The 288,358-nt window shown below is 40.4% G+C and overlaps 1 protein-coding gene across 17 annotated transcripts; it reads left to right on the top strand.

Moving 5' to 3' along the window:
- Positions 1-110,765: 110,765 nt before the first annotated feature.
- Positions 110,766-280,655, top strand: EYA1 (EYA transcriptional coactivator and phosphatase 1). 17 transcript variants are annotated; one of them, XM_074577255.1, is made up of 20 exons: positions 110,769-110,922; positions 123,718-123,827; positions 194,311-194,360; positions 195,831-195,958; positions 197,814-197,876; positions 208,961-209,041; positions 210,957-211,026; positions 211,409-211,551; positions 215,755-215,892; positions 222,123-222,205; positions 222,628-222,814; positions 234,515-234,657; positions 235,824-235,907; positions 241,896-241,985; positions 266,913-266,971; positions 267,169-267,329; positions 267,531-267,645; positions 267,932-268,053; positions 270,048-270,148; positions 278,474-280,655. In XM_074577255.1, exons 2-20 carry the CDS (start codon positions 123,795-123,797, stop codon positions 278,552-278,554), a joined length of 1,932 nt encoding a protein of 643 aa, XP_074433356.1. In that variant the 5' UTR covers positions 110,769-110,922; positions 123,718-123,794; the 3' UTR covers positions 278,555-280,655. The 17 variants fall into 17 exon arrangements, with proteins under 17 accessions (XP_074433361.1, XP_074433360.1, XP_074433358.1 ...); XM_074577256.1 differs by having other exon boundaries at positions 211,406-211,551; positions 215,770-215,892; XM_074577254.1 differs by having other exon boundaries at positions 211,406-211,551.
- Positions 280,656-288,358: the final 7,703 nt, after the last annotated feature.

Genomic DNA, 288,358 nt, shown 5'->3' with positions numbered 1-288,358 from the left:
CTTCCTTCCTTCCTTCCTTCCCTCCTTCCTCCCTTTTCTTCTTTCTTTCTTGTTTTTTCATTTTCTTTTTTCTTTTATTTATCTTTTTTTGATATTCTGTAAGTGCGAATATCCTTGATGTAATGCTTAGCTATTCTGTGGAGGAAACCTAGTGTATTTTTGTTCTGGATGTTTATATGTTGAAGCTCTTAAATCACATTTCGTATTTTCTGGTTTTGCTATAGTTGCTCTAGAAGTCAAAAAAAACCATCTTCAAATGGAATTCTCCTCTGTTGTTTTCTGATCAGTGCTCTTTGAAACAGAAATAAATATGTATTTCTATACTGCTCTTACAAGAGCATATGTATAAGTGATACTAATTAATGAGGGGACTGCATAGCCCTTAGTGCTCTACCAAATCTGTGCCTTTCATTCCCTCTGTGCTGTTACAAACAAAAACTTCTCAATATCTATGGCCACACTGAAAAACACTTAACATGAGTATTGTTGAAGCATGGGAGGAAATAAAACTGTCCCTGGATTTTTACAAATGAAGAATGATATGCTTTAAAATAATCAAAATGGACTGACTCCAAATATCCAGATGTAAGGTAAAGAGAAAAAAAAAAAAAGACTACAGCAAATCCTTTTTCCATCTAGGCTTTATCTGTACCATGTAGACAGATCTCTTAGTGGAAGGCTGAGTTTTATAAAATGAAGTTGGAGATAGACTGCCTCACTTTTCAGGAAAAATTCCTTTCTGCCATTCTTTTCTAAGGGACATTATGCTATGTAGTAAACTGCCCTGAGCCTTGTGCATTGAGCTCAGTTAACTCATCGAATTCCTAGTCTGTAGAACAGAGCTGTAAAGAGACTTAAAATAAAGACTTGAAACTGTGCAAGAATAAACAGCATGATGTTAATCAAATTGTTAGCACAGTGTTAATGCCTGTCTTCACAAGGTGTCTGTGGTCCAGTGAGTAGAGCATAGGGGTAAACAGGATAGCGATGGAGTTATTTTGTTCCCGGTGAATTAGAATCAACTCATTCTCATCTTCAATAAAACCCAACAGTTCAAAATTATCATAAATACAGAGAATAAGGTACGGAAGCCATTTTTTTAAGATACAACACAAAGAAAGGGAAGAGACAAAGCTCCTCTGTTTTAATGATTTGTGTTGCAAAATGAAACTATGAGAACAAAAATCCATACTGGTAATCAAAATTAAAGATATGCCTGAAAGGCAAAATTCGTCTGAAGAATAGCATTTGAATTGCTGTAAAAATTGATGATGGTAGGATCTCCAGGATTTGTTCCCATCTAGCACTAATCCAAACCATTGCAAAGAATTGAAAAGCCTACTTTAAGATGGTAGACATACAGTGACTTATTTAAACTTCTTGCTTTCACTTAAATTACATACCAACATGTAAGCAATGAGACTTTTCTCTGTTTTCCCCTCTAACCACAGCCTATGTGTAAAACCAGGTAGCAGAAATTTTAGCCCACATCTCTATTAAATTGGGTAATGACTATTCACCATGCAGTTTTTGGCAAGTGGAGACAGGGCAACTGTTCAAGAAAAACAAGAAATTTCCTGCTGTATATGAACTGCTCATAAACACTTGAGCCCTGGCACTTTTTACTCAAACCCTGCAGGTCTCAGATGCCTAGTATTAATAGACACTGCTAATTACAAACAGTGTGGTTAAAGTGAATGCTTAGCCATACAGAACATTAATTGAGACTGTTGTTGGGGAAAATGAAGAGCTGTGTGTGTGTGGGAACTGTTTTCCCACTGAGGAGGCCCAAGTCACTGCAGTTTTTGCCGGTTTGTTCATATTTTCCCAAAGCAGGTCTGGATTTAGACTGCATGCTCTGCCTTAGAAGACCAAGGAGGTAACTGTGATTCCACAGTTCCTTTTTGGCTCCCCTGATTCAAGGTGGGAGGTAGTCCGCTAATGACCTATTACCATCAAGTTTCCACAGCCACACTGGGCAGGCCTTAAGGGGTGTGAAGTCAAGGTTCGGTTCACTGCCTATGCTGTAGCTCTGCTACTCTACCTACCTGTGTCTCATGTACGAATACCTTCTGCCCTGTGCCTCAGTCAGGTATGCTGGGCATCACAGCAAAAAAACCCAACAACAAAACCCAAACCAAATAGGACCTCCCGTTCTTGCTTGAGGCTTTCAGAGGATTTGCGCTAGTTGATTCTTTTATACATCTCATATTTCTGCTCTTCGTTCAGTAGCACAAAGCTTATCTTCGGAATAGTGGATTTATTAGCTTGTTCTGGCTGCTTCTTACCTAAGAAGCTGCCATTTTAACTTCTGAAAATACTTGAAGACTTGATTCAGTCAATCTTGAAGAAACGAAGAGATTTGAAGAATGACTTCAGTCAATCTACCAGTTTTTAGAATGAAATTAAGGACAATGGGAGCACCTTGGGTCAATAGCCAGGACTAATGAAAATGAGTTAACTGTGGAAGAGATATAAGACATAGTGGTCATAATACATCATATACTTACACAGAGGAAAGGCTGTTAGATGTGAGCCCTAAGAATTCACCTTTTCTAACGTAAAACTAGTCAAGAGCTAGAGAAATTATCACTAGTGACAGAAAACTCTTAGTATACCCTGTTTGTTTGGTATCTCCAACTGAGTGGGAAGAATTTTACCTTTATGACAAAATTCAGAGAATAGAGAAACTAAATCTAGGAAACGAACATCTCATCTGACCCAAGAAGGAAAAAAGTTAATTTTGCTTCATTTCTCAGGAAGAATTGAAAAGGTTAATGGCCCAAACAGGCAGCTTTACTGTTTTTTTTTTTCTCACAGATTTTCTGTTGTGCAGCGAGTAAATCCAAAGTGTTGCAGAAGAAAGGGGCAAATCCCTCAATTAATTTATAGGGTGTCCCGCTACTTTGCAGAGCACATAAGGGGTTAGGATTCAGCAGGTTTCTAACAGGAGTCATGTCTGACTTATGGGCTTGTATGGAGGGAGTGGAGCAAGGCTGAAAGAAGGACAGCTGAGGCAGTTTAGATCTTCCAGTCTCCCTCTAAAGCAGAAACACAGAGGTCTCTGTGGGGTATATTTTAGCCTCTGTATTTAAGGTAGGTAGGTTTTGCAGATAAACTGTACAGTCTGCCAGGAGGGAACTGTGTGTTGCCTGGTGAGCCTGCAGAGATATAATGCCTGAAATTAAATTATTTTCTAAAAAAGTCATGAATGTATTAATTAATAACAGGGTCAGCTTTACATAATAACACTATAGCCTCGTTTGATTAGTTCTGGTGTGAGAACGGACATTTTATACCTCCCCTCCTCCTGTACAGAGCACAGCCGCCTCTCATGTATTTTTAAGTCTGAAGCACTGCCTTCAGATGCAGATCTCCCTCTGTACAAGAGAGGGCAGCCGAATCCTGATAATAGTGCCTCCGGAGCTCTGGACATCTGGAAAATCTGTTACCTTATTTGTTACGCTTGACTGTAAAAATTACTGGATAAATTGAAAATTAATCTTTGTTCTTCATTTTATGGGGGACAGGAGACTACTCTGAGACTTCTTATGTTTGAAGGAAAGTTACAAAATAAAATCCTTTGTTTTATTCATGGGAAATTTCTGCTAATGCGATACAAATATGTGGGTTTCTTCAGTGATAAATTACTTTACAACTTGTAGTGTGAAAGCCGATCTGAATTAGAGCCCTATGTCTGGACTGATCTCATCAATTTTGGTTCCTCAGCAGGGATTTGGCTTTTGATCACACACTTCTTAGTAGATCCAAATATCTAGACACTATGGCCACTTGTGTTTAAATCCTTGCTGCTTGGGTTTATTTCATGCATCACTTTTTGGTCTTAAAAGCTAAGAGGTGCAGCGCAGGGTCAGACTGAAGGTCTGCATTGTCTGGTAATCTGTCTCTGAGAGTGGTTAATGGCAAATGCTTAGGAAAGGAATATAACAAATAGAGTGAACACAGAGGGATCGTTGTCTGACATACCTTCCCACCTTCCAGCAGTCACTGGTCTAAAGCAGCAACTTCTCGAGCCAGAGTTTGTATCTTGACAGCCACTCTTTCTTTCCTCTGAGGACATTCCTTGTGCTCAGTATACCTTAGGCCAGGAAGACATTTTACATTTTTTCCTTGTTTGATTTTAAGGACTGATTTGCTTCCTTAAAAGCTTTGTGAATGGACTATCTCCAAATGTCTTTTCATTTTGATTGTCTTTCTTTTGTGTTTTTTGTCACGTTCTTCAGACGTCTTTTTGGTTATGCCAGCTCAGTCTCAGAATCATGTCCTGCTCTCTGTCATAAACCCAGGTGCCTACTGAGACTGAGATCTTGTCCAGGTTTCAGTTCCATCAAGTAGGCTTCCTAGACTTGTGTATAAAAGAGATATCTATCTTTTTGTCTGTCAGTTTCTTTTACAATGCACCGATATGCCCCCTCAACACTATCCATTTCATTTTTACTTCAATATATTTCATAATATTTATTTATCTCAAGCTATCTGTTTCAGGAGTGTCCCTTTTCACGGAATCACGGAATCTTCAGAGTTGGAAGGGACCTCTAGAGATCATCTAGTCCAACTCCCCTGCTAGAGCAGGATTGCCTAAAGCACATCCCTCAGGGCTGCATCCAGGCGGGTCTTGAAAATCTCCAGAGAAGGGGACTCCACAACCTCCCTGGGCAGCCTGTTCCAGTGCTCTGGCACCCTCACTGTAAAGAAGTTTTTCCGTGTATTTGAATGGAACTTCCTATGTTCTAGCTTGTGCCCATTGCCCCTTGTCCTGTCGCTGGGAACCATTGAAAAGAGCCTGGCTCCGTCCTCCTTCAACCCACCCTTCAGATACTTGTAAACATTAATCAGGTCCCCCCTCAACCTTCTCTTCTCCAGGCTAAAGAGTCCCAGCTCTTTCAGCCTTTCCTCATAAGGGAGGTGCTCCAGTCCCATAATCATCTTGGTTGCCCTACGCTGGACTCGCTCCAGTAGTTCCCTGTCCCTCTTGAACTGGGGAGCCCAAAACTGGACACAGTACTCCAGTTGTGGCCTCACCAGTGCAGAGTAGAGGGGGAGAATGACCTCCCTCGACCTACTGGCCACAGTCTTCCCTATGCAGCCCAGGATGCCATTGGCCTTCTTGGCGACAAGGGCACACTGCTGGCTCATGGATAATTTGCTGTCTACCAGGACCCCCAGGTCCTTCTCCTCAGAGCTGCTTCCCAGCATGTCCGCCCCTAACATATAGTGGTGTTTGGCATTCTTCCTTCCCAGGTGCAGGACCCTACACTTGCTTTTGTTGAACCTCATTAGGTTCTTCTCTGCCCAGCTCTCCAGCCTGTCCAGGTCACGCTGGATGGCAGCACGGCCCTCTGGAGTGTCGGCCACCCCTCCCAGCTTGGTATCATCAGCAAACTTGCTGAGGATACACTCTGTCCCCTCATCTAGGTCATTAATGAATATATTGAACAAAATTGGTCCAAGTATTGACCCCTGAGGGACACCACTCGTTACAGGCCTCCAACTGGACTCTGTGCCGCTGATCACAACCCTCTGAGTTCTGTCACTCAGCCAGCTCTCGATCCACTTTATCCATTTTATGTTGATGTCCTCTCCAAAATAACTCCTAAAATAAAATGTCCAATGAAAACTGGACTTGGGTGATCTGGTTTGCTGATATGGGAGGCTGAGCTCTCAGAGACTGCACTAATCCCCCCCCAAAAATACCACATCTCATTATTATCTTTAGAGAGCAAGACGAAGGAGCTGTTTCATTGCAGAGGCTAAGTTAAAAGCAATTAGTTATGAAAAAAGGAAGAAAAAATGTTTGAAGAAAATCTTCCTCATCTAACTTTCATCAGTCAAAATGTCCCCACAACTTTCCTTGCTCTGTGATTCTTGTCATTACTGCATGTTCGGCCTCCCTACACTCTTGCTACTTGTGCCTTGTGGTTTTCATGGGTTAAGGCCACTCTTACCTTTAACATTCCCTTTAAATGAGAACTTTCTGCCTTGTCTAGACTACTCTGGGCACAAAAACAAAAGGGAAACTCAAGAATGCGGGCAAGCTGTACACTAGTTTGCCTATGGCTGTTTTCTGTTCAGCTTCTGCGCCTAACCCTAAAACTCCTGCTATCCAACACTGCCTAAATGCCTATATTCTTCACTGTAGAGCTGCCTTGCTAAAGAGACAAGGTTCTGGCATCCCTTGCTAGCACATCAGTCACATTAATTTCTTTGCCAATTAGTATAAAAAGGAAGCATGTACCTTCTGGATTTTCCTACCCTGAAGCAACTCTTATATGTGATAAGGTGTTGGCAACGTGGGTATTTCTCAGTACACTCATTACAGCATTATGGTGATTTATGGATGATTTATGGATCAGCTAAACCACAGTCTTGGTGTGAATGCCCTGGTTAGCTGTGGAGGTGATGTGTTCATGGAAAGCAATGATTTGACTCTAGGACTAAGTTTCAAACCCACAGAGTTCAAATGGGTTCAGAATTTACTCAAACACATTCTCACATTCCTCCATTTTACAGACAAGGGTAATGATCCTAAAAGCAACTGCCCTGCAGCGTCACTGGAGTGAAAAATTGAATGGTTGTTTTCCAAGTAATCTGACTCTGTACAGCTGGATCAATAGTCAATATTGCTGGTGCTTGGCTGCCTTGCTTCTACCAAATTTTTACCATTGCATGTTACAATAAAGCCCAATGTGGAAGACCCTCCAGTATCAGGAGGGGAAGAGAGGACAAAAAACCATACCTGCTTTCAATACTCTGTGCTTTTTAATATACAATATGTATTGAAAATTCAAGCACTCGGGTAGGTTTATAAATTGGATGGAGATATGTAAGTCCCTGTAAAATTGAGAGTTGATCCCTGTTATTTGCAAAGGTACTGGTACGGCATACGTATTTTGGTCAGCAGAATTATCCCAGAACTGTCCAGGCTCATGTAGTTGCCTGTTTGTAAAATGGCATATGAGTGAGTACTGCCCAGTCTTTAAAGCTAATTTCATCCTCATGCTAACCTAATTTTTCTAGTTGTACTTTGCACCTTCCCCACCAAATGGTTTGGGTTGATTTTTAATGTGCTTGTACCAACCCCACAAAAAATTTCTAGTAAGCTTGAATCAAAATAATTGAGACCTTGGAGCACTGGGAAAAAAAGTTTCAAAAGTTTGTGCGAACAATTTTTTAAAATTATGAAATGGAGTTTTTTCCTCTTCCTTTTACCCCTCCAGAAATTCTGCTTCTGAGTAAGACTGATGTGACCAGGAGTTATCCTTTACAGCTGCCTCTGACAGAATGATGATGAAGGCACAGTGGGTGATGGTGTCTTATGCATGAAGCAGTGCTCTGCTTTACAGTTGCTGGAGTGAGGGGAGGAGATCAGACAGCCAGGGGTTTATGAAGGTCAGTCATAGAATCATAGAATCATTTAGGTTGGAAAAGACCCTTGGGATCATCGAGTCCAACCATCATCTCCACTCTACAAAGTTCTCCCTTACACCATATCCCTTAACACCACATCTAAACGAGTCTTAAACACATCCAGGGATGGGGACTCCACCACCTCCCTGGGCAGCCTATTCCAGTGTCTAACCAGACCTAAGACTGCTCAATGCTACAGTGGCTGAGCAAAATGGCTGTATGGCAGCACTGCCCCAGTCAGACTGCGTGTTGGAAGGGCATCCAGGGACATGGATATGCCAGGAAAGTGTTTTTTTTTAGTGGCAGAGGGCTCCTGACCAGCAATATGTAGCTGATTTGTGACCGCAGATGCCACTTGGGTGGTGCAGACAAGCTCTGACTGCTCTCAAGAATTTGTCCAAGTAGCTCTTTAGAAATTCCACCTGGCGAGACTTAAACCGTACCTTTTCAGGACATTGTCACTGACTTCCTCAAACATCTGTAAATAGCTGGTCTGTATATGTTCATGCACCGTGGAGGATAGAGTTTAGATTTTTTTTACTAAGGTTATCCTTTTGACACAGGGCCAGATTGTCAGGGAGTCGATCTGTGCTGGGGAGAGCTGTTTGGTTGACTTAGTGGGTGGCATTCTCATAGGCGAATAACAATTTCTTTGTTTTGTTTTATTGTACCTTTATTCTTAAGGAAAGGACCCACTGTGTTTATATATGAGCACATTGTTCTGTTTTGAAAGCTATGCGTTTTCATCCTGAAGACTACTTCTCTCCCCAACCTTTACTAACACCCTCCCAAAAAATCAAATAAAGAAAAGACAACCCAGAAATATAAGGACAGGTTGACAATGGCTTCATTCATTTTGGAAAATCCTTACCTAATAGCTAAAATGAAAAGGATCAGTAAAAAAATCATTCCTATTCATCTATTTTCGGTCATGGATTCTTTTGGCTGCTGCTGTGTGAGAAACAGTGAGAACCTGTAATAAGTCATCTCATTTGCAAGAAGATACAATTTTGACATTTCACATGTCTGAATGACTTTTTCTGCTGTTGCGACTTCACTTTTAAATTTAGACGCCACTGCACTGAAACTGTGAATGTAGGACAAAAGTAAAATACTCTTTAATAATGGCAATAAGAAAATCTGCTGTGTATAAATCAGGGAAAATATACCAAATCATTGGCTGATATTCAGGAAAAAAAGTATATTTATCATTAAATATGATTGTTGAAAGCTAGAGTAATGGAAGTTGTGTTTTCTCAGAATCAAGTAATAATTAACTGGATTTTAATTGATCTATTTCTACCAAAAATAGGATAAAACAAAAAATAAGCACAAAATTCAACAATTATGTCTTGAAAATTTTTTGTCAGACAAAATGGCCGATTTGGTAAAGTGTAGTGTTAACTGGTAAGAAAATGTGGGGGTATTCTGAATGTGGATAAAATGAGAAGAGGGTGTATTGCTTAATCTTCTGATAATTTAATGAACAGTTTTCAGTCAGGAACATTTGTCATGTGAGGTTTTTGAGTAACTCTGCTTGGATTCTCAAGCAATTTACAAGCTCCACAAACCTAATTGGCCTTTCTTTTCTTTTTTTTTTCTTTTTTCATTTCTGAAAGAAAGGCAAAACAACATGAAGTACTTTTATTACACTTGGATTGAGAAATCAAGTGTATTAAAAGCAGAAAACTCTAAAATATTGAACACTCGTAAGTAGTTTTTCCCTTTTGCCACTTTTTTGGTGGCATATTACTTAGATAAAATTTGTCTTCTTTCTGTTTGCTTTCTATATTCTCTCCAAACATTCTGGTTTTCCTTCTCTCTTTCTTGTCACTATTACTAATTAGTATTCTGATAAACCCTTGTATATTAATTAGCATTCAGCATTAGAAGAGGTACATATGAGGTATAAAAATACATTTTACATAAGTTCCTTATTTAAGTCTACATATAACACTCGTGGTTTTTTAATGTGAGCTTGTTTTCTATATGCACAACACTTTTATTAAGATAGTTACTTTTGTTTTTTCTGTAAAATAAAATGCTTTTGTAAGGACATGGCATATTAAAATTTGGACAAATAATTCACCTATTCAGTCACTTTGGAAACTGTCTAGCACAAGTCTGCATGCTCTTTCTGGCTAGTGTTGTTTCCTTCAGTTTTTCAGTCTGTCACCAGTGAATTCGGGCTCTGTGGGATGGAACGCATTTCTTGTTGCTCAGAAGAAATACGACAGTCTATTTCTTCATTCTTTTATTTTTTTTGCTGCCAAAGTAGTCATGGAAAATAGAAGGGTCAGCTACTAGGAACCTGATATTTTACAGCTCTCTCTTGACTTTACTGTGCCAAACTTTTAAGAAACAACTTCACTTTTTTCTTTTTAATCAATATCTATAAAATCTCAGTTTCAAGTTGATGCTTATCTTGTGCACTCATTGCATTTTCCTTTGATATATCTATACGACTTGCCTATCAGAAAGATTTTAAACCTTGTACTATGCTTAAGTTATAAAGCTTCAATTCCACAAATGCACAGAAGCCTATGCTTAACATGAAGCTATTGAACTCCAAACGTGTGCTTAAGCATGAGTGAAGAAAGGCTAAAGCAGCTGCTTCAAATGAGCACATACCTCAGAATTTTTCAAAATTAGATGCTATCAAAGTACCTTTTAATGTCTGTTGAAAAATGCAGCTGGAGATCTCAAAATGTTGATGGGAATGATGAGATCAGAATGAACAATCCTGTGATCCTAAACATCCTGCACCTAAGGCAAAAGCTTGTCCTTACCATGTCTTCACTGCGGGTTCCTGATATGATACTCCTGTGTTTCTGACTTAATATGGCTAGGGAAGGAAATACAATGCTTTTAAAGTTACAATGACTTTCCCACCATTCTCCTATATCCAGGAAAATGCCAGTTCATCTTTTAAAAGAATGTCCTGAGTATTTTGTAGCTTGGAGCAGAGGTTGGCTGTGTTGGTAGACATGTCTGGGTAGACTAAGCAGGTGCTAAACCTTGTGATCTCCTTTGAGAGAATAGTGATTGTATGCAATCTCTCAAAAGATGGTGTACTTGGGGGGTGGAGAATATCTTTAGCTAAAGAGCCGACCACTTGGTGTCTTCTCCTCCAGGGATAAGCCACCTTTTAGATGGTAGGGTCCTGATCTGCACAAGCCCTGCAAAGCAAATACTTTGGGTTTTTCCCTATAATGCTGGCATTAAATTTTTACAAAGGTTGTAGCTCTATTTTCAAACACTTGGCTGGGGGTCCAGCTGCACAAAGCAGTTCAGGGTAAGTTGTGCCTCTGCACCACAATTGGGTTTCCTTTTTAAGACATTGGCAAAGATTTCCCAGAAGCTGTTGATCCCAGCAGCTCATGAGAGTCCTGCTTATCCCCTGTTCTCCTCAGTCATTTGCAGTACAGACACTGTTTTATAGCCAAGTCCTCTAAAGTTTTTTTCTTCTTTAAGTAGCAGAATGCATCCACTTTTTCCCAGTGTGCTTATATCCATGTGGTATTTGTCAGAAGGTCCACCTAAGGAAGAGGCTGAGGGTCTTCTCTCCTGTGTTGGTTTTCTTTGGAATGACCTACAAAGCTCTTCCATTGCTTTTACACACCTCTGGCTCTTCATCTCACTAGAGAAAAACTAACACACAGAAGTGTCTCTGTCCCCTTGTGCCTACCTTGCCATTACAGTTTTGAGCCAATTTGCTGATCTTTTTCTCCTCTTTTTCCCTGTCTGATTCTTCTCTATGAGAACTATAGCTTCATACCAGCAATTAGTACCAAACAAAGCTGCAATTATATGAACTCAGGTAAATGAGGCTCATCAGCACACTACAGTGTGTGATTTACTTATTAAATGGATGCTGAAGCAAGTGATGCCTCTAAATATCTCCTTCTGTTGTACTCCTTCAACTCCAAACAACTGCTCCAGGTCACGTAACTACAACCAATCCCCAAACCCCACTTAATTTCTGGGTTTGTACAAGACCAGGACACTGTCACATATTTGCAGGTGTCTTGTCTAACAGGTATTAATTAAATAGCAAAACACACTGCAGAGACAAAATTTTACCTTTGACCTCTTACCTCTAATGCCATTTGACATAAATTACTGCCTGTCATGTTGTGCCATGATACATCAAAGTAATCTCACACTTTTACTAGAGAACTACCATTACAGCAGAGCTATGATGCACGCAATAAATCTACATTTTTCCTGTCTTGTAAATCACTAGAGCAGTAACATATTTCAGGTGAATAGTACTGTGGTGACAGCAGTGGCAACCAGGAAGTAAGACCTCCTATTGCCTTTGCATGCATCTTCAAAGAAGTCTAGGAATATTATTCCTGTAAGAAAAGAATAGAGATCATGTTTTTCTGCATTATAGGCTATTTAGAAAGAGAACTTTATGATCTTAGAGAGGTTATTTATAATCTATGGAAAGAAGATGCCACAGAAGTAAAACCTTTCTCACACACAGTGTAAGACAGTATTGCAGTAGTGCCACTCATCTTTTTTCAAAATAAAACTGGAGAACCATTTCATAGTCATTCATTTTAAAACTGACAGGAAACCCTGAAAAACATCTAGTTTGGTACCAGTATAGTAAATCACAGAACCTATGTATCTATCAGGCACATCTTTGATCCACACCTAATAACTTGTGGCTGAATTGAAGCATATTTGCATACTGAAAAACTCAGAACTGTGTTGACACTTCCATAAAAGAAGAATATCGTAAGTCAGACAAACGCAATTTAGCAAAGAGCAAAACATTAAATCAAGATCAACATTCAAATGAGTTGGAATGGTTTTCTTCAACGCTGCCATGAAAATGACAGCCTCTGGTGAATGACTTAAAATGTCTTCTTCAGAGTGTAGTACAATTAATCTGAACAACTTCTGTTTCAAAGACATTGGCTAAAGACTATTTCAACTTCTAGGTCACCAAATACCCTTACAGAACTATGTCTAAGTCACTTCCACGGTCACCCACAGGACGAGGTGCATAGAGACATTGTGAAAGATAGGTACACATGGCTGCATGAAAGCACTCTTGAAGTTCAAACTTCAAGTTGGCCACATACAAGCAACCTCTGACCTGGGAACCAAACAGCTGCCTCGGCATTAGAAATGTTCTGGGCCCATGCCGATATGCCCTACAGAGGTGCTGAGTTTAGTAACTCGGGCACAGCACTGTGCTAATCCACTCCTATTCCTTAGAGCCGATAGCTATTTGACTAATATAATGTATAAGTAAGGTGCCTGGCTGCGTCAGCATATGTCTTTGTGGTCTTTGCCTGTGTCCAGGCAAAATGTATCTGGATTTTTAGAGAGACAGCAAAAAGCATGTCCTGGATGCTGAGGCAGTTCTGAAGTTCCCTTTCCAAAGCACAAATGTCTTAGAACTTCTCAGCAAAGCTACTGTACAATTTATGTTTTAGCGGGAGCGTAACATTGCACTTTTGTCTAAATGATTTGGAAATGATTGAATCATTTTAATGAAACTTTCCAAAATAAGCCAGCCTGAGTAGGATACCTTGTCTGGGAAAATTCATCCCAAACAGTTAAAGCTTGGCAAAGTTTTATAAACAACTTAATACAGTGTCTTATAATGGTAGGCATTGGGCAGCTCAGCTATAGTTGCCACTACCACGTCTGCCCAGATTCCCTAAACTGTCAGAAGGTATTTGTGTTTCAGAACATTATTTCTACAGTCTATTTGAATTGGCAGATGTTTGTTTTTTAGCTGCCAGTATTACATTTTGCTTGAGATAAGTGAGGTGCTGAAATTACAGCTCAGAATGTGCCCAGCTTGTAGCAATTTCAATTTACATCAGAACTGTGACAAAGCAAGTGGGTTCGTGTTTTTTAAAGATAGTTTCTCCTTAAGGATAAGGACTTCTGTGCGGGCCAAAACGAGGTCTGCAGCTCCCACTGACGACATGAAGGTTGGTTTGGGAGAGTGTTTGCAGAGCGCTGGCTCCGATGCACGCTGAGTGAAGCCTCAGGCAGGTGCACAGAATTGGAGCACTCACCCATTGGAAGCATTTGGCCCAAGTATTCAGGCTCTTTGTGGGTGGACTGACTGGGGAGCGTGAAAGCCACATCAAATTGAGAAGCGTAGGGCTGTTATTCTGTGCTTGTGGCTGAAGTATTGCTCACATTCTCTCTGAGCCCATCACACAAATCCTGTTGATCATATGGAGGCTCTTGCTCTTTCTATTCCCTCCTTGCAGCCTCCTCATCTCTACAAGGGTGCCAAAGGGAGCTTTCCCACTCAATGAGTTATGTGCAGGTCCAGGAGACACTTTGGGTGGGGACTGCGTAGGTCTGAATGAGCACAGAGGACCTTCTGTTCCTCCCCAAAGAACCAAGGATGAATTGACTTGGTTAGATGAATTGCTAACACACAGGCTTAAAGGTAAATCTGTCAGTTCCTGGCTAGGAGATAGAAAGAAAACACCTTTCTTCTCATAATTCTCAAAGATGGAGAACATACATTTCAATTTGTTAAATCAAAAATTATATATTTAGATGCATAAATATAATATAGTTACATAATTTGAATGTACGTGCACAAAAATATTTATTTTTTTTGAAGGATTTCAAGACTTCAAAAATTTGTTGAACTCTGACTCAAAGCACTATGTTGTCAAGAAAGAAGATTCAGGTTGTTGCTTCCAGTTATGAGAAACACAGAATGGAAAATAGAAACATTCTATTTCCATGTTGATTTTTCATTTTGTTTTATAAAATAGAACTGAACAGAAAATTTAAAAATCAATGGAAAAAGTTTCACAAAATGTTCCATCTCATATAAACCTTTTATTTTTTCTTTCCCACAGAATTCCAGAATCCTGAAAAATTACCAGAAAACTGTCAAAATAATGATCAATGACACATTTCAATTTTGCTAGACATAGTCTGACAGAAATACTTGGTTCTGAGTTTCTACACATGCAACTAATTTTAAACATATTTAATTAATCCTACCAGTTGAGTGTTTATATAATAGACAAGAAAGCATGATGTGAGGAGTGTTTCTTGTATGTCTGTGAATCTCCGTGGTAGATACTCTTTTCAACACAGCTGAGTACAGAAATAAAGCGGTCATCTGCACCACATATGGCTTTGCTGTGATACACACTGAGCTGTGCATGTCCTCTTCCGACACAGATACACCTGTGGCTGTGTGGCTGAAATGTGTTAGCAGAAAATATCAAGCAGCTGCAATATCTCCTTAGCTTATTAATCACCTGGGATCATTATAAAGCTCATGAGTGTTCCCCATACAAGAGTTCCCTGTAAATCTTGATCAGCTGACTTATTCCATGCCCTAGCAACTTGCTTGGTAGATACGCTCTTCAGAAGGTGATAACTGTGTAGATTAACTAGCTGATATTTCCAAATAGTTCTAAATATTGCTCTGGAGGCTTGGCTAATAATAGTTCCTTCTTATATTTGTGCTCTATTTTCAGGCGAAATGAAATTTCATTCCTTTCACTAGACGTCAAATATTGTTCATAACACAAATAATATCTCATGATCTAGGTTATGATGCAGATCTTGGTATGTTTGAAGTAATGCTTACTTATTTTGACATCTCCTTTAAAAATAGTGTTGCTGCATAGATTTTTCCACCTTTACATTTTTTTTTTCCTTTTGCTAGGCATCGTGATGCTGTGTTCCTGTTTCAAATGCTTATAAAGCTATGGTAGATAACATTGTCTTGATTTAAAATTAGGTAAAACTTTCTGTTGACAGAGTTTTCTTCTGTTTGCCCAATCTTTAATTGTTTCACCTGAAATACCGGAGACAAAGTCTGAGCAAAGATGACTTGGCATGGGGAAAATAAATTGTATTCTCTGAATTAAAATATTCTATTAGTTGTACTGTCACAGCTGTAGTGGTCTAAAGCAGTGTGTGGGTAAGGAGTGCCTGGTAGATAAAAGCAAGGTCCTTTATATCTACATTGCTATGAATGCTTCATTTGGAATTTGGACACTGTTGCTGAAAATTCTCAGTATTGTTTCTATACTGAGTATGTATTTATATGCCACTTGACTGAATGCATTGTACATTGTAAAAGAACTAAATTTGTTCTTTCCAAGGAAGAAATAACAGGAAGTTTCCTGGAAAAATAAGGAAGAAAGATTCTCCCTTCTCTTAATTTAGCTTGGTGATCCCCATGTCCTAATCTTCTTTTGTGAGGTCCTAATGTAGTATTGAGGATGCTGCTTGAAAGACTAGCAACAAACATGAAACTGGGTTGGATTTGTTTTTTAAAGATCCCACCAGGCTACTTGGAGGACTGCTGCTGTTAACTTGGGCATCAACTTGTACTGCCTTTAACACCTCTTTCATTTTTTTCCCTCACAAATGTTTCCTTTGGCAGCATTACTTACAAAAGAAAGTGTCAAAAAAATCAGAACAAAGAATACTAACACAGCTACTCGCCTTCCAGGCCCTCACCCTTCAGTAGGACTGCTCTTATCTCTTTTTCCTTCACGGTCCTCCCATTCAGCCTCCCTTCGTACAGCTCACAGAGCAGGACTCCTTCCCCCTGTCACAGATCTGAGGGTCCGCAGGACCTATCCCCACTGTGCCTCTTGCTCCCATGCCGTGGGGAAGCCTGGTCCTTCTCCGCCGTGGCAGGGGCTGGGGGCTTTCCTGCTGCAGGGCCTTGCTGCTGCACGAGGTCCCGCTGCACATGGGGTTGCAAGACGAGCCCAAAATCTAGCCCTGGCATTCAGAAACCTTGTTAAACTTGGCACAGAGACCCTTGACCATCTCTTTCTATTTTGAAAACTAGTGGAAACAGCAATATCTGAGGAGGGTGCAACAGGTGTTCCTGAAGCTCAGAAGTATTTCCATTTAATTAGACAGCCAGGGACCGTGGGGCTCATAAAGTTTCTGTGTTTGCGCCTTTGCTCTTACACTTGCTCAGAAATGCTGCAGCTGCAGAAAGCTTTAAGAAAATCTTTTCACCTTATAAAAACCGCAAATATCAAACCCTGGCAGGGTATCTAAAAGGTGAGGTTCTGGTGTAAGAGTTAGTTTAACTGACGTATTTAAAAGCGAAAGTAATAAACAACATGGAACCTCGTTTTTGTATATCCTGTCAGGTTTTCAGGTATATTGAAATGAGAGCTGGGTGAATACTGCAAAAGGACATTTAAACATTCGCTCAAAAGCTTCAGTTAACTGTGGTAAGATTTTATGAGCTTTGCTAAAACATACAAATGAAAAAGTTAGTTGACAGGGAAATAGCAACATTTAAATAAATATTCTGAGGGTTTCTGCAGAGCACACCTGAAGGCATATTCACTTATGTTTACACCGGTTGCCAGCTCTAATATTTATACTTGCTGCAGGAAAGGCAGGCCACCCTGTGAACTACTGATCTATATGTTGTACCCGTCAGGGCTATATTCTGATCTGATGTGATCAAAGAATCTCCAGTTAAAACCGTGACACAAGCAAGAGTCATTTGTGGAAAGCCAAATGCCAGCTCTCCGTAAAGCTGTCACTGAGCAGAGCACTCTGAACTCCTGCATAGATAGCTGATGTCTCTAAGTTACAGATACACAAATGTATGGATTCAGGTACTTATATAAATGAATAATAGACAGCTAGCCTGGTAAAAAAGGTATTATTTTTGGATCTCCTCATATGTACCTAAGTAGTCACAAGTAATGAGATTTTATGTAACTATTGATTATCAGGATTTTTTGGTCAGAATTGCATTGGGCATTCATTTTTCCCTAAAGATGTCTAAAAACAACACTTCGATATTTTCTTCTCTGTCACATAAGTTTGTACTTAGAAATTTTTTTCCTACTCGCCTGGTTAGCTTTAGATTATCTAACTCCCCTCAGCCAATTAGAAAGTGGTGAAGTGCTTCCTAGAAGCTCATCCTATTTTTCAGCAGCTCACTGCATGCTTTTCAGCACAAGTTGGAAGGAACTTAAGTCACTAAAAAGTCATCACAGAAAAGACACTAAAAATATTGGATCTGTGTGATGGTTCTGAGTGAGGCATGTGAATGCTAGTTTATAATTTTTAATTGAGACCACAGCTCAAACTCCAATATATTTACTTTCAAAATATACTTCAAGAAGTATTTCAGGGAAGAACCTAAAGATATGATGTTTCCTTGTAAATAGTGGTTTGATTACACTAGTAAGATAAGTGCTTAGGGAAGTATTAGGAACATTTCTTTAAATAAATATGACTGTACTGTCATCCCTTCAGAAATATACTGTGTTTTTAATAGGATTATTTTTCAAAACAAGTTCCTTATGTTTTGCTTTTTTAATTCAGTACAGAGGTACACAATACTGGTCTAGTCATTGAAGGAAGCTTCTATGCCTTTTCATGGATGTTGACTTTAGATGAAAGAATTCTGTCTTTCTGAGGGTTGTACAAGTTATATTTAAGTACAACTATAACATATTTAAATCTGTTCCTGAATAACACTAAATGGATTTCTCTGTGTGTCTATCCATGCACATTTAAAATATGTCTACATGAATATATTCTGCAAAGAGTAGGAATGAAATTTGGGTATAAAACTGAACCTGTGTTCAGTAAAAGTAAAGCTGTGTCGTCATCTTAGAAAAGGTTTAAGGAGTTTTATAGCTATTGATTTAAAAATGTGTTATTGTTTGAACAGAATGGCAAGAACTTGAGTGGAAGTTTAAACTATGCGATGTTCATTCAGATGCATTCAAAATGATACCATGGTCAATTTTACAGGCTTTTTGCTGCATTTTTGCCAGTAAGGACAATATGTTTAGCCTAGTCAGATTTTTTTTTTTTTTTACTACAGATTCCTGGCAGATTTCACTTTCAAGGTTTCATCAGCTACAACAATGCTAAACACAGTGGGATCATACATTTATAAATAATACACATGCACATGAATCTGGATTTTACAGGCTTGTTTTTCTTACTATTTTTCTTGTACTAATAACAGATCTGGAAGATCTATTTTAGGTTAAAGAAACAGCAAATCTAAAATATCAACAGGGGGATACTATGTGTGTGTGCACATTTGCATGTGTCTGTGTCTTGAAAAGAGCTTCTTGAGTGCCAAAAGCTTGCTAAGAAAAGATATCTGTTTTTCCCACAGTCGTCTTTCTCCTCTTCAATATGCCATGTCAACTTGCTCTCACAGGATGATAACTCACTGCAGATAATACACAAAGCACAGTTTTGGGTTTTTTTTTTCTAAACGCAGGTCCTCACTTTGGTTACCTAGGCCAGATCTGTATGCTTATCCAATGAAAATAACATCTCCTAGGAGCATTAAGTGTATTTCTTCTTCAGATTAGCTGGATCAGCCGTAGCAGGAGTAGAATGAGTAATCTGGTATCTAGGGTTTTTATTCTCCTTTTTCTGCTCTTTCCAATTGGTGGGGAAAAAATGGATGGCACTGGTTTCATCAGCAGCTCTCCCTCACTTGGCTTCATTTTTATTTTATCTGGCATGAAGCAATGAAGGCTATGTGAGTTATTACTGTCTCATGTCTCAGTACACAATTAATTTTTTTTTCCCATCCCAAACTGCCAGGTCCCGGCTTTCATCCAATCTTTACAAAAAGACTACTGTGTGAGGGCGGTGTTTTTCATTCTTTTTCTGATCACGAAGGCACTACTGTAGAATTTTCTTATTTTAAGATCTCCCCTTTTGAGGGAAAGAAAAAAATCTGTAGTTAGTGAGTACTAAAGTTGCATCGTCCTGGAGGTAGGGATGACTTTTTAGAAGGGTCAGTGTATTACATAGTTATTTCCTAGCAGAGTGTTACCATGTAGGTGTTAACTTCCCATCCTACATATTCTTCCCTGGTTGGTTTATAAACAGGTAAGTTCATGCAAGTAATTATCTCTTGGAATCTTTAGATCAAATTTCAGGTTTTGATATCTAATTAACTCTTATTAACTGCTCTTGAAGTTGCTATTTTAAAAATCTGAGCTTCTAACATGCTGACCTTTAGCTTTATAAAACTATGTATATCTGATTTACCCACAAATTTCTTTTATCAACACAGGAAAATGTCTGGCTTTACTTTGAAAAGTCTCAACTGATACCTGTATTTTAAGTCCTTATAGGATGCCAGAACAGGGCTTTTATAATGGAAGCTTCACAGTATAAATTCTCTTCAAAAAGAAGAAAAAAAGTATATTTATACAGGCTTTACCATAAATCTAGTATTCAGGTCCTGAATGATGTAGATTAACCGCTTGGCCTGTGAACAAGTCTTCTATTTTGTATTCCTTTTATTTCCATGTGTTTGCTATTCCTATGGAAACCAACATTGTGGTATTCACTGCTTAGACTCACTTTCTAGCTGATATTTCTCAGAATGGTGGAAGGACACTGTGGCAACATAGTGGGAAAAAAAAAAGATGGAAACAGAAGAGCATGGTATACGTGAAATTGCTTTGAAGTGTAACAAAAAAAACCCTCCTAAGTTGCTAACATTCAGGTCAGTTATGATAAACAGTTAGCAGGACTTGGCCCTGTGCTTAAAGATGCAACATCAGGAATAGTTATCTAGTCCTACCTAATTCTGGAGCTAGGCTATACATGTCTATACCTTCACCAGTAAATTTTCATAGCTGCTTGGAGCATCTGGATGTGTTTAGGTTGCCACATCTTTGACCATGTTAAACAACTAGATTTCCATTAAGCTTCTACACACTAAGCACTTGCCTGCCTATCCACGGGTGAGATCTGAAGGCATTTTTAAGATACAGACTGTTTCAGTGGCGCAGTCTGAATATAAATGTAGAAAGAGAAAAAAACTGTAAATCATGTCCAGATGGAGTAGAAAAAGTTTGAGAGAGATACTGAGGCCTAAGAGTCACAGTTCATCCTCCATTCCTCTCTGGAGCCCCTCAAACAACTGCTGTGACCCCTTCTTCTTTGCCATCCTAGAGCATGTTGGAACTGTGCTGAAATTTCCCTTTCACTTATGAGAAGTTTTAAGCCTCTACACATTGCTTAATGAATGGAAAACCTGCTAAAGATACTGAATTGCACTGTGACACAAAAAAGACTGAAAGAACACAGAATTCCCCAACTTATGAAATTTTCCCAGGTCATGGAAGGTGAAGATGCAAAGATTTCAGGCAGACTGTAATGAGCAGGTTGCCTCAAGCGCTGACCTCATAATAAGCAGCAGATTAGACTAGGTGACCTCCTGAGGTCCCTTCCAACCTGAACTATTCTCTGATTCTGTGAGCCTTTAGGGCTCCAGCTCCAGAAGAAGAGTGAGGATGATGAAACCCAACTGGGAAAGGCAGCCTTCCTATAACCAGCAAAGGCCTATGTCTTCAAGAAAGCAACACATTTACAGTGCAACCTTTTTCCTTACTATCATCTGCTTAAGAAGCTTACTGTTATGAGTACTGGGTTTTGTGGCTGTTATTTCCTAAAAGACCGATCTGCCAAGCACAATTTAGGGTGCTTGGTTACAAGTTTCATTAGGTGGTGAAACAGCTGTACATCACTAACCCTTCTGTTTGGTTATATTGCTGCTCCAGATGAGGGAGTGGTGTAGCTTGTTAGAGCCTGTTTCTCTCTTGGGCATGTAATTCTTGTTTTCCAGAAAAATATTACACAAATATTAGTGCTGACTAATTCATTGCCACATTTCTGTTTTCCATTTCGATGAAATATATCTAATGATTACTAAAATAAATCAAGACAGGAAAGGTAAGTCACTACTTCAGATTAGGAACTGGACTATATATATATACACACACGCACACACATATATATATATATGAAACAAAGAATATTATTAAACAGTCAACTTCCAGTGCTGCTCAAATATAACAATAGGATGTCTCAGCAATACAGAATATATCTGTCTGTTGCCTGTTAAGTATAATTGTTAGCCTTGTTTTAAATAAATGCATGAGATAGATAGAAATATTTACCAATTTGTGTTAAACAGGTCATAATTGGGGAAGGCTGTGAGAAACTCCATGAAGAAGCAATCACGTTTAAAATTAACAGATGAGTGCAGTTATATAAACAGAATCATTATCAAAGATGACAGTGCTTTTTCTGCTTTTCTTGTTGAAAATAGGATGAATATATCACTCTGGATATAAATGGATCTTTGACATAGCAAAAAACGTCTACCAGATCCATTGTTTCACGACTGGCCTCCACATGCCTGCAGTTTGCAAGTGACCATATTTGATCATCACCTCAAGGTCAATATGAAAATCTTGTGTTGTTTTGATCTGCAGAGTTTTAAGGACTTCCTGACATGCCACAAATGTGACATAGATGTCATTCATGAAGATGATACTGTTACCTGCCTAGAGGTACAGCAGCTGCTCTAACAGCATAGTCTCTTTGTTTTTCAGCTGATGTTAAAAAAAGGTCAGGCTAGAGGCTGCAGAATGACATGTCAACTTGCGGCATGGGATAGTGCCCAAGGTGCTTCCTTTCATTCGATTTGGAGACCAACAACTTGTAAACTTGCTGATATTTTGTCCCTCACTACTAGCTCTTTGTTATGATTGGTGAGTAATGATTTTCCTGAGCAAAACAGCTGTGTTAATTTGAAAACAGAAGAGGAATAAACACAGAAAAAATGCTTAAATACATTCTAAACAAACAGACAAGTTGGCATCATCTGTGCTTTTTCTATCTTGCTGACAGATTTTGATGTGAAACGACCATTCAGAACAACAGGCAGCTTGAGAAGGACTTTTCAGAGTAAATATTCAGAGGTATTTAGGTACTCACCTAGCAAGCTAGTGAGAAGTATAATCCACCTTGGCAGTATTTCTAACGGAGTAGTAATATAATTAATGTACTTACTGTATCAGCTATTAAATTAGGAACAAATTTTTGTTTTCTTTCATCCTTTAGTGCTGGCAGTTGAATTTCCACAGTAAAATGTCAGATATCAAGGCTCAAGGCTTCTCAGCAGCAGAAGCAAAATTGATAGTTTTTTCCAATAGGTAATATAGGGCCTGTGGCAAAAGAAATGGTCAAGATAGGACACACAAGCAGGTGAAAAATCAGTTTTGTTGCTTACAGCAGCTGGAGACGTTGAAGAGCACTGGCGACTTCTGGTACCTGTCAGTTCCTAGCACAGTTCCTAGCACAGCTGCTGCCCAATTATGGCTGTTTGCTCTCAGCAGTAGCAGCGTCTGGGCTAGATTTTCAGAGTTTGGGCTGCTTGAAGTAAGCAACTTGTTATCCCCGGCAATGTGCTGTCACAGTTATGGGTGTGTTTTGAGCTGTCTTTCATGACCAGAGTGATCAAACATTATGTTTTCAGCACACGCATGCAAACTGGTATTTCAGGAATAAAGTAGTTGGTGCTACAGATTCCCTATTGATAAAATCTCCCATCTCAAAATGTGTGCCTTTTCTATATTCTTTTGTTCCCCTTTCACAGCAACATCAGCATGGTAGAAGTGAAAATCCCTATATGGGGAGAACATTTTTGGTACTGTGAAAACTTCATTATAGGAGGCAAATCTATAACAGCTCCCAATCATCTTGAAGCTGAACTTAAACAAATTTGGAAATAAGATGCAGTCTTTTAAGTGAGGGTAATTGACCACTGGAACAGATTTCCAAGGGGTGTTGTAAATTTGTGACTTGGCATCTTTAAATCAAGATTGTCTATCTTTCTAAAATAGGCACTCCGTTTTAACCACCAAGCTATTGAGTTCTGTCATGTTGTAGGAAAAATAATTACTTTCAATGTGGAATTGACTAGCAAAAAATTTCTGACTTTTGCTGGACGGTAGTTCAGACTAGTGATTTCTTCTGAGTGACAATGATTACAGCTGTCCTTTCTAGGACTATTACTAGTCTTCTATAGAAAATGCAGGTAGCTGACAGACTGGAAGGCACAAGTGTCCACAGAGGTCCACAGTCAGTCCTTTGCACCTTTGGGCAACCTTGCATGATGGCTTATGCAGTAAACATGGGGTGCTTGTCGAGATGCTGCAGAAGACACAGTCCTCCAGTGCACTGCAGGTGGCAAGAGAAATCTGCTTCATTTCCTTCTCTGCTCATCACACAAGTGACTTCCTATTCTAAAGTGAAATCTCCGAGCAGGCAAGACATTTTTCATAAAGACCATCTCCAGGGAGCAAAAATAAATTTATTTCCGCTGTTTATTTTGCTGTTACTATTAAGCTCTTCAGTGGTCTAAATACACTAGCCACACAAAGTTTTGGCTAATGCCTTTTTTCTGGGAAAAGATGGAGTGATAGTACGGTCAGTTGGCTAGAGAAACCAGAATTTTCTCTTTTGCAGCACTTAGAACTACTACTTATAGCTACTACTCCTCTGCACCATTCATAGCTGCTATCATCATGCAAACTGGACTTCTTACTTCAGCTGTTTGGGCTTTATTTTGTCATACTTTTTTAACAGTCATTTCAGGGCTAGGGACAGACAAAGTACCGAGCTTGATGATCAGACATTTGTGGAATATTTCTTACATCTTCACCTAACATGCACTAAACAGCAGTTCCTAGTTATTTGCTTTACTGGTCTGTACCGGAGACAAGGATCTCAGATAATTAATCTATATGGGAGGTGAGAGTGGCCATTTGAGAAGACAAATTGTAGGCCTAGCAACCTTTCAATCAAACAAAGCATCAGTCTTTTATGAAGTTGTGAATTCATCACAATTTATCTATCTACTGTTATTTGACTTTATCCATTAAGCCAAGTGATTGAAAACTTTTATTTCTAGTGCATAGATTCATAGGTTTAGATTAGGGTGGGAAAGAAACCTGCTGGCACTACAGATAATTACTCCAAAAAATAATTGTTGCATCAACTCAGCCTCTTTCAAAGACACCGTAAACTTTCGGTGCAATTTATGTCACTGAAACCATTTTTCATTCCTGCCAGAGATAATTGGCACTAACTGGAGACCTTCAAATTCAGCTCACTGGTTAAAAATTTTTATTACTAGCAACTGCTTTTTCTTAAAGGGGAAGAAGCCTCAAACTTTTATAATTCTAACTTCTCTAATGCCTAACTTTTCATCTGAGAATGAGCTGGAATGTATTTGGGTTTTTTCCTAAGAATACAGATTAGGTATTTCCAAGCATCTGATCTAAATTAATGAAATTAACTTTCTCTTTGAAAGAAAAAAAATTTACTTTATATTTTACAAGTAAACAAAAAAACCCATAAAACTGCGGTACAAATAGTCAGTCTGAGGATAGGAAAAGACTTATCCACGTGACTCCATTTAGTAGTAGAAAGAGGGGTAATTCTTAACTGTGCATTCCTGTGAGGCATTTGTTATTCTTGCAATTAAACACTTACAATAAGCACTGTATATGTCTCAACTGGATCTTAATTTAATCCTCACCATTTGATGACACGTCAGACCTCATCAATTTTACACCTTTTTTTCCCCCCGGAATGAGTTTTCATTTACCAATTTCAATCCAATTATTCTTGCTCTCCCATTTCATTAGGCCTTGTAAATGTGATCCCACAATACTGCTGTTAACGACTGCTAGCAAGACCTCATAAATATATTTTATAATTGATGGATGTTACATAACAAATGAATGCCTTAAAAATCATGCTGAAAGGCATTAGAGCACCAATCCTATTGGAGGAAGAAGTGAAAGTCACCCTCTCCACATCTGGAAATAAATTCAGTTCGACAGTGTTTTCGCTTGTTATTAAAACTTCTCTGTTTGCCTGTTGTGCTTGATATGTTATTAGAGATGACAGCTGGCATTTGACTGAAACTTACAGTCCATTACATATTCTGAACTCATGCAGAATTCGGAATTGTGCTGGTGCAGACTGAAAGTTAACCTAAAAATATAACAGAAAATATAAAATTTAGAAATTGTATGTAACATTTCAAATTTGTACACTGAAACCCTGTAGAGATCAAAATAGGTGATGATGAGCACATGTGCTAGTATTCAGAAAGTTCAGGTAGATTAGGAATACAGCTTCCTCAAGAATGATCACGATTTGGTTGCCCACTCAGTCGCTATAGATACGCCACTGGAAGATGACTTCTGACAGATTTGTGAGTATGTATTTTCACATCTGACCAAGTGGATTTGCATCAACCAGTCAACTTGGAAACAGGCTCTGGGAGAGGATTAATATAAATATATAAAATAGGATGAGAGAGATGAGTTTTCTATATAATGTTCAATATATTAACTGTATAGTTTTGGAAAATCCTCAGCCACATGTTTTCTATGTCTGCAGTTAAGTTGTAAATTTTGATCCTGACATGAGTGAGGCTGGGCATGCAATCGTAGAACCATAGAAGAATTTGAAGCGGAAGGTATCTTCTGAAGGCCATCTAGTCCATCCTCCCACTCAAAGCAGGGCTAACTTCAAAGTTAGACCAGGTTGCTCCGGGCCTTTTGAACGTACCCAAGAAGAGATTCCACAACCTGTTCTAGTGCTTTATCCCTCGCTTTGTAAGTACTTTTTTTCCTTATGTCTAGTGGGAGTTTTCCTTCCTGCCATTTGTGGCAATAACGTTTTCTCTACAGACCGTCTTTAGGTAGCTAAAAAGTTGCAACTACATCACACGAAAATTTTCCCTTCTCCAGACTGAAAAATGTTTCTTCCTTCAGCAGCTTTTTCTAATGCATGGTATTCACCAACCCCCTGACCACTTTGGTGGACCTATTCCGGACTCTCCACTTTGTAGGCCTCTTTTAGAAGGCCCAAAAACTGGGCACAACATCCCAATTGTTACCCACCACTGTCAGACAGAGGGACAACTTCACAAAACCTATGGGTTATTCTCTTTGTAATGTATGCAGTGTGCAGGCAGCCATCACTGCTGCAAGATTGCACTGCTGACTCACGTTCAAACTGAGACCCTTCACAATCACCTATCTATTTATGCAAGTTTGCTTTTGATTTAGTTGGCCCCAGCCTGTACTGGTGCATGGGGTTATTCCATGCCAGATAAAGGATTTGGCTTTTTCCTGTTTTGAACTTCTTGAGGTTCCTGTTTACGACTGTCCTAGTCATTGATTAACATTATCAGAAAGCATGATGAAGAAGAACAGAACATGAGAATAAACAGTGCCATATCAGTCCCTGAAGGATTGGCATTCACAACCAGACACCAGCTGGGCTTGTAACCACTGACCATTGCTCTTTTTGCCCAAGTGTCTTGGCAATTTTCATACAATCCATCTCTCCTCAGTTCAGCTACAAGGACACTGTTGGAAACAGTGTTGAAGGTCTTGCTGAAGTCTAGGTGACATTCACTGCTTTCTCCTCATCCGGAAAGCCAGACATTTTATCATAGAAAATAGACGAATTGGTGAGGTGTAATTTTCTTTGTTAAATTCTTGCTGTCAATTCCCTATCACCTTGTCTTTCATATGCCTAGAAATGGCTTCTAGAAGGATGTACTCTACAATTATCCCAGACACTGAGTTTATGATGAATATCATCCTCCTCACTGCTTTTAAATATGGGCATGGCATTTGGCTTTTTCCGGTAATCAGGACCCTACTGCAATTGCTACCAGCTTATCACATGCCTTTCAATGACTTAAGCCAGTTTCTTTGACATTCTTGAATACCTCCTGATACATCTGATGGAATTCTGTATGTCCGGCTTACTTAAGTAGTCCCTAACTTTATCTTCTTCTGCTTTGGGTGATACCTGTCTCCCTTAAACTCTTCTGTAATGCATAGAGACCAGGGAGGTCTGTGAGCGGTGAAGACTGAAGCAAGGAAGGTATTGGTACCTAAGCCTTTTCCATGTCCTTCAGCACAAGATCACCTGTTCCATTAAGAAGCAGAGTCACATTTTCTTTGATCTTGCTTCTGCTACCAATATATCTGTAGAAGCTCATCTTCTTCCTGCTTCACATCTATCACCAGTTTTAACCCCAGACAAGTTTTAGCTTTCCTAATTCCATCTCTGCTTGCCTTGGTGATGCTTCTGTATTTCTCCTCGGTTGCCTGTTCCTGCCTCCATCTTTTGTACGTTTCTTTTTAACAGTTGAACAAACTCAGGCTGCTCAGCTAGTCCTCCTCCTGCCGTGCATGCCCCTATTCTTGCCTACTCAGGTTAGGGTGGAAGATTCTTGTTTTTTGAGGATGATGTCCTTGAAGACTGGACAGCTCTCCATGGCTGCTTTTTTTTTTTTCCCCCCTACAAAAACCTGCCTACCAGTTCCCTGATCAACACCAAATCCAGTCTCCTGAAGTCCAGGGCTGTTTTCAGCTGATTGTCTTGCTCAGTTCCTTCTGGATCTACCATCTTGTCAGTGCTGCAGCTGTCACATCTCCAATCAGTTCTACCTTAATCATGAGTAGCAGGTTCACAAAAAGACCTTCCCTAGTCCAGCACCTGTGTTAAAAAATTGTCTCTGACTGTCTCCAGAAATCTCCTGGATTTCTTGCAGGTGCTGGGAGCCAGGGCCTGTGAACATGAGACTTGTCCACTTCCTTTTCTGGGCCCCTGCGTACAGCCTCACCACCTGTTCTCAAACATAAAGCAAAGCTCTATGTATTCAAGGCATTTCTTCGCATAGATGGTAAATGTCCCTTCTTGTCACCTTTGCCTGTCTTTCCTAAACAGCCCGTGGATCCCAGGAGACTGAGAGACAGCATTTTTCGTTATATTTTTTTATGCAAATTTTCTCTATTTTGTTACCAAAAAAATCTCAGTCTGAACCATCGACAAATGTTTCTCTAAAATAAATTCAGAACACATTCCTCATTTTTATCCCTACTTATCTGTCATGCACGTCGTTTGGACAGTAGGATGTAAGCACAAGGGCTCATGTCTTGCCTGTCAGGCATGTTGCGTTGCATGTAGTGCACCAAATTCACCTCTGATAAATCTTCATTGCAGTCAGCAACTGCTTCACTCACGACCCCTGTGACAGGCCTCACTTGTAGTCAATCCACAGAATTGCTCCAGGTATTCCATCTTTGCAGAAGGTTTGTCTGTGTATGTTTCCTTGATTTATTTTTAGCCTGCACAGAAAAATCTCCAATACATCATTTACCATGAAACTGGCTGTTACAAGAGATGAGATTATGAAGAATAATTACTAGCAGAAGCAAGTTGCTTAAAAATCATTAATCCAGCTCAATGAAAATGGTTATTAATCTTCCCTTGAGAAAAATGATCTATATTTCAGGTCCTCAAATTTTTTTTCCCTCCAGTTTTCCTTCTTTCCTTTCTGTATTCATTGGCAGCATCAAAGTTGATACTTGAAGATTTGTCCAGTGATGTTGCTTCAGGCTTTAGCTGTCAAACAAATTTAAGGGATTATGTGTAGATAACAGGAGCAATACTGTTTCCAAAGGTCTAATAAATCAGAGCAGCTGTCCTCTGCCAGGGACTCCGGTGTGATCCTGCACGCAGACTGCAAGACCCAACACACCTGCACACTAGGAGAGGGGTGGTTTTAAGTCCTTGGGCTGCTCTAATGATATCAAATAGACCATTTACTACTGGGTGAACATTCTGTGATTGTTCCCGATGAATAATTACTATTAAAACAAGCCAAGGTCTTTCATGGAAAAGAGTTTCCTGCCTGTCGTATAAATAGACACAGCCATAGCATATCTTTCTCAACCCCTGACATAAACTACTGCTAATGTTGCAACAAATATTTTTGTTCACTTCTGCCCAAGTAAACCTTATGGATTAGTCAAAAGCTCAATTAAATAATAAGATGTTTAACATTCTTTTCGGCACAATTTTTGTATTTTTCTGTCTTTCAACTCCAATTCACCCTAAACATAAATGAATGATCTTTAACTTTTTAAAGAACTATTCCCATAATTTTGGAGACATTGCAAAATATTAGCTTATTGAGAAGGAATTTTGTTGCTATACTTCAGTAGCTGAAATTTTGTTAGAACTGAAAAAAACACCATACTTTGTACTTTTCACTGTCCTACAGATTTGCAAAGCACTTGAATCTTTCCAGCCAGTATTTAATTCTGAAAATAAACATTTGTATGTACATGTGAAAGTGGGATTTAAGGTAATTATTTTTAAAACTTGGTTTCTATTAAACCACTCAGCTGCTTTAAGATATAATATTTGTTGAGTGCATGTCATATTATTAGAATCAAGGATAATGACGTATACTGAGAGGTCAAAGTAACCTGAGAAAAAACCTCCTACTATCCTGGATAATGCTAAAGAAAAAAATAATTATCCTTTTCTAAAAATAATATTGTGACAGATTCCAGCAGCTTCCAGAATGTTCATTGTAAAACGAGTTGTAAAATCATTGTAAAACAATAGAGACTTTCCTAATAATGTCTACTGTCCAATATCTGAATTAAATAAGGCTTTGACAGGATTTATACATGGATATGACACATGAATCTGTGCATCTGTGACCCTAACCATAGCTAATACATTTGCATATCTTCACAGGAATTTGGAGTATTGTGGGAATATTGTAGACAGGAAATTGGAGTATTATAATTTCTGTAAAAAGCGGCTTGGGAATATTTTCTTAAGAGATGTTGTGAAGAAGTGCATCTAAAGAGACATCTGTTATAGCATCCCACAAGGTCTGTGAATCTGTACCTTGGTAAACTGTATCAAGTTATCTCCTTTCGATAGACAATCAGCACACCTGAGAGCCAGCCTTTTCTGACAGGGCCATTTCATCTGATAGAGTATCAAATGGCTTGTTGATTATTCTGACTTCAAAGGCCAACGGTGCTGATATCTTCAAGGTGGTCTGTAATGCCTGAGTGATGAGGCCACCTGTCAATGTGACTGCAAAATTAAAGAGAATCTGTTGGGAAATGGAGAGTAAACTTCCTCTCTCTCAGATTAGCCTGATTAGTCGTGAACAATTTAACTTCTACGAATCAGTTCTGTAGCTATGGGAAAATTATTTATCAGTGGCTACTTTTTTTTGGTGGGGGCAAGAGGGGAGCCGTTTATGGTGAGTAGTTCTGTAAAATATACTCACCTACTTCAGAACCAAGTTTCCACTCACTGAGTTACAAAATAAATAGAATTCCCCTTCACTTCAATCAATACTTGAAATGATTGATTTGTTTTGAATGGTAAAAATACCTATTCCCCTGCCACCTTGTTCTCCTTGCTTCTTTTGATGGAAGTGCTCTGTTGAAGATAGTGCAATGACAGGAAATAAGTAAGACAAAAAGGTTTCCTTCATTGAATAATAATCTTATGACCAGCAAGAATTTCTTACCTAACAATGACCACGTTATTTTAATCTTTCTGACAGGAAGGGGAACAGGAAGAAGATAAAGGTGGAAGATAGGCTGACCTTCTCTCTCTTCTTGTTGAAATAGGGAAGAAGGAGCCATTGAGAACCTCCAAGGTATATATGAAAGCGGAGATTGTGTGTTGTAATATGGGGTGTTTTTAATTTGCATGTTATCATCAGTAAAGCTGGAGGCCACAAGTGGAAACTCAGTGAGTTAATGCAACTTGTGGCTGTTTAGGCTGTCCCACAGCCTGCTCACCGCTAGCCTCTCCCAAGAGGCCTGTGGCCATCCCTGTCACGACCAGGAGTGTACCCACTCACTCCATGGCTGAAATGGAGGCATCTCCATCACCTGACAGGTACATCTTCAGGTACTTGTTTGGAGTGCAGATGCATGTCAAGTCACCCCCTGAGGCTGCTTAAATATTGTTTTAATGACAGTCATGTGCTAGAAAAAGAGACTGTCACATTTGGCCTTCCAGTGTGCCTTCTGCAGTCTACGATTTTGGGGAGTTTAGGCAGATCTGCTGTTAAGCCTTAATAATCATGGTCATAGCAAGGGAAACGCTGTGCAGCCACTCAGTAAAATCTTTGCCCATGTAAACATTTAGCTCCGTATACAGGAGCTGATTTTAACAAGCCATCCATGAGAAATAGAGGCCTCACCTGCCAACGAGATGCTTTGCATCTCTCAATCATAATCCCATGCAGGGTGTAAATAATCATAAAGGAGGCAGAACAGAGAACAATAATGTTGTCACAAGAATAAATGCACAAATTGGTCTTTAATATATTTTGGCTGAAAAGGTATAGGGTTCTTTGAAAATGTTTCCTGCTTAGTTTCTGGCAGGTATTAGGTGGCATGATTGCCTCCAGCAGTGGCACAGCCCTGCCCTATCTATTCAGCTGGCCCTGGGGCCTGAGCATACACCCAAGTGTGCGGTGGGGGGGTGAGGGGGTCTCACTATGCAGTGATCTCCCTCCGGCACTGGCAGAGTCAGCCCGATGTGTCAGCCTTGCTGCTCATCTGCAGATCAAGTGTATGCTGGCAGCTGTCTGTCAGTGACCTTTTGAGCTGAGGTCCTTCTTTAAGATGACACCGGGGCCATGGTGTACATGTGGATCTTAATGACCCAAGAAGCTCCTTCCAGCCCTGTGTAACTGGGCTGTGAGCAACTGCTGTGAGATGTGCAAAACTAAAAACCTTCAGGTTCAGAAGTGGATTTTCTGTAAATTTTCATGACTGAGACAGAAGTTATCAACCCTGGTAAAGTCCCGTTAGTAACTTTTAATTTATACAGTGGGTGGATTTTTAATAAATCACCTTTACTGTGTTATGTACTCGGACCTGCACCTTTAAAATTTATTATCAAAAGAATGGACATTTAAATTGATACAATCTGGACCGTGTACTTACATTGCTTATCACACTGTAGCAGGGTGCTTTGGTTGAGCTGACAGCAAACTTTGTGTACTATCAATTTATTTACGCGCTCAGTTCTAGACTACACAAAGCAGTAGATGTGAAGAGCAGCAGGACAGCGTTACCAATGTGCACATCTGGCTTGAACAGAGAGATTTCTGCTTCTTCATTTAGTCCTAATAGGGAAATCAAGTCTAAACCGGGGCACCCACGGCCTGCTGTTAGAACAAGTGGTTCTCTTGAGCCAGAGCTCACAAGGCTTATTTTCTTCTAGATTTTGATTGACTTAGAAATCTGATAGACATGTTTATGACATCTCTGTCCTACGTGTATGTTCCTGTGACTGATAAGCTATGCTGCAAACTGTCCCTCACTTGGGTCACATAGTACAGGCCTTCCTCCTCTACCTGCATATAATATTTGCAGGAACTTAATTACCGTAAGACTGCTGTTCCTTTGCCAGTCTTGACTGCAATCAGGCAGCAGGTGCAGAAGCTATGCTGCAAAGGAGAGGGAAACAGAAATACAGATTTAAACACACATTCACACACAGACACAGTGATTGCATAAGACTGCCTCCAATGGGAAATCAGCCTAAAATTACTAGGACTTTTCTTTTTCAGCACTAAAAAACAAAAATAGAGAAGGATGAAAAAACAGCGATCAAAAAGAAGAGGCATACTCCTTTCTTTTGACTTTTGATATTCACTTTCTTATGAGCAGGGCACCAATGCTATTAACTGCCTTGTTACGGGACAGCGTGCCCTTTTCACCTTGAAAATTTAACCCCTTCTTCCAACAATTCTGCTACTTTCTGTCTCAGCCACAAAACAGTGAGATAATTTTGGTATCATTTGGTCACATGCGGATGGTGTGTTGCTGATAGTGGTTCTTCTGTAAAGTTCATTAATAAGTTCAATTAACTGTCTCTCCAGAGACAGAACTGTAAAAAAGGTTTTGATGTGGCGCCTAGCAGGCAAAACAAGAGTAACTTCTTGAGCTGTCATCTGTAAGAGGCAGGGCTTCTGCTGCACTGGCACACAAATAGATACGTGCAAGGCCACAAATGTGAAAATGTGCAGACAATAAGGTAGGGGATACTGATAATTCAGTAAGGGCACCAAGGCAGGTAATTTTCTGCTTCCACCAGCAGGCAGAGGAAGGCGTAGGCTTTCTGCTTAGTACTGTATAGCAGAATTCCCAGAGGAGGAGACCTTCCCACATGAATTAAAGGTACTGGAAATAACTCCCTACAGACCATCTCGAACTGCACACGGCTGGTCCTGCAGCACTTTGCATATCTTGTGTTGAATATGTGTATTACGTATTGAATATACCTGATATAATTTTAGGGTTTAGGTTTGTTCTTCTAGCATAGGATATAAAATTCTTTTGTCTTTTTCATTAGTTTTGGAATATTATTTTCATGTTTATTATCAATCTTTTTCCTTTGAGAAGACATCAGAAAAATGTGAAAGGCTTACAGATAGCATTTTGATTTCTCCTGGCTTGTGTTGCTCTCTTTTAGAGATGGTTACAGACATTTGGTGGCAAAATAGCACCTGGATTAACTGAATATAAGTAGAAAATAGTTTTAATCTATGTTGAATGACCCATAGCATGAAAGGATGCATTTCCTAGGCCATGAGAAAGTTAATTGCTACTGTATGAATGTTGGCCTTACTTCCTACAGCTCTGTTATCTTCAAAAATGTCATCTCATGCTGAAATCTGCCTTTAAATGCCACTTTTCCTGCATGGAGAAGAAAGACTGTCTTTCCTTGTCCCTTCTAGTTTTGTCCTTGTGGTTCCAGAAGCAGAAAGTTTCTGTGTTCTTCGTGTATGTCTATTTTTCTTTATGATTTTACTAAGCAACTTTAAAAAATAACATTATGGTTATTATATATGGTTATTATTATAGGGTGTTGATTTTGTTATTTGCATGAATAGTTTATTAAGCTCACTCTTCTTTATCTGCTGGTCTTTAATTATTTTTCATTCTTTAAATTTTGGAAGGACTGCATTGCTTTCTAGCTATTGTTATTTTTAATTCTGATGTCCTACTTCCTTTTAGTTTCCAAACAAAATAGTCACAGCATATTTAATCTTTCCTCATGTTAAGGTCTCTCCAGTTCCCATGACTTTAATTATTTTTGTTATTTTTTCTTTGGATATAATCTGCATATTAGGCTTAAACTCTAAAAAATCAGTCATTGGCTCACTAACCTCTACTCATTTTCCAGTCCTTCTGTAGATGGTTTCTCACACTTCATTAGATCGAATCTGGACGCAAAAACTTCAGAGGAAGATTCTCCTAGCAGAGCTTCTCTTTTTATCATATTGAGCTTTTTTACTGCAGTAGAGCAACATACTCCATCCTCACGTATGTGCTCTTCCAACCCACTCGGTTCCCTTCTTTATCTCTGCATTCCACTCTTTACTCAGCAATGTACAGACAGCACTCCTATTTTTAGCTCTTGAATACATCATTTAACATTTGCTCACATTGAAACTCATCAACTATTTCTTCAGCCATTCCCTTAATGTGCTTAAATATCACAGGGAACAATCTATACCACTTAAAGTATTAATGTTACTTAAGATTTTGCTTTCATCAGCAAAGTTTGGCAGTGTATCATTAGGATCAGCTGCTGACACCTCTTGCCTGACTTAATCCAGAAGTGATGGGCTCAGAAATATATTGACTCATAGTTAAAAAAAGATGTCTGATGTAAATTAAAGAAAGAACAATTAGCTCTATCATAAAAAACAAATGCATCTGAAATTTATAATAACCACAGAAGCAAGCTGGAGATATTTGCAGTTCCGTCTAGCTTTAAACTTGCATCCAGCAAAGTTTCCCAACAGGTTAGTAAGACACAAGCAGAAATAGCTCTGGTTTGTTGGTTGGCCCGGAGGATTAAAGCTGTATCCATCTGTATCTAAAGCAGGAGACTTAAAGAAGTAAATGTTCTATAGTGGAAATTTCAGTAAAGGATGGTGTGCACACAGAGTAACTTTTTTTTTTCCTATCCCAGAACTGTATCTTTACATGTTGCTGACTGGGGAGACTTGTTTGTTTAGTGTAATGCAGTTTCTTGCATAGAGTACACAAAAACACAGATCTCTCCAGATGGCATTACATATGCACATCTTTCTTTCAGTCTCTTAGAAATAGATGCAGAATATCACATAGGCAACGCAATGCTGAATGCATTGTGCTACTCCAGGGTACCTGCTCCCAGATGTGTTCCATCTCTTTGTGCTAGGTGCTTGGTTTTCAAGGAGACACAGACACCTGAGGACAGAAATGAAGATAATCATCCTTCTCAGCAGGCACCAAATTAGAGAAAGCATTGAGGAACATGGTAATCTCACCCTCTTCCAAGATAATTGTCCGTCTACTTGGGATTCTGATACAAAATTTTTTCCCAAAGGTGACACCTCACTTATTTTTAAAGTCGAACAGAATATAATATTTATTTTGAAAAATGCGCAGATGGAAGAAGAGAGAGGGACACAGTTCACAAATAATAGTCTAGCTACTGAAGCCATCATGCAAGTGGTCCAGATGCCCAGATTCACTCTCTTCAGAGCGAATCTTACCTCTTACCTCTTACAGAGTCTCTCTTACCTCCCTGAAGAGTTCCCTGGACCTGGAGGCTATTCTTGGGCTCACCTCTCCCGTTTCTTACGTCCACTGCATAGGAAATATTTTTCTGATAGCGCCAGAATAAACGTGTAATAGAAAGAATGTGTAATTACCTAAGAGGAGTGGAAATCGTCTGGATGCCGGGCCTTTTGAAAGGTCTGGTTTTTTCCATGATTTTACATAAAATGCAGAAATAATCCCCAAGTAGTTGTAGGAAAAGGTGGACCAAGAACCAGGGCTTCTCTCCTACTCACACGCTGAGTGCCCTAACCACTAAGCTGTGAGGTCATACAGATCTCTTTGCCTCTAAGAGGACAGATTTCTTTGCCTCTAGACAATTTTAATGGAAGAGGACCAACATTTATGCCCAATTTCCTACAGTACATGGAGAGACCTCATGTTTAGGGTTTTTTCTGTAAAAGTTTGGATTCTTCCATCATTGAAGATAACAGAAGTTGGATGACTGCTCCGGCCTTTAAGCATTTAAGCAAAAAAAAACCCAGGACAATTGCTTCCTTCTTAGCTAACCTCTGTTAAAAAAACCAGTAATCGCTACAATACTTCATGCAAAACTTTCATGTGTTAAATATGCTTAGAAAATTCTTACTGGCTTGACTTCTTGAAGGGAGTTAAGCAGGTAAGCTCCTTGTTTATAATATCTACTAAGTGTCAGTAAGTAATTGGAGTGGTGATAACTGAGGAGGTTTTGAGCATCCAAGTGAGAACACAGAGAACTTGAGGTGCCTGCAGAGCTGTAGGGTCAATAGTGAGGGGTCTTTATGGTAGTGCCACAGCAGAGCAGTGATTTTCAAGACTAGAGTTTTGATCTTATGTGACTGCATGTTGCTCAAATCCTTCTTTAGGTACCTACATGATTTTCTGAATCAGCTCTTAGTAAAACTTTTTTTTTTTTCTTCTTTGGCAAGATCATTTGCCAAATCATTTGCCACATAATTGTTCGCCTGTAGTTTGAGATAGGGTGGAACAGTCTTTTATTCCCTAAAACCCTTGTGATTTTTAATGGAGCAACGTTTTTCTTTCGCCCTCCCAGCCAGATTTATCTTCACCACAATTTACAAGATGACTCAACGTACTTCTTCTACATTAACAACTTTACATCAAGAAATACAAATCTATTTTCCAAAAACTAAGTCAAATTACCAAACTTTCCCATGCAATTCACACAGAGCTGGATTCAGTGCTGAGTATTGCAAATTGATTAGTAGACTCTTAATGGCTATTTAGTCCTGAACAAGGCACACATTGATTTAAAAAGCAGCTTGAATTTTGAAGGCTGCATGCATGAAAACAAATACAGTATGCCATGATGCAGAAATGCAGGGCAATTAATAATGTGACCTAAGAGAGTAAAATCTACCTTGAAATAGCCAAACACATAAGCGCTACTAAATCAAGGCCTTTATTTTCCTGCCTTTGTCTTTCCAATGTTTAGTTTCACAGTAAATGAAAGGGGCTATTTGAAGTGAGGGAGAGGAGAAGGCAGGTCTGTGACCTCTAGATAGACCGTGGAGATCAAAGGCAGTCTCCATATGTGTTAGATATTATCTTTTTGAGGCAAGTGGGCATGATGTTTTGTGATGCAGCAGTGTGGAAACACACAAATAACCTGGTTAGTGACCGCTGAGAGAAGAATGATTGACATTGTGCTGGAGAAGCAGTAGTAAAACCATGAAAAAGAGATTTACTTGTAGTTTACAGAAGAGTCCTTCAAAGCTCTGTCGTGGTCAAATACTGGTTTAATAGAAAATTTCTGAGCTTGCATAAATACTGTAACTTACATGTAAAAATAGGTTGCTACAACTGACAACATTTGAAAGTCAATGATGTCCTCTATAAATCTGTTAGTTTAAGGTATCTATGAAACTACTGTTTCAACACATATACCTTTTTGTCAGTTCATTTTTTCTTTTAAATATGTGCATGATTTAGCCTGTTTTGATTCCTTGAGCGCAGTTTACTCTTTGCGTTACAAAAGGAACATTTCTAGTAGGAAATTACAAAAACTACTAGGAAAAAAATATGATTTTGTGGTCAGAACAGTGGATCAACACAGCAAAGACCCTGCTTCATTGCTGTCAACACAGCAAAGCATTTTAGCAGGGGTGTCATACGTGGCACACGTGTCCCACTGCCTAGAGAGGTGAGTATGGTAAGGGCTTTACCTGGGTGAGGCTCTAGCTCAAGCAAATGAACAACACGTTCAACCTGTCTCTATTGAGTTTCCCTTTCTGTGTAGGCATACATGGTAGTATTATTCCCTCAGAAAGACCATGAAAATTCCTCTGTGTAAACTTCCAAGTCTGGATTGAAACGAGTCAAGTAAAAGCGAAAAGGATTACTGCTCAGGATATTCTGTTAGACTAAAAACATTGACAGTTGCCCAGGAAGCCATGCTGCAGAAAAACCCCTCTTTGTTTTTGTTCTGATTGCCAAGTGGTTGATAGCAGAATGTTGTCAAGTGGCTGAATATCATCAAAATCAGCTTAAGAAGCCTTAATGCCGCTCTGTCTGCATAATGTCAGTCACCAGTCTGCTCTTTTGAAGTTCCCCAGTTCAAGAGCAAACATAACCAAAGGTGAATATGGTTACAGCCCCAAAGTTGAACTTGACCTTTAAGTAACTCTTTTGCTTTCCCCACTTTCCTTTCCAATTTATCATCCACTTGGCAAAGCTGGAAAATGCATTTGTTCCTTTTGTTATTGCACCTTTTTTCTTTTAATATGCTTTTTGTTGGTGCCATTTTTAACTTGCATTTTTACCCTCATGTTATTTTTCTTAAAAATATATTTTTAACCCAGAACACTAGATATATTTAGTTGATTGTCCAGTTTATTATATTCTTGGGTATACTCAAGCTGCCGAAGCACCTGCAAATTCCTTTGTTGTAGTCAGAGAGAATTCTGAGGTCTTTTTTACAACGTATTACAATAGCTGAAAAGTATATTTCTTTTTAGTATTTCTGAAAATCAACATCGCAGTCCTCTTAATAACTTACAGTGAAATGGAAAATACAGAACACTGAAACCATGACTTATGTGGAATGCAACACACATTCTTTAGTAAACCCAAATATAACTGAGAACAGTTCATAATCTTTTTACGCTAAGGCGTGTCCAGTGCTTTGTTGCTCCTGTTGACCTGAGCTTTAACAGACTGCTGCATCCCTATTTTGCAGTGTTCAGCCAAAATTTATGTGTAAGAACATGGCTACAGAATATGCTTTGCTAAACGTCAGCTCTGCTTTTTGTACCTGTTATACACCTTGGCCGAGGTCAGGACCATCTGTAAGCCAAAGTCACATGCCTGTACAGACCTGCCTAACCCACAGAGAGGATGAGTGTTCCCTCCTTAAAGACTGCGTGGGTGGAAAATAATGGAGTGAGACACACGGAAACTCAGCCTGTAGTCAGACGCTCACTTGCAAAATAGCGGTAGCATTTTAAGAGGTAACCGCCTCTCATCAGTTCATTATAATCCTTCACCTGAGATGAATTACATGTCCCTGTGACAGCTCTTCATCTATGTCAGCACAGAGTGGAAAAGATTAGATTAATTCATTGCTGAAAGAGATTTGAGCTGACTGATGTTATTTGCACTGAAACAGAGCTGGGCTGTATTTTTTTCTTTGCTGGAAGACTGTTAATTAGCAAATAAAGAATGCAAAAGCCTTGATCTGACACACCTTTAATACTGAAATCTTGACTCCCCAAGTCTTGGTTCCATGGGAGGTGACGGTAGCTATTGTGAGAAATGACGGGGTGCAAATTATTTCTTGAGGGACCAGGGGTGTCCCCAGAGAGAGTTTCAAATATAGATACAAATGGACACTGGCAAGTCAGGCCTTGGTACCAGCCCAAAGTTTAAACAGCAGCAAAGGTATGACGACAGTTGCATCCTCTGTCTTGAAAATACTGGACAGACAGACTGGGAGGGAGAATGGCCACATACTGCAGCACCAAGCATTGTAACTAATGCATGGGAAATCATCATTCTGCCAGATGTTCGCTAGAGGTACAGATATTTCTAGCTTGCATTGTTCAGCAGCATTGTTGCCAGTTGATTAGAGATGCATCAGTGAATTCCCAAGGGAGGGAGCTCAACGAGGTCTTAGCAGCCACAAGGCGGATTGTCACAATATAGAAATCTTAGAACTGAAAAAATGGAGTAAACTATGTTCCCCTCAGTGAGAAAATAACTTTATATGTATATAATATACCTACTTCAGTATTAAGGTTAATTTTGTGTAATATCTTTCTAAAGTCTGGGTAGAACACAGAATTGCTTTAATTAGATGCCACAAAAGGACTATTTTACCTTCTGTGAAAATATTTACAGTTTATCCATTCAAACACTTCCCTAGCAGCAATAAATAGCTCGCAGAACAGCAATGTGTGAACGAACACATCAGCTTGTCTTTAGACTCATGAAGAAATAGACTCCTCAGAGTTAGTTATACAGGAAAGACTACAATAAATTAAAAACAGTACCTAGGTACTGCAAAGTTTCTTTTTTCAGCAGAAGCAACTGCAGATTTTCTACCCAGGAGCATGATGCTTCAAATTCTTTAGTAGAATGAGTCTTGCACTTAACAATAAAATTGACATACAACCTACTAGCAAGGCAGTCAATAACCAATTTGCGGAGAACATTCCCTTCGCATATGCAGAAATAATCCATCCTTTTTCCATCATGTTACAATTTTACAGAATGACAGCCGTGCTCCAAACCTTCATTAAAACACCTTCATTTAAAACCTTCAGGTATCCTGTTTGTTGCTGCATACTCAAGCATACTCAGGAAAAACTCGGTTCTGTTGATATAAATCCTGAATAACTGCACTGAAATCAGTGGGTTATTTTAGATTTATGATTAGGTAAGTGTGAATATCTTTAATATAAAGTCTCTAATAACTCTAGACAAGATGTCTTTGACAGTTGGCCTTATTAGCAAAAGATGGATGTTTGGATTGAGGCAAACAGAGAAACAGCTGCTGAACTTCCCACCTTAATAACGCATCCGGTTAAATGTTATCAAATGTTTTGGCAGAAATGGGGAACAGGGAAAATCCCAAGCAATGCAAGTAAGCAGTTTAAGAACAAGGCAGCAGTATGAATGAGTTTTATGTTCTACTATTTGACGTAAGTCTTTAATTAAAATCTGAATTAAAATATTTGGGTGAAGAAATGGAAGAAATATTGAGGATTTGTCTCAAATTTCCACATTGTCACTTGAAAGATGGCTTAATAAATCAGTGTGATCATCCCTCGGATGGTATTGTTCATGTTTTGGTCCTTCCTTCAGCACTTTTGTACTTGTAGTTATTTTTGGGAGCTCATGCAGGGTAATTCTGACCTGTCACAACCAGTCTCTAAGCCAAATTGCTATGTGGAGTTGTAGCCTTAGCCCTCTATTGCCACAGGGAAAATCTTCTGCAGGTTTGGTGGCCCTCTAACCGCTTTGGAGAGGAGGGAATATGAAGCTGGTTGCACTCCGCACAGGCGGTAGCCAGAACGTTTGCAATGATTATGCGAGCTGTGGCGCTCGGAGTCAGCTTTCTCCCTATTCCCATCCTACAATTCATAGCACCACTAGTATGGGTGATATTTTCTGTAGCCCGCTAGAGATTAAAATAGCCAAATATTTGTAATTCCTGCTATATGAACAAATCTATGTAAATAAAGTATTTAAAAGATGACAACACATTCCTGCAAATAATCCTTGTGGCTGTAATACACTTCCTTTCCTTCACCCCACTTCGCTTCCCTCCTATCTCTATTTTTCAATCCTCCAGTTACTCTGGAAAATCTATTTTTTTCCCTATGCTGGTGGGGTGCAGCAACATTTGGGGTTTGGGGTTTGGTTGTTTTGTTTTTTTTTAATAAATGTGTTTACTTTGAGAGGAATTTAGTCTTTCCAGAGAAATGGTTATTTATCACATGAGGCTTGATAGTCCTCCCTCTGCATCTAAGGTATCCCAGTAGTTTATCAACAAGGTAAACATGCCCAGGGCATCAGTATATGAAGGGTTAGAAATCTGCTCTAGCTACAATAAACTCTTACTTGTAAATAGCTTCTCCCTCTGAGTCTTCTTTCACAGATGCTCTCCTATGAAAACACTGCAGTTTGGCAAACCTGCATTCTTCAACAAGCCCTTAATTAACAGAGAGTTAGGCATGTCCTTTCCCAAAGCCTGGAATGCAGTGTTATTGGCCTGCTGCACAAAATCGCCACATAACTTAATGAGCCATTGGCACTTTAATTTTATAACACACTTCCCCAATTAAGCTCTCTAGACCCCAGACTTAAACAGCTGTCCACAGCTGTTGGAAAGTGATTTATCACTGTCAGCCTTCACAGCCAAAACATTCAAAGGTGCCAGTTCTCAATATCACTCAGCAGATAAACATTTGTCTGTTTTCATTCCTTTTAACACTCTTTCAATAAACCTAAAAGTCATGTGCATTGATATATATGGGTTTTCGTACCAATTCTACAATATGCAGATTCATGTTAATTTTGCATTCTTTTCAAGTGTGCCCAATAGACTGGTCTGGGAATACAGAAAGATATATACCTTATGGCAGTTCTTTGTTCCTCTGAAAAACATAAATGTTAGATATACTCCGAACTTTCTGTATGGTAGGTCATAATAAGGAATGCACTCTTAAACATGTGTTAGTAGTAAACATTTAGACTCCAAGCCTATGCAAATGAAGTTATGCTTTAGAGCCTACTCAGCTGACCTTTCCTTTTTAAGGGAATCTTCCAGCTGTGTGATACTGTCTTACAAAATGGGCTGTAGGTCCTGGTGAACAACAAACCTAATAAATGGACACAACAGGCAGGATTCACAGGCAAAATATTCAAAGGGGCAGGTTTTCTGCATAACTGATTAGACAAACATCCATTTCAACACTGTTTCAATGAACAGAAACATGAGCATTAACCTCACATTTTTTTTGTACCTATCTTACCTTTTCAACTTTAAACACAGTACAATATATTTTATATTCTTGCATACTATACTTTGGTATAATTGGTGATATTGATTTGGTATACTACACTCTACTTCAGGGTGAAGTAGGAGCAACTTTGGTTGGAGTAGGAGATAAGTAAAAGAGGCTATTTTATCTGGCTGCCTGAGATTAACACAAACAGAAAAAGGCCTGGTGTTGATTTTAGCAGGAAACGTTATTGGAAACAGTATTGATTTTTCCATAACTTGACTTACTTCTTTCAATACAAATACCAATACACTGGTGCTATAGTGGGGAGTCATAGAATCATAGGGTTGGAAGGGACCTCTGGAGATCATCTAGTCCAACTCCCTGCCAGAGCAGGGGAGTCACACTATCTTACTCTATTCTAGTTATGTGACTTTTCTTAAATGTATTCTCTTACGCCTTCAAATTCAGAAATAACAAAATGTATACATGTGTAGAAGCAGATGATCCTCACACTCGGCACTGCCAGTACAGTTGAAAGCATTAGTCAAAAATGCTTGGGCAGTGCATGGGATTAGAAGTGATGGCAGACTTTTTCCGGTTTTGAACGTTGCATGGAAATAAAATCCATAGAGTACAGACAACTGAGTGGATTTGAAGATCTGCAGAGAGAAATGAGGCTTCTTACTTGCATGTCCCTGTCATCTGTCAGTCACTCAGTGGCCTGTGTGGAATTAGTGAATGCTCTTGCCCCAGTTACTAGCTAACCATTTACCCGTGCCATGTTACAGAAGACGCTCATAAATGAAAGGTTTTACTCCAACTCATTTACAGTAGAAGAATTTCTAAAATAATACATGAAGAGAGAAATTACTTACACACTTACAGTCCTTATCGTAAGGGACATGGACAACAAATCAGTGTTTATAGTATAGGACAAGAAACAGTAGAGTTTTTCCAAAGGAAGACATTCAATTCAGTCAGAGTTGGTGAGGTCAAAAAAAGCCTTGATGCAGTGATGCTCACTAGCAAAATAGCACAAACAAAAGAAAATCTAGTTCAGCAATAACATTTTCTTTCTGAAAACAAACACATAGAACAACCCAAGTAGGAGCAAAACCTTCATGTCCCACGAGCCTGAACTGTCACAAAGATGTTGCTTGCTTTTGGGTGCGTGACAGCCTTGGAAGGTGGGAAGGGATTGTCTTATTCCCCATCCACTTTTCAACCAGGAAACCTGGAGAGAGGTCTTCATTTCTTTCTCTCTGATATTTGGTATCTCTCTATCATTAGGAGGATGCTTTGCATTCCGGATGATCCCAAATAAATTCATTGCTACAAGAGGTTTCAATCATTAATTTTGATCTTGTGAGTTCAAGAATGGATCATTTAATCCATCTATGATGACAAATAATTGGAGAGTTTATTTAAAGCAGTTCTCAGTGCTACTCTTTAAATTGAGGACTGAGCAACATGAGCTTCTCCCTTCATTTGCATTTGCTTATACCCCCTACTCTGCTAATTTATAGGTGCATGCCAGAGCTATGGGAATAATGGACTAATTAAAACCAAATGCAGAACTCCTGAGTGTAGCTTTCAACCAACACTGGTTGCTATAAGCACATCAGGCTTGTTTTCTACTCTCCAGAGTGCCTTCCTGGTTCAGAAACTAGGGCACATCAAGAAAAATGGCCAGTCAGGGTTTTAAAAGAAGCAATCTCAAAAGTCATTTTTGTATTCAATTATCTCAGGACATAATAAGTATCAAAAATCTGAATTGTTTAATAAGTAGATGGAACAAATGTACATAACAGGCGTCTGCCAACAGTTACTAAGTACAACTATGCAGATTCAACTTTCAGCTCATGAAGTCCCCAAGCAGTAAATTGCCATAAGAGAGGGAGCATTATCATGTGAAGTAATGCTCTATACCTGTGCCATTCCTAAGCATTCAGCTCTGGACATTTCCTCCAGGAAGCTAGAGGAGCCAGTAGCCCTAGCCACTAGTAAATTTAGCATATCTTTGGTGTGACCCAATACAGGCATTAAGTTCCCACAGACTATCCAAGAAAACACAGATACTTATTACTTGAAGTGCTCAGCACATATCTTTAAGGTTTTAAGTGGGTTTGTCTCCCCATATCGCAAGCACTGCTTCACCCAACGATATAATTGCCAGTACAGCTATACTTCAAAACTATAAAACTTCCTACATAAGTGTAAAACTCATCTGCAGGGAGAGGAAAATTCCTTCCAAGACTACAAAATAAGGTCCTGTACTGCTCTCTTTACCTGCAATGCAAGTTCCTTCAACCTTGCCACCATTAACATCAGACACAGTCCCATTCACACTGAAATAAATAAAACCATACCCAAAAAAACTCTCTGTGCCTACTTCTCTTCCTGGGAGAAAGCTGAAAATGCCAAGCAAACGTAACAAAAGTCAGTCAGGGCACACAGCACACTGCTGGGAACCACTTTACTTACTGATGGAATGACCTGAACAGAGTGAACTTTGTTACCATCGCGGTTGTGTTCCACGTGGAGAAAAAGCCCTGGTTTGGGCAAGGTTTGTTGTCCTGCCTCCAAGAAAGGTACTAACCGAGGCAGATCAGGGTGCAGCAACTGGAGTAAGGAAGCCTTATTCCTAAAGAGAAGGAGATTTGTTCTGGAAGAAGGTTTCAATAGACAGCACAGACAACAATTAATGGCATAGGGATCGTGATCTTGTGTGGTTGTGAATATCCTAGTGGTAGGAGCAGATGCAGTGCAGTGTTCTACTAAAATGAGTCTTGCTTTAAATATACACCGAGCTAACCCAAAAACTGTCAGAGTGAGGGTCAGACTCTATTGAATTTGGTGCCTTTTCAGTATGCCTCACTGCAAAGTTACCATGAAATGTATGGATCTTGGTAGACAAAACTAAAATAAATCTGCTGTGTTTTTTCAGTTTTAAAAACAGTCTTTCCAACAAAATTTTCCTCTGCTGTAAAATTAAAAGGAATCACAGCAATATTTTATCGTGCATACTTCCTTGCATGTAAAATTTAACATGATCCACTGAGAGTAGCAGACTAATATCAAAATTTAATTTTCAGTTCTACTCTGTGTTTTATGAGATGTTATCCTTTTTCTTCTTTAGTCAGCTGGCACCTCTGAATGACATTTTCCCACTGAACTATTTTTAGCTGAAGCAAAATCAATATTAGTTTGGAAGACTGGGGAAGGAAAAAAAGACTTCAGCATTTTCAGTTAGCAGATGTTGGAGAGATAGGAGGAAAGTTTCTTGCTAACAAAGTGTTTCTCAAGGATAAACAATGATTTAATAACAATTTGATCTGAAGCATATTCTGCTGAGGAATTTACAGTATCTTTACCACACCTATTTAAGTTACATGCGGCTGGGGTGAGGCACTGCGGCCAAGAAGTATTTGTGACTACCCCTGAACAGAAGGAAGCCCACTGTAGTCCTTCATTAGGTTTTCTACAGCTTTAGCCTGGTCCTGCATGGAGAGAAAGACTCAAAGCTCTCAGCAGTGCCTGAGTGGATGAGTGAGTAACGCAGGAGCACAGCTGCTAACCTTGTCTAGAGCCAGTGGTGATCACACAGGTCGATACTATCGGAGCACAGCCGTGTAGTATCTGAGCCCTTACATCCTCTTAAATCTGACATGTCACCTTCCTCTCAAGCGGCTACCACAGATTTCATTTCTGGCAATTATGTTTTTTCACTTGAGAAGACGGATGTGACAACAGAATCCAATTATTTCCGTTCACTTCCAGAGAGTATAGAAAATCCCTTATCCTTGCAGGCAAGCGCCAAAGAGCAAAGAAAACAGGGGCTTTTTTCAGAAAACTCTGTACCTTTTCAAGCCGGCACCTGACTAAAAAACTCCCTCTTCAAACTTCTCCTCAGTCAGTCACATACAGGGCTTGTTCCAGTTCTCTCTCCCAGCCTTACAGTTTCTCTTCTCTTTGTCACTCACAAAATGCCATCAAACTAATACACAGTTATGCTCCCTATAACCACCTTGGGTTTTCGACTCAAAATTCAGTGAAACATTGGTGGTTTGGGCCCCTGGCTGGACTTTCACGTGGCCTGTGCTTTTACTTGTTTTGTTTTTTTAATTCAGCTCCCTCATTAATTAAGGGATATTGACTGTTTCTTGAATGGCAGGTGTACTGTTCCCCTGCTTGAAGAGAACGAACTTCCTTCAGCCTCTGCTCTTTGCCCTCACACGATAGAAAAGCACCATCATGCCTACCTTTCTGATAGGAAGACAGACAGAGGCAACAGAGGACGCTAGTATCAGCACATCCCCTTGGAAAGTTCATTTTGCACCTGTAACCAGGTCTCCTGGGCATGCGCCCCAACCCTGGCACAGGCCTTGCACATACTTTTGCATGCTTAATTCGTCAATATAAAAATGTGTTTTAATCATGACATTGCAATTGTTTTCACATTTGTAAAGAAGTATGGAAGGGGGTGCTGCACTGGTCAGTCACTGCTAGGTAATACTGTATTCATCTAAATTAGAAATTCATTAGCCATCATTTCTGTCTACTGAATCTAGACTGGAACAGCTCAAAATTTCTTACAGCCTGATGCAAAGGGAAAAAAATGAAAAGACATTTTGAATTCACGTGAATTGCCCAAAACTTAGGAATGATATATCAAATCTATTACAGATTTAATAAAAGGCTTCTACGTTGGCCATCAAATTAATTAATATTTAACTATGCTTGATCAAATTAAATATTTTAAGCATTAAAATATTGCGGCATGGGAGACTTATCCTTTCTTGATTTGCAGAGCGGTGTGTATGTAAGCAACTTCATGCGCTGAGTACAACAAGGCTGTATTCCTCCGCGCAAATACTTGCTTGAACATTTGTGGTATTTGAGCTTTTCCTTGTAGATTTTGGCTCTTCATGAAAATCCATAAACTGGGATTCCAATAATGCAAACACTCACATATCTGAGTTAACACTGTGCATATGAATAATCTAATTGAACTCACATGGGCAAAATTATTCACATATGTTTGCAGGATCACGGCCAAAAGAATATTGATTACTATGGCATATATTTATTCATTTCACTTCATTTAAGATGAGCCTGAGCCACAAAGCGCTGGCCTAACGCTGCATCTTCTCAAAGCGTGAGGGCATTCTGAACAAGATCTTGGTCCCAGTCCATTTCTCGCACAATTAACATTTTATATATTTCATTTGATTGCCTATTCTTATTTCATTCATCAGAACAAAATGTATGACTCCAATCACTGAACAATACCTGGATTATTCATCTCATCTCCCTATGGTTAAAGAAAACATGAATGTACATACCCCAGTATAATAGGAAGCTCAATTTAGTAACTTACTACCTTAATGTAATGACCCTTTTCCTCTGAGAACTGGCTTTGACTCCAACCCAAACTAAGGCAGAGGAAACTCATTTTGACTGTAATGGCTACAAGTATAATGAGATTAGGCTGACAGAATCCTGTTCTCTCCTTGCAGCCCAAAGGTACTCAATTCAAAACCTCCTTCTTCGCTTGGAGAGGGAAGGTGCTAACATTGGACTCGCTGGTCACTTACTAGCCTACCCAAAACACGCTTCTATTTTACTCCATTAAACTGACTTCTGAAATGAAAAATGCCGTACAAAACGTGATGTCCAATACTAAATCTCTAGGTAAAGTTGTCTCCTCACCCAATAAACTCTGCTAAACCCTCTAAGAAATCACAAGACCATGGTGTTGTACGGGGTGTGAAATTAGGGCCACAATCTTTAATTTCCTGTCATTCATATATGTTTAATTAACTTATTAATTTGGTAGCTTCTACCTACTCCAGCTAATGTGAACTTAAGAGCAAGAGGAAGAGATTTTTCACTTTAAGGTTGGAGAGAATATCTACCTTTCAAAGGAACCACCAGAAGCAGCATGTAAAATTTTAAGCTTCTGCAAACTATTTTAGGGAACAGAGTTGCAGAGATGCTGGTATGTAGCACAGCAGCCAGGCATTGACACACAGGGTAAAACTCTTTTGCGCTGCCCCTGTGTAATCTTTTGTCCCACTCTAAAGGGTAATACGTTTTGAGACAAGAAGGGCCCATTTTGGTAGTTTAATTCTACTTCTTTCACCTAATTATTTTTGCACCAAACCCATCCTTCTAGTTTCAGTTGCAGCTTCGCTTTGTGAAAGACATCTTATCCCTCAATTAAAACTCCAGTATTGATGAACCAGCCATGCTTTGAGAGAGGTTGTTTCAATTCCTCCACTTTGCAAAATATGCGCTGTCTTACTCATTCAGCTGTTAGAAATCATTGTGCCTTTCCTGTGAGATTAAATAGCTACCTGTAGGAGAAATCTCTTTCGCATCAATATTTGTAAATTGTTGTCAAGTTCTGTCTGTGAAGACCCGTGAACCAGCGTAGCAATCAGTGCAACGCCACTTTTTCTTGGGACAAAGGCAGGCTGTCAAGCAGTATCACTGGAAGGGACTTTTTAACCTCAGGACCAGCTATTTTAACAGATTGCCATCACACCCCTTTTAGCATTTAACTAGCACTTTTTTCAATGGTTTTGCAGTATTTAAAGAACAATCATCAGAAAAGCAGATATTCTGCATGAAAACGGCTTTGTTATTTTGGTGGAAAGCAGAGCACCGCTATGATCTTAAAACACTAACTACATATTTTCAGAAGAAAAAAAATACAAAAAATCAAAGGAGTACAAGGTTCCATAATTTCTTTCAGGAAGAAACATGCGCAACGTTTGCCTAATCAGTCAGTCCCTCTGTGAAACAACCAGGAGCATTGTTCCACATAGAAATTCTCCAAGCACTAAATCCATCAGACTTAGAGCTTATTATTCACAGGTTCAGATTTAACATGTCATGAATCTCCTTATACTTCCTAACATTCTTGTTTCTGATCTCCTGTGATCAGTGCTGCTTATTAACGTGGCCTGTGGTGCACCACAGACACCATTACAAACCTGCTGTTAAATCAATCACTGGGTGGCACCCAAGAGCCAGCTAAGAGGTGTATTGAATTGCAGACACTCTCTAATACACATATTTTAACAATTTCCTCCGTCTTCAGTGAAATTATGCTAATATTTTAGTTGAGTTTCCTTAAGTCTGGAACTCAAATTAAGTCTGTCTGTTTCGTTTTTATGATAGTGCTTGAAATCACTTGCAGACAAGGGGTTGTTGGACCATGAGATTTATAGTGGCAATGCCACAAAGGTGAAACACATCCTGAGGAAGAGGAAAGCAATCTGTATAGCCAGTGTTTTCACTGCAGTAAAGTTTATAGCAGTATTAAGGGAATAGTTACAAATCAGTTTGATGGTGTTGATTTCATTGAGAATAAGTATATTTACACTTGCAAGCTTTCTCTTAATAATTTTCAGTATGTTTTACACAATGGGGTTAGTGAAGGTTGAATCTGAGCATATTTCGGGAGTGACAAAATCTGTTTTTCTTTTTCCCACCCATCCTTCTCCTTTACTTCACCAAAATGGTTTTATAACAGCTCCTAAGGGGCTGAGTCAAGGTTCAGCTATTTTACCGAGGCTCGCTGATGTTTCTGAAGATGCTGCAGAATCTTTCATGTTCAGATGCTTTTGGTTATGATGTAGACATATGTGAGAAGTAAAACACTCACAGTGTATGAGTACCAAAAGCCATCCACTTCCTCGACTGGCTCCATACCACCAATTAATTGCCTGGAAGGCTGGGGTTTGAGTATATGATTTCCAAATATAAAGCTTTATAAACCATGCAGGTTATAATAATTTTCCTTCCATGCTGGCAATTGAACTGTTCACACCTCATTGTGCGTCTGTAGTATGCGAACTTGTCACCTGCAGAATATCTCAGAATTCAACCAGTTTGGGGGAAAAAAAACAAGCCTTAAAGCCTAAATATGTAACAGATATGCAAGTGTACTTGGGGACAAGTATATTAGATAAGGACAATAAACCAGCTGTCTTCTTCAGATAATATTCCACTTCAGAGATCATATTTCTTGAAGGACACTTGTGTCTAAAAACCCTTTCCAGAGGGAACGGAGGGCTAGCAGCAGCAAAACCAGAACCAGCAAGGAAGAGAAGAAAAGATAGACTCTCGGAGGGTTTTTAATGGCTATTCCCAGCAATGGCAAGAGAAGGGTACATAATGGTGAATTAAGCACAGCAGCTGCATCCAGCTTGAAGGGGCAGCTGGAGAGTACCTATTATAGGGGCCAGGATGCTGGTCAGCAGGCAGAAAACAGGTCTATCAGATACCCATTTCAAAGGTGTATTACCTAAAAACGCAGCTGGAGGGGGGGCTTCTGTGCCCTGAACCGTGATGAACGTAAGCCCATTCTCTCGCTCAGTCTTCCCTCTTCAAATCTATCCAGAACTGTTCTGCAGCCAAGCATTGTACACTGTCAGCCCTTCAAAAAGTTTGCTAAATGTTGCTGTTGTGTTGTCCCAGCACATCGCGTTCAAAGTCTGCCCTCACCACCGCCCTGAACTGCACAGACATTATACCCAGCACTTCCCACTAACCTGCCTACCCCCACTGGCTTTCCCCCTTGGTTTTCCTTCTGCTTCCTTCACATACACCCAATTTTTGTGTCTTTCCTTTTCTAACTAAAACAGGCTTCCAATTAATGTTTGCCTTTAGGATGGCATACCCTCCACAGTGTGGAGCAAGGCAGGGTCACGGACCTCACTTCCTTCCTTAAACTAAGTAAGTGCAATTGTACCGGCCACACAAAAAGGACTGTCCTTGTTCCTCCCTGCCTTTGTTCATCCACCCAAAAGACACCTTAAAATCTGACCTTTAAAGCAGTAAGTGAAACAGTAGCTATACAGCTGAAATTATGACAAACTCATCTTTGACACTCATGAGAGCTCTGCTTTAAGATATAGCCATCATGTGCCTAACTTCTGTCCCCAAATAATGTATAATAAAAAGTTAACATGCCTGCTCATACATGCCCACCCGTTGGAGTATATGAAATAGAGCATCAATAGCCTGAGAAACGAGAATTCTCTAGAGATAAAAAGGTTAAGTCTTTTCATATAACAAATTAAGCTCCTATATAATTCTTAAGCTTTTTTATTTCAAGGGGTAGGAAAATGGTCTAGTTTTGTCAATTAAAATACTTTAAGTTAAATCCTTGCAGTGATTTTCTCTATAATGAAAAAAATATTTTACTTTTATGGAGAGCAATGAATAGCTATGATAGTTACTATTTTCTCTCATTTTAAAGAACAATAGGCCTATTCAAGAAATGTGTTTTTGTTCTTTTTATTAAGTACTTTAAATTTTCTAGTTTCCAGTTTCCTTAGTATAAAGTTTGCTCATTCCTTGAGTATGAAATTTATATAAATCACTTATTCCAATGCCACAATTTGGGGTATTTCTTTCCTCAGATAATCTTTTAATAGCAGAGCGATCATACTATAATGTCTTTATATTGAAGAGATTTCTTCCTGTCCCAGTTACAAAAATATGATTCATAATAGTGTGAAGTATAATGTCAGCTTCTGCAATTTCCATGCCTCTGTGCAACGCACACCCGAGGCTGGTTTTCTATTGGCAAAACTGGACTGAAACAAGAAAAACCTGTGATAGTTCATTTCCCGAAAACATGTTTATACTGCAAGGACGTTAAAGCCAAGGTGCATGCCTGTCTGAAAACAAGTAACCTTGCTCTTATCCCTGTAGAACTGTGTGTCACTGGATTTGGGTTTATTTCTGATTTATACCCTCATGAGTGAGACCAGAGCTGGTGCAAGTTAATGACTTCAGAAGCGAATTGGAATAGGGATAGCAGAGCCTGATTATACCCTATTGGTTCTCCATCACACGTGTGCTGAGTGACAAGGCGTGGTTGTGCTGGTGTGCAGGTCACCTTTTCCCTCCCGTTGAATGCATCCACATCTGCATATCGTTCCCAACTAAAAGTCCTTACTCGGTAGCCCACATAGCTATACAAAAAGTCCTCTTGCAGTTTTTCATATGGGTGTATTGCAAATAAGTCCTTTTTAGATTAGTGATATTTCAGTGTAAAACTATTATTTGAGCTTAATCCTATGAACTACACAGTCTTGGAGGCCAATTATCATTAGACATTCAGAAATATGAAGACTCGTCCTTCAAATGCTTAACATAGGTATGTGAATGCCACTTACCAATAATACTTGACTTGCTCATATGTGGACTTTCCAGGTATGAGTTAAATACAAATACATTTTTCTACATCGTGAACTTCAAATCCAACCCTAGTCTGGGTTCAAGAGTCTGTACTGCTGGATCCCAGTAGGACTGTATCCTTAATTCAAGTATTGTAATGTAGCAGTTTTCTGCAGCTGAGAACCTGGCCTGTTTCCCCCAAATACACACTTGCAATGTGACAATGAGTGGTGAATAACCTATAAACATAAAAGGATGTTCCTAATATTGTATTGTGTTAATTAAACTTTCATTAGCCATTGCCCAAATGTTACCGATAGTTTCTAAATTCTTCACTTGAAACGGCTGCTGTGATAGCTTAAAGAGATGGAAGTCAAATAGACAAAATGCAGTGATTATTTTCTTGAAAACTTACAAGAACATTAGAACCTGACTTTAATGCAGTAATAAAATTACTGAAAGCAGTAGTTTTTTGTTTGGGTTTTTTTTTTTTTTGGACTACAAGCTTTTAAGCACAGGACCTCATTTTCTTCCTTTGCTCACTGTTGAAGAGCCACGCGACCGAGGTGAGCTCTTTGTGAAGTCAGAGCACACTGTGCCTTGACAAACAGCAGAACAGGAGATCTCTCTGGAGAGGGCTCTTTCCTTTAACACAACAGCTGCTTCTGTCCAATGTGTTAGTTCAAATCCAGCCGGGGCTAGACATCGAGGAGGTTGCCTCTTACTGTGGTAACTGAGGTCCAATGGCATACTCAAATTCCTCTTCAAAAATTATTTGATCTTGAGTAAAATCACTTGTTATCTCTATATACCACATCCTATTTGACTTAACGACTTTCAGTCTACTCATTTTATTTCTCCACTACTCCCCCATCTTTCTTCTCCTTGTCTTCTTCCCTATCTTCTGCTAATATCCCATCACTTTTCTCCATCAATAACTAATTTCTTCAATGAAGAAATCAAACCTGACTCACCTCTAACATCTATTTCTGTTATTTCTCTTACAGATATCCTGCAGTGTGAGTAGATTTCCCAATGACCAAAACAAACTGCAACCACATCCATAGTTCCAGTCACCTTTTCACCACATTTAACTGAACTCAGACCTTCTCTTCTCTCCACCTCTGCTTTCATTCTGCACTAGATATAGCATTATCTTTGATCTTTTCCTCTTTTAAGTAGGTAGACATTTGTCTTACCTCATTTCTGTCTATTTGAAGAGTCTGGCAGGGGCATGAGAGTCTTTTCTCCCTTAGGGAACCTAATCCATAAACTCAGCAGCCATCTCCATGCTGAGAATTTGCATATCCTAGATCTTTATTCTAAACTGGAGATGTAGTCTCTCTGTCATCTGCTAACATATACATATCTAGTTCTGGGCCAGTTCTATGGACAGTTCCAAGGCCAAATATGGCCTGTTCCAAGGCTACCGCAATAGTTCAAATATCAGATTGCAAAATATCTTATTTCCTACTAAGCCAAAATAACAGACCAATACTACCCAGTTAGTGACAACTAAAGAAAACGTTGGCCCTCTTCTAACTGAGCAGCGTAGCTCAGAAACTCCTGCTCTGAAAGTCTACCTCTCACCTTAGAATTGCTCTTAGCTCAATGCTCCAGTCTAGGCTGTAAGGGTTTTAAACCTCTGCTCCCAGGCATCAGAATTAATTTTTGTTGATTTACATCACCTGCATGTACCTTAGCAAGCTAGTTTTTTTCTGGGACTTTAAAAGGAACCACATGCTTCATTTTATCTGCTGGTCAGGTTCAATAAAGTTAAGGGAAATAGTGCAATACCCTTTGATTGCTGTAAAGGCTACTGCTCCTTGACTTAGGTTGCAGTTTCTACTGGAGACTCTCTCTCAAGCTCATGTCTAATCTTACTGCATCATTTGTATGAGGGTTCTAATGGCCTTTCCGATTTAGTCAGACAGCCAAAAAATCATTCAAGCTCTCTCTTTGGTTGCTGCAATTTTCCTCTCTGTAGGCTTGACAAATAACCTTTAGTACCACCATAACTTTTGGGGATACCTTGTTGTGATAGTCTCCTTAGTTTATCCTTTTGAGTGTGTAATCTCCTCTATGAAGTCCTTCACTTGTATTTCACATATCAAATAAAAATTACTTACCTTCCCTTTCAAGGCCATCATACCCTACTTCCAGCCTACCTCTCCTTCACCACTAAATTGAGTCCCTGAGCAGTATGCAATTGCAATCTCATCTGTTGGGGGCATTTTGAAAAAAAATAATTCTGCGCTTTCTCACAGGAGCAGCAAAGTTTTCTCTCCTGTTTCCATAGGGATATCTCAGAGTCTTTCCTCAAAGCCCTCCTTTGCTGGGATGGCTCCGGGAGTGAGACGTGTGGCTGGAGCTCACTTAGTGTTGTCTCGCAGTTGGACTGTGAGCCCTTTGGGGCACAGGCTGTACTTCAGGGGCAGGAAGGAAGGTGAGGACTCTTCACATAGTGCAGTCATAGTTAGTCATTGTTCCTAATTGCTTTGATAACACAAATACGTATTCATTGTAACAGCTGCAGTAGCAGTAAAGAGTCACATCTGTCTAATTTATATAAGAGATTAAAGAAACAAGGATTTTTCAGTAAGGCTTTTCCAGTTGTGGAATTTATCATTAGTCATCACATCATGAGTTTTTGGCTGGTCTGATTGCACAACAAAACCATTTGATCTGCTGGATTTTAGAAATTCAGATGTGTTGATAGGATGGCTTTATATTTGGGTTGTTTGACAAGTTATGTAAAGTCAGTCTCCTTTGCATATTTTAGTCTTAAATGTTTGGAACATTCATAAATGTCTCAACCTCAACTAGATCAGACATATTCCACTTTAAAGGAAAATGGAAATAAAACTTTTTTTTTCATTAAGATGCAATGAATGCCATATATGATAACTCAAACATTTCAGGAAAACTCAGATGAAAATCTTACAAAGCTTAAAAAATGTACACTAAAGAATAAATGTGCTAAATATAAAGCCATACCAGTTTTGGATGCTGACATTCGATGTGTATTACTCATTTTCCATTGCTAGTATAGACATTTCCATAATTAGTTTTACATAAGAATATTAAAACGTTCTACATTGAAATACTAAATTATTGTATAATATAGAAATTTGAAGTTCACTTTGCATCTCTTCTTACAGTGTAGTCAGAATTTAATGTTCTTTTCCTATCACCAGAAGTTTTCATTTTACATGAAAACAAAAATCTAAGGTTTTTTTTCCCATTATTCTTGAAGTGTGATGTTTCTGATGGGCTCTTAATGTTCATATAACCTGCTGGAAAAAAAAAAAAAGTCAGTGAAGTAGTACAATGTTAGTGAGAACTTTCAGGGGGCTAGTAGTGCTCTCTTTCTCTTCTCTGACTGCTCGCTCTTCAACATTTTCCGTCTCATAAGAGCGCTCAGACCTATCCCGGTAAGATCTAACCACATGGTGGACACTGCAGATGAAGGTGGTGCTAAAGTCCCACATCTCTCTTGGAAGCCATCACCCCCCTCACCCATCCCTCCCACAGGACCCAGATATGCTCACTGCATGCAAGAACAACTGGAAGCAGTGATTCTCCACAATTTCATTTGTGGAAGAAATTAAGAAAAAAAATCCAAGCTGTGAGCTCTGATTTTTTTTTTTTTCTTTTAAAAAAAGGTGGAATAAAAGCCACAGGCTCGGTATACGTCTATAAGCTATCACCTCAAGTGCAAGCCAGAATACCTCCAAACCTACCACTCTTTCCAACTCCAAGGAAAGAGTGTTGCTCTGTAAAAAATAATTCTTTGCTCAGAGCTAATGTGTCACCTGCTTGGTACATCCTCTAGGGACTTGCCATGCAACAAGCACAGGAAAGCAACTGCAACTGGTGTTCGCACAGGCTAAGACTGATTTAGCCTCCTCACAGTTGCATCTGTTGTTGTGGACAAGAGTATCTGTCACGGTCCATTTGGGTCTCTCAAATTTACTGGACAACATATTCTGTCCATGCAAATACTGAATACATACATTGTGAACAAATAGTTTCTCATTGTTTAGGCAGAAGACTGCTGCTTGACAGTACTTTGAGTCAGTATGTTATATTTTACGTTGCATTTCTGCTCATTTTGGATCTAAGCAGCCGTTTGAATAGTAACAATTAAAGCAACAACATGATGAAAAATATTATCCACTTTAGATCTACTTAAACTTGTCACATACAGTAAACATAGTACAGAAAGAACAGCTAGGAAATGTAAATGGCTCTGCAGTAAATTTATATTAGTCCAAACAGCTATTTCAAATGAGGTCAGTAGGGTGCATTTTCCATTTAAGAGAGTCATCCAGACTTAACAGAAGGCATTATACAAATATTGGATCCTTCAAAGAAGAACAAAACATAGTTGGCAGGAAGTTTAAACAAATACTAGGTTGTTAATCCTTATAACTGTATGGCAGATATTTATTGTAAACTAGGGATCACTCTAGTTCACATTGTTTATACCTTATTTGATATTAGTGGGTTTAATATCCAAGTAGCACTGGAACACAGACTGAAGGGTATACATACTACTTACCTACATAAGCATCTGTGTTAATTTTTGGACCAGGAAACATGCCACCGCTTCAGTTCTGCTGTGAACAGTGGGTGGTCAAACAAAAGGCTTAGTGCTATTAATGCATTTAAAATTAAACTGTGGATAACAATCACTAATAAACATGCAAAGTCAAGATGCCCTCGCACTTGTGTAAATTTGGAATAGCTCCACTGGTTTAACTGCATGGGTCAAATTTGCACCACTAGAAAGGGAAGCTGAATGTGGTCCTGGTCTTATCGTAAGTAAAAGAAGAATCTGTTCTGTACCTTCTCCCTACCACAAAGCATTCTCAAATGATACCTTCTGCATTCTTACATGATGAAAACTTAAGCTGTCTACTCTTCTCTCATAGCTGGACCATATGCTGCCACTGCCCCCTCCTCTTTGGCTTCAAGGGGTTGCAGGCAGTGAGAATAACTTTATTAAGAAATACAAAGTGGAATAAAAAAATGGAAAAGCAGGCAGAGGTCATCACCTGTGATGTGGCAGGGTAGAAGAACAGGAGCCAAAGTTGATGTGCAGGAAGAAGAAATGCACTGGTTGGATGTGGGGACACGTGTTCCTCTCTGTCTAATCCCCATGCAGTGTGTGTGTAGGGGGGAGAAGTTAGGGTGAAGGGTGCTGCCAGGGCATAGGGCTGTGGGAGAGGCTGGAGAAGAGTGTGGCTACGTCCTGGGGCTGGATGCTGGGGTTTCCAGCGTCTGGAGACCTAAAGATTATCCCACAGTGCAGGAATTTAAAAGTAAGGAATTTTAGCACATACAGCTCAGTAGTTCATGGAAGCACTTCACAAGTTGTCCTCTGGGGCTCTGCAGATATTCCCTCTGTCGGGGCAGCTGTGAACCAATCGCTGCCTCTTCTCTATCTTCCTACAGCCTTTATATTTGAAGAGGTGTCTAACCATGTTTAATCCCATCTTGCATTAAGCAGAGCAGTGAAAAGTGATGTGAATTGTGTTTCCATGGGAATTCCCACAGTGAGGGAGCGGTCATTGCTGCATAGCTGTCTTTTCATGCTTTGTTAACAGAGATTTATATTCCAAAAATACCATCTCATACTCTGCCCCTGTCCTACAATGCCACCACTTTACTGGGAAACTTAAAGCCCCATCGGTCCTTTAACTCCCTTTTTACTCTGAATCCAAAGTAAATAGCATTGCATTGAGAAAGATTGTTTGAAAGATTAGGTTACTCAATTAGAGGGATTTATGCTACCTTACCAACTTCCTTATAAACATTTTCATTTGAATTTTCAAGGACAGGAGTCCATTCTCATAACAGGCATGGGCTAGGCTCCACACATACCATCTGACATTTCTTTATGTGGCCCGTCTTAATCAAAATTGAAAGCTTCTTTTGTCAAGTGTTAGCATCAGCATGGATGTAGGTCATCATGGAAAGCTCAGAAAACCTAGGTCTCGGTCAACACATTTAAACATCAGCCAGGGCTCCACTAATGTACTACATAAATGTGAAGAGTAGATGCTGCTACTATTCAGCCAGGTAATAGACAAGTATTGCTACTCAGAGGCTAGCATACAAATACTGTCTGGAGAACAGTGACACAAACATCACAAGGTCGCTTACCTTGTGGTGGAGATGGCCGTCATGCCCTGGAAACAACAGTATTCAGAGCTCAAGGTAGCTCTGACCTGCACAGTATTGTGCAGCCAGAGCTCCCTACACTGGTTAAGACTCCTGGTGTTAGAAGGTGTTCCGTTATAGGTCTCATAGATTTATAGATTTCAGGGTCAAAAGGAATCATTCTGGTGTTATCACCCAACTTCCTATGTAACGTGGGCTACTGGCCTCCTCTGAGCTAATTATCTACAGTAAGGGGCAGTAACAGAATCTCTGTTTGCACCGTTAGCTCTCAATAAATAATAAGATGCAATACCTACAGTAGATGATGAGTGAAAGTCTCATGGCTCACACAGAGGTACAGGAGCCAGCAGACCCGAGCTCTATCCCACTCCCCACTGCTGTCACCCTCCTACTTGCCCACCGCGTGCAGTCGGGACCTTTGTTTCTCTCTGCCACAAGTTCCTGCAGTGCTTCCCCCTACACAGGACTCTTGCACACTTGCAAATCCCATTTCGGACTTCAGAAAGAATATGCCAGGAAGGCACAGAGCACTCATTTTCGGATGGTGTGCCTTTCAGCATAAACCAATCCCATTCAACAGGCTTCCAGTTGGAGCTCTGAAACCTCAGAAAGAAACAATGTACTCTGATTTAAACAATGACACTTTCTAGTGACTTGCATTTTACCGCAATGTAGAGTAGCTAGTCACAGTAAAGGGTACTTTCCCGTTCAAATAAGGATTGTGCATTCAGATTTGCTATTAACTTTTTTTTTCCTGATTCCTTTACTTTAACCTAATACCACTAATCCACTGACCTTTATTTTTGACAATGTATATCATATCTAGCCAGCAGGCCGTTGGAAAGGACTGAATAATATTTTACAGATCCGCGCCAAAGTATTTGCGAAGGTGTCAGTGTGAGTTTTTAGTGTGAAATGTGCTGTCCTTTGCCCAGAAGTTTCCACCCTCATAGGAATTAACTACAGAAGAGGCTTTATGAAAAATACAGGTATTCTATTATTGTGTGACAAAGGGACTGAATAGATCCAGGCAAGGAAATATCTTGAATAACTACATTTTTCTGCAGTTTGCTAACATGACTGGCAAGAATCAGCAGGAGCCCCGTGTCTCCCAGGGTCCTGCATAATCCAGAGGTCTGAAACTGCATGGATTTGTTATGGTGCACCTGGGAAAGAAAGACAGAGAAAGAGAGAGAAACAGAAGAGACAGGCAAGGAGAAATGGAAAATAAAAGAAAATCCTTTTGCATTGCCAATGAGCCCAATAGTTAAACAAAGCTTGCCTTTGCATCCTCCCAAAAAAACCCAACACTTTTTGGGTTATCCATCAAGTAAATAACACTATTTGAGTTCCCCCTTGGCTGGCATTGATACAGTACTGCTACTCCAGTATTAACTATCCTGGAGCTGCTAATGAGAAACATTTTTGAGATTTTGGTGAGAAAGATTGGTAGCAGATTTCTTAGCCACAGAAAGAGTGTTGCAAAATGGCCATCTATTTGTGAGATGCATCCACTTCACTCAGCTTTAAAAGGGAAACCATTGGACATCATATCAACACATCATAGAAAAAAAGATACATGGCTCTCAAGGGAGCACTCACATGCTTAGAGGTAAGCATGTGTATAACGTTTGCATAGTCAGAAGCTTACAGAGGGAAAACAATTATTTTAGAGTTCAGATAGGTCATCCATTCAAGGTTAAGTTTACCTGTCACAGGGGAAAGTCAATTTTGCATGTTATTTTTGGGATAGGAGAGTTCTGCATGATAGTATGTCCATTTTTTCTTATTCACAAAAAATACTTTTTAAAAATTGCTGTTGGCTTTGCATTTTCTGTTCATGACCTGTTTTGGCAGTTCTTTCTTGCACCCCACCTCCCACTCAGAAACAGGACTTTCTGTATTTTTTGTACCAAAAGTCCACTTAGCCCAGCATAGAGTCTTTAATGGTGTCAATTGCAATAGGGAAGAGTATATAATACAAGTTACAGGAAGCAATCCATCCCTTAGTAAATGTTCATAGTTTACAGGAATTAACAGTTTAGGGGTTTCCTGATTCTGTGATTAAATATGAACAATTCTATCGATGGACCTATCCTCTAGGAACTTGTCTGGTCCCTTTGTGAGCTGGTTCAGGTCTTTGGCCTTCCCAGCATCCTATCCCAATGAGTTCCATAATTTAACTATATGCTAGGTCAAAAACATTCCTCCTTTGATTTTCTTTAAATGCAATGCCTAATAATAGCATTGAGTGCATTGTTATTATAGAAAACAATCATCCTCTGTTTACCTTCTCAAGACCACTGAAGCCTTACTGCTGTAGGCACTGGAACCACAACTCAGAGAGGGAAGAAAGGAAAAATCCTTTGACTCAAGCAGAAAGGATATATGGTCGTTACCTGTCTGATCTGCTGTTTTTGAAACCTAAGATGAAACAGCTTTTTGAAGACATTTTAAGATAACAGAATGGGTCTAAATCATAGAAACACAGAGTAATAGAATGGTTTGGGTTGGCAGGGACCTTAAATATCATCTAGTTCCAACCCCCCTGCCCTGGGCAGGGACACCTCCCACTAGACCAGGCTGCTCAAAGCCCCATCCAGCCTGGCCTTGAATACCTCCAGGGATGGGGCAGCCACACCTTCTCTGAGCAACCTGTTCCAGTGCCTCACCACCCTCACAGTAAAGAATTTCTTCCTCATATCTAATCTAAATCTACCCTCTTTCAGTTTAAATCTCTTACCACTCGTCCTGTCACTGGGATATGACATGTCTGTCCCAGTCACTCTGACATGCCATTGTATTTTTCCTGCAACAACTGCATTCCTGGGTTTGCATAGTTGAAATCCATTGATCTTTGGGGCACACTATAAACCTATTTCCTTCCTTGGTCATTTGTGGTATTCTGGGAAGCTGAGAGCAGTTTGAATGGTAGGAATGAGGAGTATTAGTGGATTGCCTGCTGTATTTTGTAATGTGGATCTTGGTAACTTGAGTCTGGATTTTTGTTATTTTTTGCTGTTTGTAGGGGGTGATATTTGAAAATATCTGAATTACTTGGAACCTCGCAGAGGCAACTTTTACCAGCTATAAGAGTCGGAATAAACAGAGCCTAGCCTGCTGCTTCCCTCCCTTCTTTGACACGTAGTCTGGAGTCAGCAGGCACCACACCAAGTGCCTGGCCGCACTGGCCACCCCACCGCCAGCAGAGCCAGCACGTTGCTTCAGGGCCTGTGCCAGCAGAACTGGCATCAGGCGCCGTTTACTATCTGTGCTCTGCCACGTCACTGAGGGGTTCCTGACAGAGTCCAAAAGCACAGTACTTTAGTAATACATCAGCATGGCGATGAATGTAAAGTCTTTCTTCGCTTGAACACTTAATCTATTATCTAAAAGCTCCATGTTAAAAAGAAATATTTGTCTTGAAGGAAAAACATTTTACCATTCCTCATCTGTTTTTACAAATCCACACTTACTCTGGCAAAGATATCCACTGTCATTTTAAATGAAAACTGACTGAATGTTACATCAGTTTAAAATTAACTCACACTGCAGTTAGAATTTATTGTAAGGCAGCTGGTTTTTATTCCTATTTTTTGAAGAGAACATATGGATTATGACAGAACCTATTAAATATCTCTGGAGTGTATCTGGGAAGCTGTGTCGCTTTACTCTGAGCTCCATCATTGAATTTCTGTCTGAACATCTTAGTCTCCTGTAGGCTCCCATCAAGTTACAAGAAGATAGAAACCAGAAAAGCCTTTCTTAAGCATGCTTGGAAATATAGCTGGGTGAACGGCAGAGTTTCCTTGCTAATTCTTTGCCTTACTCGCATAGGTGACATTTGAAATTAGTCCAGGCTGTTCTTTTTCTTGCCCTGGTTAATACAGATGAAACGTGCACACTTCAATGTGTGAACTGGGGATCATCAACTTTTCACCTCACCTCTGCCTTATCAGGTACAACGGATAACCTGCTACACAGCAGTATCCTTTGTAGAGATTAATGGCCTGGTTTACAAATGCTTTTATTAGATTACTTGCTATTCTTAAAGTTTATGACAAATATATTTCTGTCACTTTGTTCATTTTATTGTGTTATGGTAGCAGTGTTTTCATATTCAGCAAAGCGAGAGAGCATTAAGACAGAACACAGCTGTCAGCCTGCGCCTGCCGCCCTCCAGCAGTTTCAGTAAAAGAGGGTGAGTGAAAATAGCTTACTCAGTGGAAGCTGGATGGGCGATTTCTAGGCAGCCTGAGTGCAATTACCTGGCTGGGAATTTGGGGAGGAAACTGTGGTTAGTGCCCCTCCTCTCCTGAAAAGTGCACGGGATCTTTAGCAACCACAATGGTCAAGATTTCAGGGTTTAGTTTAATTACGGGGAGACGCTCTGTACCTTTAACACAGAGGGGAAAGGAGAAGCAGAGTTTGGTGTGTAGACTGTGTGTGTGTTTTAAATGCTATTTGATAGCCCTTAAAAGCTCTATGCTGGAGCAGCTCAGATGCTTTCTTGTTCAGAAAACTTATGAAGCAGAAATTCTGTTGAAAGAAACTTCACTGGAATACATTAAGAGCTTTCATTTGTTGGCAGCTGACATTATGAAAGTTACTGGTCTTTACAAAGAAGAAAATGTAATATTTCATTTTATTAAATTGCAGAATTAGTCTTACTTGTGCACTGTTCCAGACTTCTTAAGTGTTTCACTCTGTTTTGTTTTACAGTATACTTTGTGTTACTACCTGATAATTAAGACACTGATTCTGTAAGCACTGTGCCTGTGAGTTGCCGCTGCACCCCTTGCCTGGGCATTTTAAACACAATAGCTGTTGACACTAAAGGCAAATTTTGTTATTATGAACTGTATCGGTTTTAACTCGTAACAATTTATAGAATCCTTAGTGTATGAGAGAAAAAAAGCACAGTTTGATTGTTATGTTCCAAGTTATTTGCAAAACTGGCAGTAAAAATAATTTTCAGACTTAACAATATGTGCACTTTTATTCTGTGTTTTTCCGACAATAAATACACCATTTCTGAAAGAAAAAAAAAAAAGCAGTTTTCTAGCATTGACTTTTAGTATGCCGATAGTAGAACAACTCATCAATTCATCTTAAGAAAAGAGATGATTGGAGAAATACGAAGCAGTCAGAAGGAAATCAGACGACTTCAAAACATGAAGGTTCTCTGAAGGTGAAGCATTAGTGAAAGATTTCATCACCCTGACCTATCAACCACCACTTTTAGCACTGATAACATGTTTGTGACTTGAACTGGAGACATAAATCAGACTACTGCTGACAAATCCAATTAATTTTGTGATCACAGAGAAGCAGCATGCCCTTTCTGGCACAATTTGCACTTGCAAACAGGAAGGCAGAGAACCAGCATGTCTGGAAACTTATTTTTGCAAATGCAGCAACGTGCTTCTTAAGATAACAAAGTGGAAATAATTCTTACATTTGCATGAAGAACAGCTGCATAGAAGGATTTCCAAGGAAAAGATAAAATCATTGTAGGAATGATAGTCTAAGAAACCGGTGTGCTAAAAAGGCATAAGGGTCCAGTGTACTAACCTATAGTCAGTTGGTGGAACTTCTGCAGTGCGATGAAGTCTCTAAATTGCATTTTTTGCTTTTAAGATAATACAGTTCAGAGTACTGTTCATATTGTTTCAATATTTAATTGCAGTGAAAATACCTTTTTTTTTGTTATATCTGCATAGGAAGCAGAGATTTCAAAAGTCAGTTTTATCCTTAAAATCTCTCCTGCTCTTCGTCTTTCTGCTCACGTGTTGGTGATCTAGCAGTTTGAGTGAAGGCCTGACAGAAATGCATGAAATACAGAAGAATAAAGGGCGTGCTTGACTTTGCATTTTGCAGTATTGCAAATACATTCTCTGTTGTCCAGAGTAGAACATCTGCTCTCCCACCACCTTCTTCAACAGCAGATCACCTTCCTCTCAAATTAGTCCAGCCGTAGTGGAAAGGCAACACTCTTTGTATTCAAAAAAGTAACAGGTTTTTAGAGTTTTGTTTTTAATAAATCCAAAAGAGCTAAATAGTTTAGTAGAACACCATCAAGTAATCCAATCACCAAATGCATCTCTAATCCAAGATCACTCATGTTTTTTGCGGTCACAGCTCCCTTTGTTCCCTCTTCCATGAGCAAAGCATTCTCCACTGAGTGAGGGTGAAGGCAACTTCAGAAACACAGGGGAAAGAACATATCTCTGCTCTCTTGAGCTGCCTTTGGACCAGTGAGAAATAGGTAGTTTGAAAATCTCTTTTGCTTCATCCAAAGTCACGTATGACCAGTCATGGTCTTGCCCATTCTTTGCAACTTGGCTTCCATAAGTCTTTTTGTTTATAAGAATGTAAAGACAGAAATAGAACAAGATTGGATGGAGGGATCCATTAGGATATGGATGAAGGAGCATTTTCTTTTTGCAAGAAAAGTAAATTAATTCTCATTGAATTACTCTTCAAATTGCTTTAACTCAGCACATTGCACTACAGTTTTGGGGCAATTGGTATTGTTGTACAGACAGATGTTAATTTTTTTCTTGTTTGACAGCTGTGAATGAGATATGAATATGATTGTGCAAGGTACACAAAAGTCTATATGAGACTACCAGTTTCTGAAGTTGCTTTTAATCTTCTCCCTAATAAAGATACTGAATGAAATTCAGCTTTGGTGTGGCAACTGGAATTACACCAGTGCCAAAATGAGCAACTTGAGTTGTGGATCTTAATTCCATTCTAGCTGTTCTCTGGGTGGCTTTCCATACCGCAATGGATGAGCGAGCAACACAGTTAAGAAGGAATAACAAATCCTACTCCCTCCTCACTAATAGCATGAATTTCTGTTGTTCTTTGTGGGTCCCTACATATCTACTGAATTTGGTGGTCCCTTCCCCATTGCAGCTTTAGGGCTATAGTTGACTATTTTCCTAATTGAACGGTGTGTTTATCAGATGCAGTCCATCTCCCAGACTGTCTTCCCTACATGTAGATTATTGTGGCTCCCAGGAATTGCACTGAATAGTGGCTGTGGATGGCGAAAACAGACATTTTGCTTGCAGGCTAAGTTACACAAATTCTTCTCTTTTTTTAAGCACAGTGGATGTTTAAAAACTATATCAATAGGCCTCTTAGGAGTTTTTGTCTCAATCCAACGTTAAGCCTAGCTGTTGTACTTGCTAATTCTCAGGGCAAAATCTCATTTGTTCCACAAGACTCTTTTTCTTGTTTGACATGTGTTCTCCAGTGGGAATTCCATCACCCTTTGATTTAATTCTTCCAGATGTTTCATGCATCCTATTATGAGCCTCTTCAAAGAAAGAATAGTCACTGGTCTAGAAAGCAGTTGCATTTTCATTGTTCCAGGGAAGGTAATAATTTTATGCTAGGAAACAGGAGCAAAAAAGTGTATGGGTAGTTGAACATATATGTGTCTATATGTATATATATAAATCAGTAATAAAGAACTCCCTAAAATCTTGTCAGTTAAACCCAATGGAAATATACTACATTTAAGCAGTAAATACATACATAAAAAATACATTCTATCTGAAGGTAACAGTATCCTTGGGAATGGAAGATTTAGGGCTTTTAACTTCTCCCCTTTCCACATAATGATTTGCTTTGTGTTTATAAAGGGGTGTTGTTACAAAAAGGGGTAGTTTATTGCACCTGAAAGCCATAATGCCCTCATGAAAGACTGTAACAAAATAGACATTTGTAGAACAGATTTTATATTTCAGCATTTAAAGTGTTGTTACACTTCAAGTAAGAAAAGACAAACGCATGGCTGAATCTTTGTGCTCACTCAGAACTTAAAAGTTGCTCCTATAGCAATTATTTTGTGAATGTTTCCATATTGGCTATTTGTACCACTTACTGTCAGCAAATTCACTGCATGCATCATTCCTCTCCTAGCACAGTGCTTTTTCGTTATTGCCATATAACTATTGTTTAGGGATCATTACCTTTTTCTAATCCACTCATGGCCTCTAGGCTTGGGAGGAAGGGTTAATTAGCCACTTTCTCAAAGAATTTTTGACATCATGTTGTGACTTTCCTGTTCCTTCAAATAGAAATCACAGCTTAATTTCTCCTCTTAAATGTTTATAGAGAACATGCAGCTAATACCCCCTCATAATTCACTGGCCTACACAAGTTCAAATCATTGGGTTATTGATTAATTATTTTTCAAGAGTCTCTTCAGTTCAAGCTACTCTTCTTCTGGGGAATCCTGGAAAAACACAAATGTTCTCAGCAAACACCAAAATTTCCGCCCAAATTATATGTCATGACAAACAGTCTGAAAATAACCTTTTTCTTTTGTTTTGTCTTTAAAAAAAAGCCAATCAGGGTAGATATTTGATATCATAAGCTCTGTTACCAAGTCCTGTACTTTTCCAGTTTCAGCACTTCATCTCCAATAGTGTTGTCTCCAGCCTATAATAGGTGGATTTTGCTGCCCTGGAGTTTCACCAATAAATCAGGTGAAATTGTACTGATCGCATGAGATTACAAGTAGTTTGGTTCAGCATTCCTCATGAGCTGACTACTCTAAAAGCAGAAAATGCTTCCTTCACTTATACATGGCACTGTGAGAGGGACCTAACTTGTCATGACCATAGAAAGGATACTCTGGAACAGCTGTGCTCGGCCTCCATGCTGCTATCTACAAGCCATCTAGATCAGCCGAACAGTTGAGAGACCCAAGTATGAATATCCCGCACTGGAAACACCACCCTCAAATCCAAAAGATCGGTAGAAGCATACTGATTAGGCCCACACAAACTTTATCACCTTAGTGCCACAAATGTGTTGAAAATTGAACTTGCTAGTTTTTGCTCCCAGTTGTTTAAATCACATTTACCAATATTTCTGTGACCTTCATGCTATGGATATTGATCTTTCTGAAATGTATATACTACATGTGCCAGGCATATATTTGTCCCTGTAGAAATATAGCAGAAAGAAGAAACATTTGACTTTGCCTACTTTGGAAGAGCCTTCCAAAACCAGCATCTTCGGATAGACAGATCTAAAATAATGTGCCCAGGTTCTTGCAGCTACTAACCCTACAAGTATCAGCATTTTTTTTGCCTGTGAAGATCTTAGTCACTGAAAGTAAGACGTGAAGTTTCTGTGCCCTTACAAACTGTTTTGTAGCAGGAAAAAAAAAAAAAAGCAAACCTTTCAGAAAACCTGTGTCAAGGTTTGACAAGTTATTGACTTAGATACAGGAGGAGACAACTGAAACCTTCCATGTGTAACTGGCAGTTAGGTTGTTATGGATTATTAGGCTCACAAAAACAACTAGATCACAATCTGTAATTACTTACACGTGGCAATAGGGACCTCTTTGGTCTCCAGAACTAGAACATAATGCAATCCAATGGCTACAGGTGGGACTAAAATTACTTTTTAAGTGTGTAATTACTCCCTGAAGCAAAATAATTCCTTATGGTCTTTGTCACTTGAAGCCTTTCAGCTGAACATCTTTCTTCTTCAGTCACAAGTTACTGAGTTTGATAACATTCACTAATTTGGGTGCTGATCTAATCACTGCCAATAAGGGTGACACGAGGGAGAGCAAATCTTTAACAAAAAATAATGAAAACCTGTGATCTGGAGGGAACTGCCAATTAGGCTGGGGTAACACATTAGTCACTCCTCAAATTTATGGATGCAACCCATATTCCCATTGGCTTATCTGAAACCAAGTTTACCCCCTGAGTCTTTAAAATATGACTCATGTTCACTGTACATGTATGTTTGTATGGGGGGGGTTTACATCCTCATGTTGAGGGAGGGGTAAGATGCTGCAGTAGGGCAAGTAATGCCACTCTTTCGTTTTGATGTTTTTATCTGTGTTCTGAAATATGAATGTTGATATGTCATGATCCAAGTGTATTATTGGGGTACGATCTGTAATTAATTCTCCTCACTAAGCTTGCTTCACATTCACCCTTCACATCTTGCTGCTAACAATGCTTTTATTATTTATCTCATAGGAAATTAATGTGATACACCTTGAAGTGCCGTTTTAGTTTCATATTGAAAATTATATATTTTTCTTTTGGCAATATCAGCTCATTTCTTTTGTCCTGTTTTCCCTCTGTTTTGAAGAAGGAAGTACTTTTCCCTGAACCCCAATATCTCTGAATTATTTGAAATGCTATTAGTTACAGCTTAGTAATGTCCCCAAAACGTGTTGGAGTTCCCTTTGGTCAGAATATAAATTTTTTTTGAAGAGAGGTGGTAGGCTAAATGTCAAGTGGGTATAACACGGACTGGTAGGGTAAGAGGGGAGGGAGGAACACCTAGGAGGAGAATGTTCCTGGATGGATTGTATCTGTCGCAGGGATGGATGGTTTCTCTCTTGAGAGGGACAAGCAGATCAGTAGCAGTGGTCCCCAGTCATCACCTGCCCCACGTGTACTCAAGCTGGTGACTCCTGCTTGCTCCCTCTGCGTTAGCAGAGCTTTCGCTCTGGCTCAGAAAGAAGTGGGATGACCCAGTGTGAACTGGGTAGGGGGTAAAATGAGTGACACAAGGATTCAGCAGTAATTCTGCATTTCCTTGATTTTGTCAGTTTAAAGTTGACCTCTTAACATTAATGTAGATTTTGTCATTTATTTTTTATGCCTGGTGTACCTACCTTAATACAGGGACAACAGTTCACGCTGAGTCTTTTATACATAATTTATACCCAATACTAAAACCCTTTGTACTGCTTTAAGGGGTTATAAATTCACTGCAGCCTAGCGGGTACGTTAATGCAAAACTCCTGGCCTGCACATTTTACTTGATGTGAATTGCCTATGATTTTCCACCCTAGACATTTTGCCAGCAATATATAAAAAAAAGAGTTACAGAACGGATCCATGAGCAATAATAAAGGCTGCCTTCCTGGGAATATCCACATGTCTAATAATAATTATCCACCAAATTTTGGATCAAATATTCAACGTTCACATTATTTTATTATCCATGAAGCAGTGCTATATCCAAGATTTGTACAACATCCAAAGTTGTGGTTGTAGAGAAGTGTAACAACACTATATCCAATTTTATTGCACTCTGTCATATCAAGTTAGCAACATACTGAGAGTCTGTTATATTTTGTCTTGTTTGTTTACATTTTAGCTAAGATGAGATAAACCTGCTATTATGATACATAAAAGTCATCCTAAGAGTATTGCACTGTGTTTTCTGAAATTAATACTATAAAATACATCCACTTCACTGCCCTATTTATTATTGGCCTTCCTATCTTTGCACAATGGTATCAGTGGTTAAGATGCTTTCTAGATGTGACAAGCATAGTCCTTTCCCACAAGAACTTGCACTTTTTGGGTGCTATTCTACAGACTGCGTCCTTTATATGCTTTGGTTTTCAGCAGCTTGCAGGACTAAACATGAACTTATGATGTGACGTAAGAAAATAGAAAAAGATAAGAAGAAAAAATCCTGTGTAGAGCCAAGACAGAATAGTTGGCACACAGCAACATGCAAGTGTTGAAAATACCATCTCTGTCATAGAATGGATATTAAAAAGAAGAGGATAGGGCTGGACATTTATTTGGAACCCACTAGTATTGCACTACTTCATATGTGTGCAACCATGGTTCCTCCATCACCTAGATGGTGTTTTCTATTCATAAAGTCTCCATTCTTGGAGTCTCTATGATGGAACCCCATCACGGAGAGCTTTCCAGGTGGAGACACAGTCATGTTGCAGACCTGGTGTGGAAGCAGAGAGGCGAAGGGGCAGATCTTAAATCTAGGCTGGGATAGGAACAAGGAAAGATGTGGGAAACAAAGCTGGGTTGCATGTAGCCATTTTGGTTGCATTAAGACTCTCCTTTTGTAGCAGCAGCTGGAGGAGACCTCCTGCTGCTCTTGCTCCTGCTGTGGCTAAAGAGGTGAGGATCAGACTGCTGTTATCAAATCCCTGGGGCTACCACTTTCCCCTTCCTCCAAGAGCTGTTCGACAATGCATAGGTTCATGGCTCTCTCCGGGTCCCCAGGAATGGCCTGCTCCCCACCAAAAACCCAGGGGCATCCACTCTGTACCACAGAGCCAGCTTTCGTCTTCTGGAGAGGGGAAAATAATGAATCCAAGAAAGCTGCAAGGGAAATTCAGGAAGCCAAAGCATCATTATTGATGTTATAGTTTCTTATGAAAGGCTGCAAGGGATCTTTAAGGTTTAAAATAAGCTGTCCGAGTTTCAGTTTTACGTTCAAATAAAATAAAACAAAAATGAAATGAAAAAGGGATTTCCTTATGAACACAGCTTCTCCCGAAACCACACGGGAGCTTTGATCAAACACAGAGCCTTGAGAAAGTGTACTGTATTATGTACAACATTTCCAACAGCCCCCAAACTTCCCTTGGCAGCCTCTCATCCAGATGCTTACCAAACCAAATACACCTTTATTTCATTCACTCTCGCATGCTCTCAGTCCATCGTGTTAAGGGTACAAGCCCTTAAGAAATATATAAATCTACTCTGTAAGTGGTATGGAAATGTGTCCAATGTGCTAGGTACCGTGTCTCATAGTAATATGTACACAGAAAAGCCGTCATCCTGTGTAGGGTTAAAATAATACTGCCCTGTTTGCCAGGGAAATTGTTTGTTTGTTTTTCTGAAGGGGAGCACAATTGTTCGGGCTGTTGTAAACTGAGTCAAAATAGATTTCAGCAAAGAGTTACATTTCATTGAATTATTTGTGACGGCTTTGATTAATCGCAGATGTGCTAATCAGATTTTTTCAATTTCTTATTAACTACGGTACCTTTTTTTTTTTTTCCAGGACCTGATTTTTCTTCTTTGCTGGTGATAATGTAAACCTGACCCGAAGGCTGGCTTCAGTCCAGCCTTGGCAGCTTGAAGCCACTGCGCAAAGGAACAGGTAGCCTCTGGCTCTTTGTTTGTTTTAAAGTTTCTGTGATGATTGCGATCTGGCAGTAAGAAGAGAGATCCAGGTCTCGCTTTATACAATTGTTATAACAAAGGGAAATTTTGTAAAATCCCTTGAAGCCAGTGATGAAACAGGACAACGCACCTCTGTCATTACACCCCACCAAACACCAAAGAAGATCAGAATCTGTCCTGTGTGTTTAGGAAGAACTCCCCCTGAAAATTAATTAAGACCTAGGGTTTTAAAATGTCACCAAAATATATATATTTGAGAGATAAAAGGAAAAAATGACTTTGAGGTTACAGTCAACACTTAAGTTAATTTAAGTCAATTCTGTTTATTTTACTTACAGGCAGCGAGAGGTATCAGATTTCAACACATCACACACCTGCATCTTCAGGGTTTGTTTCCTTTCCATCCCACCACTCCATTCAGTAGACAATAGTAACAGTCAGTAAAAGCACAATATTTTCTAAGCTAAAATGAATGAAAATCCAGATCCCAGTTTCTAGAGTTCAAGTAAACATTAGAGACCGTGGGGGAAATTTGGGATATTGCAAGCAGCCCGTAGTTATGCCCTCAGGTTGCACAGAAACCGCATCAGTTAACACTGAGGCATGATCAGTAAGTGCTAATGTTCGCCATCGGGCTGCTGCTGCTGAAAGTCAAGTTGTCACCTTTAGGTTTGCGTACCCCTACTTTAACATGGAATTAATGGAAAATTCAAAATTTTTTTCAGGGCACAAAAAAGGTCAGCAAGTACTAACAGTCTTCTTTTTCCGCTTTCCTCAAATTGCATATATATGAGGCTTGACCTCCTGAAATCAGTAAAAGGACTTTGTTTTTATGAAGCTTCAAATCTGCCCGTTGAGTGCACAAAGGCTTTTAAACAGGAGGGCAGAGCGGAAAGATTCGCACATGAGGACATCTCCACAACCAGGAGTGTGTGTGTGTGTGCGTACATACATGCAGGGAGCTGGGGGGGGAACATGCAGAAATGTTCTTGGCTTTTGTTTTCATTTTGTTTCTTCTTCAAGGAGAGGAAGCTCTTCACTTCAGTCTGAATGTAGTTCCTCACTTCAGCTTTAAGAAAAGTTACATAAAGAATAATGAAGCTTGGGATAAAAACAGTAAGGTTTTCAATGCATCTTCTGACTATTTGTAAGTAATTGAGGTCTACTGGGAGGAGACTTCCCTCTATTTATCTTTCCTTTTTAACTTGAGGTTAAGAACATAATAAATCTCTCCAAGTAGTCCCCCTTCACCTCATAGACAACTTGAGCGGTACCACTGAGGTTCCGCGGCGTGCAACTAGCAACTACCACTCATTACAGCTGCTTAATAAAATTACCTGTACACTGTCTTTCTGCTTTTACTGTTTTCCCATAAATTAGTTGAAAAATAAAAAAAAACAGCTAAAAATAGAAAGAGACAGTGCTGTAAAAATGCTGACTATAAGACTGTAAGGAGCTCCCTGGGTACTGGAAAGAATTTCCAGAATGACACATAGGAAGCTTCCCCTGTTGGTTTTTCTTTTTTTTAATTTCTTTAAGCTGGGGATTTTATGAGTGTCTCCTTAGAAGGGAAGGGTTTGTTTTCTTGGCAGGAAGGGCAGGAGAGCAAGTCCTCTAACACCCATGAAGTTCAGGGATCAGTAGGGCAAAGCAGCTCGAAATCTCCCCTGGCCTCCACATGAAAAGCTGCCTGATTCCGGACTCCCCTGACTGTTGGTATCACGGCTTTCCTCAGAGACATGCTGCCACCAGCAGCTAAGGGCTTGGAATAGGAGTTGATATTCCCACCAGTTGTCTGAGAGATGCTGTTGGAGTCGCCCACTACTCCTGCTCTAAAATATTTCCTCCTCTCCCTACCTCTTTGCTTTGTGGAGCTGCTACAAGCGTCTTGGAAGACAGCACATGTTCAAGAGCAATCTTTCCCACATCTCCTCCTGCGATGGGCATTCAGAGCTTTCCTCTTCATCCAAGTATCATGTATTCATCAGTCCAAGACTAGAAGGCCCAAAGAGAGAATACGATTACGCAGAAGTGAACTTCAAAAGCAGAATTGTTAAACTACATTTTTTTCTATATGAACTTGCCATGACTTGTATGCAAGATATTTTCATTTCCCAAAATATAGAACAAAGGAGACAAGAGGAACCGTTGCAGTGGAAACATGCAGTTCATTTTATTACATTTCAGTTTAAAAACAGACCAGAAAGGAAATAGTTACTTCGGATACAGTAATTTCTCAATCTTCTCACCATAGCCAAAGAGTATTGCATTGCTCTGAAATTTGGCACGGAGTTTGGTTTGTTTGTTTCCAAACAGAGGATAGGGATGTTCAGATTTGAAGATTTTAGGTTCATTAGAAAGACGAAAAGAGCTGAGACTACCTGTGTCTGACTTTCTGTAAAACTGAAACTTTTGAGAGACTGATGTTCTTAGTCTAGTCTCTCTTTTCCTCTCTCTCCTTTTGATTCTGTTTGTCTAAATCTCTTTATTTTATTTTCTGCAATTTCATGCCTGGAATTTAGCATTTCTTTTCCAGACAATCTTTCCTCTATCCAATAGGAATTTCACACACACACACACTTTGTCATGATGAAACATCTTCTGCAAATTCAGACCTGGCTCTTTATTGCTAACACCAGCTGTTGTTACCAAGAAAACTGGGGAGTTTCCAGGTGAGACGTGGCAGATTTCAGCATTGAGTTTTAGATACTGGATCTAGTACAAGTTTCAGACCCTGATATTTTGTTGAAGATGCTCAAAGTGGAACATTGAAGAGGACCATTTATCTAACCAATAAATAATTACAATATTCAAATGCAGGATTTGATTTTAATCATCCCTACTTGAAAGCTCTGAGTTTTATATTGGTAATAACAAGAATCTGGTCCTTCTTTTATCCCTTTTCTTTTTACCAATGGCAGAAGAGAAAAATAAACATTCTGAACTTTTTCTCACCTATTCCACAGTTACGTAAATTTTCCATGTTGGAAGTTAGCTGATGGTCGTGTGGGAAGATGTACAAAAACAAAAAAAGAGTAACCTGGATGATGGAGGATGCTAAAAATATTCAGATGTGTACAGAAAGGCAATTGTTCCTCTAAAACTCCTTGATGACCACTTGATTATTAGTTTTTTATTTTTATTCCTAGATTACCTGAATGTTTTAGTACCATCAATGATGGATGATATTTTTCTGAATCTCTTTTACCTCTGCTATGCGGTGAAGTTCAGCCACTCTGTACAAAGGTTATACCCAGTTAAAACAGACTGTTAATTATTTATGAGACAGCAAGAAGACCAATGGGACTTTCACTTGTCCTTCTGGAGAAATAATGAGACCATTACAGTCTATTTAACACCATGAAAAACAATATCCACAGGTGACCTTTCAGAATCATTGCCAAGTTGGATTTATGGCCATCATGTACTCTCATCAGCTAAGAATATCAAAGAGGGGCTTAAAGTTAAATCGGCACTTCAAATGGCAGCAGCGTCCTGAGGTTTGATAATAATAAAATCTCTTCATTTTCCTTTATTTTGTTTAAGTGAGTGAATGTCTCTCACAGACCAGATCTGATAGATAGTGTTGGTTTTTTTAAGTTCTGGGAGCCTACTGAATACTTTGGGTATGTGTGCTGTGATATGACATAACGATAATGGCTGAGATATTGCCGTGTCTGTTAAAATGGTCAAAACATCTGTACTTGGAGAAAAACTTCGGCACTCCATTCTTTCAGCCGCACAGTCCCTGAAATCTACACTGGATATTGAAAGAAGGAAAGCTTTTTTAGTAGTGCTTAGGCCATTGGTATAAAAAAAAATTAATACCACCATCACCTCCCAGGGATGAGAAATAACTTAAAAATAAAAACACTTAAAACTTTGGTTTTAATTAGTAACTAATTCAAAGGAAAAAATATGGTTTTCCTGTCCTTTATAGTAGCAGGTTATACTGGGGTAGATACAATTTCAATCCCGATCCCTAGGTGGGTTTGAAAAGACAGGTACATCTATCAGAATGGTGACTATAGGAAGAAATAATAACTTAATCTAAATGCTGTCACTGAACAAAACAGCAGCATGTAGGACACATGCAGCTGTGAAACTACTGCAGATGGAATAACAAGGAAACAGAAGCTAACTGCCTATCTTGAAACAGATGTGAAGCAGAAGTGGCACGTTCCAAGCAGCTGACTTAAAAAAAAAAAAAAAAAGAGAAAAGAAAAGACAGAAAACTTGCACTGAACTAATTATAATTGATTGCTTATCTTTAAAAAATTATAATAACCAGTGATATGCAGTTTCAAGAGGTAGGCTCAATCCTTATCTAAATGACTGCACAACAGCATGGCTGCAGATTCTTCATGTGATAAAAGAGCATGAGCCACAAGTATCAGTGCCATGGGAACTGCTGGGGAAGCCAAACCTGGCATCCACGTACAGCTGAGTGCAGGCAGAAGGCACAAAAGTAACAAGACGTTTATTCACCTTCTGTCATGAGCATCATATTCCTCTGCTTTTCTTTGCCAAAGAGGTAACATATTCCACCTTCATAGAATCATAGAATGGTTAGAGTTGGAAGGGACCTTAAAGGTCATCTAGTTTCAATCGCCCTGCCATGGGCCCGGACACCTCCCACTAGACCTGGTTGCTCAAAGCCCCATCCAACTTGGCCTTGAACACTTCTGGGGATGGGGCATCTACAACTTTTCCAGTCAACCTGTTCCAGTGCCTCACCACCCTCACAGCAAAGAATTTCTTCCTCATATCTAATCTAAATCTCCCCTCTTTCAGTTTAAAAACATTATTCCCCCATCCTATCACTATACTCCCTCATAAAGAGTCCCTCCCTATCTCTCCTGCAGGCCCCCTTTAGGTACTGGAAGGCAGCTATAACGTCTCCCAGAGTCTTCTCTTCTCCAGGCTGAACAACCCCAACTCTCTCAGCCTGTCTTCATAGGAGAGGTGCTCCAGCCCTCTGATCATCTTCAAGGCCCTCCTCTGGACTCACTCCAACAGGTCCGTGTCCTTCTTATGTTGGGGGCCTCAGAGCTGGAAGCAGTACTCCAGGTGGCATCTCACCAGAGCAGAGTAGAGGGGCAGAATCACCTCCCTCAACCTGCTGGCCACGCTTCTTTTGATGCAGCCCAGGATGTCATTAGCTTGCTGGGCTGTGAGCTCACATTGCTGGCTCATGTTCAGCTTCTCATCAACTAACATCCCCAAGTCCTTCTCCTCAGGGCTGCACTCAATCTATTCTCTGCCCAGCCTATATTTGTACTTGGGATTGCCCCAACCCACACGTAGGACCTTGGATTTGGCCTTGTTGAACTTCATGAGGTTTGCACAGGCCCCCTCTCAAGCCTGTCCAGGTCCCTCTGGATGTCATCCCTTCCCTCCAGCATGTTGACCACACAACACAGCTTGGTGTCATTGGCAAACTTGCTGAGGGTGCACTCGATCTCACTGTCCATGTCGCTGACAAAGATGTTAAACAGCACTGGTGCCAGTACTGACCCCTGAGGAACACCACCACTCACTGGTCACCACTTGGACATTGAACTGTTCTGTCTTGTCTGTCCCTTCCTTCTCCACCAAAGCACTGACAGCAATTTTTTCCTTCCTTACAGCAAGGAAACAACAAGGGAGAATTTTTCTTCATTATCAGCCTCTGGTTGTAAGAATTGTTTCTCCTTTGATGTCAGAAGCCATTTCTTCACGTTGTCTCAGACTTGGGATATGAGCAACACTGACTCTTTTGTGGAGCTTGACCCAAGTACTCTCCTCCTCTGTGTTAAATAAGCCATCTGCCTATGCAGGTGTCACTGCTGCTGCTGGTCATTGTGTTCCCAACTTGTCACCCTAAACCCCTCCTGCATCACCACCTACCTCTGCCTCCGACCAGTCCCATTCAGCCCATTGAAAAGGGTTGTAAAATCTCAGTATGTGTCTTCTCAATAGTGCCAGAGCCCTGACCAGCTCCACAAATTCCTGTTTGTGCTGCCTGATGTTTTAATAGCAATGGATGCGTTATCTATAAATAATGATACAAAACTTTCAAAGCTTAAGTGACTCCAGGCTCAGCAGAAATTTTTGTGTCTCTCTTTCATATTGAGTAGTTTCAAGACCCTCACACCTGGAAAGGAGGTGTTTATTGAACGCCTAGTCAGAAGGCACTTTACAAGGAACGTTCTGAGGATAGAATTACCAGATTTTGCGTTAGGGCAACAGAACCTGTGTTCCTGTTTGCCCTTCACAGTTCAGAAGCTAGAACAACTGTATATCCTCCCATAACTCATTAGCAGTGAGGAAATTGTATGATTAAGCATGGTATAATCTTCTCCTTCCTCTACTTACTTTTAAAATCCTTGAACTCTGTATTCTGGATTTCTTTTCTTTTCTTTTCTTTTTTAAATCCCACAGTAAATGAACTGTAGACTATCCACAAATCAAATATTAAATGCTCTAATATCCAAGATCACCTAAATCCTGGGAACAATGTTGGCCACTTTCCAACTCAACAGCCCATAATCTCTATATTTTTTTCCAGTTCACTTTCAGAGCTCTATTAAATTCAGTGTAGTCTGGTGGTCTTCTACAATTCAGTATTTTAAGTAGTCTTCAGGCATTTTTGAAAAAACAACATGAAGTAAAAAGATGCCTATTCAGGTTTTTTGTCCCGAGCAGTGTATTTGTGGTCTGCTTTTGAAGCCCTCCCACATTCATCCTCTCCTTTCCACCCCCTTGAAGAATCTGATACACCATGTCAAAAGCAGAGCCAGTGTTTGAGGAATAGAATATCTGTCCCAATGGTTTCATCTGAGTTTTCACTTTGGGTCTGTAGAGTACCTGCTGACAGGGAGCAGATTCCTCATTTCCTGCTGTTCAGCATACAACTGGATCGTAAATGAAGCTCTTGACATTGCCTCTGTTACTAAAATCTGGCTGCATCCTCCCATCAAGCGATCTCTTCCTCAAGTCCTCATTTATCACTTTGATATTCCACTTTGAAAGAAACCAAACTTCCAGGGAGCAAAGGACCAGAAGGGAACCATTAGGAGAGGATGTTTGGGGAGCAAATTATCGGCACAGACCATCAAGTTTTGTCTATTCGTTTTTATAGGTTCAAGACAAACCTTGATCAAAGAGTGCTTCCTTCCTACCCCCAGCCCCCAAACTACGGCAGAAGCAATTTATAAGGAGAAACTGATTTTTTTGGAAGATTCTGCTTGTTTATTTATAGGGACCACCACAACATATAAGTACTTCAGAGGCCCTTCCAGTTTTCCGCCTTCTTATTCAAACCATTGTTCTCACCAAAATGAAATACTGTGTATTTTTGATCTGCCAGAGTTTGCTTCTAAAGAACGGGGAGCTGTCCTGCCCGAGCAGGAGCAGCCACCCTTTCTTCCTGACTAGCAGATACATGCTTTTGGTAATTGAAAGCAGCTGTTCTCCTTTCTGCCCCTTAAGCTTTTGAAGATCCTACTTAGAGAGATGCCAGTGCCTTCAGCAGGGATCCAGAACATGGAGGAACACCAACTGGAAATACTACCTTTGTAAAGGACAGGTACTGCACGACCCCATTCTTAAATCAGTGCAGAGAATGTGGGTGTGATGTCACAGGAAAATATAATTTCAACTACCTATAGTAGGCAGCTGGCATTTCTTTAAAAGAAGGTCTTCCACACGTGAGGTAACATTCTTGACTCTTGGATGGAGATGTCAAATTCTTTTGCCAGTGAGATAATGCATATGAAAAAGACTTCTATAGGCATCTATGGACACCTCATCTTTTGCCTGTCAGCATGGCTGCCCTCATAGAGATGTCCAGGGACTAGAAGTAGGGGAGTTCTCAATGATAGACCCTCTCCCATACAATCATGAAATTATTAATGCAGGTGAGCCACCAAATACAGCCATAAAAGGAAGGACTAAAATGAACTGTGAAACTTACTCTTTGTTATTTTTAATGTCACTGGTAAATACAATTTTATGTTTATACCTTCACATTTAGATGAGACTGTAACATGGGCCTTGGGCTTTCATAAGCGAATACGTATTTCAGCATTGCAAATTTTGGGAACACACTTTCAGAACAAAAGATAGATTTCCGATAAATACAAATAAATATACTGTGACAGCTAATGGAAAGCGCAAAATTAATATCAGAAATTAAGTCTCAGGAGAGTTAATAATAACAATAGCCAGACTTCAATCAATTAATCACTGTACTTGAATTATGCAGTCCTTCGGAGATATGCCAATGCAAGCGTGAGTGACAAGGGCAGTGGAAGTGCTGCAACTTTTTAAAATGGATCTTAAATTAAGCAGATGATAGTTTCATTCTCTCCGGCTGCAGACACAGGATCCAGTAGATAATGCTCAAGGCATAAACCCAGATCAAATCTCACTGCAGCAGCAGTATACAAAGGAGCAGAGAATAAGCAGGCAAAAGCATGCTGACCATGCATTGACGAGAAGGCACTTGAAAGCCCCTATTTACCCTTGTTTCAGCAGGGGTACGGTTCTCCGTGTATGGGTGATGCAAAAATAACTCTTAAGGATTGTGTCAAGCATCCATCCACAGCATTTTAAATAAAGCTGAGCTGATGTGCTGGAGATTAAGTGCACTGTAAGCATGTCTGCAGTGCTCTGTGGAGTGAGGCGCAGTGTTTCCTAAGGCAGGAAAAAAAAGTCATTACTCCCATGAAATGACATATCACCCAATTTAGTGAACCAGGATGAATTTTGTAACACTGAGGTAGGTCTGGCTGAGGCATGTCTGCATCGCATCGTATAGGCATTTGCTGCTGTAGACGTGCAACATGTGTCCGTAGTCCTAAAGGAAAATTCTTCCACAGGTAGTTACTGATAGTTTTACTGGGTCGAAATCAGCCAGGGTGCCTCACATCACTGCTGGCAGAATTTTACCCCCTGAATCTGGATGCAAACTCTTCTGTAATTAGAAATCCAGGAAGAATTAGGACTGCACAGCTCTAGGTGAGGATAGGTCACAGCTCCTGAATATTTATTTATGGGAAGAGAGGGAGAATCTGTGAATATAACAGCAGCGCTTGGCCTCCGCTGAAACAAAAGTTCTCAATGGCTGAGAAGGATGCCAAATTGCAGAAGCCAGAATTTCTTGAGGGGGAATAAACATTTTTCCACTGTCTTTTTTTTTTTCTTTATATTTTTTAACAACCTTTGAGAATCTTTTGGCTGCAGGAGCAAAACTGTCCACAGGAAAAAAATAAATTACCAATCCCTTCAGTTTACACTCTGGCATAAACTTTTTAGACCTTGACTGTCTTTATTACATTCTGAATTAAAGCATTTCTGCTGAATGTGGTGATTTATTTATATTTTTGTTGTTTCTGTTGGCATTTTATGTTCAGACATTTTTTGAAGTACTTAATATAAAATAAACTCACATGCAGATAAATTTGGAGCAGTGCAGTAGTTTAAAAACCACATGTTTACAATAAAACAGTGAGAGCTTTGAAATCGAAGTTAAGCTCAGGAGGAAACTAGGAAAAAAAGTTAGAAAGGTTTCTGAGCTCATGAGTTTGATTCTGCCCGAGTTGGGCCAAAATTCTTCTCTCATCAAAAATGACTTAAATCTGGACTTTCCCCAGTAAAAGTCAGTGAAGATACTTCATGTATGCTCCTCTCAAGAAAAGCAGAATCGGGGCCTCTGTTCCCACTTTTGGTTTAGGTAATGGAAAATCCCAAAAGCTGAAGAAATTGAGCCATGTGGATAAAAGACAGCCATCTAAGACCCAAGCTTTTCATCCATTTACTCAAAATGGTTTTGCTGCCTCTGTCCTTGATTTCTGTGTGCTCTGACTTTGTATCCTTTTGCAAGGGGTTTTTGTAAGTGAGGAGGGATTTTAAATAGACGTCTTTTACTGGCTGCATTAAAAATATGAGAGACATGGTATCATATCAACTCTGAGCTGATACGGAGCAGCATTTTTCTTCCTTACGTTTTTGGCAGATTTGTATGGTCTTCTGTGACCAAAGAATGGTAAAAACAAAACCATAATTCATTTGTAGCCAGATCTTTTCTGGAAAAATATAAACTAAGCTAGTGTTCTCTGAAGATTTCATCTTGCTTTAATCATACCTTAATTATGTTTTAGCAACTTAGTTTGAGAAAGGTAAGAAAAAGTTAGGCATCGGCTTAAAAGATGCCCCACATTTTTAAAACTCTAATTGAATAACTGAGCAAAGGCATATGTAGTGTGCAATTCTCCTTATTTTTACTTACCATTGCCTGGTTCATCCAATTCAGAGCTCAGCGACTGGAAGCTTGGCCTGTGTTTTCTGTTCTGGCCACTTGAGGGAATCAGTCTGTAGCTGTGGTCCATAATTTTTGTTTTTACACTAAGGAAGTAAGAAAAATTATATTTGTTGCAGAAAGTTTTCCAACTTTACTTCAACATGAAAGACATCACAAAGCACCGGCTCAGAAATAAATTACTCCCTACATACTAAATATCCAGGAAGGGAAAAAAAAATGTTGATAAATGAGAGTCTTGGGAGTTGCTAAGTGAGGTCCCTGCACACAATTTATGATCATGCACTCTTGGACTTCAGAATGATTAATACAGCTAATTCTCAGTAGAATAAGAGCTGTTTTAGCCCAGGAGAGAACTGTACGCTATTGTTTATAGAAGCAGATAACATCAAAGTGGCCCACTGCTTGTGTTAAGCAAATACAGAATTCTGGGTCAGTGCAAATTAATCCTAAAGGAGTAAGAAAAAGTTCTTAATGACTGTTAGATCAGTGTGTTATCACTTTTCATACAACCGAAAATGGTAGAACTGTTAATGAGAATTACAAATGGCCTCGCTCACCGCAGCATGCTGGCAGCTGTCTATTAGCATGGTCACCATTAAGTCCTCTGACGATCTGTACATATGACATTTGCTAATGAAGTGAAGAAGATTTAGGCAATTTTCTGAGGTATTTGAGCCATTTCAAAATGGTCCTTTGCAACAAACATGCAGAGTGTTTTAGGCTGCAATTAGCTGAGTGGACTGAGAGCCTTAAAACCCTTGTCTTCCACTCATACAGTAAGGTCTGGTTTACAGAAATAAATTAATTTAATTTACATGTGAAGTAACTGTGGGGAAAAAAAAAAGTCTTGTTGGTTGTGTCTATTAAACTGTGTTTTCTAGTTCAGAGACAAGGGAAATACAGAGTTTAGCTTTGTTTAGAAGAAACAGGTTGCATTTCACAGACTGACAGTACTGCAAAGTTAACTACAAATTGCCTTAGAAGCGTTCTTTGGTTCCCTGAAAGTGCGATTTAACAGCTAGACCACAAGAAGGTCTAGAAAATAAACTTCCTTTATTTGTTTTTAGGAGGTGGTTTGGGCTTTATTGGTAATGATTTGTGCTCCTCTGAACATACCCCAACACGTTATAACTCTGTTCCAGTCCCTTTGACGTGATCTACACACCACGTTATGGGATGGGGCAGGGCTGTTGACAGGAAAGGAGTGGGAATAGGCTGTAAGGGTACAGTGGCCTTGTAAGCTGTGGGCTCGTTAGCTGTGCTGGCGGAACGGAAGGGCAAAAGTCTCCTCAATCCCTGTTGGCAGGTCCATGCCTGTTTACAAGACATCATAAAACGGTATGAATACACACTCTGTGGGCGATTTAACTCTCCCAGTATAGTCACCCTTCAATTATTTGTCTGTTAAATGTGTTTTGAAATAAATTGTCTTGTTTCACACAGCATCATTACACCAAGAAACTACTCACATAATTATTAGGTCCTCTAATATGTTGTCCTCTGGTACAGTTGTTGTCACTCAGCAAAGTTCATATGTACCTTTCACTCCTTCTCAGAATATTTGGCCATGAAAGCAAGCACTTTTCAGAATTCAGTAACAGCAAAAATAGGTTCTTATAGCTTTCCTTTCTACCGTTTCATGCCTGGGGTGCATCTTTGCATATGGAGACATTTGTACACCCCTCTGCATACACAGAGGGGGAACGTTTTTCCTGCACAGGACACCACCTCTTTATTTTCCTCACGTTGATACTCTTACATGGGAGAGTTCTTTGCTCAGGGGACGTAACAGGGTAGAGCTGTAGCGGTCTTGTTTTATGCCAGCATCAAACTTCCCCAAAGACCTCCGAGAGCTTTTTGTACCTATCTGGGCTGGGGGTAACCCAGATCCCTACGTATGCTATCTGAAGTAAACTAACCAACTCTTTTGCAACACACAGAGGGGCTCCAGATATTTGCCAAAAATACTATGGTTGGTGGGAAAAGCTGCCGACTTCCGAAATTAATAGCCTCCCAAAGGAGAGTTTATTAAGAAGGGAAAAAAATCCCCCACACGCAAAATGAAAATACATCTTCTCTTCCTCTCTTTAGCCCTTCTTGCTTAGTTTGTTTGAGGAAGGGAAGCAGCTCTCCCCTTCACCCGTGGCAAATCAGTCGCCTGACCGGGAGGGAGGTTACCTGGAATTGCATAAGTAAAAACTGAACAGCCTGCGGTCTTTGTCCTAGGGAAAATGGTCCTCATGCCCACTGCCCCATCATTGCGTAACCAAACCATTCGTATTTAATTTTTTTAATCTTCTCGCAGGAGTCTGTCCCTCCTGCCCTTTAATCAGCCTTGATGTTTCTCTCTGAACTCCCTCCAGTATGTCTACATTTTTTGCTGGTATGTATCTGGAACTAAACACAGTGTAATGAGTGCAGAACAGAGCTACAGTGTAATGGGCACACAGTAAAAAACCTGTGTCTTTGGACTTGGGTAACCACTGTCTAGCAGAGCTAATTTACAAAGTTTGTGTTTGAAAAGACAAAATATGCTATTTTTCATTTGCAGATAAACTTCTGAAATCTTCCACCTCCACTCTAATTCCTATAAAAGAGAGGAACAAAAGGAAACTTCTGAGCGACTGCTTGTGTTTTGGCTCCGTCTGCCTCTCCAAAGACCGTGCGCAGACCCGTTAAAACGCTCTGCAGACTTTCTTGGTGCCTGGCTTGTCCAGTTCACCCTTTCTAGCATCATACGAGTAATACACTGTGTAACTGGCCACTGACAGCTTTCATGATGCCGAAGTTTATGGCAACTGTAAATCTATTAAGCCACAATTTGCACTTAATAAAATGAAACAGCAAGTAGTTAAATGAAAGCTCAATCCTAAACTGGAGAACATTTTTCAGGAAAAGTCATTGAGCCTGCCACTGCTACTGCTGCCTTCCTTTGAGAAATTCAATCGTGCTGATTGAGGAAACCTGGAGAGAGCCGGCTATTCCTTCCTTCGGCTCGTAATTGCCCCGTAGACCATTTAATCATCTGTAGATGAAACAAAGCCCGTGCTGTGGAGTCCCGGAAGGGCAGGCATGCGCTTATCAAACACTTCCTACCCACCCAGCAGAGCTGGGAGCTCATCCCCATCCCCTGAGCAGCCCTGCTGTCAAAGCAAGGAGCTGAGAGCAGACGGGCTCTTCCTGCTGTCACTGCCCCGGCCTTCCTGCCTGCCTTGATTTTATTACACTAAAGTCCGTGCGAGCCAATTTTTCAGGAGCGGAGTTCGGAGCAGAGAATGGAGGTCTTTTTCTGCCCAAGAAGGCAGGCGGGCACTGAGACACCCGCCAGGACAGGAGCTGCTTGACGCTGTCTTGACTAGAAGAGATAAGCACTGAAAGTTAAATAAGAGAAGCGAGGGTTCGCTGGCTCCTGTAAAACACATTTCTCTGACGGGTTTAAAATGTCATTCTTCATACCCCCGGCTCCGTCTGTGCTCCATATTGCGGTGTTTCTGGGTGACCAAGTGGATGGCCCTGTTTCACAGATGAATAGTCTGGTCAGAAACCATATGCCCAGTTTCATTAGCTAGAAGAGAAAAAAAAAAAAGCCTGGCCAGAGGAGGCACTGAGAGCTCGAAAACCTGATCCATCATACTAATTGGTTTGGAATATTAGCCTTTAGTTGAGATTTGAAATCCATTTCCTCCTGAATATAGGCAATTTGCCTAACAGCTCGGGCACTATACACATCCACGTAAAGCTTGACATGCTGCCCTCCACTCCTAGCTCATATTTTCTGGAATACACCGAGAGAATGCGGCACTTAAAATAGAGTTACAAGAACTGGCTGCTCCTGGGAGGGTATCTCTGGGCACATACCTTCCCCCCTCCCCCGGCTTTCCGAAACTTTTGTCGGGAAGAATTCTTATGAGGATTTTTAATTCACAAAAAAACACTCAGTGCTGACTAATGCGTGCCAATTAAGTTCAACCCATTGAATCAACAGTTTCCTGTTACCTGTTCCTTCAGGTAGAACAGCGGCTGATACCCCTGCCCTTTCCCAGGCTTCTGTGCAGGGACCTTTCCTGCCTGAAAACAGTGGGGACACCTGTTTTCCGAGCGCGGAAGGCCAGCACCTGAAATCCTAGGAATGGGCCCGCTATTGAGAAAAGGGTGCTTGATAAGGCAGCCACTGTGATAGGCAGCGGAAATTTGACGATGAAAGGAGATGCCTAATAGATTAATCTGGTGTGATTTGCCAAAACACAGGGTTTTCTGGAAGATTATCCACACTCGCAATAGGAAGCCCTTTGTTTTGTAAAAGTCCCCACTTATCATGGTATTCTTTATCTCAACAAGAAACATAATGGTTTACTTGTTTACATGCATGGCAGATATATTCAGAGCTGGGCTTAGGAACTGTGAACTCCTTTTCATTTGAAATGTTTCCAGCAGGCAGGTTATTAGCTGAGGGGGAACAAGCAGTTGGACACACATAAAATTTAAATCTGCCTTGCTTAGATTGGCAAAAATGAATGTTATTTCATCCACTGGGAAAATGTTTTACTTCCTGCTCAAATACTTTTGGAAGAAAATCACAAGCTCATTTGTAGCCATCATATATGTATGTATATGTTTTTTTAGAGTTAAGTGGTATGTCTACAGAAACGTATTTGTTACTGTATACCAGTTATTTTCCACTAATATTAATTATTTTATTAGCTTGTCTTTACTTCTTCAATTTTACTTTGCTTACTATAAAATGTGACTGATGGCTTTACATTATTTATCCTGAATGTGTGGCTGGAATCTAGCCCTTGATGTACCTTGGATAGAACTGCTTTGGTTTCTGGAATTGATTTTTAAATACCTTACACATCCGGGACTGCACAACTACCAAAGCACTGTGTTCTTGAACTCTGAAAATAAACAAAAACTACCGTGTTAGAAAACAGCTTTATTATAAGCCCTTTTTAGCAACCTTATACCAACAAAGTTTTGCACAGAGTGCAATATTAAGCTTGCTGGATACACAATGTACGTGCCGTACAAAAGCCTGCGCAGCAAGAACACGTATTGTATTAAAGGAGCTGGGGCAGAGGAGTTTGACGGCGTTATTTTCCTGTGCTCCTCAGCGGTAGCATACTGTGTGCACCGCACAGGTTTTAAATTTACTGCAGAGGCAGCCAGTTTCCATATCATAATAAGTACGAGGTGGGGGGTCACTTCAAACAAGCCTAAAAGAAAGGGAAGGCAAGTAAGTGAGCTGCTCGCCCTGATGCCGCAGGATTAGTGATGTGGACCTACCTCAGCAACCCACTGCAGCCAGCGCAACAGCGAGGAAGGAACAGGAATTGGAACGAGGCGGGAAATGGGGCTGGAAATCTGATAAATCCATCAAAAAGAATAGATCTCCGAAGATTTGTCTGTCTAGACCAGTGGACAGCTACAAACGGGAGTTAGTGGCTCACACAAATGGATACAGGGTAATGAAAAATTACCATGGAGTAATGCTTGGCATAGACAAAGGATTTTATTTTACTTGTAGGACATATTTTATGGTTTATGAAGACATTGGAAATCTACTTTCTGTTTTCTTCTTCCATATTCATAGTTTACATTGCTTATTTTACAGTGTGTTCAGGCACACATTGTACTTTTTTCTGTCTGCTCCAAACCTTCCTATAGTTCAAACTGCGCTGGAAGCCAAGTCCTGCAATTCAGGGTAGTCAATGCACAGCTGAAACTGAGGAGTATGGGGAAGGCCTTCAGAATTTCCTTGGAATTAGTGCAAAATCATCACAATCTTTAAAAAATTTCTTCTTCAGGCTTGCGGTGTTCATACAGTGTCCATAAAACCCAAAGATGGAATCAGCAAGCAGAACCAAATATAACACACACCCCCAAATAATAATAATGATGATGATGATGATGATGATGATGATGATGATGATAATAATAATAATAATAACAATAGCTTTCTAATGTCATTTCCTCTTGTTAAGTTTTATACCAGTTTCCCAAAAGTGTCTGAATAAAGTCACGTGCTGGAAAATAACAGCATCCTCTGGCCACGATCAATGGGACTACTTTCAGAGGACAGACCTTAGCAAAGCAAGAGTGACAGCTATATTCTCTTAAATGTAGCAGCAGGGACAAAAAATACTTTCTTAATGTATTTCTTGGCACTTAGTTCTTCCTTCACATTTATTGAAACAATTGCAATTCCAGTACTTTCTATATTTTTAATTTAGACTGGTGATTAAAACATTCTGGCGATTAAAACATTCTGGCAAAGATGAGATGATTAAACATTCTAGCCTTTTAAGGCACATTGCTTCCACTACAAAAATGAAAACATCTCTCATTAGGGTAAGTATGGTCAGCCTTATGTTTCATACTACTGTTTCTCACTCCCTTATCTTGAATGTATTAGTATAGGCTTCTGAAAGGCTCCTTGATATTTTGGGGGGTGGGGGGTATTGGGTTTTTTAAAATTGGTTCGTTTGTTGGGTTTTGTGGGTTTTTTTAGCAAATGCGTCACACCCATTTGTTTGTTGCTAGAAGCTTATGGCTACATCACCAGACACTAAAAACAGGATATTTCCTTTTGTATAGATATGAAAATATTATATCTGACTAGGACTTCTCCCTAAAAAGTACCTTCCGGGTTAGTCAATGTTCTGCGTGCACACTCATATATGACCTGGAGGAATATGTGCCTCCTTGAGTAAAGGACATACAATGCCCGGCTGAAGGAGTGCTGATGCACCACGAAGGACATGGCCTTTCTGATGAGCTATGCTGTAGCACAATGCACTCCAGAGGAATCTGCACCAGCATTTTAGACCAGACCAGAAGCACATTTCTGAACAAATATCCTGCTTGTTCCCATTCACTGTGCTTCGGTTCACAGCACTGAGTGGTCTAAGAGCACATTCAATCAATGTTTTTTTGCATGAAACTAAGCCAGATGTGCTCCAGGACTGCCCCTAATGCACTCCAACCGCTAACAGGTAGCTAAGTCCGAGAACCAGGCACAAACTAGCCCAAAGCAAACCCCCCCTGACACATGCCTGGTCCTCGGCACCAACAGATTTGCTCCACTGCTCTGCTCATACCAGCCTGTATGACCTGCTACTGTATGCATAGGTTCTGTGACCAGCACTAATTTTGCCATATGGAAGGAAGTTTATGCGAATAAAAACACAGCGGTGGATTTCAGAGCAGATTAAGATCTCCTGGCACAAACAGAAGCATCGCCTGCTGAAAGGGTGGTTTGCTGAGAGGCAGGGCTTCAGCTGAAGCAAAGCGTCCTGGTAGAAGTACAGAGGAAGCCCTGACACTTCCACACGGGATTGTTTGCTGCACGCTGCTACTTTCCATCAAATCTGTCATTTATCACTACAACAGACATTTGTAAGCGTGACTGAACACAAGAAAAGGCTCTATTTAAGAGCAGTGCCCTGTGTTCTTGTGAATGTCCATCACAGGGAAATAGCTCTTAAAAATGAAGGGAAAGACTACCGCTACTGGGAGAAAATGACGTGTATAGTGATAAAGTAGCAGGCGATGGCACATCTCTGGAGAGTGGCACAGGCCCTTCAGTGTTTCTTGTTTGCCATTAGAGAGGGACGAGACAGACCTTTGTGCCTGGAAGCTCATGGGTTGCTTTTTCGCTTTGTCTCTCCAGTTAGGTCTAGTAAAAGATACCAGCTCTCCTTACAAGCCTTGACTCGGCTGTAAGCTTAGATCATCCAAGCTACAACAACAACAGGACAAACTCCGCATAGTGCAAATGTAATTTGCAGGGTCAGCATGAAATTGATCCTGGCTCTTGGATGAAGAGAGAGCTATATATGTTGTGTCACATCCCCGGAGCTGCCAGCACCTGCTAAGAACCTTCAACACAAACTGAAGCCAAAGTGAGCTGAGGTCACGCTTCAGGCATGCCAGGACGGATGAAGTCATTGTGTTCAGCGACCCTGGCTAAATGTAGTGGCAATGTATACATACTGCAACACCGCACTCCTCGGTCCATCCTCTGTTCCAGTTGTCCTTGGTCCTGCTTTGTGGAGGATAGGCAGGAAAGGTAGCCTTTTGGCTGTATGAAACAGCTACAAAACTGATTTCTACGCTGTTAGATTAGGTACTGACTTTGTATGCATGGCCAGAATTTAGCCCATCATGTTTTCGAGATTTTCCAGAAGAAGCTAAATATGCCTTAAATTCATCTTTGCAACAAACGTGTGAAGTATGTGTTATAATATGTATTCAGTTCTACTGACCTCCCTAATGGGAAGACAAACGTTGCAGAAATCTTTACTGAACAGAAGGATGACTTTGGCATGTCAGCTCTTCACCGCTGGATCTGAGGCAACAGAGCATTTATTGTTTTCTGGTTTCTGACATTTTTTTTAAAAGAAAATCTTGGATTTTTGGCAGCCGAAAATAAGAGCTTTCAATTCAGACAAAAGAATTGTTGCTTCTGGTACTTGTCCAAAGGATTAAATACAACATAAAAAGTAATATACTTCTGTCTGTACCTTAATGCCAATGAAATGTGTGCTCTAATTTTGTCCTCCTCCTCTTTATTCATGGATAGATTTGTCATCTTTTGCTTCTTTGGTCACCTTCCCTGCACCACAAGAGGACATGGTGTGTGACATCCCTTCACTCTCTCATTTGGCTGTACACATCCGGGAATTGACACTGTAGCAAAAGGTCATCAGACCTATAAATTAGTATGATCTTTGTGTAGAAACTCATACTCTTTCACATTAGAGGGACAGCTTCCATTATGTAGTTCAGCGTCCAGCATACCATAGAAGTAAATGCAGCTGTTTCTTTTTGGAGCCAGTAGACAGTTCCCATCAGCAGCAGCAAAATGACAACTGTTCGATTCGTGCTATCTGCTTGTCCCTTCTATGTGTCTCTCCTCTCTCCTATCCGTGACCTATCCATCCTGTCCATGGCTCATCACTAGCCATGAAACTAGACAGAACTATTTTCAGTTATTCCCTGGAGAGGAGCTACCTTCCCAGTTTCAGCCTTGTGAGACTCTTCACTTAAAGCCAAATGATCACCGGACAAAGAGATCCCTCCATCTCTATCCTTCCGCACAATGCACATGGCAGAAGGATCTCTGTTGTCTTCTGCCAGTTCAAACAAAAGCTGTTCAGGAGGAATGAGCATTCCCGTTGCCATCCTTCTCTCCCACACAAATGATGATCGTTTATAGCAATTTACAATAATACAGCTTTGGAAAATATATATTGGAAGACAAACTGTTGTTTTAAGAACTATGTGGAATTTTCGACGTAAAACTAAGAAAAGCACAGGCAATTTTTAGTGGTAAAATATTTAAATCCCTGCATATTTGACAGATTATTCCACATGAATGATAATGATTTGTAAATGTCACCATAGCAGCTACATATAAATATATACAGTCTAGTCTGACTTCAGAATCAAGCAAGGTTTATCTTTATTACCTGGTCCGCCACCAAGAATAGAAACATACCCTTCGTATTCTTGAGAAAGGAGACCCAAGGTTTGCTTTTCTTTCTTTTTTTTTTTTTCTTTCATTTAAATAGTGAGAAAATTGCAATGCAAGCTAGCCAGAAAATGTTGGCAATTGCACGTTGGATAGACTTGAGGGGTGAAATCTGAGAATCCCAGAGACAAAAAAGAAGGATGTTGTCAGAAACAGAAACTTAGACTTGGTAGCCACCCTCCTAGAGATGGTAAAAAGAGCCATGAAAATGAATTAGGTTGCCAAGGGATGAGTTGGAAAAGGAGAACGGGAGCAATGAAAGAAGAAAGCCTTAAGAAGACACTGAGAAGAAGAGGAAGAGGAGAGGCAGTGAAAGGCGCAGAGGAAGGGAAGTACCGGACAGTTCCAGAAGCATTAGGAAATCAGAGGTGGAAGCAATTCAGTCATCCAAAGGAGCTAGTGACCACAGGAGAAGAGTGATGGAGAAGCAGCAAGAGAAATCCACTCGGAGAATGTGGCAATTGCCTCGGTGAAAGCACTGCAGGAAAACTGGTGAGAAAGAGCGGCAGCCCCCGAGTCAGGGAGTGAAGAGAAGGTGGAAAACGGGAGACGCCCATGAGGGAACATGTCTGTCCATTCTGCATGTGGTCATCCCCACCTCTGCCACTCTGGCACGGGCCTCACGGAGAAGTGATTGGCAGACTGCATGGCTGTTGATGTAGCTGAAGGTCCTAATCACGTTCCTTCACAGAGAAATTACATTTCTTTAGGCACATCCTGAGGGGGAAAGAAACCTTTTCTTACGTTGTGGCTGTTGATCTTGTGCTGAGAGCAGGGTCTGAACAAGTTCCTTCTCCACTTAAGCTGTTTACACCATCCCTCTGAAGGCATTTGAAGGTAGTGCCTAAGCCAGGGGTCAGATCTCTCTGGGTCCCACACAGCCAGCAGAACAAGAGAAGTTGCTCCAGACAGTAACTCAGGGCTCCCAGCACAAGCTTCTTTTCTTGACTTCCCTCAGGAAGCAAATTTTTCTCTCCCTGGCCAGTAAAAGGGACCTAAGGAGTCAAGTCTCCAATGGGACAGTGCTCCACCACCAAGTCTCCCAAGCCAGCTCTAGTTTTCTTGCGCTGAAAGCAAAAGCTATAGGTAAAGCGAAGTTAAAAGCTTAACACTGTATGTCTACCAGGATTCTTTTTTTCTCTTTTTAGTTTTTTGAATGGGTCATTTCCTATAACGCTTTTCATTCTAATTAAAAAGGTTGTGTATATCAGTCACTTGTTAACTTGAGCAATGCCTAAAATGCATGCACAAAATTATTGGAAGAATTGTAAAGCTAATGCATGCACTCTGCACTGAAGAACAGGAAGAGAAGTTTAACATCTTGTCCTTAAAAAGAAGCTAATGTTGTAGGCGTTGGTGTGGAAATACCATAGATCCTGTTTCAATTAAATGACTTCATTGAAAGAACCATAGCATGAAGATCGAATGCTGCTATTTATTGGAAGTGATAAATTATCCAAGGATTATAGTTCATAAACATGGGACTCAATGTCTAGGAAAAAAGTAATAACTGCTTAAGATATATTTAAAAAACAAGCTGTTCTGTGAGTAGCTAACAGAGCCTGATCCCCTGTATGTTTGTGTCTTATATGCTCTATACCTTACTGCTGTATTAACCCTATTCATCTCTGACGTCCCTACTTTATAATCCCTTTTGGCAAGAGAAGCGCAGCCTGAAGCCAGCCCAGAGCTATGGGTTTACTGGTGAGCTGGCCGCTACGTGGCCAAGAGCATCCATTGTGCATCTGGCTGTTGCCAGGCAGAAGCGAAGCTGGCTTTGCCCAGCAGGGCAGGGGCTTCCAGTACCTGGAAGAACAAATAAGTTTTTTCTCTTCCATCCAACCACAAATTTTCATAGCAGTTATTGGAATTTAATGATGTTTGGGAGTTCTCCTCCTCTCTCAAATGTGGTTGAAATTGGCCTGAATTTTTGTGGGGGCAGGAGGGGGTAGGGGGGAAGAAAGAGGGAGAGAGAGAGAAAACAGGGCTAAAAATAACAACGTTTGGATTTTTCCAGGCCATTTATCCCGGAATATTAGAAAATGCAATGTGTAAAATAATACTTTTTTTTTTTCCACTAAGACACAGAGTAGCAGACATAAATTGATTATTTTTATTTTGATCCAGTAATATACTTCCGTACACATTGACAGCTGCATTTTCTTGATTCAGAGTACGTACAGTTTGAGCTCTGTATTTTTCATCTCCCCAAAGGACGGACAACACACTAGGGAGTCATTTGGTCAGCGGGGGGTAAGAGCACTTTCCAGTGTGTGGATTATTATGGAGATAAGCCCACAGCTGTGTGAGGAGCACGTCGAGAGAACCACATCTGTTTACATCAGCTGAGGATCTATCATTTATCTGTAGCAGTGTGTTTCCCAAGACAGCCTAACTGATTTGGACTTAATACTTGATTACACAGTTATTTTAAGAACCCTACAATGGCCCATAAGAGAAATCTTACTGTCTTCAGCAGTCTTGTCTAATTTATACTCTACGTCCCACAACTATGTATTAACAAACTAAAGGGAATGTTTTTAATAGTCTGTGCCATTGTGTTCACACTACTCATCAGTGAAGTTATTTATAATTTGGGGGAGTTAAAAACCGTTCTTTAATGTAACTGAGCTCAAAGGCTGGTTATGCCAAATGTGGCATAACTTTGAATATCAGGGGGCGGGATTACCCCCTGGAAGATCGCCCCCACCGAGAGGTGAAATCAAATTCAAGTCGTACGTGCTAATGCCAACACCAAGATACAGTAGGTCTAAGACAGCCCCCACTGCTTTGGCATTCTGATGCCATGGATAAATATCAATTATTATTTTTGAGAATGTTATCCCCCCCAAGTTCATATTTTCACAGTGGTCTCAATTTGGCTTGCTGCATCTTAATTACAAATCTCTCCTCTCTTTTCCATGCCTGTCTCCATGGCATCCGGTTAAATTCTACAGAGGTGCAAGACACCAGATCAGCATGTGGCAGATGAGATGCAGATGCATCTAGTGAAAGCTTTGCTGTTATTTGTTGTTGTCATATATTGTCATATACGTTGTCATTTATAGTTTTCATCGAGTGTCACTCAAAGGAAATAGGTGTACACACATACACATTTATCTCTGCCTTTCCTCTTACTCCCCTCACCTTTATTTATTTTCTTTCTTTTTCTGTCTCAATATATCTCTACCATTCTATTCTTGTTTCCTCACAGAATGGCACTATTTTATAGGTTTAGATGCCTACAGTGAAAAAAGCAAAACAAAACGGATCAGCGTAAGCATTGGCTTTGCAGAGAACTGTAATGGGCAATGGCCAAGGAAATCCTGCTGCAAAGTCAGCAAAGAAGCCAAAACTTTTAAATTTCACTGCCTCCAGTGCACACCAGCCTAATGTTCATTCCATCAGGAAAAACACAGATAACTTAGAAATCTAATTACATTGACCTTCAGGGGTGATTTTTACTTGCTGTCACTCCAAAGCTAGCAACACAAACTCTCAGAATATGATCTTAGCGCCTACAGTCCCTTGTTCTCTTTCTTAAAAATTAATGACAGTGCATCTGTCCATAGTCCAGATCTCAAGATGCCAAACTTTTTTCTTTTTCCTTTTTTGTTCCCACAGGAATGTTGGTGGATACATGGATGGGGCTGAGAGTTTTGTTCAGATCAGTTTTTTACATATATACTGTTTCACATTGAAAATAATTTTAAGAGTCATATGTGTGGAGAGTGAACAATTTTATTTATAGGGAAGTAACTGTTTTGTCTGTTCTTAATTTATTACACGTTCAGTTGCTTTCTCAGTATATCATACAGGCAATTGTGCTCCAAATGCACTTTGCAGGCATCTACCAACACAATAATCAGTTGTGTTTACATTACAATCAGACTTGACTCATGCCTGTAAAGTCATTCCATTTTATGTATTTACATGCAGACGTTCTCCCCACTTTTTCCCCCAACAGACCACATAAAATGCAAGGAATGGTTCGTAAATTCTGAAGTCAAATCTGCAAAAGTCACAAGATGTTGGGATAAGGCTGCTGCTCAAGCTGGAAGAACAACTGGTAGTGGGAATTAGGAGGTGGTCATTTGTGGACCGACTCTGGAGGAAGAACTGGGTTATTCCCCCTCGGTGCATTTTAGCACTAGAAACAGACAGGACAGAAAACTGAAGGGTGACCCTCAGGCATGCCGAGTCTCGTTCCAGGCTGTGGACCTGGAAAAATCAGCTTTTAAAAAGTGGCAAAAGGGAGCAAACTTCCACTGCCATTGTGTTTCTCATAGACAGTGGGTTAAAATCACTGCGGACAAACGTAAGGTTTGGATTCGCAGCTTCAGGAGCTGAAGCTCTGCTACCTGTATTCCAAACGTCAGTCAGCTGGATTTCAACTTGTGGAAATTAGGACTGCAACGCTTGCTCTGTGTGAACAGGTTTGCTCTTGCAAGTCTTTCAAAGATAGGAATTTTTGAATAGGAATTTTTCATGAAATTTGGATAAAATACCATTTGGATGAAAAAAGGGATCAAAGAGGCAAAATAATAATAATAATAATAATAATAATAATAATAATAAAAATCCTTCAGGTACAGACAGCATTCAAAACACTTAAATCGCATGTCCCTAGTCCTGCCACAGTACCTTGTGTGGCTAATGCAGAGGAACTGGTATTTTTATTAGACAGCTCTACAGCAGCCCTATTTGATGACTTGAAAACTGTGGAAAACATGTCACCCCCTCAAAGAGTCCCCAGTCTATCCTGAAGGCCAAGTGACTTGACGCATAGTACAGCAGCATATAGAAGAGCTTGTACCTTTTAAAGCACAAATGCTCCCCCCTGATTTGATGCAAAACACTAGGCAGAAAAATCAAACAGGCAAAGACCACAAGAGTTCACGGGAGCGTGAATTCAATGAAAATCACCCCGTGGTTGAATTCAATTGGCAATCGCAACATTGTTTTGTCAGGTCTAATAGTGACTCACCATCCTAAAAATCTAAATGCAACAGTACAGCGAAAAAAAAAAAAAAGTGTGGTCAAGAAAAGCATCACCAAAACCTCACAAGGAGATATCTGGCATGGAAGTGCTAAAATAAACCTTTTGCCAAATACTTGTTGGCAAGGACAAATGTAATTGTTTTCACTGAAGTCTATTGAACGGAAAAAAAAATCACTCTAGGACCTATTACTTGTAGCTGTGTTTTCTCCGTAAACTTTGCCTGTGTGAAAGGTACCATGCACTTTGTTTATTATCATTTTAAATTGGTGACGTTTGGATTTTCTTCCACTCTGAAGTGATCCCGGAAAGACTTTAGATTAAAAGTAAGCATAAAGAGTTTAAGAATGCAAACATCAGAGAATGATAATTAGTTACGCAAAAAGCCATAATAAAAGCACATCTTAAGACTGTAGTGTTGTGGTGAAAATATTTTAAAAACTTTAAAAAAAAAAAAAGAAAATTAACACTCTTGCAGCAGATTATCTTTTTTTCTGTCTTCTTTAAATGTTCTGATTTCAAATTTCAAAACGCTTTCCTATGTCAATGACAATCTTAATAGAGTCCAATTAGTTCCACAAGGCACTTTCTGATGCACAAGCCCCTGGCTTGATTGCGGTGAATGGTGGGTATTTCCTGTGTTTAAGTCCACATATGGATTGAGTAAGGCAGTGGCAGAGAGACTACTGTTTTCCTTCACTACATCTTCATTTCTTTTTCACAGGCTAAGCCTTTTTTGTTTTTCCTGGCTCTGTTGTCAAAACATTGACCAGAGTTTTGGCTCGTGGTATTGGAACGCGAGGCCAAAACAATCCTCTGCAAACCAGTGTGGCAAAAATGTATTTTAAATCTCTACGTTCGCCATTCGACCATGGGAGTAAGCACGCCCATTGCCCCACTCTGTGGTTTAAAACCAACATGGGTTTGCCCCCAGAACGGTTTGATTTATTTGACAAACTTTTTCAAGCTGGGTATATCAACATTTAAACTGTTCTGAGGCTTGGCTGCCTACGTCACATGGACAGCAAGTATTAAAACACACTCTTTCTGCCTCTATTAAAGGGGACAAGGTGAATGCATTGTGCATTCTGCGGGATTTCTTTGAAAACCTGGCAGTCTCTCCAAAGGTAGATGGGCTACAATGATTCTTCTTTTTTTTTTTTTTTCCCTCAAAAACATGCATTTGGGACCTTTTAAATACTCTCTTTTTTACATCCTTTTTGGAAAATACATCATAATAATAACTATGTAGAGCTAATTCCTGTTCCTGACATACAAAAGTCCGATGAAAAACAGTAAAAGATGACACATTTTAAGGGATTCTTCAGAAAATGGAGCATAATGCACAAGAAGTACCCTGTGACATCGCAAATAATTTTCCTGCATTGTCAGGTTCCTGGAGGGATTCTTTTTCCTCAGGGGTAACTAGGAATACAAACAAAAACTCAGCTCTAAAACTGAAATCAGGACAAGACCAATTTTGCACACATAATGAGGAAAATTAAAGTATAGAGATGGCGTGTGGTAGATTAAATAATCTATCCAAACAGAATCTAATAGTTTAAGTACTAGGATGTAATTCCCCTGAACCAGAATTCCTGTATGATTTCCTTCCAGCTTTTTTCATTCCATTTTTTGTGTTGGGTACCACAGCACTGAGCCGGGCCTCCGTCGGTGTAGGTTGCACGGACGTGATCTATGCAACAGTCACCTACAGAAATATATGCACAGGCACGCAACAACGCGCCTAAATGCGGGGTAAGCAGTGGTTCTACCTTGAACCACCTATAAATTGATCCGTGTGACATTTGAACCAAATGTAAATATCCCACCTGGATTTACTCCCAAACTGCGCAGCGGGGAACCGAAGAGCAGACCAGAAAGTGCCTTTCATCGTTAAATAGAACATAAACTTCTCGGCCAAACCTGTTTCGTTGTGCGTGCTGCAGAAAGCTTTACAAGGAGGGGGAAAAAATATGTATGTTGTGGGTGTAGCGACACGTTTTGCGGCTTCTCTTTCACCTCCCCCAGCCCAGGGCTCCCCTGCCCGATTTCCAGCCGGGGACCCGCGCCAGCACTCATCGAAGGCAAAGCAAAAGCAATTAGCGCGGGGGGGGGGACGGGCACCCCGCTCGATGGGCCGCTGCTGATGGATGTCCCACCGCCCCCGGAGACGGAGGCGGCCCCGGCCCCGGCGCGCCTCGGGCCCCCGGAGCGGCGGCTCGGGGAGGGAGGCGGAGGGGGGCCCGGCCGGGGTCGCCTCCCTCCCCGCCTGGGGATGCTCACCTTTACGCCCAACCTCCCGCCTCCGCCCCGGCGGATTTTTTCCTCCTTCAACCCATTCCCGTTGGCCTTGGTCACGAAAACTGGATTTTTAATGGCTAAATACAGAGCATTTAAAAAAAAAAAAGGGGGGGGGGGCGGTAAGAGTAACATGAGGCAGCGTTTCAGCAAACCCCATAAAGCGGAGATGCGAGAGCCAGCGAGAAGGGGGAAGGGAGGAGGAGGAGAAGCTTGAAAGTATCAGCGGGAATAGCAAATAGCTGAGTTTTTACTCCCAGACACCATAACTTGTTTTACGATTAGTGATCTGTTTAAAGATTTGTCCTGGAAGTACTTGATATTGGGTTACAAGAGGTTACGTTAATTGCATTAAGCCATAATGACCCATGAAAGACTGCGGAGGTTTAGAGAAAAACAAGCTTCTTCCTTATAGAAAAAAAAATAATAAATATAATAAAAATTATAAAAAATAAAATAAAATAAAATAAAATAAAATAAAATAAAATAAAATAAAATAAAATAAAATAAAATAAAATAAAATAAAATAATAAAAAAAAAATAAACCAAAAGTGGGAGGGCAGCGCGGCGGCGCGGCCGGGACTCCGGGAGGAGGCAGGCGGGGAGGGAGGCAGCTCCCCGACCCCCGTGGGCTCCGGCCCCGGCCCCGGGAGCCCTCCCGGTGCCCCCCTCACGGTGCCCTCGCCCCCCGCCCGGCGCTGCCACGCCGGGAGGGCGTGTGTCGGCCCTGGGCGCAGCCGCCCGCCTTATGGTGGGGAATTAAATGTGTCTAATAATAATCTATAGTCTCGCTCGCCGGGGCAGAGCAGACAAACAAAATTGTCATTCCAAATGAAAAGAAAACACTATTTCTTAGAAGCGTTTAGGAGGGTGCACAGCGGGGCATATTTTCTTTCTTACTGGCAAGAGTTTGTAACTGGATCCCTTAACATTACTGAGAACATGAAAACATGAAACAAAAGTATTGATCCAAGAATTCGCAGAAGAAAAGTATCCAAATACACACTGGTTTGTTTGAAATTTTTTTTTTTTAAGGTTATATCAGATGTTTACTGGGGAAAATGGAAGCTTGCGATACAGCCCTTGCATGCCCCATTCAAACACGTGTGGAGGAAAGTGTTATTTGTGTTGTTAAATTTACATTATGTTCACTTTAATTGCATCAGCTGCTAGATAGATCTAGGAATAATGGCATTTAAGAGGGAAATAGCAATCATCTTCAGAAGACTGCAGCATAATGGAGGAACCTAATTAATTTAACCTTGCAGTCTTCCATAATGGCTGCACTTTATCATTTCCACAGATGGAGCTTGAAGGAATTAACAATGTTGTTTATCCCAGCAGACATCTCTGACTGTGGTTAGCCAATGGCAGATTTCCCACTTAAAGATGCATTTCTTCACTTGAGGGAAACCAACTCGAGCCCTGGCAATAGCTGTCGAAACTTGCTAGCGTTACATGTGTGTGGGATATTGAAAAATTCTGAGAAAAATGCACAATATGTGTCTCTTTATGGTCTCATCAAGTGACGCTGGAAGAAGATAGAGTGTTTCCTTGTTTACCAGAGCCAAGACTTTTCCAATACCATTTCAGTTTCTATTCTTTTATTTCCCCCTTCACTATATTTTTTTCTTTAGTAGCGTATCCTGCTTTTTTTTTTTTTTCTTTAAATACTCGGTGTATGTCTTTTTCTAGATTGGTAGAATTGAACCCAACACTTGTCCTAGATGATTTGCAATGTTTACAGACTTTTTATGCTTGGGAAACCGGAGTAGGCTTGAGGTAAGCACTCCTCCATACACAAAAGCCGGGATACTTGAACAAGCTGATTGTTTGTCATTTCAGGAAACAGTGCATTTTCCACGCTGCCATATCCTAGGGTGCACACGGACACACACACTCGAGTCACTCGTGGGTGTCAGACCGGACTCGGGAAGGGAAAAATCCGCCGCTTTGCGGCTTCGGGCTGTGAGACCATCCATAACTCCTCTCCCGTGGTACCAACCCAGCTATGAACCGCACCGATTAAATTCTCTGCACTTTCACCTGCATCGCTGGGATACTGAAGAGTGTCGTTTGGCCACTTTGAGGTGGATATTTGTCACCCAGGCAGCCGGGACCGGAGGAATTAGCCACAGAAGTGAAAAAGTGTATCAGACGAGCACATTTTCGGAACGATTCTCTCTTTTCCCAGGCTCTTGTACGAAGAGAAACGTTTGTCGGTGGCTGGGAGACAAGGACAGATCTCCTTTCTGTGTGCAGTAGCTGTGCTTCTGTGTTTGAGATAGATCTTAAACTGTGTTGATTTTTTTTAAAGTTTTATTGGTATCTGGGGTTTACTGTTGCTGTTGTTTGTTTAGGGGGTTTATTGGGTGGTTGGGTGGGGTTTTTTTGGTTTTTGGCTTTGTTTTTTTTTTTTATTTGGTTTTTTTTTGTTGTTGTTTTTTCCACACGCACACACACACTTTCGAGTGCCTGGCAAGAAAAACTGCCATCCTTGAACTTATACCTTGTCCCTGCCCCAAATGTTAACTTGATAGCTCCAAATGATAACTTGATACCGTTCTTACCCCGGATACAGAAAGCGTCTTTTCTGTTCCTCCTTTGTACGGAGCAGCGTGCAATAGAAGCCACCATACGCGCGGAAGAATGCGGGGCTGCTGTTCAAATTCGCACCACTCTTAGTGGCCACAAAGCGGTAAAGGTGAACGGCAGCCCAGGAGCCACCTGTCACCTGTGCCGCGTCATTTTAGGAGGGCAGGTTTGGATCCAAACCTCGATTTGTTAATCTGGCAGGTATCTTCCACCGCCGGCCAGCGGCGTGACACTGAATATCACCACGATGTGAAACACTTGGGTGTGCTGTCACATCTCCCCTTCGCGGGACACCTCCCAGGCTGCTGGCGGCCGAGAGCACGGCGGGGAGAAGCGCAGGGCGACTACGGCGGTGAGAATGCCGTGATTTGGGCTGATGACGTGCGCCGTGACGCTAGCGCTGCTAATGGGCAGCTAATGATGCCGCTTCGCCAAACAAAGGAAGCTAACCCGTTTGAAATCCTAGTCATTGGCTACCTGGAAATAACCTTGTATATCTATGTGTATATATTCCGGGGGGGGGGGAGGGCGGAAAGGAATATCAGGAAGGAAGAATCGTCACAGAGGAGCTCAGGCTGCAAAAGGCATGTAGGTAAAGTTTGGGCATGGGGCAAAGCGCAGCGCCGCTGTCTGCGCTGCGTGGAAATCTGTTAAGCCAGACAAAAACGGGTAAAAATAAAAATTAAAAAATTTAAAGAAAAAAAAAAAAGAGACAGAATAAACCCGGTCGGTGAATCCCGCAGAGGCACGGCAGACCCTGCGACGCGGCAGCACCCGCTCGCCCCGCGGGACCCCCCCGCGCAACCCCGCGCAGGTCTGCGCAGCCCCGCCGGCCGCCGCTTGGAGGTTGGCTGTGTTCGTACGGCGGTGGCGAGCCGAGGGGGAGCCCTCCGGTCCCTCGGGGAAAGGGGCCTGTCAGGTGTCAGCGGTGGGGTCGCTGGGGGATTTGAAGTTGTGGTTCGTGATTTAGGCTAACGCCGCGGTGGGAATGTGCCGCGCTGCGACCCCCGCCCGAGCGAACGCGGCTTTTCAGCGCCTTCCCCTGCTCCACCGTCGCGTGTTCCCAGTGATAGTGATTCCACTGAAAATAAAATACATTTCAAAACCCGCAAACTGTCACTACTGGAAAGATAGAATACAACCCCCCACCCCGCCCCCTGCTGCGGGATCCCCCTCTCCCCTGGGAGCTGCGGGACGTCCCCGCGCAGGGCGGTGGGCGGGAGGAGAGCGGCCACCCCCGGCTCCGTGCTCTGCTCCCGCCGCCACCGCTCCTCCCCTCGGCTCGGCTCGGCTCGGCTCGGGGAGATCTGCCCGGGGATCCAGCAGGACTTTCCTGTTTACCCGGCCCCGGTGGCCCCCGTTGGTGCCACCGCAGCTGCCGGCGCCCTTGTGGGGGGAAAGGGGGCGGAGGAGGGGGACGCTGCAAACGTCTCCTCCAGCGCTCCGTCCGGAGGGTGGGCTTCGCTCGCAACGGGGAGATCACGTAAATCTTCAAATCTCCTATGAAAATTAATAAAAACACACGAAATCCTAGACAGTCCATAGCAACTGATTTTTATCTACCGTTTTACGCGCTTCATTATCCACCTAAATATAAACCCCCCGTGATTTAATGTAGTTTACAGAGACCACAGGCATTTTTGGCTTCCCTTCGCCTTTTCATTCTAGCGCTGGCAATGGGCTGACTTCAGACGTCTCTCAACAGTTGAATATATCTGGGGGTTGGGATAAGACCGAAGAAGGAGAAAAAGACTGCATTCAATGTACTTGTCTCGGTGCCTCTTCAAATCTATTCGGGGACCCCCAGGTTGTTCAAACCCCGTATTTCTGTGCTCCTCCCTGGGCTCTCGCTCTCTGTCACTGCTTCATCCCGACGGGAGATTTTCTCTGGAAGCTGGAGACCCTGGCCGGGCTGGGGGGAAGGCGGGGGTTGGCTTTAATCAGCATTGTCAGAGAACGAGAATCAGGTGTGGATTTGTTTCAGGCCATGTTTACATCAATCAGTATTTTCGTTACAATCTTGTCAACAGTTTTAATTCAAAGCTTATGCTAAAGCCGGAGAAATCAAGCCGTGCAAAGGAGAGCGTTATTTTTAGAAAAATATTGTTAAACGCGCTGGCATGGCTGAAATATTTTGATTGTGCTAGAGGTTAGTTTTTTGTTGGTGTTTTGTTGTTGTTTTTTTTTTTTTTCTTAGCTTTATCGGCAACGAGAGGGCTCGATACAGCGTGTGAGGAGTCGGTCCGTAATTTTAGCGAGCTGCGAGCCTGGCCTGCCGATGCGGAGGAGCGCTCGGGATCCTCCCGAGCATTTCCCTGGAAGTCTAAGTCAGGCGGAGATATCACCCTCCCTTTTCCCCAGCACCGGTGCGGGCAGGGCGAGCAGCGCCAGTCCTTGCGCGCCTTGGGGCGCATCAGATGCCAGGCGCGGAGAGCCGGGGCCGGCTCAACTACCCTGCCGCCCCCGCTCAGGTTAAATCCGCCGATTTAAAGGCTGAACCGACAGCGGAGCGCTCCTACCTGCGCGGTATTTTCGGCTGAGCTATTTGCGCGGGGCTGGGGTGGTCCGGCTGCGCGGTGCGGGACCCCTGCGTGCGTCTCGCCAGCTCCTTTCTCTCCCGCTCTCCGGCATCCCCAGCTCACTTTTCACATCAAATAGGCCATTAACTTTTTGATCCTTGCTGCTACATTCCAGGTTTCCCAGTGATGTTTCCTGCACACCGAGTTTCCTCCCCGCCCCCCCGCCCCTACTTCTGTCCCACTTCGCATTTAAACACGACCCGGTAGATGTGAATTTCTGTCGAAAATGTAATTTTGAACATATGCACTCGTTCGTCTCTTCGCGCCTGGCCTCGCATCGAAATCCCTCTCCGAGGAGGGACCTACCGTTTTAGATGCCCCGGAAGAGTGTTGAATTTTTGGCTTGCTCACCTCTTTTAGCGAGGGAGCCAGAATGAGACCTATTAAAATAGTGACTAATGCCTGCGAAGACTATTTCCACAACTTCAAAGCCTTTAACGGGACTATTGGCGCTGGCTGCGCTCAAGGGCTGAGAGCCGCGTTAGCTCCTCGTGTTTGGGACATTTTTGAGCAGGAGCAGTCACTCAGTCTTCAGCCGAAGAAGTTTTGGGGTGGGTGTTGGTTTTTTTCTCCATTTCATCTCCCAGTTTTTTTCTCTTGGCCGTAGGACACCACTCGAGTGCCTGAATGTGGTGTTGAAGGAGCCCCCCGAGGTGCTACAGGGGTTGCGAGACAACGGGGTGGGCCCAGGGTGGATGGAAGGGGGGTGATTTCATGCATATACCTGATTTTGCACCCCAGGGTCTTCCCTGGGGACCCCCGGGGTAGGTCCCTTCCACGTCCCTCGGAGCATCACTCCGTCACCGCGTCCCCGTGGGACCTCAAGCCTGGGAAGTCCCGTCAAAGCAGGCAGGGAGGGGAGTGTTGAAAACACGGGAGAGCGGGCTGGGCTCAGCATCCCCAGCCCGGCGGCAGAGCCCCGGCTCCGCGCTCCCCCGGGCCCGCGGAAGCGGCTGCGCGGCTGCGGAGCGGGGCGAGCGCGGCTCTGCCGGGGCCGCTGCGGCCGGCGGGCAACGCTTCTCCCTCTTCCCTGGTTTGGCCCTAGCACGTTTGCACAGTCAAAATTGGTCGTGGGATCATATTTACTTAAATTTTGCCGTTTCATTAAGTTTCTTGACAATAAATTCGCTTTCTGGAATATTTCCAGACGTGTGCTCAGAAGAGGCCTGAACAAACTCGGAGGAGGTAACCTTAAATTCAAGCATTTTCTGCCAGATACCTAAGGATTTTTTTTTTTTCTGTATTTACCTGTCAGAAATGTGTTGCAATGCCTTCATACCCTTTTGTTCATTAAAGGAATACTCTTCTTTTATTTTCTCATCATTACAATAAATATTTACCTTGTAAGTTAGTATTTTCTTCAAAGATATTTGACCATCCTGTTATGAACACAATTTTCTTAAATACACCAAGTAATTTTCTTTATTGATCTTCATGAAGACATAGTATTGACAGATAAGCAAGACTTACATTGTCAACAAAATGATTAAATTACCCAGACCATCCTCTTGGACTGCTAGGAGCTAAATCGAGCCACAATGTTCTAAGGAAAATGAGGAACGTTAAATATATACAAGTTTTCCAACATCCCAAAATAAGACACCTTTGATTAAACTCCTGTATTTGATAAACCGCTGTTCCCAATTTGCAATAGTTACTCTGAGCTTAATTACTCCCATTACTTCCTATTACTTCCAAGTGATCTCATACAAAACTGATGCACAAGTCCATGTTTGCAGAATATGACCTTAAAGAAGTGGCTTGTCACTCTGAACGGTTCAGCCTCCCATTAATAGCTGCGTTGTGTACACAAGCTGCTGATTTCAGGCCTTTACTGCTCTACAGTTGTAGAGAGACAAAAGCTAAGGGTATTATTCCATATCACATGGAGTACTCAGTTTGAAAATCTTAATGAACAAAGGCACAATAAAAATTACCAGACAGTTTAAAATATAAAATAGGATTTCATTGATAATCTACTTTATAATCTGGTTTTAGCCAGTTATTTCATGTAAATCCATGTATTCATAAATAGCTCTGTGAGTAGTTTCATTAAAATTACAAACACAAGCGTTTACAGTGTTAGAAAGCATTAAAAGACGAATTTACAGATACTGAAAAAAAGTGCTCAAAACTCACTGGAAGTCAGAGGGACTTCTACCACTGACCTGGGGAACTGTGGGAAGTTTCTATTTGCAGTGACACAATTATCAGATTATGAGGCTGGAAGACGATCTTTTTATCTGCTCCACACAATGTTAAATTGCTGCTTTTCCCACCTCCCTCCATCTTCATCAGTTTTAGACAAGCCCCTATCACAAAGATATTGACAAAATAGATGAGTATTGGGAGGGTGGGGAAATGCATAGCAGAGGAAGGAAAATTTAAAGTTCTATTTTCTAAATCAGCATCTCATGTGGAGGAAAACAACAAACATGGGAGGTATCGAAAACATAAACACTACAGATGAAAATGGTTTCTTTTGGAGAGTCAGAGAACACATAACCGAGAGTTAGAAGATTAAACAGATTCACTACTGAGTGGACTATGTGTTATTTGTCTTTTTCTGGGATCTACTAAAGGAGCAGCTGAAGCGCTGTTGTCACACGTGGCTCACCAACATGGCATTATAGGTGCCAGTTCGTACTGGATCCCAGCAGCATCTACCTCAGAAATGTTTCCATGTTCCATTAGACACCATTACTGGAAATGCTCCCTTTGAAGCTTGTATTTTTTCCAGCAATAAAACTTTTGCTTTTAATTGCATCTAGGTGCAGCTGAGGACTGCATCTAACTCTGGAGCTGAAAAGCTCAGTTTTTCTTCTCCTTCTTTGCATGGGTAAGTCAGGTTTATACTCATGGCAGGGCTTTTCTTCATAATGCCTGTGCCAGAGCAACATTTCTGTCATCTGTCACAGCTGTGTACATCGTGCAGGGGACCAGGGGCAAAAGCATTAAAAATGTCTGTCTGTTACTGAAGGAAACCAAAAAGACCCTGAGGCAGACAAGAGGATGTTTACTGACTAAGGAGGTCCCGTTTTATACTCCCTTGCTAAGACGAAAATTCACTTAAGTAAGACAATGAGTATTTTAGAAACTAAATGTATGCTTGAGCTGCTTCTAGAGAGTTAAACCACAGCATAGACTGAGTGCTGGGTGGTTTTTTCCCCTCGTCAGGGCAAGGCAAGGAGCATGCTACAGTAGACCTGCCACAGAAGGCAAAAATATACCGACAGGGCACAACAACGTCTCTGGTAATGAACTCAAATCCTCGAGTCTGTAAAACCACATTGTATTCTTGAGTGATGAATTTTGTATTTGGATCACTAACTTAGTTGAAAGAAGTGTAAAGACAGCTCCCTACTGGCAAAATATCTAGGAGGTTACAGAATGCTGTTTATTCCAGCTAGTGTCTGGAATAAATTATGTTCAAGAAATTGGCTCCTGGTACTCCTATTTCAGATGAGAATTTGTACAGTGTGCTAAGTCCTAACACTTCTGGCCAAACCATAGCCTTCATTAGGATTTGCCATTCATCAGAGCTGCCAGGAGCTCTCAGATCTGGAGAGGTGCTTGTTTTGAGAACCGAAAGAATAACAGCAAAGAAACCGTTTACCTTGGAGCTACTGTCAGTTCTCAAAGGCACTGGTCTTCCAAATTTCAGGGTTCTGAGTTGTCAGTCCTAATATGTTTGCTTACTATTCCTACTGAAATTCATTAGCTATATAAGGAAGACACGAACTGTTTTTAGATAATACTATAGGTTGTATAAGCCACTTAACATTTCAGAGGTTTCTACTACAGATAAGGGGATAATGGCAGCAGGTGACCTCTTGGGGTGGGAGGGAGCTTTCACAACTTGCTTTTACTCCAGTGGCGACAGCTGACGCTTGACAACTCGTGAAACTGGACTCTGGGAAGTAGGATGTCAATATGAGTGCTATTTCAAACATAATTTTAAACAGTTTAATCTATAAGTTTATCAATCACTTATTATGAATGGTACTTATGTTGATTTTTTACTCAGTGCCTAAATATTATATAGGCTTCACTTGATTCTTCTCACAACATCAACAGCTTAAAAACCTGCAGAAGGGGAAAGCCAACAGAAGCACTGCAAAGTCAAATCCAAGAAAATCCAAATCAATCACGACTATAGTGTCCAGGGCTTCCTATAGGAAAGAGGTCCACTCTTTTACTTCCATAAGTAGGCTCAGGGCTCTCATGAGAGCATGGTCCTCCTTATGGCTGTGCTGCCACCATTCTCACATGTCTTTGCAACACTTACCCTCGTGCTGGAGCTGACATTTGTATTTTATTCTGAGGTACCCCCCACAAAAATAAGAGCATCCTAGATGTGCTCTGGCAGAGACCTTCTTAAATATGTTGGATATGTGTATGGCTTTTGAATACTCTACTACTTGCTCAATATCAGTAAATGCCGAGGAAATATGAATCCTTGAATTTTCACCAGGCAAGATTTCTAGGTCAAAAAGGACAGAATTTGGACATATGCTGAGCCCTACACCTGACTTCAAAGAAAGGCTTCATCACAGAGTAGACAGTCAACCACCTGTTCAGTCAAAGATCCCGAATTTCTGGAGAAAGTGCTCTGTAAAATGTAGAATTTAGTCTGCACACACCTATTCCATGAGTCCAGGAGAAAGTATGTTGCAGAGATCCTGTTCTCCTCTTTGCTTCCAGAGATGTGCTCTTCTCCGTTCCATATTCCACTAGAAGGGAGCAAGTGGACCTGTGACTTCACGTCTCCTGAGTCTTTCTTATAATCTGTGGACCACAATTTTTACATCCTATAGATCATATTCTCCCCTCAGGTATGTGAGGACAATTTAGTCTGCTTCCCTGCGGTGTAAAAATGCTCAACTGAGGTAGTACCATCCATTCTTACCCATTGTCGTGGGTAGCCAAAGTGAGTTTGGCTGCCAAATTTCATAGGAATTAGGGTAAGCTCTGTTTAATATCTTAAAATTGTATTGAACTAGAAATAGTTTAATCAACATTTTAAAAAAATACATATAAATATCCCATACTTGGTATGTCAAAATAGGGCCTAATGGATTAACATAACTTCAGAAGAATGTGGACTCTACCTCAGTTTGCCAGTATGTTTGTACATGGCCCCATGCTCGACATTTTAATTAACTCTCACCCTTCAATTTACAGGACTGTTACACTGGAGAAGCAACAAGTGGGGGGAAAAGCCCTTAAAATTGTTAAAAAGAATGGATTCCAAGTGATTTGGGTCCTTCAGGACAAACATCTATGTATTCTAGTGATTTAAATGGCATTGTTTGTATATCTGCAGTTAAGGAAGATCATAAATGCTTGTGGGAACATAATTTCAATTTCTCTAAAGGTAGAGATATGTTCTGTACTTTCTGAAATTGGCGTACAGGCAGACTGTGAAGAGCTGGAAAAGGAAAACAGTGGAAGAGTATGTGCTGAAGGCAAAGAAGTGTCTGAAATAAATAGAGGAGCTTGAAGCAATGGCAACTATTTTTGTTTTGTCTGTCTAGAGAAGCACGCCTTCTGGTTCAAGAAAGGAGAAAGGGAGGAGGAGGTCTGGACGGTGATGTTCATCTTTATAGTATAGGTAAAAAAAAAAAAAAAATCAGTGGCCGTGCTGCTTCCATGTGGACCAGCCTGGCAAATTGAGCGGGGCATTAATTTACGTTAGACTTATGCTTCATGCGGGGTCCAAGTTCATACCTCCAGGACGGACAAGCAAAGAGAATGTTCTACCACTGTTTTGCACTGACTTCATACCTGGAGTATAAGACACTAGGAATCAAAGCCACGCTTTCTCTCTTCAGAGGTAACGAGGAGGGGGTGATGTGCACAAGCTCTGATTTTAGGGATAGTCCGAGGTCCGTGGGGTCAGGTGCCGTATGCGCACCACAGCTTCTTCCAGAGCAGTGTTCCCATGCTCTCCCCCATGCCTTGACTCATTCTTTGCCACCTCCTACCAGGGCAGCGATTTCCCAGCGCGGTGAAGAGTGGTGTCAGACCAACACCCACCCCACCCCGCCTCCGGCGGCCTGGGGATGCTGCCGGTACCCTCCCGACTGCCCGCCCTGCCAAGAAGGCGGAGGAGATGCCAGTTTTGGGGGATGCTTAGACCTGCAGCCATCCCTTACGACCCCTTACGACCTGCCGGCATCCCTCCGGGACCATCCTTCCCCTCTCTGATAATACCTTCCTTCTTAATTAAAAAAATAAAAGCGGAGGGGCGTTGGGAGGGCGCTCCCCCTGTGCCCCGGCGAGCCGAGAGCGGCGGCAGCGGCGGGCAGCGGGCGGCGCGGCCGGGCAGGCGCGGTGCTGCCGCCGGGCGAGGCAGCGGCGGCGGGAGGAGGAGGAGGAGGAGGAGGAGGAGGGAAGGCGGTCGGGTCGGTCGGTCGAGCCGCTCCGGGGAAGTTTCCTCCCCGAAACGCCTCCCCCGCCCAGCGCGGCTCCTCGCAATTTACCGCCGGGCGCCGCTCCTGGGGAACCGCCGGGCCCGACGCGCCGCCCCGGAGTAAGTGCGCGCCGCTCCGCGCAGCTCCGCGCCGAGACGGGGAGCGGGGCGGGGGGCCGTCCGCTGCCCGCCCGACACATCCCCCCCCGGAGACGTCGCGGCGTGGGGTGCCGCACACGTGGGTGCGGCGGGGGCCGGGCGTTGCGCCGCCGCGGGTGGTTACGCGGGTGCGCAGCGCCGCGGGGCTTGCGGCGGGGTGGGAGGGGCGAGGCTGCGGGAATCCCGCGGGGGGGTGGGAGGGGAGGGGGCGGCGGAGTTCGGCTCGCCCGGCGCCGCGGGAGCTCCCGGTGCCGGCCGGGGGTCGCCGGGGGCTGCGGCGGGTCCGCGGGGGGCCTCCGCTGAACGCGTGATTTGTGTCAAAAGGTAAAAATTTGCGTGGTCCTGGCCGTGATGACCGTGTCTGCTCCCCCCTCCCCCGCCATTCCCTGGGGGTGTCCCTGGCAAGTGTTAGGGGAGGTGCACAGACCCCCAGCGAGGAGCGGGCAGCTCCTCCTCCGACGGACGGGGAAAGGCGGCCGGTGCCGGGGCACGGACGGCGATCGCACCGCACCGCTCCGCTGCGCACCGCTCCGCAGCCCGCGCTGCCCCGGGCACGGTCTCGCCGGGGCGGCCGCCTCCCCGGCGGGAGCCCGCTGGCTGCCTGCCTCCGGGGGGTCGGGGGAAGGCGGGAGGGAAGGAGGGATGCCCGCCTCCCCCCGCTCCTCCCCGCACATCCCAGCACCTCGTTCGGGACGAGGAAAATGCCGAGCCCCGGCGGCAGGGAAGGGGGACACCCGCAGGTGTCCTTCTCCTCAGCTCGCTCCCTGGGGTTGTCATTTTACCCACTGTCACCTAAGCCCTTCAAAAGGATTGTTGGATGTGGCTAGTTATGAGATGGTTTTTGTCTGTGTTGTGGGTCTTGGAGGCAAAGCTTATTTTGTGCTGGAAATACTCTGCTCTCTAAAACTGTAATTAAATAGGCAGTTTTTTTTCTCTCACAAAGTCAGAGTTTTCTTCAATTATTAAAAATCTAACATTAGGATTTTCTTTTATTTTCTTTCAGGCCCTAAGGAGCATAGCGTTGCATTTAAATAGCTAAAAGAAGAGTAGTTGACTACTCTTCTTTGAGAGTAGACATTGACTTTTAGCAGCAAACCACTTTCATGCCTACATATGCTCTAGCAAAATGCAGCATGAGCAGCAGCACTGGACGGTCGCTACGTTTGAAGACTCACACTTTCCATAGTCTTTCAAAACAAAAATATGGTTATAAGAAGAAAAATATGGTTATAAGAAGAGAAATCATTCATTCAGTGCTGCGAGAAGCTCTTTAAAAAGAGAATGTGGTGTGTGGAAAGTCCCTGTGAAACAATTTCCAGATTAGAGCTGTTCGTTCTCTGCCAAAAGCTGTGTAAGCACGAACCATAATGAGGGTAGTTGTAGGATCACAGAGTAGTCGTGGGGCAGGTAGTCTGGCTGCACCAGAAAGTGAGAGACAGAAGGGCAATATGTATGGAAATGTCCCTAATTGAGGACTGCAGCTCATGGAGGCAGCTGGCGTATCTTCTGAAGGCTGGTCTGGATATGCTCCCCCAGACCTTTGTCCTGGCTTGCAGACATCTTGTTCTACCGTAGATTTCAGTGTAAGGTAAACTGCAAGTATCTGCCTCCTCAAACAACGTTTTTAAATTTAATTAGTCTTTCGGAATGGTTCAGCAGTCTTCAGAATGGTAGAATTTGTAATAGCATCGATAAAAAAGTTTACAACCCGCCTAAGTAGAAACTAAGTCACTGGTTCCTGACAGCTGTCTTATTTATTCCAGGCCTGATGTTTCATTCCTAATTTTCTTCATTAGCTGCATCTGCCCATGTAAACTCAATCATAAAAAGGGGAGGAAGAAAAAGGAGGAAGCAAGTCACTCTTTTTCTTGTTTATGGCTCTGTCCTTGCGCTGTGAATCCTGTCGCTGTTGGCAGGACTCCTCTGGCAGGAGAATTTCAAAAACTTCTAAGGTCACTTGAACAGTTTCTGCAAGTCAGCTGGAAATTGGAGGCCTCCTGCTTCGTGTGTATTTAGAGAATTTCAGGTTATTTTCTCTGTTTCTTTCATCCAATTACTTAATTATAGAATCCATAAATAATATTGCTCAAAATAACTTTTCCTTCTAGGTTTAGAGAAAGTGAGGGAGCGTGATACAAAATTAAGGGATTAATTTGCATTGAGAGGCTTGAGTTTTTTCCTTCCTTTCATTTTTACCCTTTTTATCTTTGAATGTTTAATCTGATACATCAAATATCGTAAGATAATGATTTCTCAAATGTCCGGACACTTCTAATGCTCTTTGACCTTTTTTTTTTTTTTAACTTCTTTGTGAGACAGCATCTCTTCTCGCTGTGTCTCAGAGTGAGAGGGTGCGGTAATCCTACTGCCCGGCCACAACGAGTAAAATGTGATTTTACCATCGAGTTCTATCGGGTGGGGCTGCCATGAAAAGGCTTTAGGGGTTGGACCAAGAGAGATTTGCCCAGATTTGGTGGTGGGACAGTGAGCTGGGGCTGCCTGGGAGAGGCACCCACAGGGGCGTTTCTTGGGGGAGCCTCGGGGGCAACTGCTGCCCATAAACAGGGCAAGCCCCGGGGGCAGCAGGGCAGGGGGGGTCCATGAGCAGCGCAGGCAATGAACATCTCCCCCCGCCGCTGCCATAGCCTGCCCGGGGCCCCTGCCGTCCTGAGCTGCCCGGAAAAATCACGGAGGTGAACTCCCACCCTGTGAGGTGGGTCTGCATTTTTGCAGCTCCCTTTATAATGAAGTGAGCTAGGGGAAAGCTCTTTTTATTTATAAGAACGGAAATTGTGTGTAAAGTCCTTAAAATCAAGGAGGCCACAGCTGGGTACTTCATGTGCTTTTAAAAGCTTTTCCAACTCAAAGTTGTTTCTCCGTCCTTCCTATGCTGTTTCCATAGCGAGTCACACCTACTGCCACTTTAAGCAATTGGCCTGATTCCTGAAATTTCTGAATTTTAATTTCTCAGCTCGAGCGCTTTATCATCTGAATATTGAAAGGGATCGCTGGGTTTTGTGTGAATAAAATTTTCCTTTTTAGCTCTTAGGTTATACTGTTCTCTAAGGAAAGTGAAGCATTATGTTTAGATGTTAGTGTAGTTCATTCTTCACTTTCTCCTTTATTACAAGATATTATTTATTATAACTTAGTGATAACATCGTTTGATAAATGAAACAATAATTTATCTTCTGTAACAAATTGTAAAAGCAATGTTATATGGATAGCAATTATTATTTTTTTTATGCTTAATATAGTACTGTAGCCAGTAATATATAACAGTAATTACAGTTTTTTTGTGAGCTGTGATGGTGAAAAAGATTGCAAGAGTATTAGGATAACCAAACGTGTAAGAAGTGTGGCTGTTGCTAGAGGACAGGTAGATTTAATGACGACTTCAACTGTGTTTTGCCCTTGTGTGTTTTGTTTTTTTCATAAATATATATAAAATTCGTTCTCATTGGTGGATACAGTACGGAGACATGGAGAACTGAAACTGAATACTGCTGTTTGACTGAACTTGGTGCATTTTTTGCTGACAAAGAACACATAATACATCTTTGTGTAGTTGTGTAAGCAGAACCTATTTATCAAGGTTCCCAATCCTTAAGTTTTCAGTTTTTATTATGTTAAAAATGATGAGTTACTGAATTAATTTTCACGAAAACACAGTCTGGCAGAAATCAGAGGAAAAGAATGTCATCTGCCAAGCAAGAGATGTGACAGAGCTGAACAAACCAGCATTTAAAAATGGTTTTTCAGCATTGTTTTCCAAGGAACTGAGAGTCCTACAAATGCTCTTACAATCATTTCCTTCTCCTCCCCTGTAATATTCGCACCAATTGTCCCAATTTGGCAAAGATTTATTGGTGGGGTTTTAGTTTCATAAGAAGTGACTGCTGGCTAGAGCAGAGAGGTCCTAGCCAGCGCCTCCTCCCTTGACCCACTTGGAGCGGGGACATCCCCATGGGGAGCCGAGCAGCAGTGTCCCTGGAATCACCCCCCGAGAGGCAAGAGCTCGAGGATGTAGCAGGGAAAGGCGAAGGAAAGCTGGCATCATCGTTAGGTAAATACAGAGTCTCTTCTGGTTTAAAATTAGCTTTTAGTTAGTGAATCGTTGGTATTGCTGGTCACCATGGGTTAGGCTTCCAAAGGTATTTAGGTGACTAAAGGTGCAGCTGGGTGCTTACTGTCTGTCATTCATGAGGGCGCTTGCAGTATAAACAAACACACAAATAAATGTAAATGGCTATAGATGCTTAACCTGACGTGGTGCCTTTAGATATCCCCTTGGACCTCACGTCAACAGTTTTGACAGTTCAGAGATACAACCTTCTGGTTTTCTCAGGCTTAGGTTCGTTCATGCTCTTTCACTCGGACTTTCAGTAGAGGTTGGAAGAGAAGAAAGAAAAGGACTTTTTCTTCTTCCATTCTCATAGATGAGTCCAAATGAAGAAAACAGACTTTTCACGCCTACTAGGGAAACTCACACTTTTACTGCATGATGAGAAGCAGAAGTATTTGTAGCTGGTAGATGTGAATTCTGGCATTTGATCTGTTGTAAAGACTGAAAGCAACATGCTCCTTTGCAGTATGCGAATGTTGTGACTCACCAGTGAAAATTTTGGTTGACCTCGAGAGACAGGGAAGTTTTCTCCTCGTATGTCAGATAAATAAGAAAGCAGCACCCTTAGCCTTACTGATGAAGATGTGAGGAAGGTCACTGGTAGGTGCATTCAGTTGAACCCCAGTTGGTGGTTGATGCAGTGTGGGTCCTGGCAGCTGTGGCTCTGTGCCACACAAGTGCAGCTACGATGCTCCTGTGGTCAGTGTGAGTCCAGGGGCGATTTGGTTGTCCTCACAGGGCACGGGGCCTCAGCCGACCCTAACCCAGCGCTCGGGTCCTCCTGCACTGGGAGGTGCCCTGACTCTGGCCTGTGAGTTCCCCAGTTGAGTGTTAGCTTCCCATAGCCACGGTAACTCACTCACAACCACGCTTTTGCTATCCCATCCTATTTGGGTATATTTTTCTGCTCTCTGGGATACGGTGGCTTCTACTGCTGAAGGTGCGGCTGATAGCATTTCTTACTTGAATGCGCTTACTAGCTTGGGGGAAGCCTAGGCTTTAATGTAGGTTGTTACGATTTCAGACACAAATGTATCTGACTTACTTTAAAAAAAGGAACAAAAGTTAAAAAAAACTAATTAAAATAAAACATGATTTCACCTAGAGGAAAATTACTTTTAATTGCTCTCTGTAAACCTTGAAACCTTTACATGTGACTTTTATTAATTACGATTAGCAAACCTTTACTTGTTTGCACTGAATTGTGCAGAAGCAGTACTGTTGTTTGTTGTTAGGCCACAAAATTTTATAGACTGCATATATTTTACAAACTACTTTAAAAGCCCATGTAAAATAATAAGTAATGCCTTACCTTTAATCTAAATTTATAATAGGTGTAGAAAGGCTTCCTAGACCACGTATATAATTATTACTTATTAGAAACGTTGTACAGAACCACACGGGTTGAAAGTAAGCTTTGTTTGTAAAGCATCTTACACTTCTTTCCTGAGCTAGGTAAGTATTCCAGTTGCATGTTATGATTCGTAGCTCAACGTTTTTCTTGTGTGATTTCATATTCTTTATTAACCATGACACTTAGTCTAATAGTCAGTGTTAATCTGTGGATTCACTCACCTTTTGTAGTGTGTTTGACAGAAGAAAAGCAGCAAACAGATGTATTGCTCAAAAAACTCACAACAAAGGAACTGGCTGTTGCATTCTGGTTTTGTTCTCTTTGTTAATGATACACAAATACAGGGAAAGTAGGGATTCTTGTAACTTTTTGATAATAAATATCCCATGGAATGCTTAGAGCAAAGCTGATTAATCCTTGTTTGAGGGACAGAATTCATGTTGTAAATGGTAATTTTATTGATTTTTAAAAGCATAGGTTTCCCTTATGTTTTCACCTTAAAAATATTCTTTATTTCCTGTCCTAAACTGTGTTAGCCTGTTTCTTTGCTCAACAGTTTCAACCTAAAGCTGATCCCACCGAGTAGTTTAAATATCATATTAATTTTGTAAGTCATTAAAAAAAAAATCTGGCAAGCAAGTTGCCAGTATAATTTTAATGTTGTTTTACAGTTTGACTTTCATGTGTATTTAGTATTCAATGAAAAAATATGATCTTTTGCTATGTTTGGAGAGCTCTGCTTTTAGAATAACATTATTGCTTTAAAATTATATATGTGTGTGTGTGTCTTCTGCTTTGGCCCTTTGTGGAGCTTCCTAACAGAGGCGTCCTGTTGGGTGCCTCTGCCAGGGCACTAGGTTTGGTACCCAGTGCACATTCTCACCAGGGCTTCATTCTTGTTCATAGTTTTATAGACTCATAGAATGGTTTGGGTTGGAAGGGACCTTAAAGACCATCTTGTTCCAACCCCCCTGCCATGGGCAGGGACACCTCCCACTAGACCAGGTTGCTCAAAGGCCTATCAAGCCTGGCCTTGAACACTTCCAGGGATGGGGCATCCACAACTTCCCTGGGCAACCTGTGCTAGTGTCTCACCACCCTCACGGTTAAAAGTTTCTTCCTAATATCCAGTCTAAATCTACCGTCTTTCAGTTTAAAACGATTACCCCTCGTCCTATCACTACACTCCCTGATAAAGAGTCCCTCCCCATCTCTCCTGTAGGCCCCTTTTAAGTTTAAACTGTTCCAGGCCATGGTAGATGAAGGAAGCAACACAGAGACTTTATCAAGGTGGTTTCTGAACCAGTTATATTGCAGTTTTAGAACTTGTAAAAGCAATGTCAAATTACTAACTGCATTTTTGCAGTTCTCCAGTCTGAAACCATTGCCCTTCCCAGGTGCTCTGGGAGTTTTGGTCACTACGTTGTCGGGTTTCTTTCTCCACCTCAGGAGAGGTTGCTTTGTATTTGGCCAAGTTTCTTCCAACATTGTGGGACCAGAGAGACCTTCTGAGCTTGCTGAAATTAGCAGCCAGCAGATTCCCATTCCTTGGGGTGGCCAACATTTTTTGCCTTTGTTTAATTCTTCAGGTGGGAATTTTCAGTTATTCTCACTCCGCGTTCTTCCAATAGCTTAGTCTGAATAATTGTGCTAATCAGGCAAAATCGTTTTTCTAGGTTGCTTCCACTTGAATGGAAGATACTCCAGGTTAGCAATTTAAATTAGCAAATTATTCATAAATGACTTGGAGAACGAGGTGAATAGCAATGACAGCAGGCTGTGAAGAACTGCATAAGGACTGTATGAGACAAGTCAGTAGACAATAAAATGACAAATGAAATTCTGCAGAGATAAATGTAAACTGCCAGGCCCTGGGCAAAATAGTTGTACCTGTATGTGGAGACTGATGGGCACTGAGCTGAGCATCACCATTCAGAAATGAGACCTCATCATCAAAGATAATTCCAAGAAAATTTGTTCAGTGCTCAGTAATGACCCCCCCACACCCCGCAAATGAATGTTCAGCATTATTAGGAATTCAAAAAGATTACGTGGGTTCAAGAGGAAGATGTACAAGTACTTGAGGGAAGTGTACTGAGAGTTAGACAGGTGAACTCCACCAGGCTCAGGAAATCCTCTGAACAGAAACAGCAGGAAGCTGTGAAAATACTGGGGCAATGGCAGAGGCTTGTTGTGTTCTTGCTCTTCGGTGTCCATTTATGGCCATCATTGGAGACAGGACCATGAGGATTGTTGGTCTGAACCACCTCCTGTTCTCAACACCCCCATTTTCTTGTTAGACTTAATCTTATATGGGAGACGTGTGACACAAACTCTATTGACAAATGGCTTCTTCGAGACATACTTAGTCTTACAGTGTTGTAGCAATTTTATAAGCACTATCAGGGTTCAAAACGTAGTACACATATATTACCTAGGTTGTCATTAATATAATTTGCTTGTGGGGTGTTTTTTGTGTTTATAGTCCTTTTTTCTGTCTTTCTTCCTTGTGCTCTTGTGTCTCCTCTCTTAATCTGGTCCAGCACCCAGTGAGTTTCCTGTGTAGGTGGATGAGACCTCATGTTTCTTTACCAGAAATGTTAGTTTTCAATGCGATTAAGAATACTAAGGGAACAACATATTTAGGTTTTGGTTTTTTTCTCTCTAATTTAAAGTTAACAGTTAGGACCCAGATAGTAAAAAAAAAATTTCTAGATATTTAATTTGTATTACCGACTTAAAAAGAATAACATTACTTTGGTGCTGTGTAAGTAAGTGTAAGTGCCGTTGGTTTTATACATGCCTGGCCAGTGCAGCGGAGTGCTTGTTCTATACTTGAAAAGGAAAGCTTACCAATAAACTGACAACACTGATGTTCTTTAGCCCTCTCTCCTGCAAGTTTGCCCCAGCCACAAGTCCTAATGCTCCATGCGTTTCATGCCCAGTGGTACTGGCGGAAAAAGGTCTGTTGAGATGGACATGGATGTTTATGAGGATGCGAAAGCGGTGATCTACCTCCTGTGCCGTGGTGTCACCTGCGGGCTGTGTGCCCGCAGAGAGGTCTGGGGCTGGCCCAGGCTCTGTGTTTAGGTCCGCGTCAGCACGGTGGTTGGTGTGGGCTGTCTTCCAGCGGATGTGCGTGTTAGGTCCTGCACATCTGGGCACCTACCTGTTTTACTGGTGCCCCTGAGGCTCGCTGGAAGGCAGGATGCTGTATTGCGTCTGCAGGCGTTCCGGGCTGAATCAGAGGTGGTCTTCAGTCACAGCGCTGGAGTTAATTGTTTATAAAGCTGCTGAAAAGTCCCTACTAAATTTCATTTTTTAAAAATATCTTTCCCTCTTCCGTTTTATTTCCTTCCTCGTTTTTTTTTCTTTTTGGTTTTTAGCTGTTACACTTGGCAAGTTTCTTTCCTAGCATTTGGAAATAATTGTTTTCTAAATGCTACCCAGGTTATCTGCCAAATTTAACACCTTAAAAGGAAGCGGGGGTGGGGGACAAGAGACCTACCTGGGAATGCAGTGAATGTAGAGAGCTTTTACCAAGGGCTGAAAGGGAAACTTCACAAATATAGCACCTAAAATCAAAGCCATCAAGTTCCCTAACATCAACTGTAAAATACCACATGCTATCATCTAAATGGGAAAAAAAGACCATTTTGCCAGCATGATAACCTCTTTTTTTCTTTCTCTACCAAATGATAAAGCACATGTGGCTTTTATGGTTTGAGTTGTTTTTTTGTTTTTTTCTTCTAGAGAATGAGGGAGATACCATTTGGGGAGATAGGAATCTTATCTCGGTGTTATTAGAAAATCCTACCAGTTCATGAGAAAACATGGTCAGTCAGTCAAGCTTTTTTTTTTTTTTTAAAAAAATGAAAATAACAAAGCAGTGTCCACTGATGACACTAAAAGTGGCCTCAACTTTTTGAGAGTTTGCAATGGCATAGTTGGCTGGGAGGTTGTAAGACAGGAGCGGTTTTGCTGGTGGCACAGGAACGGGGAAAAAAAAGTTTAATCCTTTCTCCTTGGTGATGGAAAGGGGAAGGTAGACCAAGGTATTGTGTGTTCCTGCTGTTTGCGGTTGGAGCGAGCTTCAGGAGGGACTCGCTGCAGCTGAACGTACATTCCAGCAGCCCTGGGATGGCTCTGAGATGCGGATGTTAGTGGCAGAGCAGGGCTTGCATGGGAAATGCAAAGCTGTTACGGAGAACAGATCAACCAGAATAAGAAATCAGGTTCATTGTCCTTAAACATTGGTGCCTGTAAGTGCTGGGAGTCAGCTGTGGCGAGTTACCTTTTGGTCATCCTTGCGTTTGGCGATGTCTGTGCAAGAGATCAGCCTCCGCCGGTACCTTCCAGCCCTAAGAGGTTATTCCACAGTGCCCCTGACTGCATTCAACATCTGCTTCCCGTGTAATGGGCCACTCGCTTTTGCCAGGTTTTCAGGCAGACGCTCAGATGGGGACAGCCCTCGCACGACAAGGAGCTCATTGAAGCTCCTGGCCACCTCCGCAGCCTGGCCGGGGAGGGGTTGGCAACCACCCTGCTCCTGGCTCCAGAGGCCAGATCCATATGTGCAGGGAAAAATCACACGGTGTTGGATAACGTTTCAGAAAGAAGGGAATAAAATCCCCCCTAAACCACTTTCCGTACTTCATTGCTCTTTGTTATTTATTTATTTTTTTTTTTCATTCCCTTTAAAATGGTAATAGCTGTTTGGAAAAGGGGGCTGCCGGTTATCATGCCTGGTACAATAGTGCTTCTTTAGCTGTTTGGACTCTAACTGCTACCATCATGTGTTTAATGATAATAATATTTAACCAAGCAAATGACTTCAAAAGTAGTAGAGAAAAATAAAAGGGGATATGTACTTTCATGACTTCCCTTCAATTTTGGTCTTGTCTTTTTCAATAATTTGAGGTATTTTCCCTCATATTCAATGGCATATTTTGCATATAACAACTCATCTGTAATAGATACTCTATGCAATTTAGGTGTAATTTTTGATACATTAACAACTCAAGGGAATTTAATTAGTTTTCGTAAAGCTTTACTAAAAGTTAAAAATAACCTAAGATGACAATTATAATAAGGATAACTAAGTTGCTCTCGTTTAAAAGTTGAAATTTTCAAATTAAAATTACTTAATTGCATTGTAAATCAGCTGTTCTGTATTAACATCTAAGTCCTCGTGTTACTGCTAGCTTGATTCTGCTGCCAGAGGTCTCTGGTGTCTGCTGAGAATGAGAAGTCTCAGCCCCCAGTGTTGTGGGGGGTGGTATATAGAGGTCCATTTCTTAAATCTCTTTTGCAATGGCTTAGAGGGGCAGAATAAGTCAGAGCAGAATCCTCAATAGTGGGCTCTTTTGATGCTGGTGTATTATAGGAACCTCTCCCAGTGAGAGAAAATGTTCGCTACAGCAGCTTCTGCAAGCTAGGTCATCTAATTACCGTTGAACTACGCTATACACTAAAACATATATGCTTTTTCCTTATGGGCTTTAATAGAAAATGCTTTTTAAATGTAGACGATTACCAGTCTTGGTAAAGTTTTCTTTCCATTAGTAAAGAGAGCACTGCTGATCTGAAAAGCTGTCAGGTCATTCACATACCAGCATTACATCAATTGACTTTTGAATATTTTTCCATTAGAAAAAGCTCCATTTTATTCCCTCGCTGAAGTGGCAGACTTTCAGCTTGTGCGGTTTTTCCATTTATTGAATTTTGCAATAAAAGAGTTTTTGAAACAGATGTCAGTCATTGCTTAGGAGTGGGGCATTGTGAGACGACTGTTTTCTGCTGCTCTTTGCTGTTATTGTTTTTTTTAAAAGTTAGGGGACATTCCTGTCCTTTCCCCTCCCCAACTTTAATTGCTGCTTTTTAAAGGCTTGAATAATTTTCTAACCTATAATCTAGTGTCAGAACAAATATGAGCACCAAACCCTGATTTCATAGAAGTATTTCAGATTGGCCATTGTTCTCAGCAGGAGCGGGACTGGATTCGATCTCTCAATTGTAAACCAGAAAGAAGGGAGTGGATGCATTACAGAAGCATGGTTCATATTAGCATCTTCCTTAGGGTGTGGAGTGGACCTGTTAACACTTTCTTAATGTTCAGATTTTATAGAAGTAGCCAAATTTGTGCAATGAGTAGTGTCCAGTATGGATTTATTGTGCATAGAACAACTGGGCTTGAAGGCTGGGGTTTTTTTCTTGCAAGAATCCTGTTCAGGTAGAAAGATGCAGAATAAGGTTTTGGATCCTGATCCTAAAATATACATATATGTTTCATATACAGAGTGGTTTCAGGACAAATTTAATATCTTCAGGCCATCGGATCTTTGCTTGTCATAGATAAGCAACGTGCTATTCACATTTCTGGGTATATAAAGCGTATATATATACACACACTTAAAAAAATTAGATTTACATTTTTATTATTCTTTAGCAGGCTGAATATGCCCCGTGTCTTTCACAAAAAAAAAAAAAAAAGCAAGGCAATTTTTCTAATAGGGATTTGAGTTGAGTTTGTTTGAATTATTTGAATGATTAATTCTAAATTTTAAGATAGTCACAGCATTTTATTCTAAAGAAAACTGTCTCCAAAAGGGAACCATATTTTGAATTGATGTCTGTTTGGGGGGTAAATATCTGTTAATTCATCTCAGTGCTTTGCTGTTATTTTTAACATCAAAGAACACCGTTTCCAAAGGTGAGAGAACACAAAGCATCCCATATTTATAATTCATAGGGGCTAGGGCTGTGACCTAATGTAAACTTGAAGAGATTTAGTATAAAAATATCCTTAGCTTGAGGGCAACGTTTTGAAAACTTTGTGGATTTTCTTTTTTATCCTGGCTCAATCTACAATCATATTTCTTTGTTACTATTTCCTCTTAGCATTAAAGTACAATTGACATTGAGAGATATCAGGGAGAGGCTGAACTTCACCAAAAAAAAAAAGGAAAGAAAAAAAAAATAGAAAAGATGTGTTGTTGGCACAGAAATGCTGTCGGTAGAAGAGTTCCTGGCTGCCTTCTATTCGTCTGCCGACAGCGAGCACAACGGGGCTCTCGCTGCCTGCTTTTGGCTCGTGTGGATTTGCAATAAACAGCTCAACTATGTATTTATTTTCAAGATTAATTCAGTTCGTCGACAATATCTGCTCCCAACTTGTGAATACTTGTTAGTTCATGGAAAGTTGCAGATGTAAAGATCAGCTTTTAATTTCATGCCAACAAATTAATACGGCGATGTGGTACTGTCTTTTCCACAGGTGTGTGTGTGTACTAGGACTGTCTGAACCTCACTGTAACTAATAGCCCGTATATAATTTGGAAGAAGGAATTTTCAATGGAAGACCCCCAGGGGATAAATGGGAAGTCTGTAAGTAAACAACTTGTCAGTCCTGAGAAAATAAGTTATGGCTTTTAAAGTGGTAATTATTTTTTGTTGCAACCGAGTGGCTGGAAAGTTTTGGAAAGTTTTAGAAAGTTAAACGCACTTTTAGTGATTGGAAGCAGCGAGTGATCACATTCATTGAGAGGTGGAAGCTCATACTAGAACTACAGAAAATAAGTATGGATTTAAAAATATTTGCCTTCCGTGATTCATATTACAAAACGACGGTTGTTGCTTTCTCTAAGCAATATTCAGCTTGCTGCGTTTATATTATTAACATTTTGGTCTGTTAGAGAGTCTTCATCCCATTGCCTGTGTGAGTATATGCAAATATTGCTTCCAGGAGAAGGGGTGCAACTCCTAGCTGCAAAGTCGTATGAACAGGGGCAAAATTTTCTTTCTTAGAAAAAAAAAAATCTTTAGCAGCATTGCTGTTTCTCGTAAATGCCTGTTTATAAAGTCACAATAGTAAGAAATTTTGCAAACGATCAGGTGTGGTTAATAATATTTTAAAATAATGTTTCATTCACGGTCAAATGGTTAGTATGCATTGCGGATTTGTTAGCTTAGTTTGTGATATCATTCTTGGCACTCTGTGAACACCAAAATGCTACATATATGTTTTTCTTCTGGATTGTTTTAACAGAAACGGTGCACCTTGAAATCGCCTTGTTTTTAGCAGTTGTAAAATAAGTCCCAAAATTACTATTTAGTAAATTTGGTCTGATTTATTTCCTGCATTTTTTTTCTGGTTTGTTTATTTTCTACGTTTGACAGTACTCTGCATCATCTCTCACTCTTCCCCTTGTATATCCAGTTTCCCCCACGCTTGTGTTAGTTTTTCACATAGCAACAGAGTAGAAAGAACTAAGCCGCCTAATAATAAGCCTGTTGTGCTGCGTGTTTTTGTTACAGCTTCTCGCCTAGTGTCATTTTTACTGTCTGAAGCAATATGGCTTTGATTCTTTTCCAACGTTCATTTGTTCCACAGCCTGTCTCTATGTGGACGTTTGGGTATTTATCCATTGCTGCTACAGCAAAATGTGTGAAAAGGACCGATTCACTCCTGGGTGAAAAGGGGTGGCCATGGTTACTGACTGCTGCTAAACAGGGATGGTCCTCTTCGCAGTTCCAGTCCTGGAGCTTTCAGCACCACCCAAGCCCAGTCCTCGTTCTAGTTCGGATCAGGCTTTCCTCTAGGCACGGAAAGCCTTTCTCCAAAGCCGCTGGGATTTTTCTGTGGCTCCCACTGCAATACTGCCTCTCTGTAGCCTGGGATTCGTGTGCTGCGGTGGGTTTGGGTCGGGTAATGGTACGCTGGAGCTGTATGTAATGACAAATGTAACTGTCACTTAGCATAACAGGAGCATTAAGGGAAATATTTGTTCATGGTTTGGCACCACCAGCGCTCCTGTTGGGGTTATTCATTCCATTCCTTCTTTTCACCACTTAGTCCTGAGAGCCTGTAAAACACTTCATCTGCTCAGAATTTCCCCTCGCATTACCCAAGTGGGTGGTAGTCATGGATGCTATCAGGATTATCAAAATCTAAACCAGTAACTGCTGAACAGACTTGCTGCATCGACAAGCATTCAGGCTTCTGCAACGGCGAGGGCTGAACAGCCCACAGGTATATGACACAGGACAGAAGTGCCACTGTGGGGTGTGACTCTTCTGATGGCCGTGTCATTGGGTAGGTTTAAAATTAAACTGGGGGTATTAAACTGGTGGATCAAATCCTGCAATTAGGCCTCACTTTAATTGATTCATAATTGGACAGGCTGCTGAGTTTGCAACAGTCAGTTGACCGACACGGAGATTTCTTAAAAGCAGTAGTCAGAAGGCAAAATAGCCTCAGTGAAAATAAAGAAGGTGGTGTGAGCACTGGTTTTGTTTATTCTGCTCTGTGTGCGTCCATACAAGAAAAAAAGAGAGGGTGAGGGATAGATTAACGCTCTGCAATTACGACACAGAAACCAAAAGATGCTTGGGATTTAAGATGCCAAACACATGTAGCCACTCTTAAAACCTGGTGGTAGTCCATAGGAAAAGAGGAAATCTTTTCTACAAGGGCCAGTACTTTAGTTTTGGAACTGGCCAATACAAACTATGCTGTGGCAGCAGTTTCAGGTACACGTGGGTAAGGGAGGAGCTTTATTCAGCAACTGGGAACTGAAGGTGTATAATGTTTTAGGAAAACAGAGCTAGAATGGAGAACAGAGGAAGTACCAGGAGAAGGAGAAAAGAAAATGAAGAAAGCTTATGAGACAACACTATGAGAGAATAGACGAGTAGGTACTTTGCTATTTTTTGTCATCCAAGTTTTCTCTGTTGAGAAGGAGGATGGTGTTCACATGGGAGTGCAGCCTGGCAGTGTTAATGTGCACAGGAGGATAATGTAGCCTAGTATCTAGACTAGATACTAGATAGTATCTAGTAGCCCAGTAGTCTAACTTCTGCAGCCTATTATGTTCATGCAGCCAAGAGGGGATTTTAGCATCTAAGCAACACTTTCATCATCTGAAGAAATGCTCCTAATGGTAGTGTCATGTATTGGTTCACGTTCTGTAGAAACAGACTTGCAAAATTGTGCTAGCAAACTTGAACACTACATCTGCCCCCGCCTTTCTTTTACTAGGTGCCTGAGAAAGGAGCATAACACAAATCTGAGGCTGGCTAGACAGAGGATATCAAGTGTATTATCCTGCCTGAAAAAGTCATCGATGTTTAGTTTCTTTCTTGTCAAGTCCAGAAAAGGCCTTGAAGCTTGTTTGCTAATGATATATGCACCTATTAAAGATGTTCCGCTCGTGTTTTATCAAGCTAAAGGAAGAGTTCTTGAATTTTTGTAAGCGGTGGGTTATTTTTAATTTGCATCTCTGTATTAATAAATTGGTTGTTGATTTCAGCCCAGTTTGTCAGTGAAACAGAGAACTCGGTGATAAACTGGGAGGTGCTGTTGACTCTCTTGAGGGACAGGAGGCCCTGCTGCGGGATCTAGATAGAATGGAGCATTGGACAATGATTAATGGGATGAAATGGGATGAAGTCCAAATGCTGACTCTGCACTTAGGATGGAGTAACACCAGGCACAAGTATAGACTGGGAGAGGAGTGGCTGGAAAGCAGCACTGAAGAAAGGGATCTGGGGATGCTGGTCGACAGCAGGCTCAATAGGAGTCAACAGCGTGCTCTGGTAGCCAAGAGGGCGATCTGCATCCTGGGGGGCATCAAACATAGTATAACCAGCCAGTCAAAAGCAGTGATTATCCTTCTGTATTCAGCGTTGGTGTGACCCCACCTTGAGTACTGTGTGCTGTTCTGGGCTCCACAATTTTAGAAGGATGTGAAGATCCTTGAACGTGTCCAGAGGAGGGCAACAAAGCTGGTGGAAGGGCTGGAAGGAATGTCCTGTGTGGAGCGGCTGAGGACTTTGGGCTTGTCTAGTTTGGAGGAAAGGAGGCTGAGGGGCGACCTCATGGCTCTCTACAGCTTCTTGAGGAGGGGAAGTGGGCAGGGAGGTGCTCAGCTCTTCTCCCTGGGATCCAGTGATAGGATACATGAGAATGGTTCAAAGCTATGACAGGAGGTTTAGACTGGACATTAGGAAGCATTTCTTTACTGATAGGGTCAAACACTGGAACAGGCTTCCTAGAGAGGTGGTCGATGCCCCAGGCCTGTCAGTGGCATTTGGACAACATACTTTAACTTGTGGTCAGCCCTGAACTGGTCAGGCAGTTGGACTACATGATTGTTATAGGTCCCTTCCAACTGAACAAATCGATTCTATTCTAACTTCCTACAACTGGGCTGCCTCAATGACTGGGCTGTTTCTCAACTCATAGGCTGTCAAAATGCCATGCTGCTCACCCCACTGATCTTTCTGTGGATGCATCTCTTCAGTTGATTGACTTTGGAGCAAACAGTCACAAAGTAGTATTACTCAGCTTGCTGCTGAAATCTGCAAGTCTGATATGTAACTAACATGTTTACACTTTGAAGTGCCATGCACAAGGTTGCATCTCATGCCAGATTTGGCATACCCATGCTCCAGTCTCTGTTTGAGTTTGTAAGCCCTGTTCTTCACTATCCTGAGGGGGCTCTTCTGCCTGCCAGTCATTTTGCAATGAGTCCCACTGCTCACACATACATGTGAAGAAATAAATGTACATCTTGTTTGAAATATTTTTGAGATTAAAATGTCAGTTTGGATGTTAGAGAAATTCTAATTGTAAGGAAACTGAGAATGGGTAACAGTATGCCTTATACCAAATTGAGTTTAAAAAACTGATATAAAGTTATTGTGGTAGGCTAAATCTCTACCAGTCCCAGACTTGGCATTGGCATGAATGGGTTGCCCTAGAAACCCTCTAGAAGCCCTGGAAACATAACAAATACTGATAGTCAGAAGATTCTGGCTTGATATGTTTGATTTCAAGGTAGGCATACCTTGATTTGAGGTAGGCATACACCTGGGTTAGAGTTACCCTGATGACAACTTTTAAAAAAACCTCCAAAAGGGCATTGTAGAGGTAAGCAGGTATTTTGTTTCATTTTATTTGTCTACTGATCTTTTCAAAATTCCTTTTTTAAAAATTCATTTGCAAGATTCAGCAGAAGGAAGTTTTCACAAGTAAATATTATCCTGTTTTCTGCAATTACTATCCCCTCTGGGAATTTTTTGGAGGGTATTTCTTCCCCATCACTCTCTCTTTGGTAGTGATGCTAAACTATTATATAGCATAAAATATTTTTCATTCCTGCCCCGTCCAGGCTCATAGTTGAAAATTCTCATTGCAAAACTGTACTCCAAGAAGTATTTTCGGCATCGAGTACTTTTGATGATGGACTTTGCCCATCTGGAAAACAGAGTGAAGACTCTGAGGCCCTCAGCAGTCAAGTTAGATCCAAACAGCGCGTACCCAATGAGCCAAGAAAGGAGGTGCTCCTAGTCTGCTTCAGCAGTTAATCTTCTCTGATTCCCCCCGCAGCCCCCAAACCTCCGCTTTCAGTCGGCGCTCTGGGCAGCCTGGCTGCATACTTCCAAATTTTTGCTCCTCCCTGCTGCTCGCCGGACACCGCTCTCCTGCTTACCCCATGCCATGTATCAGAGAGCAGCGCTTGCACTGAAAATTCACTTTGTATGTCTGCTAATGGAAAGATACAGAGCGAGGAGCTGGTTTCAGCAAGAAAAAGAGGGGGGAAAAAAAACCACGAACCCAAACCAAAAAACATCCAGCACCTGGCTGCAGCAAAATAATGAATTTTGCAGCAAACATGCGAGATTCTGTGGAATCTTGGAAAAATGCCAGACTCCACGACCACAGAAATGCTGAGTCCATGGGGCCCAGAGAGAGATGGCTGGGGCAGTTCACATCTCTCCGTCTTTGTTTCAAGCTCTTTGCAGTCTTACTGAGGCATCAGATTACACTCTCTTCACATTTTCAAGGTTATCTTCGCTACCAGAAGGGCCAGAAAGTTCATTTCGTTTCGAGGTGATCAGAGATTCGGCGGCGCGGCTCTTCAGCCCAGGAGTGGTTTCAGAGACCACTGCGGAGGTGGTGGTAGCATGGCCATGCCTGGACATTAGGAAGTATTTCTTTACCGAGAGGGTGGTCAAACACAGGAACAGGCTTCCTAGAGAGGTGGTTGATGACCCAGGCCTGTCAGTGTTTAAGAGGCATTTGGACAATACCCTTAACAATACCCTGGTGACAGCCAGACACGACCTCTGGGTTTGAACAACACCATCAACAGCATGTTTGTTGTGCCATCGCCATTTGTCACATGAGGGGACAAAGTCTACTAGGAAAATGGATGAAAATACAAATATTTTACTTTTGGTTGAAAACTCGTAGCATTGTCACCTGTGAAAATCATGTATATCGCTGCTACCTCAGTTTCTCTCAAGGGCTGGCGCAGCACTGTACTCTCTTCTGCGTTCCCTTGCTATTCTGAAGAAACGTGTAACACGCTTCCTTTTTGGAAAGCTCTGCAAGGCAATAACCAACGAGCACCATGCAATTGCAATCTGTAACTGAGCCTATAAAATGTAATCGCCCGCACCCTCCCCACTCCCCTTCCCCTCTCTATCTGCAATTGGTAGGATATTGGAAACATAAGCCACAAAACCCACTTACAACACTCGGTAAGTGTCAAAAATAATGAACAGCCGGAACTAGCCGATGTATTTAAATTCCTCCAATTGAAATGAGCTGCTGCTGGGCCGTCTATGGTAACCGCTCAATCAGTAACTATTAGTAGAATCTTTTCTTTAAAAACATTTCAGTGAAAATACTCCTGAAAAATGTAAGGTGTTTGCGGACAGTTTGAAGAGCATACCTTATTCACGACAAACTATTCATTCAGCTGTGTTTGCAATAACACCACGGAGGAATTCCTGGTACTTAAAATGTACTTTTCCTAATCGGTGGCAGAAACCCTACAGTGCCGTAGGCAACGATGCTTGCAGCACTGACAGAAGTCCTTCTACCCACAGCTCGTAGCGTTGGGCGTATCCATCTTTGCAGAACCAGAGCTTAAACACAGCATTCATCGTAGCTTTTATTTTTAATGAGCATTTGTTATTTTCTGCCAATGATATCAGAAGCTAATCCCACTGCCAGCGTAACTTTTAGTGTGTTTTCTGCACGCACACATCAGCGCTGACCTCGTGGTCCCGGCTTTAGGAGCAGGACGGAGACCTCGCAGGCATTTTGTTGGGGTCCATCAACAGATACCATCTCTGATCTTAGCTACAAACCCCTTTTTCCTCAGAGAGGTGGATCTTTGTTATGGTGTGAGGCATTTTTAGGTGACCTTATAAAAAATGGGTATATAATGGGTATATAAAAAATACACAATCCATCTGACTCTTTCTAGCCGCTATATATATGCATCGTTTGCATACTGTTCTGCATGAACTCTTTTCTTGAAAGTCTTGATGAAGTTGTAGCTTAGCCCTTAACAGTAAAAAGCAAACTGCCAGTGAAGTTTATTTTCTTTTTTACTAGGTTTTCTGGACCATTGTTCCGCTCGAGGAGCCATGTTTGTTAGTTTTGGCTCTCTGACTTTTCTTCCTTAAGGATAAACTCTCCTTAGGCAGTTGTACAACTATGCACTAAAAGACTGCATAGCAGTTTATTCACAGCACAAGCTCCAGCAGAATTCAACTGTGTGACTTCCTGGCTTAAGCGGGGGTGCATCCGTAATGTAAATACCTACTTGATTTTGTGGAAAACCAGGAGGTTTTTTGTTTGTTCTTGTAAAAGATTCCTGCTGGAAGCTTAACTTTAAAGTTGGCATCCAGCCTTCTCTGCTGTGACTCGGATGCTGATCTGATTTTGTGCTTTCATGGACATTTTTATATTTTAAAATTTCTAATTCAACATTAGCTTTGCTTACAAGCTACAGAGCAGAATAAAATCGCATTACAAACATTGTAGTATTAGATTTTATCACCATTTATTTCTTCTCGTCTGCCCAGGGATTTCTACATGTTCGGTAGAACTAATTTGCAGTCAGACACTGAGGTCTTCTAGAAGGCCAGCAGGCTCCACAAACTAATTTATCCAAATAACCAATCCCTCATAGGCCAACCGTAGAAGGACACCAAAATGGCCTAAGCAGGCAAAGCCCCCTTTTGAAGTCTGGAATGTTTTGACTGACTTGAAACAGGCGGCAGGAATGAAGGGATAATTTTCAGTGACCCATGGGACTTTTTTGCCATTTTCAAATATTAGGTAAAACAAAGAGAAATTGCTTGTTCTAATTTAGAAAGACTTAGCAATCCGGAAGGTAACCAGACTCAGAACTGAGTACTAAGGTATAGAGCTGAAGTTTAGTCAAGGCATTGAGGGTTTGCGTGTGTGTGTGCATAGTATTTACACACCCACGCGTACAGACACGGCTTTACTCACACACGCACATACCTACACTGTTTCTTGCATTTCCCTTTTATAACAAAACTTTAGTACAGAGTATATCTGTGCAGTATTAAGTGAACTACCTGAAACACTGTTCTTAAGTACAGACTGTTTTTCTTGAAACCATCATTTTTAATTAGAAGGATGTGTTCCTGTTGCTGCTTCAAAAGCTGGGATGCCAAGACTTCCATGCCATACCTGTTTTCTCACATCCCCTGTCCTGGTGCCATTTGAGTCCATGTGGAAATGAATATAATTTTTAAGTGAGTTTTCTAGTCTGAAGTGGTCTTGCAGACACAAAGAGGAAGTATGTTGATGAATACATAAACCCGTTATTTTCTATGAACATTTCTAGGGGGAGAGAGGGAGAATGTGAATGTTTAGGAGCAAAATTAAACCATTCAGGTAATTCATGTTCAGCTGCTTGAATGTATATGTTAAAGACAGTATGGAGCAATCTCACGGATTTCAGCAAGTTCTTTAGAGACATGCTCTTGTAAATTTTGTCTCAAATTTCCCATGCAGATTTATGGGATAGGTCCAACCTTGTATATAGCAACACGAATGACACAGACCAACTCCAGCTCTCAGCTTCGCCCCCATGACATTGACTCTCAGATAAGCTGGAGCTTCCTAGCAGAGAGAGTGCTGTCTGTAAGGAGGAGTCACTAAGCCAGTAGTGAAGCTTCTCTGCCCCTGCTTAATACAAGTATGTTTCCTTAAAAGAATATTTTGGCAAGGATATCGGTCACCAACTCACCCTTTTCCTTCTGATGTCTTCAGTGGTTCTTGGGAGCTGCATGGATGTAACACTCATAGTTAAGGGAGAGGGTAAGTGCCATCTCCTCGGCACTTACAGGGAGGTTACAGGCTTAGGGGTCTGGAGAGCATTGCTGTGGGGCTCACAAGTGTGTCCTGATAACGTTATGCATAGCAATATTAAGATGGAAGTTTAAAGTTGGCACTTAAAGCTCTATGGTACTTGATTGAGCTATAGCTATTGGTGGTGTCACTCCTGCGTACGCAGCAAAGTCCTAGTTTTAGTTTGTTATTTTACATGGGATATTGAAATATAAGTTCCTCCTGATTTCAGATTTCTGTGAAATATTTGTGCTTAGTATTGTCCTGTGGTAATAGACAAATAGAGAATGACAGAGAAATCCTGTTTGCAGTTTTCAGTCTTACATATACTGACCTCAGATTAGTGGCTTTCAGAAACATGATGTTTAAATTAATGTCATTTTGGTGTGAGTGTATATATGTGTGTCTGTGTGCATGGAATGTATTAGATTAAATTAAGTTATGTTCCAGCTTTTACTTGAGGAATATAATTTTGTTAGTAGTTAATAATGTTAATGCCATGATTTTCTCATATTATGTTTACATATATGGCTACAGTGAAATCAAATTATATTTGCTGGGGGTAAGATTAGTCAGTCAAGGACCTGTTTACAAGAGGAGAAATTAAAATGTAGAGTTTGTAGGAAAGAGATGCTTCTCTATTTCTGTCTGCCTTGCTTTCTCTGTGTTGTCTAGACTGTCCTGAAGTCATAGACTCCCTGGTCTCGTGGTCCACGGACATAGCACAGCAGCGACTGGCAGTGAGTGGGGAGGCTTCATAGGGATTTCTCATCAATCACAGAGAATTTGTCATTCTGACATTTTTGGCATTCAAAGCCTTATATTCTGCCACCAGCATTCACAGAGGGTGAACTTTCCATCGTACCAACAATGCACCTATACAACTGTGCCGTGCAGCAGATGGGAGAAGATTTCTTCCCAGCTTCTGTGGTGATCAGCTCATACCCCGAAGCACAGAATTTGATTATCCTGATTATAATTTACAGAGCTATAAATGTTGTTAGCGGTCATGAGTCAATGAATGAAATTGCTTGAAGATAAAAAATTGCTTTTTTTTTTTTCCTCAATCTGTTTTGAAAGGAGCAAGTAGGACAGTAAGTCATTTCAGGCACGCTTTCACACTGTCCTTAGGCAGAGGAGTAATTTTTAACTATAATCTAAGTGTTACATTTGGGCAAAATGAATGAGGATTAAAAGATACAGCTTTTAGAAGAAGTATTGCCTGGGTGCTTGTAGATTCAGGCATTTGCTCTTGCTGAATGTGTGTTTAGTACTGTAGATATTTTTAGGAAAGTAAGCATGATCCATTTTTTATTTTATTTTTACTCTTAATAATTGGACATATTTTTCATGTTTGACCACCCTTTTAGGCCTGTAAATAATTTAAAAGATCTAAAAGTATCTCTGTATTCAGAATCAACTAGTTAAATGCTTATATGCTTTGCTTTCACCTTCAGTTATCTGTACATGAAAAAAGAATCTAAATTTAGGGATGGCCCATTTTACTTTTATTTTTCTACTCTAGTTTGAAATATTAGGTTTTTTGGGACCAAGATATATTTAGTGGTAGGCTGATAGGTACATCAGACTCGTGTCATTTGCAACAGTATTTTGGAAAGGGAGAACGCGTAAGATCTAGGTTTTATTTTTCTCTGGTTTTAGTAAGGCATCGTAAAAGCAAAGTGGCACATCCAGCAGGTTTATATAGTGCAGATGCTGCATAAATCCCTGCTCGGTCCGTGGAAGGGCTGTGTGCTGCCATTATGCTTTCTATAAACAGAAGACAAGGACGCTGCCAAATCCTTGCAGCACTGGAGACCAGCTCTTCTGTTCTTACCTTGTCTTGTTTGTTGTTGCTCAAAGACTGTCTTTTTATTTGCCAGTGTTGCCTACGCTTTTGATCATCAGGAGCAAAGAGTATCTTGTACTTATCGGAGGCCGGACTTTCCAGCTTCTCAATTTCTTCTCCACCTGCAATTTTAAATGAAATTATTGCCTCTGATGAGTGCAATTAATTTGACAGTATTTTGGTCTGACTAAGGAGAGTTAAAGACAATAGCTACTCACAAGCAAACAGTTTTGAGGCTGGACAGGAGAACAGAAGCCTTGTGTTACAGCTTGAAGAACACTCAGACTTGGACTGGCAGAGAAGAGCAAGAGGTATGTTAAGTGCCACTACATTGGGTTAAACAACATAACTTGGCTTGCTGTTCTGCATCTAGCAGGGACTGGCAGCAGACGTTTAAAGCCAGTAAGAGAAATAGAGCAAATCCTGCTTTTGATAGGATGCAAGTTACATCCAAACCATTGTATTTAATGCTGTCCTTCATGAACTTGCTTTTATTTGGACGTGTTTATTCTTTGAGCCTCTATAGCAATGAGTTACACAAGTTAATTATGTATTTTCTAAGAAGGTCGTTTTTTTGTCGTTTTATGCTTGCTGCCTGATAACTGCAGCAAAAACATGGGGTTGCTAAGTTTTCCTGACATGAGGAATAATGAATTGACAATCTCTATTAATTTCCTCCAGAATCATTCCTGATTCTGCAAACTTCTGTTGTTTCACGACGCCGAGGTGTCTCTTCCAAGCTGAAGAGCCTCATTTTTTCCTGAGGCTGGTGATGAGCTTCGTGGGAGAGAGTCAAGATGTCAGCACTTTGGCTTTAGGATGTTTTCTGGTTTACTCTGTGTTTCCTTCCTAATAATTTTTAATGTTATATCCACCCTTTTGACTGACACTGGCCACTGAGCTGTTGCTTTCAGAAAATTATTGGCAACAACTCCAAGATCACTTTCTTGTGAACAGTAGTATGTTTAATAGAGCAGCAACTTTGTGAAAACTTCTCGCTTGTTCTGTTCCATCCCTTAAATAGTAATTAATGACAGACCTTTTATTTCACCTTGTGACAAATTGTTTAAGAGCTTTTGGCTTGAGAGCTTTTCAGAAATCTAAATATACTACATTAACCAAATCATCCTTATCCAAATAATCATTAACTCCTTACAGAAATGCTAGTAATCTTGAAGTTATGACTTCTCTTTACAAAGTCATGCTTGCTCTTCCCCATTTCATCATATTCCCATGTGCCTACCAATTCTCTTGTTTATTATAGCAGCTGATTTGATCATTCTTCCATGTTTTAGGGTGCTTGGGTGAACTCTTGGGTTTGAGTATTTTGTGCCTCTTCATTTTCTTAATTTGCCTCAAAGCTTCCTTTGCTAACATTTGGTTTAGAGCTGTCAAGGTCTTCTCTTCCTGCATAGTGAGTATTATGCCAATAATTCATTTAGCTTTACTGCAATGGTCTTGTCTTGGCTGAGCATTCCTTTATTACCACAGGCAAATGTTGGTTTTTCACATGTTTTTCATGAAGTTTTTACATTAACCTGAGCCAATAGCAAATGGTTCTTCAGGGTGTTTTTTTTTTTTGTCCTGTGTTCTCCTGGGTTTGCATCTCAACCTACAGAACTTAAACCCTTTTCCAGTTTCAGGTGTTTAGCTGTAATGTATGGCACTCAGCCTGTGTAAAGTCTCTGGACCCACAGCATCTGCTTCAGTGAAGTGTGAGTCTTCTGAGGCTCTGCGCAGGTCACCTAGTCCTGTGTAGGTGTCTAGGACATCTAAAATAGCACTAGAAGCCTTGTCCAAGCATCAGAGTTGCTCCTAGTGTTGGTTGGGGTATTTTTTAATTTTATTAGTGTTTTATCCTCCTATTTAGTAATTTTGTCTTTTTGTACTCTTGTTATATTTGCAGAGTACAGAGTGAATGTACTGTTGCAGATCATTCACCTCTTAGAAGTTCACTCTTTTGTATATATAAATGCTTGGTTTAGTGGGGGATGAATTTCATCTTGACTTCCAGGTGATGCAGTTTTAAAGTTTCATATAAAGCTTCATAACTTCCAAGAGATTATGTGTTTGAAGCATACCTACCATGCCAGTTGTCAGTAGTGTGAGCATGTCTGGGAGCATGACTGGATGCGTGCTTACACCTTTGGAACCTCTTCGTATTTCTTAAGAAATAAAAAATATAGCTGCTATTGGAATGTAATAGTTGGTTATTAACTTTTCCTGGTTTATATGCTATGGGAGTCTGGGTATTCAAAGCCTCCCTGTTGTAAGCGTTGGTCTAATTATTTTTGTTGTTTAATTGTATGTTTCAGAAAGTCATTTCCCACAGAGTCTTACTCAAACTTTTAACTAGAAGCCTAGAAACCTCTTTAGCTTGTCTAATATGCTCTTGAATGATTTTGCTGATTCGGTTGCTGTAGGTGGGCAGCCGTAGTCTCGCTCATGCCAAGGCAGAGGGGCCGGTGGTGTCTCCTGCCCAGCAGATGTCCTGCTGCTGCCTTCTCGCTTCTGACACCGCCGTACACGGCTGTCTCTTCAACACAGAAAACTGAGCCACACAGGAATAGGACTTCTCTTTCTGTCAAAGCTAAAACAACAGGATATTTCAACATCCACAAAGCATTTTTAAAAACCCGGGATGAATGGGTTTTGAATTTTACCCTCCTGCCTGTTTTGTTGAAGGTGAACTCTCCAAACTATATCAGGGAGAATTCGGTCACCAAACTCTGGTATGTAGACAACATTTTTGAGGCCATTTCCTTACACCATCGATAACCACGGAAATGAAGCTGCAAAACAAGCCAAGTATACTTTTTGTTATTATTTGAAGCAACAGGTTCTCTTTGTGAATCCCCTTTATCTGTGTGAGATTTCCCAGTTTGGTTTGTTTTTTTTTGTTTCTCAGAAGCGTTCCACAAGAGACCGGAGCGCCCTGTGACGATGTGTAAAGCTTTTGTATTACGTGCCAATGACTGAGAACAGAACTTACTATCCTAGGGTAACTTTTACAGTGGGAGGTTTTTTAATCGCTGCAGATGTGGCAGTAGGGCACTAGGGTGAGATCTGAGTAAAGCTTTTTGTCGTTGTTAGAAAGAGTTGTTTGATCAGTTAAGGCGAACAGGCTGTCACCAAAAAGAGCTCCCTTCTCCAGCTGAGAACTGAGGTGGCAAAATTTTGCTTTTCACATGGTATGCAACACATTTGATGCATGAGCTGAACAGCAGAGCTCATTACAGTGAGTAGTAAAAGTGTTGGTATCGCAGTGGTGAACTAAAGAGGTAAATGAGGTAAGATCTGCAGGAAAAAACATGTGTGTTTTTATAAGATCAGAATGATGGAATAAGAGGTTGGAAAAATAAAATCAATTTTAGGGCAATAACATTCAGAACCTTTCTTGCTGAATGTATTCCGTTTAAAAAAAAAAAAAAAGAATAGCTTTGAAACTGAAACTCTTGGTGAATTTGTGTTAATTGGGATTAATAGTTTTGACCAAAAAACCAGAAACTGGGGGTGCTGGCATCAGTTGCAAGTTGGGAAGACGTGATTCCATTCCACGCCCTCTTCACTCTGGTGCTTTGGGGATGCATGGTCATGACTGATGGCTTGGCTTAGAGCAGAGAGGTGAGTGAACATCTCGCCCTTGCGAGGAGTGTCCCTACCCACTTGACTACAGATATTCCGAGGGAGAGGTTTGAGAGCAGTCTGTTCCAAAAAAGCAAAAGGGAAGATACTTTCCTGGGGGAGAAGTTTGAATTCCATCTCTAGTCAGGCAGAAGTGGGGTTTAAGCTCTATTTGGCATTCTTTGGATTGTAGGATAGTCAGGGTGGTAAGAGAAACACCTGCTCCAGCCACCTGCCCCTCCTCCTTTCTTTTGTCATCTAATCTTTTTGTTAAAAGTTCTTTCTCCAAAACTTTCTTCTCCCCTTGCTAGTGAAAATTCTGGAAAGTTCTGATTTTTTGTCTGACTTGGAAGGGTTAGACAGGTTTTTGGGAGAGTGGGGACATAGCCTTCCAGCAAAACTCCATGTTTATGCTCACCACTGTATCTCACTGACCAAGAAAAGACAATGTTTGGAAACATTCTATTATTTATGTATTATTATTTTAAGATCATATAGTAGCTCTGTGATTATTATTTTTTTTAAATATATTGTTATCCTTTATACCTAGGGAAAGATCAAAGACCCATTCTGGTAGGTGGCACAGAGAGAGGAAAGAGAAAAGCAAGTTGTTGCTTAGAGAACTTGCATGTTTATTTTAGAGCAAGATATGATGGAAGAGTAAATGTCAGAGTTGTAAGCCCATCTGTTCTAAAAGCAGTTTCTGAGACCTGAATTACTTAATTTAATTTTTTGAAAAAATATTCTATTAATGTTTTTAATTAAAAATAAATATAATCAATGCCCGTAATAGTTAGCCAGTGGCTATTTTTTCTTTTCTTTCAGTTTAACAGATGCACCAACAGATTAGCTCTAACACAGCTTTATTCCTGTTGTTAAATATCAGTAGCCAGTGAGATCTGTTGATGCTCAGGCCTCAGGTAGTTCAGCCACCCTGGCTTCAATGCACACTTGGAGCCAGTACCTGCTGCAATGTCACTGAATAAATCCTAGAGTTTGGGACAAAGAGAGTCTGCATCACCACTCCTATCCACTGTGGTTAAATGATAGAATCATAGAATCATTTAGGTTGGAAAAGACCCTTGGGATCATCGAGTCCAACCATTAACCCCACTCTACAAAGTTCTCCCTTGCACCATATCCCTTAATACCATATCTAAACGAGTCTTAAACACATTCAGGGATGGTGACTCCACCACCTCCCTGGGCAGCCTATTCCAGTGTCTGACCACTCTTTCTGTGAAGGTTTTTTCCTGATGTCCAGCCTAAACCTACCCTGTTGCAGCTTGAAGCCATTCCCTCTTGTTCTATCGCTAATTACCTGTTAGAAGAGACCAGCACCAACCTCTCTACAATGTCCTTTCAAGTAGTTGTAGAGAGTGATGAGGTCTCCCCTCAGCCTCCTCTTCCTCAAACTAAACAGTCCCAGCTCCTTCAGTCGCTCCTCATAAGATTTATTCTCCAGGCCCTTCACCAGCTTCGTTGCCCTCCTCTGCACTCGCTCCGGCACCTCGATATCTCTCTCGTATTGAGGTGCCCAGAACTGGACACAATACTCAAGGTGTGGCCTCACCAGTGCTGAGTACAGGGGGACAATCACCTCCCTCCTTCTGCTGGTCACACTATTTCTAATACAAGCCAGGATGGCATTGGCCCTCTTGGCCACCTGGGCACAGGGCTGGCTCATGTTCAGCCGCTTGTCAATTAGAACCCCCAGGTCCTTTTCTGCCAGGCAGCTCTCCAGCCACACTTCCCCAAGCCTGTAGTGATGTGTGGGGTTGTTGCGGCCCAAGTGCAGGACCCGGCACTTGGCCTTGTTGAAGCTCATACCGTTAGCATTGGCCCATCAGTCCAATCTATCCAAGTCTCTCTGTAGAGCCTCCCTATCCTCATGTAGACGAACACTCCCGCTTAGCTTCATGTCATCTGCAAACTTGCTGATGATACACTCTATGTCCTTATCAAGGTCATCAATAAAGATGTTGAACAGAAATGGCCCCAACACCGAGCCCTGGGGGACACCACTTGTGACCGGCCGCCAGCTGGATTTAACTCCATTGAGCACCACTCTTTGGGACCGCCCATCCAGCCAGTGCTTGATCCAGCAGATCGTATGCTCATCCAGGCCATGATCCGCCAGTTTTTCCATGAGAATTCTATGGGGGACAGTGTCAAGTGCTTTTAGAAAGTCTAGGTAGACAAAATCCACAGCCTTTCCCTTATCCAATAATCGGGTCATCTTGTCATAGAAGGAAATCAGGTTCGTCAGGCAGGACCTGCCTTTCATAAACCCATGCTGACTAGGCCTGATCCCCTGCTTGTCCATTATATGACTTGTAATGGCACTCAAGATGATCTGCTCCGTGACCTTCCCTGCTACTGAGGTCAGACTGACAGGCCTATAGTTTCCCGGATCCTCCTTTCTGCCTTTTTTGTAGGTGGGTGCTACATTTGCTACCCTCCAGTCCATTGGGACCTCCCCAGTTAGCCATGACTTCAGGTAGATAATGGAAAGTGGCTTGGCGAGCACGTCTGCCAACTCTTTCAGCACTCTTGGATGTAACCCATCCGGTCCCATAGACTTGGGGTGCAAGATGTGGGATTCAGCTCTTACCTTGTGTACTGCTTTTCCATCCTTCTGTGTGTTCCTCGTCTTTCCCATCTCCACTTGCCTTCTGTTAAAAAAACCCTACAAACTCCCCTGAGTAACCTCCATGGTTTCTTTGTCAAGTCAGTTGTGAATCCTCAACTGGTGAAGCTGCTAAAACTAAGCCTTACATTATCTGGTGCTAGCATAGTTTGGTAGATTTCAGAATGGCTGATAAGATCATGAGCTCAACTTGATCAGCAAATGACAATTATAAGTGTGCAGGAGACACAGAAGCTGTTTTTTACTTTAGTTGTGCTTCCCTCTCCTTTTGTGAGTATTTTCTTTGGTTTCTCTTCAAAACAAAGACTGGACACCAGCAATATGTCAGCTCCATATCCTTTTTCTGCCTCTTCCTAGACTTCTTCCAGAGAAGAGTTAATCCAATGACAGTTGGATTATAATGACACCACAAAAATGTTTTATCTTTCTCTTGACCTTCCCCGTGAAATGTTTCAGCATAAGAGTGGGAAGAGAGTAAGAAGTGTTATCAAAAGGAAAGCAGTATGTAACACCTTAATATTTTGATAGCGTTAACTGCTCTACCTTATTCACAGTTTAGACACTCTGTGTGGGGATCGTTGTCCTGCGGGGGTTGTGATGGCTTCTCTGTACTTGCAACGCCAAGATGTGTTGACTGCTTGTCACTGCGTAATGAGAAGAGTCATGCTAATGCCTTTGACTCCCCGGGCCTATTAGTCCATCAGACTCATATCTAATACAATTTCAAGAAACGTATAGAATTCATGTCCATTCTCTTGTGCTCTACAGCTGTTACTGCATGTTACGGCATTCGATGTGTTGTGCAGGAGGGGGCTGTGGTGGGCAAGCTGAAGGTGAGGAGGAAGGTGGGAGCTGCAGTGTGGTACAATGCATGAGTAAGTGGGTAGTAAAATGCTGTGGACAATGACTCTGAACTGTAAGAGAGATAAAGAAGTTTGGAAGAAAGAAGGACAAGTCATTTGCTCCCTCCTTCTACCCCCAGGTTGAAGTGCTTCTCCACTCACCTGCCTTGCCTAGCCTTTGTGTTCTCATCTTTGTTTTACTTTTCCTGGCACAGAACAGTCATATTTTCAGTTGAGGTTAGCACATGACCAAGGATCATACCGGCTCATGCCTGGGAAGTTATTTGTGCCTCTGAGCTTTCAAGTCTTCCATGACCTGCCATAAAACTAAAAATGCGTGTTAAACATTTTCCCAGAATGACTTTGGGAGGTATCAGTTTATACCTATCTTCTGCTGATGAGCGTTGCGACTATTTGCTTACTTCACACTAATGCCAAATTTACACTGATGCTTTTTAGGTCATCCTGAGTCCTTTCCTTAAGCTCTGGTACACCTTTGGCTTTCTTCCCATTCACTGTCAGCTTGTGCTAATAATAATCTGTGGATCTCAGCTGTTTTTGTCGAAAGGCCAGTACTCTTTTGGGGATATTTATTTTTTTTTCTGCACTCATCTTATTCAATCACTGATGTTTTGTGCCACTGTCGTTTCTCATTGTCAAAAGCTAAGTAGGAAAATGTTATTCCCCGTTATAAAGTGTGCTCCGGGCGTTCAGCATTAGAGACAGCTGCTAGAAATAGAAGTCATGTCCTTCTTGGTTTTGCTGAGCAGTTGTGGACAGTTTGTGTCAAACTGACTCCTCAGTGGCAGACTTTATGCAGTTGTTACTGCTGTTACCTAGAGAGGATTATAAACTTTTGCCATGCTTTTTATTACAGAAATAATGACATGTACTGTCACAGAGCTCTTGTCGTAGTATTTTTTTCTTTTTAGTTCTTAATACGGGGTTACTTGGCAAATGTTTCATGCTTAAGGATCTTTAACCCCAAATCCTTGTGAGATACTAGTTCAGAGGGTGTTACTATTCTGCCTGTAAGTCTTGCACCCTGCTGAGAGATTGTGAGAGTGACTTTTATAAGTCAGAGAGCGTTGGCAGAAACAAGTGGTGCTGACAAACCCGATGTATTTTGTACTTTAACATTTGTTTTCTGTGAGTCATTTGTAGGTGTAAAAGTAACCTTTGAGTGAATTAAGTGCTAAGAAGTGTTACACAGGACCTGTGTAGGTCTGCCAACAAAAATAAACATGGGTGCGATGAAGTGTGTGACGGTGGTGTCAGCAGAGCTGTAGAGGCTCTTGGAAGAACCCTAAACAAGTACCATTGGGATCCCAAACGGGCTGCCCATGGGGAGTGTAGGTGCTGGGCTTCGGAGCCGGGGCTCATCTTCATTCAGCACAGCCTTTCAGCTTGATGTTCATAAAGGCGTTTTAAAACTTTGTTATTTTTAACAGTCCTGAATCTGTGAAAACTGAAGGACTAGCTTAACTGGCTGTAACATCCGATGTGTTCAATCCAAAATCTTTGTGTTAGCCCAGTGTGCCCGAACTGTCACTAGAGGTTTCACGATTGCTCTGCTGACACTTTTTAAAGATCTAAGGCTTCAGTGAGGAAGAAATTAATTTTCTTTGCTTTGAGATGTCCTTGTACAATTGGGTGTAATGTTTACGTGTCAAGGAGGGTTTTGTCATTAAGACACTGACCTGACATTGGGATATACGAATCGTCTCCGTGGCTGTCCTGCAAACTGCTTGCATGACTGTAGTGATGCCATGTAGTCACTCTCTGCTTCTTCTTTGTCTGCAAAACGGGATAGTAATGCTTTCCCTCTCATCATATTGGTCTAATTAATTTGAGCTAGTTGTAGTAAACTTGTGTTATGTATGGAAGTTGTAGTAAGCACTGTGTCTTGCAGTCCTGAGTATTAGATTTGTGTTTCCTTTTGAAAGTCGAGTGAGAGGGTGCCAGACATGAAAGGTGAACGTACTCCAGGCTTTTGCTTTCAGTAATGAAAATGATGAAGCTCAAAATATTATTCCTATGAACATCTCTGTGTGGATGCTTATAGCAATTATATTCCAGTGGACAAATCTGAAACACACAGGGAGTGACTGTATGGTTTTGCAGTGATAAAGATCTGAAGTCAAGATTTGAACGCTGTATAATCTGTCCCTGTGGGGGGATTGGGAGTTACGTGTGCACAGCTAAAGCCATGAATTTGATCCATAATTTTCTCCTACGATCTGCAAATGCAGTAATTTCTCTTCAAGCATATTCTTGTGTATGGTTTCCTCCTTTTTGTGTGGGCACACACATATTGTCATAAGGCTGTTATACCATCTATGAAAAATTGTATGCTTTTGAACTATTTAAATTCTAGAGCAATTATTTTCTATAGCAGACTTTGACATTTTAAAATACTGAGCACAAATTTAAATGGCACACTGCAATGCTTTCACATTTCTTTGTTCTCATCTGGTCAGAATATAGTGTGGGAATATTTTGTGATAACCCAACATTGTAGAATATGTTCAGTAGTTTTTTAGTCTATTGAGTAGTTTAATTAATTAATGCGAAGTTGTACTGAAGGAAATGCCAGGATAAATAAAGCAAATTTTAAGCTTGTTCTTTATCTCTTTCCAAAATAGGACAAAGTTAGTAGACTTACTTTTAGACATCTGCTGTTGCTACTGTGCACAAATGATACTACAAGAACAGAGGGCTACGTGATGCAATTTTAATAGTAGCAGGAATTTATTATCTTGTAACTTGATGGGCTTTTAAACAATGCAAATTTTAGAACAAATATTTTTAAATGAAAAATAAAAAGGTAGTTGCCACATCTCTCTCTCCTATTTATTTTATATTTAGCTGTGGTTCCTCTATTAATCTTTGTTTCAAACATTAAATGCCTTCCTCATGGCAGCTGTCTATTCACTCGTACCATGACTACTGGCATGTTAAGTTCAAAGTGGAATGTCATGGAGAATGCAGATAATATATTTAGTTCCTGTCACCAGACAGCACAAGGCACCAGTGCGTCTCGTTCTCAGAGGGGGAAGCCAGCTACTTTCACTTCAGTGTTCCCCTTCAGTTAATATAATTTGGGGGTTTTTTTTAGAGGGAGCGTTAATCAGGTCTATCATCAGAGTGATTTTTACTGTAATCTTCAGTGTTGTGAGTATCTGAAAGAAATGTTTTAAATAAAATAATTTTAAAAGCAGTGTCAGAGGGAATATGTAGAAGAATATATGCTTGTTTTTCAATGCTTTGATATGTGCATTCCAAAAACATAAGCTGTAGCTGGAGCGGATGCAGGATAACTCTCGGTCTGAATGATCAGAAGCAAGCCATTTTAAAACAAATTATAGAAGCCTATAGAAGAGAAAACTTTCCCAAGAACATGGTGAAAGGCTTAATCCATATTTCTAGAAAATTGCAGCTGTCAGGCTTTCTTTTATTACCCTAGCAAAATGCTGTGTCAGGTGTTACGAAGAAGTTTGGCCACGCATTTAGAAAATTAATAGCTTCCTTACATCAGACGTGTTAAATAGAAACATGTCTGGTTGTGTAGCCAGTTGTCATATTTTGATGTTCCTATTGGAAGTTATTTCTTTTACCGTATAATTTATGTTCAGTAATTAAGCTATGAAGAAAGAGACATTTTGTTGGAACAGTGATCTTCATGCACATAAAAACATTTATAGGATGAGACCAATGTTTGCTATGCCAGTCTTGCAGTATAAAATGATGTCAGGTGCTCCTGAGAGCAGTTGTCATTCAGTCATAGCAAATTCCACTGTGAAACAAAAAAGAATGGCAAATTTGCCAAAAAGAAACAAACTGGTATTGACAAATTATTTTTTATCCTTGATAAATTGTCAGTTTGTCAAAAGAAGAAAGTGACAGTAGAAGTATCTTACACTGGTGCTCTGAGTTTCAGTAATGGGCTTTCCAGCTTTCCAGTGCTTTCATCTGACCATAGATTACTACTTGCATTAACAGCTTAAACCTCAGGTTTTATGGGGTTGGTTTCTTCATTCTATGTTATGATTAGCATACTGAGAACTGGTGCTGTACTACTCTTATGCTGAGTTTTTTTCCTCTTGTGTGTAATTTCCCATGTTGAACCTGGTGTTTGTTGTCTCTCATCCTGTCACTGCACACCTCCAAGAAGAATCAGGTGTCATCTTCTCCTTATCTTCCTACTAGGTAGTTGTAAGGAGCAATAGATTTCCTATTAGCCTTCTTTCCTTCTGGCTGATCAAACACAGTTCCCTCCGCCTCTCTTCTCGTATGGCATGTGCCCTCTAATCTTCTTCATATCCTTCTGTTGGGCTTATTGCAGTACAGCAATGTCTCTGTTATACTGGGAAATCCAAAACTAGACACAGTACTCCAGAAGCAGTCTCTCAAGTGCCAAATAGAGGGGAAAAGTAACTTTCTCTGGTCTGCTGCTTGCACTTTTGCTAATATGGTTCCATATGCTTTGGCCTTCTTCACTTCTGCTAGCTCATGTTCAAATGCTCCACCAGATACCCCCCTGCTTTTCTGTAAATCTGCTTTCTGCTCAGTCAGCCCACAGCCTGCACTGTTGCATGGAACTATTCTGTCTAGGCATGCGTCTTGGCATGTCCCTTCGTTGAACTCCATGAGTTTCCTGTAGGCCCATATCTCCAGCCTGTCAAGGCCCTTCTGATGAACAGCAGCCCTGCCCTACCAGTTTGGGAGGGCAGTGTTGCAAACTTTCAAACTTTGCAATCTGCAAACTTGTTGATAGTACACACCTTCCAGCTCCCTGCTTGTTAGTAAAGATACTAAACAGTACTGGCCTTATAATCAGTGCCTGAGAGATGACACTGGCAACTAGCTGCCAGCTGGCCTTTGTATGGGTGATCACGAACCTTTGAGCCCAAAGGTTCAGCCAATTTTCCACCCTCCTTGTCTTCTACTTACTTGTCTGAATGGGTAATATGGGACATTTGTGTACTCTTGTCCACAGAGCCAGTCATTTCATCATGAAGGCAACCAGGTCAGTTAAGCACAGGTTGCCCTTGCTAAATCCGTGCTTGCTGTTCTCAGTTATATTCTTGTCCGTCATGTGCCTGGAAATGGCTTCTGAGAGGATTTGTTCCACAATCTTCCTGCAGACTGAGATTAGGCTGATTGGCCTGTATTTTCCCGCAATCTCCTTGATCTTCTTGAAGATGGTGCAACATTTTACCTTTTCTAGTCTTCAGGAACCTTCTCTGATCATTATGACCTCTCAAAGATGGTCAGTGGTGCTGCTTTCCTAACTCTATCGCTGCACACTCAGGCCATGTGTCTATGGTTCCTCGTGAGTAGCCTGTGCCTGCCTTCGCTCTCAATGTACTTAATTTTTGTGTTTGAGCTCAATCAAGAGCGTTTTGTTCAGCCATACTGGCCTTCTGCCCTTCCTGCTCAGATTCCTACACTTTGGAAAGGACAATGCTTTGAGGAGGTTGTTGTTGAGGGTCAGTCAGCTTTCCTGATTTTCCCTCTACCCCTATGGGATCCCACCAAGCAGGTCCCATCTGCTCTTCTGAATTATAAGTTTTGGATAGATGAGAGGGTGGGTCTCAGTCATAGTGTGTAGGATGAGAGTGTTCCTGGTAATGTGGGGGTGGCTTCTCCCTGAGGGATAGATCAGAAGAGAAGGGAGAGGATGTAGGTCTGGTCTTCAAGTGGGCAGCATTGTGAGGGAATGTGGAGAGGAAGAAACAGAGGTACGCCACTTCCATTGAGGACCACTATTGGCGATAACAGAGCTGCTGCTGATACTAGCTAATGGTGTTAGCAAGATAAATTTTAGAGATGTGATTTAGACAATCCAAACATGGAGAAGATGGTTGCTACGAAGAGCAAATGGCATTTGTAATGTTTTGGAAAAGTCCTTTAGCACTGGAATCCCCAGGCTTATAGATCAAATCTAAAAAAAGTAATAATGAAAGATTGGCCAAAAATGTCCCCCCCCATCCCCCTTCTCTCTTTTCTTCAGAGTAACTTATTTTGTAATACATTGCAAATACACAAGTGTATAGAGTCGTTACTAAACTTCATATAACCAAGAGGTAATTGCGTATTATATAACAGTAACTTACATTATCACTGTTAATTTCCTTACAGAATGATGGCATACTAGATCCCAACACCAATTAATATTTCTTATGTATCAGTACTTCATTGATGTTACAAAGCCCCTTAAAAAAAAAAAGAACAAACTACAGAGGAGCGTGTAGATACTGTTATGCTTGTTCTATCAATGTTTCTGCAATAATACGCATGGGATTTGTCCCCACTTAGAATGTGATGCTAAATCCAAATACATGGGCCCGTTTTCCATAGAGGCAAGGTAGGATGGAAAGGTCTGCGTCTTCCGAAGAAACAGGACCTCACATCAGCTTTAATTTACTGCTTGAGTTGGGAGACATTCTAAGCCTTAGAAAGTAATTGATTTGTTTCTGTCAGTTTTTCATGGAAATCAGTTTGTTTATATGAGTGCAGACTGGCCAGGAAAACATCGCACAGGAGACTTGATGACAAGAAAAGAAGAAACAGTGGAGTCTGTGTTTTAGTTACTGCTCTTGAATTATTAAATCAGAAGAAACAAGAAAAAAGTATTTACAAGCACCATTTATGTTTTGACTATAATATTAGGCATTATGAAAAATTCTCCATATTCAGCTTTTACACACTCCCTAATTTGCTGGTTTACCCCACGCATCAGGCTTGATTCTGGCAGCGCTTCTGAATGTGCAGCTCTCTAAGCAGCTCTTCCTTCAGTCGCCCAAGGTCCTTGCATCGCTAGCTGAGGAATGAAAAGGCAGTCTACAAGTAATACTTGTAATAAGCAATCAAACCTTCTCAGTGTTAGGATAAATGCGGGTTTATTGGAACCTGTAAGATTTTATTAGAGAATAAAGTAATTGGGGTGCTGTTTGAGGTGGCAAAACAAATGGGAGAGAGCAGCCTGCGCCGATGGGCCAGAGAGGGCTGGGGCGTCCCTGAGAAGTTGGAATCAGAGCAGTGAGACACAGATCATCTCAACAGTCGTAGTAGCAGCGTTGCGGCTTTGCTGTGTTTCTCATCTCGCCCATAACTGTGCGGTGCCCGTTGCTAACTCCGCCAAGGCTGCGCTGCATTCGAAGCAGGAGGACGCTCCCTACGGCAGCCTTGTCCCTGCACCGCTAATGGGTTTGGGGCACGCTCTTTTCTCTCAAGATGAGGACAATTTTTCAAGGCCATTTTTATCCGTAAGCTTCAAAGGAAATAGCTTTAAATGAGCGGGCATTTGCCTAGCAATAGGCAATATTTAAAGCTGGCTGAATGCCCATTTAAATAAAAAAGAAATCAAATAGTAAAACATGAGTGCAGACTGTGGATGTAAACCGTGCCTGGTTAGGTTGAAAGAGGAAATTGATTTAAGCGTGCTTTTTTTTTTTTCCCCCTTACAGAAGCATGCGAAGTAATTATTATATTTTGAATGACTATTGTTTCTGTGTAATGCTTATGGCATAAACACAGCCCTTGACTTCTGAGAGCCTGATATAATTTTATCAATTCCTGGGGGAAGTTCTTGCTTTTGAATGACCAGCAATTTTATGTCAGTTTATCTAATTGATAATGTTGGTGCCTGTGCAGCGTACAAAACAGAAAACCGCTTTTGTGGCAACTTTTAAAAGCTGAAGCTAGGCTACAAAATTTGATAACCACAAAAACTATTTAATGCAGCAAAACTCCAGGGCCCAAATATTTTCCCATTATGTAATGCACAAGCCAAATTCAATAGCCGCAACATTAAAACAATGCTTTTCCCTACTTCCTGGGATGCTTACAGTTCTCTGCCTTTTATTTTGAAGATTTTTATAAGTACTCCCTTTGTTGTCCCTGTCTGAAGAGAAGGACAGTAGTCACTAAATGAGTAAATTTACTGATAAATTGACAAGAAGCAGTAACTCTTCAGTAACCGTCAGTGGACTTATGTATGCACACATTGCGAGATAAGCTATGATGAGGAATACAGGATTGAGTTTATGACTGAGACATGAAGAGGTTGAATGTTGGAGAGATTGGGTTATATAGATACAGATTTTAGAATGTTAGCATTTCCTCTGCCTTTTCCACCTTAGCCAGAGTTTGTTACTGAATGCTAAAGGCCACACAGTTAATTTTGAAATTGCTAAGGAGACTTCAAGAACAATTACCAAAACCAAGTTTAACTTCTGTAGTCCCTTCCGACTTGCAGTCAGGTTTCCGGCAAGTAAACTGCTGCCCTGCTGACCTTAAGCCTGGGGATATCCTTAACACAAAATGCTATTTGTACTAAATTATGAAATCTTAGTTTTATAATGTAGCTTGGGTTATCTAGGGACTAAACTGGGACCATCACAGATACTTCCCTTGAGGTCCCGTATTTGTTGAACCTAGATGTCAAGTATCAAAATAACCTTTTTCCTTATTTTCTAAAATGTACAGAAAACCACAACAACAATAACAAAACCACCACCACCAGTAACAGCAACAACAACAGCAATGATAATAAAACAACAACAAAAATAATAATATTAAAAAAGGCCTGAAGTTTCATCTTGTCTTGATCCTTTAGGGGTAAGAATGAGACTTCCTCAGTGGTTTCTGGAATAGTCACGGTAGGTGAAACTCCATCAAGCAAAGACCTTAATAAAGGTTTTAAAAGACTACTTAAGATACAAAAGGGTGTTACTGAGGGTATTTTAATTAAATATCTTTATGCCCAAACAATTTTTTCATCCCTTACAGCTGTGAGTGTCTTATTAATGAGATTTATTCAAGTATTCAAAAAGGGGAAAGTGAAGCACGTGAGTGTATATTAGTGCAGTTGTTTTCAGCTGTGATGGAAACAGTTCAGCAGTATCTGTGATGAAACAGTTAATTTTAAAACTTTTCATGCCAGTGGTATGTCTTTTTCTGTAACACACCTGCGTAAAACTTACATATTGTGTGAATACATATATTATTATGTTACATGAATAAATATGTAAGTATGCTATATATGTGTTAAGTGAACTGGGAAGACGTGTAGAAAGCTTCTCAGTACTACTGTAAGTGTAACTATCATCAGTTGTGAATGGATCTCAAGTCTACACGCATGAAAAATGATCTATTAAAGTTAATTTTGTTCTAAATGCTAATTGAACTTTTGAGATATTAATACTGAGTCCCTTGCTTTCATTCCTTCTGTATTATCATTTAATCTCTGCAGAAGCAAAGTATTGCAATCACAAAACATCTCAGAGTCTTGATTTAGTAAATCGTGTCTCCCAGAAGGGGACTAGTAAGAGGGAATTTTATACTTAACTTTTCTAGGTATCTGATTAAAAGAAAATTATTGAGAAAACTCTGCTAGTGCCAAGATTCATTTTTATGGTAACTGACATTTCTGAACCCCGGCCAAGGTGATGATTAGGCCGGTCGTTTGTCACGCTGTTTGATTTTCCATTGTTGGTTGATTTTTGATTGTGAGCTTTCAAGTTTACAGGGAAGATCTTCAATATGAACCAAGTGTAAGTGGAACATTTCGGTGTTACTATAACTGGTCCTACCAACAAACAGTGCTTTTGCAGATCTTCTGTTTCTATATTTATGAACTATCATTAGTTTGTCGTAATACAAACAACATATAAATAGTTCATTGTTGTGTCTAGGGGCCTAATCACAGACTATGTATTCCTAGGTGAATGATGAAATACGTAATTATTTTTAATGATTGGACCTAACGCAAAGATCGTAAGAGAAACTATGACCATGTTGAAGTCAGTGAGAGGATTACCAGTGATTTCAGAGAGACTAGCCTCCCAATTTTTTTGCAAGTGTCATTTTTTCTTACTTGAGATAATTCCATGTCCCAAATTCCTCCCTTTTTATAATGCCAGTTTCTACCAGTTGATAATTAGTCTAGTGGATTAGTCTATTAGTCTATCATGCATTTCAAAGCTATTATCTTGAATTATATCAGATTAAAAGTAAACCTTTGGTGAAATTTACGAAGCTCAGTTTTCAGTAGCTGTCTCCTGTGTGGATTTTCTATTATCTAAAATCTGACTGAGGTTATGAGGCAGCCTTTCCCTTTATGAGGAAGAGCTAATCAGGATCTCTCTTCTAGTTAGGCTTCTCTGTCCCTTAGCACTGTAGAAGCTGCCCTCTGTCTGCCAGGTTCAAATGTTACCAAGCAAAGACTGAGAGACACGTGGCCTGCACGACAGTAAAATACTTCGTGGTTTTTTCTGTTTATGCGAAATTGGATTTCTGGTTTTTGTGGAATTAAAAAAAAAGGCAAAATGAAAAAAAGAAAAAGAAGGAATTTTTAAACATATCTTCACCTTTCTCTAATGTAAACATAAAATATAAATAATAGGTATGTCATTGTGCAAGGTAAACCCTTAAGCATCATCCTGTGTTGAAAATATGCTTTCTAGTAAATGAAATCAGATGCCAAATAGCATTCCACAGGATCTTTTTAAAAGTTAGATCATATGTTAAAATAAAATTTCAGATCTTATGCACAGTCTGGTTATAAAATTGGCAACTTGGCTAGCACATCTTGGGAAAGTAAATGGAAGTTATTGAAGATTCTGGAAGATGTGAGATGGGGAGTGTGAAGAAGCTGCTGTGTCCTGCATGGTTTAGTAGGAGCTCATGTAGTTCTCTTATGGGTACCACACCATCCCCTGGAAGTGAATTACCTATGTAATAGTTAGCATTAATAGTGGATGAAATATTTGATGTTTACTGGCTGAAAAGTGACTAGGAGGAGGGTTACTCACAATTAAGGAAAAAAAAAAAAAAGAACAGTTCCTTGGCAACACAAAAATGGTACAGAACCATAAAACTTTTGATATGTCTTTTAATATTTATTTCCCTTTTTGTTATACTAAACAGTGCTAATAGACCAACAGACTTTTAAAATTCATCTGCAACAATCTGTAACTCTCAGATAATTAAAACTGATCACATCTTATCCAGATATTTGTGGGCCCAGTTCTCATTTGCCAGGTGCCGTGTTTCATCACGTAAATCCCTGAAAAGGCGTATGCAATAGGATTGATTTTATTTGATAGGATTTGATATTCCTTTATAAACACTCTGTACGTATGTAAATGACAATGCAAAGTGCAGGGGACTTAGATGAATGTGCCTGGAAGATAGATAACTATCCTATTTCAAATGAACCAGAGGGGACAGGCTGACTGTCTTGAGGACCAGAAAAAGTTTCTGTGTCTAGTCAAGACATAGAAATTTAGAGGGATCAGTGACCTAATTAAAGAACATGAATTCTTCTAGTGTTGACGCCTAAAGTTCAAATGTTCTTTTTATACAGGAAACTCGCCTGCCTGGCTGCTACACAAATATTAAAACAACTCTGTGTGAGACAATTTTTTTCAGCATCTGGTCTGCAGCACCACGAGACACTAGCTAAATCTTTGCTATGCAAGACCTTCTTGTCAATCTTGAGCCTAAACATAGTAGCCAGTGTAATAGGATGTTTATTAGGGGAAACAAATAATTCACGTCTTGAGATAAGCTCCTAACAGAGACCACATTCCTCTTGCAAGTTACTGTAAAATGACGACTGTGTTTTCTTCCTAACTATATTCCTTTCAGGAAGAGACTCGGCATGCCTGCTAAAGTCATTTGTAGCCTCGTCCTCCATATAAATGAATGTCAAGGTTGAATAAGATAACTAATGAGTTGGACGACTTCATACTTGAACACCAGAAGAGAGGTAGCTCCAAGTTTCCTTCCTTTAATCCTTGGTGGGTCGCTCTTATTCTCATAACTTTTTCTCCCGACAAACTTCTTACTGTGTGTTTCTGGAAAAAAATACCTTATCTAGGGCTTATCCGAATCACATTTACTTCATTACCACATTCACCTTGGGACAAAAGCCCTTAATGCAAGACAGGGGTGAAATATGAAAACAATGGTTTCCAACTGTTCTAAATCTTTACATTTTTATAACTAAATATTTTAGTGTCAGAAATGTAACTAATAAATTGAAAGCTTTCAAAATCACAACCAGGAGGTATGCTGTACCCTATAGCCCATGTTTTAAAAAGGAAATGACTGAATAAATTAAAACATGGGAAGACAATCTGAGTTACATAATAGCTATATGTATTAAATCATTCAGGAGAAGTTGCAGCTGAACTAACACTCTGTAAAAATGAACTCTCTGTGGTAGACTCTTCACTCACTGAACTTATTTAAAATGTAACGGAGAGGAGTGAATGGTTGTACAAAATGGAAAATTGCTGCCATGGAAGAGATATGTTCAGATTTATTCCTTCCAGAGGAGATGATGATGATTCAGTTACATACAAGGGAGAAGCAATTAACTGTATCTTTCAGTTTAAATCTGATGGTTATTTGAAATTATGTTTAACCCCAAACCAATTCTGTTCCTCTTATCTAAATGCTCATCTATAAAAGGAGGAAAGCACGATCTATTCATAGAGAAGACATTGTGGATATAGTTAGAAATTGTTTACAGTCTGCATAAACACCAGGTCTAAATGCTTTCCCCATGAATGCTCATGTAAGCACCCCATTGACCATTTTTTTCTCAAAATGTTCAATGATGTTTTCAAGTACATGACATAACTACAGCCCAGCTAAAATTTAAGTCTTAATAGCCTAATATATAGCCCCTTGCAGGGGGCCCCTTACAGACCAACCAGCCTTATGAATTCAGATCTTACTGTTTTATCTAAATTAGGAGCCAATGAGCTGGAACACATAATTTAATTTTATGATGCACTGAAAGTATTTCAGTAAGTAGTCATACCAGACCGCTACAACACTCAGTCTCAGAAGGGTCCATATAATAAATTTTAAAGAACAAAAATTATCTGTTATCAGGAAATATGGAAACATTTCTCATTTGTCGGAAGGGTACCTTTATTGGTTTTTAAATAACTGAGTTTGAAAAATACTTTGCCATGTATAGGACAAAAATACTGCAGTTAGCACGTGGAGAATGAGCCCTTTTCCTTTCTTCTGTTCCTTTTTCAAGAAGATTACTTGCCAGAGCTGCCTTCTAACGATCTTCCTATTTTAGCTGCTATGAAAACATTAACTTTTACTTTGTCAGAGAAGGAAGCATAAACATATAGCCAATCCCCTATATTCATATGCTAAAAGCATTAGTATTTCATTGTTGCACCTAGAATTTACCAGTTCAAGGGATTATCCACTCCTGCATCCTGGAAAAAAAATTAATTCCCTCATGAAGATGCACACAACCGGTAATTGTGTAATGTATAAAACTTTTCCTGCAAAAATTATTTTAACAAAATTTACTTATTTAGGAGAAATGCACAGAAAACAGTAATATTAATTGGAAGGGCTCCCTTGTATTTCCTGGCATGCTTTCTAATCAGTGGTTTAAATAAAATCAGAGATACTGTGCTGAGATTTCAGGGAAGAACTTTACTGTGTGAGAGCAGTTGCTCCATCTTTTCTCAGCGGTATGCCACAGCAGCTGGGGCAATTCCAGTGAGGGAAGACAGCACAAATTCAGTGTGTCCTGTACTTCCTGATGCCTTTGAGGAAGCAGCCGAGTTGAATCCCTTGTAGTTAGGCTGGTGAGGACTTGGAAGGAGGGACACTGTGAATATTTAAGTTCATTTCATTCAACAGGGCTGCAAATTTTAAACCGGAGGTGGAAAAACCTCTCCACTGCAGGAGCCCCGTCCTAAAATCCCGGTGGATAAAGAGCTGCGTGGGGTCCATTGCATACTTAGGAGACTCAAGGATAGAAGGAGTGTGATTTCCCAATAAGAAGTGACAGAAGAGTCCCTCTGCTCCACAGGGCTGACCTGTGCTGCTTCTCAGTCCCAAAGCAGCTGAAGGATGTCATCTTCAGCAAGCTGAACCTTGCTGGCAATACAGATTAGCTGGCAGAATGACTGAAAACTTGCTGCTGGCCAGCTTTGCTGTAGGGAAATCCCTTTGAACATCCACTTCTGTCTAGCACCACATTTTGGCCAGCCTTATTTGATTGCTTTAAGAATCTGAATCAGCTTAAGCATTAACCTCAGGAGTAAATGGTCTCATTATAATCAGTGCAGCTACCAACAGGCTAAACTTATGGTTCATGATTTAGGACCCTCCAATAATAGAATGAATAGAGTGGATTCTAGTGGTTCCATATGTCCACTCATTTTTCATTTATTGAAAGGTACTGCACCAGCCACAGTTCAGACCAAGCTGCTTTACAATGTATTATAATGTATTGGAGGTGGGAATATACAGTGTGTAGTGAGGTTAGACACAAGCCATGATCATTTGAAAAGATACAATCCCTGTAATGGTGAAGTGAAAACATTTATTTCGATTGAAACTTCTGTATGTTCCATTCAAGGATCACAGCTTATATCTTTTGCTATTTTTCTGGGAGTTTATTCTATTAAAAACAGTGCTTGAAGCCAGGAGATACTATTTTTAGGGGAATAGAAGAGCATTTTTCAGAGACACTTATCAGGAGTGGGACTACTCTATTTTGTAGAAATCCAAGGAGGATAAAGTACATTTTTGGCAGATAGAGTTGTCTAAGTGGTCATACTAAAAATGAGAGGATGTAAGAACTCCTATTCTTGCTATCAATAGTTCCTTTACCATTTATCTATAAAGGACATTTCTTATGTGTATTTGAGGCCCATTTGAGACTAATTTTTGTTGATCTATAAATAAGAATAAAGTCAGCCTTTTAAAACTTCTAATGACCATAAATGAGGGAGAACTTACTTCACAGGGGGTAGTTCACTGCCCTCTTTGTGAGAGACTTTTAGGAATTGGTGGGGATTTATCACACCTCTTCTCAATTTTCTTGTTTCTAGATCCACCAAGCTCAGTTCTTTAAGTCATTCCTGGTAACTCTTGTTTCCTCAAGTTGATTGTCTCTGTGACTCCTTGCAAGGTCACCTACTGCTTCACATTTGGATTGGGGTGTGTTACCTAAAAGAAGTGGAGCCTGTGTTGGCGTAGAGGTGGGTGGGAGGATTACTTTGCTCGTCTTGCATTTGACATCGCAGTTTATCTGTTACAATAGGATGAACACTTTTTTTTTTCTCACACAGATTGCTTAGACTTGATTTGTGATCCGCTCCAAAGCCATTTCTCCAGAGCTGCTACTTATCCAGTAGCTGCTTTCTCATATCTATGCAGCTGCCTGTTTAGATGTTGCAGTTGTTTTACATATTGAGTATAATTTTAGTTCAGGCTAATTAAAAGAAACTAAAAATACAGGCTCAATTTTCTGACCTGACAGTGAAGGGAATTCTAGAAACTTTCAGTGAGACTCTTTCATTCCAACTTTTGCTTTTATTTCACCAATTTTTATATTTTATCCTAACCGTTCTTGAAATAAATGTTCAGTACGCGTCAAATTAGAGCTATACCACAGTTAGAGTGAAATCACTCGCTCTGCATTTTAAATGGTTAAAACTCTTATGTATTTATTTATTGTCAGGGTCCTGAAACTATAAAATTATTTGTCCCCTTTTCTTGAATTTTTAGTGGAAGTCTTGGAAAGACATTTGGTTTTACTGGTAACTTCTGTAAATTCATTATTGATTTTTTTGTCAGATGCTGAGACATAAACTGTTGGCTTTGCTTACGTCCTGTAGCACTGCTTTCCCAGACCATATTCTTACAGACATGCATTTGCATGTAACTAATGTGGTTAAAGTTGAGGAGACAGCTTGCAGGGTGTACATTTAAACATGTGGTTACATCTTTTGAGGACCGAGTCTTTACTTTGAGTTCTTCAGGAAAGCAACTCTGCTTTCCTCCCTGGAGACTGCCTCATGCATTATAATAACAACAAATAATATGAAGAATGGGTATATTTTCTTATTCCAGCATACTACTTACTAATACACAAAGAAAACCGGGTTCTTCCAAATTTTCAAGTGCCTGCAGATTTCTTTAGCAAATACTTTTGTTGTCTGTTGACCTTTTCTTCATTAGTATGAATTTCCCTTCGAGGCAGGCATTTTTCAATCAGCAGTAATTTGCATATAATTTATCAAGAGAAAAGAAAAGCAAAATAATTTTATTTAAAGATTTCCCTTTGTTTTAAGTGTCATTAGCAGTTCTGACTAATCAGATTTTTACAATCTCATCAGGCGCTTTTAGAAAATCTCTATGAACTCATCTAGAGGATGCATTTATTCCTAAGTGTCCTGTATTGCATTACAGCACAGTAACGAGTCACCGACTGCTACAGATGTTTATGTGAAATGCAATTAACACTCTGCCAATTTAGTTTTTATAGGGACACAATCAATTTTTATTCATTTTAAAGCTAGAATGCTTTCTTTTATTGTGTGCTGCCTCTCTGCTGATTATATAGCTAAACAAATTATTCTTCTGTTTGTAGTAAATGGGAGTGTTTAGGCAGACAGTGCCGTGGCATGCTACATGGATCATATATAAGACAGGAATTAAACACTGGGATTATGTAGAATTTGTAGGAACTGAAAGATAATTTTAAAATATACTAAAGTGATTTATTGAAAAAATCACATAGAAATGTGAATGATGGTATTTAGACACGTTTGTTTAATCACAGGCTTGGTCCTGTGATGTGCTTAGTGTCCACAGCGGCCGTGGCTTTCATTATTAGGAGAACAGAAAACTCAGCTTGTTCAGCATCTCCTTTAATAATGACATTTTCTTGGGTACTTGACTTAGTTAAAGTAATTGCAGTGAACAGCACTAAATTATTATACGCTAATCTTTGCTGCATAAAGAGACCCTAAGTACCTTCAACAAACATAGGGATATTGGTGTAGGTAAGGGCTGTCAAAGACTTGAGAAGAATGGAGATTTCTGGACGGTCCTTGCTGGGTAACATTTTTTGGATATTAAGGGTGATGTTAATTCAACAAAACAGTAAGAAGGCAGAAGGAAGACTGGAGGTGGCATGAATGTGAACTATTAGGAAAGATTTTGCTTATAATGAACCACCTTCTGCACGTAGCAAAACTGTTGATAAAGTTGGCTTGCACTCATGCAGAAGCTATTTTTTTCTAGGAATTGGTTCCACCTTAACCAAATACCTGTCATCCTGACCTCAGTGATTACATGCTGCAGAATCTGTAAATAGGGCTCATTATTCTTTCTTCCTCTAGAAACATGCCCGTATCATTTCCTATCCCTTCCTTATGCATTTGTTTGTTTGCTTTTCTTCCTTGACTGTTGGGTTATGTTTATCCACTTATCCACAGGCTTGCTCCATGCCTGTCCTTGGTGTATATAACTGTATCATGGGACTGGCCAGGGAAACACTTGAATGTGACTGCATATATGTCATCTGCTGGCATCTTCTGTTTGGGAAGGCTCTGGTTGACCCCCAGACTGTTCCCCTGGGTACCCCCTGTGTTTCATCCTCCAGCAAGCAGTCTCAGCACTGTCCTTCTGCCAATACTGGTGTTTCTTTCTTGGTGGCTCCTCCTGGTCACTTTTCTTTCTCATGGCCAGTTCGAGCATTCATTCCTGGGATGTTCCCACCTCATGTTCTTTCCATCCTCCAGCCCCAGGCCCTGCACTGTCCCTTATGTCCCTGCATCCCCAGCTCCTGCCTCACCAGTCCTAGTTTACTTCTTCCTCCTTCTGCTGACCTCTGCCTATTCTTCATGCTTTTCTCAGCCCCAGAGCTCATTTTCTCTCTCGTCTGCTCTTCTTTCCCTGCATTTCAATCAACTCCTTTCTCTGTCCTTCCTGGACACAATGAAGAGAATGAAGGGAACGAAAAGATCATTAAAAAAAAAGATAAAAACCCATTTCTGCCCTTATTTTATGAGACAGCCCACTTGGAGTTCCCCAAAGCATGCCAAGTGTGGGCAAATTGGTCCATAGGACTGACCTGCTAAAATGTAATATGTTATCAAGTCTCTACCATAAGCTGCAGTTTTCCAAGTTTAATATTTTTATCAAATTCACAGGGAAGTTAATAATTGCTGTCTTGAAATAAATTTCATGTTCCTGATGCATAGTCCGTCTTAAAAAAAAATTAATTCATTATTTTGAATGTGGGCAGAATTGTTTTCTTTCTTATTCTTAGGAACAGCTGAAAAATTTTGATCGACATTTCATGTCAATCAGCTTGATAAGGGGAAGCTGTACATTTACGGGGGAGTTTGTTCCCCTGGTTGTTAAAGCACGTGTACATTTAAGTTTTCTAGGCCTCCGCCGGCCAAGCTGGAGGGTAAGTTGAAAAGCCATTTCTTCTGCAACTGCCTTGCTACCCTCTTGCCGTCAGGCTGCAAGGCTTCTAAGTGTGTTTATAGTCCCAGTCACTCGGAGAATGCTTAGGTTACACCTACTGACTATCAGAACCACCTCTGTATAACCTGTGCAACTATTAAAATGCTTTTCATTTCACAGAACGCAGTAAGAATGTGCATCCTGGGTGTGTTTACAGCCCACATTTACATCCTCTGAATTTTTTTCTGCGCATTTCAGAGAGGTTTTGGTCCAGCTCCAGGTGTGTGAGTGCTTAAAGGCAGTCTTGTCTTTATACTTGCCTGTCAAGTGTTGTGAATGCTTTTCGTTTTGTTATCCGTACCAACGTTAATTTACTTAGCATGCAGTTACAGCACACTGCTGAGTTTTCCTGACCTCAAGCACTGAGACACAAACGTAAGTGCAGAAGTAGCTTCCTTAAATTTAAACTGTGAATATAAATAATGCGCACACTTTGTTTAATGAAATCGTTATTACTTTTCCAAAAATTTAGTTGTAAGCTACTAAAACAGTTAATATTTGTTTTTTTTAAAAAAACTTCAGTTTTCTTTAAAATGCATCTAGTAGCTTTATAGAGCACTACAACACAAATCTAAAGAAAATGTTTACAGACTATAATGAATGCTGGAAATGGAAATGTGAGGATGGCCATGTATTCAGAGAAAACCTATAAAGGTTTTGTTTTCTTTTTCAGATGTTTTTTACCTGGTCTAGCCTGCTGTAGCAAGTAACAAAGTATTAGCACCTTTGGTGCTAATACTAATAACTCACAAGCTAATGCTGGGTTTTCCGAGGCCTCCCTGCAGACAGTATGAAGGCTTCTTGTTTCACTTCTTAAAATTTATTAGTATTCAAGTTCAGTGAAGCCTAGATGAATAATTGCAGAAAATAAACACCCCTAGGAAGTATGAACAAGGTGAACTATAGAAGCTGCTCTTACACCGAAATCAGATGAGATCCACATTTCGTTCTCTTTCATGTTTCTTTTGCTGTTTTTCAAAGGAAATGGTACAATGACAATGGCCATTTTTAGTAACACACTGTAATTGCGACAGTGTTAGGAGACAAACCATTGTGAAGCAGGGAAAAAAAAAGGCTGAAAATGACCAGCAAGGACACTTTAATGAACACTTGAATGCACCTCAAATGAAAACCAGATGTTCTTTGTTAACTTCAGCAGTAAGCCTTCTGTTCCGATTGAGGAAACTGTACCTTCATCAAGGTCAGAGAACAAGGAGAGCTCTTTCCAACAACGCGTATTTTTTGTATGTTTAATAGATAATACTGCAGACATACGTTTCTGTACCTTTCTGAACCTTTACGGCGTATTTAACATCACCAATATAAATAACAACCCATGGCGCCGTAATTTTATGTTTTGAACAGTACAGTTCTTTATTTAAGAAAGCTCTGTAACACAATTTGCTTAGCAAATGGAAAATATTTCTGCGAAATAACTGCCGAAAAACTACAAAAAAGAACTATTTCCTTACCATTTCACTGCACCAGAAGGAATACTGCAAATAAAGTGATGCTGTAAATACAGTTTGATTTTCAGCATACTTTTGATTTAATAGATCGTAAATACCATTTTTTTAGCTATCCGTTTTCCAAGTTCTATTGGGGCTCCCTAGGTTTGGCAAATCAACTGCTGACAGGAAACTAAAAATTCCTGGGAGAATTAGTCACAGTATTTATGTGCATATGTGTATCTATATCAGTACGTACCTAGACATTCAGAGATATATAGCATTGTATATAAACCCTAGACCCTTAAAAACATATTGGCTTGTAGAACACCTACAGCAGCTAAGCCAGGTATTAGATGCTCCAGTTACCCCTGTAGACCCGCAGTCCTGCTGCAAGTACAACTTCATGGGTGGACACTGCTGGAGCGTAACAGCAGTAAATCGTCTCTTCAGGCTTTAAGGAAAGGGTTTACTCAGAGATGTTTAGAACTGGTTCTGGAAACCTGTAGCATTTTGCTTTAGCACTGATTTCTCCAGGTCATCAGATTGTTCTGCAGCCCATGGTGTGTGGCCAACTGGATCCTTGGTGTGGATTCAGTCAGAATCCCAGCACTGCCTGGAAAGGATACTGGTAATTTTCCTGTACCATCAGTCCCCTTTCCTGTTAGGAGAAGGGGAAATGAGGCAGACACACGTCACGGTGGAGCTCAGCTGCTCTGTGCTTTGTCATTGGACTGTGTTAGTGGAAGTACAGGTGGGCTCCTGGTTGTTTTAGCTGGAGGTGAGGAATGGGGAGGAATAGCCAGCTTCTGGTACCTGCCCCTCTCCGTTATGCCTGAACATAGTTTTAGAACTATGTATATTGCATTATTTCATGAATCACTAATGTAATATGTATCATTCCAATCTACTACATCAAAGCCTACTGAATGGAAATGTGATGTATCTTGCCAAGATCTACTTGGAGACAATTTAATTTATGGCTTATTGACTAAAATTTGTGACTGTTTTCTTCTGAGCTTTTAATATATGCTGCATAAGGGTTTATCACGGCACTTGTTCTATAATAAGTGATGTAGGAGATCTGAAAGGCTAGTGTGCAGTGGCTAGTGCTAAGTAATATACTACAGCTACGAGTTCTTCTTTCTTTGTGCATTAATTCTTCTGTAATTAATATTTAATTATTTAGCCATATCTGTTTAGGTAGTTAACAACTCAGGAAAATTCAGTTTGGAAAGCATCCCAGGAGGTCCCTAGTCCAACTTCCTGCTCAAAACTGGATCACCTGTAAGGTCAGACACGGTTGCTCAGAGCTTTATCTCGTCCAGTCTTGAAAAACCTCCCAAGTTTTTCACCTCAGGGTGAAAAAGGTTTCCCTATTATTCACTCTGAAACTTACGGCCATTGTCCCTCATGCCCCCAGCATGCGTCACTGTAAAGAGCCTGGCTCTTCTCTTCTTGATAACCTCCTTGCAGGTACTGGAAGGCTGCTATTCCGTTCCCCTTAAGCCTGCTAAACTCGGTAGAGTTTGCCTGATTTAATCCACTGGCCAAACCACATGTTATTTTGAGGAATAAAAGCCAGGGTTTAACCTTTAAAAAACTCCCAGCAGATCACTGTTAGCATATGCTTAGGTCCTTCAGACTTTTTGCCCTCTTTTTTTTTAGTGACATGCCTCTCTGCCCTGTCCGAGTGTTGGTCTGATATCAGCAAGTGGTTGTGAGTGTTGTGCCTGGAGGTTCAGTGTGGGGAGCACTAAAATGTTGCGGGGGGATGTTTAGGTTGTGGATACTCAGTGTTCCCTCTGGGCTGCAAAAGGGTTTTGGTTTCAAGTGCCTCTTCACATAATAGGAGTAATCTGTTATTTAAGTTAGTCACGCAAGGTTCCTCCAAAGGTCAGTGGATCTCTCCTCTCCCGCGTTGCTTCCACTTAATCTGTTCAGGAGGACCTACCCTCTTTGCATCCTTCTTGCTTTCTGCCCTTTTGTGGGGATTTTAAACTCTAAAATGAAAGTCAGATCCACAAAGCTACTGGAAACACCAGTTCATCTTCAGAGAACTTCTGTTTAGCTCTTCACCAGATACCATTTATCTGACTAAGTATTTCATAAAACTCTTAGGGCATCTGTTCATTTTCTTCAATTGTTACCTGGTTTGCTCTGCGTTTCTTTAGCACATTTAATTTTCAACACGAGACGTCTGAAAAGGTTCATACTATGGGAAGTGGTTCATCTGTTTTTATGAATAATTTCTTTTTTACAAATGAATGAATCTCAACTTCCTGAGAATATGTTTCAAAGTTGCCATTAGCTGTCTTCATTACTTTGCATTCAAAATTGTTTTGTTCCTGTGGCTGGATTGAGACTGGACTGGAGGGAGTAGGTGGGGGCATTCCCATAAGTCCTCAAAGGGAATTCAAGGGCGTGTCTTATATTTGTTTCAAAGTAAAATGCCAAAATTGACCAAAAATCCTCTTTTTTACATTTTCTGTTTGAAAGAAGAGATTTTACATATGCCTAGAGATAAAAGTGAAAATCTGTTAGTTACCAGCCGGTAGTTCAAAGATACAAAACTAACTTGTACAGCTGTATTAACAAGTGTGCGTACAGCTGTATTAACAAGTGTGCATACAGCAGTTACAACACAGCAGAAATTACTGCATGTAAGATGTTGGAAAGACCAGATTCATAGATATTTTTGGAGCCTTGCTCATCTGTCACAACTTTGTGCTTGGCTCCAGGGTTTCTGTCCGTATAGGGGAGCTGCGGACTTGTAGCTGGGTTGCGTGAAGCTGAAGCTTTCATAAAGCCGTAGTGAAGTATATCCAATAGATCACTTTGAGCACAAACTGTTGGCAGGAAACACGATAAATTCCTTGAGATTCTCTGATAGTTTTGTACTGGTATATGGAGACTTTTTTCCCCACAATATGTAGTATTTTTAGATTCAATTTACTTTGGCTAGAGGAAGAGATGGAAGGTTTTTCACAGAATCACAGGATGGTAGGGGTTGGAAGGGACCCCTAGAGATCATCTAGTCCAACCCCCCTGCCAGAGCAGGGTCACCCAGAGCGGGTTGCACAGGAACGCGTCCAGGTGGGTTTTGAATGTCTCCAGAGTTGGAGACTCCACCACCTCTCTGGGCAGACTGTTCCAGTGCTCTGCCACCCTTTTCTTTTTGATTTCTGCATTTATGGTAAAGTGTGTCAGTTTAGCATTTTGTTCTCATCCTCAGAAGACTCGTAGGAGATTTAGTGCCATGTGAGACTGTGGACAGACGTATTAGATAGATGGATAGAAAAGCATGAGAAGGGAAGGGAGCAGATCACCAAGTCCTTTTGAATATCAGAAATTGTGGTCATTTAGATTTGGTGATAGCTACTGATGAACAGTATCTTCATATAGATAGATGGACAGTTTGCTCTTTGAGCTGATTTGCTGACTTCTGTTTGATAGCATCCCTGCAGTGCCGTGGGAAGGCTTTAGTTAGTGACATGTACCCAGTCCACGTTCTACAGATTTTGACTGGTTCTATCAGAGCATCCCTCCCGTGCTGCAAGCAGGAAAAATATTAGTGTTTTGGTTTCTTTCTATTTTAAGTAGACTTTTTTCTCCAATGTAACTGAAGTAACTGAAGTTTTGTTGTTCATTATGCCAACTAGTATGTCTCATGGAGAACTGAGGTCATGGAAATCGTCTGGGGAAGGGCTTCACGGCAGGAGGAAGGAGTCCAGAAATGGCAGTAAAACTGTGGTTTTTCATTTGGTTATTGAGGCCTATTAAATTTATGTTTAAGTGAGCAAACTTATGAGATATCAATTGGTACACAGAGAAAAAATAATTTTGGGTCATTCCTCTGTTTCAGACTTTAGCAATTAAAAGTGTAAATTCATGTGCTATTGCTTGTTGATTTTTATAAAAGTCAGGCTGTGATTTGTGGAAATAGTAAAATATACACTTATTTGGGAAGTCATTCTCAGGTTTAATGTATTTATTTTGAATAGGTCTTGCAAAGTTTATCCAAATGTCATCATAAAATAGATTCACTCCTGCTTTAAGTGATAGTACAACAAAGTTATGTTTACAGAGGTAGATTTCAAAAGAAATATCAGATAAACCAAATAAGTCCCAAATGCGCAATAACTTAGGTACAAATGCAGTTTTAAAATTGAGTTTTGGGATACATTTAACAGGGCAAATATGACATGTATTTCTTCTGTTTCTTCCTAGTTCCTGTGCGTTGAGATTCAGTAACACATACGTGCGAAAAGCAGAACTTTATGAAAGCATTAACTTGTGTATTCATTAGTGCCAGATACCAGCTCTTTACTGGAAGATGTTGATGTCTAGAATCTCTAGTTAGAAAAAAACCCATGATTTGCAAGCTGAAGTTACAATATTTCCATACTGTACTGAGGTGATTTTACAGTTTTAGAATACATGGAGCCACCATTCAGCCACGCGGCAGTGTTAAATTTTGCATACGCTGGAGTATTGGATGAAAAATCTGACTGCCAGTTTGGAGTTTAAGGTGGCTGACGGGAATTTTCATAAAGAAAAGAAACCGTGAAAAAGGGAATCATACTGCTTAGATATACTTTCAACTCCCACCAAAATATCTGCATGTTATTTTCTCATTTGAATCTTTTTTCCCTTTTATGACTTATTGGAATTTTGTCTTATGGTCTGGGAAAGCGTTGTAACAGGGAGTAGAAATCACAGATTATAATTTAAATCTGTGGTATGATTGCTATTGCAACGTTGGATATAGCTGTCTGCTGAGGTTTTGGTGTTAGAATACTAGTTCCTGGGGGGGGGGGGGGGCGGGAAATGGAGTTTGTAACTTAATAGGAAAAATAAATAGAAGGTCCCACTCTTAAACAAACAAAATACCTCTGCCCCTAACCCCTTAAAGTTTGGACACCATTCAAAGTAATTTAGAATTAAAGTTGTGTTCCAACAAGCCATAGTGGAAATGCAACCTGAAAAGGGAAGAAATAAGTGTCTTTTATATTTGTCCTGTATTTTATATAAGGCAGGGAAAGTCTTCATTTTATAATGCCTCATGTATATTTTAGCTGGGTTTACTGGAGGTCTCCTTAGAGAAGCGGAGTAGTGGATGGAGAACTTCATTAGTTCTTGAAGGACAGAACAGATTATTGAATAATCAGCAGAGATTTTACCTCCCAGCTGTTTGAATTAAATAAGCTGTAATAAAATGTACACAAATCCTCCCAGAGATTTAAGTAGATGACTGTGCCTGAGGAAGTTGAGTTATAGAAAAGAACATCTTAATTTCAGTCCACTGTCTCTGAAACTCATTTCATAGGCATTGATAATATTCAACTCTCATAGAAATTAGGCCACTGAATTCTGGGCACCCAAGTGAGAATGTATAGCCCCTTGTATTTTCCCAAGACAAGTATATTTTTGTTTGTTTGTTTGTTTGTTTGTCTGTAGAGAAATAGATGGAAGAAGTTATCTTATAAATAAGAAAAAATATTTTGTGATAATTTTTCTTAGAATCCTTTTGCTAATCCCCACCAGAATTAAAAAAATCCAATTATTCATTTAGTGAAATCCAAAACATTAATCAGTCAGGCTATTAATCTGTAAGAAATTAAATATAATAGTGGAGAAGGGAAGAGGCAGTACATCTCTATAATGAGCCATGAGCAATTCATTTGTTAGTGTAAAATTAAACACCTACATTTTGTACAAAGTTGAGGAACTGTTTGTGTTTACAGCGCCCAAGGAGGTGCTAAACCAAATAACAGGAGAGCAGCAAGAAAGCCAAATGGCGTTGTAGTTGTTCAGCTTAAAAAGGGGTTGGTAAAAAAGTGCGTAATAATACAGGACAGTGCTGAAACATAATTTTGTATGAGATAACCAGTGAGTGTGGAGGTGTAAATCCCTCGGTGAACTTATGTGAGACACAATGAGGCTTCTGCAGTCTTCATGTGGTCACTAAGGTGAACAAAAACCAGACAGATATCGTATATTTGGATTTTCAAAAAAGCTTTAGATTCTCACAAGAAATAATTCAAGAAACAAGTTACTGCTACACTTCCGTGTGGAGTGAGAAGTGGCTGGGACAATAAAGAACAAATAGAAGTAAGAGATTGATATTCATCATGCAAAACCTTCAGCATCTAAACTACAAGTTCTGCAAGTACTTTGTAAATAAACACACTTATTAATCACGTAAAAATAGGATGGGGGGAGAGGTGGCAAATTTAAGACAAGATAATTTAGGCGATTAAGAAAGACTGAAGAGCTCCTGTGGGACCTGATATAACTGGCAAATATGCAAACTGTTTGGAAGAACTGTGTGAGCTGCTGTAGCCAGAGGTGCTAGAGAGATTTGAGCAGCCTTTTGTGTAGCTCATTGGCACTTCTGCTCAGGGCACTGCACCAATCAAAAATTTAAATGTTTTCATTGATACTAGAAAATGTTTTCTTTGTACAAGTAGTAAGCCTGTGTTGCCCATAGGAGAAAAATTGCTTTTAAAGTTCAGAAAGATTTAAAAGGATATTAACAGGGATAATAGGATAGCAAGACCAATCATAAAAAGATTTATTTTTTTTAATGTTACGTAATTCTTACGCTTCAGAAGGCAAAACCATGGGCAATTCTATCCCTCTGTTGTTGTTCTAGAAGGGCGATCAGCATCTCTGTGATAAACGTGTCTGGTACCATCAGATGGGTGAGACCCTCTAGAAGGGACAAACCCCAAGGCTGCGGCCGTACAGCACTCATTGTGTGCAGAGTTCACCAGTAAAGAGAAAAGTTTCTAAATGAGAAAATGCTAAATGAAAAATATGTACAGGTCATTAGAAAGCAGATGTTCAGCTTGCAAACCCCTGCCACTTAGCTTTTGGGTCTTGCACCTTTACCACGTGCAAGAGGACACTTTTGTCTTATCTGAAAAGATATAACCTTCACTATTCATATTAATTCATAACTGATCACCTGCAAATGAGCTAGCTACTTAGACTTGTATGGTTTTAGTATCCTAGCCTAGCTAAGTGCTTCTGGAGACTTAAAGCTCAAAACTCAGCCCACTCAAAAAGCTTGTTAATGGGTCCCACATGACACAGCTATCAATTTTTTAGTATCAGATATACATGCTGTATCCATTATAACTTTCACTTAGGGGCAGGCTTGCCCTAACTGTACAGGAGCTTGTACGGCTTTGCTCTTATTTTTGGTCTGAAAGAAGGAAAAAAAAAGACCAATGTTAGATGAGAGCGAAACCGTGTATTGCAGACGACAATGCTCACCGTGCGTCTGGCAGAGAGAGGCCTGATGCATCGCAAAGGGTTGCAAGATTCTCTCTCTGTTTTTAACATTTCCCAGGTTGTTTAAATGTGCATTGTAAGCAATGATAAAATGACAAGTTATCATTGATCTGTCCTTTCCTCCATCTCGGAGGGATTCATTAAATAATGCATGCACCCATGTGAATTACCCTTCTTCACTATACTATCCCCAGACCATTAGCCAAATATAGCAACAGCAGCATCTTTCAACCCCTAGAAACCCTTTGGCTTTCATTTAATTAAATTATCCCATTATGAAAACTCTTATAATGAGATTAAATTTAATTATTTATTAGACACTTATTTGCACTAGGGAACCTATCAATTATGCATGGTTGTGCTAAACATTTTTCAATCCATCACCTTTTCTTTTCATGGAAGGTGCAATTTATTAAGTGCATCTGAAGTACTGTAACAGAAGAGCTCTAGCAGAAATGTGCATGCCATCCTAGTTCAATTAATTGCAAATGTAACAGGAAAACAGAAATATGAAAATTTACTCTCTCTCCTTTTGAAAAACAGCACGTTGACAGAATTGCACATTTTGCAATTGTTTGGTGCATCTCCTTTTCACATCCTACCTAGTGAAGTTCATGAACAGTCATTTTAATTCATGTTTTTTGATTGTATTTTGTGTGTTAATGGTTCCTAATTGCACAAAAATTCAGATGTAATGCCTAATTAGAATGCTTCAAAGAAATACTTGTAGTGTGCTGTGGTTTGTAACTTTTTACATACAAGAATTTCTTATGAATTTACAGAAGACACTGATATTCTCTTAATATAAATTAGTTGATCATAAAGATAAAAATTTTAGGCAAATTGTTAATGCGTATAGCCATAAAACATCATCAGTCACATACCTTCTTGAGAAGAATTTGGATATAAGGGCAAAAACATATAAGCTACCAATAACTGTTGCAAGCAGGATGACATTTTCTGATGAATGTTAAGAAGATATAAACGTCAATACAGCTCTGAGCTTTTCTTTTATAAGACCTTGTCAATATGTAATTAATTATTCAACTGGAGTTCTGTGTGGCTCAGGGCAGCATTTCAAAGAGCTTTCTTTTATAAATTGCAAGGTCATCATAAGATTGCTTTTACTGTTTTCCTTTCCTTTTTTTTTCACATTTAGAAATAGCACGCGTGTAAAAGCTCATAGACACCTGCGGGGTGGCATACGCAGTGCAGTGATAAAGTGAGGACCAATAGGCTTTTTAGTAGCAGTAGGCTTTAGCAGATGCTTTTAATACATTACAAAATTCTGCCTTGCTTTAAAAGTGCTCGTGTTTCATTTTCAGATGTGAATGGGGGTCAGACAGAAAGATTTATGTCCTTTTTTTCGTCACTTATGCATGTAAGAGGATGTTTGCTTCATTAACTTTGAAATTCACTGGCCAAATAGACTGCATATTTTAGAGGATTTAAGTAAATGTGCCCCGAAGTTCACACAAATTACTATAGAGCATTTCAATCCTCATCTTGAAGGAAAGAGACATGATGCATCTGTTAATAAAAACAAAGGAGAACTGCTTGTATTTGGCAAAGCAGTCGTGTCTTGCACTTACGACTTTATCAACATCACTGGTTGTTATTAATTGGTACTTTCTTCCTGAAAGTCAGGACCGTTAATTAAATCTCAGTGTACGCTGGTGGGCTTGGTAGGATGGTTTCATTCCTGTGGGGAAGATTACATTTATTAGGACAGCTCTTCAGATGATATTCAGAACTGAAGTTTACTTTTTGGTGTGATGCTTTTTGCCAGCTAAGAATCTACCTCTTATTTTCCAGAATAGCCACTCATCTTCCACTTGGATAGATGTGCTCATATGTGAGCCCCATATGTAAGATCCCACACAAGTATGTTTCTTCTACTGAAGTACCAAGATCATATATGAAGCCAGTGGTGGTACCATAGCTAGTAATTTCGCTCTCTGATGCGTCCTCTGCAGAGTCAAGCCCCTGAGTGAGTGAAGCTGAAAAACAGTATCCAGCCCAAAACCTTTGCAACATTGCACTGCAATGAGGTTACCATCTGCAAACTCTTGAATGGTGAAAGGGTGAGCTACATTTGACATCGTCTCAGCCTAAAAGCAGGATTTTAATATATTTTTCAGTAAGTTACAGCAAAAACTTCATTTTAACTTTGGCAAAGATGTGACGATCGCTGTATTCAGCGATTTTTCATTCGGAAAGCTCGGTGCTGCAGTCAGCGGTGGAACAGCCCATCTTAGTCTGTGTTGGGGGCTGGTAAGTTGGCAACGGTTATTCTCATTTTTCGCATTGTATAATCAGCTGGCAGCTTTGAACTCTACTTTGAAATCTCCTTTAAGGATCATATAGGCTACACACTGCAATATGTTAGCAAATAATTTCAAATGCGTACTTGAGACATGAAAATGAGATTAGCATGAAAATGAACACGAAAAAGCATGCCTGAGACATGACATCTGTCAGCCACCTGCTTAAATCGTAGCTATCCTGTCAGGCCAGATGCATTGGTAGGTGTACTCAATTTTTACACCTATATTCCATGAAGGTTTCAGTGTTTGCAAATTGGCTGTTGTTGCAAGTCTCCATATATTCCTCTCTTCCTTTTACATGTGATAATATCTTTTTTTGTTTCAAGTGGTAGCAGAAAGGTGAGCCTTCTAAGAGCTTCAGATGCTGAAACATTAAAGAAACTGTACATCCAGTGATATTGTGGAACAGGTGTTTTGGATATAGATTTTTAATTCTTTGGATACAAATTTTGATAGTTTCACCTGAGCAAAGACATGATCTGAGAGGAAAAGTAGAATGGCAGTGATGATTTCATCATCGGTACCAAAAACTTGTAGGTAGGCTTTTAATTTACAGCTTGCTAACAGCTTATTAACTTTCATTAACATCCTTTTGCTTTTGTATTTAATAAAGACAACAATTAATAGAATACTGTATAGGTATCAATATGTTAAAAAACTAATAATTTCATCTGTGTACCTTTTTGAGCTTTATTTTTAACACTGATGGTGAAAATACACGATGTGGTGCAATCTAGCGTGTTATAATTTTGGTCTCATGTCTTCATTAACAAAGAACAGCGTGAACTTAGCATGGTTTTGAATTAATGTCATTTAAAAATGTTTTAAAAGAAAGATATCAAGTTTAATAATAATATTACTTAGAGGCATGGAGTTTCCACCTTTGTTGCTTGTTTATGGTTTTCCCCTTCCATAACTGTTTAACTAGAAACAGGTTTCTGCGAAGGAGTTAAGATAGAAGCAAAAATAATGTTGTACAAGGGAAATTATGTTAAAAAGGAAAAAATTGTTAAAAATTGAGGGAAACGTGGGTTTTCAGAAAATTGCAGAATGCAGTAAAAGTTTTAGGACACGTTACATGCAAAGACCTTTCAGCTTTTGTTGTGTTCTTACAGCTTTTAAATATTTTGAGACAAGTGAAACTTTGTTTAATTTGGGTGAAGACTTCTGTTTTGAGATTTGCTTGTTTCAGGGAAAAATCTTTTTCAACAGAACATTGATAATTTTCCCAATACAGATAACCATAGCTGGAAATCCTCAAGGCATCAGGCCATTAAGCCAGGGAGAAAGACTCTTGCTTCCCCTATCCCTGATGCAACGCTTTTCTCCCATCATCTTAGGTCTTCAGATTGCCAACACTCTTCCCGTTTTCCTTGAAACAAGCTGACAGCCTAAGGCTTTCCAGCAGGCTGTGTAACAAAGCCCTTTCAAGACCCACTTGATGTAAAATCAGGCTCATCATGAGCTCATAGATGGTGTCCATTCTTGTGGCTTTTACTTCTTTTCTAGTGGTCTCATCCCTCACCACATTCCTCTGCTGCCTTTGATTTTATTTTCTGGTATTCATCAAAGTAGTCTGAACGAATGGGGTGAAAAAGTAAGATCCTCTTCACTGATATCACTCTTACTCATGGCCTGCTGCTACGTTGTGAGGAAGACAAAATCAATCTGGCCCAAGTGTGAGACAGGACAGTCCAGCTGTGTACAGCATCAGGTCTGAGATGAAAAAAAAAACATGTTCAAGTGATCCATAATATGGAAGAAGTGACTTCTTGATCGCAGCCGTAGCTGGGCCCTGGGAGAAGGCACTGCACAACCAAATTGGGGAAGGATTTTGTGTCTGTAGTATTGTTTTCCTTCCTTCAGCAGCTCTATAGGATGAACCCGATTTCTTGAGCTTTCCTTGTATAGGTAGGGACTGAAAGGATTTCCTGTGACAACTGACAGATCTTACCCTCTGGGGAACTGCCTTTCTACGTAAAATGAAGTTGCTCTGTCAGCAAAATGAAAAAGTTCATTAAAATAACTGAACAGAACTGTAAATGGAGATCAGGCGGTTTCTTGTTATAACCTGGTTTCCCAAAGAAAAAAGGCTTTTGCAACCACATTCTTTGTACATGTCTGTCTACCAGTATGTCTCCTAATAACAAGTTTTCAATTTGTTGGGAAACCTCAGTCCAGTCTGACAGAGAGCTAGCAGCCTCAAAAATATCACACTCCTTCAAGTTTTATGAAAACAGGCCGACGGGTTGTGGAGGACGTGTGTAGACATATTCGTCTGATGAAAGGCTAAAGACAAATGTGTCTTTCAGTAGACATCTGTGAATCTGCAGGATGGGGCTGCCCTGTACTGATGATGGAAAGGTTGGAGGCGTGCGGGTCTTCAGTACAGGCTAGCTGCCTTTTGGCCCTGGGAGTGCTGTTGGTGGGCACAGCGCATTGTGCGTCCCTCTCCCTTGACTGGGTTTTTGGTAAGAGGTGCGTGGTTGGTTTCTGTCAACCTTAAGCCACACAGCCACAGTGTTCCCAAGCCCAGAGACGGCATTTTTAAGCAAATTTCATCCCAGAAGCCTTTCCTCTTAGGAGCTACACCAATCTCATCAGCAAACTGCCCCTTCTTCCCTGTCTTTTGTTTCCCTTCACATTAAGCCATCCCTGTCTCTTGGTTCCTTTCACTTCACAGGATCGTAGAATTGCCTAGGTTGGAAGGGACCTTTCAGATCATCTAGTCCAACCATCAGCCTAACTCTGACAAAAACCATCACTACCCGTCTTTTAAAAACCTTCAGGGACGGTGCTTCAACCACTTCCCTGGGCAGCCTGTTCCAATGCTTGATAACCCTTTCAGTGTAAAAATTCTTCCTAATATCCAATCTAAACCTCCGCTGGTGCAACTTGAGGCTGTTTCCTCTTGTCCTATTGCTTGTTACTTGGGAGAAGAGACTGACCCCCACCTCGCTACACCCTCCTTTCAGGTAGTTGTAAGAGAGCGATAAGGTCTCCCCTCAGCCTCCTTTTCTCCAGGCTGAACAACCCCAGCTCCCTCAGCTGCTCCTCATGAGACTTGTTCTCCAGATTGCTCACCAGCTTTTTTGCCCTTCTCTGGACCCACTCTAGCATCTCAATGTCTTTCCTGTAGTGAGCGGCCCCAAACTGGACATAGTACTTGAGGTGGGGCCTCACCAGTGCCGAATACAGGAGGGGGGAGAAGCCACCACTTAAGCCACCCCATGATCTTCTCTATAAGTTTCCCAACAGGCAACTTTCAAACCCATTGCAGCTGCTTCACCACTGGACTTCAGCCTGTTTTAAGGTGCTGCTTTGAGCCAGCTGTGCTGTTGCTGCCTGCCCATGTTCACTGCCCCTGCCTCCATGGCTGCTGAACCTCTTGAGGTTATCTGTGTGGGGAAAAAAAAGTTCCTCCCTTCCCCCGCCCTCGGTTTCCAGGAGATGTCAAAAAGCTGGTTAGAAGCAGCGACTGTGAAAAGTGAAGCCTATGAGCTATAAAACAGAGGGAATCTCTGGCAAGACACCGTAAGTAACTCTAAGCCTGTAATTCTCTCTACTCACAGCCTTGCTCTAAAATACCCTGGCTGACCTTCCTGGCACATTGTGGGGAAAGTTCAAATATAGTCAAATGACAAAAATCTTTCATTTATAACTGGCTGTCATTAGCTTCTGGGGGAAGAATGTCAAAGCACAGTTTCTGGGACCGTTTGAATGGTTACCAGGTTGATTATGTCTTTCTCTGGTTTTAGTGGTTCTTTTGATCCTACTTTTTTGGTAATTGTACTTTTAATTATGTCAGAGGTTCCCAGGATATTAATTTTCTGTGTACCTAAATAGGCATTTCAGCAAAGGAATTAATGGAAACGTCTTTAGAGCTGAGGATTAGGAGCAGCATGAGGAATTTAGTAACTCTGATTAGGCTGGGGACTTTTTCCTTTGGGTATAAAATGCCACCGGAGCATCCTGAAGTAGCTGTATGAAAAGACTGCATGTCCCTTGTGTATTTATAGACTGTAGAGTGGGAGATGCAGACAGTGCACACTCGGAATTAGACAGTTATTTTAGATGGTGGAAAGCAGGAGGGAAATTTTCAAATTAGAATGTGAGAACGTAACCACGTGACTCATTAAAATTAATAGAAACTGCATAGTTTAGTCTCTGTGCACCACTTTGAAAATTTCCCTAGGTGCTTCTGTATGAATATTTATGCAATCAGAAATAAAATGCAGACAATGAAGCAAAAGCCAGTGTAAATACAAAGTGATCACATAATTTACATGTTTTTAATTACTGACATAAACTCCACTTTTGTCCAGTAATAAAAAATGTGTATGAATGAAGAAAGTAGTTAAATACAAAAGAAAATGGTTTCAGCAATTACTTAAAAAGGAAATACTTTTCTGATTTAGTTTCTGAAGAGTTCACTAAACCTGCTTGCACTTTTAACGAAGATATTTAAAAACTATAGTCCAGTATACGTTAAAAATAAATAAAAAAACCCAAATGATTGCACCGCTCAAGAGGAGAGGTTTATGTCAATAGGATCACTAGATATCAAACCACCTTCTGGTGCTGTACCGAGAGTCTTAATTTGATCTCAACGTTGGGTTAAACTAGTTCTCTGTGTTGTGAAGACTGTAGGATGATATAAGAAAGGTGCAGGAGGTAAAAAGAAAGGGATATGCGTTTGCTTAAGAACCCACCTATCTACAGTGTCCTCTGACCAGTTACTACTGGCTTACTAAAAGACACAGGGTGCTTATCTTTAAGTAATTCGTGAATGGTGTTAATTTTATTATCCACCAATGTTTTATTCAACAGGAAAAATCCAAAGCAAGGTTTGTGCTTCCTGATCGTCAGTTCAGGGAAAGACTGAAAGATGAAGCGGTTGTGTCTGAACAAAAATTATCATATGGTGTCTGCACCCCATCCAAAACTCAAGACCCCCAGAACTGATTTCAGTTGTAAGTAGTATTGCCCCACCTTTGCTTTCCCAAGACGGATGCGGCAGGTCAGGGAATGGCAATGCCTGCAAAATGAGAATAATTCTGAATCAATACGACCTTTAAAAAACCTGTCAGGAAAAGTAGATATTCTGCACCTTTCTCTGTGCTTCCCCGTCTGCCAAGTGGTTTCTACATTTTGAAATCTTGTCAAACCGAGCGGCGATCTTCCGCCAAAGAATTCCATCACCAATTAGTCTGTCATAGGCTTTGTCAGTTTATCTTAACTTCCCTGCCCTATGGACTAAATACTGGATACGAAACAAAGATCAAGAGAAATGTTATGCTTTCTCTCTGTATATCACTGCCCAAACATCCTCCTCCCCTGAAGTTGTGAAGCAGCGAAATTCCTCGCCAGGACCCCAAACTGAAAAAGGAAACAGTCACATCTCCAGTAGGACTGAGACGTTCACACCCTTCCTAGCGAGACCCAGCATAGGAATGGTTAAAGGGGTGAGGAGAAATATATAACAAAGTGATCAGTATCAGAGTGAGTGATCCCTCCTGTGTCACAAGCCAAATATAAGCACCCTCTCTATCCTAAGGAAAATCTAAAGGAATAGATTCCCCTGGGAAATACGTGTGGTTCTTCCCCAAGAGAAGGGGAGTTTCACTAGCTTGTGTAAAGAAGGACAAATTGCGTAAATGGGTTAACCAAAGGGTAAATTGAGAGAGGGCTGGGAAATCGTGCTAGGTGAATGCGGGCATCCTCAGCTGTTGACAGTGGCTCGTGAACAGCTGGATAGCACGAAAAAGCGCCAGCCAGCTTGTGTTGCCACGGGACCGCCCCGCTGCCAATATAATGCAGAATATCTGTGATTCGTACTTCAGTGGCTCAGATCAAGAGAGCTGATAGATTGAACACCAGCGATCTGACAAATGCGTCCACTCCCTTCTCTCATCTTCAAAGTCAAGAGAAGGGAAATAAGCTTCCGACACGCAATAAGGCAGTCGCCCCTGCGTGGGAGAGCTGACTCCTTGGAAAGTGTTTATAACGTGGTTAGGGGCGAGACACCGGCGTGTTGGACAATGCGTTGACTTCTCTGATAAACACTTTCTGAAAAGTAATTTCCGGAGCTAACAAGGAATTATGTAAATGGAAAAATAATCAGTTAAAGTGATCAGGACTGAAGAAATGAAGCACTCTTTCAGCGTGCAGTTATGAAAAGATGATTTGGATGCATTTAGCAGATTTCAGCTAATGAAGTCAGAGCTGTGATTGCAGGCAGGTGAGGAAAGCGAACAAATTTTAAATGGTAAATCAGTATCTATGTTTTCTAGACTTGCAGGAAGTCAGGGTTTCGTTTGTTTCAGCCCAAATGTTTGGAAAAAAATATTTATGGGGAATTTTTAAAACTCTCATTTTAGGAATAGCTCTTTTTTGGGGCGAGAGAGTTCCCTATAAGAAAAAAAAATAGTTTTATTTTCACCGTCAAGCCAAGCTACTCTGCCGTGCTGCAAGAGATGCAGTGTCTGGCCCTAACAAATTGCATTTGCTTGAGGGTGTGGGAGTTGTGATATTTTCTGAATCCTGGCAGCCTCAGGCAGCAGAGAACAGTAGCCTAAGCGCAGTGCTCAATTCTGTAAGGGGAGAAATGGCGCTCAGTGTGCTCAGTAGCACAATTTAAGCACCAGTTCCAATCTGACATCCTTACTTCATTTTTCTTAGATCATGTCCAATACAGCTATTTAGGTTGTGGTTTAAGTTAGGTTGAAAGCTAAGGCCAATTCATGGAGTTGGGAACAGTTTGAGGGTATTTGGTTTTTTTCTGGGAAGTAATTAAAAATACTCCTTTTATATTGCTGATCCAATTCGTAATTATCCAGTATAATTACTCATAATATGAATACCTTGTCATAAATTTTATTTTTCATTGTAACTGTTAGCCAACAGTCATTAATAAGATGCTAACCTTTACTTGGTATGCCATCTGTGACTGGAATACCAGAGTTCAGGTATTATAAATCAGTGTTAAAGGTTCAACATCAGTTGGAACATTTCGAAGCATACCTGTTTCTGTCAAGCTTTCATAAAAGGATGTTTCAAAATACGTTATTTTTTTAATCTATTTTGTGAATTCATTTGCACATTTCAGAAAGCAAGCAGAGTAAGGAGTAAATTTTTTGGGATATTCAAATCATGGAGCTAATCCAAGTTCCATTCAAGTGAACAAAATTTATTGGGTTTATGTCTTCTTTCAGTAGAATCCACCCTGGAGAGATGTTAATTTGGACATTGTTCCATTTGGTATTAGGCAGGGAAGGATGCTGTGAATTAATAGTTCTTCTAGGATGGGAGGAAAAAAACACATTTTCATATGCTAAAGGAGCTACTAAATGAATTAGTCACTCCCTTGAGCAAATGACACCTATGTGCTTATGGCACCTTGATATGTGGAAATCATATAAAGTCTGGATGTCACCATTTTGATGATTTATTAGGTTATCATGTTTCCACTGTTGTCTGCACATGTACTTGCATGTTTGTTGACTGTTAAATGACATCGCTGCTTTCTAACTGCTAATAGTTTTCATTACTATTAGCTCTCATCTATTTGAGAATTTATTGGCATTATATGTGGATCTTTCTAGCAAGAGAAAAGCCATATATGTGCTTAAACAGAGCTGAAGTTGGGAATATGGCGTGAATTTTTGAGCTGTGCAGTGCAGTTTTATTAAAACAAAGAAACTTATGTCTTGCAAAGTTACAAGCAAGCTTAGGTGAGTGTAAAGATTTAGCAAATCAGTGTCTCAAACCAATCTCTTAAATCATTGTGATTTATTCCTTTTTTATTCAGAGTCATGAATTTCTAAACCAAATGTAAACAGCAGTTTTCAGACCTCTTATTCAGGGTCTCTAAAGTCCACTTCTCTTACTAAATTAATAGGAAGCATTTTTTACTGTGTATTAACTTTCAACTATTTATTCATTGCCATTCACTTCAAGTCATTTTATATACCCATGCAAATTTTGAGAAACTGGTGTCTTGGTGGACTTCTGTGCATCCAAGCATGAAAAGATAACTAGACCTGGATCCTGCAGCCTGGGCTGTGAGGGTAGACTCCCCAACACCGGTACACCGCCCTTTTGAGGTCAGAAGGACTGTTAATGGCTACAGTAACAGGTTGCACAGAGAAGTTGTGGATGCCCCATCCCTGGAAGTGTTCAAGGCCAGGCCGGATGAGGCTTTGAGCAGCCTGGTCTAGCGGGAGGTGTCCCTGCCCATGGCGGGGGGGTGGGAACTAGATGGTCTTTAAGGTCCCTTCCAACCCGAACCATTCTATGATTCTATGAAAAAATATTTGACCTACCAGTTGTTACTTTATGATGCATACTGCATAACTATTTACTATTACTTACTTACTGACCAGAAACACAAGAGCCAAATGCTGGAATTCATCTACTAATAGAGAATAATTGGTATAAAGCTCCTCCTGTGCTTGGTATACCACATATGGCTGAGGCCAATTCCATAAAAAGAAACTTAACATTAATTTGATCCTGTTTTAATTCAAGCTTTAGAGATGCATACACAATATTTACTAGCATTTTGGAGCTGAAAATATTAATAGTGTTTTCTTATTAAAAAAAAAAAAGAAAAAGATTAGAACTAAAAACAATGAGGATTTTATGAGGGGGCAGACAGGAGGGAAGAGAAATGTATTGTAGGGGTATTGTTGCTGGTTTGTGGCAGCTTTTTTGGGTCTCACAGAGGAACAAGAGCCTTACGGTGCCTGAGCTGTACCCAGCTGAGGGGCAGCCGCTCTCCATCCCTTGGATGTCCCCCTTTCCAACTGTAGGCACCACATAGTTCCTGAGACTCTTTCTGAATTCACAACCGTTTCTAGATACGGATTAAGGTTCAGAAGGGGGAGCCTTTATTCTGGACACTTGGTTTCCTTTGCAGTGAGGGGTGGGGAAGCAATTCACCAGTGGCTGTGGGGGCCAGGGTTGCTTTCCCGTATGGCCACAGCCCATTGGGGCTTGGTGGAGCAGGCGGCATCACCGCCGGTGTCCTCAGCCAGGGCAATGGAGCCCTTGTTTGTGTCCCAGGCAGCATAAGGCATCACTTGAAGCATCAGTCTCCAGCGGTATAATTTTGACTCTTATTTCAATAAGCAGTCCTCTGCGGTGGAGTACATTGGTGGAGTACGTTTCAAGCTACCGCATTTTTAGGCTACTAAATCTACTATATTTTCCTAGGTGTCTCTAATTTTGGATTTGATACTTTCCAGAAGAGCTATTAAAAATCAGTCTAAGTACACAAAGGTACCCTGCTTATGAATATAAGGAAAGTGGCACCAGATGCACCGAAGATAAATAAGCATTTTTGAGTTGCACTCAACACGTTTCTTACACTGATAGCTGCCAGGTTACAATTTTTTTAAAAATCAAATTATTAGAGTTAAAAACTGCTTGTCTCTGCTCATCCACCTGCGATTCGAGTTCTTCACACGGTTGTGTTCTGTTGTGTGTATCTCTGTGTCCTCTTCTCCTGCGATGTTATTGCATTCTTTGGGTATCACAGGGTGAAAAGCGTTCTGCCTCTGCTCGGTGTGCGGTACCTGGGCTGTGTCTTTCAGCGTATAAACTGGCATCCAGTGCAAGGTGTGTTTCCCTTGGTCTGTGCCTAGTTTGGCAGCGTTATTTAATGGAGGTTGTTGTGTATAGAGATTCCTGTGTTATAAAAGGCGAGGCATTTTCAGACACATTTTCAGAACTTCATCAGGTGAATCACTTGTCTGGATATGAATCCCTCAGTCTTTTGCATATGCAAATGTGGTACAAGACAGAGGGGCAAGCTATATGATTTATTTTTTTAGGTGCTGAAATTAAATTTTTGCTTCTTCTTAATTCTTGTGAAACCCTCTTGAAATCCTTATTTTAACCTGTTTCCCTCTAAATTAATGACAGGTTTGCAGGGACAAAAGTGCTGACTGCCCTGAGTGAATTTTTTTTCCCCTTGAGCCTAGGTTTGAAAGGGATCTGTCATCTTATGTTCGTGGGCTGAAAATATAGGTGTAATTATGAATAATTAGTTTAGGAATTACATCTTTCTTTGGAAAGGTAGATTGTCAAGCAGTAAATACATGTAGAAAATCTGTATAATGCACTTAATTAAAAAAAAAAAATCCTTATTAGTAGCCTGGAAGTATCCAAGCAGTAAAAAGAATTTAAGCTTTGTTTACATTTTGGCTGCAAGAGGTGCCTCTCTTTAAGTATTTAGATAAACAAACCAAAGCTGCTGTTTTCATTAGCATGTAACACAGAGCCCAGTTTCCTTACCTCGGAGAACATTAAACTAAAATTCGGTGGCAGGAGGCAATTCGATCTCTTGCAAATATGAGTCCTGATAAACTTTACAGTACGGAAAAAAAACCCCAACAAACCTTCAAATTTTGTACCTATTGACATTGCTTAATAAAACGTCTCAAGTGCTGGTGCTTCTGGGTGTGTTTCCAATAGCAATGTGATTGCAAGGCTCTGTGGATAAAGTTACCGATCCTTTGAATTCTGACCTTCAGTCTAAAACAGCTTTAGAGGTTACTCTTTTTCCGATTTGTGAGATTGCAGAGAAAAAGTTAATGCTGCTGGAAGGAAGCGGGGGAGGGAGCCGGGCTTGGAGATGAGAACTGGGACTTTGAAGCCATCTGAGAAGTTTTCCTCTGGCCTTGATTTGTAACAACAAATATTGGCAGTCTGAGTAATTATACGAAGTTTCAAAATAGAGCATGCGGCAATTGAAATTTCTGTGAATACAATTACTATTGAGACCCAATTGATTTTAAGGGAAATTATACTGTTGGCTTCAGCAAAGTCTGGATTCCTGGGGGAGCCGTAGCCATCAAAACCTGGGAGCTGCCTTAAGCCCATCGTCTGTGTCCATGGGGAGGGGAAACCTCAAAACTGAGTCCCCCCCATAGGCACATGGACTGGAAGTGTTTGTCTCTCTCTGTTGAAGACGAGGGTTGGGGTAGTCATCTTAAACTAAATGCTCGATTTTAGATGGTTACAGTTAGGTGAGAATCTAACCGCTGCTGAACAAATGAGGGTAACGGCATAATTACTGTAAGGTTCAAAAGAATTTATTGTGGTAAATTTCTTAAAAACAGTTTACAGGAAAAGCAATTGATGCGAGTGTGAAATAAATTGCCCTTGTAACGATTATTGTAACTTAGACTTCCACTTTTTCCTTTTCATTACAAGGGCCAAAATGTGGAATATTTTTGAACTTCACTTTTAGAAGACACTTCACCCTTCCTGATCGTCGTAAGAAAAATATGTGTGACTGAATGTTTCAAGGTTAAGGACGTACATATTTACTGTACTCAACTAACGCAAGGTTTGTGATTTGAATGTGTGTTTATGAATCGCTTACATTAGTCATAAATGCAGGCTTGTCTTAATAATTTGTTAAAGTGAGCTTGGATTGCTGATCTTTCCATTTTCTTCATAATTCTAAATGCTTTAATTAACAATTATTTTCTCTATATCTTTTTATTATTATTATTTGCTTCACCAGTCTTATATGTCAGCAGCTGAAAAATTATGCAATAATTGACACAAATAACTAAAATACAGTAATGATCCACTGCTCCATCTACTGTTGAACAGTGACATGAATAACGCTTCAGGAAAAAAATACGGAACGCATTTGGGAAATAATAACAAAATGGAATTTGCAACAAATAAACCTATTGTTTCTGTGGTTAGTGAACAAACATATTTTTCTTGCAGAATTAAGAATTCTGAGTACCACTTTAATTCAGAGCTGAAAAACAAAGAGGAACTTTCCATCTCCCTTTTCACCTTACAGGAGGTGCTGACAAAACTGGTTTTGTTCATGTTAATGGAAAATAGTTGGAGAAAAGACAGTCTAGCATTACTGACCTGACTCATGCTATACAGTGCGCTGTATTTGTATCACTGGCAAAAGTTTAAGTTATTTCTGTGAAAAAAAAAATAAATTGCAATGGTTTTGTATATTCTGACTTTTTTCTAGTAGCGCTAAATGAAAGATGAGGAAGGCTTAAATAGTTGTGGGAGGACGAACTACGGGAAAATGGCATGTGTGTGAAATGATGTGTTTTTATAGCCTTTACAGAACAACGGGACTTGATTATTTTGTCAGCTCACTGGTAGTCTCTCATATGTACCGCGTTCTTTGTGCAACTTCGTCTCTTCTGAGGAGCCGCTGAGTGTAGCTTTTATCGCCCGCTGGAGTGCTAGCACGCTGCTCCTCATCATCCCCACTGCATTTGATTTGACTCGTTCATTTGTGTAAGCAAATTATTATTCACACATCACAGTGAAGGATGATTATTTTCAATTTTTTTAGGCAGTTATGTTTCCATGCTGAGCCGGAGTAAAAGCTCGAATGTAAATTAGAAAAATTAGCTCTTTCTCAAGGATGCTCACAGATTGCCATCTACTCCTTTCATTTCACTCCCTGTCTTGCAAACAGCTAATTCTCCAAATAACTCTGAACAAAGACAATTACATTGCTTTCAGTGGGGCAACTTTTATAAAGAGTTGCTAACATGTTTAGGTATCTTTTGAGATGAGGTTTTTGTGAAAAAAAAAAAAAAAAAAAGTGACATTCTTACTGATTCTTAGGTACCATAGACAGTATTAAAAATCTCCCTGTAAAACTGTTGGAACTTCACTGGAAAATGGAAAGTAATTTTCAGTAGGTCAATTTAATAGGTAAAACACTGCTTAAATAAAAGCTGTTGTAGTTAGAAAAGCAACAACATTGCTATTAAATCAGGAGTAGATCTCAGAAATCTGCCCTCAGAGTGTCACAGATCTTTAGGGGAAAGCGACGCCGCCACTTTTGGGTAGAGCATCTACTTCCGGTGATCTGGAGACCAAAACTTAGCAGTATTTTTGTGTGGTGATCATAAGTACAATTACCTTCATGAGATTACTAGAAGAGAAAAGCTATGTAGGAAGTTTTCAACTGGGTGTTACAAAGTACCAAAAGAGAGATGACAGTATCAGGTATATTTAAAGCTTACCTTCATGTAGGAAACCTTCCCTTCCCCCTGCCAACGTACTTACTTATTTTGCAGTTGGAGTACTGAGCATATTTATAGTTTTCACTGTTTGTGTCTATAAATATATATATATGCCATATTTATTTTTCCCCTGTTACATAATGCTTTTGAGATGCAACAAATGTATTGAAAAAACATGCATACCTTGATTTTGGAAAGTGAAAAATTGAGAAACACTAGGTATTTGCTATCAAACTGCAGTTTGACCATTTCTTCTGTGGAAAATCTCTGCATTCGTTTACGTCATAATTGTCAGGAACTATTTCAGAATCCTATAAAGCCGCGAATTCATTCAAAATCTAAAGCAGAATCTACCTCAGATTGATAAAGTCTACTGTTTCCTATTTTAAATTATACAAAATGATCCTTTACTTCATACTGAAGTTGCTGACTTAAAATAAGCACAATTGCATGCAAACTAGCAAAGGTGTCACGGGGGCCAGCAGTTCATGCACACTTTGACTAAGGACGATGGTTAGCAGCGCGCACCTTTTTTTTTTATAGTACAGTGTATATTTTTTTATAGTACGTAGACCTTAATTCATTATTAATTTTATCCAGTGCATCTCAAAAGCATGTAATAAAATTGTCCTTCTCAATCACTTTGATAGTTTTTGGACAGAACAGTTAGAATGGTTGATTTCTGACACTTTTTTTTTTTCTTTGTTTGTAGCTACCAAAGTCTTCCTACTTTTGCTCACATGAGTAGCAGGAGACAATAAGGGCTCCTGTCAAATGCTGCAAACTTCTGCTCCAGCCAGGGACGTCTCTAGGCAACAGCTGCTATGTGTAAGATAAAACTTGTATGGAGACACAGGAGGGAAACTGCCTGCTTCAAGGGGCTCTGGCGTGTCCTTGCAGTTGTTAATGGGAAGAGCCACGCGGCGGCTTTGGGGACCGATGGGATGCATCTTTTGCCTTAGCGAAGCACGGTCTTCCTGGGCATATTGTGTATGTTAAATATTTCAGTAGCATCCCCTACTTAGAGACAAACATGCAGACATCCGACTGTTCCGTATCCATCTTATTTCTAATTTTTCTTAATTATCAGCACACCTGCGATTGTGGCGTCTAAGCGCCCAGTAAATCCAGTATTCAGGATGGGCCAGCTTCACTTGTGCTAAAGCAAGTGTGTGGCATTGCATATGGAGTTAAAACCTCATTGCGTGAGTAATGGTTGTAAAAATATACCCAATAGCTTGTTGTGCGTTTGATGTTATGTAACAGGCCTGATCCTTTACTTCTTATGACTCTTGAGGTGCCGGCTGCTTCAGCAGGAATGCAGAATCAGGGCAAATTCAGGCGTGATGTAAACATATACAAATCCCACTGAAATCTCTGTTCCAGACCCAGTGCAATTGTGGTTTAGAATTGATGTTGGGTGCCAGTGATCAACAACCCAGCCTGCACTGATTCGGTACGCAGTTAGTTGGGAGAACAACACGAAAAAGCCAAGTAAACGAACCTCTTTCAAATAGGTGCAATGCTCAGCTGGCATAATTAGATTAGCTATTGAAATAAAAAAAAAACCTGCACTCGCTGAAAGCGAATGAGGATCTGGTCCATGGTATCAGCTGTAGGATAAGTTCATAGGTTAGACCATACCGTGGGGTAATGATATGCACTAATCTGAAGTCCAATCTTCAGACATCAGATAAAGAACTTTAAGGCACTGTTTAATGGCTGTATAAACACAGAGGACCCCACTTTATCTTATATCCCCCATCTAGATCATTTATGTGGCTTCGGTTCCCATACTGCCTACATGCCATACTACAGAAGAGATTAAAAATTCAAAGCTGATTCTTTTCTTGCAATGCATCGTCAGCACCCTTTTTCTGATCATCTTAGCCTCTGTGTAATTTATCCCGTGTTTATCATCACATCATCAAGCTCTGTATGTGTGTGTGGGGGATCTGCCTTAGTTTAATTAAATACAGAGACTGGGCACACTCCTGAAGTTATTACTTAGACAAAACTCCCTTTAGGGACTACAAACTCTAACCAACAGTAAACCTGCTTCGGTAAGCTTTACATTCAAAACAGTAAAATTTATTCATATATTTCACACAGAATCACAGAATGGTAGGGTTTGTGCTATTTGAGTTTTTTTCAAATATGGAATGAAGTAGATTTATGCAAAAATTCACACGCATCACTGGTAGTTGCAGTCATATTTTTTTTAAATCATTTTTTCATTTCCATAGCATTGTTTAAGTATCACTATTTTTGAGAGAGGCTTTTGAGTTACATTTTCCAGTCTCAGATGGTACCTCACAACAACAATATGGTGTTTTTGAGAGGTTTTTCCACAGAAAAAAATGAGCTTCTCTTCCTAAAAGTATGTGCCTGATCTTTTTCATCTAATAGATGAAGCTCCTAGAGACAGTGAAGCAAGACATGTGTTTTTAACTCTATATAGGCTTCAGTGGGGTTTTTTAAAAATGATCTTATTAACACTGGTAAAGACTTCAGTGGTAAGCATTTTCCAGAGGATCGTGGCTGTTCCGAAAAGCACATAGTTCGGAACGATGGCATAGCCTTGTATTTCCTGGTTTTGGTGAGTTTTACCTGACAAAACTGCATGTCTCCATAATAAGTAATTTGTAGTTCTTTCACAGTTTAATATAGACCATCATAAATAGTTGTCTTGGCACGAGATGCGGTTTGTGAATATAAAGAAGTGAAGGGATTGTGTTTGTGCTGGCGACGCAGACGGGCCCAATTGAAAGCTGCTTATTTTGACCTGGGTTCCCATATATGGTGTGTGACCGTCCCGACATCCCTTTTCTCCGCTAAACAAAATGAAATCCTAGGTGCCTTTCCAGCCTCGAGGTTGACTTGTAGCTTTGCAAACTGATCTGCTTTCCCGAAGTATTCCCAATGTACTTGCTACAAAATAATGTCTCGCTTACTGGGATGTAGTAGCCAGAAGACATTTCTCCTCTAGAAGTATTGCTTTCATTCACAGATTAGTTAATTGAAGGTAAGGATATCTTAGCAGTGAATAACCGCAGATTTTTGTAAAGAAAAAAAAAAAGTTCTGTTGGAATCTATTTATACAGTATAAAGTTGTTGGTTTTTTTTTTTTATTTAGTACTGTAGACCTGGCATAGTATTAAGACTTCTTTTTTTGGTACTGCAAATCATGATGCTGTTTTCCTCATCATATTTGGATTACGTGTACTGAAAAAGTGTAGAAAAATAAGCGTTACATGAATTGAAATATACTGCCTACAAAGTGGAAATGATCTGGAGAACCCTGGTCAAATTTAGTTATTGAGTACATTACAATGTTTTTTAACATAATGTATACATTTTTAAAAGAGTTTTTTTGAATTACGAGCAACCGAAAGTGCTGTAATAGAAATGTATCATAAACCCATTTCAGTTTAATGGCTTACTAATTAAATTATTTAATTACTTATTGATTGGTAAAAGCTAAGCTTTAAAGAGTTACTGTTACTTAATGCACAAATTTAACTCTTTGCAGCCGTCTCTTTCTGCTTCGGAAATATTTGTAAGGTCTACGGAAAAGGCCTTTACACGGTTTTAAATTTTAAAAATTTAGTAGGTCGAGTAGCAGTAATTTAAAATACAAATTTGATTATATTTACGGTTGTTTTTAAAAGTACAGGTTTTTCACGTATCTGCATGGTTGGAAGCATTTAAAAAGTTCCAGGTACTTTATTTAATAAATACCTTTAAATTGGAGAAGGCTGGCTTAAATAGTTTTAGCAGACCCTTTCTTTACAAGGTTGCAAGAATCTCAGATATTTGAGAACAAATCTGTTACATATCCAATCAAAACGGCATGTCCAGACGTGCGTGCTGGTTGTATGCTTAAGAGCCTCTGTGAGTATCCTTATTTAGCTTCTCTCATTGATATAACGTTGGTTTAATTCCAGTTATTCTATTAGCACGGCTTTTGTTTAAACCCGGCTCGCTAAGCGGGGGACGCGTCTCCGCAACAATTAAAACTTTTTTAATGAGGAAGGGACCCGAGGGGATTCGCGACTTGATCCGAAGGTGCAAAAAGGGGGCTCTGGGCGCGGAGGAGGGGAAGGGGGGGGGGGGGGGGGAAGCAGACCGCCTGCCAGGGGCGCGCAGCCCCCGCGCAACTCCGGCGCCCGTTCAGCGCATCCCCCGCGCAGCCGGGCGGAGGGCGGCAGGGCAGCCCCGGCTGCGTTCCGCCCCCCCCCCCCGCCTCCTTTTTCAGACCGCGCAAGCCTCATTTAAAAGCCGTCGTTGCTTTTAAACCAATAAGGTTGGGATGAGAGAATAGCTGCGGTTTGCGTTACAAAAACAAAAACAAAACCCAAAGGAGGAGAAGGGAAAAAAAAAAAAAAGCGGGGGGAAAAGGGAAAAAAAAAAAAAGGGAGGAAAAGGGGAGAGAGGAGGAGAGAGGGCGCGGAGCGGCAGCGTGCCCCCAGGCAGCGCCTGGGCAGACCCACACGGCTGAGCAAACAGGCGGCGGGGCTGGAGGCTTTGTCTGCCCGCTGCGGCCCCGCTCCGCGCCCCTCCGCACCGCGCCGCACCGCACCGCGACGCGCCATGGGAGGCGCCGCCGCCGCGCTCTGAGCCCGCGGGCGCGGAGGCTGCGCGCCGCGGAGACGGCGCGCCCCGGCAGCGTGAGTAGCGGGGCGGACCGCTGACAGCGGCGGGGCAGCGGGAGAAGCGAAACGGGGAGGAAAAAGGCAGGAAAAGAAAAGAAAGGGGGGGGGGAAGGGGGGAAAGAAAAAAAAAGGGGGGGGGGGGGATTGCCATAGCGCGGTTGCGGAGCAGCGCGGAGTTCCGCAGCGGCGGGGGCGGAAGGTGCGCGGAGTTTTCTGCCGTCCCGGGGAAAGCTCAGCGCGTAATTAGAAATGGGTAGGGGCAGCAGTTAATTTTGGCCGGGTTTCAGGCTGGGGTTTGCAGGCTTCCCGCAAAGCAGATGTGAGGCGGTTCTGTTTATTGTGATCGGCCAGGTTGGTTTTGTTTTGGTTTGGGTTTTTTTTTTTTTTTTTTGCTGGGGGGGGGGATTCTCCTGTTGGATTTCCTAGAGCGCTTAATGGTTCGGCAGACAGGAATAACGTGATGGTGAGATGTTAAATGGAGGGGGGGTGTGTATGTGTTAAAAAATAGGCATTTTGTATAGAAACCCGTAGACCTTTCTGAAAGAGACATGAGAGCGTGAGAAAAATAATAAAAAAAAATGGGAAGGAAGAATGCCTGACAGAGATTTTGACAGCGCTTTCTGAAGCAGGAAATCCTTTTGCTTAATGTGTTTAAGTTTTCCGAACACCAAGGAAAACACACAGATCCCCACAGGAGAACTTTTCAAGATGACAGAATAAACATCTACACAACTGAAATATTTGATGTTTATTGACATTTTCGGTGGCTTATTTAGAACAATGATCTTAGAACGAGGAAGTTAAAGACCTTTTGAAGTCTCATTAAATTTACATCTTGCTTTTGAGCCACCGAGACCCACAAAACATCCCCAAGTATGTATTTCTGTCGGTGTTTTTGACAAACACCAAGGAGAGGAAGGACTGCCCTTTGCAGTGAAAAGTTTATTCTGGAAAAGTAAAGGTGTTAGCGCATTTAAAAGTGTTTCTTAGAAGGTGGTTGGGTTTTGGTGTTGTGTTTTTTTTTGGTAAGTAAACATTTAAAAATGAGGCATGCAGAAGAGAGAAAAGCTTTCAGAAAAAAGAGGATGGTATATTTCATGCCATTTGTTTAAATTTTAAAATGATCACAGAGAGAAATTCACGATAAAAAGTGGAAATGCTGCGTTGTGCATCACTGGAAGTTTTTAATGTTGGATACCACGCATAAAGGATGTTTTATTTTCCATCCCATACTGAGATGGGTTCGCAAAGCATCTGCCGGGATGCAGACTGCTGGTTTGGTGTGTAAAATAAATTAATAATGTGTGTATACGTGTCTGTAAGTATATACGTGTGCATACACATTGTATACTTTTATGCGTGTGAACACGTATGCACACAGCGCTTTACGTGTTGCTCACGAACCGGTGACAGGCAGCCTTTATCCGAGCACCTCACTGCTGTCGGAGTTTTCCCAAGGCCTGGTCGGGTGTGGAAATGAGCAGCCATCCCCTCTCAGCACTTCTGCGCAGTGACAGGCGGCTTGAGTCACGCTTCGCCTTTGGAGAGAGGAGGGGGAAAAAAAAAAAAAAAAAAAAAAAGAAAATGAGTAATCATTTTGTTTGAATTGCAATAAGTATGAAATATTTCTCGGGAGCCAAAAAAATCTTGGAGAAGCAGAAAGACATTCTTAAATGGCTGGTCATAATGGGAGCATTGTCACATTGTAGTACTTCTCTCTTAAAGGGAAGAAAGTGTTGGGGTTTCAAAACGTTTCATTCATAAGCGTATTGAAATGAGCACGCAGGACGGCACTTTTAGAAGAATTTAAACTAGTGATTAAAAATGAAATAACCGTAATTACCTGCTTCTGGTTTGATAAGTGCAGTTTGTCTTTGATGTGAGTATCTAGTGAAAATGGTCTACCTCCTCACTTAGAGCCCAGCCATATGATTATTGGAGGAGTGAAAGTATTACCAAGTTTTATGTGTTGCCAGCGAGGTGCCTTTTTGTAGCCAATTTGCATTTTAGTTTTATAACATTTTGGCTGTTGAAGCCCTTACGCCTGTAGATAACTGATTGCACAGTGCTTTAAAGGAGGCAAAGAGTGCTGTTGGGGGGAAAGTCCTCTTCTCTCCATCCCTCCACCCCCTGCTAAAAATGACAGATTTTTTTTTTTTTTTTTTCCTACAGAGGAACACTGATTTGAAAATTGCCATTGTCTTTGAAATTTGCTTCTTTAAACTAGAATTGTTTTAAGAAAAAGCGCATGTGCTGGCTATAGTTTTCTGGGTTAACTTCTTATTTTCACATAGAAAATTTCTTTTCAGATGGAAAAATGTTTCGAATTATAGCCATTTAAAAAAAAATTGCTCCTAGCAAGCAAAAATACTGTGGAAAACCTGTAATTTAGACAAGTACCTACATTTTATTTTCTCTGTGCTGCTGAAATTTAGAATCCCTTCCCATTTACAGTTTACTTTTCACAGAACATTATTAACTTTTTGGCTTCATACATGATCTTCTGTCAGATGCTTTTGATTTGTAATTTAGCAAAGTATAATAAACAGTGCAAAAGTCATGAATTTTCCTCCGCATCCTGAGCTCTGTGGTAGGGAAAATGTGATAAAATGTGTACCTTAAGTCTTGTTTGATGATCTCTCAAAGCAAGTTTGCCTTCTGGAAATAATTTCTGGGGTTGAAGAGCATGGTATTAACAGATTTAATGTGGCTATTCAATGGATTGGTGGAGCACTATGTGAGGTTTAACAAAATGAGAGAGACAAATTGAACATCAACAAAACCTACATCTGTGAAGAATTATAAATTTAATTAGAAAAAAGGCAAACTTAAAAGACCTCATTAACTAATCAGAATTTGATGTTACTGATTTAAGATTCTTAAATGGATGAATTTTAAGTAGCTTTGCTATCATTGTCATTTTTTTTTCTCACCATGTACTGTATAGTGCCCAGATCTGCAATCCATATTAAGGGGAAAGATGTGAACATTACTTCCAACAATCAAATTATACACAGTAATGTTTTTGAGGTACAGAGGAGAATATCTATGTCATTTATCATACAAGGCATTTTTAGTTTAAGCGGAGCGCAGAGTACGAAGGGTGAGTGACAGCTCCTTTTTTCTCTTTTTGATTTTTTTTTTTTTTAATGTGCCCTTTTGGCTGGCCGGGTAAGGCCATTGCATTTCTTTTTTTCCCCACTTTTTGTTTGATATGTGAGTTATGTTGCAGAACTTCAATTATCCAGAAATGTGTTGGCAAAATGGGAGAATGTATGAGAGCAAGCACACGCCACCCAGAAATGTTTTTATTCTATGAACCGGTCGTCATAAGTGTGGTTCCTTACTACGTTGTAATTTTGTACTACACATAAAAAACTGAAAGCATGTGAAGTGTAGCATTTTGTAAACTGTAACTAATTTCACTCACATCTGTGTCTAATTGTTGTCTGCATTCGCATTCTTGAGAGTAGATTTATTTTTCCTGGACCACTCTGTGGATTCAGCTGACCAGCCTAAGTGAGGATTAGTTGTTTTAAAGTTATTTTGATTAAAGAGTCATTTTTAAATATGGTAACGTGCAACACATGGTTTAAATAATCCTTGAGACACAAAGGAATATATCTAAAGTATGTCTAATGAAAATGAAGATTGTGGATATGAACTTTCACAAATCATAGAGTGTTAGAGGACATATAGGGTATATATTTAATTCACTTTGAATGAGCTGGATTATTTTTTTTTGGCCCTCTCCCATGAAGCCTTAAATGAAATCTCTCTCGCTATACACACACGTGCACGTATATGTATATATTTGTAAGTGTACGGAAGTTATTATTTTTTTATTTTGGGCAAATAAAATAGTGAGGATTAATTGTATTTTAGAGTTCAGTGAAGTATGAATAATACTGTAGCGCACTTCGGAAAATACCAGTTAGTTAAAGCATCTATTTGAAAAAGGAAGTTTTTCCTATTATAAAAGATATGTTTTTAAGGATCCTGTGCAAGAGGGAGCGAAGATAGCTCTGTAAGCAAACTTAGTTCTCACCTATAATTTTTTCCAGGTGTTTAGAAGTAGCAGCAGAAACATATCCTAAGGCACTCTGCTGCAGTTTCTGGGGTAAAGAACTGAAAAAAAAATCTTTAAAACAAAATGAGCACTTCTGAATGTATCTGCTCATGCAGTTTAATTTGGCATGCGACGATGTATTGAAAAGCACGTTATGCCTTACTTCAAATACCCGGTTATAAAAAGATTGATGTTTTACAGCGTGCATTATTGCATGCTTCTTGACATCATTTGTAATGTTCTGCATTGCCTGGCTGCCCCTAGCAGTTGTTTACTCTTGCTGGTAGTAATTCTGTCTGTGATTAAAAATAACAAAAAAAAACCCCAAACCCTGCAGACACATAAGTAGGATTTGCTTGGATGATTTTTATGGCACTTAAAATGCCTCATCTCTCTTGTCTTTGCTGTGTGATCATTTAAGAGATGTCAGTTCAGGTTGAATGGAAATGCACATGAAGGATTCTCAGTGCAGACGTTAAGAGGATATATACCTTACCGGGAGAAGCTTTTGTGTGCCTTTAAGCTAACAGTGTCTAGCGGCGTATCTTCACCTGAGGTTTTATCACCTGCTGACAATCATTGCTGGCTACAGAGATCTGTTAGCAAAGCAACAGTGTTTTTCTAATAGGGTATGAAAATCTATTGCTCACCTGAGTTATAAAAGGAGTTGTTTTATTTAACTGGAAAATTATTGCTGGGCTTCCCAGTGGAACCAGATTCCTGTTTTTGATGAGTGACCTCAGAGGTAAATGCTACAGCTTCCTCCTATTTATTTAGCCAGAAGTGTTCTTTTAAGCCATTTTATCAGAAATCTCATTAGCGACTGGAATTTTTACGAGTAAGACCTTGTGCAATAACGTGCGGGGTTTTTATTTTAATTCACCCCGGTTGGAGATGGGCTTGTGTAATACTGTTGGTCACAGATTGAAGATCTTTACCATAGGTTGTGTCCCCCCATCCGTCCCCCCGCCAAAAAAAAAAAAAAAAATAACCTCAGCCTCTCCGTCTTGCTTTGCCTTTGGGGTGAGCTGGCTTGTGGGTTCCCCACTGCCCAGGCGCGGAGGAAGGATGGTGAAGAGCGGAGGGAGAGGAGAGCCAAGGCGACGAGGGCAAGAAGCTGTCAAGAGTTAAGGGGCTGGGAGGGAGAGATAACCCGGCCAGCGATAAGGAGAGGGGAGAGGGCTGCAGGATGCTCGATGGGGGGCTTGGGGCTGGAGCGGCTCCCACTGCCCGTGCTGGGGTTACCTTCTCCGTGCGGTGCCGTGCCGTGGGAGGAGTGAGCCCCTCTGCAGCTGTCACGGGCCCCTGATGAATCACTATCCCGTCACTTGGCCGCCGTCCCCCGGCACAGGGAGGAGGGAGAGAGACCTGCCGGGGAAACAACAGTTGAGCCTTCAATTTAAAGACAATATGCCTTTCACGGGCACCGCGCCCTCCTCCTCTCCTTTTGGGTTTAAAGGACAGAATTGTCATCCGCGGTGATATACTTTCTTTAAATTAAGGCCTCGTAGTAAAGCAGAGTAATAGAGGCTTCTGTTTGTTTCCCTGGTTTACAGGTGCAGAAGCCCCAAACCAGTTCAGATGTTGCTGTTTCCTCAAGCTGCAGGTAAGGATTTTGTTGAAAATTGCTATTTTTCTGCAAACCTTTTCTTCTTTTCTTGTTTTTTTTTGTTTTGTTTTGTTTTGTTTTTTTTTTTACTTCAGGTGATAAGCAAATATTTATTCCTGTTTTCTGCATTAAGCAGATGAGTAAGTGCTGGAGCGTTGCTTTTACGTGCGTGCAACCGAATCTGTAAACCACGAGCACGTACACTTTTTCACTATAGCGTTCAATTTTATATTAGATGCTGGCTTTTCAAACTCAGTGCAATATCATCTTTCTTACGTGTAGATTGGTTTAGGTTTGAAATCTAAAATGAAGGATTTGTGTTTAGAACCTGTGCTAAAATCTCAGTTAAAATGTGAAAACTTCATAGTTGAAATGACGCGTAGCGCTTAAGGATATTTATACCATTACTGTGGGAGGAATCTTTTTTATAATTTTAATAGTCTTTAAAAGAGCCTAAGCATTTCTTTTAAGCAGAAAGATTACTGGTTCGGATGCCTTGGAGGCGCAGTAACCTCTGAAATTTCTACTGGGAGCAATTACTTAGACTGAGTACATCAAATAACATCATCAACGTTTTTAGGTATAAAGAAACAGAAGCATAGGGCTCTTCAATCATAAGCTTCCCCAGCGTAAACCAAGGGGTGTATCGCGGTGGCGGTGGCTGTGGGCCTTTTTGTATAAGGCTATTAAAAACGCAAATAGGAAATATTTATTTGCTTGCGTGCTGTATGAATGCTTAATTTTTCCTTTGAATCGGAATTGCTCTCCTCTTATTTTGGCGAAGCGACAGCTGCGGAGACAGAGCAGAGCGCTAAGGCACACTAACGCCTGTATGGATTCACTGTATGGTGGTCAGATCCCTTTTCAATTGGGCACGCTTTATGTAATCCGCAAAGCAAACAAGTGAGCAGACATAATAATGTTTTAATGCTGCATTTGTTTCAACGGAAACAGAGGAACAATTAAGTAGTTTGCCAGAGTAAACACATACATCAGGAATATCTCATTCCCTGTCAGTAGATGATAGGTTTCCACAATTGCTTCAAGTGTTTTATTTGGTTTGGAGGCCCATTTATATTGCCACTGAGTGGTAAATCTTGAAAAAGCAGAGTGTTAATTTGTTGTTAAGAAAATATATGTCTGCGTGTATCGGTGATTCCGTCTTTTTACTTATCTAAAAATACTATGTGACAGCGATGTTTAAAGTGCAGTACTCCGTATCTAAATTTTATTCTGTTAGAAGCTCCAAAAATAATTACGGTAGCTGGTCAGTTGTGTGGGGGGCTACAAAATGAGTTTAGCACTAGAAAATATCAAGTTTGCAGAAGCTGTTCATTTTTTACTGTTTTCGGGAGGTTGATTAATAGCGGGCTGTGTCTCGGTGATAGACACAGGTGTATAATATAGGTAATTCCTCTGTAATCCATGGTGAATATGTCACTAAAACTAGTTGCATCTTGTTTTCAGGTCTATGGAAATGCAGGATCTAGCCAGCCCACACAGCCGACTAAGTGGTAGTAGTGAATCCCCCAGTGGTCCAAAACTTGATAACTCCCATATAAATAATAATTCCATGACACCCAATGGCACAGAAGGTGAGCCGCCATTTTTTTCAGTCTTTCATAGTTTGTTTTTTTCTCCTTGTTGCATTGGTGTTCTTGCAGTCAGTAAGCCGTACAGAGAAAATGTTTTACTATTTTAGGTGTTACGTGTTTTTGTAATATGGTGTATAGAGCCGATGGTCAATGTTTATCAGTAGTCACTATTATCGAGTTTCAGCAATAGCTTTCATGCCAGGTTTATGTTCCTTTCGTGAAGTTTGACTGGACTGAGCAGGTAGTATACGCAGGGCTTAGAAAAAAAAATATTAAAAAAACCCCGAAAGGGTAGGTTAGCGATGAGAAAAAAAGGAGGTTTTTACAATTGTCGTACTACAAACTGCAGTCTTTCAGTCTTTTCCACTATTTTGGTATTTCTTATGTTCTCACTTTTTGCAAGCTCCTAAGGCTATGAAAGTTTCGTCAAGTAGGCTAATAAAACTAAGTGTCGAAATTTCCTCGGGCTAGCTTGCTGCTCTGATGGAGTGGCCAAAATTCAAACAGGTGTAGTAATTCAATGGGGTAAACTGATACCTATTTTTCAAGAAGCAGTCAGGCAGTTGATAAGTTATGTTTGTTCTCAGTAGAGTACTAACAGCAGAACAACCTAACGGCTTTGCCGGTAATATAATACATATACGATACATATAATAATACATATAATGAAACACAGAACGGTTTATATAATAAGCAGCGAAAGATACTCGTTCCTGCAACGTTTTTACGGCAACAGTAGGAAAGATCATACATGACATTTGGCTAGCTATGTGAACAGATATTTTAATGCATTACGAGAAAAGAGAGTCACGCAGCTTCAAATATTACTTTTCCATATAAACGTATAGTTAAACAACTGTTGTAGCAAAGGTATGCCTTTTTTTTCTGAAGAATTGGGTCATACTAGTGCTGTCAGACTGTTTAGGATTATGGACGTGCGTTGCATTCTTCCAGGAAAGGCACATGTCAATCAAACAGATGTCGTCCCCCCGCAATTCCCCAAACATTTCTGTTATTCATTCTAATTGGAGTCCTCTGTAGTGGGGAGGGTTTATGGGTTATCAGATTAACAGGCGTTTGTGCCAGAGTTGTGTATAATTTACTTTTTGCTATTGCTGTATAAGTATTGCTGCAATCAAATATTAAGCCACATGCTAAAGAAAAAAAGCAGCTTTTAAAAGAATAAATAAAGTGCTTGATGTGTTAATGTAGTTTCAGCAGAAAAATATTTCACGTCCACAGATGAGTCTTCTTCCTTTTTAATACACAAGTATATTATTGTATTTTTATAACATATTGTCAGGTATTATGTTATTTTATAACATACGTCAGGTACCAGTTTTGGTACAGGATAAAATTGCTCGACCCTTTCAAATTAAAATTCCTTTTGCCCGCGAAAGCCTTTGCTGTAAACTTCACCAGCTTTTGTAACTTCTATGGAACTGGAAGGTTCTTTAGTAGCATAAAAATAGGGAATGTTCCTTGAAAGACTGAAAGACACTCACCATCTGGCTCGACGTTTTGTTCTCAGTAGTTGTGTGCAGGCACACACGCTGGAAAATCGGGTGCTTAATATCACTTTGTCAGGAAATTAGCTGTATATGGTATCTACTCATGGACTGACCTCAGGTAGCAAATAATTTTGGACATAATATCCCCGTTTCTCAGTAGGTATCAGAGTTTATCGAAGATAGTAGATTAAACCATGATAATTTATTTATTTGACATTAGAATTAAAAAGCTCAGGCTTATTAGTTCTGGGGGAATTCTACCCAGAAAGCCCTAACTTGTGATACACGTTTACCTTCTGAGCCGGAGCCCAACGCTTTGCTTTTCTCTGCAATTTTCCCCTCAGGTGACATGACCCTCCTCAGCACTGCAGACTGGTTGCTAAGCCCTAGCGCACAGACCCCCGCAGGTTTGGGTGGCTGCAGTGGGTGCAGCAGGCGTGGGTGCTCAAGCATGCGTTTTTTCAGATCTTGTCCATGAAAGCGTCCCAAGAAATAGCTTGTGCTTGGCGATTCTGGTCTAAAAAACCTCCTAAATTGAAAATCCCTGTCTCTGATTGCTCTTAAGTGGCAAATAAGGAAAAGTTTGAGACAGAAAAATAATTGGATAATTTATTTCTGAATTAGATGTGTGCCAAGAGACAAAATTGGTGAGCGAAGCAGATGCCTAAGTATATGAAGGTGGAATTTTTGCTCTTCATCTGTTTTATCTTGAAAAAATGGTTATTTTAGGTTCCTTGAGCTGCTAAACCGGCTTAAGGAAAAACGGAGTGAATGAAGCAAGGGTTTCTTATTTTTTTTTTTCATGAAAAGGTGAAGTAAAATTATTTGTTCTGAGATTCTTGAAGCAGAATGCTGCTGAGACACAAGTGGCAGACTGTAAGGATGCAGTCATAAGGGCTTGCCAAACACCTTTCTTGAAGTGCTGCAGTGTGGTTTGCTTTGCTTGTTGCACGCGGAGTGGCGATGTGGGTTGCAGAAGCTTCACATGTTAAATATAATATGTGAAACCGACGTCTAATCTACTATGCGCTCATTCTCACTAACATGAAAGAGCCCTTCTTTTCTGGCGTAAGGGACCTTCATGTGAACGAGAAACAGGGCCTCCAGGTATTTGCATGTTATAAATATCTTGTAAAGATATGTTAAATTTGATTTGACTATGGGTGTGGTTTAGGCAAGTTTCCATACCCTGAAGTTCAGGATATGTTTGCTAGATGAGGGGGAGGGGAAAAAAAAAAAAAAAAAAAAAAAAGAAGAAGAAAAAAACCCCCAACCCTGTCCCAAAGTGAAATGGCCCTGTTTCAAACAAATGTTTATTAATTCCTCTAAGGCACATTTTCAGACTTGTCTCTTATTGATGTTGTTCTACAAGAGGATGTGGTTGGAAGATAGCTCACAGTTATCAGCTAATATTTTTAGCTTCACACTTAGTGGTAAATTTTCAAAGCACTGAATGGAGATTTAGTTGGGTGATTGAGTCTGAGTTTAATCTCTGTGTGCAGCTTTCATATAATAACTCTTTGTGTGTTTAATTTCACTTTAGTAGAGCAAAATTACTGTAGTGCAGAACTAACCAGGTAGTGCTGGCCAAGGACCGCAGCCAAAGAAATTCAGGGAGTTTTGGGTGACCGGTTTTTATTTCCTTCTATCTAAACATTTTTAAACAAGTCTGATTTACTACTTTTTGTCTCAGATAGCAATTCCTCGATGGGATCCTTTTAGAGCATAGTGATTTCTGTAGAACAAACGCTATTCTTTTAAGTTTGTTGCAGATCATGAGACCGTCTTCATAGCTCTGCATGTATGTATGGTGAGGGGAAAGTAGGACTTACTTAACATCTTGATTTAAAAAAATCATAGCTAATAAGAAGTATTTACTTTGCTGGTGCTTGGGTTTTTAATTCCTCTTGTCTGGGCCAGGCAGCATGGTCTTCAAACCAGTGATGGGGAAGTAACAAGGAAATTATAGACCCTGACCAGTCAGAGATTTCCCAGGATCAAATGCAGAGGAGTAAGACTAAAATACCTGTCTAAAGACACTCAGAAAAATCAGTTCTGGCATGCCAGGATGGAGCTGATGGTATAAATACTGCAGTATCTGAGTTTTCTGTGATCTCTCTAAGAGTTTTTCTGCAAAATACCCTCTGTTGTAGGGAAGAGCACACACTGGACACCATTAAAAGTTTGGCCCTGTATAAATTGCCTTTAACAGAAAATCTGTTAAAAAAAAAAAAAAAAAAAGAGAATCGAAGTAGGGACCAAAATGTTCATAGTCGTGCCTTATCTCTATTCTTCCTTGGTCAGCAAATTGCTGTGGTGGGTTGATACTGAAGGAGTTAAAGAAACAATAACAACAGAAGCTAATAAAATTGCCATTCGTTAAGTTTTATCAGACAGCTAGTGGCTATTCCAACAGCAGTGCCCACTTTGGTGGATATACTTTAGAGGGGAAAGGCTGCGAGTAATCAATAAATTTGAAAGGAGTAGCAAAGCTGTTTTCCATAGCAGATAACTGCATCCAGTTTCTGCCTGCAGTGATCTTTACTTTTACCTAAAGAATGTAAATCAGTTCTGATGGATTACACAGAAGCCTGTGGCCCATCATGATGATGTTTTATGCAACTGGAATGGAAAAGAATAGATGAAGACTGGGAGAAGGAGCCATGGTTTTCCAAGCAATTACACTTCATTCACGTTAGGAGCATGGGGCTGTTTCTGCCCTCATTTTTGAGTGTTCAGAAGGAAGAAGAGAAGGCATTTTCATATCAAGCGGGAAGGGAAAACGGATAACAAATTGAAGATCAGATTTTCAAAGATACATAGGAAGGGAGGCTTCAAAGGGAGTTGGACATCAAAATTCTTTTGGGAAAAAAAAAAAAGGCTCTTTCTCTTTAAGTACCTGCTGCAACATGAGAATGAGATCCCACACAAAGGCAGTCAAAGCTCCCCACTACGTGACTATATAATGGGTAGCCATTAGAAAGGTTGTTTTAACTCCGGTGAAGGTAAATCCATCTTCAGGGTTTCAAAAGGCATGGCTGTGGAGTATGTTTGCTGTCAAGTTGCAATATTATAGAATGGAGAAAGAAATGTTTTCCAGTGTTTTCTGAAGTAATGGTGGAGTAAGATGTTGAAATCCATAGCGAAGGTATGAGCTGGTCATTGTTATGGCACATGATGTAGATTTCTGTAAGTAAATTATATGTTAAGTATTTGTTGTAATTCTAACAACACTTTGTAGCACTCAAAATAGTATTTCAGTATTGCAGTCAAGCCTGCACATCGCCAGTGAATGATTTTTAATATTGTATGTTATTCATATTTTTTTATAGTTATTCATAATTTTGTGTACTTTGAGGTGCAAAGTTGTGGTAGCTGATAGCAAGCGGACAAAATGATCCTCCTTTGGGAGACGTCTGTGTTCTGGTACCTTTCAATTGCTCATTGCTGGAGTTTCTGCCAATTATGTATGCTGAAGTTTCTAGACTTGTGTTTGTGAGGAAGAGCTTGGTGGTATGAAACTTGTAATTGATACAGGGATACCTCCATATTTAGACATCCAGAAATCATAGCGCACTAAAGGTAAATCTAATATTTGCATTTTAGTAGGGTGTTAGTATCAAGAACTATTGATGCTAACTTCTTTACTCATCCCAGAAGAGTGCAAAAGGACAGTTGTGTGGCCAGAGGCAAAGACTGCAGTGGTGCCAGGCCCCAGACTGGCACAAGCAACCTGGGGGTCCATAGGGGCTCGTAACAATCTTCAACCTGCTGCCACTTCTGGGGGATGAAAATGATACACACATCACCACCCATTTATGTGAAGGCAAGGGGCTGACTTGGACTATCTTTTCTTCCCTGCTCTTCACCTTTTTCTTCTTGCTGTATTACATTGTCTTCCTTCCACACTCTTTGTCTTATCTGTGCTTTTATTCTCCTGTTTCCCCACGAGTCCTTCCATCTGTTCCGAGCACACGTAGCATAATGCTCTATTATTCCTCTTTTATAGGTTTTTGGCCAGTGAAGTAACTTGTCTACTTCTCTGTTGGCTCAGTCCAGCAGCTCCTGTTGCAAGGTCTTGAGGAGGAGACTGGCTAATAAATATTTATATATTTATTGTCTTTTCTGTATGTATGTGCAAGCTTTGTGAAAACTTCACCAATTCATTTTCCCCCATAAAATTTTCCTGAAAGAAAGGACCTCATTTAAGCAAAAAGTTAATAGCAATACTGGTTCCCACAGACATTTGAGGGAAAGAAAAGACTCCAAATGACAAATGACTTAAAAAAAAAAAAAAGAAGAAGAATGGAACATCTTGGAAGCCCCATTATTTTAATATTATTTATTTTTGCAAGCTTCTCTTAAATGTGTTCACAGCACATGCTGTTTCAGACTGTGGATGGAGCGTGGTGATGTGAGAGCACCCTCTGAGTGTGTCTGAGGGTCCCAGAGCCCTGCTGGCACGGTGGCTTTGCACAGGCTGCGGGATGTCAAGAATCGTGGAATCATAGAATCATAGAATGTGTTGGGTTGGAAGGGACCCTTAGAGATCATCTAGTCCAACCCCCCTGCAGTAAGCAGGGACATCTTCAACTAGATCAGGTTGCTCAGAGCCTCATCAAGCCTGGCCTTGAATGTCTCCAGGGATGGGGTGTCCACCACCTCTCTGGGCAACCTGTTCCACCTGTGAAGATATTCACTCCATCACCGAAAACTGTAACTGCAACACGTTGCACTAGGTGCGGTGTCTCTCCAGTGGGACCAGCCTGTTACCACGATCTTCATGTGTGCAATCGCATGATTGCCCAGCATAAAATAGAAATATCACCCGCCTGTCCAGTAACACAGATGAGAAGGAAATACAGCCCTGCTGTTGGTGTGCACCAGCAGAAACTCCAGGGAACAGGAGTAGAGCATCTCAGTCTAAGCTCACACCTTAATAGACAGTAGGGTGATATTTGAAGAGCCTTAGCGACTTCAGAGACTTGTGACTTGATGATTTAGCACTTGCATTTGCATCTTGTAATCTTCTGAGGGGTTTTGCTTGTCACAGGTAGATGAAAAAGCATGAAACTGGGTGACACTTCAGGGTTAGCTGTGTTATCTGACCCCTGGTTGGTGAGGGAAGTACCTGTTCCACCTAGTTTGATAAGACAGGATGGGGAGTTTGCTGCTGCTGGGTGGAGAGGAATGCAAGCTGGCACTGTCCCTCTTTGTCCATGTGAATTTAGCTTTAAGTCTGGCGGTCCTGGACTTCAGACCCTGTCCAAAAGTGATATTATTTCCCATTTATGAAAGGTCCCACCTGCTTTGTCATTCTGCCTCTGTCTTCATGTCTCAGTCTTGCGTCTTGTACACCCAAATGGCAGAGTGGGCTTGACTTATCCACGATACTCTCTGTTCACTTGAAGCCCTCCGTCTTCCCAGAAGGCAGCTGAAGACAACCTTCTTTGCTATCAGTGGCTGGGGCTCTGACATTGTGTAGCTGTTCTCTCTGGCTTTGGTTAAAGAGTATGGATATTTTAGATGGACTATGTGCAAACTGTTAAACGCGTGCAGGGGAGTTGCCATGGTCAGATTCCCAATTGAGGATTTATGAAGGCAAAAAATAAAAAAGGAAATAGGTAATAAGGCCTCTTAAAGGATTGTCTCTGGATATATGCTGCCTCTGGACAGGAAAGATACAATCATTCGGTTTAAATTGACAAGTGAATGTGAAGGGGTAAGAACATTAGTTTGACTCAGATATTCGTGTCTCCTAACTGCAGTGAATAAGACTATTTTAACCCATGACTCTACTTCTTAGATCAATATCCAGGTTAAATCTTGATTAGCAGCTACAAATACTATCAAAACTTGACTCCATCCAGATGGTTTTGAATTTTTCTGATTTTGCACTGTAGCGATGATGCCATTTCTTTGTAAATTTAAGGTTTTTACTGCTAGATGAGCAGCTACAATGAAGTTAAAGCTCTTTCAGTTGTAATGCATAATGTAAGAGGAAGATGAGGGTCTTGGGGGAGCCGTGTGTGCAGGGAAGGCTGGGTGCTATCTGCAGCCCAAATACTGCAGAAGTTTTGAAGCCTTCTCTCATCAGAGGAGGGGAGAGCCGGAAACAGTCTGGGCTTGAACTAGAATGTGCTGCTTTGAGCAGGGACTTTCTTTGAAAACTAAACATAAATTTAGTCTGGAAATTACCTTGTAGTAATTACCTTCTGGTAATTTCCAGACAATGAGATTCAGGAAGAGTCCTCTGCTTTGAGAAGCAGAAGCAAGTAAGTTTATCAGGCGTCATGGTCAGGAGCTGATGAATTGATAGTCTGTGATAAAAGGAATAATGTCCTGGATAGGAATTAGTATAATTGAGTAATCTGTTTATAAGTAACCTGTAGCCTTTAGTAACCTTTTATAATTGCAGGATTCTTCAGTAAAAACAGAGGAGAGTTTCAATAAAATAATGGAAAATCATATAATCATAGAATGTGTTGGGTTGGAAGGGACCTTTAAAGGTCATCTAGACCAAGCCCTCTGCAATGAGCAGGAACATCTTCAAAATATCATCAACTCTGAGATTCAAGGTAGAATTTTTGTCCTGTTGTTAGTGACAATTACCTTTGAGCTTCCAGGTGAGCTTTGGGCTTCTAGTGGGTACAGAAAGAGTATAGTATCAAGCAAAACAGTGTATGAATGGTAATGGAAACATAAAATATTTAATCATAAAATTATAGAATTGTCTAGGTTGGAAGGGACCTTTTAGATCATTGATTCCAACCATCAACGTAACACTGCCAAAACCAGCACTAAACCAGATATCTAGCCGGTGTTTAACTGCTAACATTATTTGAAGATTTCACCAAGAGACAAACCAAAGCAGGGCTAGAGATCGTATTTATAGGTATGTCTATAAACAAACTAACAGCCTCGCTTATTTTGTTGAGACTCTTTGTGCCCCGTGAACACTGAGAGCTGTCAGCCAGGAATGATTTCGTTTCGCCCCCTTATTTGTATAATACAAAGAATATAACATTATAGTATTAATTTAGTCTTAAAACAGCAAAATTAAAACCAATTTAATAAGTCAAGCATATTTGGCTTAATGCATATGGCATAGCTGTTAAAAAAGACTAGTTCAGTAAAGCAAGCCTTATATGTATTTTAGATAATCAAAGTAATTTTAAAAATATATTTAAAAACCTTACTTCTTGCATGACTGAAGGTGCGATCTTTATGATGTATTCGTATGACTTCTGTGTCAGGAATGGCCAAATGTTAGGTCTCTAAATCCATATTTAAAACTGCCAGCATCTCATTCCTCAGAGCGCTCTTTTTTCTGCTCTATACACCAGTGACTGCATGACAAGCTGTGAGCTCAGAAAGTTGTTACTTGGCAAATGAACCTCATAAACTTGTGGGTTCTGGTCTGAAGTTCTCTTTCTCAGTGGAGTTCAGAAATGGCCACGTAAATAACTTTTAACCACCTTTTGTAATATGGCTGACAAAAGAGGGCCCCTGCAATCTCTGAGTGTCTTAAGAAGAGATATCTTCACAATTGATATAATGTTGGATCTGCAGTTATGCTATCTCAGAATTTTTGTGCTTTTCTCAGAGTTAGCATGTGTGTTATTGTCTACTACTCCTATTTTTTCTGTTATTCTATTGTGTTGTTTTCTTAAACGGTTTATTTTTAAATCTTGTTTTTAGAGTCTCATAAATGACTAGAAAAGAAAAATAAGGAGGGAAAATATCTCTTTCGACATAGCTTCTTAAGCTCCTTGGTAGATAAACCAAATCTGTACCAGTAATTCTAAATAACGGTTGAATTTTTGCAGCAGATTAGGGATACGTTAGATTTCTTACTTCTTATTGATAATCTGTTTTGTTACCTGAGTGGTTTTGCCGGCACTAAAACTTAGCATTTTTCTAAATCAGGGTTTGTCTCTATAATGCAAGTCTGATAAATCTGCACCTCTGTTCTGATAGAGGAGCAGGAGAAATGGGAACTCTCCTGTTTCACTTTTCTGCGGTCTCTGCCATGGCTGAGTGTGTTGCTGGCAGTTACCATCAAGCTAGCGGCGCGTTCTGCGTAGCTATGGCAGTATTCCCACTGATTGGCCAGTGTCATCCTGTGAAAGCTTAGGACACGTTGCAGAAATGTTAATTGTCATGGAAAATGTGGAGAGCTGAAATCCAGAGCGTGCTTAAGGAGCACGTGGCAGGGCCAGATCTGTGCCCATCCAAAGCTTTGCTTCCTTGGACGGCTCAGAACGTCTCTCATGATAGACACGGATTACTGACGTGCTGCTGTGATGGACTGGCAGGCTTGTAACCTTAAGAAATCCCTTTGCAGCTCTCTTTCCCCGTGATTCTGGGAGGAAATATGCTCCATTGCAGGTCAGTTTTTGTCTTGGGCAAACGAGAGACCTTCCTTTGCAATGAGAATCCAGTGGTGAATATTTCCAACTGGCAAAAAGGCTCAGACGGAAGGAAATACGCGGTCATTTTCTGGCATTTTGATTAAAATGCTTGGGGAATAGAGGGCTTTTCAGTTCCTATCCATCTTTATTAAATTCCCAACTAGCTGCGGCACAAAGTCTGTTAAGGTCATGGTTGTTTCTAAAGATGGCATAATAGGGCTTATTTATTATCACCCTACTAATGGGTATCCAGATCAGGAATAATGTGAACCGCTTTCTTATCGCATTTTTTTCATATATCGAGGAAATACAACAGCTGAGAGAGGAGATTTACGGAACAGTTGTTATGAAAAATCTGTGAGCACTTCAGTCAGCAACTAAAATTCATTTCCATGAAGAAAGTACTGCAGTGGATTTCATATGGGTTTTCCTGTATCTTCAAAAGTCATATGTTTAGTAAATAACAATCAGTTACAAACACAGTTGTACTGAACTATTGCTCATGAGTTATAGAGGCAGAAACTCCATTTTGATGAGGTTTTTCCCAAAATGGTATCTTTAACAAGGATCTGAGATCCAGATAAGTGTCAGAGGCATGTGAAGTAGGCTTTTAAACCAATCGCAAGAGAGGCATTTACATCCACTTAGAAAGAAATTACCCTAGAAATCTTTATCTAGAAGAAATGGGTCTCTATATTGTGTGAGGTGGCTCAGTGTACTCCTCAGACTGCTCATTTGCAGTGATCCAAATGATAATTTATTTTAGAAGGAATATAGAAGAATTGTTTCTCCAGTGGAAAAGAGGGGAAGAGTTTGGAGAAAGCATATTCTGAAATCTTCCACCCTTTACCCCAAGTTGCGTTGATCTGCCTCATCTTCCTCTCCTTTCCTTCCCCAGCTATAGAGTAAAGTATCTTTCATTGTTGTTTCCAAAAGTATAATTGCATTATGGAAATTAGGTCCAGAGGACTTGCAAATTTTTGGGAAAGCTGGAGTATTCTATGGGGGGAAGTATTAGTCTGACTGTAATATGTAGCTGTGATAAACTTCTAAGAAAAAGTAGAAGATAATGTAGATGCTATAATTCTTGGTATCTAGATTGACAAACCATTTAGAACTTGCTCTAAAAATCTGGTAGTTTCTGGAAAACTACTTGGGATAGACACTTGGCACACTTTGCAACAAATATTTTGTTGCATCTGTGTGTTAGACTTTTAGTATTTAGTTATGAAATGGATGTTGGATATGTTATATGCTGTGTTTTTAAGAAATACATTTGTATCAGAGTTGTAGTTCAGATCATGAGTGCACTCTTGAAGTGGACCTCTTGGCCACCTTTTCTTACCACACGTTAATTCACCTTGTGGAGTCTCTTGGACTTCACTTATTTCCAAAAAGATGCACTGCAGGAGTGCAGCTAACATTCTCCAGCTGCTGGTGGGTGCTTGGGACAAAACTAAAACCTAGCATGAAGTAACCCCCCAATACCTAAACTGTGGATACTGGACCCTCTGTGACAACTGTTTCACTCCATGAAACTTTTCTTACTGCACTGCTTGCTAACGCAGACAGAGCAGAGTTTTGTGTGGAGCAGGTATTGATCTCCAGAGTTAGCATGTGCAGACAAAACATCCTGCGTGAGAATCAAAAGAAAATAGTGGGCGATTAGTAAAATCTTGAGAGATTGCATGTAAATCCCTTGGATGAGGTCAGGTGAAGGAAATAGCGAGGCATGCAGAAATAAGAATTTGGATTGGCAAGGAAAGGAAAGGTCCTTTGTCAAAAGGGGAAAGCGCCTCTCCCTCACCCTTGGCAAACCTGGCACCAGAAGGGTTTCTGCTAGTGATGGTTGCAATTCCTGAACGTGTATGTATAGACAAACATACATGCACACACGCACGTCTACGTCAAGATGACACTAAGGCTTCACACGTCAAATAGGATATGGTTTACCTTGGTTTTCTTGGATTCGCTTTCTGCAGTGTGACTGAACTGCCTCCCTGAAAGGTCAGGTATGCACCAGCGCTGGTGCGTGGGAAGCGGTGACGGTGTGTGTCCACTAGAGCGAAAGCGGTGGGATGTTGTTGATAGTAAGACCAGCTCCGTTGCTTTCTGAAGCGTCATCCTCAGTGTCTTTTGGTGTGCTGTAACTCCAAAAGCTAGGCATGTAGAGTGGATTTGAAAGATTGCCGTGCTGATCTGATAACTCCTTGGGAGTAGGTATTGTGCACCCATGCCAGGTCAGCCCCATCCTTGCCCCATGGATCGGAATACTGTTGTTACTGAGATTGTGCTGGAGTAACAGAAAGGGAAATTTGTTTATTTATTTGGGGCTTTATTAAAAGTCATTAATTACTACTTAATTATGAAGCAGCATGAGCCAGGAGAGAATCTCTCTTACTGTCATTCTTTTTTTACTCTTTGACAGCTGTGTTGGGTTGTGGGTGCAGAGGGAATAAAATGGAAAAGCATTCTTTGAAGTATCTGTGAGGATTGGGTCCCCTTTGTTTATTCAGGGTTGCTGAGTATAAAGTTGATTTTCATTTTGAGAGGAGAAATCCACCATGAGGAAAGTGTTTCACTTCATCACAAATTCTCAAATTTTTGCTCTGAAAAGTTATTTGGATGGAAAAAAATAAGTGAACAGCCCTCAGAGAAACTAATTTGAAAATTATTTCCTTTTTTGTCTTGTTCAAATTGCTGTCTTTCAGACCTTTAAATGTCTGTGTGACCTGATCTAAATGTGGGCCCTTATTGTTGGGTCTGCAGGATTAAGAGGAATCAGGACAGGTGCAGAGAGTTGCATGGGGACTTTTGGTTTGTTACAGTGGCTCTTATTCCTTGGGGACAGAAATAACCCTCTCGATCATTTTATATGTATGTGTAAATCATAGCTGCCAGTACTTTGCATTGTTTGTATACACAAATACATAACATGCAAAATATCGATAGCCATGATTTAAAACATTTTCGGCAGATTTCTGTTTTATTGAATTTGTGGCTGTAGTGAGTGTGTGTGCATGCGTGTGCAAGAACATTAGGTGCATATAGAATATATTTTATTTATATTTCTATAGTTAAAACAGAACCAATGAGCAGCAGTGAGATTGCTACTACTACTACCACAGACGGGTCTTTAGACAATTTCTCAGGATCAGGTAAGGAAAAAACAAAGGTTTTAAGCTCAGCATTTCTTCATTTACTATTTTCTTTTCCCATGTGGTCTAAACCTGTGCACAGCTGTTAAAAAGTCTTGTGCGCTTTGCAGCTTATGCCTATTTCTGTTCATCGTACTCAGACAGTGTGAGTCAATAGGAGTTTTCCCCGAGTAAGGAGCATTACAGCATCAGCCTTATTGATGTCCATCAGTGTCTTTGGTGGGAGCCTCACTAGGGAGTATTCTGGCCCAGAGTAATTACTCTTTTGTTTTCTGTGAGTAAACATACCTGCCTCTGTGATTAGCGTTGTCATTGAGGGGTAGGTCTTCCTCACTTATTGCAATTTATTATTATCATCAAGGTATTCATTCTTTTGTCGGGCTTTTTGTTTTTTTTTTCTTCCTGGAAGCCAAACACATCTTAGCTGCTGAACACGCAGGAGACAAACACTGTGAGAAAATCCTGAGATGTCTGCACAGTTTTGCATACCTGTGGATTAACTGTGGTAGTCCTAGCACACTGTTTTATGGTGCAAATCAAATTAAAAAAAGGATCTAATACTACGTCATGGGATTATATTTCCAGAGTAGCAAAATTTGACATCTCACAACCAGTCAGGCTCCAAGTAGCCGACTCTTTTTCTGGTCTTGTCACAGCCTCCATTTTCTGCGCGTGCTGTTGAGTATGAAACTATCAAACTTGAAAGGCGAAAAAAGGTTGCTAGAGTATTTTAAATCTCTGAAAGAAGAAAAGGTAGCATGTTTAGTAGTAGCTACGTACATCTGTGGCGATCTGTCTAAAGGTCGGACCGTAACGTTTGAGATATCTGCAGCCTCACGGGCCACAGAAAAGAAAAACTATCAGGTGTGGAAGGCACGGAAAGAGATTCCCTGCTTCCCTCTGTGCTTCGCGAGCACTCCCAGAGTGTAAAGATGATGGATTTTCCCTGTAGTTGGCCAGGAAAGGGGTAGCTGGCAAAGGGTAATTATCCGTGCCTTGTTTATTTCCAAGTACTTAGCAATAGTGCCTGTTGTTTCTCCGGCTGTCCGATTTTACAGTAGTCTCATAACCTGCCGCTGACCCCTTCCTGGCAAAGGCTTCAAAACCCACCTTTTGGGACCTCGAGGAGAAATGGCACCCAAACGGTAACCAGAGAGGGAAGGGCTCCCGAAAATAACGCCCAGAGCAGAGCGCGCTGGCACACCTGCCACGCTCCCGGCAGCACCCACAAATACCGAAAGAAATGAGGATGGGTTGGCATGTCGGCAGCGGGAGCAGAGCCGGGGAGCAGCCGGCTCTTTAGCCTCCTGGGCTTAAGAGTTTCTCTGTGGTCATGACATCTTTATGCAATACTGAGTGATTTGAAAGTATTTTAGAAAGCAGATAAGATGGGGGAAAGAGAGAAGGAAGTGTAATCTGGTAATACATCGTCTGCATTATGGAATTATTTAAAAAAAAAAAAAAAAAAGAGGCACGTGCTCTGAAGCTGGCCATATGTTTTCAATCGAGGCACGCATAAAGCTCCTTCATAAAATGTAGGTCTTAAAAATTCTAAAAGTTAATAAAATGTTGCACTTGAGATATCAGTAATCCTTTGAAAATATGAAGGGAAATGTTTCCATTAGGAAATAGGTTGTTTGCATTGAAAATGTTGTCTGTGTGCGAGCAAAGAGTAAACTATTGCTCAGGAGTTGTACAAAGGGGCAATTTAGTATTTGAAATTCGTAATCAAGATTTTAATGTTAAGCATTCTTGTATAGTTCCTGATAAAATATTATTTTCTATCTAAGGTATCAATGATATTTGAATTTAATTAAAATCTTGTTAATACTCTGAAATTCTATTAGGAAAAATAATATTTATCTTTGGTGTGTGTATTTACACTTCTGTGTGCTTTCTTTTCTCCTTGGTGCAGCAATTGGAAGCAGTGGTTTCAGCCCAAGACAAACACACCAGTTCTCCCCACCACAGATTTACCCTTCCAAGTATGATATCTTTTAAAAATAATAATAGTAGTAGTAATAATAATAACTGAAATAGGCAGATTTTAACCTCATTTAAAATAATAATTGGGTCCATCTGTTAAGTCATAATTTAAACCGCAGCAGCTTCTAGGGAAAAAAAATATTTTTTTTAAATGCTAAGAATGTATTTGAAAAATATTTGGAAAGTTCTTATTTTACTTATTCTTTTATTATGGATTTCTTATTGTTGTTTTGTCTTTGTCTTACAGTTTCCGTTGTCTAGCACAGCCTATGATTATGTGTTAATGAAGTAGCAGGATTATAATAAGGCTAAAAATAAGTACATGCATGTCTGTCTAATGCAGCGTCTCTCCTATTTTCTGTCATTTGTAATCAATAGCAGACCATACCCACATATTCTTCCTACCCCCTCTTCACAAACGATGGCTGCGTATGGGCAGACACAGTTTACAACGGGGATGCAACAAGCTACAGCTTATGCCACCTACCCCCAGCCCGGCCAGCCCTATGGAATCCCTTCGTATGGTAAGAAACCACATCCGTGTTATTTTATTCCAGAGGTAAATATTTTTTAGAAGAAGATTGCGTGACCCTCGGCTCAGTGCTCAGTGGGGCGGCTGTGCTCCCGAGCGTTCCTAGTGGAAGACTGGTAATTTCCCCATTGGAGTGATGCTTAATTTATGTGTTAAAGAGCTAAGAAGCTACTCAAGAGGATGACTCTCTTTTGGGATCAAGGAGAGAGATTCATTAGGTTTTTATTAGCAGTGAAGTGGGAAAAGAGATCTAGGGACTTCCATTACACAGGCAGAGCTCCTGGTGACTTGCCGAGGAGCTTTGCTCTCCAGCAATGCAGTAGGGTTCATCAGTACATACAGGTCTAAATTTCAGCTGTTCCAGATTACTGGAACCCAAGTGAATCAGTGAAGCTGCGCTGATTTTCAGCAGGTGAAAACCTGATTAAAAAAAAAAAAACACACAAAAAAATCTCACTTTTAATGTTTTAAAACTCCCTGGAGGTGAAAACTGAGGTAAATTGCCACTAAAGCTCTGTCTGCCTGATGAAGGAGATAGTACTAAGTAGCAAATATTTCCAAAAAAATTTAATTTAAAAACAAGCTGCTGTGGGTGAGACCATTTTGCTGCCAGACTGTCTGCTGGCATACCACATAGAAGCTCGGCAGCAAGGATGCAATTTTAGAAAATAGGTCTTATATTCCTCTGTGGCAATATATTGAAGATGCACAATCTGCATGCTTTTAGCAGTATATTTTGTAAAGATACATTCAGGTAATGTAAATTTTATAACAAAAGGGCAGAACTCGCAGTACAAACTGTGCCCCTTAAAATCATTAAAACTTTTAAGTGCAAAACTGGTGAATCTTTCATCCTGAAATCTGCCAAGTTGAAATCCACTGGGTCTCAAGCGTATCCTACAACAGATTACTCTGGGCAACAGGTACAAGAAATAGATTAATATTTCCCTTTACTTTAAGAAAATGTGTTTCATTAATATATCATCAATAATTATGATCCAAGGAGGCATTCTTCCTGTGGCTACAGCCTTGATTACTTACCACCAAAAATATGGTGAATTGGATGTTTCTGTTTCAGTTCCATTCCACATATTTAAAACTCGCGCACACAAAATACGTGAAGGATATTTAAGGATATTTCCAAGACTATGGAGATGGGGATTCTTCCCACCCCCCAAGCCCCCCAAGCTCGTCTTGCCGATGAGCGCTTGTCTGTTGTTTCCAGCTGGATCGGGTGGTGTGTGATAACAGATGACCCCTTTCCCCACCACGCTCTTCTGGACCCGTTTCTCCTGTGGCCACCTCATGTTCATACTTGGCTGGCTGCGGTGGCTTGGGCAGCCCAAACAGTGACTTTTTTTGGTTTTTGCTTTGTTCCTCTGGATGAAATCCTGACCTCACTGAACTCAGCTATAAAACTCCCCCTGACTTCAGCAAGGCCTTGATTTCCCTACTTGAGTTTAGCTGTCTCATAGTCATCCGAGCTATAATTGAGAGCTGCTTTACTTGGCAACTGCTCGCGGGGGGGTTAACATGCCTGCCTGCTCTTTTGTTTTGTTTCTTTTTTTTTTTTCCCAGTCCATCCCCCGTGCCTAGGACTTTGGATAATTTTGCCTAACATTTTACATTGCAGAGCTGCTTTTGGCCACTGAACCCCCTGGTTCCTGAGCCATGTGGATTTTAACGCATTTTGTTCTTTTCAGACAGTCCCTCGTGGCTGGGGCAAAGGTGCTCCTCAGGGAAGTATTTCATAGCAGTAATATTTAAAAGCAAATAACCATTAAAAAGTTTTGGGACCTAACACCATATATATTTTTGCATACTTAAAGCACATCATATAGTCCATGTTCCCAAAATAAACTATATGGGGAACGCTGGGATGCTTATTTGCAACCCGCAAAAACTGAAGCCTTGCGTAGAGCCAAAATTCTCCTCTTGGGTCTGCAGCTTAGACCCCACATACCATCTGCCTTTCCTTTTTCTCGTCGAGGCAGAGAGCTTCCAGCAGGTATAAAGAGAGGAGACTTAGGACATGCGTGGAAGGAAAAACTCTGAGTTGGAGTGGGGGGCTTCACCCTTTTTGTTTCTTCACTCTGGGGCTTAGTGGGGGGAAAAGTAATCGTGAATTCACATCAACGTTCCCTCACGTTTTCTCCCTAGGGCAGTTTGGGAAGGTGCTGTCTCGAATACACCTCCAGCTTCTTCATTTTTCCACTCCCCCCCCTCTGCCACCGTGGTGCAGGGGAGCGGGCAGGAAGGGGGGTGGAGGGGAATGCCACTGACAGCTGCCTCCCAGGGGCTCCTGGCTCTGGTTCATCTGCAAAGCCCCTGAGGAGGCTGGAGAATTTCCTGCAGCTCCCTCCTCCTGCCCGCTCCCGTACCAGCGTCTCACAAAGGCTTTGCTTAGCAACTTCTTTTCTTTCCAGATATTGGCAGTCCCCTTATATTTTCTCACTCTCCCTTCCTGCTTTCTTGCATACGTTAGTCTTGGGAGGAGGAGAAGGGACCATCAAGGTCTGATGAGTGAAGGCCTTCTAGATGAGAGCAGGTGGGAAGAATAAGTCCTAGGAGATGAAAGGCTCTTCATAGCATGGAGGTTTGCAAAAGGGCACGTCAGTGCCAAGTTGTCTTCACTCAAGTGGCATCCTCCTGCCGCTGCCTTTGGTCGACTCCTCCTGCTTCCTCGGAGATGGAGAGTTAAATTAGGCCGTTAGAGCTGGACTAGAAATTTAATGCTTGATTTAGTTAAACATTCTCTAAGCAATATTTAATCAGCATTTCAGAAGTCCTTAAAGAGACAACAAATAGAGATTGTCGATACCAAAACATCCATGGCAGGGGTTTCCCCTTGGAAACGAGGTGTCAGATTCAGCATTGGGATGGTTTAATTGTAACATGAAACAGAAGAAGCAAGTAAGCACTGGGGAAAAACAAGCAAACAGGGTTAGTCTGGCAGTTAGCAGGTCTGGCAGAAGGAATTAAGGGTAATTAATGACAGCAGTTGAAAAATAATGATTTAAGAGGCAGAAGAAAATATGCTGCCATTTGTATATAGGGAGATATCAAAGTTTTGCAACCATAGTAACTTCTCAGCCCTCTCCTACCTTCAACCTTTGTTGAATATTGTTTTTTTAAAAAAAAAATCCAACCAGGAAATGGACTTAGATTAACAGTAATTTTCAAAGGAATGTTACTAATTCACACTTAGTTAATTCAGTTCAAATAACGGTGGTTTCTGAACAATGAGGTATCACTGAATGCCACAGTGAAACCTAAGAGTATTGTATTACTTTTCCATTGCTTTGGCTATAATTATTTTTAAATGGTAGTTCATGTTGGGACAACCTTATAATTAAAACTAAGAGACAGAGGCTGAATTGTGTGCGTTTCCTCAGTGTTTCCCTTGCTGATATTTAGTTGCTTGTTGCCTTACAAATTGGGGGAAGTATCACTGATTTTGGGATGCAAGTCATTCATTTATTTGGACTTTGGATTCATTTATTACTAAATTTGGAAATGAGAGGGTAATGTAATGTGTAATGGATTTCCCTGTCAGTGCAGATTAATGACTCTCTGTTGCGTTCTTCCCAGTTTGGGAGATTGCTTCAGGAATAGTTCCTGTCTACTAGGTGTTTATTTGTTAAAAGACTAAATGCCTCCTATAGTGTTTGATTAGCTTTGAAAATCATCATTACACTTAATGCTGCTAGTTCTCTCTTTAACTCCTTAGAAAGCCATTGCACTCAGAGACACGTAATTTTCATGTAGGAATATTACACAATGCAAATCTCAGCTATGTCATTAATGGGTGGATGGTAGGAGAGCTTGGCTATGCTATGCTTCATTAAAATCATATAAAGTTGCTAATCTACCTCTGTGAAATGCCATGAATATATGGAAAAGTTATCCTCTCTCAGGAAAGGAAAAAAGGAATAATGCAACTTCCTGTTCGTGTATAAATTTCTTTTGCAGTTATTGGGAACACAGTTTTGAATTTAACCTCTCCCTGGTGAGCTTCAGTGTTATGTGTGCTTTTAGACTGCCCTTACCCCACTCATTGGTGCATGCTCTCGGTATTCGCTCTCTCACGCTTGCAATAAGAGGTATATGTGAAAAGTGCTGTTAATTAAGTGATTTTATTTCCCGTCCCTGTTTGAATATGAACAAATAGATTTGCTGTCACTAACTGATTTAGGTGCATTGTGGGCAGGCATCAAGACAGAAGGTGGATTGGCACAGTCACAGTCACCTGGACAGACAGGATTTCTAAGCTACGGTGCCAGCTTTAGCACACCTCAACCTGGACAGGCTCCCTATAGCTACCAGATGCAAGGTCTGTATAAAGAGATATTACCATTAATTAGATATAGTAGATGCTATGGGGTTTTCCCCCCCCCCTTATTTCTTTACATTCCTAGCATAAAAATGAATGTTTGCTCAAGTGCTTAACCTCGGATGTTATTGCAGTTGGAGCTGAAATGCTGATTGCCTTTGCTGAGCGCAGCGACGGGTCGGCTCTCAGCAGTCTGGAAGATCCCTCGCTTAGTGACTTCATTAATTTTTAAATAGCGAGGTGCTGTAGTGTTATTACAGTAAAAAACGTGTCTCCAAATAGCAAGAGTTTAACAAATAGTGAATGTGACAAAGCGAGTCCTGGAAAACATGTCCGGATTATGAATTTAGGAAGTGCCAGATATAATTTGACACCTGAGTGTGTTTGGGGAGGGAGAAGAAGATAAAAATACCTACTGCAGCTGTGGAGGTAGCTAAGTAATGATTGAAGTCTGTTTCTTTGAAGTCTATTTAAAAGCTGTAAGTCTTTGTATGTGCGGGCTATTATTATCAATTATATTTTGTAGCCTTACTTGCCTGTTTAGTTTACTTAATATCTTTCCACCTTGTTCTCCCAATTCCTTTTTCCCCTCTTGTCTCGGGAAGTCGCTGGGTGTGCCTGATTCTGGATTTTAACCACTTTAAGGGTTATTTTCAAAAATCTTTGTTTATGACAAATAGCTAATTTTGGATGTCTGCTGCAGGAGCTTTCACCCCTGAATTTGACAGTTGAAATCAAGTGTGCTGCACATTTTAGAATTGTTGAAATAAGTGATCACTCACAGAATTGGACCACGTGTTTAAAAGTTTAGCACCTCTCTTTATTATTATCATGCTCCATTTAAACTCTGCGCCAGCGTGTAAACGCTCCATGAAATGTCTGGAGGCAGAAGTGCTTTCAGAGACCAAGTGAATGAGGTTTTGCTTTTGTTCCACAGCTTTAAGGGGATATTGATCCGGTCCTTCGCCCAGGCACAAGAGAGATGGTTGTTGTTGGGGGTTTTTTAATCCTCTTTTGAACTGTGTGTTGAGTAGCTCCGTAGGGCAGAAGTGACCATCTGACATCTGAAGTATTGCTTACTTGTAGTGTGCTCTGACAAGTAAGAGGAAGATAGCATGAGAGTAGTATGCAGACTTTCATCTACATGCTGAATTGTGGTGATCTTTTACTCATCGGGGCAAAAATAACTATAACTAGGTTATTGGTTTTGCTTTCTGCAGATAGCCACACTAAAAAAACCAAACACGCATACGCCCCTCTGAAAAAAACCCTACCCCTACCTCTCTGTAGGAGAGAGCTCACAACGCTTGCCAGCAGCAGCTACGGGGAACTCCTGGATCAACATTCCAGCTCTTGAGGAACTGATAATTCATGGTCGCTAGGAAATAGAGTTATTGAAAAATCATGTCTGTGTTGCCTATAATTTCTATTGCAGTAGTGCCTTTGTGCCACAGTCATGTATCAGGATTCCTGTTGTGCTGATACAGCCAAATGAAAACATAGTCCCCATCGAAATTGGAGGGTAAAATAAAACACACAGGCTTATTATGTCTTAATATAATGATAAAGCTGATGCAGTTTAGCCATAATAAACAGTTGTCACCCCATATTGGTTATCTAACAGCTCTGAAGGTGGGGGTTTTTGTAAGATACAGAGCAGAGGGATGTCAATAAAAAGGGATTTTAGGGAGGACAATGAAGTAGTTTTGCAGATGTCTATGGGAAACTCATTCAATGGAGGGAGGAGAGGGGGAGCAGCATGGGATGATGTGAGAGAGCGCTTGTTGGAAAATTTTAAGAATAAGCAGTGAATTCTGGCATTAGTAGAGCAAAGCTAGGACTCAGTCAATGGACTACATAGAGGTCTGTCATAAAGGGCATTGCTTTGTTTTCTGCGATATGCAAAATGTGTGTAAGATCAGAATTGTCAAGGTCATGAAAGGGTGGCGGTTGTCAAGAGATGGAACAGTAAGATCTTGGAAAGCGTTTCAGCTGTACGCATCGAAAAGCAAGGATCTAAAAATATTCTGTGAAAGAAATGTGTTAAAGATGACCCAGTTGCGAAGCTCTCCTGAGAGGAGGGTCAGAGGCATTGATTTCACGACAGCATTGTCTGCGGGGCTGAGGGAGGAGGGGGTCTGAGCCTGGGTTTGCCTCTGGGCTGGGCTGCCCGCCCCTGGAAGGCAGCAGATCGCTGACAGTCTGCTTGGGTGGAAGAGCCACAGGTCAGAGTGGGAGAGCCTGGGGGTGCCCGTGGTGTGTGTGGCAATTCTGTTGTGCTCATGAACAGCACGGTGTGTGGATGGGGGAAGGACTGGTCTCCTACAGAAGCCTTACGGACCATAGGAGTGGAAATGAGGAGAATATTTTAAATTAAAATGTTGGTGGAGTTGTTAGAAGCTAAGTAGAAAAGAACCACATTGCTGAACAGGTCTTTCTTGCAGTTAAATGTTGACAGTATATATCTATACTATACATGAGAATATACGTCCTATTAATGTTTCCATTAGGCCAGCTTTTGAATTTGAAACAACTTTGAGTTGACTTAATTCTTCCTTTTGATTGAACAGATGTTAAAAATAAACAGGGACATTTGTTTCCCTTTCCTCGTGTAATTTTGGAAGGAGAACCTATTCATAGTTTCAGCTATTATTTAAGGACAAAATTGATTCTCTTGACAGAAGACGGGGGTAGTGCTGCTGCTGTTCAGTTGTTTGTGCAGAAACCTCCAGAGAGGGAAATGAGTTTATTCTCCCTTTCCCCTCTAGCAGTATATGGGCAGGCTGCAGCCCCAGCCCTGTCATAGCCTGCAATAGCTGTTCTTCATCTCCTGCGCGCGGCTGCTGAGCTGCTAAATGGAGATAATGGATCCCACAACCTACTTCGCAACCCAGCGTTACACGACGGCGTGTTCGGGGCCCCGCTGGCATTCTTGCCTGCAGTAGAGGGGATTTCCTAGCCGCCTTGCAGTTGCTCCCTGACTGGGGTTACCTCGCGCTCAAAAGCTTTGGAGTTATTCTGGTTCCTCTCCCCGGGGCGAATGTCTCCCTGCGACGTAAAGGCGCTGCCTCGCCGTGCGTGTGCAGCCAATTAAACCCAGTGCTTTTCCTGACCCTGCTAAAATTACAGCGTGATTAGTCACCGAACAATAGCGGAGGGAGAGACTGCCAACTTTTGAAAATGATGAGGAAAATCGCTGCCTGTGGCTCCTTGCTAAGGTTATTCTGGTAATTGGATTTTTGTTTGTTACAAATTTATCATCCCTATAATGGGGTGTGAGGAGGGGAGAGGGTGGGAAGAGGACCTAGGCGGTTCCGCCACCCTGTCTCCCCACTGTCCCCCACCCTTACTTTAGTGAGGATGTTCCTCAAGCTCTTTTTTCATGTAAGTTGCTTCATAGATGGAAGGGTACTAGACCTGTGATGAGCACCAGCGTTGTTTTAGTTACCAAGACTGCGATGTTTGAGAATATACTAACCAATTGGTTTGGGAATTCATCCATAAAAAAGTAAACGTTAAGGTATTCGGTTATTATTATACAGTATAAAAATATTGTTCTGGATGGCTAAGCAGTTACTAGGACAACAAGGGGGACTTCGCCAAGGATTTTTAAACAGTGTAAGCAAACGGAAGAAACCTTGAGTTTAAATAGCCCATCTGGCCGTGTTCGGCTTTCCCAGGAGAGCTGCACTAAACTTCTGCCACATACATTGTACCCTGATGATGGACATAGCCCATGGCAAGGAGGCTGCGCCAGGAAAGCAAATGGACCTCTGTGGCAAATACACCAGGGAGGATGGCATCCCAGGAGCCCGCATCCCGCTCCCAGCAGGGACCAGCCGTCTTCCAACACTGACTGGGATTCCCAGCTTTAATGTGGGTCCGTGCTCTTTGCAAAATAGACCTTTGACCTGCAATTTACAGCTTTTATCACATTTTAAAGCTACATAGCCTGCCAACCTGGGGCAGTAAATCTCGCACGTTTCGTGGAGATTCTTATTTTTGTGTTTGTTTGGCGAAGGCGGGAACAGCAGCCCTACGCGGCGCTGCGGCCGATTATTTAAAAAACAAATGGCAAAATTGGAGTATTTTAAAAACAACTTTAGGCCAGTAGTTCTGGGTGGCCCACAGAGCCGTTTCTGAGAAACCTGCTTCATGTTTGTTACGGTCTAGGAGACCCCCACCCCTCCTCCATAGGAGCCAGTGCTGACCATGAGATGAAAGAGAGATCTGCCTGTTAGTATGTGTGTGTCTTTGTCTGAGAGGGAGAGATGCTGGCTGCCATGTAATTACTTTTCTCATTTGCTCTTGCAAAGTATTTGCCAAACTTTCTGTGGGAAGATAATGTATTCATCCAAAAAAGTTTTGTATGTTTTTTTTTTTCTTTTCTTCTTATAACTATGAGAGGCCTTTTATATCTTTTCGGAGTGGTTCAAACCGTGCAACTGTAAAACTTGAGTTTGAATGCATTACTGCATCACTCAGAAGTAGCTACAGAAATAGAAAGAGACACAGTGACTTACATTCTTCCAGCCAAGGCACTCTTAGAAATAAAATAGCATTTCAAAGTTTTGCAATTTAAAATATTTTTCAGCTGTATTTTGGCTCTGGGGTTTGTTATAATAAAAAATAACATCTGTTTTCCAATTTTAAATTAAATTTAAAACAACATGTTTTTCTCATTAGTACTGTTTATCTGTACTATTTGCTAAACTTGGATGTCAACTCTTCTGCTGAAGTAATCTGAGTTTAGTTCACAGGATTAGTAGCATCTATCAACAACCACAGAGCTTTTGCACTAATAGCAAATACAAGAGAAATGTTTACAGTCATTATCACACATTAAGTTTAAGCGTCATCTTTTACTCCCACTGCTGTTGGACATACTTCACATCTACTTTGAGGCTTAATCTGCGTGCGTTTTTAGTAACTTTTGCAATCAAAGCAGTTAAATGTTTTTCCTTCTGACTTCTGATAGCTAGGATACCTATTGGGTGGGTGGGGTTTTTGTTTAAAAAAGTAAATAGGTCACAAATGCCCTGTAGGGGTTGTACTAAGCATGCAGCCCTGCCTGCATTCCTGGCTGTTTGGAGTCGGAAGAAATGTCACTTTTCCCAAGGAGTAACCACTGCATAGGATTTGGTTGTTAATTGGGTCGTGTCGGGCCCATCAGAGGGTCGGCGCATCTGTACGCCTGGCTCCCTGTGGATTTCCATCCCTCCTTGGCTCACCTGCAAGCTTTTGCTCCCAAGGTCTGGTTATATCTTTTCACTAAGGCAGGTTTCGGCGGCGAAGGGGGCCGTAAACAACCTGCACACTTTAATGCGAGCTCCTGGCTGGCTGGTGCTCTCCTGCTGGAGGAGTTCAATAGGTTGCCTCATTACAGACTTTCTGGTGGCTTATGTAGCTTCACCCTGTGCATCCATCTGTCTCAGCTGGTGGCTGTGTCACTCCCGGGTTATAACCAGTGAGGGCAAAACAGCTGAAAGGGGGTTGCTGCCCTTTTAGTGGAACAGCTTCTCAGGTTAGATATTAAACGAGAGTCCCATCTGTCTATTTTTGGTGGGGAGGAGGGAGGTGACGGCGGTAATTCAGTCTCTGGGCTAAATTCAATCTTGGGTCTCCCTTCTCAGAGAGCTACTTTTTTCCCTTGTGTCATGCCTGGTAGACTCTATCAAAAAAGAAAAAAGTTTGTGTCCCAAGGCTGTATGTGATCCATTAGCAAATCCTAATGGCTTCGCGGTGGGGCTGAGCTGTTTGGAGCAGAGAGTTACGGCTTTTGCTGTTCCTGCGAGGGGCTGAGGCTCAGGGAGGGGAGAGAACCCCATTCTGGAAATGGAGAAATGGAGCCAGTGGGTTTCAGTGAGGGGAGATGATATCTCTTAGGACAAGGCTCACATTTATTGTTCAACAAAAACTGAAACCCTCTTTGCTTCCACAAGGCTGGGGATTATTCAGAGGGGTGGGATAGCCTAATATTCAGTCAGACCTGAGGTGGCTCCAAATTCCTGTCTACATTTCTTTTTATTACAATAATGAAACACAGGGTGTAGGAACGATGAATTATCACTTTCCATATATTAACATGTTACAGAGCTGATGACAACCAAATCGGTCAACATATGGGAAATATTACAAATATGCCGTATCCTTATGATATAATCGCATGATGGAAGTTATTTTCCAATACTATGTTTTAGTAATTCACATAATTTTTCATTTCATTTCAGGCAGCAGTTTTACAACATCATCAGGAATATATGCAGGAAATAATTCACTCACAAATTCTACTGGATTTAATAGTTCACAGCAGGTAAATTTGTAAATATGAGTTGAGGAAACTTTGGCAAACTTAGAATTCTCATCCACTGAAAAAAATGTAGCGCTTAAATAGCTTTTTGAAAGAAATTAGCATCCTTTCAAGTTAAACTAATGTTTATAAATGTTTTTGTTCAATTTGTCATCTTTCAATGGTAGAACTAATTGTCAGGGGTTGATGTTCTTATTCACACATCTTCAGCAGTGTGTCTAATAAACTATTTGTATGAGAAGACATACTAAATTATGTGTAATTTAGATTTCATTTTACTGCCTCACAGTTTTAGGTCCGACAGCATCCAGTCCAGGAAGCATACGTGCTGAAAGCCTGACATGTGTTTGTAGTTATGTTTTGGAATATATACTAAAAAGCAGCAAAACTTTGATGGACTATTCAGTTGCTTTTTTGTCTTGCAGGAATACCCCTCTTATCCCAGTTTTGGCCAGGGCCAATATGCACAGTATTATAATAGCTCACCCTATCCTTCACATTACATGACAAACAGCAACACCAGCCCAACGACACCCTCCACAAATGCAACATACCAGCTTCAAGAACCACCATCTGGCATCACCAGTCAAGCGGTTACAGATCCTGCAGCAGGTAATTACATGGATTTTATGGTCCCTATGAGGCACGTTTTTGTAAGTTGAAAGGGGGTTGAATTGAATGAGGGGGGTTTTTTTGGTGTAGTCATTGATATTTTTTTTTTTTATTATTTCTTAATCCCGAGCCTGTGGCACGTCTTGCACAGATTCTAGCAGAAAATAGACTAAAGAAAAACCAGGATCAGTACAAGTTTTAAACCTTGTGTGAAATACAAATTGTTTGTGTTTATTTGTAAAATGCTTGTGTTAAAAATTGCAGGATATGGGAAAGTCTTTACACTAAACCAGAACCTGATGCTTTTAAAGCTCTGTCTTCATTAAGATAAACTCCTTTGATTTTTCTTAAGTAAGACTGAAATCAAGAGGCCTTCGGACCATAGCCCAACTGTTCACTTGAAAGAGAGCTTTCCACTTTCAGAGGACATAATAATGCTTGTAATGGGGAGTTGAAATTGCACAAGTGTTTCCATTTTAATAAAAGATTTTCGGTGGCTTTTCCTTTTCCCCAGTCATTTTACCTTTCTTGCTGGAATTTGGCAGTCCTTTACTAGTTGAGATATTTTTTGAACATTTATGCCAAACTGCTGCAGCTGTTTTTGGAAATGAGGGGTGAAAAATACTTTTCCCATTATTAAAAAAAAAAAAACCTAATACATTTTTTAACAGTTTAAGCATGTCATTAGTTAGTAGATGGCAGAAGTTTGAAATCTGTCAGAGAGAAAGTCCAAGGTTGCAGATGGGTTTCTCAGTAATGCGGTAAGAAGCAGCTATGATTTGGCAATGTTTTCAGGAGGTTTTGTTTCGGAGTTTTGTTGGGAGAGGGTGTTTTCTTCATTTTCTTGAAGTACTTGATGGGACTGATCTTGCATGTGCAATGTGAGCTTTAATACGATGTGCTAGGACTCTGTTGCTTTTCTGCATGAGTGTGGACCTGTAAAAAATGTATGCAGTGTTGTCTCTTTTGATACATTTGCTGAAAGTGAAAGGCAAGAAAACACAGCTGGTGTGTGTGTTTGTATACACGAGATCACATGTGTGTGCAATGTATTTGAGAAAGGGATCGTTCTAAATACATGAATGCATATTGGAGTCTGTGGCTTTTAGAACATATGGATGTGTATTGGAGTCTGCATAATTACTCTTTTTGCTTTGTTTTTAATTTTTTGGTTTTGTTTTCTTGTGGGTTTGTTTGCTTTTCTTTTTAGGTTGTAAGCAGTAAGTTCCTCTTACCCCCAAAAACAAAGGTGATCAAGTTTTAGCTTTTATCAAGATATTAAAATTGAATCATTGTATCATCTGTGTCTTGATCTTTTGCAAAATCTTTGCATATATTTTTTTAAAGTAGTTGATAATTTAAAGTAGTTGATACTTCCTAAAAGCAACGGTAAACACGTATACAGACAGAAGAGGTATATTTTTCCCAAGCTCAAGCTTAGTGGCTTAAAGGCTGACTTCCTATTTAAATAGTTTTCTGTGTTCTATAAGCCTAGACAGAACTTTTCTATCAGTTCCTCTTTGAGAAATCTTTATTTTCTCCCTCAAATCTTCCACACTCTTATTAAGAAAGTCTTCTCTAAAAATTTGAAAGAATTTGATGGGCCTTCTCATGGGTGGATCGTCCACGTAAGTCCTCTTCTAGTTCATGCTTTCCTGTAATGAAAGCTGTACCTCCGTGGGCGCCCTACCACTGCTTACTTAGACATAGCCATTCCTTGGACATGTGCACACCTCCTCTGCCATTGCTGGGACTGCCGCCTCTTTCCCTGGGGTATTTATGTTACTGATTTAACATTTCTGAGAAAGTTCCTTCAAATGGTTTGCAAACAGCAACTCTTAATGTAGCTATGGGTTATCTTGGGCTGCCTGCACCGGCAGGGACGCTTTTAGGAAAGTACCTGCAGTGGGCCGCTCTCTATTAGGAGAAGGTAATGGAAGCCATCTTTCTGTTCCCCTTCACCAACATGGTTGCGGTTGGCAGAAAGTATAGGGCTAGACCCAGATTTCTCCATTTATCTTTATGCGTTTGTCTTTATGCATTTAAGTTAGGATCAAGCCCATTTAGGCTCCGTCTGTACTGAGTGGAGAGAGATGAGTACCTCTATTTAGAGTTCAGTTTAATTACAAGTCTTCATCCTCTTAAGCCTCTCCACTGGTATGAGAACAGTTTAAGGTGGCTGACATACCAGTGTCGGGTTCCTAGGTTAGAATTAGGTGAGAACCTGTTGCTGCCTCACAAACCTTCAACCCTGGTAGAAGGGGGGTGAGGACCAGCCAGTGAATCCAGTGCTGTGCCTGCACTTTCCCCTTAGACAGTGTAAATTTTTTCACTTTCTTCTCACTGAAGCTTATTGCAAAGCCCCAGCTGAGCTCATACACAGTATGCTCAGAAGACAAAGCAAGGTTGGGGTCAAAGAAAAGCAGAAGGGAATTCTGGTGGGGTGTGGACAAGTGGAAGGCATATTAGAGAGAAGGAAATTTACAGTTGGTTCAAAAACATCGAACAAATGAGCAAACTAACCAAATTTTAATTACAATTAGTCAAATTTCTGTAGGATGTTTTGCCGCATCTGGTCAAGTTAGACTGCTGATTCTCTATCACAGCTGGAACTCTGCATTATGAGGGACGGTGGGGAGCAGTGCAGAGCCATCACATTAGGCTACTGTACCCCTTTCGTAGGATGGGCTCCAGCTGCTGAATTGCAGCTGTTCTTACTGGATGCTGATATCCCTAGACATCTTCTATATTTAAAAAGCCCACGTAATCTCTGCGGTTCTCAACCGTGCCAGGACAAGCACAGAACAGCCTTCAGACTTTACAGAGGCACCAGAATAATTTGACAGACATAGGTGGTTCCTATGAATTTGGGCCAGTATGTGAAACAGAAGAGCCTGGTAAGAAACATGTGAAAAGAGAGCAAGTAATTATGTGCTCTTGTGACATTTTTAGTAGAGTTTTGCAGACTCAGAAAGCTCAGATAATTTCACTTAAAGTATGTTTAATTCCTTGTCCAAATATAAAATAATCCTTTTATGGTTTCCCACAGTTCCTAGTTAAATATGCAAGTTTTTGCCATGCAATCCAGGACGTCCAAGGATTCTTGCAGAAGAACCTGAGATTTTCCACGCTCAGTGTTTCTTCTTTCTCTTTCCTTTGTGGATCTGAAAAAATTCTTGTACCTCAGTTATGACAAAACATTTTTATTGCACAGAGGTTGATAGTCCCTGTCTCCATAAATCAGACATACAAATTAATGTTATTTTCTTGTGAACATAAGGCTGTACTTTTGGTAGTGACATAATCAGAAAATTATTAAACAAAACAATCTAACAATCTCAGTATGGCATTTCAAATTTTTAATGTGTGCCTTACTTCAGATTTCATTGGAAATTTTGTTTCAGTTCAAAAGTAAGAATTTTCAAAGTTGGGGTTTTTTTCCACTTGTAGAATTCTAACTTTTGCTTTACATAAGAAAACGTTTTTCATCAGAATAGCAATAGAATATTAGGTTCCTTCTGGGATGAGCTTTCAGTCCATGCATGAGTAGATTATCCCAGGTATGAACAGCGAGTTCCTGATTTCTGTCTGAGCTGTAGCATGTAAGAGAAGCAATAGTAATTAAAATGATAAAAAATAATAAAAGTAGACTCGTGGGCAAAAATTCACTCTCCCTTCCAATGCTGAAATTCATTGAAGTAGGTTCAGAGTGAACAAAAGGAAGTATTTCTTTATGTTGCGTATAGGTAAGCCGTGCAGCTCCTTGCTGCAGGATGTTGTGGGTGCAAAAACTTTATGCCAGTTCAAGTATCACTTAGACAAACTCAAAGATTGGATTTAGGCAGACACCACCGTCAATTCAAGAAATTCTTGACAAAAAAAAACCACTGGAGACAGTGGATGAATTAGCACTGTGTGCATGTCTGACCTTTATACGCTCTCTCACCTAATCACCTGCAGTTGGCCAGTGTTGAAATTTATCCTGAACAGATGGAGTTTTTTTCTCCAATCAACGCTCTGCCCCGATGTTCTAAAATAATTAGAGGGACATTCATAATATGTATTTCTAAGAATGAATGTAGAAAATGACTACTTTTTCTAAAGCTTTAATAATTTTCTCTTGCAATATTTCAACTCCATCATCACAGCTGGTAACAAAAAATTCTTTGTATGTGCAAACTTTTGTTTAGCAGTTCAGTCAACAAAGTTGAATTTATCCTTCTATTTTGTATTATGCTGTATTTATAATTTATTGAACAGTGTTTCTCACAAGAGAGACTAGCATTGTTCTTGAGATTTGATCTCTCTCAGTTTTCTTGGTTTCTGCAATAAGTATGTTTGAAATATTACTGGAAGGTTGGTTTTTTTTCATATTACTCACATACTTCACAATGCAGATTAAATGCAGGCCACAGTGCAGCCCACAAGGGCTGTGCTCGCCAACAAAAATTGTTCTCAGCCATGGGTCACCGTTTTGCTCTTAAAGACTAAACTTCTTTTTCCTTGAACGCTGTATCACATTTAGGATTGCAAAAGGGAAAGCTACCTTTACTGTTTCTCCTTATCATATTTCATAACAGTAAATTAGAAGCAGGAAAGGGAAACGGAGCAAACAGACTACATAGGCAACTTCTTACTTATACCTGTACGGAAACAAATACTGCTGTAGTCACAGTACAGTACTGGTGTTCTATTGTTTGCTCTTTTTCGTAAATATACATGAAGAATAAATCTAGGGTGTATTTTTATGTAGGAAGGAAACTCAATGAAAATTCTGTAAAAACAGAAATGAGATTGGATGCAATAATGAATGTCAAAGTACAACACTGGATTTGCTTTTCTGATAATGGTTGTTCTCCTGTTTTGACGTTAGCAATGTACAACTTTTAACTCTTCTGCATTGTGTCCAACAATATGGAGTCTGACTCACTGTCACAAGGTATGTTGAAGCTAAGAACTTGATGCACTTTTCAGTAGACTTTTTTTAATACATAAATAGGATGGTCATCATTGGTTTTAGTAGAAGTAAATATAATAATAATTTCAAATTGTTTGAAAGCATAAATAATGAGCAAGGAAGAAATGCCTACACTGGAGAGAGGTACTACCTGCCTATTATGGGATTGCATCACCTTTTTTACTTCAACATTGACAATTTGAGAAAAAAAACTGGACCATTGCAGTGCTTGTTAGTATAGTTGTTGGCATACATAGTTAATGTATGTTAACAATATATATGTTATATATAAGATATACAGTTAATATGATATTTTGTCATTATTTTGAATATGCAATTCCAAATCAAAAAGTCACCCAAGCCTTGAAATAAACAGGCATTTTTGTCAATATTTTTAACAGACTCTTGAGGGTTTTTGCCAAGTTTATAATGGTATGTTTGTCATCCTCAAAAGACAAACATTAGATTTGATTTTCAGGTCAAGATTTTGACATTTTGTCAAAGCATCACTAAGGACATCCTTCTATGATCATGTCAGCAGGCATTATTGTATTTGTTGCAATACTTATTTAATACTTTACTTACTTACTACTAATGTCATAGTCATATTTTTTATAGAGAAGTAAAAAAAAAAAACCCCAAACCCTCAAATATCTATGTGATCCTGCTGCATTGTTTAATCCTCGTCCAGTTTTAGGTAAGCAGTACAGGAAGAAGTTTGTAGAGTACTCATGAAATTTTGTGTTTAGCTTTATTTATGCAAAAGTAAGCTTTATTTATGCAAAAGTAAGAAAATCATAGCATAAGACCAACATATTCAAACTACCTGTATCTTATATTTTTATTTTGGTATACAGGAGTTGAAATAACACTGGCCTGAGGATTTAAGGCCTTTATTCAAAATTAAGTGAAAGGTTTGAGGGGAAACCAATTATCTGGGCACAATCTAAATGGAAAATGTTTGTACATACCTACTTGCAGAGACATTTGCCTATACTAGCTTTCCTAGACCCATCTTGTCCATGTGATTTACATTGTGACATGAGATATGAATACTTTGATAATGTGCGTTTACTCTTTTTTGCATACCCTTTCAACGTAGTAGGGAAAAAGTCTGATGAAATTTGCAATGTCTTTTTCAACTGCAAGAGCTGTACCCACACGCTTGCCAGTCGGATTTACCTAGACTTGATTTTGGGATTTCTGGAATAGATAGTTTTCCCCAGATTTGTCATTTGATACTACTGCTGTATAGTACATTGAAATCAATAGCAAGAAAATACAGCAATTACTTAGGGGGGATTTCCATAACAAGCAGAAAGGAATTACAGAATTTGGTGTTGCAAATGGTATCTCTGTGGCTTTATTGTCTGTTCGTAAGTAATGAAAGTATTCTTATTCGTGAGATGGTGGAAAGTTGTCCTGTGTGACAAAACCATCACAACTGCCCACGATGATATATAACAGGGAGGTATATGCTTATGAAATATTCTGTCAAGTTGCAATAATATGGTGCTTTGAAGCCTAGGGGAAGGTCTGCTGCAATATGTATGATTCAAGTATTTTAGGTAAACCAGAATGGTAAACATATTTTGTTCCTCACAGTTATGTGTAGTTGTTGTCTGGCTTGGTGTCACCATCCACTACAAGGGTTACTGCCAGGGGTCAGGAGCAGGAGGTACCAGTCACATCTGGAAGAGGAGGCATACATTTATAGAATCTGGGTTAAAATGTTTTTCTGACTGACTAAAGAGGTCAAGATTGTGTCTGTTACACTTGGTCAAGGTTTGGAAGAGATGAACTCTGAGTGTGTGAAGCAGAAACAAGCTGTAACATTTAGTGTCTGCCTGGGGCAGAGTGCAGAGAGGCGCCGTTGCGGGGAGATCTAAAATTATGTGTCTGTTAATGGATGCAGAAGAATAACTGTTGCTACATTAATATAATTTTGTGAAGGCATATACAACACACAGAAATGGCTGTAGTGGTCCAGACCGATGGATCAACCGGCCCCATACCCCACCTGCCGCAGCTGCCATCAGCAGATGCCCCAGGAGCAGCGGGGACAGGCTGAGCTTGTGTAAGACTTGCCCTGAGCGCTTTTCCACCTTCCAGATATTTTCATCTCAGGGGATTTCCAAAGCTGCTGTTGTTTTTATGATTAGGGTGTGCCTACATTAGCATTTTAATTTGGGGCGGGAGTCTGGTTTGATGCAGAGCTTTGGCTCAGCAGAGCGGTCCTAGAGCACTCAGCTGGAGTCCTTCCAGACAAAACTAACCTGGAAGGTGTCCTCCAGGACAGCTCCTAAGTCCTCCAGCCCTTACTGAGGATGCTCAGGAGACTAGATCGGGCTGGACCTACACTGAAATGACCTCCCAGAAGCAGGCAGTGAAGCCTAGGGTCTTTGCCACCACATGTTTGGTCCCACAGACCCAACCTGCTAATGCAGCGTGGCTGTAGCACCCCTGAGTGCTTCTGTTCCAGGGATGCCTTCAGGCTCCTCGAAACCTTGTAATCTTTTGGGGGCCTAGCATTTTTTGGCAAAATGTCCCACAGATGGCTTTTATCTGAACTCCTCCTTCTTGTATTTAGCCTGGCTGCTGCCAGCTTCCTTTGGTGATCTTGCTTTAGTATTGGGACAGGCAGTGGAGAGCTGATCCTCACCCCCTTTTCTGCTCATGATTTCGTGGAGGGCTGGGTTTTCTCCTGCACTTCCTGTGTTGGTGATGCTCAAGAACAGGACAAAATTAAATTCAGTGATTTAGAAACATAATGTCTAATATTAAAACATATCTGGTACTGTGAAGTCAGCTGAGGTTGAACAAATTAACCTCCTCCTATCAATGAATGTAGAATAATGGGTATAACGATAATGTGTTATATAGCTTGACTTCAGTGAGGCTTTTGCTGCCCTGACAGTTAAATCTTTTCATTTAACAATCTTATGAGCAAACTAGGCTTAAAGCAGTCTATCAGAAACTGCAGCAGAATTATATAAAGTTGTTTAGGAAACCATGTCCAGAGATAAGTCAGTGAGAGCTCGCTGCTAAAATAGAAGGATGGCTACAGCAGCATTCCTCAGTGTCTGCCTTGGGCCTAGCACCAGACCACATTTTCATTAATCATTTAGATGACGGAACAGAATGTGTTTGCCTATTAAATATGTAGATGACACCATGCTGAGAGGGGCTGCGAGTTCTTTGGAGACAGGATGAGAACTCAAAAAATGGAGATGTGATCTGAATAGGAGCAGGTGTGAGGTATACATTTAGGCAGGAATGATGAACTGCACAAATGTGGGATGGGGAATGTTGGCAGCTCCTTCCAGGCTCTACCTTTCCCTGTGGACCGCTCTCAGTACTCCAGATATTGGTGGCACACCGAGTACCCTCAGCCGCTGTTGTTTTTCTTGCTCCAGAATTTGTCAGGGCTTGGGCTTGTCAAGGCTCAGGTCTCAGCTGGATACTGGATTCTTTAACTGGGTTTCCTTATGAGGACCTGAGAGCGACCATTGGACAGTGAGCTGGTAACTCGGCCCTGCACATGGAGGCTGCCCTGTCGAACAGCCTTAATCCAAAGTGTACATGCTATCGTTTGCCTTTACATACATGGAATAAGTTTCTTGCATGTGATGTCACGTTTGCCCCCATTGGTTACTGCCATCTGTCACACTGTTCATAACAGACTGGTCTCCTAAGTAGGCTCAGAAACTCCAGGTATTAGCACTGTTGTGTATTCAGTTCATGTGCAATATTTGGCCAGGTCTTTGAGAAACGACCAGTTAGGTGTCACTTCCTCCTCGGAAGATGATCTAGGGATCCTGAAACTAAAACATTTATTGAAAATATTGCAGAAAATGCAAATTTTCTCCTGCCAAGTGGTGTCCAGGGGAGGGTAGACTGTGGGACGTGGGAAGGAAAGCTTTGCTCGACTTTATTTTGAATTACTGTATCCAGTTTGGAGATACTATGTAGACTGATAATCAGAACCCAGAAAGGAGGATTGTCAGGGAAGGGTTGGCCTAACAACAAAGGGGATCTAAGAACAGTCTTCAAACGCATGCAAATATAATGAAGGGAATAATTTTTTCCTCTGCTTTCATAGATTGAACTTACATTGCTGTAATGCTGAAGTTGTATGTTCTGTTTCCAATGGCATGGCTGTTAAAGCAGCAGAGTAGATTTCCTGGAGAGATCCATAAGAGCAAGGCAGACAGATCTCTTGGGAATGATGCAGGTACAGTGGTTCCAAGAAGGGTGGGCTAAGTTGTGTCTAGCCAACCTTGGGATCCTGAGGTAGGGTTGAGAGTCTTTCTGTCCGGGGAAGGTCTGGCCCATCCAGACAGATGACTTGCATCTGTGAAGGGGAGATGGAAATGAGCCTCCACCCAGACTTGCAGCCCTGCCTTTGAAATTTTGCATGCAGTTTACTTAAATCAAGGTCTTTGCAAAAATGGAAAGCTGGATGGCTCTTACAAACAGACTGTCTTCCCTGCCCTCACCATGCTCTGCTACTTGGTTTTATTTGTCATGAAGTTTTCTTTGTACTTTTCCTATGCTATCTGTTCCCTGTTTTATTTAGTGTTACTATTAGTACCCCAAGTTTAATACTTAAAATTTTGAGGCAGATGACATCCGTGAGAAGAATTTAAAAACTGTGATCTAAAGCCAAACTCCTAAAAATATTTTCAGAGTCCAAGACCAACCTTAATTTAAATCAGTCAATAGGAAATGCAATTTTTCATTACATGTGAATGATAGAGCACATATTTAGAACATCATTGGCCAATACACCTGTTGAAGAAATTCTGGTCCATTTATTTTACCGGGTTATAATTTATTTCAAGGCCTTTGTTCATTGTTTTCTTTCTTTTATTTTTCTTTTCTATTTTAATAATAAAAATAATCTATAGCAGATGAACTCATTTAAGTTTAAAAGGTTGGGAAAATTTGTACTATCTGAGTTATGATTTCTTATTTATGTTTAAGTACAGGAGATGAAAGAGCAGTCAGCATTCAAAGTTTAAATAGTTTAACTAAATATTCTGAAGTGTACATTGTCATAGGAAAATATATATATTATTGAAATGTAGATGATCTTCAACATTTAAACCTCTGTCTTTAGGTATGTAGACTGACATGGCTGGATGATTTTTGTTGTTTGGCGTATACACAGAATCGCTCTTTTAGGTGCAGTTCGAGTCTCTTTTGAAGATTCTTTGTTTTACCTTGAGTTACCTCTTAACTTGTTATTCTGCTTTGTTTAATGTAGCCTGAGATAGTTAGGTAAAAGTATAATGTGAAATACATAACATATACTAATTTCCATTAAGTGTAGATTTGAAGGCTGTACATGAGAATTTCAAGACCTTTTCCTTTCATTCAGCACAAGCAACTGTTATTATTTTGAGTAATTGTGAATCTGTGGTGTTACACAGATGTCCAGTCTCCTCCTTAATGTAACCTTTGACCTCAACAGGATGTTTTTTTAGGAGAAGAAAATCACTTGTGTGAGAAGGATACCTGTCTGTTCAAATGGGAATGCCATGATCTAGGCTGATTAAAAAGAAAATGAATATTGATACAAATATCCACATCTGCTGAATTCTAAAGAGTAGCTAATGTTAACTGAGAAGTGAAATTGATAAATATATAGAATGCTGAAAATTCCAGCTGCCTTCACAAAAATAGGGTTTTTTAGGAAAAATGATAACTGTCAAAATAAAAGTCTTTTCTCCGTGAACTTAGACTGTGAAGTCTTGAAAAGAGATTTAAAAATGTGTTGTTGCGTTTCTGATGAGTATGGTACTTCTAGTTAAATGAGTTAGGAACAATAACGTATGCTGCGTGTCTGCTTCCTTAATGTTCAAGCACTTCACTGTTACTGAGTCTGTGCATGCGAAGAATAGCAAAACATCTTCATCTAGCGTGTTTTCAGGAAAACATTGTTGCTCTTACATACATCGATCATCATTCTTTTTTCCCTGTTCAACAACAGTAAATATTTTGTTAAATAAATGTCGCTGAAGCATAATAATTAGCATACAGTGCTGTTTATAAAGAATTGTATGCTGTCTTGAAGTTACTTGTTGGAAAAGTTCAATGTTGAGTAGGCCTTTGAAGAATACTATAAATTTCATCTTCATAGATGATGCATACTTAACACTTATTTATTGAACTTGCTCTGGGAAAATAAAGACTCTATTTTATGCCATGTTTAGAAAGAATGATATTCATCTGGCTCAAACATAGCAATCCAAAAGTAAAGTGTCTGCAACCAAGCAATTTGGAAAAGTTTTCAATTTCACTATGTTATTTTTTTTCATAGCTGGGTGTATTTTTCTTACCAGTCACCATAATGGTTATCTTAAAGCATGTTTGAAAACTTAGAATTGAATTAATGTTCTCTAAAGAAAAGCTGGTATCCCTTAAAATTGATCATTTAGAGTTTGATCTTGTCTATGAAGTTATATGATCTTTTCTACGATTTGAAGGAATGAAGGTTTTTTTACTTATTCCTTTTTTATTCATTTACTGAAATAATTTCTCTCTGTGTTTTTTCATATAACTTGAACTTGATTGAATTAATTTATGAATTAGTATTGCCACTTATTACTGTAGATTTAATTATTTTAGTTATGACTCTTTAGTGAACATCCTGGTTTTGTTGTCACATGTAACAAGCAATTAAATTGAACACTTTGAAGTTTAAGCTGAAAGGTAAAAATCTCATTTCTTTACTACAGCAGAATACAGTACGATCCACAGTCCATCAACACCCATTAAAGATTCAGATTCAGATAGATTACGTCGTAGTTCAGATGGGAAGTCACGTGGACGTGGCAGAAGAAACAATAATCCTTCACCACCACCTGACTCTGATCTAGAGGTACATTATACTAGGTGTCCTTGACCTGTTACAGACTTTATTTTTATCATTACTTTGCACAGAGAAGTATAATTTAAACATCAAAAGTAAAGTGGCATTGGAGCTCCCTTTCTTTTTTTTTTTGACAGTATTTTCATAGAAGGTAGAATTTTTCTTCTAAAGAATCTTTTCATGAAGAGCACCTAGTTTCTCTGAAAAATACTGGGGGCTTCTTTCTCCTTTTGATTAAAAAAAAAAACAAACTAAAAAAAAAACCCAACAAACTTTTCCCAAAGAAAGGGTTGCTTTTGGAGGAGAGATGCTTCTAGCACAATAGTGGGTTTTGTTCTCTCGTGCTACATTCACATTCCTCCCAGTGGCCCGTGCTTTATGTTGAGAACACATCTCCAATGACACACCACAGCTAAGAGTGTCCACACTGCATTACTTTTCCTTTCCAAAAGCTTAGCCCATTTGTCATCATGGGAAATACAATCTCACCAGGATTTAAAATACTTGTATTTGAACACTTTATTTTTCATTAAAATATCATTTTGCGTGTGGCCAGAGGACAAATTTAAAACACATATTTTCCATTGGCTGTAAGTGAAAGAATTATTTACTGATGCCATAAATTCTTACACATGCTGCATCGAAGTTCATAATTTTCATTCTTCAGGTGCCTAAAATCCGTTAAAAATGAACATAGATTAAGGGGATTTAAGTGTTTAGCAGCCATTTGCTTCATTTTGTTTTTAGAGGTAATTTTCAAGAGCAGTTATATGAACTTTGTTTTGTAAGAGTTGCAGAAATACAGAATTCAAACCCCAAAGACTTAATTTTCAGAGGCTTCTCTTCATTTATTTCAGTTTCTACCTCACATCTGGCTTTAAAATAATACATTGTACAATGTCATTTTCTGTGTGTATTTGACAATAACTATAATCCTATTCTAATGGAATAATTTGATATAATAGCAATTGTAGTAAAAAGCTAACAGATCATATTACCCTATTCTGGAAAAAACTTGTTAGTTCTGAAAATAAATGGCAAGGAAACTATGGTTTTAATATATAACCATTTCAATACAATTTTCTCATTTGTGCGCGTACCGATTCAAATTTTAACTTTCCATTTCAAGTATCAGCTTCACAGAGGAACACATTGATTTGATTCTCTTTTTACAGAGAGTATTCATTTGGGATTTGGATGAGACAATCATCATTTTCCATTCCTTGCTTACAGGGTCCTATGCTAACAGATATGGAAGGGTAAGTGTCAAGAAACTGATGGAAATTTTCAGTAATATTTGCTGGTTTATGGTTGTTATACAAGGAAGACCAGAACATTAGTTGTTTTTCTAGAGGCAAACCGGTACTGATGTTTCAAGACATAAAAAATCAAGGAGTAAAGCTGTTTCACATGTTCATTCTTTGTGCTGACTTGTTGGGAGTAATACTTCGACCACTTGAGGTTTGGTTTGTAGGTATAGAGTGTCTGGAACCTGTTGGTATCATCAAAATCTGCAAAGGTTTAGCTCCCCTCAGAGAGTGAAGAACTTCCAGGAGTGATTGCTAAAATAACATTTTAGTTCTGAGCGACTGGCAGTGGACTGGGCTCAGTATTGAGAAGGCTACTTTTGGAAGAATACTTTTGGACACAGACAGATTAGTCTAAAATTTTTTCCCTTTTTTCATCTACATATTGACTGATGTTTTTGAAAGTCTGCTTATGAGTCAAATCTCTCTATTACGCACAGTCTATAAATCATAACTGGACTGATGAATATATCTACAGACTGCGGGTTTCCTCCGTAATTCTCAGAAGAGGAACGTGGTCTTAGGTGAATAAGAACAGTTTATGAATGGAATGCCCTTGTGAGATCAAACTCTGTTTTTCCAGGATTGTATTCGAAAGCTAACGTCTCAGCTTGTGCTAAAATCTGTTATGCCGTTTCATGTTCACCTCATGTGAGGTATAACTAGAATGTGATCTTTTTGGTAACCTTAAAAAATTCTACATATAAAGAAGAACCAGATAGTTTTGTCTGGCTTCATGTAGTCACTCTGTCTTCTTGTAAAGCTTATATTTGTCACTAAAAGGTTTTACCCTACACCCAGATGACTGAAGGACCATGCCTGATGCCAGGATTCAGTCCATGCCTGAGTCAGATTCTGAATTCCTCCTAATAAATTTTTGCATTATAAAAATCTAAAGCAGTAGTGCTTTGCAAGCTTTCTTGCTTATTCAGGTGCGGTGTATTTTCAGAAGTGTTTGCTGTAATAGCAGCTTACCTGTTTGAGGAATAGAATTATTTTTTTCATTATGTGTCAGAAAAGCAAGTTAATTCAGCAGCCTTGGTTTCCTGGGTGTTATTAGATTATATTTAGGTAGTAAAAAGACACTAGTACTTTAAATGTTTCAACAATTATCGTATGGATATGTACAGACAACAGCTTTATAGAGTATTAAACATTTACCAAAAGTTTCTCAGGCCAAACCCAGCTTTTCCATGGCACCCCAAAATCACCAAATCTATGGCAGTTCAGTTCAGAATGAGGAGAACAAATCCCGGTGCTCATAAAAAAACCTCAGTGCCAACAGAATGTCACCAGTTGCTTTTAGGCAGCAGAGTAGTGCTGGAAAAGCCTAATTAGTCGCTGCCGTAGCAGTACTTGCGCGAGCATATTTTTTCCATTTGTTACTAGTTCCCTGTAATGGTTTCATTAATTGGGGCCTGAACATAAACACCTTTCTTGCTGGATGCTTGAGGCTGAGGAAAGTGGCTAGTGTTCAGCTGCAAAGACATGTAAATAACGTCTGCTGCAAGGAGGTGGGTGACTCCTGGCTGCGGCTCCATCCCTGTTGGCACTGTTTCCTTGAGACGTACCTTTCGCCCGGCTGGCTCTGCTTGCATGGCATGTGGCAGAATACTTCTGCGTTGCTAAACGGCAACCGACTCTTGACGTTAAGAGGGATGATGGCGTTAGTGTTTATGCTGTCAATAGATATTAGATCTTTTTGGTGAGGGGTAGCAATGTGTGTGTCCTTGGCTCTCAGATGCAGTCATGAAAGTCTGTCACATGTTTGTTTTCTTGAAGTTTCATTCATATCACAATTTCTCCTGGCTTATTCACAGCTTCAGACAACAGCTGGCAATTTCCATAGACATTAGAGGAACATAGTGTCAACTGTTCAATACAAACATGCTAAAACATGTACCTGTCATATGAGAATTGTAGGGTTTATTTACAGCAATGGGAGGTGCACATTTTTTAAAAGTGTTTCCTAATGATTTCTGGCCTTTAAAATCAGAAATACAGATCATAAGTCAAGATTAAAAAAAAATAAATTGTTGAGGGGAATTCTTGTTCTTTTCACCTGTACTCTGCTTTTTGAGTGACTTAACATCATGTTGTCATATGTTCCTGCACTGTGGTGAGGGCTAGAAACGCCCTTTTAAAAATTAAATCTAAGCTGCTCACATAATCGTTAAAACAGAAAAGCTAGATCTTCAAACAAACAAAAATATCCTAATTAAATAATAGGGGATTTGGCAACTTGGCATTCAGCTCTCTTCATAATGCCTGAGTGAGTTTCATGGTGAGTGACTATGAATGATGCGCAGCCCTGCTGCTGAAGGGATTGATTTTCTGTTCCTTATTCTGGACCTCGTTCCTCATAACTTCTTGCTTATACCACCCTGTTCTGTATATTCTTACTTTCTCATCTGTTTTTATCACCTGCTCTCCTTTCGCTGCTATTGTGCTCTCCTTTCTCCCCGCTTTTGTCCTTCAGCTTTGTTGGAACAAAATAATACCTTCGTTTTTCAGTTTGCACAGTCATGGTATAAATGGCTACATTTTTATTTGAGGGTGATTTGAATTTTGTGAATTTCATGGAAATGTATGAAACTAGTACAGGAATATGATTTTTCCTTCCAGAAGAGAAGAAAAAGAAACAAACCAAAACATTTCCATTTGCTTTTGGATATTTTTTTTTTAATATGTACAGAGTTCTATTGATCAAATTTAAAGTTATCAGTTACTTTAATTAACGCTAGGGCTTCTAACACCTCAAAACTTACGTTTTGAGCCAGATGGCAACTTATTAAGTTTTGGAATTTGGAAAAAGTTGGAGCCCTTCTTTAGTATCTTGGAGCAGGTGGAAATACGTCTCAGAATTGGCACTAGAATACTGCAGTCTTTACGTACATTTCCATTCTCCGTGAAAGCATTTATATTCAGAGGCTTTAAAGGAATTTTCCTTTAAATTATAAGCTATTTTAATGTGGTTTAATATATTTTAGAGATGGAGAAAAACAAAGCCTGGTTTCACTTAACCCTTCATTTGTGACCTGTAGGCTTAAGTGGAAAATAAGCCTTGTACTCAAAGTGAACTTTCCTGTTTTTCAGCTTCTTGTTTCTCCACAAAACAAAGAAATCAAGTGGGTAGAATTCAGAAATGACAGACAGACAATGTTTTGGCTCCAATACCAGTATTCAAAACAAGAGGCCTGCTTAAGCAGTTTGACATTGGTATTTCTTTTCTTTAGCTGAACTGTACCTCCCTCAGAGATTTGTACCTGATTTTGACCATACCTGAAAAGACACTCCACCTGAACCTGCAAATCCCAATCAGCAAGAACAGATGGTTAGCTTTCCTCCTCATTGTGTGACACCTCACAATAATTAGTTAGCAATTAGTGGCTTAAAATTGCAAAAGACGGTTCAGTGTGGGATTATTTTTTTTAAAACCTTATTCTAGCCTTGTCCCTTTTTTAAAGTTTTCAGCCCCCACTGTAATGTCTGACATCAGAGTTTAATCTACTGCAGTGCCTTAAACCAAGGCTCTTGTGCTTTTTACTACAGCAGTTGCAAGATTGCGACTACGCAGATATTTAAAACCCTAATGCAGATAAGGCTTTTGCTTCTGTTAAATATGTGGGTATCCAGAGCTGCAGCTTAACACGGTTTTTATGCTAAGCGGAACTTTCTATAGAAACAGATTGTGTTTAATCAAGGAATTAAGGTTTCTTTGAAAAGCAACCTGTTTTGTTTCTTCTCTTAGCTTTTATGGTATTTAATCTGACATTTTCAGTAGGTGCCAATGATTGTCTTATTTGCTTTTCTCCTAATTAAATTAACCTAATAAATGGCATTATTTTAATATTACTTTAGAGAAATCCCCATTCTGTTTTGTCTGCCATTTGAAAATACCTTGGAGTGAAATAGTTCACAGAAAGATTTACAAAAAGCCATTTTTTCAGACTCAGAAGTGTGATAAAAAGTTTAATAAAAATGTTTCATTTAAGTCCTGCGTGCATTGAAACTTAAAATATATATTCACAGCCATATGGGTTCATAACCAACATCATCGTTCTGTCTGACGATTTATTCTGTTTTTAAAAATGGTGCTCCTGTTTATGGATGGAAGCTCAGAACGGGGTTAGTTCTCCACTGTTACATTAGCAGTTGATAATCAAGATGTAGCCAGTGATCTTCATTTGCATCTTAGATCCTTAGTCCATCCAACTCCTTTTAATAACTGGAGCAGAGGCTTCTGCGGGGTGGCTTCTGTTAGTGCTCAGGCACAACAGAAATCCTTGTCTGGTTTAAAAAACAAACAGGCTGATGAGCAATGAAGGATGGTGGGGTGGTGACTGGGCACAAAGATAAGCAGGAATGTCAGAGGGAAAAGTAGCCTCAGGCCTAGCTAGAGAGAAAATATCACCTGCTTTCCACCTCACACGCCTACAAAAGTGAAATAAAGATGCAGGTCTACAAATAGAGCAATATTAAAACAGAGAGACAGAATACTTTTGTTCATATTTTAAAGTTTTTCCATTTGAATTAAGAAGCCAAATACTCTTTTTATTGTCAGTGCCAGTTTAAATATAAGGCTTATTTTTAAGGGCAAAGTTCATCAAAATAGCATGATGCAATTTTTCTTTGCCATTTATAAAGGCTATTTTTTTTGATGCTAGAAAACTTTACTCTTAATGTATGTCAGTTCAAGAATAGATGTTTTGTCTGTTCTATGTAGCTTTTTTCCTAAATGCTTTTTTCCAAAATTCTTTTTCTGGTTAGTTTTACTTGGGTTTTGGCGTTTCTGGAAGGCAAATGAGCTGCCAAATCACCATTCTTTTCCAACTCTGCTACTGACACATTTTGCTTTTTAACCAGTAGTTATAGAAAAATGTTTGAAAGTTCAGAGATCATGTTGAAACACCTATTAATTTGATTGAGAGGTGGAAAAAGAAACTAGGGACTGCATCTCTTGTTTTTTAACTGAGTTGTCATCGGGTTTAGAATATTAACTGACTTTAAGTAAAATATGGGATGTTACTTCTGCAGTTCTATTTAAAATATATTTCCTAACAAACTAACATTGTTAATAGAGGATTTCATGAGATAAGGTAACAAGTTCTTTCAAACTCATGCTTCTGTGCGCTTGGATATACTTAGCATTATAAATGAGAAACTCTATATCAAATGTATGTATTAGACTTTCTTGTCCATTTTTCAGATTCAAAATATATAAAACACAAAAAAAATCAAAACAAGACAAACATCTGTAATGCATTTGGTAACCACAATGCTGAACATGCTTTTTGAGTTTATTAGCTCAGTAAGGAATAAGTTGTTATGGTAATTTCTGTAGAGAAGTTAAAGTGTGTTATGTATTAATAACAAACAATAGATTTGTTCACTCTGCATGGGTGGGCCAAACTGAAAGCGTAATTAAAGCATGGTTGTGTGGAGAATCAAGGGGTGGTTTTAAATATAATTGCCATTTACAAATAAAACATTAACGGTGATTTGCTTTAAAGTCACGAGGTATTCACAGGACTGAATTCTATTTACTTGTGACCAGTGAGAGTTTATTTTGAGTGACAATAGCCTTATCGTGCCCCAGGTTGATCGTAAAACTTGTAAACAGTTGTAAAATCTAGAGGAGTTTTAGATGAAATGGATTTGCCCTTTCTGCACGGAGGGAAGGGAGCCCATGCCAGGGATGCACGAGGGTCATCACAGAGGTCTCACTGTAAAATCACGGTAACAGTCGAGTTAAAGTCGTATTTTTGAGTGTTACTGGTAAGTGTTGTAATACAGGATTAGAGAGTTGCTGAAGAACAAGTGGATGTTGCATTTAGTACCTCAAATAATCTCTTTTGAAGAGCAGTTTCTCCAGTTTGTAGTCTGGTATGTACGTTAGGCATGGCATTGATGGTGTACTCGCTTAATGTCTTCTTTAAGGATCCACCCACCTCTGTGTCTCTTGGACTCCGAATGGAAGAGATGATTTTCAATTTGGCGGACACGCATCTATTCTTTAACGATTTAGAAGTAAGTGTTCATTCTTTGAAAACACATAGAGGTGATTTAATATTTGTCTCTTTTACATTTTGTTAAACTATTATTGACTGTTATTTTTGGTTTCACAGTTTTAATATGGAAACGGTTAGAAAATATCTGTGTAATTTAGCCATTAGGATATATAATATCTATACTAAATGTCTGCACTGGCATTCAAAGGTTTCAATAGTTTAAATGGTAGGGTTTTGTCCTCACAGGTCTTAGTATTTATGGCCACAGTAGACAAGTTTTAGAAGTGTATACACCAAGAGCATCTGTAAACGTTAGAATTCAATAGTCTGCACAGGCTATTAAATATTAAACTTCAGCTTCTATAAACAGTTCATGGCTGGGGACAGATTTCTCACTTACATCCCACCGCGGGCAAGTATTACCTTAAACCCGAGGGAAATCATTAATTTTGTACACGCTGTCCGTCTCAGTGGCCTACTACTGTGGGTCCTCTGCCTTCCCCAGTGGCGGGGACCATTTGTTACGCGCGAGGGTTTCTCTGCCTCTCCCCTGCAGCGTGCGGCGAGGAGCTGGTGTGGGCATGCCAAGGGCTTTTTCAGCCTACGTAGGCTATGGTTTGGCGGCGCTTGTGAGATCGTTCTAAAACTATCCGAACTGCTGAAAGAGACTGTCACCATAATGCCTGGCTGTTTCGTCTGAAAAGGGAAAAAAGCAATTTCTGATCATATTTTAATAACATGAAAACATGAAAACAGTCAGATTTCTTTCCCATCATAATGAAGACAGCTGTTTATTTAAAATCCAACTGTTAAGCAAGCTTGTGGTGGGGCTGCCAACACACATTAATCATCAAGTTGTTGTTTTGCTAGATTTTAGAATAGTGTGGTATTCCAGACAGGCAAAAGAATCTAAAAGATTCAAATGCAACTTTTGCTGATCAAAGTTAATTGGCAGCAATTGGCCTTTAAATATTTCCTGATGTTTCCCTTTTCAAAATCAAGCAAAATACACCTTATTTAATAGATGAGCCAAAATCATTTGAAAAATGCCAGTGTGTGATAGACCTCAAATGTGGTTTGTCCAACATCTGTCCTGTATTTTGATTTCTTTTCATCTAAAAAGAAACCACTCACAGATGATTTGGCATCTTAGAATGTAATGAAATTATTTAAAATGTGCTTTATTTTTCCTTCCATTCCTTAGTGGAGTATTTATTTTTTATACTTACAATAAAAAAGATGATTTCTTTAAATTTTAAAGTAGTGCTTTCTTTCATTAAGGTACCTGTATGCAAAGATATGATTGTTTTGGGTATAAGAAACACCATTAGCGAGTTGCATGTATAGGACTGATTTTTCAGATTTGTAGAAAGGTATAACAATGTTAGTCATTTTCCAAATCTGTTTCTGATTTCTGGTTATATTTCATTTTATCCATAGCAGAAAGAGAAAGTACTACTGTATCTTACCAGCATATTCAATAAAGTTCAGCGTGTTTTCATTTGCTGTGCATAGCCAGATACTTGGTAGGCTTGTGGTAGGCTTCATACATGATTGTCAACGTCACTGACTTTAATGGATGTTAATCAATCAACTGCATCTTACAGATAGTAGATTATCTTCTGCTAATTGGCCTGTTACAGCCTTCACAGTACAGCATAGCAATTTATTCACTGAAGAACTTTGAAGCTGTGTATGAAAAAAGTACTGATCCAGGTGGTTCACGGAAGCAGAGGAGCTCACTGGATGAGCTTGGTTCTATGCGTTTCCCCCATAACAAGCCACTTTATCTTGCGTCTCCAAACTCGAGTGTAATAGTCTGTGTCTATCCCTAGTCTGTCTTCTTCATACACAGAGGCACTTAGGAGTGAGCAGTTGTGTTCATGTCCTGGTACATGGATCATAGAATCATAGAATGGCTTGAGCTGGAAGGGACCTTAAATATCATCTAGTTCCAACCCCCCTGCCATGAGTAGGGACACCTCCCACTAGACCAGGTTTCTCAAAGCCCCATCCAGCCTGGCCTTGAACACCTCCAGGGAGGGGGAGTCCGCAGCTCCTCTGGGCAGCCTTTTCCAGTGTCTCACCACCCTCAGAGTAGAAATATCTAATCTAACTCTACCCTCTTTCAGTTTAAAACCGTTACACCTCGTCCCATCACTACAGTCCCTGGTAAGGAGTCCCTCCCCATCTTTCCTGTAGGTCTCCATTAAGTACTGGAAGGCTGCAATAAGGTCTCCCCAGAGCCTTCTCTTCTCCAGACTGAACCACCCCAATTATCTCAGCCTGGCTTCATAGAAGAAGCGTGTCAGTCTTCTGATCATCTTTGTCGTCCTCCTCTGGACTCGCTCCAACAGGTCCGTGTTGCCACATGAGCTCTAAGCCCTTATTTCTGAGGAGCATGAGCTCCAATCTGAAAGATCTCATGGCCTGTCCAAGGGAGAGAAGAGCATGTTCAGCAGTGCAGGGGAGTGGGTTTGTGCTTGTGCATTGCCATAGAGAAGTCTTCAGAGAAGTACACAGGGAGAGGGCATAAGAGAGGCTGTACTTTGTGGGAAGCAGCACGTAAGGACTAGACCTGGCCACAGCCACAGACTTTCAGTTCACCAGAAATTTTGTGTTTTTTGAATCATGTTGCAGAAATGTGGTGTTTTTGAAGGAACGTGTCCTCCTGAAGCCACAATTTGTCGTTCTTGTGAGCATCATCGTTATTAGCAGGGCCTGCCTGGTTCCCAAGGCCTGTGACCTCGGGGCAGATTCTTCGCATCCATCTCAGAAACTCAAAGTCCTTGCATGGTGGTTTGGAAGTTCAGGCTGCCCTACAGCTTGACAGACTTCCATGAAAACTGCGGACAATTTGGCTTGGCTGTGCCTCAGGCTCGAAGCATCTGTTCTTGCTGATGAAGAACTGAGTCTGAAAGATCTAGTGGTGACCCTGCTCAGGCCTAAATCTTTCCAATTCACGTGCATAAGCATCTGGGCTGTTAGGAATTGAGAAGTTTGTAGGCAACATTGCCAACGAGCCGCAGAGCTTGAGCATCCTTGCCCAGAAATAGTAGGAAGACAGGCTGCATTTGGTAGAGGTCTAACCCGCAGTGTAGACATGTATTTGGGTCTAGGCATAATTAAAAGCGGGAATCTGAAAGTTGATGCTCTCCGGCTCACCCAGGCTCAGAGGGAACCCTTCCTGGCATATAGAGAGGCTGGGTTTACGGGCAGGCAATCATCTGTCATAACTTTGGCCTATGATGCATATTTTTCCAGACACCACAAGTTAATGTTTTCTAATAAAAATCTTCTTTTCATCTGATGCGTTCCAGAAATCTCTAATCAGAACCGAGTTTGTTATCCGAGTTAGGGGGAAAGAAGTATTTTGTCTTCTTATAAACTGCTAAAGAAAGATTTAACATTTTGAACGCAAAGGGCAGAGTTGCAGCAGTGACCTCTGAAGCTTGATTTATGTATGGTCCAACTGGCTTTTCAAAGCTCAGCCTAAAGTTTTATTTAATATTATTAGGTTGAATTCTAAACTTCTGCAGTCTTTTTTTAGTCTGCATAAAGTAATCAATGCCAATGCGTATCAGTTCCAAACTAGTTTACCTATCCTAATTTAGTAAGGGATACTGCCAGGTAAATGAATCATCTGATTTCCTATATGTTGCTCTTTATGTAATAATGATAATAGTATTTGTAATTGGCATTTTTCAAACTCAGTGAAAAAAATCAGTCAAATCTCACTGTCTAGCTCTGAGGTCGGTATTCTGTTTATGAATGAGTGAGCTGCACGTAGATTTACAATTCGTTACTGCACCCTCGGTTTGTACTAGTTCTTAGTTTATTGCTTTGAGAAAAAGTAAAAGAAATGGCTTGTTTCCTTCACCTTCTACACACTTATTTGGAGTAATTAAGTCCAAATCGATACAACAGCAAATAATTTCAGATCTTGAAGGAATATTTCTTAAACAATATGTTAAAGGGGTATGACAAGTTTTGTAACATACTGAAAGGGAAATATTAATGTTTACTAATGTATAATTTGATCTAAGTGCCATCATAAACAATGTTTTCTTGCATTAATAGGAATTTCATAATGAAATTATAGAAGCATACTAGACCAAACAGTAGAATATACTGCAGTTTTCTCAAAATTTAGATTCCAAAATCTGCATTTGAACTTCAAATTAGGAAGTTCAGGTCCTCAGTATTGACAATTTTCATTTAAATATCTCATACTGTGTTCTATCGTAGAATTTTAATTGCATGCAGGAGGGAGTAACTACATTGATGTAGTGCTCTCAAGAGAACCAGAGTTATCTCATCAGAAGAGAATGTATGATTTTACATGCTGATTATGTTGTGATAGGGATAATAAGGTATAATATTTTAATGGTATATATGGAGCAATTACATGTATTAGGTATTTCAGGATGTATGCTCCAGTGCTTTAGGGAAATTAACAACTTGATGATAGGACTGAAACGTGACATCTACCTATCTGCATCTTAAAAGATTGTATACATTTACATGTTTATACTGACCCTCTTAAGAGATTAGTTTATTCATTTCTTTGGTGTATCAGGTGCATATTATAACTAGATATGTTAAAGGAATAATTGCTGGTAGTGAATGATTATGAACATTTTATTCTAAAAAGTTAGTTCGGTGCTTTGCAAACTCTATTGTAAAATGGTACTTTCTCATTAGATCTGTTTCTGATATTTACTGAAGCTGAAAATGTCACTTATGAAGCCCTTTTTTTAAAAAAAAAAATCTTACCTAATGCTTTTTCATTAATAAGATACTTTTTTTTTCTTGGTCTGTGTTGAATTCTATTGAAGTAATTAAATTCAAATTATATTGTAGTTTTATTTCATGTATTATTTTTTTCTTTTAGACTTTTCATTTATGTTTGTTTATTTCAGGTTTTTGGTGTAGGCTTTTATGGGAGGGTTCAAAATAAGGTTATATGTATTATGATACTATATAAAAAAAATTAATTTTGACACCTCCAGGAAATGCAGTAATGCATAAGGGCACAGTAACAATGATTAGCATTCATTTTTGTTCCATCAGTGAAGGATATATAGTGCACACTCATGGCTTCACAATTCGCTTGTATTTGTGGAGTCTCTATATGCAAAGTGGCAATATGTGTATTAGAGTAATTTATAATGAGTGGCAGTATGGCATGAGTTTTTCAGCTATGTTATTGATGTATTTCTCTTAACGAGAAAGATGAGGGAATGCTATCAGGTATTACTGTAAAGCAGTAACTTTGGTTCTTTGGGAAAAAAAAAAGAAAAATAGTTACTTATGTTCTAACAATTAGGAATGGTGACCTTGATTAATTTCTCCTGAGATTCTTACTTGAAATCCACCTGGTTGTGTATTAATGTGTTCTGATGGAAATTCAGAGCCTAGTCTCTTCTGTGTGTCAAAAAGAGCTGCATTAAGTGCTTTAGGATTACAAGTATGGCATTACTTCGGACTAATGAACCTTTAAGGCATCGCATTAGCACATTGCTATGCACGGAGCCCTCTGGAAAGCTGCCTGCCTTAGAGTTGCGTGCGATTTCCGTAAGATGCAGCTGTGTCCGTAAGCAGGGCTGGCTGGAGCGGCAGCCCGGCTGCTTCCATCCCACCCCCGGCTACCAGCCAGCACCTTCGCTCCTCTGTCCTGCCCGGCTGCCGGACGGTCCTCCCACGCCGAGCAGCGGCACAGGAGCAGCCGTCTGCGTTGCTTTAACTCTCCTGCCTCTTCACTCCCTTAAATAAGGTTAGATTAACACTGAAATGTTTTACAAATTCTGCACTTTACAGATACGGTAACATAGCCAGCTCTCGTGAAGCACTGAGATAACTGACTTACATAGACGCACCTTTTCACAGTTTAAAGCAAAGAATAAACAGCATTTACATCCTTGGACTCTCATGCTCTGTGTTTGCCCTGTAAACCTCCTCCCTCCACCCATATGGCAATAAATCCTTCCAGGGCTCCTACAAGTCTGTAACTGCTAGCTTGGATTTACTCAGACCTAGAAGTTGATAGGGAGAAATTAACTGCCAGGTATTTTTTATGAAAACTGCTTTTTGTGTCTTGTTTCCTGCGTAATTTACTACGTGGATGTGCCTGCTCTCCTTGTTTGTAGCTCCCCCTTATCAGACTATCAGTATTTATCAACACTGCTTCTCCCTCATATTCTTTTGCAAGCTGAAGGCTGTGTGGACGGCAGCTTCTACTGCTTGAAATGTGACTGGGATGCCTGACACAACAGTATTCCCTAAAGAAATGTAGAGGGCCTCTAAGGCCCACGTTGCAATGCAGACTCTCGCAGCCATAAAGCAGATGGTGATACCTTCTGTAGTAACACCGGGCACTAAAGGGATTGCTCCAAGAAGAGGTGCTCCAGGGAGACTGGAGATTGTAGTGAGAGATCAGGACTGAGAAAAGGAACAACAAAACCCCAGCACGGCAACCGTGAAGCCTGATCACAAAGCAAAGCTTCAATGTTAGTCCCTCTTTGGCCTTTGCCTTCAGTTCTTACAGGTGAAACTAGGCTGCCTCCCTGCTGCTGGAGGCAAATGCACCATATAAATCACTTCTAGGCCTCAAGGAGACCTTTTCTTCATGACAGGAACATATTCTTCTTTTCATCAGCCTGAGAATTTTCTCCTTTGTAGGTCTCAGTAACACCGCAGGAGACTAAGTGACTTTCCTCCCAGGTCCTTCAGTGACCGTGCACGCAGCTATGTCCCCAGCGTACCACACAGTGCCCTGTAGGAATGCCTTTGAAGCAATACAGCCATATGTTCTGTTTCTTTAATCTGAAAGAGAAAAGGGAAACTACTTCCCCTCAGACCTTGATACTTTAATACGCCACAGACTTAGGCTGGTAACTTTTAGCACAGTAGCACTCTGATGCATGATTTGGGATCGTGGTCATTATGATAATACACATTATTGAATAATAACGTTCAGCAGACTTGTTGTGTGCAGGTTATTGCACATCTCAAAGACCCATGACCACTGTAGGGTAAAATGCTCCTCTTTCTGAAAGCATTTTAGCACATCTGGTCCTAGAGTCAAGTAATCTAACAAGTGAACTGCTTGGATGCAAGCCAGCCCTTAAGTGCCGGCTTGGAGCAAGCTCCAGAGCAAGCTGGGAGAGCAGGTTGGCCACTGTTAGCAGTGTGGAAGTCCATCATTTATTCTCTCACACCTTGTGGAAATGTTGTAAGGCCAGCTTTGGGCAGGCATGACAGGTATGGTGTTGCTTAGATTTAAACTTATCTGAGTTGTGTGGAGGTCCAGTCAGTGATGGGAGCGAGGGGAGCTGCAGAGGCATAGCCAGGCAGACCAAGGAAGTGGAGGAGGACTGTGAAAACACGATAACCACAGAGAAAAGCTTGCTCAACTTCTCCGCATAGAAAAATTCAGATCAAGATAATTTTGTGTCTTAAGCCATGCTCCAAGTTCAGAACATTTACAGGGTAAGCTGGCATTATATACTAATTGGTTGTTTGGTGCACATATTTTTACATATATATTTCTGTAGAATGAAGTGACACGAGGTCCATTTTTGTGGTTGCCACTACTTTGTAATTCCTTATCCATCTGCCATAGGCTTCTCATCTGCAGATAAGGATGATGATGAGGATGAGGATGGTATCTACAGATACAAGGATGATAATTCTGTCATAAAGTACTGAAGAGGGAAAAGAGACAGCCAAGTCTGGTGACTGTAGTAGTTGTTATTGCGTACAGTTGTAGTTGTCTTTCTAACAATGCTTCAGCTTGGTCTCTTTAATGTCTTAGTCCTCAGGAACATCCTGACACAAATGCTCTCTCTTCTGACACAATTAGAAAATGTGTGTATTCAAACAACTTAAAAAAAAAAAAAGGACAAAACCCCATTGCAAATAGTCATCCAAGAAAACTTTCCAGTTTTCCATTGTATATGCTAATTTGTTTTCTACTGTTTTTTATTTTGGATGATTTTTGTAAGTTGTAATTGTTCCAGTTTGGATTATTCATACATTTCAAGTAAAGTCTGTTTTTTAAGAGCATGGGGGAAAAAAATGAAAAAAACCACTTAGAGCAGAAGGCCATTGGTCTTCACTAATCATTGCAGTGTTTCAGGTGTTTGTACTTGTGAGCTAGTAACCAGTGTGAACTCCATGTAATCTCCTGTTTGGTACTGGGGCTTCTTCTTGGGATACCTAGATTTTGCTGTAGTACAAATGAGCTAAAGAGTAGGCAGGCATGCTTTGTGAAGAAATACATTGACACACAAATCACCCCAACCAATACGACTGAACACTTCCAGGGATGAGGCATCCACAACTTCTCTGGACAACCTGTTCCAGTGCCTCACCACCCTCATTGTAAACACTTCCTTCCTAGTATCTAATCAAAATCTACCCTATTTCAGTTTAAAACTGTTACCTCTTACCCCTTGTCCTATCGCTACAAGCCTTGGTAAAAATTCCTTCTTATATGGGCCCTTTATATATTGAAAAGCCACAATAAGGTTTCCCCAGAGCCTTCTCTTTTTCAGGCAGAACAACCCCAGATGTCTCAGCCTGTCTTCATAGGACAGGTGCTCCAGCCCTCTGATCATTTTTGTGGCCCTCCTCTGGACTTGCTCCAACTGATCCATGTTTTTCTTGCGCTGGGGACCCCAGAGCTGGACACAGTACTCCAGGTAGGGTCTCACCAGAGCAGAATAGAGGGGGAGAATCACCTTCTTCAACCTGCTGGCCAAGCTTCTTTTGATGCAGCCCAAGATACGGTTGGCTTTCTGTGCTACAAGCGCACACTGCTGGCTCATGTCCAATTTTTTATCCATCGGTATCCCCAAGTTCTTCTCTATAGGGTTGCTTTCAACCAATTCACCACCCAGCCTGTACTGTTACAGGTCATTGTCCCAACCCAGGTGCGGGACCTTGCAGTTGGCTTTATTGAACTTCATGAGGTTCACATTGGCCCACTCCTCAAACCTGTCAAGGTCACTCTGGATGGCGTTCCATTTGTCAGTGCTAGTGAAAAAAGGTTTGTGGTAGACAGCAACTTTTAGCGGTATTAAACCCATCTCCAAGATGGTACTACAGAGTAATTTCTATCAGATAACAAGACATGTTTTGTCTACGTACTCTCCCAAATTGCACATTCAAAGGTATTCCTTCCAGTGGCAGAATAAAAGTTCTTGTCCCCTTCCCAGGAAATAAAACACCAAATGCAGAAATGCTTTTCACGGTAACAATTGTAGCTGCCCATTACAGCTGGGTTCTGCAGGGCCTGAAATATCAGATTTGAAGTTCAGCCGGTACAGGAGATAGTGTATTGTAGGGCAGTGGTAAGGTACCTGAAAGTCATTGTAATATCTGCACCAAAGTAGTATATAGACAAGGTCTGTTACTGGAATCACAGATCTACCCCACGTAGGGCAGCTTTAGTTGCAACAGAAGCCTTAGTGTTGTGCTGCAGCGGGAGGCTCTGAAGGGTAACATAAAAATTGCTATATAATGAATGACATGAGACAGTGCTTTGAAAATTTCTTATAACCGATAATGAAATAGTATAGTTGTTCTAAAAACCTGTATAAGGCTTGATGGAAATGAAGAGATGCAAAACTCACTGTAAGAAATTTAAGAGACTGAGAAGTTTGCAGTATGTTTTCATGCTTTTACTGTCAATCCATTAGCAGATTTCAAAACGCTGGCTTACGTTATATTGTTGACAAATATAAACACCTGCCCTTAATGAACTTTTACATTTGAGGGGTTGCAAAGTGCCTGATACGTGCCACAGAGCTCTTCTGCCAATGCAGATTGTGCCCTAAGCACAGATGTGATACACTGCTTCATGGTTCGGCATCTTAGATCCAAAACTAGGTAATGATGCGATTCATCCTGAAGGCCTCTTAGTGCCAGAATTGTCATCTCAGATTTGAATAGGCTTTTTTTACTATTTAAATTATCCTAGAAGTCTGAAGTAATAGGACCGTGATGCCAAATGAGTAAGTAGTTGATACTAACGGTAAAAGCAGTTAGTGTTGCTATTAATTAATGTATTGCTTTCCGTTTATTCTTGCATAGAAAGGCTTCTATTTGGCTTTTAATATTTCACAGAACCAATGTGAACAAAACGTTTTTTACATTTTCTTTAAATATTATGAATACTACTGAACAAAAGTCTATCTAGTACTACAGATGTCAATATTGTAGTTATGACTCATTCATAACACATTCATAAGTTTCCTAAGTAATCCATTATTCGTTTATAACCTAGAAATCTAAAAAGTTACACAAATTCAAGTAGCATTCCTGAGCAGCAGATTTTGTGTTTTGGTCTCTGATGAAGCTGACAGATGTGTAAAATCTCATACAGCCAGTCAAGTCCCTGGTGCAGCTGCAAGTGTTGAAGAGTGCAAGTTATTCCAGCTAAGATCAACATTAATTTACACTCAAATATCTTTCCCAGCCCACCCTTTCTGTTCACGTAATGCAGTTATTTTGTGCTGATTCCATCACTTTGAGGCAAACCATTCTTTTTCCTCCCTGGACTCCTCCAGTGCAAAACCGAGAAGATAAACTAAAGAAAACATAATAGTCACCTTTAAAAAAAATTCTCTTTTTTTTGATTAGGGTACCATCTTAAACTGCAAACGTCAGATTTGCATTATGCAGGTTGGTGTTTTAAGTGGATCAGTCTCTGAAAATGATGTACCTTTTATTTTAGGAAAGCTAGGCGAAACAAAGCGTCATCTGTGCTTGCCATTTTGCAGGATGAGAGCACATTAGCCAGTCCTCACATAAGTACAAAGATTCGAAACCACAGTGTAAGCATCTTAGCAGTATGCATGGTAGGTAGTTTCTACCAATCTCTTCAGCCTAGGTTTAATTTTGTCACAAATTTTCAACATTATCAATGCAGTTGTCTGGTATCTTGACAGCCATCATGCAGTTTGTGCTGGCGTGGTCATGTGTGACTGCTACGATTGTAGTTTAAATTTGTTGAGAAAATACGCACGCACATTTATTTTAAACAGATCTATGCTGGGGTTTTTTGTAGGAATCATTTTAAAATGTTGCTACAGGGAGAAAAATTAAGAAGTGTCTTTCATTCATTTTGTTTTAAAAGCACGAAAGGAGTGCTTGAAGTTGGTTCCCAAAATGTTTGAGTTTCACGGTCTCGGGAGATTTCTACTGTTTCAGTGTGGTTACAATAAGGCCTCTATCTGAATTTCATCCTGTTCAATGGTCTAATGAAACTTTAAAGAAAGGGGGAGGGGATTATTCCCTTTACTCATCGCAGTATCGCTTTTATTTTTCCGTGTTTTAAAGTAAAATTTGACTGCTGTCAGTTGCATTTTTAAAATTTGTCTTGTCTTGTGGTCAAGAATCTGAGTGATTCTGCAGTGGACTAAAGCGATCTTAGCGAGTGCTGTTAAAGCATGAGGATTTAATGAGGATTTTAAAAAAATGTAAATGAAAAGCTTGACAAAAGAAACAACGAGGTGTTGAAGGAATGGAGTATTTGTTGTTGTTTTTTTTTTTCCAAGATCCTTGTCCAGTCGGAACAGAGCAGTCCAGGCACTTTCTGAACTTACCTACAGTACTAGAAATACTGGGAGACGATAGTTCTTACATGTTCCCTGACGGCAGAGTACGGGCAGCTGACATGAGTACTGAGCTCAGCTGCAATATTATTGCCACACGAACGATCAGCTACATGTGAGCAAATGTTCCTTTCTGAACTGTAGAAAATCACTTCAATCAGTTGAAAGGTCTCCGCTTTTTCTTCTGCATGTTTGTATAACTCGCATTGCGAATGTAAAATACGGATACACAGGGGAATAACGCCTTCCCTGACCTTGGTAGGCAAGGGGGAGAGCCAATTGTAGCAGCAGCTATAACTCAAGTAAGAGGTTTTCTAAGAATTTTCTCTGTCTGCAAAGTTTAAAAATACAATTCAAATATTTCAATTCATTTATTGGAACAAAATGTGTGTATTTTTCTTAAAGGTGTGTTTATAAGTCCAAAGCTCCCATTAAGGCCTTGGTCAAATGAATAATGCATAAATAAAGCCGTAATTCCTACAAATAAGGGTTGATGAACAGAACAAAAAAGACAGTGAAAACATACACTGACTTTTTTTATTCCATCACTTTAATAAATTCGGACAGAAATTTGAATACCACCAACCTCTGACTCCCAAACTGTCAAGAGGACTGACTAACAAAACTAATGTCTCTTTCCTGAACCTAATCTCCACTAGTGTGGTGTTTAACAAAGCAAATGTAATGACTAAAAGAAGCATCTTCCAAAAAAATCATAAAGCAAACTGGGGTTTTTTTTCTAATTGTTCCATTAATTATAAATTCTTATATCTTTCCTTACCATAGGAAGGTAGGAAAAAAAGAGAGGAAGAAATTTTCATTTGACTGTAAATTTTTAGTTTATAATCAAAATCAAACTTAAGAATCTATGCTAATATATTATTTCACATACTGGGAAAGAGTCTGTAATTTTAAATACAACATTGCATATTAAGAAAAAAACCCCGGATACTACTTGATTGATTTCAATTCAGTCTTTTTTTTTTATTTTCTTTTTAGTTAAAAGAAGTACTGTGAAAAAAATGATTTAAAAAATTTGCCAACAACAAAAATGCTTTTACTAAAGCATTAAATCAGCAGTGCGGTAATACAGCTTTTATGTATAAACTTCATATGGTCATGCAAAGGGTTAAGCTATGTGATTTCAGGATAAAAGGTTTCCTGAGTTGACTATTATTCCTATGGTCTGCCAACAACTTTGCAATAAATGGAATGATTTTTATGGGAATGTGGTTATTCACAGCAAGACTACAGTTGGTGTCAGTATGAAAAATTCTTCTTTAGTAGATTCTCTCAGCAGGGATAACAGATCTGAAAGAAAGGCAAAAAGTAGTTACAGAGAACTCTGGCTGGTGTTGGTGACAAATTATGTTTACAAAATGATGGGGTAACCCATGAAAAAGAAGAAATCAGAACAACAGTAAATCAGAGTCTTACTCCTCTGAGGACTGCTGTTCCAAAACAAGTTACTTGTGATTGTGTGTATCGTTTAATAGCTCCCATTTCTCATGTCCATAAAGCAAGTGAGACTTCTAGGCTTTCAGTTGCAGGGGTGCGAAATAATGCTTCAGAAATGAGTAAAATTACTTCAAAGTTATACCATTGTCCTTGAGATAACATAAAATATTGGTAGGTATGAATTAAAATAATTCATGAGAAAGGAGAAAAAATTTCTCCTTTTGATTCTTGTGACCCTTTTTTCTCCTTTGATTAGATTATAATATTATTTTATAATTATTAATTATAATTATAATGTTTATAATCTTTATTATTTCTTAACATCACTTGTCTATTTTTTACTTTCTGTTTTTTGGAAATAATTTTAGTAGAAGGAAAAAGTGATGGAGAACGCATTAATACATTAATGAACTTCGTTGGTGTTAACAGTTACTGCATTAGGCTCGGCTTGTGATAAGCTTTCAGAATGCTTAAAAGATTAGACCATTGATTAAGTCTGCATCACTGCCGTTAGAGATGGCATTATCTTCCATTTGAGATGAGGAGTAAAGTTACACAGAATTTAATGACCGTACAACAACTTTATGGGTTTTAATTGTTCGATTATTCATAAAGAAAGTTGTTGGAGGATGGAGGGGTTTGTTACTATTTTGGTTGGGATTTTTTTTTTAAAGCAATAGGTGCAGCTCTTTAAGAGGTAAACACAGCAGCTTTGAGTGCTTCCTGCTCTTTGTTTCCCTCATGCACAATTACCCCAGTTCTATTTAAAAGATTTCATTTGTGAACTTGTCTCAGAGCATTGCAAGACCTCGGTGTGGCATTAAGCATAGATTTCCTTTGTTGTGCTGGGATCACCAGTGATGTACGAGCAAGGAAGAAAATCAACCTAAATGTGTCACCATCAGGAAAAAAATAATAATTATCCAGCACAGAGCACCAGTGCTGTTGATAGGTGGAGGTTAACCTCTCTTGAGGTAAAGGGGTGGGTTTACTGTCCCAGAGGTAGATATTAACTCCAATGATGCCAAAGAAAACAAATTTCTTAAGAACACTGCATTTCACATTGTCTCAAACCAGAAAAATAGCATGTGCGTTGTCTCATAGTCTAAGAAATATTTTTTCGCTGGAGATATTTAAAAACCAATCTATGAAAGAAACATTTTCTCTTTGTAAATAATTTTCAAAAGAGTGTGGTACTTAAGGATGCAGCTGAAAGCAGAATCAGCTCTTGGTGATGGTTGAATGCAATCATTCATGTTGGTCATGTGAATATTTATTGCTGGTAATACAAAAATTGAGAATGTTCAGTTTTTCATAAAGTGATGGCTTAACCTTAATTTAGCAATGAACATGAACAAGTTAATGTTCAGACCACTACGTCTGGTTCTACTGCTGTGAGAAATAGCTGTTTCTTTGAGGCATCTATCTGATTTGGGCAGAGTTAGTCTGATTTAAATGGCTGTGATTGGAGGATGGATCCTGGAAAGTCTTGGCGAACCTTTGGCCCTTTACTTCCTAATTGGTTAGCTGGATGTTGAATAAGAAACAACTGTAGTCACTTATTACAAAAACAGGTAGAAAGAACTGTAGAACATCCTGTAAATAGATTTCTGGGCCATCAAATTCAAGAAAATAAGCAATTACAGGAAAGGCTGTTGAATAAGCCTTATTCCTGGTGAGATACAAGGGATGGTTGCAGGGAGAGGAAAACTTCAGACAGAGTTGGCTGAATTATTCCCTCCCACCCCCAAATACTGTAAGGATGGCAGCTGAACTAATCCCTGGTCACGCAAAGTAGAGTCATCCAGGGCCCTACAGAGGAACATCTATTCAAAAATGCCTTTTCTCATTTGGCTGAAATAAGTGTGCACCTCCTCCTGATGTTTGTAATGTCTGTAACGGGGACCTCATGACCAGACTCTGGCTTGGTATGCTTTATGAGGAGCCCATGATTCAACTTCTGATAGTTCACCTTCGGAAAGCCGAATCTGATTATGCAAATGCTTCCAAAAGAGGTTTTGGGTTTTTTATTCCAAAAGAGGTATGTTTTTTTTTTACAGCACTACATTTATTTGTAGGTGTAAACCTAATTTTTAAGGTACTTTAAGTCCTATGAAGAGTAGGAGAGTTCACTTTCTAATGAACCCATCAATGAACAACTGTGGACTCCCTTCCAGCAGGCATCGCAGCAGTTCTTAGCACATTCAGACTGAGACACAAAGCCCATCTATTTGCATTTAGTTTTCCATAGTAGCAATCCAGGAACAGCTCAGTTTCGCTGCAGGAAGGAAAGAAAGAAAGGAAAGGAAATGCAAATCATGCTAAGGAATTTTCCCTGATATGTATGAGGGAATGACTGGAAGTAGTTTCTTGTCTATGTGATACTACAACAATGGGTGACTTGCAGAAAGCTCATGAGGTTCCACTTCATGAATGTGGGACTAAATTACACCGCACATGTAACTGTAGGTAAATGAACAGAAATGCAAAACAAAGTCTTTATTCATAGGCAGAACTGTGGCTTTGCTGGTGTGTGCGAAACCCAGCTAAAAGCTTCGATCCATCCAAAATGCACAATGCCTGGCTGTCGTGGAACGTTCTGCTGGGGTTTGTGAGTGTTAGAGCTACGAAGAATAACAAATAGCTCCTTAGCTTACTTGAGAAGATCATTCCTATAGGCTTATGCAACTTATTAACCACTTAACTTCTTTCATGTGGCCAGCAATGAGTACTTCCATACTGGGTGCCACTGAAAATAGACCCTATACGGTCTTCACACACGTACAGCTCAGCGGAAATACACAGGAGCCTACCAAGCTTGTAGCATCACTTTATCACTTTATTTACCTTCCTGTTGCTTCGCCTTTTCTCTAAACTGTAAGGTGGCAGAAAAACTCTTGCCTATCCAGCTGGGTCTCCTAGAGCTCTGGCGAAGCAGATAGATAGTTGTCCTCTGCTCCAGCTGGGCAAGGCAGCGGTGCCCCAGCTCACTCCCTACTTCTGCCACTGAGCAGCAGCCCGGAGGTCAACATCTGCCCCACAGCACTGGCTGGGGGGGGGAAGAAAAAGAGGGAGAAGAATGCCAAGTGTTGCGCAGAGGTCTTCGGGCTGCCCATAGGAGCCAAAGTTTTAGCTGTCTGTACTGGCAAGGTTAGCAGAGAGAATTTTAATCCCAGTCTTTGTCCCATTAGCAGATAATTACAAGGATGGGAGACTCACCAGCCCAAAGCATTGTAGCGTTCATTCAAACACATGTATTTAGGAGATGATCAACAGCACCAAGGCACAGAAAGTTTAAATGAGTTGGTTGCGCAGGACCAAAAGAGAGACCTCACATCTTTTTGTGAAAATTTCCATGTGAACTACAACATCACTCTCATTTCCTGAGATATGAGACATTCTTTTCAGGCTTTTATGGAGAAATCATTCTTTTCATAAGTTTAATTTTGGAATTGTTTAAAATTCAAATATATTTGAACAACCTTTAGTATATAGTTTCAATAAAATGTCTATGTTCCTAAAAGTGTACTTTCAAGTTAATACATTTGGGAATTATTAATGACATGTTGACTAAGTTCATGGCTTTTGTTACTTCTTTAAACACATTCATATTTTATTTTCACTGGCTTTCATTAGTCATAGAATTTTTTTCTTTTTACAAAAGTACATATCCGCAGATAACATGAATCATGTCGTAAAGAAGGTATTTACAACGTGAAGTGCTGAACTTTTAAAATAAAGTGAATTTGACATTTTGAACTTAACACTGTCCTTTCCATGAGTGACACAGACTCTTTAAAAAGACAAACTTGTGTTGCTTTTATCCGTTTCTATCTATGGGTAAAATTCTTTCTCTGACACCCTCCTCTTCCCTTCTCTTTTCCTGCGAAACATACAGAAATAGAATAACAAATTATTTTGTCAGTGTTGTAGCAGGAGTTGCTTGATAGAGGGACACTCCAAAACACTTCCCCGAGTAAGATCATACATTACAGAAATAGAATAGTTTTATGTTTTATCTTGTCTGAACAACTGGAATGTAATGAGGTGTATTCGGAACGATAGGGAGTAGCTCTGAACTGGAACACGAACAACAAATCTACACCCTAAAGTGGGGTTTGAAGGACTGCACTTATTGCCATTGTGCTGACCCTGTGCTAGAGGTATGACTTTACATTTTGGTCTTCCTTTTCAATAAATAAATTGCAATGTATTGAGTAATATATATCAAGACACTATCAGTTCTTGAAATATCTGCTTCATGACACTTATGAGGTAAAGAGAACTAGCAAATTAGAGTTTTCTTTTGCTGTGGGAATGTAACTGTCAAGTTACAGTTGCTATATAGATAGTTCTCCTGGTCATGTTTTATTTTAAATTGGATTCTTCCAGTTACAAGGTGCAGCTGAAATGAAAATGTAAACCTTGATTTTAGTGTGGCTACTTCAATAAATACAAGTTGCAGAATGAGATCTATATTTATTTTGGAACATACGCTGTTTACTTTAGGAGTATCGTGTTTAATCCAAATGCACTTGTTCCTGTGAGCAAGCAAACCAGGATTTTAATCACTTTTTCTATTAGAAAAGAATGACATCCATTGTGTGTTCTAAAAGGGTTACGTGTTCAGTGCAGGAGAGCACTCCTAAGTCATCGGCTATGAAAAGGAGTTTGTTAAATAATTTTAGTTCTTAGTCCTGAGTGTGCTTATAATAGCTAATAGTTTATATAGCTAATAGCCTTAAATTTAATTTTTTTGTTTTGATGTGCTATTTTAACACTAAAAGGTGGGGTTTGGGTTTTTGTTGTGATTTTTTTTTTTTTTACACTATAAGCTTCTCTTTATAGTCTTAAAGTTTAAAATGGGAGTGTTTTGAAAGCCTTCACAGCCTGATTTAATTCCTTGACTGTTCATCCACAAATTGTCAGACAGAATGAAGTGGATTTCAAGAACTCTCTTTGTTCTTCATATCCTGTGCCTGACCCACAGGTAATCTGCACCTTTTTTCTTCAGCGCCGAATAATTGTGGTGGGAAAGAAGAGAAAATGTTAGGGTCACAAAGTGCAGGCTAGACAGAGATGACAGGTCCTGCCAATTGAGTGCCAGTATTGAGAACCTGCGAACCGTGGTCTCTGCATTTTCACATGGACTTGCGCTGTATGTTAACAGGCGCTCCGCGATGATGGGTTGGGAAGTTCAGCACTTCAGCCTTTATTGCCTCGGCTTGAAAGGAAGCGCAGAGGTGTTTTGTATATTTAGCAAGTACAGTAGAGGAGCATTTGGCACAGGCCATACACATACACATGGGATATAGGCGTGTTGTTCTATGTTACGTCAATTTTCTAACCCATACGCATATTAGAGATTTTGCAATCCTTCTAGTCAAGTGAAAACCAGATTTACTTGTCAAGTTTAATGACTACTGTTAAATAATGTTGTGATCCTTGCATGTTATTTTTCTAAAATTTGAATAGAGACTAGTTGGCACAGTCTGCTTTTTATTTTTCAGGAAGATAACCACACCTATAAGTAAAGAGGTGTAGAAACCAACCGATTTATAAAGAAAAATGGTCATTCGCAGACTAGCTCTGGAATATGCTTGGAAAAACATTCTTTGACAATCTGCAAACCTGTACTTCCCAAAGACGCATGTTGTGGTGGCTTGTAGAAGTGATGAGTATTTGTGGAGCGGATAATAATCTGAAAGGGTATATATCTTAAAGGGTATATATCTTATTTCTGGAAAAGACATAAACAGATACTGCTGTTGTAAAAAGCTGCATAAAAACACAGCAGTGTACACTAGAGGATTTATTTTTTTTTAATTAGGATTTTTTTCAGATACATCCCATTTATAAAGGATTGCAGCTTTAACTTGTTTTGCCAGATCTGTTCTCACATGTACATGGCCGAATTTCTCTACTGTTCAGTAGGGAAAATGAAGCAGTGGATATAATTGCGTAATGACAGATATGAGAGGAACAGAGAATCCCAGCAATCATTTCCTGTGAGTTGGCCAGCTTCCAGGCTGTCTCAATGGGCACGCTGATGTAAAGGCAAAATGAAAATAGCTTGTTCTGAAGGGTGGTTGTTGATTTCCCCGCCCCCACCCCACTCATTTGACTTTGCAGACTAAGGTATTGAAACAATTAGTTGACAGCATGGTGTTAGTTTTCTCATGGTAAATTAAGAAGATTAACCAAACGTGGAAATGCATTTTAGTTATAATCAGCAGATTTGGGACTGTAATACTTTGGCATCTTCTGAGGCTATGTTCATAATATTTTTCACGTTATTCCTTTTCATAATGTGCAAACTTGTCCAGAGTTATCTTACACTCAGTGTTTATTCAAAGACAGCAGAATTATTGGATTTATTTTTGTTAGTTTTGTAATGCAGAAATGTCAATGATCAGTGTGCGAGTCGTTACGTCACTCCACTTGGCATGTAGTATTGGCACAGATAAGAGGAACTCTTGTAACCGCCTTAATCTCTTTTATTATTATTATTATTATTATTAATTTTCCTACAGTAAAGTGAGTAGTGAGGCATATTTTACATAATTATGGCAGAAGTGCACAACTTGACGGGTGGTAGCAAAGGAGCAGAGTAACATAAATATTTGCAGAACATTTCTGCCATAACTTAATGCTTTGCATATGAATCTTTCTAAAGATCCTAAGTTAGTTTAAAGGAAGGATTCCAGAAGACTGCATAGGTCCAGGCATTTTAAGAGCTGTGAATGATGACTGTGGAGCATCTCTGGGAGTTTTTGGCTCGTCATACAAAAACAGAACAGAGAAGGCGGAAAAGTTAGCAGGAAGGAGTTAGCAAATGCTTTGGGAATGGAGGAGGGAGAAGACACAAGCTTTCCATGTACAAGTCTTAGGCTAGACTCATCTAGTCATTCATTTTCAATTGTTGTTTTTCTTTGGCTTGCTGCATTTCACTGGAGACATATTTTCACTTAGCAAATGATTGCAGCAGTTTTACAGAGCTCCAGCAAGCACGTATCTGCTGCTGCTTCAAGCCCCAAAGCAGAGCTGGTGGAAGGGAACGTAGAAACAAGCCTCAGTTAACTCCGTGCAATGTCTGTTGGTTTAATTGAGCTGCTGCAGGAGATTTGTTTCAAGCTAAGCCACCAGTTGTGGCACTGGAAGGTCTGAGGGGCACAAGCACGTGGATCCGTGCAAGCCAGCTGTGCGAGAGAACAGCAAAGGACCACATGGACAGTAACTTCTTAAACTACTATAGGTAGATTTGCTGAGTTACGTACCGACACACTCATTTTCCCTTAGGCTAATTGGTAAGTCCAGAGACAACCCCCAATATCATCATTAGTATTGTATCTTTGAGCATGCTTTGAGCATGTTACTAATGTTTTATATCAATTATCTAGCATCCTCCCTCATCCAAACTTGCACTGGTGTGTAGGTGTGTAGGAAATGTCTCCTTTCTCTCCCTTGCCAACAGCTTTTGCTGGGGTGTCCCTCCTGCAGGTTTTTAAATCCTCCTGCATTTCACAGCTTGCTGTCTTCCGTGCTGCCTCTCCTGAACTGAAAAGACTTACGCTCTCCCTTTGCAGAAGATGAATTTTCTCTCTGCCCCGAATTCTTTCTTAAAATTTAATTCTCCATGAAGCCCTTTGAACAAACCTCCCCAGCTTCCAGATGGCACTTAACTGAGGTAGCTCTGAAGGTGCTGCTTTGGGCAGCTGCCAGGAGGACCAGTTCCGCTTCCACCTCCCAGCCCCACTCTCCTGACGTTTCCCACAGCGGCCATCAAGCTAGTGTGCTGATCCCACAGAAAACCAACCACAAAAAACCAACTGCTCTGGGTTTCTTCTTCAACTTGCCCTATGATTGCTAGTTACTGCTGCAAGGGATCTGCAGCAGAGATCTGAATCAGAGCAGCGTTGCTTCCCTAGGCTAAATTACCCTTTGCAAATACCTGTCCTATCCCATGTCTGACCCTCAGACACAGAACATGCATGCGGCACCATGAATAAGATCTTTTAAAGATTCTGTATGTAATACCTAATTTTCTAATGCGAATGGCAAGGGTTTCATTAAAATCAGTGCAGTTTAGAAGACCTATGTGAGAACAAGGTTTAGATGCCTAAGATGCTTTGCCCTTCTGAAAGTATTATCCCTGAAGTATACCAAGTGCATTTTGCTTTTCCAGGGATTGGTCCCAAAGTGCAGAGCTGCATCTCAGCCTGTCTGACTGAAATCCAAACCTTCAGTGCAAACATGTCATCACTTGTAGTCCCTCATGAAGATTTCAAACTGGATACACTGAAGTTGCAAGGTCAACACCTTTAGGAGCAAAACACAGCTTGCTGCATAATCTTTATACATAAGCCACAGGATATTTTGCTCCTTACTTGCCAATTCAGCCTATTTTAAAAGAGAATCCAACAATTTTAATGTTCTGTTTTGGAGCGGACTGCTAAACTGGTTCTATCGTAATAAAATACATCTGCATAAATAACATGTATTTATAGTGTTTCTACAGGGACTTTCAATATTAATTTCAGATATCACTTTGCCAGAGAAATTAGGAGCAGAATAGTAGTACTGTACTTCCTATGGAAATTTTACAAAAGTGTCAAATATATCTGTAAAAGTTTGAAATAGTAAGCTTGCAAACAAATCAGTATTTATTTTTTTTTTTCTGAATAGCTGCATAGCTCTAAGTTGGCTCCCATCACGGAAGCTTTTTTGGGAAGTACTTGAAGATTTTATGAGTCTTTGTATTGATATTAAAATATTTTATATAATATTTTAAAATGTATCTTTGCAAAAATGTACTAGCTGGAGGTGCATACTTTAGTTGTTGCTCAGTGGCAAACGTCATTTTAGCATATCCCTGATTATGGTGCGTATGGAGTCAACTGCTATTTTAAAATGTTGAATATGTGGGTGCTTGCTTATAACTAATCAGGGGACTGCACAGCGTCTCAGGTAGGTTTTCCTCATGAACAAAATGCTCCACACAAAGCAAGCAGGTGAAAACAGATGCAAGGTGTTCTGAAGGACGGTTGGACCAGATCAGTTAAGGGTGAGCAGGTAATTGACTTCTTTGAAGAGATATTCCATAGTAACTTTACTGCTAAAAGAGCGATTGCTAAATGAGTGTTTTTCCTCCCCGTGTTCAGGGGTTGAAAAATGCACCCATCACTCATTATCCCCAAGTCCGAGTCAGCTAGACAGGATGAAAAAATACCTGGCACTCAAAGCTCGCATTTAGCCTCAAAGCTGTGTCCTGCCACTCAGCAGGAACAAAACAGTCGTGCACTGTTTGTGACCTTCCTTTGGTTGTAACGTGGCGTCAATCACATCGGTCTTTAATCCTTTCCAAATTATAACATGTATCTCTTCTACTTCAATTCTGCTTCATTCCCTTCCTGACTTTACTTTTTTCTTCTTTTATTACTGACAAAAGAGAATACTATCTCTTCCCTTGCTATTCAGTATTTCACCTGGAATTTGTGATGTTTGTAACCCTTTCTTCACTTTCCTTCATTTCTTGACACCATTTCTATACCTTCACCCCACCAATTTTTAGCGTCTAATTTCTTTTCTGGGTTTTTCTCTCCAAAATTCCTCTTTCTTTCAATACCATGATTTCTGTTTCTAATGTAACATTTAAATTCTTCACTTTTTACCTACCAAGCAGAAGGTTAGACAAATGGGGATAATGTCTGTGATGTCCCAGAGCTTCTGATCGTCCCAAGACCTTGCAGCGTAAATTAAAATTCCAAGTCCTCTGGTCGTCTCGAACTGTGGAATCTAAGATGTAGTGGTGTCATCTTTCCTGCCTCTATCTTTTCCCTGAGAGAACTGAATTTGGAAGTCTGTTGAGTTATTCCTTCTTTCAGCTGCTCCTGTGAGAAGCTGATCTTCTACTCCTTCCTTTAGTTTCGCAGTTACTAAAAAAAATTGTTTCTTTTTCCTAGTTTTCTATTTTGAATCCTCTTCTCCAGTAACTTGTTCTAGTTGTCATTCATAGTTTCTGAGCTGGGGGAGGAGGCTATTGACTTGATAATTTTCACTGCTGCTTTGACAACCCAAGCTTAAGTTTTCTATCCATGGAGACTTTGAGAAGTCACTGAGCAGTGGAAGAACAACTACAGCGGCAAACTCACAGGTTCAGAGGGTGTCCCTTCATTAGCTTACACTTCATATTTGAATTGTTAACTTTGTAGGCATTTGAATGGACAGTTCCTTTCAGTTTTAAACAAAAAAAACTTAATTTCTGTGAATTTGATAACTTGCTGAAGAAGCTTCTGGCCTTTTTTTTTTTAGCCAAGTTGATTTTCAAAGCCTGGCAACATATGTTCACACTTGTAGTTTCAGCTGTGTCCTAATGCATTTGTCTGCCTGAGGAGGAAATTCACTGTATGGTGGTTAAATACGAGCAAATGTAGTATTGTCTTTCCTGTGCTGGTTGTCACTCTTACCTCTCTCTCTAGCACAAGCTACCTGTGCGTAAAAATACAAAATAGTATGTATTACAGTAAGAATAAGTATATGTTGTGCAAGTACAAAACCCTTGTACAATCACACCTTGTTCTTCAAAGCGCTTGAAAAGTTTCTGAGGCATTTTTCATAGACCTGTGTGTTTAAAAGTCTAGAATCCACAGCCATCATGTGAGGCCAAATAGACTTCTTCAGCTTTTTTCTTATCTGAGGTTGTTGACCTCAGGAGAGGAGGAGAAGGTTACAGGGTCAAAGTCTTTTCCTCCTTGGAGCTTGCTGCTTGCTGGGAGAGGGCTGGCTGGAAAATAGATGTTTTAGAAAAAGGGTTGAGGGTCATGATTTTAATTCTGTTAGGGAACAGCTGGTTTGAGTTTCTTTCCACTTCTATCTTCCCTCCCTTCCTCACAAATCCATGGAGAGAGAAAAATTTGTTCAGAGGAAAGCAGTAACACAAAAATAAAGGATTGCAGTATTTTCATGTTTTAAATAGATCATGTGCGTTATAGAACTTCACATTAAGAGAGAGAAGAGGAAATTATTAAAATAATTGAAATCCATTATTGTTTCAAGCATTGAATTGAGATTGATCTGGAGTGCCAGAGGTTTATTTGTTTTCCTGCCAAAAGTTAAATTGTTAATAGTAACGTTCTAATGTTTTTCTGGTGGATAAACAATATGCATTACGATTTTTAATTTAGTGATGGACAAAGCTAATTATGAATGTGCCATGTTAGTTTGCATACAAGTCGCTGAAGAAAGATGGTTTGATTTGGCTATTTCTGTTCAGATTTTCTTCATCTTTGCATGCTGCTTTCATGCACTAAGACCAAAGAGAGAGAAGGAAACTCACAACTCTCAAATGAATGGCAAACTAGGAACAGATTTTTCGTCTGCGCTCCTCTGAAACACTGGCCTCAGGCTGTGTTGGTGTGTGGCTCAACAGCAATCAGAGGTCATAATTTCATTGGCGGTTAGCATCAGGTTTAATTTTTCTAATATGTTACATTTACCAAAATGTCTGGTTTCAGTTACACTTATGCACTGACTGAATCAGCTTTGAGCAGCATGATGTTTTAAGGTACCTGAAAGGCTACAAGAACGTTTATGGAACACATATGCTAATTGTTTTTAACCACTTTCCTTTCTAAACACAAAAATGTGTTTTTGGAAAGCCGTTTAACAGTAGTAGCTAATGGTGGTGTGCATTTATTCTAAGAAATGAGCACAAGGAATAGGTAAAATAGTTGTTTTAACAAGACTGCCATCTACTGATTTCCACAATTAAAAATATCCCTGATGAGCAGATTGTTCGTAGCCTTTTATAGCTTTATTTTCGAGATTTGCAAGATCAAGAAAATTATAAAGTCTTTCTGTTGCCTTAGGAATGCGACCAGGTTCACATTGACGACGTGTCTTCCGACGACAACGGTCAAGATTTAAGGTACAGGAGAACTGAACGAGATAAAACGTTGCTTTGCAAGCTCCTTCCTGGGAAAGCGATGAACTGCTGTAATGCTTACAGTAGCCCACTGTCTTTTTAGCTCTCTTAGCCTTTGCAACCCAGCAAAGCAAGTAGCTGGTGGCTGAATGTCGCCCCTTGCGTTTCGTTAACCTGGGAGTCTGTTTTTCTCTGACCAGCACCTATAACTTCGGAACAGACGGCTTTCCCGCGGCCGCCACCAGTGCGAATTTGTGCCTCGCGACGGGGGTGCGCGGAGGAGTGGACTGGATGCGAAAATTGGCTTTCCGCTACAGACGAGTAAAAGAAATATATAATACCTACAAAAATAATGTCGGAGGCAAGTGACTCTGAAGTATATAACAAAAATAGATGAGAAGTAGTAAAAGGGAAGAACTTTTGGTTTATGTTCCTTTTTTTAACATGGTAGTGTTTAGTGCTGTTTAGTTTGCAGCGTGTGGAAAATGAGCTAACGAAAGCAAAGGAAAATGACAGAATGTTGCTTAATTTCGGTGCAGACATGTCCTTATCTACTCCACAGGTCTTCTTGGTCCAGCAAAAAGAGAGGCTTGGTTACAACTCAGAGCAGAAATCGAAGCTTTGACGGATTCTTGGTTAACACTTGCACTGAAAGCACTCACCCTTATTCATTCGAGGTGAGTACGAAGAGTACGAGGCAGTTAGGACACTTGAGGATGTCTGCTGATGGTCTAGAAGATGCTGCCCGGTCTGGTGGGCAAAATGCCACACCTGGAGGACCCTCTTATTCCTTGTTCTGGTCTGACCATGCCACTCTACCTTGCTCTCCTTTAAGGTGGAAAAAAACCCTTTTCTTTGCAAGTGGCAATAATAATGGTGAGGGGGGTTGATGGGAGGGGTAAGGTTTTCCTTGTTCTGTTTCGTTTTGTTAAAAAAAGGATGTTTGCATTTTCTCTTCCATAGGACAAACTGTGTGAACATTCTTGTAACAACTACTCAGCTAATTCCAGCTCTGGCAAAAGTCTTGTTGTATGGACTAGGGGTTGTATTTCCCATAGAGAATATTTACAGTGCAACTAAAATAGGTGAGCTATTTTTATAATATTGTGATACATTTGAAGCTGTAATTCTAAACAAAAAGCTACTGTAGTCTATATTTATTTCTTACATGCATTCACTGTAGCAAATATAGAGATTAGTAATACCTGATCTCATGAAACACTTTTCATGCTAAAGCATTCTAAAAGCGCTTTTCAAACGTTTGTCATGATCCAGCACAGAAAGCTTCATATAGCTCTATTAATGCTGAAGCAGCCTCTGTTAGGAGGAAATATAATTGCATTTTTGTCCTCATTTCTCAAAACTGTGAGGCTATGTAGCAGTTGAGGAGACTTTTTAGTAGACTGTAAGTAGAGAACGCTGAAGTCTCCCCAGATGAGCAGAAGAAATTCTGTAAAGGTAAGCCCCGGCTCCATTTCATTCATGGGCTCTGCAGCAAATTTTGGTAAACAATTTACCAGAAGCAAGAATGTTTTGCTGCAGAATGTGATTATTTAAGTTCATTCATACTGACTGTAATAAGCTTCAGCCAGGCAAGTGTTTATTTCTGTTTTCTGGTTCAATATAGAAGATATATTCTGAGTATGTAGAAGTACATAGGACCAGATGGCAATGGTGCTTGTAGTTTTTAATGTGATTATGACATATCTGTTCTATCTCAGATTCCCTCAAAATTGTGGGCTACATGAAAAAAATTTTCATGTGTTCTTAAGTATCTGTAATACAGGAAGCTCAAATGGCCGAGAAAAAATGGTGGGTTATTTTTGTTTGGTTTTGTGTTTTTAAAAAGGCTTAGTTGAGAGTTTGATGCAGAAATTTGAAAGCATTACCATAAAAGATTTAAAACTGTTTCCTGGATAGAAATGTTATGGTACCATCTGTCAAAACTACAAAGTAAATTAAAACTTTGAATTATAATGCTTTAAATACACAATTTAATTAAAGCATGTTTTAATACTCACTTATGACTTCACATACACAGGACAGCAGGGTGGTTTTGCAAAACTGCATTCAGTCCCTGACTGTCACAGGAAATCATGCGATTTTTGTAATATGACCCAATTAATAATTTTCAAGCACCATTGCAACCTAGTAAGTGTTGGAGGTTTCTTATACCTGATGCTACTGTTAAAGGTTGTCATTGAGTATTTTGGCTTCTCTGCTGGCTAGAAACCTTTTTTTAATTACCAGCCTATTTGTTCTTACCCTGGTATTGTACTGTAGCTGAAATAACTATTTTGAAAAACACAATTTTTCTCATCGGTTGCTGTAGACACACAGATAAGCTTGTACCTTGACCGGACTGAAGTGATCTTTCAGAATGGGTACATTTGAAAAAACTCAACTGTAAACTTTTACTTTCTTTCTGGCTTCCCAGTACCAGTACCTGAAGCTTCCCAGTATCGGTACCTATGTATAGTACTGGAGCACTGGGATCATTTCCCTAGGTCTGTGCCGTGAAGTAAGGAGCCACATTAATGGATCCCAGTGCAGGATCAAGGACCTTGCCCATGTATTGGATTACAGGCATTTAAATCTAAATCTTTTGGGTGACCTTCTAAATCGGGATACTACTGTTTTAGAAGCTGTGATTAATCTTGTCACAGGTTGTGGAGAAAAAGCTAGAATTTCAACTCAGATTCAATCAATTTGCTCAGTTTGGGATACTGGCCGTGAACAGCCAGTAGAGAATTCTCCTGGTAGGGAAATTCCCCCCACAGCCTGTCTCAGATTAGGGAAGGAGACAAGAAAGGTGATATTGCGGACCTCTAGTCCACTATGTCTGCCAGGGCGTGTGTACTTAAGAATCTCATGGAGCAGATTTTGAGGTTGCCTGTCAGCTGCTGTGGCAGGAGTAAAGCTGCAGTTGGCCTTGATATGCCATCCTGCGGGAGATGCTCTTCTCTCCCAGTACCTCTAATTGTTTGTTATGCTCCGGGGGAGATCTGGGCTAAGAAGTGATTTATTTGATGTCATCCCATCACCACCTGTCCTGAATAGTCTGATCTTTTTCTTTCAGGAAAGGAAAGTTGTTTTGAGCGAATAATTCAAAGATTTGGAAGAAAAGTAGTGTATGTTGTTATAGGGGATGGTGTCGAAGAAGAACAAGGCGCAAAAAAGGTAATAGCTCTTCTTTAGTGCGGGTTGATTTCAAGAGTCTGAAAGCAAAATTGTCTTTTCTTTGACATGGGACAGCATGCGTTGACATTTGGGTTTTGTATCTTTGCTTTATGAAATATGTTTTGACCATGTCTAGTAAAAAGCTGCATAAAACTGTAGATAATAACATGCCCTACTGTTCTCCAAAAGACACATTAAGCTAGCTCTGTATGTTTGATGTCTTTCAAAAAGGAGCCAGAAAATGGACCCCGGCTTTTGTGCCAAGAACTAATAGTTCTGTTTTCATTGGCATCCCAAAATACCACATAGGATGTTATGAATATAAGCAAAAAATGGCAATTCTTGCTGATCAAAGGCAGTGTGCTATTTGACTATATGAAACACGTATGTGTCACACCTTGAAAAGGTATGTGGGACTGGAGTAGGTATACAGAAATTTCAGTTTTCTTGTGCGTCCGTTATTTGGAATCTGCGTTCAGGTGACTGTGCTCAGGACTTGTGGCTTGTCCTGCATTCATAACCTCAGTTAACAGAGCAGAGGATACTATTTGACTATGTCTTTTATTATTTTTCGCTTTCCTCTGGGAAGGAGGGAAAAATTCACTTTTTTTTTTTTTTGTCCCACTGTGGAGCACGCTCCATAAAAAGCAGTACTTCCCACTGAAAAATAATAGGCAGTATTCCTAGCCTTGCTATTTTACCCAAGTACCGCAGATACAGACCCTTCGCTTGGAGGAATGAGGCATAATATTGGCTATTTGAACAATTGGAGCAGGAATAGGAAAACGGGCATTTCTGTTCTTGCTTCCTTTTACAGGTAAATTGCTTTTACACAGCTGCTTTTTTACCACAAAACTCTCTGTGGTACTTCTATATCTGTTTCCACTGTAGCTTTTTAAATTGGAGAAGTGAAACTAATTAACCCGCACGGCGTTTTAACAGCCATTGGCTGGTTTTGCTTCATGAAATCCGGGTTTTGTGCCCCCGCAGCATTGCGGGTAGGTTCCCGGCTCGTCCCGGCACTTTGCAGAGTCTCAGTTTCATATATCCCTTTGGCGGACTGACGGGAACGGTTTGCTCCTTTCTCCTTCAGAAATGCCTTTCATCTTTGCGGAGAAATGTTTTCCCGCTGTAAATGATTACATTTTAAAAGCTGCATTTAAGATCAGGGGGCAAAAAAAAAAATCTTCTTTTTGTTCCTTTTCTGTTGCTCGGTGAAATAGCATTGTATATGATAATGGCAGGAGTAGTCCTTTCGGTAACATTATCTAATTCAATGCTTTTTTCAACAGGAAACATGATTCAGAAAAGCATAAGAAAAAGCCTTTCCAGTTGCTAAGAGGAGTAGCAGTACAGAAAGTTCCTTTGTGCCATTACTTCTGCGTATTCTTTCTCGGTGGAAGGAATTTTCAGATTCAAAGCATGTTAGATGCTCTGGATTAAATTATCTGCTGCAGCAATGCCAGAGAAGTCAATAAGTAGACCAGCAGCCCTGCCTTTCTGCAGAAACTATTAATCTGATTAAGGAAAATGCTTCTGTGATTCTTGTCCTGCTTCTCACTCCACCGAAAAAGAAGTCACCATTTCACACTGTGAAAGCAGGATTTTGCCTCTTAACTTTTGGCCCTCACATCCTGCAAGAGCAAGAACCACACGGTGCCTTGCGGTACGAGGAGCTGCTCCCAACTCAGATGATGCCTTTTTGGTTATCTGCCCCTCAGGTCGGTTTTATGGTTGTTAGGAGGAGCGAGCGTGGGAATGCAGCCTAGTGTACACTGTGCTTCAGTTGAAAGATGTTTGCTCTAAGGAATAAATGGTGTCGCTGTATTAGAAAAGAGTAAAAGCCTAGACCTTCTCTGGAGAATGTGCAGACAAAACAGGAGATTTACCCCCACAAAAACACCCGAAGCTCATCAATCCAAAGCGGCGTTAACTGTCCCATATGTATCCCATTGCCGGGCTTATCCCCTTCACCTTGTTAGCTGGTTCCCTCCTGCCTTCCTTCCCATCACCACATCAAGTTTTGTGATATTCTCAGGGCAGGGACAGCTTTTGTGTTACCCCTCTGCGCAGCACTTTGCTGAAGCGGTTTGGCCTATGGGGAAGCCCTTAGTATCTGTACATTTCTTTACACTACTTAGAGCATAAGCAGTACACCCTTCTTTAAATAGCACTTCACTGACTACGTGTAAACTGTAACGAGTATTTTTAAGTGAGCATATAAATTCAAACCTATTTATTTTGAGAGATTTTTTATTCTGTGTTCATTTGGTGACAAAAGCTGAACTTCCAGCTTAGGAGGTAAGAAAGTTAAGGTTTGTTATTCAAAATGATTTACCAAAAATTTATCATTTGCTTAATCGTCAAACAAGATTTTCATTTATGCCATTCATGGAAAAGCCTGAGTCAATACAGCGATAGCGAAAATAAAGGCCAGGTTTAAAATCTTTTTATTGTTGTCATTATTATAAAAATTCAATAATAGAAACTTTTTAATACCATTTAAAAGATCATTGCTCTTTTGAGAAACATTTTTAGGATAGACTTTTTTTTCATAAAACGCCTCTTTCCATTGATGAAAATAAATACAATACACCGAGGAAACCACAGGCTCTTACGTTTCACGTAGCACGGGACAAGCCATGGTATCAACACCTTTGTGTCGCTGTTGCTTCCAGCAAAACATTTTATAAGAAAATGAAAATTCTTGGGAGGTTTGCGTTGCAGACTGAGAAATAACCCTACCCTTCTGCATGAGTTCAGCGCGCAGCCAGGGTGGCTGCAATGCCAGGGTTCACGCGGAGGTTGCTACCTTCGGATCAGCTTCCCCGGGAAAAGAGGGAGAGGAGGGGAGAGGGAGAAGGGTGTGAGAGCCGAGGGGTGCTGGGGGCGGCTGCCCAAGCCTCCGCCTCCGAGCGCTACTGCGGTGACACAGCTATTCGCAGAATAAGTTGCTGGGGTTTCCTGCCAGAGACTCCATTGTCTTGGCATTTTGTTTTGCTTCGCTTTGTTTTTTTCGTGTTTTGGGCTGTTTTTTCGCTTTGTTTAGTTGTGTTGTGTTTTGTTTTATTTGAGCTCGTCTTTTGCCTTTGCCTTTGGAGACACAGTCGGGAAATGCTCGTAAATGCAGAAATAAATAATACAGAAATACAGAAAAAAAACCCCAACCAACTCCTGAGTTTTTCTACTTAGGAGAATCCTCCAAAGGATTTCTGATTTGCGAGAGGAGACAAAGGAGGAGGCTCTCAGCACCGAGGAGCTGGATTTTACATCAGGTGATTCGGCAGAGCCCGGGCAAATCGGCTGCTCCCTTTGTCTCCAAAATGGTCACGCTGCCTCGGAGGGAAATTTGGAGGAAAAGTCATAAATCTTTGTGGAGCAATAAATAGAATATAAATGGGTATCCAATATGCCACTGCTTTTAAGCTCACAGTCACACTGTGCTGGTCAGGTTTGGGGTAGGAAGTAAAGACGACCGCTTAGCAAACCTGGCAGGAACACAACAAAAATACTGTGAAAGATGACAGAAACCGATGAGTTTTCTATTCAAATCCGTCACAACTCTCAGGAGTAAGGGTTTTGTATAAATACGTATTCATTTAAGGGAAGGAGGGTAGTCTGCACTTTTCGGTGTTGTCTTCAAAAAATAGCTTTGTTTTGCACGTGTATTAGTAGAAACACTTTATTTTGTTAAATAAAATAGTTGATGTTTTGTTCTTTCAGTAAATACACGCTGAAAAGTAATATTGCTTCTATTGCAGAAATAAAACACCTTAATATTTTAGGCTATTTAATAATGTTGTGATTATTATTAGATTTACTAAATTAATTTTTTTACTTTTCATGCTTTTTACACCAAAACCAAATTCAGACTTTTGCCACCGTATTTCATTTCAAAATGCCATCAAAATTAAATCATTAAAAAGCTGATAAATGTATTTATTACCAAGTCTCATCTACAAAACACTTTATGTTTTTTAAAAGACAAAAGCTGCGTATTTACTCGGAAGATACTGAAATAGTAAACAAAATCATTGTTTTACTGCCAGTATAGATGCATGTTATAGATGTTATATATGTTATAGATGTTATAGATACAGTAAGAAAAGCTTTCTTATAGTTTCATTAGATACTAACGCATCCAGTTACACCGCCTATTTATTAGTGGGTAGCATTTGTCGTCCATTCTCCCACAGCAGCAAACGAGATATTAGCATTTTTCTGTGTGCTCAGAATAGAAGACACGTGTTGTACATGACATGTGTGCAAAGTGTTGGCAGGGATGACTTTCTAAAGGCAATATTTAGTGAATATATATACAAAGAAACTCTTGTCCGGTCATTCGGGAAGAATAAAATGTACTTGTGTCTCATGGGTGTGTTGCCACTTTTGAAAGGGCTGAATAGCTGTGGCTAAATGGGGCATGTTAATACAGGAATAATGTATAAGGGTTTGTGTGATAATTTTGTTACTTGAAATGTTTTAGTTTTGTACAATCATTTGTTATTTTAGATAGGGTGAAAATTACTCTATATGCCCCCTGAACACACATGCGTATATATGGGCACATACGTGTGCGAGACTGTATCTACACACACAAACATGTACATATAGATATATATAGCTCTGTATCGGGTTTGTTTCCCCTCCTCTTAGCCATGAAGGCTGTGCTGTAGGGTCAGACTGATAGAGATCTGAATTCGGCCTTGCGAAGAGCGCCGGTGCAGATTCCAGGCCTGTGCAGCCGCCGCGTTCCTGGCGTGCTTTATTTCTTGGGAGTGTGCTGCTGGTCTTTTGACCTATATGCAGGAGAACTGAAAATAATTATAATCCTGAGGTTTACACAACCTCTTTGTTTTCGTGGGACTCTCCAGAATCATTCCACACCTCACTCCTGCAACTGCATGGAGTAAGAGGAGGTATACTCCTTTCACAGACGGACATAAATAAAGCAGAGGACACTTAAGCGAGTTTCAAATAGAAAGATATAGCCAAAATAATGACCACTTAAAGTTTTGGTTTAAAATCTGACCATAAACAGCTGAGGGTAATCCAAAACTTGATATTGCATATGGGCATCTAGCAAGAATTGCTGTGATTTGATTTAGCAGAAGCTAAAGCTTCTGTTAAATCAATCAGTGTCTTTAACTGCCCAAGCTGCATGGTGTGTGTACGCTCTGTGATGCTGAGGCTGTTACTAGGGAAGCAGTATAATGCTGGAGCTGCATGAAGTGGGAGCTGGAGGCCAAGAATTTATTACTACAATTCTCCCTATTCATTAGTTTGCTGTATGACCTTGGAGGCCGTCCATGTCATTGACTCTTGGCTTCTGCAAGAGACACTACGCAAAGGCAGGTGTCCACCAGACTCTTCACCGCGCCGCATCTTAGGTACGCTGCGTACACCTCCCTGCCCCAGTGGCTAAGACAGAGCTGGTGCCAAGCTGACTAAAGAGAATCATGGAGTTCTGGCTGGCTGGCAGGGGGAGCACGTAGATCCTATCTGGCATGGGGCTTGTGAGAGAAGAGGGAAACTGTAGCCACGCAAGAAATGGAGGCAGCACTGCTGAGCATCACCGGCCAAGTGCAGTCATCTGGCAACACTGCACGGACCTGCTGCAAGCACAAACCTGTGCCCGTTTGTCCTTGATGTCATACCCCTATCAGATGTTGTAAATTCTTCCAGCAAGATCTCGCAGCCTAAATGAGAGATAGGTGCACAGAAGCTTTTGGAGTGTCTGCAGAACAGCATGATTAGGAATTTTTATGTCGTTTTGCTCTTGCTGGTTCGTTTCCTGGAGATGGTGCAAGAAATCAATCTTTAGGAAAGATTTGAGTTGGAAAGCTGCAGTGTCTAACCTTACAGATCGCAGAGGATAGACTATCTGTATGATGTAACTGAAAACACAGGGACGTGGCGTTGTAACTGAGTAAACTAGTTGCATCTAGTTTCTGTTGCTGGTGGAGAGTAGAGACAATGCAATGGAAGTCTAGATTGAAAATGAAGAAATAGTATGTGTCACAGTCAGTTTTAACGCGTCCTTCTTAGGGAAAGGTTTAATCTGTAAAAGCGTTTTGGAAATATCATAAGTGTTTTTCCCAACAACATCTCGATTGTGTCTGAATTATTTTGTTTGTTGGTTTTGTTCTCTCCATAAGCAGCTATGGCTCATGCATTTGTCTTCAAGCTGAGATTTAGGCAACTGTTTCTCAAGGCTTTGTAACAATCTAGAGTAAAGCGAAGCAGAACAGAAACTATTCCAGTGGTGCTTCCTTGTGGATCATTTTATTTCCTTCCAGAAGAAATTTCTTTGCTCTAAAATCTAGGCATACTCTGAATGTAGGCATCTGTTGACGCATCCATATTACATTTTAATTCAGATTGGTAGTATCATATCTAAGCAGACCTTCTAGTCATCACCCCTCACTCTGCTTTGATTAACATCCTGGGCTGGTTTTAGGGGAAGAGAAACCCAAACCCAAACAGATTTCTTTTGGATAGAACTAAAGAACAATATATTGTCCAGGTGCTCACCAAATGCTCTGCTACTAATGGGCATTTTTTCCATGATGGCAGAGTAGAGCTATTCTGAGGTGAAAACCCTGGAGCACGGGCACTGGGTGCTCAGCGCCGCATCCTTCGCTCTGCAGCCCCTCTTACTGTGCAACTCTGCCTGCTGACACCTGTCCTTCACGGGGGGGCCATTTTCCAGATTCCTGACAGTGCTCCCTTGCTGATCTTGTACAGCTCTTTAGTCTTGCTTATTAGTATTAATTAACTCAGTATTATCTTCTCTGACTCTCACAAGAGCAACAGTAGATTGTTCCTTAACAGTTGCCATTTGATTTCAGAACAACTTGCCGCTAGTTACATGGTTATGTTTCTTTTAAAAATCTCCCCTTTATTGTATAAATTCAACCCAATTCATCATCACATCATTATCTGGATTGAAGCAACATTCTTCTAAAAATAATAATTATTATTACACTGACAGACAGCTGTTTACCTGAGCTTCTAAAGAGAAATTTATGATAGGCTCTGTGCCAGGATGTTTGACTTCTGAGGCAGGTATAAGGTAAAATTGCAGGGCCTACAGTAAACATGCAACTGGAAACGGAGTTTCACATTGTTTTGAAAATTGTTCTCTATCTTAAAATTTGAGAAGACCTGAATGAAAAAAAAAGGAGGTCAGTGTAGAAGTGATTATCAGAAGAGATGGAGTTTTGCCACTGATTTCAGTAGAATTAGGAGTTTACTTGGGAAGTGCTGAAGGAGGATGAAGAAAGCATCTTTGAGAAGTTGTAGATAAAATGTTCGGGGAACTCCAAAGCTATTGTGATAATAAATTGCTTGTCATTTGCCTCCTAAAGATGCCAGGACGTAAGCTGACCTGATGAAAAGGTGAACACGATCATGTTAGCCTTCAGAACATTGTTGAATTTAAACTATTTTCCCACAGGATTTAAAGAATATTTTCCTGTTGAAAGCTGATGGTTATCTTTTTTTTTTTTTTATTTATGCAAAAGTTCTTGCTGACACTGTAATCCCTGGTTTAGAGTATAAAGATAGTTCTTAATCAGATTTTTACCCTTCATGGATGAGGTAATGTGTGCTTTTTCCTGGTATTTGTGTTTTTTGGTTTATTCGGGTTCTTTGCAAACGTACTTGGGCTCCAGACAGATTTTATTACAGCTAATAGGAAAAAAATATGTATTTATTTTAAAATTGTCCCATATGGAAAAGATGTTTTAAGATCAGCGCTAAGAATGAGCGATGTTATACAAACCACTGGGATAAATTTCCTTTCAAAGTGATGTGAGCAACACATGAGCTATTCTGAATCACCATGGCTATGTTCTTAACTCACCTGCCAGGGATAGTTCCACAAGGAACAAACATGTTTTGTTGGTAATACTTTTACTTCCTATATTTTTTTGGTTTTGATCAAGTTCCGTTCCCTTCCTCAAACTACCCACGTGCTTCATGTATAGGTTATTTTTCTTAATTATTTTCTAGAAATAATATTTACTTCTGCAACGTGCTGAAATCTGTTTTTCTTATGAAGAGATGAGAAACCCCTCCCTTTCCTTAGCATCTCCTGACCTGCTTGCTGTTGTTCGTGTTAGTAGATAGACTTGCCATTATTGATAATCTGTGACGAGGGGGTGGGTCAGAGAAACCAGAGATAAACATGAATGGCTCGAGGCTTTAAGAGCTCTTTTTCTCTCCTGAGCTGTGTTCCCTTATCCTTGCGAAAGACAATGGGTGGGTCTAAATACCAGAATGCTTGGGGTTATTTTTACATGTTGTCTGTGCTGTTCACAGCATGCTATGCCATTTTGGAGGATCTCGAGCCACTCTGACCTTATGGCCCTTCACCATGCCTTGGAACTGGAGTACTTGTAGCAGCTCAGCAGCACTTTGAAACCCCAGAGCCTCCTTCTGCCCGTGGACGGGATGCCTGTGTCTTGTGTCAGCATTGGACTACAGAACTTTGTGATTTCAACATGTTGACGTACAGCTGCAATTGGTCTTAACCCTTGCCCTTTCAGTAAACGGAGGAGCATGTCTTTTTCTTCAGAACAGCTGTTGACTCTGGTACTGCGAGTCCAACAAAAATAAGCCATGCAAATGTTTGAACAACTCATCTTTGCCGTATTTGCTACCAAAAAGAAATAGAGAAGGAAAAAGAAATAAAAAAAAAAAAGGAAATAAAAGGTTCATACCTGTGAAGAAAAAAAAGGACCTGCAAATGCTTTGTAGTTTTTAGACTCTTCAATGTGACACACACCGTTTCTTCAACACAGCAAACTTGATTGCACAATGAAGACTGAGATTTTTCAAAACACCAGTGGAGTAATTTTCTTGTAAAGAAGGTTTACTTTTTGGTTTCTCATACCCAGGGTACTCTGTACATCTTTACTTATTTATGAACAGACTATATTTTGACATCATATAACTGAGAATATGTATAATAGGATTAAAGGCTATTATAAGCCTTTGCCTTATGGTACAGCAACGACTTTTGATTTTAGCACATTACAGAGTAGTTTAAAATATGTCTAATTTAAACTAATAGGTACATCACTGAGACAATCATGTACAGGAAGAATTTTTTGTGTAAATTTGTAATAATGAATGATTCTTTTACATATTGTTAAGGTAAATGCTATTGAAAGATAGTAATGCCTTGTTGGTGAAGAATGAGGCCACGTGTGCACAGGCTGTTGTGCAGTGCCTTATCAATGCGTTGGATATAAATATGTAGATAACGGATTTTTTTAGATAAATTTGTCAAGACCAAAAGCATGGATGTCAAGTGTCAATAAGAATTGGGTTTTGTTCTTCTCAGCTGTTTCTCTACCTTTTTCTTCTCTCGCCTAGTCTCATTATGAAAAGATTGGTTTCTTTCCCCCCATGAAGGAAATATAGATAAAACACAACTGAAGAGGAGTTCTTTGCTATCTTCTGTTTCCTCCTTTAAAGTTAACATATTGATCCTTTTTTAAAGTATTGAAAAATGAAATCATAGATTAATTCCCTAAAGAAATAGAGCGAGAACACAAATATATTTTAAGATGGCTTAAACTGGAATCTTCGTACCAAATAGTTTTTATCTCATCCAAAAATGAAGGAAACTATCATCATCGTTATTTTTAGAAATTAGAAATGGGAATATTTTGGAGAAATTGAACAAGAATAATCATATACATTTAAGTTTTTTAATCCTCTTCCACCAGGAGTCAGATTTTCCTAAGATATAACATCCATTGCCGGCAATGGAAATACTGAAATAGTTATCGCCAAGGAGTTAAAATTTGCTTTTGTCTATACCCATTTACAGGGCAAACCTAGACTGTGTCTGTCTGTGACTTGTGGCTTTTCTAATCCTGAAGGCCATGAGCTACTTGGTCAGGTAAACTGTTAGTCTGACTTCTGGCTTGAATTGTACCAATTCCCTTTACCCGATTTAAACCTCTTCATTAAAAAGAAGCCTCAGCTTTGTTGGTTCATTCTCCAGCTTTTCTTCTTGCTTTCTTTTGCTAAAAACACCAGCCTTGAAACAGCTACCTGCAGAGCTACAAAGCACCAATGTAGCTACACAACACCCTTCTCTATTGGAGGAATCATATTGCTGCTAGAATTCAATATTTGTGGATTGCTTTATTACCAACAGAGAGGTTTTTATCCTACCAAGACTTGCACATGTGCTTTACTTTACCGAGTATGAGTGCTGGAATTCATGCAGTACTCACATACGTACATAAAGCACGTTGTGGGTAGTTTTTAGAATTGAGACTATAATTAGCCTTTTTTTTCCTCAAGCAAAGTAGACAGTGATGGGGGGTTGGTTGTCTTTTTTTTTTTTATTTTTAGTCAGTTGCGGACTAAAAAAAACAAACAGTATATCTGGGCCTTATTGTACAAAAAGTGTGTTGTGTCCACAATTGTGTACAGAATTTTTCTTCATTAATTTTGTTTTAAATTAATAAAATTGATTTGTGAACGTATTAAACAGTTGTCTCGTATGCAAGTCTATGATATTTCTGTCCTTGAGGTCAGGAACGAGGAGACATCTCTCATCTCTTTGCTGTCACAAGGCAGAAGTTGTTCACCTGCTTGTGCCTAGCTGAGATGATAAATAGGATTAAAAAAAATATATTTGCATCTAGTTTACAACAGGCTCAGTTAGATGGGCAGCAGTTGTTTTGTTTATCAGCAGGAGCTAGAGAAGGTCAGTACAGCATAGGGACTTGGTGCATAATGTCCCGGAAATGTGACTCATAGAAGTAAATGCCTGAACGTTGGATGCCGCAGTGCCTCTGACTGTCATGCGAAGCAATCCATGTGCTGAATGGATGAGTCCCATTTTCAGACATCCCTCTCAAGGCTACAGCATTTCTCCCGTCCTCTGAGGATCTAGAGGCCTGAATATCTCGGGGAATTCAGGACTGGTATTGATCTTTTGCAAGCCCAGTGTAAGGCTGCCCTTTAAATCTGGGGAAGTGTGTCCGTGCCCACCATTTTATAGCAGATGCTTTATTGTAGACCCATGAAGTATCTTTCCGGAGTGTGGGTTTGATTCGCTTTTCTAAAGAGAGGAAAGGGCATGCTCAAACCCACACCTCACCTTCTACAAGTTTATCCTAATTAACAACTTTAAAACTAATCTGTCCAATAAACATCCACCACTCCTCCTGGTACTGCTCTACCACCCTGCACAAAGGGATTAGTTGAGTTGGAGAGTGCATAAAAGAAGCCAGTGAACCAAAGAGTGAGTACGGCTGCACTGAAGGGAAAAGCTGGATCAGCCAGGAGGAGAAAATGTGTCAATCAACCATGTATGGTTGTTTTGCAGTGGCTGGTGAAGAGCCCTCTTTGCTCCTCCGCCCATGAGTGAGAGCCTTGAATGGAGGCTCATGGGCACTCATGCTCACTTTCTGGTCCAGTGAGACCTGGGTGTTGTTGCTATGTTGTGGTACAGCTTCAAAAGGAGAGATGGACAGTGCCGCAAGCTAAGAAAGGCATGGCTTAGCCAAGTATGGTTTTGTGTCTTCTCAGGGAGAAAAGCAATTAAGTCAGCATAACTTATTTTCTAACTAATTGTCCAATTATAACAGTAGTGACCAAAAAGAGTGCATTGCACCCATTCCCTGCATGGCGTAGAATTAACTGATGTCTGCTATGTTTTCTGAGCAACTTGATCCTACTGGCATCTGAGGTGCTGGAAGTGCCTGCCAAGTCAGGTCCTCAGGAGATTTAGGAGAAGAAACATCTACTTTCCCACTCTGATGGCCCAGGGATTGAGCTGGGAACCAAGACTGGGCATATGTAAAGAGGTGAAACAACTAAATGCAAATAACTCCTGATTTAGAAACCGCAGTATCTGATAATTTTAGCTAAGGGTGATAGTTTCATTGTAGAGTCTGCCTAAGTCTCATTTTACGTAACTCAGATTCTTTCTGTATGTAACTTTTAGCATCTCTCTCAGTCCTGCGGGAGAGGAAAATAACCTGAATAAAAGGTTCTGGGCAACAAACTAAGCTGTAGTATTATCAGTCTCCATGTGCCAAACACTTTTCCTTTCTTGTATCTACCTCCTGCACTTTCACCTTTCATCCAGCAAATGTTTACTTGGGGGTTGCTGCAGTGTAGCTTGTCCTTTGGCAGTGCTTGTTGCAAGATCTCCAGTCTCACTACGTGTGAAGGATTCAGTTCCACTATGCCACCAGGTGCCAGAAATTGTCTTCCCTTGGGGAGTGGCTTACCCTCAGAAGGATCAAAGTGGAGTTTTCTCTGTTAAAGAAAAATTGAATAATTCTTCCAAACAGTAGAACTCTGGAGCAAGCATAGTGGCTGTAATTCCATGAGGTTTTGCAATTTGCTTCTGCAAATGATAAACAAAGCCTCTGAGGTTTGCTGTTTCTTGTGATGACTAGGATAGAGGTCTTTTGGAGACTGAAATCCCCTTGCCAGCTGGCTGTGCTTTAAAAAGCCACCTCTAAAGCTATCTCTCCGCTCGGTGCACTGAATGCAGTGCTCAGATGTGCTCCTGCACTGCCCATGAAAATGCGTTGACTGTTCTATTGAACTCATTTTGGAGGTTTTGGTGTTTGGATGATCACAACGTTTTAAAGACATCCCCTTTCATCATTGCTTCTGATCTCAGGTTAGTCTTAAACCGAGAATATGAAATTGCAAGTGTTTCTTACCTCCAAACATTTGCTTCCAGAACCCTGGCAGGCCTGTAGCTAAACATTGTCTGACATTAGCGATGGAGGCTCTGTAGCCTAAACATTCTACACTGTGAATCAGCTCCTTTGATACATGAACACACATACTCGGATTAAAAAATGTTGCCTCAGGTCCTCGTTTATTTTAAAATTTTGCATCTTAAAATGATTATATGTACAGTACTATTGCTGCTTTTGAGGCAAAAACAGCCAGATGCAATATGTTATTATTCTGCTGTACTCCATTAGAGCATTGAGTTTACAGTGGCAAATCACAGTTACAGCTTTACAAACTTTTGCTTATTATGTGAAGTTGAAATTGAGCTTTTTGTTTATATTTCCATCACGTTCTTTTAAAGTTGACAACCTCACAAATGGAAGCAAACCCAAGATGAACAAAGGAACTGCTTCTCTGTATTTAGCACCACCGTGGAAGTTGGATGCTCAGTGTTAAATTATGTCTGTGTTTTCAGCGCAGCACCAGTGGCTGCAATAGGCACCTAAATCCCCTCTGAAGTCAATAGCTTTCTTTTTTGAGCCTCTCAGTGCTCAGAAAATTAATTCCTTTTTAAGGAATTTTGTATGAAGGCCCTACTTAAATCAAAATCTTGTAAGAAAGCAGGGATTCCTGTAGAGTGAAGGGCGTCATGTTATGCATCCAGCTCTGGGGCTCCCAGCATAAGAAGGACATGGACCTGTTGGAGTGAGTGTAGAGGAGGGCCATGAATCATAGAATCATAGGGTTGGAAGGGACCTCTGGAACTCATCGAGTCCAACCCCCGTGCCAGAGCAGGGTCACCTAGAGCAGGTTGCACAGGAAAGTGTCCAAGCGGGTTCTGAATGTCCCCAGAGATGGAGACTCCACCACCTCTCTGGGCAGCCTGTTCCCGTGCTCTGCCACCCTCAAAGTAAAGAAGTTCCTCCACATGTTTAGGTGGAACTTCCTATGCTCAAGTTTGTGCCCATTACCTCTTGTCCTGTCGCTGGGCACCACTGAAAAGAGCCTGGCCCCATTCTCCTGACACCCACCCTTTAAGTATTTAGAAGTGTTGATAAGGTGCCCCCTCAGCCGTCTTTTTTCCAGACTGAAGAGACCCAAATCCCTCAGCCTTTCTTCATAAGAGAGGTGTTCCAGTCCCCTAATCATCTTTGTAGCCCTTTGCTGCACCCTCTCCAGCAGTTCCCCGTCCTTCTTGAACCGGGGAGCCCAGAACTGGACACGGTACTCCAGGTGCGGCCTCACCAAGGCAGAGTAGAGGGGGAGGATGACCTCCCTCGATCTGCTGGCCACACTCTCCTTGATGCACCCCAGGATGCCATTGGCCTTCTTGACCACAAGGGCACATCGCTGGCTCATGGTCATCCTGTTGTCCACCAGGACTCCCAGGTCTCTTTCCACAGAGCTGCTCTCCAGCAGGGCAGCCCCCAGCCTGTACTGGTCCATGGGGTTATTCCTCCCCAGGTGCAGCACCCTACACTTGCCCTTATTGAATTTCATAAGATTCCTCTCTGCCCAAATCTCCAACCTGTCCAGGTCTCTCTGTATGGCAGCACAGCCTTCCGGTGTGTCAGCCACCCCACCCAGCTTTGTGTCAACAGCAATCTTGCTGAGGGTGCACTCTATCCCCTCGTCCAGGTCATTGATGAATATATTGAAGAGGACTGGACCCAGTACTGACCCCTGGGGAACACCACTCGTCACTGACCTCCAACTACACTCTGTGTCCCTAAACACGACCCTCTGAGCTCTGTCTTGCAACCAGTTATCTCTCCACCCCACTGTCCATTCATCTAAGCCACTCTTCCTAAGCTTCCCTATGAGGATGCTGTGGGAGACCGTGTCGAACACTTTGCTGAAGTCAAGGTAGACCACATCCACCACCCTCCCCTCATCTATCCATCCAGTCATGCCATCATAGAAGGCTGTCAGATTAGTCAGACATGATTTTCCCTTGGTGAATCCATGCTGAGTACTTCTGATAGCTTTCTTTTCCTCCACATGCCTTGAGATGATGCCCAGAACGAGCTGTTCCATCATCTTTCCAGGGATGGAGGTGAGGCTGACCGGCCTGTAGTTCCCCGGCTCCTCCTTCTTGCCTTTTTTGAAGACTGGAGTGACATTGGCTTTCCTCCAGTCCTCAGGCACCTCGCCTGTTCTCCAGGACCTTTCAAAGATGATGGAGAGCGGCCCAGCAATGACTTTGCCAGCTCCCTCAGCACTCTCGGGTGCATTCCATCGGGGCCCATGGACTTGTGAATATCTAATTGACGTAATTGATCCCTCACTCGATCCTCATGAAGATGATGAGAGGGCTGGAGGACCGTTCCTATTAAGACAGGCTGAGAGAGCTGGGTTCATTCAGACTAGAGCAAAGAAGGCTCCAGGGTGACCTTATAGCAGCCTGAAGCAGTACCTAAAAGGGGCCTACAGGAAAGATGGGGAGGGACTCTTTATCAGAGAGTGTAGTGATAGGACAAGGGGTAACGGGTTTAAACTGAAAGAGGGTAGAGTTAGATTAGATATCAGGAAGAAATTATTTATCCTGTGGGTGGTGAGGCACTGGAACAGGTTGCCCAGAGAAGGTGTGGATGCCCCATCCCTGGAAGTGTTCAAGGCCAGGTTGGATGGGCCTTTGAGCAACCTGGTCTAGTGGAAGGTGTCCGTGCCCATGGCAGGGGGGTTGGAACTAGATGATCTTTAAGGTCCCTTCCAACCCAAACCATTCTATGATTCTATGATGATGTAGGTAGCTCCTAAGATTGGGGTTTGCTTTTTGGAACATGTCAGTACTGCTTGAAATTTCCATTTCTTAGATGCTCATTGATAATAATGTTCAGCTGGCATAACCTTAGTTCTAAGAATAAAATGCATCAAAGTCACTAGAGCTGTGTGTCGTGGTTTAGCCTCAGACGGCAACAAACAACCACGTGCCGCTCGCTCGGGCCTTCCCAATACGGGAAGAATCGGAAGAAAAGGCAAGACTCTTGGGTTGAGACAAAGGCAGTTTAACAGAACAGCAAAGGGAACAAGCAAACAACAACAATAACACGGATAGAGGCATATACAAACACAGTTACGGAACCGCCGCTCCCCGACCAGACCCGGGACGCCCCAGCCCGGGACACCCCAACCCGGGACGCCCCAGCCCGCTCCGAGCGAGCGGCGACTTCCTGCCCCCTCCCCCGGCAGCTCAGGGTGGGCATGGCTCACATGGCATGCGATACCAGGAAAAATTAACCCTATCCCCGCCGGAACCAGGACACTGTGCAACTCTGAGGTAGTGCCAAGAAAGTAAAATAGTTATTATTATTTATGTTTTCCATGACTGGAAAGCATGCTCAGTGAGTGGTATTTTTGCCTCAAAATGCTCGCAATGCAAACCAATAAAATATTGTTAGAAATTCTCTTTGCCTTTTCCTTCAAATTTCTGCTTCTCTTGAATTATGCCCTGCAACATGAATAGAGGATGGGTGTCAAGGGGCATATTGCTTTGTGTCATATGCCAGGGAAGGGGGACAGTCCTGCACCAGTCTTCCTCTGTTGATCGTCAATGGCAAGGCTGCACAGATGCTACTTCTGTCATTCTCCTTTTAGCCGGGGACTGGATCTCACAAAACCGTACAGCTCTTTTATGCCAGCAAAGAGTTAGAAGAAAAAGGGAAAAAGCAGGGGGAAACAGTCAGCCCCCAGGCTGAAAAAAGTGGGAGAGGTGTGAGGGTTGTAGGGCTCTAAAGAGGGTCTGTAGGTAACGAGGGGGGGTCACTGAGTGGAGCACCCAGCATTCCCAGCAGCTGCCCAGTGCTCTGCCCAGGGATGTGATGGGACAAGGGACTGGTGAGAGACTGCGTCTCTCATCTACCCTATCCCACCAGCTTCATGGTGTGGATGGCCAACTTGCCCATGGCAAGGAGGACAAGGATGTGCTGTAACTCAAGGTGGATCTCAGATGAGGATGGTGTAAATCAAGAGGAGACTGGTTGTAGTCCCTCTTCTTGCTCCTCCTGAACCTCTTGCCCTGTCCCCATTACCTCTGCGCAGCAGCAGCTTATCCTCTCACGTGTGCCAGGAAGGCCATAGCAGGACATGGAGATCTGTGGGGTATGTGTCCTGGAGTCCCTCCACCGCCTATTAACTGTGTGAACCTAGACACACACAGACACACACAAAAACACACACACACACACGTGTATATGTTGCCAAGCTTGGTTACAACCAAATCACAGAATCACAGAATGGTAGGGGTTGGAAGGGACCTCTGGAGATCATCTAGTCCAACCCCCCTGCCAGAGCAGGGTCACCTAGAGCAGGTTGCACAGGAACGCGTCCAGGCGGGTTTTGAATGTCCCCAGAGATGGAGACTCCACCACCTCTCTGGGCAGCCTGTTCCAGTGCTCTGCCACCCTCAAAGTAAAGAAGTTCCTCCTCATGTTTAGGTGGAACTTCCTATGTTCAACAGCGGAATTAAAATGGTTTGTCATTGAGCTTGTTGACTGACTGACTTTAAAGCAAATGGTTTGCAATAGAAAACACCCCTTGTTCTCATTTTCCAGCAGAACTATGAGAGATAAACAAAACTCTTTCTTTTGCCTACCCAAATCATCCTTCTTTATCGCTGTTTGTCAGTATTTCCTTTTATGTTAGTGCAAATAAACTTTCACATTCTGATACACTGGGGAAAAATATTTTTTTTGTTCTCTACTAATATTCTACATTGCCATTTCTGCTTTTTAAGTGGCTATTACTTCCTGCTAATGGTGTTAGAATAACCGCGGAAGGAAAACAAAAGATTTGGATTTATCCAAAGGAAAATACAGCTCTGCCAGCTCTCCTGGAAGCCACATGATGTTGCCAACTAACACCTTGTGGAAGTCAGCTCAAGACACAAGTAAGTATGTTATTAGCGATCTGCCCTTTCCATTGCTTCACCACCACTGGCAGTTACTTTGCTGGGAAGAGGTATTTGTGGCTTGGGTTTTGTTTCTCACCCACTCTTTGAAATCTTTTGCGTGAACTGCTGACTACTACTCCCCAAAGGGCTGGCCTTTGACGCTGTGCTATTTCCAGTCTTACGTACAGAAGCAGCATTATTTTCCAAAGTGAAGCATTTGCAAAGGAAGCCCCAGTCTGCTTCATTTTCTTCATTGCCAATTCATGTCAGATTTGACATGGAAGTGAGATGAGATCTAGAGATTGCATTAAACTGAGTAGCTGAGACTGCAGAGACAGGAGTTATAATACAGAGGAGGTGGGGAATGGAAAGAAAGAAAGAAAAGAAAGAAAGAGAGAAAGAGAGAAAGAGAGAGAGAAAGAAAGAGAAAGGAAGGAAGGAAGGAAGGAAGGAAGGAAGGAAGGAAGGAAGGAAGGAAGGAAGGAAGGAAGGAAGGAAGGAAGGAAGGAAGAAAAAGAAAGGAAGAAAGGAAGGAAGGAAGGAAGGAAGGAAGGAAGGAAGGAAGGAAGGAAGGAAGGAAGGAAGAA

This window comes from Larus michahellis, chromosome 2, assembly GCF_964199755.1.
Source record: "Larus michahellis chromosome 2, bLarMic1.1, whole genome shotgun sequence".
NCBI lineage: Eukaryota > Metazoa > Chordata > Aves > Charadriiformes > Laridae > Larus > Larus michahellis.
Note: the sequence above shows the minus strand (reverse complement) of the source record. Positions and strands in the feature narration are given on the sequence as shown.

What these genes read in the sequence shown, in the direction of transcription:
- EYA1 (XM_074577254.1), top strand. Translation starts at nt 123,795, where the DNA reads ATGGAAGACCCCCAGGGGATAAATGGGAAGTCT. An exon ending in GCTGTTTCCTCAAGCTGCAG is followed by an intron (nt 194,361 to 195,830) that starts GTAAGGATTTTG and finishes TCTTGTTTTCAG; the next exon opens with GTCTATGGAAATGCAGGATC. An exon ending in GATTTAATAGTTCACAGCAG is followed by an intron (nt 222,206 to 222,627) that starts GTAAATTTGTAA and finishes TTTGTCTTGCAG; the next exon opens with GAATACCCCTCTTATCCCAG.